This window comes from Pyrgilauda ruficollis, unplaced genomic scaffold (assembly GCF_017590135.1).
Source record: "Pyrgilauda ruficollis isolate IOZ18807 unplaced genomic scaffold, ASM1759013v1 scaffold46, whole genome shotgun sequence".
Classification (NCBI taxonomy): Eukaryota; Metazoa; Chordata; class Aves; order Passeriformes; family Passeridae; genus Pyrgilauda; species Pyrgilauda ruficollis.
In genome coordinates, this window is record NW_024526155.1 from 88,347 (window position 1) to 374,835 (window position 286,489).

At 49.1% G+C, this 286,489-nt stretch overlaps 2 protein-coding genes across 2 annotated transcripts; one reads left to right on the forward strand and one right to left on the reverse strand.

Annotated features, from left to right (window-relative positions):
• The first annotated feature begins 51,910 nt into the window (after positions 1–51,910).
• Positions 51,911–55,353, forward strand: EIF2S2 (eukaryotic translation initiation factor 2 subunit beta). Its single transcript, XM_041478673.1, has 4 exons — positions 51,911–52,094; positions 52,991–53,094; positions 54,087–54,280; positions 54,874–55,353. The coding sequence occupies exons 1-4, from the start codon at positions 51,911–51,913 to the stop codon at positions 55,052–55,054; spliced, it is 663 nt and encodes a 220-aa protein (XP_041334607.1). The 3' UTR covers positions 55,055–55,353.
• An 8,902-nt stretch (positions 55,354–64,255) lies between these two features.
• RALY (RALY heterogeneous nuclear ribonucleoprotein) lies at positions 64,256–186,956 on the reverse strand. Its single transcript, XM_041478716.1, has 10 exons — positions 186,615–186,956; positions 145,551–145,635; positions 84,108–84,372; positions 77,467–77,539; positions 72,284–72,331; positions 71,871–72,028; positions 71,013–71,126; positions 69,830–69,975; positions 66,094–66,142; positions 64,256–65,866 (listed from the first exon to the last, which is right to left on the reverse strand). The coding sequence occupies exons 3-9, from the start codon at positions 84,361–84,363 to the stop codon at positions 66,098–66,100; spliced, it is 840 nt and encodes a 279-aa protein (XP_041334650.1). The 5' UTR covers positions 84,364–84,372; positions 145,551–145,635; positions 186,615–186,956; the 3' UTR covers positions 64,256–65,866; positions 66,094–66,097.
• Between the last annotated feature and the right edge of the window lie 99,533 nt (positions 186,957–286,489).

Here is a 286,489-nt window from a genome sequence, read left to right on the forward strand (position 1 = left end):
CAATTTGTCCATCAGAGCTGGCTGCAGTTGAATGGTATTGGAATATTTCACACGAGACTTTGTTTTTTTCATAGTGGAAAAAGCCCATTCTTTATTCACATAACTAGTTTTTATACAGTTTTACAGACCTCATGTGTGACTCCAATTAGGTAGTAGCTTTCTTACCAACTACTTTACTAGTTAGTAAAAAGTATTTTACTTATCCATCAAATCTCTCTACTCTTCAATTGTTTACATATTTTCTTCCATAGTTCTCATAAGTTTAATGTTTATACAAGTGCTAGTTGTTTTTCACCCAGGAATAGATTGTTATGTTAACAAACTACTCACAACAAGATTACTTTCACACCACAACTTGGAAAGTACTAACTTGACAAAGCTAACCATCCATTTAACAGAACAGACCTGATTTTATGAAGCCTTGCTTTTATAATATTTTTATCTTACAACAGAATGGGACCACAACACTGCCAGCCAAAGTAGCTGCATCTTGGACAGGGACAATGTGTGAAGCTTTGCAAAGGAGTTGAGTAATGGTGTGCTACAGGCAGGGCGGGGTGCCAGCACTGATCTGCAGCTTGCAGCACTCTGCTCCCAGTGCAGCAACGACTTGCTGCTCACAGCTCCCCTCTCTTTACTTAACATGTGCCCCTTTGCTTTATCCAGAGAGTTAAGAGATTTCTTTTTAACTTTCCACTCCTGCTTGCATCAATTTTATTTCAATATTAAAATATCCCATTCCTCTAGTCCATTATATGCCTTTCTGGTATTACAGCAAAAGTGGCCAAGAAACCTTTCTCTTTTTTTGCATAAACCTCCTGTCACATCATTTTTAAACCCCTGTGGAGTCAGGGTGCTGAGGGGTCCCCACCCTCCCAGTGGGGTCCCATATCTGCTCCAGCCTACCTGGAAATGGGGCTGGACTGGGGGTTCCTGTGACAGCTCTGTCCTGTCTGTCCCTCACCCCTGTGCAGGGCTGGAACTGGTGGGACAGTGAAGACAGAAGCAGAAGAGCCACATTTTGGGGAAGCCCCACTTCAGTGTGGCCGTGGGGCTGGGGGGATCCAGAAATGACCATGGTGGTGCTTGCAGAGCACCAGAAACTTGGCTGATTCCGCATCACCTGATGATGCTGACATGCAGAAGGGATCACCCTTTACCTCTGCACGCACCCCGGATGGGTCTCCCAGAAAGAGCAGACACAAAACACCTCTCTGAAGTGTTTCCACGCTTCTCTGTCCTATTTGCCATCCAACTCTTCTAAGAAGAGCTCTAGGAAGTGTGTTGTCTGGCTTTAGCTAAACATGCTCCTCTTCCACTGCTGAGTAAAAGGTGTGTTCCCAGAAGTGCTCTGTGAGTCGGATGCGCTACTCCAAACATCCATATGGTTGCTGGGGTTATCATTCTTATTTATAACCAGTGTCATCTATAAAGTCAAATGGCATTTAATGAAAGGTTTTACAAAAGAGAAATGGATGCTCGGTTTCTTTTGTGCCTATGGAAAAAATGTTAATCATTTCCAAGTTGATGCTTATATGGCTGGTGGCAGGTCCCCTCTTAGTGCTTTTTTGGGAAGGAGGAAGAACAAAAGCCCCACCTGAGGACGGGACCTGTCACTTAGCTGTGGAGCACATGCAGTGCAGTGCTCTTTATGCAGTGCAGTAGCATAAAGCTACTGCTCTCTTTTTGTTTAGGACAGGGTGTCTGTATTCCTGTCCAGAAATCCTGGACAGAAAACAGAAATCTAGGAGCAACACAGAGGGAGTAGGAGGTTTGAGCAGAGTTGGCATGGGCAGTACTCTGCCTGGTTTTGGGCATCTGAGCCACGACCCTGCTCCAGCTCCAGCTGAACTGCTGGTGCCTGGGACATTCTGTTCCTGCCAGTGCTCCACCACAAACACATTCCTGAGCAGCACACAGCATCTTCATATTGCTGTCAATGGGTGGCACAGGCTCAGCATCTCTCTGGCCGCAGCGGGGGCGGATGGGAGCACGGCTACTGCACTGAGGGGATCGCGAGCTCTAGGAAATCCATGGAAACCACCCCATTTCTTCAACATCTCTTCCTTATCTTCCACCTGAATTCAACTTGTAGTGGAAAAATGGGTTGTGTACAGCCCCACAGACCTGGAAAAAATACATTACTTAGCAGATATTCCACTGGACCTGGTATTTTCACCAGAAGTTTCATTTTGCCCCAGGTGTGGTTTTAAAGCACAAACTTGGTGTTCTCAGCTGCAATGCTCCATCTGTCACATGCCTAGAGAATGCTGTGGCATTTTTATACAGCACTGTGACTTACCTGTGCCAGAGACTCAGGTAATTTTAGTTGTCTCATTCTGCTCAGAGAATACACATATTTTACTATGCTTTCAGTTGTAGCAATTATGTTTAGCATGATACTGTATTCAAAGTGTCTGCTATACACCGAATAAAAGTGAAAAAATGCTAAAAAATGTATGACTTCTTAGGAATATAACTTGTATCATGGAGTTATTTTTCTGGTGCCCAGAGAAGTTGTGGCTGCCCCGTCCTTGGAATTCTTCAAGGGATGGGGCTTGGACCAACTTGGTTTAATGCAAGGATCCGACTTTTACTGTCCAAAGACAGAAAACTCTGCATATAGAGTATCTTTTCCTCAAAGAAACGTGGGAGATTCCAAGACTACTTGCAGTGAGTGATGAAGCAATTAAACAAATGCATGAACTTTTGTTTTGTCAGCGAATGTTTTGGGAAGCCTAAATGAATGTGTGTTCACTAATGAAGCAACAATGAACAAGACTAGGAAGAATTTTCTGTTAGGCAGACATTGAGCAATAAGCAGTTTACTATTTAATCTGGTTCTCTAGGACCTCTAGTAAATGATCCTTTGTGTGTGGGGTGGGGCATCTGAGCTTATGGGCTTTCTGTGAAAAGTATGAAACTTATAATAACTCAAACTTTGAGTGCCTGACAATGTAGATAGTCAGTGAATTGAAGAAAAACTTCAAAGGCTGAGTCTCCAGACACAGAATTGTGAGTTTGTTGGAACACATTTAGCAAGCATGTAATTACCATGCCGTTTCTTGATTCTGCAGGGTTTCTAGGATTCAGAATAAGATGTGGCCAATTTTTTTAATCCCTAAAATGAAAACAACATTCATCTGTTTGGATCAGGTTTTGAAAGGCTTGATTTATCAAGGCTACTTAAAGATCTGAGTGCTTGAAAAGGGCAGTGGAAGGAAAACACTATCACCACTTAAGGCTGACTATCCATAGCAGCATCTGGCCTTGATATCCTCTTAGATCTAGGACAGATCAATTCTGGTGTTTGAAATCCTGCAGTGGGAAGGTCACATTCCCCTCCAGATGTTCCATAAGGTTTTTCTTTCAGTTGGCGGCATCTCCTTGAAAGAGTCAGTTTGAAATAATACAGTCTTTGGGGCTATGGGAAGGTTTAAGGCAAAAGTCTGGTGAGTCCTTGAGAAATAATTCCCACGTTAAGAATGTTCTTTGTTCTTTGGTTTTTTGCAGAGGTCAGTGCTTTATTGTCATTCTCTTAATAAGTGACACATTTTTTTTCGTGTTTCTCCTCCCTTAAGGGCTCCGTTTTGTGCAATGCTGCAGTGTTTTGTGTAGGTTGTGGCTCTTGCTCCACACGGGTGTAGGTTTTCCCATGGATGGGTAATGAACTGAGAGAAATCCTGTGTCACCATAAAGGGCACATGGGGCCCAGCACCACTTGTGTGCTCTCAAGTCCTCACCTGGACTCAAGGATGTTGTGGCACTCAGTGTTCTCTGCTCTTTCCTTACCCATATACATCAGCTTCCTGATTCCTATTTCCAAAACCTAAGTCTCTTTGATTATTTGAGCATGGCTACCTGAAATTAATCCAACCAAACTGACAGTACATAATGATATTGCCCTGATCTGGTGACCAGCAGGTCAAAACGAGAGTGAGTGGCCAGGTAAGATCCCTTCTGCTCCTGCCAGCTTTGGCTATTTAAAGGCATCCTCAGTGGAGAATATGGAAGGTGAAATATGAACCTGTGAGGGTGCTGAGGCCCTGGCACAGGGTGCCCAGAGCAGCTGTGGCTGCCCCTGGATCCCTGGCAGTGCCCAAGGCCAGGCTGGACAGGGCTTGGAGCACCCTGGGACAGTGGAAGGTGTCCCTGCCATGGCAGGGGTGGCACTGGATGGGCTTTAAGGTCCTTTCAACTGAAACCTTACTATGATTCTATGATTTTGTGTTTCTGTATGTCTCTGCTTTTGCTATAAATATTGAGGTTTGTGGCTTTTCCCTCTGTCTTTTGTAAAATGTGTATTTAAAGCCTATAGGCCAATACCCAAATTTGTTTTCAGTGTTCAGCTGGATGAAGGAGCATCACTAACATACAGGCCTTGGTAGGATTTGCTAGGGTAGCCTTCATGCAGGGAGAGAAAGAAACTTGCAAATTCCTGTTCCAGCTTAAGTGTATTGACCCGACAAGCACAGATATTCTTCAGACACAAAAACCTTACTTGAAATGGAAAAGAAAAACAAGAAAGAAGGAGGCCAGAAATGCCATCCAGTGAGGCTGTCAGCACAGACCCAAGGAAGATCCCTATGCAGTGCAGGCTGAAAAAGACTTCAAGGAGCTTAAAAAATTGTCAACAAAATTAGAGCAGCAGCTAAACTAACTGTGTGTTTCTGAATCAGTGGGTTTGTTTTGCGTTTCTCTCTTTCACTCCCCCTCTAGATGGAGCTGCTTGTAAAATAGTCCAGGAAACGGATTAACATATGTTTTCAGTTTGTTCTGGTCACCATTATTCCGATTATGGAATTAAATTTACATTCATAGTTTCCCAGCCTTCGTGCCTTTGAAGTTGCTGTGGTTCATAACTTTGGTATCAAGGAGATCGACCTGTGCCAAAAGGCCTTAGAGGAAATAAGAGGAATAAATCCTCCCTTGCTCAACCCTGCCCAGGGTGAAGCCCACAGGGACCTGACACCTCCTCCTGAGCCTCAGGTATCCTCTGATAGCTCCTTTGTGCTAAAATCATGCCACTGGGACACATCCAAGCAGGACAGCTGGCTGCCCTGGCTTTGCCCCTGCTTGCTCTCTGTGTTCTCTGCTTCAAGGCAAGCATAATAAAGAAATTGGAAATCAGGAAGAGGAAGTGCAAGTTGTCATGATGGATGTCAGAGAGGAAAACTGATCTCTTGAATCAGCTTTGCTTAGACCTTAGGGAATGAGCAGTACAAGGGGAAGTCTTACAGTGCTCACAGGAGAGAAATCCCAGAATGATGCTTGGAAAGAGGTGAAAGTGTCCCCAACAAAACGGGCACCAGAGAACACTTGAGCTCTGGCATGGGATTTGAGCTTGTATGACTTTGTGTGGGCTTGAGTGTGGGAAGCGAAAGCTAAAAGTTGGGCTCTGGAATCTTTAAAAGATCCCAGAAATGGGATTTTGAGCTCCTCTACACAGAAGACAACATTTGCTTTTATGACCTGGTGGTTAGTAACATTTCCTTTCCAAAAGAGTGCCCAGACCAGTAATGATTGCTCCAGGCAGTCACTTCTCAACTTGTTCTGGGAGTGTTTAGTGCAACACCTTTTTATCTGGCAAATCTTTCAAATATTAACTATTTTTGGAGGGAAGTTGTATTTCACTTCTCTCAGACTGCATGAAATCAACTCTATTTAGCTTCCAAAGCAAGAGCAGAGACAGCAAAAGTCTGAAAATATCTGGAGATGTTTGCCCATGTTGAATTGATTCAAAGAGGCTGCCCATGGGACTGTAGTTGTGCATTTCTCTATTGCTCCAGGGACTCAGCAACCTCTAGAATTTTCTTTTCCTTATCTGCATAAATACAACTTTGATTATATGAAATAATGACTTGAATTTAAGCCTAAATATTCAGAATTATAACTTTTCAGAATGACAGTTTGAGAGGTTGCAGTATTTCCCTGAATATAGAACAACTGGCTGTATATTTAACTTTTACTGCCATTTAGGAATAACAATAAATTCATTTATTGCATCTGTTCTTTAAGTGTTTATTATGCAGATTTGTCTGTGAAGAAGTAGTAAAATAATACACAGAAAAGAAAAAATAACAGAAATGTGTCATACATTTATATTTCTGGTGGAGCAAATATGTTGCAGTGTGTTTTTTTTTAGTTTTATTAGTATGCTTACTGTCTGACTTGTGATCCTGTAATTGTGTTATGTTGTCCTCCCCCTGCCTTTAGAGTGGCATGGGTTTCCCATTTTGTATCTTATGCTTTTAAAATTAGAGTTGCTCTCTCATTGTTATTTAGTTCAGTTAAGTGTCGGTGTTTCTGTTTGTTACCTAGCTACTCCCTGCCAGGTTTTAAACCCTCTCCCCTTCCCAGCTGTTAACCCCTCCTGTCCCTGCCCTTTCCCCAGAACCTTCCTCACTCCTCCTTTCATTAAATGCCAATCCCTCCCTGAACCTCCCTTCCCTTAGAAACTTCCCCGTCAGTTTTGCATTTTGTATTAGTTCACTGAAGCTGTTCTCCTCCCTTGAAATTCTTTATTGGTTTACACGTTGTATTCCCTGCCTTGCGTTCCACCCCCAGTTCTCCTGATTACTCAAAGATCGTGTACCTCCCCTGAGACCTGCCCCGTTTATAAGTCATTGTCTGCCCTCAGTTCGGGGTCCTGGGACCCTGGGGACGAGGGGTTTTGTCATGGGGTAAAGTTACCCCAGTTGCACCCCAGGACCCGTGCTGCTGCCCTTTTGTTTCCGCGCCGAACCTCCGCTGGCAGCTGGAATTGCGCGGAGCTGGGGCGGGGGGCTCTGCCGCGCCCCTCTTCTCATCTAGCCGGGACTTCGCCCCCCGCCACACAAATGTATTGTTTTCTGTAGGAATTTCTGCCTGAATTAAAGAAACTGAACCCCAGAAATAATAAGAATGGCAGGGAGAAAATAAATAAAATTCTAATAAGTCAAACTCACTGGAAGTATATTTAGTCAATTTTTTTATTTGGTTTATTTGTTTACCTCCTGTTATTCCTATTCTTTTTAATAAGAGCTTATCATTCTAATAACTTATGAGAAGTTTAATGACTTATTGGAAATTTAATAGGTTATTAAGCTTCTAATAGTTTATTAGAAGGGTTTTTAAATAGAAAAGAAATTTTAAAACTTCTGAAGCAAGTTTAATGAACTTCAGGAAAAAATGGATAGTGGTGTAAATAAAATTCTAATTAGTTTAATAACATCTGTTTTCTAATATCTTTATTAAACACCTGTTTTTAATCAAATGGTAAAAGAAATTCTTTCTCATGGAGATGGGAAAACCTCCTAAAGGAGTTGTCAAATGCAGATAGTAGCATCAAAGAATACCCCTGTATTATTTCTCTGAGCTTGTGTGCAAGTAAGAGCTTTCTGCTGTTTTGTGTGCTCCCTCAATGAGAGAGAAGTTCAAGGGGTTTTAAATACACATTTTGAAAATTGATCATTGATCGCAATTTCAGAAAATGTAACCTCTCAAAAGTCAGTTTTGTAGTAAACCCCAGGCTGAGCTGAGAGATAAACAGAGGCTTGATGATGATGCATGAACTAAAAGAGAAAGAAATTGCAGTTCTTTGCTTTTCCTTGCAGATAGAAACACACAGAGGATTGAAACAGAAATCAAGCAGCTCTTTGAACTTCAAAAATACTGCTTAAATAGATTTCTGCTGAAGGCAAAATGTTTACAGACTGTAGCATGAAGAGAAACATCTGCTGGTGGATGGCAGCTGAGAACTGAACATGGACCACAGTAGGACAACATCTGGAAGTGACACAGTGCTGAGTCTCCCTGTGAGAAATGAGATTTTATGCTATCTGTGCAAGGAATGTATCACTGGGAAACTGCTCAGTGCTGTGACTGGTTTTGTTGCCCTTTTTCCATTGGCCCATTTGTGTGTGAATGAGCAAACCCCAAAACCTTTTGGTGTTTTCCAGCAGCTTTTCAACTGCTGAGGATGAGTGAAGTTCATATAATTTATGCAGTCTTCTGTCTTCAAAACACAGCTGAAAGGCCTTCTGGTGTGTTTGAGAAGTGCCCTTGAGTGAGGCTGGGCAGAAGGGTTGAAATGAATTAGTGGGAGCTGAAATGTGTGGGACTTGCCCAGCAACCAGAGCCGTGCTGCAGCAAAGGAACCCTCTGCCCAAGCCTGACAAATAACTGCTGCAAACCTGCTGCTGGGGGCATGTTCCCCTTCCTAAAATCAGGTTGTGCAGGCACAAAGTGCCTACTTTACTTCTGCCTAACTTTGTGTTTCCATCCTCTTGAAAGCTTAGGGCCTCTCAGCATCGGTCATGGGACAAGTTCTTAGTCTGAATTTTCTTTTTCCTTTGACTCCAGCAATGCAGAAGGAAAGAGGCTTGACCAAATGTCTATAAATGTATAAATAAATTGATATTTCATCCCCTAGTGCAGTGAGAGGTGTGGGAGAAGAGCTGCCCTGCCTGGCCTTCTCACCCCAGCCCATGGTCAAAACTCTCATAAAATTCAAACTTTGATCCAAAAAGAGCATTTAGCCACCAGCATTTGCTGACTGCTCCTCAATCCCAGCCTCATAGTCACCCTGCTGCCACCAGCTCAGTTTTTGTTTGTCAGGACAAAGTACTTTGAGCTACCAAGGAAACAATTGGAGCTGTGCCAGGGGAGGGTCAGGCTGGAGATCAGGGAAAGGTTCTTCCCCAGAGATGCTGGCACTGCCCAGGGAATGGGCATGGCCCCGAGGCTGCCAGGAGATCTTGTGGTTGTCTTCTGAAACTACAGTGTCATGGGAATTTTTGGTTTGCTTGGTTTTTTGTTCCCCCCTCCATCTTAAATTGAACTATGGTGTAAATTTTGCTAGAATGAAGAACAGTCATTTACAAAAATATGCCTGTCAGGAGGAAATAGCTCTCTGCTCCACAGACACCCTTCTGGTGCTGACCAGCATGGGATGAAATGCTCACAATCAGGAGAACTGGGAATAAAGTCATGAGTGTCTCAGGGGAGCCCCTTTCACCAATTTGGCTGATTTTCAGGTAGTAATAGAGTACATCTCAGAAACCCCAACTGACTGATACAGCCAGTTCATCTCTCTCTCATCCATACGAGCCCACAGTTCAATATCCTGAATTAGACACACACCAGTGATTATATTCCAGCTGCCTGAGCTGAGCTTTATCTGGGTTCCTGGAACTTCAGAGCCCTGAGTGGTTTTCGGGTGACCTGAAGGTTTTTGTGGCAGTAGCTGTGCAGAAAGTGGAATTCAGAATGAAGGTTATAACACAGCCTGCAGACTGTGCTTCCAAGTAGCCAAACTGATGGTACCTCCCTCAGTACAAAGAGAACAAGCGAAGAAAAGAAGAAAGAAAAGAAAGAAAACTTCCTTTCCATGAAGAAAACTTCCTTTCCAAGAAATGGCTGCTTGGCAGGAATGCTTTTCATGGGCTGGGACTGGCATTTCTGGCACCCTCTGCCTTCAGAAACAGCCTGATCTCCAAAGCGAAAAATGGGTCTTGGTCACATGTAGGCAGAGCTGTAATGCTAAATGAAAAGAGCTTTGAGGCAGGGGGGAGTGTCTGTCACAAGGTGCAGACAAAGTTAATTGGTGCTGAGAGAAGTTACTGGGTATGGCCAGCGAACAAAGCTGGACTCATTTTGAGACATCCTTACAGGAAAATAAAAGGTATTTGGGAACACCATGGCTTTATTGCCTTCTCCAAGGGCCACAGCGCCCTATGGGGATAGGAAATTTGGCATTTGGAGCTGGCAGAGGGGCGAGCCTGGCAGGAGCAGAACAGGGCTGGCTCCATGTGTGTGGCACCAACTCTTGGCCTCATCAGGTGATTGAAATAACACTGCTTTGTTCCACTGTTGGAACCCTGGTTACTGAGAATTTTAGGCTTTCTGTGCTGCCAGGCATTGACCTCCAAGAGAACACTGCATTTGACCTGAGGCTGTGGAGAAGGCTTCCAAAATGGAATGACAGAACTGGGATTGTGGGTGTGGAGTGTGAATAAAAGTGTGTGACATCACAGGGTGGGAAACTTAAGAGTTTAAGGGTTTAGAATATAGTAATATATATAAAGCAAGATGGAGGTTTTAGGGGGGAGGCTGGTCCTTCTTCTTCACCTTCTTCTCCATGGGTTTGGGTGGTTTTGTGTAATTGGATAAAAAAAGTCCCCATTGTGGGCACGGGTGGTTGGTTATTGGGTTAAAAGTAAAAATAATTTAGGTGTCATTTCTTAAATGGACAGCTTATCCTTAAAAGGCCTTGTAGAGAGAGAGATGGGGCTCCATTTTTAGTTTGTTAGAGTGAAGTGCTGTAGAACTCATACTTTGTGAGACTGTGACATAGATAAGAGCTAATAAACATCTGAGTCCCAACAAGAAAAACCATCTCACAATTTAATCCCGACCTTGCCAAAAAAAAGTTAAGACTTGACATTCCACTTTATTGTATTTCTCCCCTTACTAACATCCAATTAACTCTATCCAGGAGTGCTGAGTAGAAGCCAAGGCCAGCTGTGCCCCCACACGTGTCCCTCAAACCCCTTCAGAGGCTGGATGCTTCTCTCACCTGCATTAATGTATCACCTACTACCACAAACCTATTGTGTATTTAATTTCTATATTCCTATCAAAGCAGTTCCAGCAGTTTAATGCCTTGCCCTTGCTTCTCTCACTGACTCACAGTGGTCCAGCTCTGGAGTGAATCTTTATCACAAATTCCACTTATTTTCAATGGAGAGAATTTGGACCTCGATCAACTCTGTTTTCTTGTAACTCTGAGTGAATCAGCTGCACCCAACACCATTTGAGGCTTACAAGCTGCAGAGCTCCTACCTAAGGAAATATTTGACAAGAAACCCAGGGAAAATAATATTAGTTGACTCTGAAGTGGTGCTTTTGTGCAGAAATTTGGGAACTTGAAAAATACTGGATTATTTTCTTCTATATTTTGAGGCTTTAATGTACCATTAGTGTATTATTAAGTGTTGGTTTTTAGGGTTTTTTTTTTGTTAAGATTGTAAGATTTTGTTAAGTTAAGATTGAAAGTATTTGAGATAATAGTTTGTGTTTAGATTTAAATGCTTATTTTTAAATTTATGTTATAGTTTTATAAGTAGTGAGTTTTGTAATATTTTATTAATAAAGTATAAAATAGTTAACTATTTTTTGTTATAAAGTTTTTAAAGTTAAACTATCTAATTAAGAAATAATACTTAAATTATTTTTATTTTTAACTTAATAACTAATAAACTGAAGTCTTAAGTTACTTATCTGTAACTTATATTTTGGTTTCAGGCTTTTCTGCCCCACTGCTGGTGGAGAAGTTTTGGTTGGTTTTTTGGTTTGGGGTTTGTGTTGGCTTGTTGGGTTTTTTTTAAGAGAAAGAGAACAGTGTCTGCATTACCTGAATCCCACTTCTTCTTGTAAATCAAACAATTTAAAGAATACACCTTGCTCTTGCAGACCTGCCTACAAAACCAGCTGTTCATTGCCATCCACAGGTCTTTCTGTTGGTTGTCATTGTATTGCCAAAAATAAAAAAAAAAAGCAGTTTTCCCCTCAGTCATTTGAGTGCCTATACATGTTAAAAGGTGCATGCCTTTTGCATGCCTAAAAGTGGCTCTGGTGGCTCCTTTCCAAAGACAGATGCTTTTTTATGTGGTTTTAAAATTTTTTTAAATTTTCTTTTTCCTCTTGGTAGTCCAACTTCAGCTTGTAATCAAATACCATCCTCCTTCTGTGAAATTAAAAACGCTGTTTACTGCAAAGATGTGTTCCTTAAGTTGTTCTAGTTGATACTGGGGAAGTTGTGTCTTGGTTTCTTCAGCCCAGTTTATGACTGGAGGGATGTTACTGAGGGTTGGCAGGGTGAGGCTCCTCTGCATCTGTAGGGGATGGAGTTAGGAATGCTGGGTCCATGGCATCTGTCACTTATCTTAAATAACCTCACAGAAACATCTTTTTACATTGTTTGAACACATAATTAGGGGAAAAGAAAGTCTGTGGTGAGAATCAAATCAGCCAGTTAAAAATTACAGAGAAAACTTCAGGTCTGAAAACAGAACAGGTTGGAATTATTTTGTGTGCTTCTCACTGTAAAGTGAGATGGGAGCTGTGGATGTGGTTTACCTCCCAGTGAACCCTTTTCCAAAAACACCAATCTCATGTGTGCAGGGAGGAGGGAGCTGGATATTGTCTTCATCATTCAGGAGGGGTTCTGGCAGGAGCAGAGATGGCATCCAGCTATACAGAAATCAGTCCCTGACTGCTGTGTTTCAGCTGTATTTCTGACCTGATCATTCTCTTCTGTCTCCTCTCTGTCTTAGCTGGGTTAATACAAAGAGAGAAGAAAATCTTTTCACATACCTGACTGTGGGCATTGAAACAACTCCAGTTTCAAGATCAAAGTCAGACAACTCGGGGTGAGGGAGAGGTAAAAGCTGCAGTTACTGCTATGGAGAGACAGGGTAATGGGAATAAAACCAGACATCTGCAGTGCTACTCTTACTACAATTATCCATCTGCAATGGCTGATGCTTCAAGGGAAAAACAGCTCAAAACTCACTGTGAAACCATAGGCTTTCTGAACAGCATTTCAGCAGCAAGGAGATACCTTTGAAACAGCCTCCTGAAGGCTCTGCCACTGCTGTCGCAATGGGAAAGCAAAGGAGCCTCTTAACAACAATCAATAACGGAGATAAAACTTCTTGTCCTTTATGTAAAACCTTTGTATTGAGGTAAAACTTCTTGTCATTTATGTAAAACCTCTGTCTTGAGGTAAAACTTCTTGTCCTGTATGTAAAACCTCTGTCCTGATTAGCAGGAGTGTAAGGGCAGAAGGGGCAGGGCAGGGGTGAAGCTTTGGGCTCTGCAAGGGATCTTGTGACAGGGACAGATGGGATCTGGAGCCCTGTGGGGTGTAATTGTGGGATGTGATGCTGGAAGACGCTGGTTTTTAAAGTGGTCTTCTTTAATGGTGTTAATGACTCTTTTAAATGCCACAGAGGCAGAGTGACACTGCTGTGCAAATCCCAGATCCCACCCCTCACCCCCCAAGCTTGTGATGCTCACAGCAAGCAGGTTTGGGGATGTAAAGTCTCTGAGTGAAATATTCTGTTTGGAGACGTGTCAGATTTTCTCCAGTAGATCTGCATTGATGTAAATTAGTTCATATGATGATATTCATTGGATTTGGGAAATTAAAGTCTGTGACTATGACGTAGCCCTTATTTTTCTTTTACTTCTCTCCTGGCTAGGAAGGTAGATTATTTTAAATTTTTTTCATCAGTTTACATTATTTTTATTTATTTACTGAAAAAATGGGTCTTGGGAGAAGACATACACTAAGTTTAGCTCTTCCTTGTGAATATAGAAAACGTGGAATAGGTATCATTGAATTCATGTTAATGGTGTTTTATTCAGGCCCTGTGGGAAAAGCAAAGGAAGGGCTACTTTGTCTTCCTGAGGCAGGAATAGAAGAAGGGAGGGATGTGATTGCACCCACCCTCATCCAAACAGGCAGCCTGCATGGAATTTTGTCACTGTAAGGCAAATTTTTTAAAAAGTGCTGTCCAGGTCAGGTAACCTCAGAAGCACTTGTTAGCCAGATTTAAAGAGAAATAGGTATTTTGTTTAATGCACATTTCATACAAGGATTTGGAGTCTCGTCTGAAAAGAGAACCTGTAACAAAGCCAACACTGAGGCTGTTCCTGTGCTTGTTGTTACCTTGCCAAAAAATCACTTTTACACATTATTGCAGGCACTTCAAAAGCACTTTTTGGCTACTCCCTTACCAATATGATGACACTACTTGAGGACCATTATTTCCAAGTCCCCCAAATTAAAATGTATTTGGTTTCTCGTAAATCTTCTGCTACTTCTTCTGCCACCAGTTCTGGTGTTTGTGACTCTCTGGACTTGCAAAAATCTGTAATTGCTGCTTAAGATTGTTAACAATCTTAAGATTGTTACTCCTAATCTTAAGACATTTTCCTTTGCATGTTTGCTACCCCGTCTCTTTGTCTTCTGATGTAACTTTATGCTCTGCTATTCTTTTCTAAGTTCTGTTTTAAAATCAGCATGGGTGGAATTATTGAATCAAGCAGTAATCACTTAAAGATATTTACTTTATCTTTATGCTTTCTGTAATGAAGAACTTTGAAGCAGAGAGGTTTCAAGAACTTGACTTTTTGAATGCACTGAACACGAGGGCAAGGAAATATTGTGTCAGTTAAGCATAAATCAGAAAATTCTTCTTCATAAAATCAAAAAGTTTTACAGAAATATATGAATTTCAAAGAACTTTCTCCAAAGCCCTTCCAGGTTTTGATGAACTCTTGCCTGCTTTTTCTGATGCTTTCTTGCCTTGGCTTTTGGCTTTGTGCTTTTTTTAGAATAGTGATCTGAAATGCTTGACTGGTTGTTTGGTGGTGGTGCTTTTGGGTTTTTTTTTCCCTTCAGCCTTCATAAAGAGGCTTTTAGGGACAATATCTTTTTTCTAGGATCCCTCCTTACCTCTGTGCAGAAGCAATCCAATCCACGGCAGTTGCAGCTCCTATCTGTGCTCCATCAGCTGCTCTTGCTGTGTTCCAGCAATGCCCAGGGTGATAAATGATCATCCCTGGGCAGGCTTTTGGTGGAGTCCTGTCTCTGACTGTTGTGCATCTGAATGCTTCATTTCTTAGGTCCAAGGCAGTTTTGTTGTTGCTTGTTTCCTGGAAACAATTGTAATTAAATCTCCAGGCCCCCTATAAAAATTGCCCTTATTTCTGTTAAAACTTTTTTACAAGCTCTGCTAACTGCTTCAATCTGTCCCCAAGCTCTCAGGAGGGCCCTGTGTGTTCTTCTGCCTATTTCTGTGTTGTGTTTCATTTCTGTAATTTTCCCATGTTATTTTTATTTGGTTTAGAATCATGGAACCCCTGAGGTTGGAAAAGACCTTTAAGATTGAGTCCAACCATAAATTTAACACTGCCAAGGCCACCCCTGAACCATGTCCTTCAGTGCCACATCTTCATGCCTGGCAAGTGCTGAGGTTTTCTGAGAGGCTCTTCCATGCCCTGCAGAGACAGGTCCTGCTGATCACGCTGGTGATTTGTGCTCAGCTCTCTAAAACCACCTTGGATGGATCTTTCTCAGCTCCATCTTTTCTTGCACCAATTATTTCTCCTCTGTCCTTCTCCCTCCATGCCCATTTATACTTTCCCAGTTTACATACTTAAAAATACAGCCAGACTTACAATTCTCCATTTCCAGCTGTGCTTGATTCTAATTTAATAACTGCTCATTTTAAAGCTATTTATTGTGCCACTGTTGGTTTGTATGGTTGCAGTTTTTCAATCCCTGTTTTGCATCACACTGCATCCCTCTCTGAATGTGTGACAGTTGGCACTAATGTTAAAGAATAATCTGCACATATTTCATCTGTTGCCCTTAGATTGCCAAAGGCTTTACACAGAGGAATCAGCTTCACCACAAACAGGGAGTGGAGTGACCTTTACGTGGAAATGCAGTGGTGGCAACAGGCAGGATCTGATGATTCCCAGCCACTTCCCAGTTACAGGTTGGAACTCTTGAGTCCCATGAACAGGAACTCAGTGAAAACAAATGTAACTAATTATTATGAAACTCAGAGTTGCCTCTATGTTCTGGTTTTCCTCTAGAAAACAAAGCAGTTTGAATGTTTAAAGTTGGTTAATTCAGTCCCCTCTTGAGCGCTTTGATGGAAGGGCTGGCTTCAATCTGGTTCCATCTGATAGAAAGGGCTGAGGACAACGACAGAAAACAATTAATTCTTACTCATTTAATCTTGGGATCCAGTGGGATTAGGAGTTTTTGTTTTCAAGTGGCCTGGTTGCTGTGCAGGATGACAGAGTAACAATGCCACAGTCTGAACACAGGAATAAAAATCCATTAATGGATCCACAGAGGGGCTACAGTGTGCTGCTGAGCAGCCCTTTCTGCTGGCCAATTTAGAATTCAAAGAAATAAAGTCTCTGTATGGCACAGTCTCCTCCATGCAGGTACAAAGCTGAGTGAATTCTTCAAAACTGATCGAATTCTGTTCCTGGGAGACCTTCAGCTCCAACACTCAGAATCCAGAGGGAGCAGGGGATGCACCAGTTGCTGGGGTCTGGCTGAGAGCAAGCAGGATCAAAGAAATCATCTGAAATATGGATGGAAATGTGAAACATTGCTATAATTTTAGATATTTGTTCTTATTTCAACCACTTGGAATTTTTTTCCCTCTTTGTTTTGGTTTGGTTTATGTTGGTTTTTGTTGTGTTTTTGGGTTGTTTTTTTTTTTTTTAGTTGGAAAAAATTGTCTAATTTCTTTCTCTCTTTCCCTTGGGCACGAAGAAATACAGAGAAATGCAGTGAATGCCAATGCCTCCCTCTGATCTCTCCAGTGCCTCCAAGGCCAGCAGTCAGAAATACCATGGGAAAAACATAATTAATTAACTTAGTGTTGCCTTTTGCCCAACCTGGTAATGAAACTCAAGATCATTTTAGTAAGGAGACAATATAAAAGTGAATTCTTATTTGAAGGATTTCAGGGGCAGTTATGGAAAGATGTCCACAAAAGCCCACCCTCACAGGGGTGAGTACATTTTTACAGGTTTTAGGAAATTAGCATAATTGACAAAAAGCACCAATTAGGAGCACAAGTGGTGAGGCAATTCCCCCCCAGGTCAAGCCCCTTCCTGGAGTCCCCCCTTGGCAATGGCTGTTCTCTGTCCATGAAATGCATCTCCAGGAGTTGTTCTTAGCCTTGGTTCCCAGGAAGAACCAAGACAGAACTGGGGTCTTGTACCCCCCAGGGCTTGGAGCTCTGGAATTTGTTTTGGTTTTCTGCTTAGGGAAAGGCCTTGGAAAAGTTCTGGGAAAAACTAGTCACTAATACAATAGGTGACAGAGCTACAAATACATGTGTGAAGAATACAGAGAACATATCAAACAACTGAAGGCAACACCCAAACAGCATCACAGAGGTGTATTTAGTAGCAGTCACTGACTGATTGCAGGATGGCTGGTCAAAACTGCACGTGTCACTCACAGAACAGAACAGTTCCTTTAAACCACCAGTGGAGGCCCAGCTTCTATTAAAATAAAAAATAAAGATTTTATTCCATTCACATAGTCAGATTTGGCAACAGATATTTTTGGCAGTTACAGAGAAACACCCATAAAATTAACTCGGTGGATTTTCTCCCAAGTATTAAAATCACCTGTGATTATGGGGATGATTTTATCTTCCTGTAGACACCTGCAATACTCCAAGCAAGCAAAGTCACCAAGCCATTCCTAAGAGGAATTTCTGAAGAACTTCACAAATGCACTGAACATCATTCCTGCAATTATCAGGAAAAACACAGCTTTCATTAGCTGGGAATTTGAAGGAAGTTCAACTGGTAAAATACAGTCACTTCTAAAACTGAGCTGTATTATCTCATGTTTTGTCACATTCTAAATGAATTATAAGTGAGAAAACAAAGGGGAAAAAGAAATCTGAAGCAAAACCTGGAAACACATTGTTTTTATTAGAGATTTAGAAAGGTGCTTTTTGTGTTTCATGTCTGCTTTGACACATTGAGTATGCACTGATGGTTTGCATTAGTGTCCAATTTTATGACAAATAGGTTTGGTCCATTTGCATATTGGGGGTTAATCTTCAATTACAGCTCCAGGTAATGAAGTCATTTACCCCAAGTTTGCTCCCCCCCAACTCACTTTTGTTTCCATCTCTGGGCCCTGAGGCAGTGAGGTGTCCTTGATTCCCACCCTGGGGAGGAATTGTTGTGTCTGCCCAAACTGGGAAAGCAGCAGCTCACACTGTGTGTGGGGTTTAGAGCTATACACTAAAGAACTGCAGGGTTACAAATATATAGAAAATAAGCAAGCTAAAATCCTAAGGCATCAACGTGAAATGAATGGAATGGATTATCCATACATGTTGCAATATTGGAAAAACTCCACTCTCACTAAGTAGAAAACAGTATATGTTGATTTTGCCAAATTGCCAAGGGAAGCCTGGAGCTGGGGGTCACCAATTCCTGCAGCTCTTCCCCCCCAGCTCATGCCAGAGTGGCTTTGCCATTTCCCAGCCATTTGTCACCCCTGCACACCCAGACTGTGCCCAGCTGGTGCCACTTATTGCTTGGCCTAAAGTAAAGTTGGCCCTAATGCTTGAACAAAGAGAAATGTTATGGTTTCAGGCTCTTTCTGTCCATTTACAATATACTATCTCAATTTCAAGCAAGAAGAAAACCAACCCTTCAGCAAATATTTCTCACTGATGGATGAAAAAGCTCCCAGCAAATGGATGTGCTCAGTTTTCTCCTCTTTAGCTTCCATCACACAGCTCTTGATTAAAATGTTAAATATTAATGTGATTTCTTTGGCATAGCAGGAATTTTTTTCCTGGCTGAGGTTGTGTGATTTCAGGCACCCTGGAAATTTCTAGTCCCTTCTGCCCCACCTTATCTCAGGGAACACATTGCAAATTCTAATTTACCTGATGCTGAACAGGTACAATCTAAGGGGAGTGATACAGGTAAATAATGTCAGAGCAATTATAGGCTAATTATGTTTTAAAAGATAATTCACCTTTTGAGCATAGGCCACATATAAATGTCATCTACAAGTTTTTTTCATTAACCAGCTCATTCAATCTGCTAATTTTTCAGACTATTTTACAAAAGAATCTCTATTTTCTCTATTTTTTATGATTCCAGCAATGCTGGGAAACACAATACAGCTTAAACACAACAAAAATAGGGGAAGCACACCATGGACATGGCCTGTGGAAATGGGATTGTTAAATGTCATCTTGGGAGGTTTTCTAGGATCAGTGGAAATAGCTGGCTTTATTAACTGGCATACAGAAAAAGAAGAATTAGCTTAAGGATGCAGTTATCAACCTTTTTTCTCTTCATCACTACTTCCTCCAGGTTTGTAAAGGGCACTGTGGATTTCCCTTTATCCGTGGATTTCCCATATCGTTTGCTATGGTCGATGCACAATGACAGTTAATGCAATGCATATTCCCAGATAATTTGCACATTTGCAAGGAACTAATTTTGTCTCAAAACAAACAATTTCTTCCATGGATGTCAACAGCAAGAAGTAGAGTTGTTCCAGTCTTTGTTGTGAATGATGGGGAGCTCAGGATTAAGAACTGTGCTGGGACGGCTGTGACTGGAGGAGCTGGGGGTTATTCTGGTACCATCCCCAGCCCCTCACTCAGAAATTACAGGCAGTTAAAAAAAAAAAGAAAAAAAAAGAATGTAAATTTTAGCTTTGAATGTTAAAGAGCGCTGAACATGAGCTAAGCAGAGCACTAAGAATCATGGAATCACAGAATGTCCTGGGCCGGGAGGGACCCCCAGGATCACCAGCCCAGCCCCAGCCCTGCCCAGACCCCCCAACAACCCCAGCCTGGGCACCCCTGGCAGCGCTGTCCCAGCGCTCCTGGAGCTCTGGCAGCCTCGGGGCCGTGCCCATTCCCTGGGGAGCCTGGGCAGTGCCAGCACCTCTGGGGAAGAACCTTTCCCTGATCTCCACCCTGACCCTCCCTGGCACAGCTCCAGCCGTTCCCTGTCCCAGAGCAGAGATCCGAGATGCCCTCGGGAGGAGCTGCAGCCCCGGTGGGATCTGACCTCAGGCTCCACAGCTGAACAGACCAAGTGCCCTCAGCTGCTCCTCATGGGCTTCCTCTCAAGGCCCTTCATCCTCCTCTTGTCCTTCCTTTGGACCTTCTAACAGCTTTAGATCTTGTTTATATTGTGGTGCCCAAAACTGCCCCCAGGACTCCAAGTGGGGCCACCCCAGTGCAGAGCAGGGTGGGACAGTCACCTCCCCCGGCCAGCCTGATGCACCCCAGGACACTCAGAACCAAAGCAAGGATTGTGCTCCTCAAGGTCATGCCCAAGGTTTGATTTTCACCCTAAACAACATTTAAATCCTTGTTATTGTGCCTCCATTCTTTCCTCACTGTGTGTCGCTGGGTTTCAGTACTTCCTCCTGCAGTGCCATTGTCAGGACTTTGTTTTTTGCACTTCTTTCCCTGTTCTGCTCGTTTTATTTTAAAATAAATTTTTCTGTGGACAAACCCACGCTCTCTTCTTCCTTGCCTCCCCAAGACATTACCAACCCTCCCCAAACTCCAGTCCTGGCTATGCTTGCAGAGTCTGCCTGGGATCTGGGATGTAGCCAGCCTCATCCCTGGTCCCCCAGCTGGAGATGGGGAGCCCTGGGCTGTCCTGTCCCAGCAGCTGTGTGTTCCCATGGGATGGACAAATGGAACACAGGGGATCTGCAGATCCCTAGTGATGGAAATTTGACCATGATGCCTCACCACTATTTTATCAGCTCTGGGGCATCCTGGATGGACCCTGGAGCTGGTTCCTTGTCCAGCACTGCTGATGGCTCCTCTCTGCACCTTGTGGGACTGCAGCTTGCACTGGGGCCACCCGTGGCTTCTGGCGTGTCCCCCTCCTGGGGAAGCCCCATTCTTGCTGCTTTCTGATGCATCTTGTTGCAAAATCCTCATTTTGGAGTTCCAGTAAATGATTGCTGCCTTCCTGTGGTGTTACAAGCTGCCTTCTGGCTCGTGTTTGCATGGAGCATGAGCCCAGAGCAGCTGCTTTGGGAAGGAAACCAGAAGAGCAAGGATAAAGCAGGTGTTTTGTGAGCAGTCCCTCTCTCTGGCCTTGGGTGGCAGCTGTAGCACGAGGCAGCTGTTGCATGCTTCAGCTGCTCTGAAGCTCATCCTCTCTCAAGGCTGCTTGGCTCACCTTCAGCCCGTGCTGCTGCTGCTGGGGAGCGAGGATTCACAGTGAGCTTCTCCTCGGAGTGATGGCAGTGATCACGGGTGTCACTTGGTCACTGCCACTGAGCCTGTGCTGGGTCAGGAGTGCTCCCAGAGCTGAGCTTGCAGCAGTGTCACTCAGCCCCAGGGCAGATGCTGAATTAGCCCAAAGCAGCCCCACAGCAGTTTCCACATTGCCTGCCTGATGCAGGGTGCTGGGAGAGGCACAGGAACCCCCTGCCTGCACAGGGAGGAAGAGGAGGAGGCCTGGGATGAGCACACCTCAAGTTCTGCATGTCTGCACTGTGTGTGGATGAAGCATTTTCCTGAGGCTGATGAAGTAAAACTTACAAAGAATATTTTTCCAAATGATGAAAGAGTACTTCAGGACAGAAGAAAAGAAAAAGAAAAAGAAAAAGAAAAAAGAAAAGAAAAGAAAAGAAAAGAAAAGAAAAGAAAAGAAAAGAAAAGAAAAGAAAAGAAAAGAAAAGAAAAGAAAAGAAAAGAAAAGAAAAAGATCTGAGAATGGAATGGGTGCTTTGAATTTTTAGTGTTATTAAAGGCATTTATGATAAAGGGTTTAAAGTATGGAAAAGGCTTTAAAAAGTCATGAGAGAAAAAAAAATACAAACCCAACAAAAACCAAACAAGATGAAAACAAAGCTGACTGCTGAGAGAAGAATATTCAACCCCAGACCATAAAGAACAATTGCAGTCCAGACAGAAAGCACCCTAAATATAGAGACAGTCTGATTTAGAAATCATAAATGGAAACAACTGTCAAAATTAAAGTTCAGTAGGATAAAGAACAGTCTAAATCTTAGAAAAATAAACAGACATAACAGTACAATGATTGATTAAGCTCAGCTCTACCGAGTGACACTTATAGTTCCAAGGTGATTTTTTAGTGTGGTATTTTGGAGTTGTTTGCCATGTAATTAGGAACACACACGTTTTTCTGCTCAGCTTTTAAAAGTGGGTTTGTTATAGCCCAATGTCTCTGCTTCCAGCAGTCATTGATCCTGATGCTCTGAACGTGGCTCTGAGCTCCCTGGTGCTCAGCCCTGCTGCTTTTGGAAATCACTGAGCCTTTGGAAATCACTGAGTTCTTCTGCCCCACAAGGCAGGAGCTCAAAACCAGGTCAGGGCTGCTGTCCTCATGAAATCTCGGGTTCCTACAGCAGTGCAAGGGAGGAAAATACCAAGTTTCTTTGTTGGGCTTCTTCTTTCCATAATTTTGGGTAAATTTGAAAGGCCATAGAGGTTTTCTGTGAGAAAGCCAATGAGAGCCTGTCTCCACTTAACTCAATACAAATGTTATTTTAAATGCCTTCACTGAACACAAACAATTCCCTTGTGTGCAATGCAAATCCCAGAACTGTGGGTTCTCAACTTTGGCCTCTCATTGGTGTGGTCAAAAAGAAGCAGCAACTTTAGAGGAATTAAAGACCCTAAGTGTCCCTTATGGGAAGCCCGGTGAAAGCAAGAGACTCTTCCAATATATTATTTTAATTTCTTTTTTTTGCACTTTGGAGATTATGAACATGTCAAAACTAATTTTTAAAGCTGCTTTGGCCATACCCAGTTCATCTCGGGCTATTTTATTTTGTTTCTATCATGGGGTACACGAGAAGAATTCAGAAATTCAGTTAAGGAAAAGACTTGCATGACCTGCAGTTGCCTTGGGATGCTTGGACTTGATGCAGGAGTGAGGACTTGAGAGACACCTGGGCAAGCTGCAGCAGATGAATCTGTTAACTGTAAACTCTGTCCACAATACAAGTGTTAAGATAACTTTAAGAAAATCCCGATTTTTCAAGGTTACATGACCAAATCCCAATCTAAAATTATTAATCAAAAAAGAGATCACGAGTACTGAAAAAGTACTTTGACTTTGTACAATAAGCTGAACATCTTAGCACTGAGGAAGAATAGTTCAAAAAGTATAAAAGCATTTAATAAAAGAGAGTTTTGTTTTGGTTCCTATTTAGTGTCTGTTCCTGCTGATTTCTTTTTGTAAATCAGAGTATTGATGGAGGGAAAAGTACGTATCAGAAAAGGTTACCTAAGGGATTTTATTGAATTGTTAACAGCATTAACAATTAATAGGAATTGCTAATAGCAAAAATTGTAAGGGCAATCTATAGACCTGATGGGAATCTGCTTTTACCCTTTCAGATGAGGTGATGATAAACCCTAATCTGTGTTCTCCAAGCTGTATGATCCTACATAAAGACAGCTGGAGCTACTCCTCCTGCAGCCTAGAGGGCTCAGGGGGTGTGAGCGCCCACCAGGCTTTACTCTGCAGCTCCAGAGTCTGCTGCCTTCCCATCTCCTGCCTCTAAGTGGACTGACTGCAGTCCTGACAGAGGAAAACATCAAATCCTTGGGTTTTAAAACAGGGGTTTCCCCATGTTTAGGAGAATTTTCAGGTTCTTGTGTCCGTATTCTTTCTGGGATGCAGGATGTACTGCCTGGGGAAATATTCCGGCATAAACAAGACTGATGTTGTTTTTTTTTTTTAATATCACAGAGAACTAGAGAAATAGGATGTAAGAGCAGTTGTGTTCAAACCAGGCCTCTCTGCAGCACCCAGATTTTAACTGAAGAAGCTCCTATTTGTGTGCAACTTCTGTCAAGGGCTCCCTGTCAAAAGGAAGGAGGCATGGAGGGTGTTTAATGTGCAGCAGGGATAATAAATTCCTTACACATGGATCAGGGTGATGCCAAGATGAGTTTTTGCCTTTTCTTTTAGGTACCTTTTAGATACTTTTTATGTATCCTCAGTACTCTTAGCATGTATCCTTGTAATTCCTTAAGTCTGATAACTCAGCACAGTCCTGGTATCCTGTTAGGCCAGGAGACCAAACATCCTAAAGGCCTCATGCTAGGAGACCATAAAACCCTATACAATCTTGAGAAACAAAGGTCCCCTCTAGAACATATCCTGTGAACTGGAGATTTGGCCCATCCAGGGGGGAATTCCACACTGGGGGAATACCACACCATCCATCCAGGCCTCTCACTGGGTCATCCTTGTTAGATATGCTATTTTTTAAGGTCTATAAACTGTATACACCAGCTATTGTGTGTGTGCATTTCAGCTGTCTTGGTTTGAAAGGAGAGGAGTCTGCTAAGGAAGGCAGGAGCCTCCCTTGAAATGGAAAATGCAAACACCCTCCCCCTCTGAATTATTATAATTTTGAAATTCAGGGGCTCTCAGGCAAAGATATGGGAATAGGAATAACAGTTCTTTATTAGGGAAATTAAAAATACAAATGCAGCAATACAAAACAACCCTGCCAGAGTCAGACTATGCCCTGTCCCGCTGTGGGTCAGGGTGGTGGCACAGTCCCATCCCATGGGGGCTCAGCCCTCCTGCAGTGCCAGCTGTGCTTCTGCAACAGCAGAGAACTGCCCAGCTCTGACAGATGGGAAATGGAATGCACAGCCCAGCCACGTCTTGCATTTCCAACCTAGGACAGCGGCACATCCCACCTTGGCCAAGTGGTGCACCAAGAGGATCCTTATTAAACCCCGAGGTAAAATCCCCTTATCCCTTAACCGTGTCTGGCTCTCAAATTTTAAGACCAGGAAAAGGCATCAAGGGGACCAGTGGCTTGTGAGCCATCCCAGTCCCTGTGCCCACAGCATCACAACATGGTGGAAAGGCAGGAATTGCACTGGGAAGAGGGAGCAGCTGGAAAGTGTAAAACAAATGTGGAATAAATCTGCCCCTCCACACAGTGCTCAGGCCTTAGTGCAGGGAGAGAGCCAGTGCTGGACACTGGAAGAAGAAAATGGGGGGCTGTGAAAGGGTGCAGAAGAGATTAGCAAGGGCTCTTTCAATAAGGAGACTGGGACCTAAAGAACTGCACTCCTGGTTTAGGGCAGCTAGAAGTATTCCAGTGAATGAACCCTGGAGTCCTGGTTACTATTTGGTTGCTGTAAAAGAATAAAGGGTTGAGCAACAGGCAAAAATGTGAAAATACCACATTATTTTCAACACTTTAAAGATATTTCTGAATCTATAAAAATGTCAATTCTTTAGACTTTCAGGGAAGAGACAATTTCCTGCTGATCTGATCCTAAAACAATTAAAAGCTTCAGCTCAGCAGTTAAGTCCTTGAGGTAGAACCAGATGTGTTGTGTGCTGTTGGGTGAGGAGGGAGCTCAAGGCCAAGGAAGTGCTACTGCTTCTGACCCAGCAGTTGTAAAAACTCAATTAAATGCAGCTCCTGCGGTAGCAAATGGTCAGGGTGCCATGTGAGCTTCAAAAGCAAGAGCAGAAGTAGAAAAGAAAGAGGAAAAAAATATCTAAAGGAGCACAAGTCCAATGAAAGCAGAGAAGTATATTTGTGATTGAAGGCTGCTGTTTGTGGTCTTTTAAATAAGAGCTGGACAGGCTCCAAATTATAACCAGGTGGCTTCTAAAATAACTTTAGTAGACGGTCTGACCCCAGAAATGTGTCCATGTGTCTACCCTTAGGGCATGTAGATGTGGGAACAGCATGGGATGCATTAGAAGGTCTGGGGCAGGCAGGAATAGATCAAAATAATGAATATAGCTGGAAAAAAAAACCCCAAAAAAGTGAGGAAAAGGAATATAGCCTTTGCAGCTATAACTCCCTGGCACGTTCCCTTGGGGAAGGACAGAAAAGGAGGGTGACTGGGTAAAAAGAAAAATGGAAAACTTTGGGGAGGTTTAGATAAATAATGCAGGAATGGATCTGCAAGAGGAGAAACATCAGCTCAGTATAGAAATGGCCTTGAGGGATGGGGGAAGATATAAGACAAGGCTTCAGGATGTGCCCTACTTGATCCCCAGGCAGAGACCAGGATGGAAAAAGGGAAGGTGAGCCCAGGGCCTCCATATCATCAGGTGTGGATGACACAGGTACTGGAAAAGCAGGTGAGGGACTGAATCCTGCAGGTGCAGGGACTTCCCAAGGTGTCAGGGCTATAAAGGGATGCTGCTGGGCACTGGGGTGTCCACACCTCCAGCGCCTGGGGCCACCACAACCACCATGAATCTGATATGGGATGCAGAGCAAAATCCAAAGCAGTTTGATCTACTGAACTACACATTGGCTTCAGAAGAGGATTTAGAGCATCTTTTGCACAGCCTAATGCTACTGCCAGAAAAGTAGCAGCAAGACTACTTCTGCCTCCAGCTTTTTTGTGGTAAACTGAATTAACACTGGGTTTAGCAAAGCAACATCCTCATCTTCTGTCACAGAGAAAGTTGAGACACCCTTGGCCACAGTGGAAAGCAGGGAGCCCAGCCAGAGAGGCTTGTTTGAGCAAGGACTGCTGGTACAGTGCCACATCCCTATACAGATCCTCTTTAGCATATCCTGAAAGCAGCTGCCAGGGCTCCTCAGCAAACATCTTTCTGTTCATTAACAATTCCAGTTTAGTTTTCATGTGGGAATTTGTATCAAGAAGATTTTTATTACTGATTTTTAGGGTACCAAACACCTGTTGTAGCTCACACCTGTGCTGGCAGCCCTGCTGTGAGGGGCTGAGACAAAGTGTAGTCAACTTAGCAGATGATTTATTCACCCTGCTACTAAGGGGTGTTGCTACAAGCTTGTCTTGAAAAAGGAGAGCAGTAGGTCTTGGGTTCAGCAAGGGTTTCACAGTGCCCAGCTGCGTTATCCTTGCATCATCTGGATGCAGGAAAAGTTATCCAGAGTTTACTTGGAAAGCCTGTGTTGTGTATGTGGCTGTGGTGTTTCATGGTCACTCAAATACAAGATAAAAAATTAATTACCCAAGCATTAGTTATAGTTATGGAAACAGGATTCAAAATAAATTGGGAAGAGACCTGCCTGGTACAGAACAAAATGAAATGCCTGGCAGTAGATTTGAGTGAAAAGGCTGACTTTGCAGGAGCTCTTCTGGAAACACACTCATTTCAGACCAGCCATGGTGTGTGAGCCAGGTTGGTGAGACCTGAACAAAGCTCTGAACCCCCAGACTGGAATTGGCTGCAGAGAATTGTGCCAGCCTGGTAAGTGTGGCTGTAAGAGCCTTGTGCCAGCAACAAGGCTGTGAACGAGGGCAGGGTTTGGGGTGCTGTTACGCAGCTCTCCAGCCACACCATGGGCAAGAGCAGCAGTAGACATAAATTAATTTGGATGTGCTTTGCATTCTCAGATAACCCAATGCCTCCAGAGAAGAATGAAATTCAAGACTATTGCCTTGACCCATGCAGCCCAAATAAAAATGATGGGGCAGTATCTTCTGTTGGTTCTCAGTTTCTCTCTCTCTCTTTTTTTTTTTTTTTTCCCCCCCAAAAAAGAAAAACTTCAAGCACAAACAGAGCCGAAGTCCCATGCTGGCAAATAGTGAAGTCCTACCTGTTTCTGGGCACAGTCCAAGTCATTGTCATTTGTCCCTGTTTCAGAATGCCCTCCTTGGTAACTGATCCTTGAGGTTTTTACAGCTGGCTGCAAAATTAGGAATTGGAAATATGAAATGGAAGAATTTGCATTTCAAACTGCACAATTAGGTCTCCAAAAGAGCCAATAATCCTGTCAGTCTCAGGAGTCACTTGAATAAAAACTAAGGTCATAATTTGAAAGAGGATGGCTAAGCTATTAGAGTCTGTATAGGTCTTAACTTCAATGGCTTAAATTCAGTTTTCCTTGATGAATTCTCACAGTATGAACTAGAAAGCTGTGTTCATAATTTTCTTGTTTCCTCCTTCTTCTCAATTTCAAATATGTCTAATTTGAGGCACATTTGCTAGATCTGAAATAATTTTTTTTGTTGTTTCTGTCCTGCACCTCAAGCAAGAAATTCTCAGCTAAAATCTCAACAAAAGCTGGCAAAAATATACCTAGCTCGTATCTTGTTTCTTACCTAAATGGAACTGTTAAAGATAGACCCCAGAAGCCATATGGGGCAGAGCCTCAATGCCTAAACAGCCCCAGCCCTGCTGAACTCTTGAGCATCCACAGATGGTTCCTGTCCTGCCTGTGGTGCCCCAGTGGCATCCTGACACTAGAAAAGCCTGGATCCATGCTAAAGTGGCATGAGGAAGGGGATTATTTCTACTACAGGCATTTGAGTCTGCCCTGCCCAGCCAGTCTGCCCTGGCTCCATCCTGCATGAGCCTATGGGAAGCTGGAGCAGAACTGCAGAGCTACAGTGCCAGGACACTCTGGCTGAATGAGCAAAGAGCTCCCTAGTCCACTTCTGGATGTTGATTTTTCAGACTTGTAATAGGACCACAAATCAGGCAGGGAGCATGTCCTGGGGTGACTTTATGCTGCTCATATCCCCATTCATCTGTTAGCCCAGAAATGAGTTTTGCACCTTTAAGGCTGGTTCTGAGTGCAAAGGTGGGGTAGAAGAAATTCGGGGTTTGTTTTCAGAAGCTGCACTCACTTCTCCACATTCCTGCTCCTGAACTGTGTGATGAGGGCAATCCATTTGCTCCATGTGGCATCGGTGGCATGGTAGCTAGAGGAAACCTTTCCTTTTAACATCCACCCCAGCACCGGCAGTCGGGGTGCCAGGGGAAGTTGTACCTCTATGCCAGTCACCTCTGAGGCAGCTTCAACTCCTTCATAGGCTGCTAACAGTAGAAATTGGAAACAGAAATGTCACTTACATTCACTTCTCTTGCATGCCAAGGGGCTGAGCCACTGGAAGTATCAAGTTTTGGAAATGAGGAGTGGAGATGTGGAGAGCAACAGGGTTTCTGAAGGGGGGGAAGAGAAACCTTTGCAGCTCGGTTTCTTTTTCACATCTTTGTTTCTAAGGACACAGAAATTTTCTTTCTTTTCCTTCCTAGGAATTCAATAGATTCTCTAATCTGCTGGAATTTACATTCATTACAGAAAAATGTGTTTGGTCATATCTTATTCTTTCTGTTTCTTCCTTTCTTTCTCTTCCACACCATCCATTTTTTGCTCTTTTTTTTTTTTTTTTCTTTCCTGTAGAGACTTGGATTTCAAAAATCTGCACTTACCTGTGGCAGTACAGCTGTGCAGAGGTAATACATCAGTACATCCAGTCCTAGGCTCTTTGCCTTCTCAGGAGGAAGACAGTGGTCCTAATGGGGGCATTTCCACTGGGTGATTAACCAGGGTTCATAATTTTTCATCTGCAATTATTCTGATTCCATAAGGTTTTGCTGTTGACAATTCTGTCCTACAGATAAGGGTATAAGAAATCCTTCCCTGTGAGGATGGGGAGGCCCTGGCACAGGGTGCCCACAGCAGCTGTGGCTGCCTCAGGATCCCTGTAAGTGTCCAAGGCCAGGCTGGACAGGGCTTGGAGCAGCCTGGGATGGTGGAAGGTGTCCCTGCCCATGGCAGGGGTGGAACAGGATGATGTTTAATCTCTCTTCCAACCCAAACCATTCCATGTGACTTGGATTTCAAAAATCTGCACTTACCTGTGGCAGTACAGCTGTGCAGAGGTAATACATCAGTACATCCAGTCCTAGGCTCTTTGCCTTCTCAGGAGGAAGACAGTGGTCCTAATGGGGGCATTTCCACTGGGTGATTAACCAGGGTTCATAATTTTTCATCTGCAATTATTCTGATTCCATAAGGTTTTGCTGTTGACAATTCTGTCCTACAGATAAGGGTATAAGAAATCCTTCCCTGTGAGGATGGGGAGGCCCTGGCACAGGGTGCCCACAGCAGCTGTGGCTGCCTCAGGATCCCTGTAAGTGTCCAAGGCCAGGCTGGACAGGGCTTGGAGCAGCCTGGGATGGTGGAAGGTGTCCCTGCCCATGGCAGGGGTGGAACAGGATGATGTTTAATCTCTCTTCCAACCCAAACCATTCCATGTGCTCCCAGGTGATAAATCCCAGTGAATAAGGATGAACTCTCCTGCAGATTTATTCAGTTAACGTTGATGTTTTGATCCCTTCTTGAATTTTTTCTTCACACACTGCAAGAATCAAAATGTGTTTTGCTGCAGACGTACTCAAGCCATGCCAACTCCATTAAAACCAAAAAGTCAACTAAGAAGAGTATTACATCATAAAATATTTAATAAACATGGAGGTAAGGTTGATACATCCTTTGTAGATAATATCTAATGTATATAATATGTTGATTTAGTTCTTTGCTAAGCTATAAATTCCACTTTTTTCATTCTTTTGAAATATAAGATTTAAAGGTCGTGGTGTGGGCAAACATGTACTTTTAAGAATGATTGGGCAGTGAAGAGCAAACCATTTCCATGTTATGTTTGGGGTAGCCTCAGGTGGTGCACAGGTCTTAACTTCTTTTATTCCAGTGCATGCGATTTTTATTACACACTTCTGTTCTCAATTCTCTGACTTCTGCATCAGGAACAGAAAATTAATTCTTTTATCTGAATTACACAGAACAAATTTACAGGAGTTTCTTTCATATCCCCCATTTTTCTCTGAATAACCTGACCAGACCTGAGTGCAACCAGTGGAGCACTGAAAACCCACCTGGTTGATAGGATTTCTTCTAAAAAAGAAATCCAGACTATACCTTAGTACTGCCGCTACTGCAAAATCAGTGACCCAGGAGATGATACAGATAGTGAGGGGATGCTTTTTCCTTATCTGAAGAAATGCAAAAGTGCATAAGGGTCAGCTGACACATACCTTGTAAACCCGTAAAATGGGCTGCTGTGCCCTAGGTGGGGACTCAGCCAGCCCAGCTGTTATCACCATGTCTGAGGAGCTTCATGCTGACACCTGAGAGGGCTCAGCTCAAGGACCAGAATTTCTCAGTCAGCTTCTCAATGTCTGTCCTCTTCTTGGTAAATACAAGTATTCCTGTTAGTCTTATGACTCTCTAGCCCTTTCCTGGATCCTCTGCATTTCTCAAGTAGTTTTATTTCATGTCTATGACTTTCAGTCTATATCACTGAGGTAAAAAAACATCTGTGTGCAACCTGCTGCCTTTCACTTTGTTGTGTCTTCCCTTGATCTTCCATTAATTAGAATAGAACCTGAACCATTGGAGCTGGAAAATACTTCCAAGATCATCAATCCAGCTGTTAACCCAGCACCACTTTCACCAAGTGCCACATCCATGTTTTTTCAATGCCTCCACTGTTTCCCTGAGCAGCTGTTCCAATGCCTTACCACCCTTCCCATTGTCCTAGGTTACAATGGAAGATGTAACCAAAAGTATGTATTCTATCACCATCTTCACAAGCTCTTAAAAACAGCTGGGGCAGTGTTCTTTATCTCCTCCATGACTCATCCCTGATAACTCCCTCCAGGAGATCTCTGCTGTCCATGGCCAGGGAGTGTCCCTGCAGGGCTGATCAAATTCCATCATCCCATGGGGAGATGCTCCGGCCAGGGCAGGAGCCAAGCATTCCTACCTGGATACAATCTGAGCCTGGAACAGCACAGCAGCCTTTGCCCACTGCATTCCCAGAGGAGCAGCTTTCTCCTGCCCTGCATTGCCAGAGGGCAAGAGCCACATAACCACCACTGGAGCTTCAGAGGAAGACCCAGTCCTTCTCCAGGATCCCTGCTCCAACAGAAGATCTATCACTCCAACAGGACTGCAGCCACCATGGAATGGGACTGCTGCCAACACCCTGACCCACAGGGTGCCAGGGCATATTATGACTCTGTCAGTTTAAGCCAGTGTTTCCTGCCTTTATTTTAATTTTCCTATTAAATTGTTCTGACTTGGAATTTCCTGCTGGTTTGTTTTCAAACTAATACACCCATGAAGAAATTTACCCTAATATCCAATTCAAACCTTCCCTGTCACAACTTGAGGCTGTCCCTATTCCCTGGGAGCAGAGCTGACCCTCCACCCCGGCTGTCCCCTCCTGTCAGGAGTTGTGCAGAGCCACAAGGGCCCCCCGAGCCTCTTTTTCTCCAGACTGAGCCCCTTTCCCAGCTCCCTCAGCTGCTCCAGGGATTGCAGCCCCTTCCCAGCTTGGTTCCCTTCAGACATGCTCCAGAGAACTTGATTTTCTCCCAGTAATAAGCACAATCTTGTGTAAGTCTGTTTATTTCCACCTGTTCTTTTCTTTAATTTCTTCCTGGAATGAAGAAATGAATTAGCATAGCTGTACCTTTGCAATTTATGTAACAAACATGTGGAAGATATTTCAGTGCAAAGAACTTCTGGAAACTTGGCTATTTTCATCTTTTTCATCATTTGTCGGTCTAAACATTAACATTTCTTTGAACACAAGAAACATATTTTATAGTCAGAAATACTGTTTTTGCAGATGGCTCTGTTTCATCTCAATAAATAAAGCTTTGTTTGGTATTGCACTGAAGTAAACAATGTGGTTGGAATTTCAGAGAAGAGAATGCAAATAAAGGAAGAATGAAAACTGAAGCTATTTAGCTTTGTCTTAACTTGAAAATCAAGTTTCATGTTTGGGACCTTTTTGTCAAATCAGAATTTTGCAACTGTTATAAAAACCTTACAGAGACTATTTCATTCCCTTAAAGTCTTTCTGGTAGAAGAGATGTCACTGCCTGGAGAACCATTTAATTTTGCAATCTTTCAATTACAAAGATATTAAATCTTTTCTCAAACCCAAAAGAATGATTTGAGCCTACTTTTGATCATAATACAATAATTGTCCAGAAACTCAATAATTTTCTGTGGTTTTTAGAGAGAAGACACCCAAACTTTATAGATCCTAATGGCATATGGGACCAAGGGATGGGCGGATGCTTTTTGTTGGATTATTTATAATCAATTATCCATTCTATTTGCAGACCTAAAATATTGGGGGGGGGGGGGTGTGGAATATGTTGCTTCACATTTCTTTCTTTCTTTCTTTCTTGACAGATAATTGGAAACATCTTCAGTTTCTTGGGTGTAACCATCTCAAGGTGTGATTATGAGCTTGTCTTCAGCCTGGAGTGCCATTGCTTTCTTAGTCCTTTGCTTCTCCGAGCCGTTGGCAAGGATTTGAGCAACAGCACCGAGTCATCAGTGAGACAGAACTTCACGAGGAATAATGTGATAATCCCCAGAATGGAGTTTTGCATGAGTGCACAAAGTGCTTGCAGATGGGATAAATTATATCAAATATCTTCAGGCAGAAGGACAATCTGCCTTACCAGCTCCTCCTGCTCCCCAGACAGGCCACCCCTGTTCCTGGTTTCCTCTCACTATATTTAGAGTTTCCATAAGAGTATTATTTTTCCATATCCAAGATCACTCTCCTGGAGCCTTTCCTTTTGAGGGCTGCATTTTTGGCAAAGAAAAGCACTGCTGTTTGTCCAGGACAGATGTGTCTTCTTGTTCCATCTTCTGCCCTCATTCCTGTTCTTTAAAACAATGCCAGGGATATTACTGCAACCTGGGATCCTCTTCAGTGTTGCAGATTATCCTCAACACCATTTATATCATTTTAAGTTATGTGAAAGCTAAAGGAGGAGCAGCAACATTCAAAGGAAAAACTGTGAAGCAAAAACATAAAAATGAAAGAAGTCAAAAATCAGGAATGTGGGAAATGGCTGAGGAAGATGGCACCTAGCTGCTTGTTGAGGAAGGGATATTTCTCCTAAACCGTGTCATCTTTTGGGATTGCTGGGTCTGCACAGGCAGTCTTCTCCCAGCATTCCCAAGAGATAACCACAACTGGTCCAAAATGGAAAGGTCCCTTTGGGTGCCCCACCATCCCCCTGCCCATTTTATGCATATTTTGCCTGCTGATCTTGAAGATAAGCATCTCAAATTTCCCTGGTGGTGCAGAGTGGAGTGCTCTGTGAAGTATAAGCTAGGACTCACTGGAATATTTCAGCAGAATGGTTCTGTAATTGTTAAGACATTTGGGCTTTCCTCTTAATCAAGCAAAGTATTTGAAATGCAGCAGCCTTGTATTAAAACATATTTATGACTCAACCAAGCATCAGATGGCAGGAGAGATTGGAAAGTACATTTTTGTTTCCCCAATCACTCTGTTGGTCCGTCAGAATATGTTGTTCCCAAAATCCTTGTCCAGGCCCTGAAGCTCTGGCCCATCTGGTTTCACTGATGACCCATTGCACTGGACATCTCAGGCACACAACTCAGGACTTTGATTCCAGCCAGGCTTTTCCTCAAGGCTGCTGTGAATCCAATCCTCACCAACTTGGCCAGCCTCCCAGAGAGAGTCAAGAGCAAAGTGTAATTCAGGGATCCCAACCCAACACCTGATCAGCGACCTTTGCAAAACTCAGCTGTTCTTTAATGGATAAATCATTTTGGCAAGGTGACAGACAGGAGGCTGGGCCAGCCTCCCAGGGCAGAAGCCACAGTGTTGCTGCTGGCATTTGTTGTACTGCTCTCAGGACTGGCTCTCCCTGGAGCATTGATTTAAGCATCCAACTTTGACCAGCAGGATGTCCAGGATATCCCACAGCATGCACCATAGTCATGGGGATTATCATGTGCACGTTCTCTACCATGATGGTGCTGCCCTTCTTCATCCCTCATTGAAGAGTCTTCAGCCAAACTGCATCACTCTGCACTTAGCATTGCCTAAACTTTAAACACACAATTTATGGATTTTAGTAAGTGTGGTCTAGTGAACAGTAGCTCAGCAAATGTGGCAACTTGCCACCCATACCCTAAATTCCTCATGTGTTGTTTCCTGGTTTAAGTGTCTTTGCTATGCACAAAAGCATCCTTTATATACTGCAATGCATAAATGGTAAAGCAGAAAGAGAAAATATTGAGGCAGAAGCAGACAATGCTGTATTACAGAATCCCAGAATGGGTCAGGCTGAAAGGGCTCAAGGTGAGACATCTGATCCCACCTCCCAGCTCCAGCAGGGCCATCCCAGAGCACAGGAGTATGTCCAGAGGGTTCTGGAATGTCTCCAGTGAGGGAGACTCCACAGCCTCTCTGGACAATCTGTTCAGGGCTCGGTCACTGCACAGGAAAGAATTTCTTCCTCCTGTCCAGGTGGAACTTCCTGGGTATCGGTCCCTGCCTGTGGCTCTGGTGCCGTTGCTGGGCCCCAGGGAGCAGAGCCTGGGTCCTGCTCTGCCCCTCCCTGCACACAGGGACACCCAGGGCTGAGGGCCCCTCTCAGCTGGGGCTCCTCTCCAGGCTGAGCAGCCCCAGCTCCCTCAGCCTTTCCTGGGCACGGAGATGCTCCAGGCCCTTCCTCAGCTCCGCAGCCTCCGCTGGCCCCGCTCCAGGAGCTCCTGTCCCTGCTGTGCTGAGGAGCCGGAGCTGGACACAGCACTCCAGATGTGCCTCACAGGGCTGAGCAGAGGGGCTGGATCCCCTCCCTGACCTGCTGGCAATGCTGTTCCCAGTGCCTTCCAGGATTCCAGTGGCCTTCTCAGGCCTCAGGGCATAATTCTGAGCACTGCTGGCTCATGGCTAGTGGTGAAGGACCAGGCGGATGGTTATTGCTAGTGTGATCCTTGTTACACACCAACAGAAGCTGTTATTCCCCTTACCCTGTTTGAACTGCCCCATTCACAGCCTGCACCAGGCAGTGTTGTCCTGACATGCTCCTGTTGCTGGCAGAAATGCAGCTCTGGAGACAGGCCAAGTGCCTTCCTTCCAAAGAGCACCAGTGGGCTCAGAATATGGGAAGGTACTGGCTGACAGTAAAGTACTTCCCATGTTCCTTGAACAGCTACTGATGCCTTGTGAAGGCTGACCTAGAGCAGAGACTAGACAGAGCTAAAGAATAAAGTAGGGATTTATTAAGAGGCCTTTAAGAGGCCTCAAATAGATCCACCTTGGGCAGCACAACCAAAAATGTTCACAAAATGCACAACCGATCACGGGGTCTCTTACTTTTATAAGTTCTGCTTCATTTGCATATTGGAGTTAATTGTCCAATTCCAGCTTTAGCCCACGAAGTCCCATCCTTCTTGTTTTTCTCTCTTCATTCTGCCACTGTTTATACTCTTGGGGCTGAGATTTGGATCATTTGTCCTCATTAAAACCACATAAGAGATGTGTTAAAGCTATAGCAAAAAGTTGTCTGGGGAGGCCAAAGATGACAACAAAAAGAGTGAAAAATGTTCCTTCGTAAAAAAATGGACTTCATTACCAGATGATGAATACTACTCACTGGGAATTCTCAGTTCTCCTATAAAACAACATTGAGCTGCAATTTTTCATAGTGAGGTTTAAAAATAGATCTTGATGGCAACTGTGTGGAAAGGAACTATATTTTTCAGGAAACCTGCTATTGGTTTGAGTTGTAGAAAGTATTTGCTTCCTGTCTGCCAGCTGAAATTCTCCAAGGAAGTATATGACCAGGATGTTATTTCTACTTTCATTTCAGGTTCAAGTTTCTTGCAACAAATGGCTTCAATTATCACTGTAAAAGAGGATTTTTATTTTCTGATATTAAGAGACTTTGCTCTAGATTTTCCAGGGAGAATCCTTCTACTATTACCTGTTCAGAAAGAATATAACTTGATCTGGGTTTTCTAAATTTCACTGTGTATTAAAAATTACAGCAATTGTCAGAACTTTTTTAATCCCACTTCAGGTAGAGCAGGCAGGTAAACTGCCCCATGGCAGGATTTATGCCTGTGGAGCAGACCCGGATAAAACACATGGCTGCAATCACAGGATGCATCCCCAAAGAGGAAATGGTCAGAATGACTCCACAGATTTGTTCCTACATCTCTCAGTTTAGGAATTGCCTTCTTATGCACTTGCAGAGCCCATGCTGTGAAACAGCCATGGACATGAGGGAATGAGCCAAAGAATTACCGCATTGATTGCTCCATGTGCATGCTGGCTCAGGCCTTTCCAAGAGGCTTGGTGGCATCTGGTGTCCAGCCAGGGTCAGCCCACCATGTGCTCATTCATCTCTGGGGGTGGAGACAGCTCCAGATTGTGCTTAAAACAGAAAGGAAAGGCAAGAGTCAGGGACAGAAGAAATCTCCAAGTGAGCAGATGAGCTAAACATGCCCTTATGGGCTGGATTTATCTCTGTCCTGGGTTACTGTTCCTTGCTGTTTACCATGGCTTGGCTTTGCCACTGCTGCAGCAATAATAAAGTCATAAATTTGGTTTAGACACAGGACAGTCTGTTTCTTCTAGAAAAAGGCAGGAATGACAATAGGCAGTGAACTGGATTTTCTCCGCTCCTGGCAACAAAGTGAAGAAACTTTGGGATGGCAGACTGCTTACTGCAAGGGACTTGAGTCAGTTATTGGAGAAATCTTTCAACAAATGAAGGATTCCCAGCTCTTCCTGTGCAGAAGGGACAGCAGGAGCTTCTGTCCCCCTCAGACACCTCTTTCCAAATGGCTGTCTCTCTGGGCTGTCCCTCACCTTCCACCCAGTACCTTGAGTTACAGCACAAATCTGTGCTTGCCTTGTCTGTGTGAACTGTGGCACCAAGCTCAGAAAATCACTTGAGTTGTGTCCTCAAGTGCCAAAGAGAAGGAGATGCAAATGGCAGGGAAGTGCTGAACATCAGGATCCCTGGGCTCTGCAGCCTGTGGTTTGGGAGCAATGTTAATCCAGAGCAGAACAATAGCCACAAACCCAGTGTCAGCCATGGCAAAGCTGGGGTTTGTTCTGACAGGCAATAGAATTGAAGTGAGATGGTCCAAGATGCTTTAGTGCATGGGCTTCCCAACTCTGGGTAAATTTTTCAGGTAAAAGAGGCATGTAGAAAGGGATTTTACTCCCTTCCCAGTGCTGCTGCAAAGATGTGGTGCTCACAGGCCAGGGAGGAAATGCTAAAACAGTCATATGCTGGAACTCCTGAAAGTCAGGCTGCCTCCAAAGGGGCTTCTCTGCAGAAAGGGTTTCATTATAGAATGAACAATCTCCCTTCACTGAGCCAAAATCTGGCCCTTCACCAGGGCATGATTCAAACCAGCCTCCTGGGCTAAATCAAGTAAACATCATCTTCCTGCAGGACTTGGGTCCAGTCTTGTTGCATTCTCATTTAGGAAATCAGCAAAAATGAAAGGTGCCCTCAAGGGTGCTGCTAGAGGCCTTCAAACTGTGCAAATCTTCCAGCTCTTAAAATATGCTCTTAGAGCATATTTTAGTAACTGAATAGCTTGAACCTTTTCAAGATGTAGATGGGAAGGGATAAATCTTTGTGGCACTCGTATTCTTACGCTAACACCTGACTGAAAATTAAAATCTGTTGTGTGGAGTGGAAAATGCAGCCAAATGAGAGTGCAGTGTATGAGGGCAGCAAAGCAACTGGGTGTGAGGCAATGCTTCATAAACCTCCAGGCACATTTCAGCTGCTTTGCCCATGCCTTCAGGTGATTTAGAGATCAAGGTGTCTGGAGAAGAAATACAGTTTTCACTTCTGCAACTTGGGCTCCTGACTTTTGTTTCCTTTCTCACTTGTCTCAATATAAACAAAAGTATTCAATACCAATGCAGATGTTTACTTGTTGGAATGTCATGGCTCTCTTACCATGAAAGAAATACTTATGGGAAACACACTATTTTGGGAAATACTTAAACTGAAATTACTCTTTGGGAGTCCAGAGTTTTGCAGACAGCTGCACTGGGAAGATGATGGTGCTGCTGGCAGATCAGAAGGGGTGCCTGCTTCCCTTTTCCACCTTTCTTTTCCAGACCTTTATGTTCAAACCCAGAGCTGGGAACCAAAGTGTACTTAGATTTGTATTTGCAGTTCAACGATGAACCCCATTAGACGGGTGGGCAGAAACCCTGGGCTATCTGCAGCCTTTGCTCTTCCTTTTACTGTATATCCTACAGACCCCAAGAAGGGTCTCCTCCTCTGCTCCAGTGGCCACCAGGATAAGGCTAATTGCTGCCTTTTTTCCTCTTTTTCTCTCTCTCTCTTTGTTGTTGTTGTTTGGGGTTTTTTGTTGGGTTGGTTGGTTGGTTGGTTTTTGGTTTGTTTTTTTTTTTTTTTTCTTTAGAGTAGTGTCAGTTGTGTTTGTCTTAACCTCTTTTTTGTCTGTTTGTTTGTTTGTGAGCAATCTGTTGGTTTGTGACCAGTAATCCATTTCCATTTGGCTTATTGCTGTAATACAGAATATTTTCTCTGCAGCTGTCCATCATCTGCAGAGACTGAAGAGAGAAGCAGCAGCCAGAGCAGCACTCCCTTGCCATGTCCCTTGCTGGAACAGGCTGTCAGTTCCTGCAGATAAGCTGGGCTGATTCAGGATTGTACACACACCAGACAGCACAAAGGAGGGAAAGGGAGCATGCATTCTTGCTCTGTAGAGAATCATATTTCCTTCAAACATGGAGCTGGGAGACAGTTTTGTTTTTTCCATTCTGTAAAAGCTCCAGTCACTGACCTGAGTGCCCAGAACCTGCTGCTGTGAGAGTGTGTGAAGGGGAGGGAAGGAGGGACACACGAGGCTGCCTTTGGAATTCCCTCTCCCAGCTGCAGCTGGGTCGTACCTACATGTCCCAGCTGTAGGAGCTGCCCACCACTGGAGGTCCAGCAGATCCAGATGTGCTCATGTGCCCTGAACGCTCCATGAGGCTTCCCTGGGGTATTTGGTGCTGTTTGGTTCTGCCAAAGGTGCTCTTAGCACAGCAGACAGCCATGGTCATCCTTATGGAAAAGATTTCCTATGGGAAATCTTGGGCACTGGAACAAAATGAGATTTAAGGTCCCTCCTTACCCAAAGCATTCTATGATCTTTCTCTGCTTTCATGCACAAGTATAGGCTCGGGTTTAAACTCCCACACATTTGGATCCTGCAGACTTCTGGCTCTCTGCTGACAACAGGCACTGAAATCAACCTCAGCTCCCAGGATCAGCATCTTGTAAAGCACTAGGTCCAGCAACTCACCTGTGTCTGGAGCAAATCAAGTGTAATTTTTCTGAATATGGATTTAATGATAGCGGTGCCTGTATGCTCACGCTATAAACAACCTTTGTGCATTTCTTTTCAAACTGCTGCTAAGATACAGAAGAAGCATTCTTGGCCCAAGAGAGCTTGTAAATTTTTTTAGTACCTTGAAGACAGGTTGGCTTGAAGTTAGGATTTGTAAGGCAATCCCATGAAGCTAACAGGCTAAAAATATTATTATTTGTACAGAAAGCCCCGTCTGATATTCATCTAAGACATATTCATCCTGTTTCACTGCATAACTGAATCTTTTGCCTGTTTTACAAAGCTATATTTCTTATTTTCAGCACCTTCACCTGCCACTCAGATCCATCTGAATTCTGGATAATGGAAAAACTTCTTATATCTTGTTTAAAAACTGTCCCTTTGTCAGAGTTTGTTCCTAAGGAAGGCTGAGCACTGGTGTACCCTGTGCAAGGGCTGCACAGCCCCCATGTGTGCTCCAGTGATATTCAAGTGAGAAATTAAGAGTAATTGGGCACTTTATATCTTCTCAGAGCCTGGGGCAAAGTGTCAGCAGCTCCAAGTGTTTCCTTCTGGCTCCACGTTCCAAAAGGCCAGTGCTGTAAAGAGCAGTGTGGGGGAGGATTCCAGCCTGGGAATTGCCACAACACTTGTGCAGCCCCACAAAACATCTCTGGCAGATCCTCTCCTGGCTTTCCAGGGGCACCAGCAGCCTCAGAGGGACAGCATTCTGTGCTCCCAGGCCAGCTGAGGTGTGTGTAAATCCAGAGGTCTGGGTGAGGTGGTGTGATGCTGGGACTCTTAAAAGTCTTTTTTGCTCGTCCATGGCTGTGAGTGCCAAAGTACTGGAATCCATCAAAACGTGTAACTAATGAAACCATCCCTTCATTAACCAAATCATCTCCTTTGTAATTTATTGAATGCTCTCTGTGGGTCTGCTGTCACCACTGAAGCAAGGCAAAGGCTTTCAAATTTGCCAAATGCACCAACTTTCTGGACTGAACAGTTTCCCTGTGAACGAAAGGCATTTCCAGCTTGCTTCCATGATATTGCCACTTGAAAATAAGATCAAAGAACCAAATATTATTTCTTTTTGCTTTTGAAATAATTCACAGAATCAAAAAAGGTCCTTACCATCAGAATGATGAAAAAAATTTGTTCATTTTCAGGCCAGCAACTTCAAGATATTGGAGGCAACTTTAGCATCCCTGTGAACAAGGCCATGATATACCCAGAATAACACTTACAGAATACAAAAACCACTGTGCCTCCATTTTCCAACCACGACTGCAGAGAAATCCCATTTAGGAATGTGGGTGAATTGAACAGTGTCCCTTAACCCAGCTGACTGCTGGTGTTTGCAATTCTTTTCTACCTTGCACAATAACATGCTAATTAGAAAAAGACTGAGCAGAACTCTTACCAATCCACCTGATTTTTCTCTTGGAGCACACAACCCTGTCCTGGGTTACAAGATGTGGCTGGGCTGTGTATTCTAATCTTACATTTTCCATTTCAAGGGAGGCTCCTGCCTCCATTAGCAGACACCTGTCTTTTCAAACCAAGAAAAGCCCTCTCCTGTGTGTGCAGCTTGTGCTGATGCAGTCACCTGGTCTGACCAGTGCATCTGTCCCTGCTAAAGTGTGGGTGCTGCTAGAGTGGCAAGCCTTGCACATTGAACAAAGTGGTCTGTGGGAGATGGAGAAGGGCTTAAAATGGGGTTTTAAAACACACTCAACATTTGTTTTTTCCTTTATTGCTGATTTATTTTGACTGGCCTTATATCAATCACTCATAAATTTAGGTAATAGGAAGACAAGGAGCTGCTTCAGTGAAATAACTGTATTCACAGCTCTGTGACAGCTTAAAAAATGGATCTAATTGTTTTTATTTTTGCCAAGAACTTTGTTGGAATTCCAGAACCAAGATGTAATTTGGGTCTGTTAACACTTAAACCCTGGTGTTGATTCATATTGCCAATTATCACCAGAAGGTATGTGTCAACCTCCAGTTAAGGGGCTGCCACGAGGAAATAACCTAAATCATACGTCCATGTGTATCCATTTTCCTCCTACTCACTACTTGTGACAGAAGGTGGCATTTCCATCAGATTGGGAAAAGGTTTTTTATGCTCTTGTACCATTCCTGGACACATCTTTGACATTTTATCCACATGCAGCTTTCTGTAATATAGACCTGGAGCAGAATGCTTCCTGGCCATTCAGTCAGGATTTACTCCCTCCTTAAATGGATGCAACTAAAATGTTGTGTACACAGGGTGGGCCTGGATCAAATCTAGGGACAATTTTTCCTGAGTGAGGTGTGAGTCAAGTAGTGCAGCAGTGCTTTGAACACTTTTAATCTCAATTAGCCTTCAAGGGAAGAAAAGTCTCCAGTGAAAAAAGTGATGCCTCTATAAATGTGAGTCTTGCACCTGTTTTCTGTGAGAGGAGAAAAGGCTGATGGAGACAGGGAATATTGGTGCAGTTTTGGCTATAAACAAAGGCAGAGTCCTCTGTTCCTCATGTGCAGGAGGGACTGAATATCAACCTTGTTCTTGGCTCTGGGACCAACCCAGTCTCATCTGCTCTTTCTCAACCACACATAGAGCTTGTCCAAGCTCTGTGCTCATTTTCCTGGCTTTTTAATACCCAAATATGTTTTGTCTCTTTCTCTTTTTTTTTTTTTCTGTTTTTTTTTTTTTTTTTTTTTTCTGTAAAGGGTACCTATCAAAAGCTCTGTCTGGATACTATTTTATTCCCAAACAGATTTTTCTGTGATTTTTATCCAGCAGAGCAATAAACAGCAACAACCTGAGCATTAGGGCTCCAGGGAGCTCCTGGACAGACTCTGCACCATGGCTACCAAGGGAGGCTGGCAGAAATCCGGGCTATAAAAGTTACATGACAAAGGCTACAGTTTCTAATATGAGAATTTCTCACACACTGGACAAAACACTCACTTCAAAGAACACTCTCTATGGCTGTCCAGGCAGAAAGTTTAGCAAACTGAGCTGTGACAGAGGGGAAGTTGGGCTCTCTACACCTACAGTTTTCGCTGAATTTTGAGTACCTGGTTTGTTCACTAACTGTTGAAAATGTTTGAAATGGCAAACACCATGTTCAAATTATAGCAAAGAGCTGGAGACAGTCAGGAGAAGAACAAAGTCCTGCCTTCTCCTCTTCTTCTGAAACAGCAAGTGGTGTGTTTAAACTTCCCTTTGCAGGGAACGCACAAGCGGTGTCAACCATAAACCTCTGGATTCACTGTTTCTGGCCAATTTGAACTGAGAGCTGACTGATCTTCCAATAATCTGCAAAAAAAAAACCAGTGCTCTGAGCTGTACCATGAGCCACTGTGCCCCCACTCAGCCCCTTTCCAAACGAGGTGCAGGAGAAAGGGGAACCCCCTGGGTTGCTGGGGCCAGGCTGCCGCGTCCGGGCTCTGCGGAGCTGCCGCGGGCACTCCCCGGGACTGGCGCAGGGAATCCCGAATCCCGGTGTCCCGCCCGGGCACGGCCGGCCCCGCTCCCGCTACCCCAGGTCCGGGCTGCTGAGCGCGGGCGCCCTCTGGCGGCGGCGGCGGGCGCGGCATTCCCTCGGGATCCCCTCACGGATCGGGGCCCACCCGGATCGGGAGCGCTCCGAGCCGCGGCGCCCGGCCCTCCGGGATGACTCCTGTGCCCATGGCTCTTCCCACTCACGACACACAGGGATCGCAGAATTCCAGAACGGTCTAAGTGGGAAGGAGCCGTAAAGCCCATCTCGTTCCATTCCCTGCCAGGGACACCTTCCACCATCCCAGGTCGCTCCAAGCTCATCCAGTTTGGCCTTGGGACACTTCCAGGGATGCGGCAGCCACAGCTTCTGTGGGCAGTCTGTGTCAGGGCTTCACCACTTGTTCCTTCCCAGTATCCCGTCTAACCCTGCCCTCTGGCAGTGGGAAACCTTTGCTCCTTGTCCTGTCACTCCAGGTCCTGGTCCCAAGTACCTCTCCAGCTCTCCTGGAGCCCCTTTAGGTACTGGAAGGGGCTCTAAGGTTTCCCTGGACTCTTCTCTTCCTCAGGCTAAACATGATTCCATAACCTCAGTTCAGGTGTGTAATGGCTGCCTCAGGTGTGATGTCTTCAAGTTTTAGCACCGTGGCACAGTCTGGCTTCAGCATCGCGGCGAGCCCAAGAGCAGGGCTCGGAATTCAGGCAGGCAAACCCATGAGAAATTTGTTTGGAGGGCTGGGTAATATTCAAAACCACACTCACAACCTCCACAAGGGTGTTTCCCATGACTGGGATTTCCACTGTGCCATCCCCCCAAATTCAAGGTTGCATTTGAAGTTTACTCCTCCCAGACTGTGACTGCTCATCCCTGTAACTTGGGTAACTGCACAGTACTTGTGTTGCACTCGGATTCTGAGCTTTAGTTACTGAAGTTAAAATTCTACTGGACCTGCGGGCTCATGGGCCTCTTCCTTATTATCACGACTGTTGCTCTTCAATAAAATAATAAAAAATTTAGAGTAAATCTGTAAATCTGTCATTCTGTGTGTTTCTACAAGCTCTTTACCCAGACTGTGCTTTTCTTACGAAAACTTATGTAGGATTTTTTCCCAAAATATCAGATCAAAGATACGAGTTCCACCAGGTCTTTGCAAAATGTAATTGGTAACAACTAATTAACAACTAATGCACCAGCACTCTTCCACTTCAGGAACTTAATTAATTCACAAGGAAAGCAAGGAAAAATGAAGAACAGGGCAGTCCTGCATCCTGAACAGCCTGTTGGCATGGGAAGGGGAAAAATCAATGTAAGGAGATCTTCCAGGTGTGCTTTGATGTTGTGGGGCTACAGCCAGGAGCTTCAGAGACAATGTTTTGTTGTCTGTGGAGAAACCCCAGCTCAGCACTCCTGGCAGCTGCTTTTCTCCTGAGGTTTTCCAGGTATCATGCACAACTTTAGGTTACGTGTTATTCACTAGGCAGCCCAGCTGAAGGGAATCCCAGGATTTTTTATTATTGAGTATCTCAGGGTATTTGTCATCAATAAAACATATTGCCCAAGTATTACTGATAAAGACAACAGAGAATCTTATTCTAGAATGTGTTAGCAGATATGTTATGGATGAGGCATTAGGGAATTATCCGAGTTGGCCTGGTACTGCCCAGGAATCTGATGGAAGTGCTATGCTCAGAACTGGGCACTGAGCTTTAGGAATATGGACGTTAAGTGAGGTGCAGGAGACAGCAATGGAATTGAGAACAGAAAGGTTGGAGGGGCTGGATTTGCATGTTTTGAAAAAGAAGGCTGTGGAGACAAGAAAAGAAGGGACACAGTGATATTCCAAAGGCCTGTGGGTTATCAGGGAACACTGAGCTGGTGTGTCCTCAGGGACACTGCAACAGCCACTGGGTTAACTCACAGCAAGAAGGGTGAAGAAATTTTGTTGTCAAGCACTTGAAGAGGCTGTGGAGGGAATCTCTGTCCATGGTGGTTTTTAAGAACAGCACAGACATACATAACTTGGGGAGGATACAAAAATATCCTGTCTCAGGACAGGTTGGTCTCGGCGAGCCCTGTGCAGTGGGGAAGGTGTTGGGGCAGTGCAGGCACAGCCATCAGCACTCCAGGTGCTCCAGCTTCATGCCAAGGAAAAGCATCCCAGAGCAGACAGCCTCATATGACAGGAATATCAGAGCAAAGTCTGCAGCAAAAGAAGGAAGAATTTGGTGGGAGGCCCCATTCAGTGTTACAGCAACACCAAAGGTGTCTGATCAACATATTTTCTCTAGTGACCAGGGACAGGACCGAAGGAACAGCTGGAGCTCTGCCAGGGAGGGTCAGGGTGGGTATCAGGGAAAGGTTCTTCCCCAGAGGTGCTGGCACTGCCCAGGCTCCCCAGGGAATGGGCACGGCCCCGAGGCTGCCAGAGCTCCAGGAGCGCTGGGACAGCGCTGCCAGGGGTGCCCAGGCTGGGGTTGTTGGGGGGTCTGGGCAGGGCTGGGGCTGGGCTGGTGATCCTGGGGGTCCCTCCCAGCTCAGGACATTCTGTGACTTTCTAATTAAAGAAGAGCTGTCTGCAGTACCTGAAAATCTGCAGTATCCCTGTGACACAAGAGCAAGTGACAAAGACACACATGTGGGGCAAATACCCAGGGAAATGGAGTGGTACAGAATCAAGAAAGAAAAGTAATCTTTTGAAGCTGGGTTTCAGGGGTTTAACAGAAAAGTGTCATCTTGAGAAAAGCTGAAACTGGTCCTCTCCTGGTGCCTGCTTCGTCTCCAAAGTGATGGCTTTGCTAACAGAGCATGCTGAGAGCCTCACTGCCCACTGAGTGTCAGTGAGGCAAGTGGGGTAGACCAAGGACAGACAGAATGTTTCTTGTAGGTGATGACAAAGTTAAATGATAGAGTGTGCATAAGTTTACATCCCCTAATGGGAAGTTATGGGCCTTCAAGAATCCAAATGGTCTGGAAATATTAAAATGTAAAACAAACTCTGTAACAATGTTTGGGCTGATGGCTCTGCCTGCTCCAACACTGTATCTTGCATGAAATGATGACCTTTAAATGTCAGAGTTGGTTGGGAGGAAGAATTTTAACACCTCATGGTAAATAGCTGTTTTCATTGGTGCTGTATTCTTTTATTAGGTAGTATTAGGGAAATGGAATGAGGAAGGTGTTCCTGCCCATGGCAGGGGTTCAAATTAGATGATTTTTAAGGTCCTTGCCTACCCAAAACATTCTGTGATGACAATAGGATTGGAGGAGCTGAGATATGAGAAGAAACTGAGAGAGCCTGGCCATTCAACTAATAAAGACAAGGCTCAGGGGGATCGCATCAGTGTACACAGAGATGAATAGAAGACAGAGCCAGACTCTTCTGGGCAACAGAAGGGGCAGAAGACACAGGCTGAAATACAGGAAATTCTGCTTAAACATAGAAAAATATATTTTATTGTGAAGATGGAACAGGTTGCTCAAAGAAGTTGTGGTGGCCCCATCCTTAAGAGATACTCAAAGCCCAGCAGAAGGTCCTGAGGAACCTGTTCCCACTGCTCCTGTATGAGCAAGCAGCTTGGACCAGATACTCTGAGAGTCCTTTCCTACACTCACAAGTGTCCACTTCCAGGGATCACGCAGGCTGACCAACCAACCTGTACCCACACAAGCTCAGCAAGGTCAGCATTCTTTTCCAGCTGGTACATGACACCTGCCTGGGGGCTTTAAGCTATTTATTTATTTTAAAAGTTTAAACTATTTTAAACTATTTAAGAGGAATTTCTTCACAGAAAGGGTGATTAGGCATAGGAATGGGCTGCTCAGGGAGGTGGTCGAGTCACCTGGAAGTGCATAAGGAAACACTGGATGTGGCACTCAGCACCATGATCTAGTTAACACTGTGGTGATGGCTCATAGCTTGGCTCAATGAGCTGAGGTCTTTTCCTGCACCTGGGGAGGAACAGCCCCAGGCACCTGCACAGGCTGGGGCCAGCCTGCTGGGAAGCAGCTTTGTAGAGAAGGACCCGGGGGTCCTGGTGGACAAGAAACTCTCCACGAGCCAGCAGTGTGTCCTTGTGGCCAAGGGGGTCACTGGGATCCTCGAAAGCACTGGGAACAGCATTGCCAGCAGGTCAGGGAGGGGATCCAGCCCCTCTGCTCAGCCCTGTGAGGCACATCTGGAGTGCTGTGTCCAGCTCCGGCTCCTCAGCACAGCAGGGACAGGAGCTCCTGGAGCGGGGCCAGCGGAGGCTGCGGAGCTGAGGAAGGGCCTGGAGCATCTCCGTGCCCAGGAAAGGCTGAGGGAGCTGGGGCTGCTCAGCCTGGAGAGGAGCCCCAGCTGAGAGGGGCCCTCAGCCCTGGGTGTCCCTGTGTGCAGGGAGGGGCAGAGCAGGACCCAGGCTCTGCTCCCTGGGGCCCAGCAACGGCACCAGAGCCACAGGCAGGGACCGATACCCAGGAAGTTCCACCTGGACAGGAGGAAGAAATTCTTTCCTGTGCAGTGACCGAGCCCTGAACAGATTGTCCAGAGAGGCTGTGGAGTCTCCCTCACTGGAGACATTCCAGAACCCTCTGGACGCAATCCCGTGCGATGTGCTCTGGGATGGCCCTGCCGGAGCTGGTAGTTTAGACCAGCTGCAGCCCCTGGTCTCCCCCAGCCCGCTCCGTGTGCTGGGATCCCGGGGCTGTGCGAACACAGCAGGAATTCCATTCCGTTCCATTCCTCTCCATTCTGTTCCATTCGGCTCTGTTGCACGTCGTTCCGTTCCATTCCCCGCCCCTCAGCGCTCCCGCCGCCGCCCGGCGCGTGCGCAGCGCGGGAACGCCGCAAGTCGCGCGAGGCGGCGCGGCGGGCGCGCGCAGGCGCGGGGCGGGGCGGGCGCGCGGCGCTGATGCAAGAGCCGAGCACGGACGGCCGGGCCGGACGCGAGGCCGGCGCCTTGCCTGGAGCCCCGGCGGGCCCGCGGGTGTGTGCCGGGGCCGCGAGTCCCGGCAAGGCCTGCAGCTCCCGAAGTGCTGCCGGCGGCCGCCCCTGGCGCGGAGAAGCCGGAGGGGGAGGCAGATGGCACCGCTACCGCTTCTCCATGGTGTTCTGCGCTCTTTAGCGAAACGCAGCGTTTAGGCAGTTACCACTCGCTTTCTGGAGCTTTAGTATCTCGGGTTTTAACCTTGAGAGCCGAATAGTGACATCTGAACAAATAATAACGTTTTCCGGATCTGGTGGTGTTTGTCTAGGCACAGTACCGGAGAAGTTTATACATCCTTGTCTGGGAAATTTTTCAGTTGTTGTAAATGCCCTGTGTTGGCAGCTTTACTGGCCTCATTTCCATTGCTCTCATGGGGAAAAGGAAAGTTTTCCATGTGTGAGGTGCTCATCAGCCTGGTGTAGCCCGTGGGAAGCTGCTCCGACCGGATCCAGGAGGTGTCTGCTTCTGGCTTTGTATCTTTTCTGATGGTGTTTAAAATACCTGTGTGGCTTGTTTCCTTCAGAGCAAAGTGATCACTCAAGCCTTGGAGAGAGGCTTGTCCTGCGTCATAAAAGAGAACTGGTGTAATTATGACTTCTTTTAGTGGTAGCTGTGACTGACTTACTCAGCTGCTTTAACATCTAGAATGAATACATTGCATTTTTGTGCCTAGATGTGTCATGGGAGCTGCAGTTCTCGTGTCTGGGCTGTTCTCTGCACTCAGGAATGCTTGCATCAGGTGCTGTCTGACTCAGGTGATCGCAGGGCCACGGAGCAGTTCATGGAGTGTCCTGCTGTGAATTTTGTTTGTATCAGTAAAACTGGTTTTCTTGCCTGTGGATTGATTTGACATTGAGGTGATTCCTGGGATCTGTAGTGAATGGGCTGCTTTATGTGACAGAGAATAAAGATGATGGCACATAACACAGTGGAGCTGGCTCTGTTCTTCAGGCTGTGTGCAGTGAGTGCAGGTGCCTTCCAGCACTCTGGTCTCTGATTACTGGGAGCCAAATACTTTGATATTGGTGCTAAGTTGGTGAAACTTTTTAAAGCCTGTGGAGTCGAGGAGGATGAAGACATATGAAGACAAATTAACACTGGAAAGTGGGTTAGGTGGTGAGAAGTTCCTTGTGTTGAGCTGTAGCTTAAAGTTTTCAGAGTTGTGTATGAATGAAACTCTTTGCTGGGAACATCCCTGAGTGCTGCCCAGAGCAGGGGCAGCACAGGCCCAGTTGTGGGGAGAAGTGGTTGTTAATGTCTGTTCAGTTTGTTCAAAACTCTACAAAGTACATAATCCTGCTGAAGATCTAAAAGTTCTTTGAACCCTGCAGTTTTGTGGAGCTTCAGGCAATAATATTAGAGATTGCTGTGTTTTGGCAAATTGAAGTGCTGCTTGGTCTTGGTAATTTTGCCCCTCACCCTGGACAGAAGGCAGTGTAGTGTAAGGACACCTGAACTGACTTGATCAAGGCAGGGATGATGTCTGTCTCTTACACATGCCTATGTTTATTCAAACTAAGGAAATGGGATTTATTTGTGGCTTCTGTTGGAATCCCTGCCATTTGCCACTGTCACAGCAGTTCAGAGGATCATTGGCTTCAGTCTTGAGTTGCATTTGGTCTATGAAATCTTGATTCTGTTTCCTCTCTCTGTTTTTTCACTTGCTAATTTTCTGTAAGTTGGGATTTGGACTGTGTAGGCACTTGAAGTAAGGAGCAGGTATATGGAGATGGATGTGAGAAGGAACCATGTGGTATACAGAGGAGAAAACCTATATGGGAATTTGGCTCTGAGAGAAGAAACAGGACGGGAATAATAGTTTTTTCACTCAGGAAAAGCATCCAGGTTTGTTGTGTCTGTGCTGGGGGCTGAGGTTCCTTCAGTAGAAAACCTGCAACTTTGTAGTTTGTCAGCACTAAATGGTGTTATAAAGTTCAGACTAAGCCAATGTGCTGAGCAGAGAAAAGGAATAAAGAAAGTTTGGGAACACCTGTCTCAGAAAGCCAGAACATAACCAGCTGTGTTATCAGGCTGGTTCATTTATGTCATGACTTGTTAAAGCAAATGTGACCTAAGGCTCCTGCTGAGTGCTTATTGAAGCCCTTGGTGAGTAAAACATTTCAGGCTTAGGCCTCCTCCTCCTCAGGTTGTGGAGTGTGCCGTGTTCTGAGTAGGTGTTGGGTGTGCAGAAGCCTGGCTTGCCCTGCCTGGCTGGGGTGGCTCTGCTCAAGGCCACGTGGGTTTGATGCTGAAAACCAATCTCCTGCATCCAGGAGCTGTCTTGGTGTGTTCAGCCCAGTGTGGTTAGGCTGCAGACACTCTGTCTCTGTAGACACAAGAGATGCTTTATGGTGGTTCAGATGTATTTTCCCTCAGAAAAAGAGTGATTTGGGGTGGGTGGGCTGGTTACTTCTTAGAAGCTGTTACATCTGATTGAGGCATGATCTTAGGTTTGTTTCACAAACAATAAAAACCTGTTTAGAGTCTTGCAGAGCATCTTCATGGAAATGAGTCAGCCACTTGAGCTGGATCCCAAGGCTGTGTGCACTGGGTCCATGCAGGCAGCTCTCCTGCTGTCCCAGCAGGCTGGGGAGGTCCAGGAGGAAGCAGACATGGAACCAGTTGGACATGCTGAGATTTCTGTGCGTTGCAGCAGCATGATTCACACCACTATCTATGGAAGCAGCAGAGAAAAAGCCCTCTGGCTTTCTTTTGAAGATCATTCCAGCACGGTGTGTGCAACTAAAGACCCACTTCAGCAGCTTGAAAACCTCAGGGGCCCCCGTGTATGTGCAGGCTTTGGGGATGTTGTGCTTCAGGCACCCACAGGAGCAGTTTGATGCCTTCAGTAGAGCCTGTATGAAACATGTATGCTTCAGAAAATGGGAAGAATACCACAAGAACAGGATGTGTAGGAGAATAATAAGTGCAAGGAAAGGTTGTGTTGTGGGGAGAGGGAAACCACCAGACTTCTGGGGGTAACTGGGCAACAAGTTGGAAAGCTGCTCCTTGGTGAAGTGCTGGCTCTTTCCTGAGTGAGGGTGTTCATGATGGTGAACTACAGCTCTGTGAGAACATTCTTCCATTACTGGATAAGGAACATGGGAGAAAATGTCTAAAATGGTTGTATTTAATATAAACTGTGGTGTGACAGTCCAGGCAGATGTGTAACAAAGTGACCAACAGCAAGGATGTCAGCTTGTGTCTGAAGTGAAACAAAAAGCTTTCATGTGTTGGAATGAATCGCTCAGGTCTGCAGATGATGAATAAGTTAAAAGTGAGTCTGGGGTTAGTGCCTTCTTCACAGCCAGACAAGGTGAATTAAGCTGCTTTGCTGGCTAAGGAGCTCATTAACAGCTTTAATCACTTGGTGTCTGAGGTTCAGTTTCTCAGTCTGGGGAGGGAGAAGGATGAGACCATTGCCATTTCAGTGTTCAGAGCTGATGCAGGTCTTGCTGTATCACCAGCCCCTTCTAGGTTTCTTCCTCATCCAGAGTGTTCTTGTCAAGAGAGTGCTGGCAAATCTTGCCTTGAATAAATCTGGGAATCAATATGTCTCCCAAGTGGAACTGATATGAGATCAGACCATGTGCTTTGGTGGGGTTAGATTGTCTTCTGTGTTGAATGGTGCTGTATTACTGCAAAATTGGAGTCCATAATGGTCATAAAATAGAGATGGTAGCCAGTCTGTCAGAGAGCCACAGCTTTAACATATTTGCAGCTGCACTAATAAACAGGTGACAGGAAACTTGGACTACAGGAAGAGTAGCCGATGCTGTGAACTCATTTTTCCCTTGTAATTGACACAGTTGAGGTTGAAGCCCAGGAGCAGTTTGGGAAAAGTTACAAATAATAAATAGGGGATGATTATTGAGCTGCTAACAAGCTCTTGACTTTTACAGATGATTTTCGATCCTACTATGAGCAAGAAGAAGAAGAAGAAAAAGAAGCCCTTCATGCTGGATGAGGAAGGAGGAGGAGACACACAAACAGAAGAGACTCAGCAATCAGAAACAAAGGAAGTTGAACCAGAACCAACAGAAGACAAAGATGTTGAAGCAGATGAAGAAGACAGCAGGAAGAAAGGTAAAGTGAATCCATGTAGATAACTCTGAAAGGTGCTGTTTTGAGACTACAAGCCCAGTTTCAAGAATTTGGCATCCCAGCGTACAACACCAGAGCCTTGGTGTGTTCAGAGGTTCCTGAGTGATCTCTGCTGCCTGTTTGGAGGGCAGCTTGCCCTCTTGCTTGGAATCACATTCACGGACACCACCAAGCCCCCAGGGGTTTATGTAATTTCCAGTTTTCTAACTCAAACAGTCCTTTATGTAAGGCACTGAGAGTCTCTAAAATAGTGTGAAGTTTTAAATCTTCCACGTGCAGCTGTTGCAATAATTGCAAATTATGGCTCGTTTTCATTTCAACAACTAAGCAATAGTGTGAATAACAGAAACATGGTTAAAGGAGTTCCTAGTTTTTGGACCATTCTGAATGTGATAACCAGAGTGTTCTTTGGAATCTTTCAAGAAGTGTGTGATTGTGTATAAAATCTTGCTTTTTAAATTGAGGCCAATGTAATTTCAGGATTACCTAATTCAGAGTGCCATTAACTTAAATCCAGTTTGTTGATTAAGTTGGCTCCTGCTGCAGACCAAAGAAACTGTATCTTTCTCCTGCACTTGTAATTTTTTTGTCCAAGCATCTCTAATGACAGAAGTGACTAATTTATCTTGTACAGCAGAAACAAAGATTAAACATTTAAAGAATCAAAAGACACAGTTAGAAGGTGCAGAAACTAAAACAGTATTTTGGGGCAGGGGGAGTGATCTCTTCAAACCTGAAGGATATCCACAGGGGTTACAGATCATTGCTTATATCTTACTGTGATGTTTTAAAGATTTGGATGTAAATCAGAAACCTTAATGTCTGAACTGTTTCTACAGTTATACTTCTTTAGGCAATCCTTTGGTTTTGTTTTTTAGATACAACAGATGACTTGGATGATTTAAACTTCTTCAATCAAAAGAAAAAGAAGAAAAAAACAAAAAAGATATTTGATATAGATGAAGCAGAAGAAGGTGTAAAGGTTTGTTTACACCTTTGTTTACATAAGTTGACTATGGCTGAAAACTCTCTTTCTTCCATTTTCTTGAGATTGGCAGTGCAGGAGTTGTCTCAAGTCTGTCATTGTGTCTTGGTGCAGTTCATAACTAAACTTTACATGTCTTTCATTTTTTTTGATGAACGTGTTGCTCCTGCCTGGGCTTTTTGTCCAGAAGTGGAAAAACCTGCCTGCTCTGCACAAAGAGCAAGTAATTCACCAGTCTGTAGGAAGGGCTGATTAACCTCCAGGTTAATTGTCTTTTGGGGTTAGAGAGATAACTGGATGTCAGAAGCCACACACAGAACAGTCCTCTAAAGGCCAGCACTTCAAATAAAGTGCATATATCTGCCAAGAAATCTGTTTTCACTCTGGTGTTTTCTTTTAAAAAGGATTGGCTACTGTGCTGTGTTCCAGAAGGTGTACAAGATATTTTTACTCTTCTCAAGTTTTATTCCAAGTAGTGTTTTTGTATCACATGTCAGTGTAACTGGCAAGCCCAGAGAGCAAGAGGACAGAGAAATGTTATGTTATGCATAAACCTCCTTTTCAGATTCTGCCTTTTGGGGAAGAATATGTTCCTCTGATCTGCCTCAGGGGACAAAATACTTGCTCTGTGTTCTGTCAGTGTGCACAACTGTGATAACAAATGAGAGTAGCACAGCTTTGCTTTCCCTTACTGCTGCCATGAGGGGTGTTTTGTTCCCTCCTGTCCTCAGATGGCTGCTGCCTTTAAGTGCAGTCTGACCTTGTTCCTGGCTAGCCAGAAGTTAAGCCAGAAGGCGCAAATCTGGCCCTGCTTATGGCAGTAATGCAGGGTATAAGGCTCTCTTGAACATGCTGAAATTCCATTCTTACCTGTTGGGTTTCAGGGCTGTGGTGATTGTCACCAGTATTCACCTGTGCAGCTGGTGGTATTTCTGGTGCTATGGAGGGCTGTGGTTAACATGGATAAACTACAGTCTTGCTTTTTGCAGGAATTGAAAATTGAAGGAGATGTGCCAGAGACAGTAGAACCTGAAGATGACCTTGATATCATGCTGGGCAATAAAAAGAAGAAAAAGAAGAATGTGAAGTTTCCAGATGAAGATGAGATAATGGAGAAGGATGAAGGTACAAGTATAACCTTGCTCAGTGAGATGTTGAAAGTGAAACGTAGTCCACCTTGTATGTAAATAAGTTCTGTTCAAATGCCTTTTTTGTTCCAAAATTTATCAGAAAAATGTTCTGTAAAAGCACTGTATAAATGTCCCATGAGTGCTGGTGTCAGTTTTTGACAAATAGAGAAAACTTGAGTTCACATCTTAGTGGAATTTTCTCCTCAGAAAAATGTTCTGTAAAAGCACTATATAAATTTCCCATGAGTGCTGGTGTCAGTTTTTGACAAACAGAGAAGACTAAGAGTCCACATCTTAGTGGAATTTTCTCCTGTGTACCTTTTAGAAATCATGTAAGCATGAGGTTAAAGAATGTTTCTTAATGAATCCCCAAAAACTTTTTGTGCCACAGCTGGTCAGAGGACTCGGATTGTGTCACAAAGCTCCTGCTTTAGTGCTCTGTCAGTACCAGAGCTGCTGAGACCTCAGCAGGGAGCACCAGTGGGAAATCTGCACCGGTTATTAACATCAACACAGTGCCAGTGCATCATGTGCCACACAGAAGCTCCTCTTGGTTAACCGGGGGCGAGTTTAGTGTTCCCAGTCAGCCCCTGTGAGCTGGTGGGTGTGTTTGAACAGCAGCAGCAGGTTAATGCCCTTTGTTCCCTGCAGAGGAGTACGTCACCTGCCACACGTGCCGCTCCCCCGACACCATCCTGCAGAAGGACACGCGGTTATACTTCCTGCAGTGCGAGACCTGCCACTCCCGCTGCTCCGTGGCCAGCATCAAAACAGGCTTCCAGGCTGTCACAGGCAAGAGAGCACAGCTCCGTGCCAAAGCTAACTAGGTTTGCTAACCAACGCTGGAGTTGGCAAAGTGTTCTGGGGAGATGGGACTGGACAGGTTTGCCATCGGAGTGGATTTACCATTGTATTAAAGCGAGGTTGTAAAAACGACAAGAAATTTGGCTTTTGATTGATTGGTCTGTGAAATCCTTGCAAGATGCAGATCCTCAAGCTGTTCACATACATTTGCTCATTGAATATATTTTACCAACTGTAAGGAGCGTGGTGGGAAAGGAGGTGCTTTTTAATCCGTTCAGACTTCTGTAAAACACGAGATAAATTAAAGATACTATAACAGTGAGTGTCTTGGATTTGGATTTTTCCTTCAGTTTCCTCTTCAAACACTGGTGGGAATGGTTGGTGTGTTCTTCTGCAGATCATGTCACTGAGCTATGTCCAAGACCCAGAATGAAATTTTAAGATAAAGGTTATTTTGCTTTTACATAACAGGCTTATTTTAGTTATGCTGTCATGAAACAGAGAAACCAGTCACAGAGTCCCAGGGCTGACAGGCCAACATGAGCCCTGCTCCTGCTTGTACAGCCACGGGTGCCTTGTGCACAGGCTTAATTAGGCAAAAATAGCTCTGAGACAGTTCAGACACCAGATTGGTGCTGAATCGTAACACAGAATCAATAAACTGTACTGTAAGTTTTCATAGTGTCATAGTACTAAATTTTGCAATTTCTAATAGAGAAATGTTTATATTTCTGAAGTCCTGCACTCTTCATCACTTTAAAAAGAATCTAAATGCAACAAAAAAACAAAAAACTAATAGGTCTCAATGTCATTGTATGGTGGCTGCAACACAGTCTTCTATAAATCCTGAATTTGCAGGAGACACTGCCAAGTAATTTGGGTTCCAAATTAACACTTTTTGCTTCAGGATCTTCCCATGCCCTTCCTCTGCTGGCAGTGTCAGTGACCTCGAGGGGGCACCTGGTGTTGTCCTCGCTGGGTTTTGTGTAGAAGTTCTTCCAGCTGGGAATGCAGATGGGGAGTGAAGGTCCCCCCTGGGTTGCAGAAGTGGGGACAGTTGTCACTTGGTTGCCAAAATGTCCCAGGGGGAGGGAAAGGTGCAGCAGCTCAGGGCCCCGGGCACCACCCCTGCGGGCCAGGGGAGCAGCCTCCTCCCCAGGGGAGCTGGTCCTTCTGAAGGCAATACAGCAAACACCACAACTTGAAGGGTTTCTACTAAGTTTTAACCTTTGTATGTTAACACAGAGCACGGTATTGCTGGGGAGTCACTCACTTGCTATTTGAAAACTTTGACAGTGCTGTAAGGTGAAAAATCAAGGTTTTATGGTTGGTTTCTCAAAAGCATTTTGAATTTCAAGTGAGCTATAACAATGTTGGATGTATCTTAAAGTGAATAAAGCCAGGATCAGTGCCTCTTGTAACATTATTGTTGTATTCTTGTTTCTTCCTCTAGCAGAGTCTCCTGTTGGGAGTTAAACCTTGGAGAGGTGCGAGTTGCCTTTTTGTTGTGGTGACTGGCTGGTGGGGCACCCTGAAATAGCTGAAGAGCAATGATACTTTGTTTTAAGGTGCTTGTTTTTCCCTGGGTCAAATACCTTTAACATACTTAAAAAAATACAGTGTGGCCTTGAGCTGGTGCTGTATTTTAGTGCTTTAAATGAAAAGTTTGATTTAGTGAAATTGGATCAAAAAGATCCAGGTTAATAAAGAAATAAATAATTGTTCCAACCTCTCAGCTGTGAGCTCTGGCTTGCAGGAGAGTTTCATAGGTGTATTTTGTAGATGTGCTTTGAGTCTGTGCATGAAACCCTGAAGGCTTTTAATGACTGATATTTGAGTGCAGCATCTTGTGCTGTAGGCTGAGATCCTGCTGTGGAATAAGAATAACCTCACTAATGCAGGAAAAGCCTGTCTAGGAGCAAATATCAGTTGGGGCTTTTTTTTTCTTTTTTTTTTTTTTTTTTTTTTTTAGGAAAAGCTTCCCAGTACAGTCAAATAATATTGTATGAACACAAATGCCTCATGCTGCTTGTGAGGCTGATGTGAATTTAAAGTGCAGTTGTGTTCAGAGGCAAAAAAGTTTTTACTTGAGCTGGCTGTGAGAAAGCAGCTTAGGGATGGAGTTCTTAACAGAGGAGTTATGGTTCCCTTTGTCTGTGTGCAGATGCCTTTTTGGAGGGCAGAGCTGTTTTTTTCTCTTCAGCTGAAAATTGGCTGTGTGGAGATGTGGGAGCCAGATTTTAGGTACTGAAAGTCTCTGTACAGGAGCTGGGCTGCTCCTCTCCATGGATTTTGCCATGCCCAGTTCTCCACCTCATCCAAGTAATCTGAGCTATGCAGGGCTGGTCCTTCCCAGCAGTGAAGGTGAAACATCTTCCAGCCCAGACCATTGAAGAGAAACTCATCTGAGGCTTGTTCCTGGAGGTGCTGGGAGAACAGAATTGCTGTTGTGCTCAGTCAGCCTGAGCTTTACTGATGCCTTGGAAGAACAATATCCCCTCTTCTGCCAGGATGTGCTTTTATCTCCACTGTCAGGTGGTTGCAGCTCAAGGGGTTGGGGACCTTGCTTATGTCCCTGAAGTAACCAGGGATTGGGAACATCTCATCCCCTAACTGACCACAAATCCAGTGGGATCAGCTGCCCTGGGGCTCCTGTGCTTCTGTTCTGCTGAAATCACTGGTGGCTGCTACGAAAATCAGTGAGAATAAACTTCATTGCTGGGAGCTTCTGGCCAGAGCAAGAATTTAATCAGTTTTGTAACCACAGCCGGTGTAAAGGAGCATTTATGAGATGGCTCCATGGAGAGCTGGGAGTTCCTGGTTGGTCCCAGGCTGTGACGTTGTGCAGTGTGTCCTCCAGGTATGGCCACCACACCCTGAGATCTGGCGCTTGGCGCAGCTCTGGAGCAGCTCCTCAGGGAGACTGGGGCACCTGGGCTTGTCAGCAAGGGGAGGAAAACAGATTTTGAAAGCTGCTGCTACCAGGACAGGGTTTGTCACAAACTGCAGGTGGTGTTGAGCTTTAATCAGGTGAATGGACCTGTGGTGGTGGAGGCACAGGAACAGAAACAGCAGGAAGTTGCTGAAAATCAAGAAAATGGGAAATTGAGTGTGATGCTGACAGCTGAGAATCATTAGAATTTATCTGTTCATCTTCTAAATAACATTTCTCCAGCTCTCTGTTCTGGCCCTGTTTTCCCCTAGAGGTTTATTCCAGATTACTGGAATAGTATCCAAGAAGGTGAGAGGCCAGGCTGTGAGAAGGATTTGGACACAGGTTGGAACAGAAATCAGTGGCTGCACAAGAATTTAGCAGTTCAGATTCAGTCTGGATGGAGAGCAAACTGCAAAGCCTCTCCAGCTCCTAAAAGAATTGCTGGATTTTCTTTCTGAGTTGTTCCAGCTGTGGTGAAGGTCAGTGCCTTGTTGCCAGAGCAGCAGAGGACCCAGGTCACAGGGGGATCAGGACAAGCCTGTCCTGGTGAAAACCTTTCCTGGTTTTTGCAGCAGGCCCACAGCTGGAGGCTGCAGAGGATTGGATTCCCTCAGTGTCCATGGGAGCAGCCAGGGTTAGGCTGGACCTGGCTGGCTCTGCCCTCATTCTGCTCTCTGCATTTCTAGGCACAGCTGGCAGTTCACAGCTTGCTCTGCTTCCAGGGGTTTGTCCACCTTGGGAAAGCTCAAGTGGCTCTAGTTTGGGTTAATAGCTGAAAGGATTTTGGGTGAACAGTCAAATCCCATGGCAGAGAAAGGAGCACAATTCCGTGTGTTCTTTCCCTCAAATGTAGGAGCTGAGGGGCAGAAAGGTTTAAATCAGTTGTTTAAATGATGTTGTGACTGGAGGAGGGAAAAGGCTTTTGGGAAGATGTTACATTGCAATATCTTCCTCCTAAAGTGAAACAGCTTTTTCTCCTAAAGAGAAAAGTTATGGGGCTGGTGCTGATCCTTACCCCACATTATCTCACCTGGACAAGCCTCTGCTTTGAGGGGACCTCAGCTGGCTTCAGTCCCTGGGCTAACAAGTTTGGTGTTTGCAGCTCTTTCATTATCTTAGCTTTTTTTAGTCATTATATTAGCTCTTTCATTATTTTATCTATTTCAGTGATGAAGACAGGGCAGTGCCATCATTCAGCCAGTCTTTAGTTTTTAGGAAAAGCCTGAAGACAGCTTTTCCTGAAGGTGTTTCACCATACATGGATATAGATAAGCTCTACATAAACATTCACAGAGGTATCACAGTGTAACCCTTACACTCTTGCATATCCTGGATACAGAATGGCTGTCAGTATGTCCCAAGCCCAAGGCAGCAGTTCTTTATACAGAAGGAGAAATTCCAGCTGGCCCTGGAAATGTGTTGCTGCCCAGAAAACCCAAGGAACTGGGTTTTCCTCACTGGAAGAAAAATACTTCCTCACTTCCCTCTGCTCTTGTCTGTATGGACAGACTCATTCCTTGCTGTTCATCCTTTTTGCCCATTGCAAACACTTGCATAATTCTGGAATAAAGCAGTCACCACTTCACCTCTGTGTTGGGAAGCATTTTTCTGCTCAGAAACCACCAGAAATGTGTGGTACCTCTGTCCCTCCCTCCCTCTTCACCCCATTGCATCCCCCACAGTTGTCTCTGGGCTCACAGAAGCTTTTTTTAATAGAAGCAGCATCCTTAATTCTACATTCTACAGTAAAGCAAATCACTTTTAAAATCCATTGTTTCTTCCCACAGCGCTGCTTTGGGTAATCATCCCAAAAGTTTGGTGTATTTCTTTCTTCAGTGTGAGAGCACTGCACTGGGGGGGAGCAGGACTGTGGAAGCAGTTTGTGCCCTGATTGTCACCAGTGTCAGGTGCTTTATTACAGGGAGGAAATCTAAATGTCATTCATTTTGAAAATAAGGCACAGAAGGCAAATAAAAAAAAAGAATTCAGTTACATTTTTTGTTTTGTGGACTGAAATGTATTTATGCTGCTCATGGACCTCAGAACCTACCTGCTGCAGGCCTTGTGCTATGTTTTTGTTCAGCACCAAAATTGCTGGTTTTCCACCAAAGCAGTGAAAAAATAAGTTCTGAGAAATGTGAGCTCATCTGAAATGAAGCTTAAAACATTTTTCTTTGCTGCCTTGTCCCCACCCTCCCTGACACCCTCAGACAAGAGAGGGAGGAGTGGTTGCCTTCTCTATTCTTCTGAAGGAGCTGTCTGGGATTCTCCTGATGTGGTGATTTGGGCTCGAGGTGTGGCTGTTGAGGTTTCCCTGTGGGTGGGAAAGCCCTTGCTTGGGGCTGCCTGTGGAGTCTCGAATATTGCACACATGGCAATTTGCTTTTAATTCCAGACCTTCTCCACTTTCCCAAAATTCATTTAAACAATGTGCTGAAGCACATTGTTTCCCTCTACTCTTTGTTCTGGATGAGAGAGATGGCCTTTATTTAAATCCTGCCCCTGGCCAAGAACATCCCTGGACTTGAAGAAGGTGGAGTGTGCTGGGGCTGGAGCCCCTCTGTCCCTCTGGAGATGCTGCAGGCACAGAGGCCACTCCTGAGAGGCTGCTCTGGCCCATGGGGACAGCAGGGAGAGCTGAGCTGGAGCACAGGGGCAGCCCAGGAGGGGCTGTCCCAGCTGAGCTGCCAGACCTGCTCTCCTCAGCCCGCCTGGCTCAGGCTCACCCAGCACGAGGAAGCTCTGAGCAAACCCACGGAGTGCTGGGGCTCTGCACCACTGTGCCCGGGCCAGCCTGGCAGAGGCAACAATCCCCCTGCCAGGGAAGAAATCTGGGCAAGGAAAGGTGCTGAGCTCGGTGTTTTCTCGCTGGAGCAGTGCAGGGTGTCCCTCCTGCCACATGCCCTCTGTGCAGAGCATTCCCAGTGTAGCTGAGTCCTTTGGCACCACTGTTGCCATGCAAGGCCTGGGGGTGTTTTCCTGCCAGAGGATGGACAAGCTCTCCCCGGAGCCTGGGGGGTTTTTGACCACATCTCCACATGTAAAACTTTACTGAGAATGATGCCATGTGAAGGCTGACCTAGAGCAGAGACTAGACAGAGCTAAAGAATAAAGTAGGGGTTTATTAAGAGGCCTCAATAGATCCACAGCAATGTGCTGCCTTGGGCAGCACAAGAGCCCAGCCAGGGCTGCACCCAAGATGAACCAAAATGGTCCCAAAATGCACGAGCGCTCACGGGGTCTCTCACTGTGATCAGTTCTGCTCCATTTGCAGATTGGAGTTCATTGTCCAATTCCAGCTGCAGCCCCTGCACTCCCATCCTGCTTGTTTTTCTCTCTTCATTCTGCCATTGTTTATACTCTTGGGGCTGAGATTTGGATCATTTGTCCTTGGTGCCCAGCTAGAGCAGGAATTGTTTTGTCTCCCTGCTCTGTGCAGAGAGCTCACCATCCCCTAATGTGAAGCCCAGACTTACACATTAAAGCAGCACAGAATCTGAAAAGAATATAAAAGCTAAAACCTAAGGCATCAAGAAGAGGGAATTGAACCTCCTGCAGTTAACAAGAAGACAATGCAGGAGGGACACAACAACTGTGACAGGCACATCAAGTGGCTCTCACAAATTCCCCAAAGGACAGTCCTGTTACAGCTGCAGTAACTGAAATATTCCCCAAGTGCTGCACAGCCTGGAACTGTGATTCTCATCAAAGTCAATGGGAATTAATAGACAGTGGGGGGTTTTTGTTGCATCTCCTGACTCAGACTGAATGAATGATTGCAGGCATTTTGGCCCCAGTGATTGTTTGTCCATGTCCAGAAGCAATGAAAGGAGCATTTGGGAGTGGAGGAACCCTGCTCTGCTGCTCTAATGCCTGCGCAGGCCAGCGTGGGGAAACCAGAGCACCAGCTTCCTGCACATCTGCTGCCATGCCATGCCATGCCATGCCATGCCATGCCATGCCATGCCATGCCATGCCATGCCATTTAACCCAAAGTGTGTCAGCAGTCTCAGACATTCCCTTTCCCTTTGCAGAGGTGCAGGAAAGGCAGCAGGGACTGAGACTTTGAGGGTGTTTCTAAGCAAGACCACGCTGCTTTTGCCACTGATGGGATGGGAGCAAACAGCAGCACAAGTGAGAAGCCAGGTGAGGTCCAGGACACTTGGGAATGGGACTTCCCTCTGTGGGTGGTGGGGAAAGTCTTTCACAAAAGTTTTTTTTTCAAGCTCACACCATGGCAGCTGTGTATGTTCAGTTGAGCTGCTCAGTTTATGTTGGTCACTTTTCTTCGGAATATGCAGCTGTGGAATTAATTGTTGCCTGTGGGGTTGTTCTGGAGAGAATGGACTGGCCCAACCCTTGTCTTCCCACATCCAGCAGGGAAGGGACAATTTACAGGGAGCAACTCCGTGGGGACACTGGACCACGGAAAAGGAGGTTGAGTGCAAATAGGGTGGGAGCCTTTACATTCATTCAAGAGCTAATGGGATCTGACACATGTTTTCATGTCATGGATGTTCAAAGGGCCTTGGGGAGGACCACACCTCTGTCAGGAAGGACAACCCTAAGGGGCCAGGAGCTGGCTGTGCCTGTGAGCCAAAACATGAGATGGGGAAGAAAACTGGCTTGGCTGAACTTCTGCTTGGAAGTAAGGAGAAAAGAAGAATTTTTGACTTTTGGAAGAACAGGGAACAACTACAAGGGTGTCGTGGGGTTATGCAGGGAGAAAATAAGAAGGGTCAAATCTCAGCTTGAACTTACCTGGCTACTGCCATAGAAGACAATAAAAAATGTGGTTGTAAATACATCAGCAACAAGAGTAGGCTAAGGAGAATCTCCCTCCTTTATGGGATGTGGCTGGAGGCTGGTCTCTTTCCCCAGCTATCAAGGGATAGGACAAGAGGAAATGGCCTCAGGTTGTTCCAGGGGAGGTTTAGGCTGGATATTATGGAAAATGTCATTTTGTGATGGTCAAGCACTGGAACAGTTACCCAGGGCAGTGGTGGAGTCCCCATCCCTGGAGGGGTTTATAAGAAGTGATGTGCACTTGGGGACATGGGTCAGTGATGGCCTTGGCAGAGCTGAGGGAAGCTGGACTGGATGGCCTTAGAGGGCTTTTCCTTTAAATGGGTCTGAGGGAAAACCATGCTCAGAGCAGGGGTGACCCCTCTGGGCCCCCATTCCTCTCCTGACAGGCCAGAGGAGCCAGCAGGGAGCTCTGCAGGTGCTTTATGGCCCAGAGGGTGAATGGAGGGGTGGGGGTGTCCCTTTCCCAGCCCCCACTGCCCCCCACCTGGGCTCTCTGCCTGCTCACGGACAGATCTCACTGAGCACCAAAACCCCACAACTCCTTTCCCTGGGCCCCACCTACAGCCAAGAGCAGAGAGAACTGCCCTGCAGGGGCCTGCTGAGAGCTCCCCAAGTCCCTCTCTCCTCCCAAAGTAATGAACAAAATCAAAGCAGCTCTTTGCTGGGAGGCCTCGTCTGTGCTCAAAGGCTGAGCCAGCCTCAGCCCCTGAGGCCCTGCAGCTCTCACAGCTGGTACATGGCTCAGCACACTGAAGGCTGGGCTGATTCTCATCTTCTTGACAGCCAGCTTGGTTTGGTTTGGGGGCTTTTTTTCCCCCTCCTGCTGTTCCTCCGGCCAGCCACGCAGACACCCAGCCATCAGTCTGAAGCTGCTGCTGTCTCACCTTGGAGGGAACTGATGGCAGCATGGATGGACAGGTGGGTGCTCAATCATCTCAGACTCACCAGAAACTCAGGCAGTTTTGCTCTCCAAGGCTGGACGGTAGCTCAGCCAAAAGGATCCCACTCAGGCTGGACAGGCCTTGGAGAAACCTGGTCCAGTGGAAGGTGTCCCCAGGAGATCATCTTTAAGGTCCTTTCCAAGCCAACCATTCGGGGTCACTGGTCCCTCCTGACATGCTCTGGTGTCACCCAGAGCAACACTTGCTTAAGGAGCAATTTTTTGCACTGCTGGCTTGTGCAACCTGGTAAAGCAGCCAGACTTTTCCAGTCTGTTATGAGCTGGACCAGTGCAAAGTCCAGAGATTAAAGGCCTGGATTTGGCCCCTGCTCTCCTGCATCAAAGAAGTTTCCAAGCCTCCAGGGAAAACCCAAGAACTCCTGTGAACACAGATATTTCGCTCAGCCCGGTGGGATATACCTTGGGCAAGGGCAAGTAAATCCTACAGGCAGAGCTGAAGCTTGGAAAGGGAAAAAAGACTTGTCTGGAATAGAAAAAACAAGTGTGTGTGTATGGCAGAGAGAAAAGAGGGGAGGCAAATTAGATTTCTTTCTTTTATTATACAGGATCGTATGTACAAGGTCACCTCTCCCAAACAGCAGCAGCACAGTCAGTTCACAGCCAAACCTGCAGCTCATCTCTCCAGGCCTGGAGAACAGCTCGGGACACCTTGGTGCAGACCTTGCACGGGAACTGTGAAAGGGCAGGGCAAGCACAGGGCTCCCTCCAACCCCTCCTCAAACAGCCCAAACTAAGAAATGCAAAGAAAACTTTGTGCTTCAAGAGCCATGCGTGCTCCAGGATGGGACCAGGGGCAGGGAAGTGTCACCCCTGGAGCTGTTTTCCCTTCACCCTTCCAAGAGATGCTGTGGATGAGGTTGGAGCACTCAGGACCACTCAGGTGTTGTGTGGGAGGGACTGGCCAGGGACAAGGTGTAGACACTGCTCTGGGTTCCAAGCACTGCTGTGTGTGTGTTCTGGAGGGGAAGGGGCAGGCAGGACACACCAGGTGTGAGTAAAGTGCTGTGTGAGTTTCAGTCCCCGGGAAAACGGGAGGAGCCCAGGAAGGAGAAACGAGGAGAGAACAGCTGAGGCCTCTTAGGGGTCCCACGATGAGCCCTGTGCTCACAGCACGGGGCAGGGGGCACAGCAGCTGGGAGCTGGGAGCAGGGGAGCTGCTGCACACCCACATGCACCATGCCCAGGGCATTCCCCGTGCCCAGCCTCAGGCACACCGTCACCCTGGCCCCAGAGCTCAGGCAGGAGCAGAGCAGTCACACCATGCTCCTGACGTGCCCTGGCCGGGGCAGGAGGAGGTGTGGGCAGCCAGGGAAGGTCTCTGACTCCAGCCTGTAGGAGTTGGGTGCTCCACATCCCTTCCAGGAGCAGCTGGTCCAAGGAAAGGGTCTCATCCACGTCTCTCACTCCGCAGAGGCTTGCTCAGCCCTGACACGGTGGAGAATGAGGACACCAAACCACTCAGGGTGATGTTTGCTTCCTCTCTCCTGCTTGGGATCACTTACTTTCCTGCAGCTTCCTCTCCCCTTCCCTCCTCAAGCAGCTTCCCAGAGCACAGCAGCTGCTCCAGCACAGACTCCTTTCCACCTGAAGTGACCGTAGACACACAGCAGCTCATGGGGCACAAGAGAGGCGGCAGGAGGTGGCCGTGCTGGAGGACAGCTCACCCCACAGCCTCTGACCAACAGCATCCTCAACACAAACTGTCCAGACTGAGACACTACTTCTCCCTCAGTTACAAAATGCTCTGGCTCTCACCTCACACAGGAAATGTCTTTATTGGGCTGGGCTGAGCTCTCTCTGCTCTCCTGCAAGCAGCTCTGGAACACCTCTGGCTGCCCTGGGGACACACACCTGCTCTCCTGGTCTCTGTGGTGGCTCTGGGTTGTGCAGGTCTGGCTCCTGCCTCCTCTGCTGGCTGCAGAGCTTCCGAATCCATTGCAGGGGTGGTGGGGATCTGCTGGGAGGATGAGTTTTCTTTGCCTTTGCTTTACAGATGGATGGAAGATGTTGGGCCATGTTTCTCCTTTGAATGCCAGGTAGAGATGACAGCAGCACTTCCATTCAGCTTGCCTTGCTCAACGTGCCAGGACAGGGTTTAGCCTCGTGCTTTCCTCACACTGTTGCTCACAGCTGCAAGGAGAGAAGGGGGAGCTACAGCACTGTCCCTGAACTCCAGAGATTTGTCACTCAGGAAAGGGGGTGAAGGGCTGGCCAGTGACCCAGCTGAGCAGCCAAGCTCCATGCTAGGAAAACACAGAGGATCAGTGGAAAAGAGCCTCTCCTGAAGCAGCAACCCCCCCAGGCCCAAGAGGCACAGAACGAGAGCTTTGGCTCCATCAGCAGCACAGGAGCTGTACCTGGTTACTGTAGCCTGGCATCCTCCACGTCTGTGTAATGGCTGTTCTCCTGCAGGGAAAAGGGAACCACAAACAGTGAATCACCCTGTGTCCCTCCTGCCCTGCCTGGGACACTGGGACACCTCACATGTGGTCACCAGCTGGTCCCTGCTGTGGGAGAGCAGTGCCAGGGGTGCTCAGCGTGATGGATGAGCTACAAAACACACCTGGTATGGACACCTGGCAAAACCACCAATTTCCTCTGGCTCCTGATTCTGAAATGGCTCTGCCAAACAGACCTGGGGTGTGTAATTCCCTCCAGGGCTTGGGGAAGTAATAGAATCACAGAATCATTTAGATTGGAAAATACTTCCAAGATCATCAAGTCCAACCATTAACCCAGCACATCCATGTTCACTTCCCAGCTGTTCCAACGCCTGACCACACTTGCAGTGAAGAAATTTCCTTGGTCTCCAATCTAAACTTCCCCTGGCACAGTTTGAGGCCATTTCCTCCCATCCTATTTCTTGTTCCCTGGAACTGCCCAGTGCTGCCAAGGTGCCTCAGTCCACAAAGGCAAATCAATGTCCTGATTCTGCTGCTGAGCACAGGAACTGGTCCCAGCTTGCAGCAGAACTCATTATCCAGAATGGTAACACTCATCCAGCACTCCAAAGGCCACAATAATGGCCTTTATAATAATAATGGTGCTGAACTGCTCCCCAGGCAGGGCTTTGGAAAGCACAACATGTGTTTGGACTGCCTTGATGGTCCTGGAAGTCTTTTTCCAGCCTTTATGGCTCTCAGTGGAATTTGCTCCTGGAGCTGCTGTGCAGAGCAGCATCACTGGGGAATGGGGTGCTCAGCAGTAGTGTTTAACCTCCTGCACAGGGTGAGGATTTCAGGAATGGAAATGGATCCAGGAGTTCTCTGCAGGGAATATGAGGAGCTCCAAAAGGAAAGGAAAAGGAACAGGCTCTGCCTGAAAGCCAGGAGAGGTGGCCTTGCTCAGGGCAGGCAGAGCCAGCTGCACTGGGATGTGCCTTGGAATGGGCTGGGGCCAGCTGGGAGCCTGTGGGGAGGATCAGGGCCAGCCCAGCTGGTGACACTGTGGCAGGCATCCCCTGCACACCACTGGTGCACAGACCCCTGGGGGACCTGGACCCCCCTGGCATCTGGAGGAAGGAGCAGGGCTGGAGCAAGAAACAGAAGATTTTGGGACGGCATCAAGAGTAAGCTCTGACCCAGCAGAGCAGGGGAGACATTGCTCTGGTTCCTGATGGCCAAGAACACCTGGTCAGGGATGTGAAGGTGGAGAGAAGCCTTGGCTGCAGAGCCATGGGACTGTGAACGCGAGTACCCCAGAGAAGTGACCAACACCAAGAGCAGGATCAGATCCCTGAACTTAAGAGAAGAGATCTGGGCTTGCTCAGGAATCTCCTTGGTAAAATCCCATGTGAAACATCTCTGGAGGCCAAGGAGGCCAGGACATCCAGACTCCTATGGTGTGAGACTTCCAGTGGGCACCCAGCACCAACCCCAAAAACTGTTTAGATGCAGACTGGGCAGATAAATGACCAAAACTGCATGAAACGAGAAGAAAATCTGACTGCAAATCAACCACGGTGTGCTGTTAATACCTGAACACATCAGGAGTCCTTTAGCTTCCCCTCCAGAAATCCCTCCCTCTGTGTACAGGGATCTCCCCTTGAGCAGGGCCATCCCTCAAGACACCCCTCAGCTGACACCAGACACTGATGGGCTGGCAGGTGACATTTTTTGCACACATGTGACATTTAATACACAATAATCTTTGTATCCCCTACTAAGTGTAGTAAATAGTACTAACCACCAATCCAGCTGGTCAGTACAGCGTACTCTGTTTTCCATATCCAAATTTATGGCTCAGAACTCAAAAAATTCCCTCAGCTCTGTCTGAGTGACCTCTGGCTCTTCTCCTGCCACAGCCCTGCCCCTCAGAGCGAAAGGGATTTTAGGGACCCCATGTGGGTGCCATGTCCATGGACAGCAGTGGTGACAGCCACACTGGGGTGTGGGATAAAGGAGTCACTCCCAGGAACTGGGGGACCTCAGGACTGCTCAGTGGTGTGAGCTATGCCCTGACCATCCATGGGAGCCTGTCTGAGGCTGGCAGTGGAACATTTCTGGTCTTGATGCCACATCAGGACCAGGGAGTTACAGAAAATAGAGATGTGAGCTGAAACAGTCATCTTTTTCTTCTCCTCTTAATGAGGACCAGCTCTTCCCAAACCACTGCCAGCAGATGTCTCTCCAGCATTTTCTTACCCCTGCAAAGGCGGAGAAGTGCACATTTTTTGTTGACAGGCTGTGTGCTGCTTTATCATCATTAACATCAGCAAGTTTCCTCCTAATGTCTACCATCTGTTTGCCCTGATGTAATTCAAACCTGGCCTTCCTTTTCCTGACACAGCTTGTGCCTTTCTTCTTCCCAGTGCCTGGAGTGACCTCTCCCCTCCAGCAGGGCTGAGGAACTCCAGCCACGAGGCCCCAGACCTGAAATAGCTCAAGGACCCTGTTCAGAGCCCTCAGCCAGCATGGCTCCAGCAGGAAAGAGCAAGAGAGCACAAACTAGCTGGGAGTGTTTGGAGCTGGAGCAGTTTAAGGCCTTGGGAAAGGCTGTGGATGTGCAGCGTGGGCACCCCAGGGATGGGGGGTGAGGAAGAGGAGAGGGATGCTGAGCTTCATCCTCACTTCTGCTGACACCAGTGCTAGGGTGGGGAGGGACTGGAGCTGTTCCTGGGGCCACTCAGAGAAGTTCGTGTCCTTCCACCCTGAAGCCCTGCTGCCCTCACAGCCTGGATCTGGAGCTGATCCTGTTCTCAGCAGGGTTTTGCTTTGGGATAAATGACAGTGCTGCCAGTCTTACCACAGTGCCTGCTCTGTACCCAAATGCTGGGCTCCCATCCAAATGCACAGATTTGTCTCTGGGTTCACCAGGAACACCTGTTTGGGGCAGCTCTAGGAGCGGTGGGGCTGCTGTGTGCCCCACACATCGCTGGGGTCAGACCTTGGCTTGTGTCATGGGACAAGTGCCTCTGGAGAGGGACTTTGGACAAGGGCCTGGAGTGACAGGACAAGGGGAATGGCTTCATATTGCCAGAGAGCAGGGATAGGTGAAATATTGGGAAGGAATTCCTCCCTGTGAGGGTGCTGAGGCCCTGGCACAGGGTGCCCAGAGCAGCTGTGGCTGCCCCTGGATCCCTGGCAGTGTCCAAGACCAGGCTGAACAGGGCTTGGGGAACCCTGGGACAGTGGAAGGTGTCCCTGCCCATGGTAGGGGGTGGGATGAGAAGTTCTCTAAGGTTTCTTCCAATCCAAACCCTCCTGTTACTCTGTGAATGTCCGGTCAGTTGCAAGGGCACTGCAAATGCAGCTCATCTAACCCAGTCTGTCTTTGCCATGTGTTTAAATCCATCTAAGAATCACTTGGGAGCAGAGTGGATTGGTTTAAACCACTCCTAGCTGTGAAATCAAGGGTAAGTGTCTGAATTTCAAGAGCCAACCATGTTTCTTCAGCACCTCTACATGTTTGCATGGGCAGTGCTTCTGCAGGCAGCAGAGCAGCTTGGAAGGACAAGTTGTGACAACAATCAGATTTAAATACAGCAATTTCTTTGGAGGAAGAAGAAACTACTTTTCCTGGAGATTTGGCAAGTTCCAGTAAAACTGTGGCCCACTCCTTTGCTGCAGGGATGCATTACCCAAGCTCTCTTACCAGTTCATCTTCACACTCCTCCCGTGCCAGCCCCTCCTCCTCGCCCTCATCCCCGTTGAGCGGCTCCTCCGCGGTGGCCTCAGCCTCGGAGGCCGTGTCCTCCTGGGACACCTCGCTCTTGCTGCTCTCCACCTTCTTCCGGGCCTCTGCAGGGACAACGGCCACGTCAGGGCTGGCAACCAGGGCCACAGCCTGACCCCACGTCAGGGCTGGCATCCGGGGCCACAGCCTGACCCCACGTCAGGGCTGGCATCCGGGGCCACAGCCTGACCCCACGTCAGGGCTGGCAACCGGGGCCACAGCCTGACCCCACGTCAGGGCTGGCATCCGGGGCCACAGCCTGAACCCCGGGCCAGAGAGCCCCACATCCACCAGGGGCAGGAGGGGAAATGATGATGGTGGGAACTCTTCCTGCTATGGGGAGTTCTGCTGATTTTGAGCAGGCAGCCTGGGATGCCATGGAGAGGGCAGAGAAGGTTCTACATCCCCCAGCAGGATGGTGGGAGCCAGGGATAGGGATAGGAACAGAGATAGGGACAGGATGGGGATAGACATAGGACAAGATAGGGACGGGGACAGGGATAGTATAGAGACAGGGACAAGGACAGGATATGATAGGCTAGGGATAGGATAGGAGGGATAGGGACAGGGATAGGGTGGGGACAGGATGGGGATAGGAATAAGAATAGGATAGGGATTGGGATAGGGGTAGGGATATGGATGGGACAGGAATATGGATAGGGAAAGGGATGGGAAAGGGGTAGTGTAGGGTAAGATAGCATATGGGCAGGACATGGGTACGACAGGGATGGGATGGGATAGGATAGGGTAGGATAGGGATAGGATAAAATAGAAAGAGGAGAGGAAATGAATAAGAAAGCAATGGGAAAGGAATAGGATAGGACAGGATAGGACAGAATAGCATATGATATGATAGCATATGACAGTAAAATAGAATAGTGGAACAAAAAATGCAAACTAACAAAAAAAATACAAACTACATGACAAAAGAAAAAAAACCCTCATAATTTTAAACCCCAGCTCTGTAATCTCAGGAATTTTGGTGTGTAATTTTGGCCTGTGATTCTACCCCGGAACCTGGGGGTTGACACTTCCCTGTCAAGAGCCTGGAGGAATTTGTGATGCCCAAGGCCAGTCCTGAGGCATCCCCGCCTCCACTGACCTGCAGACAGCTTCTGTTCCTCAGCAATCTGCTCCAGCCGGCCCAGGAGAGCATCAATGTTGGATTTGATCTGTGTCAGCTCCGTTTTGATTGTCTGCAGCTCGCTGCTCTTCACTTGGGGGAGGAAGGAAGGAAAGGAAAGCACTCAGCACCCTGCAGAGCAGCCCCATCCCACACTCAGCCCAGGCAGCTCCCTGAGCAGGCACAAAAACCAGGGAGGAACCCCAGGCTGGGAAGGCAGGGAAGCTGCTCCCAAAAGTCTGGGGTGCTGTGTCCAGGCAGGCTGCAGAGGCTGCTCCCAGGCTTTGGCACGCTCAGGCTGTACCTGCACTACAGCTCCTCCAGGCCTTTACACTAATGTTTACACTAAAAATTTTTGAAAGCAAATCAAATCATATCAAATTGGATCCTTCACCTTCCTGAAACACCCTTGGAACCCCAAGGAGTAGAGCTCCTGGGTTCTGTGAAATTGGATTTTTATGTTAATTTTAAATACATAGGAAGAAATCAGTCTAAAACTTTTAAAATGTTTCTCCCTATCACTCTGTGTATAAGAATCAAACCTTTTGGTACAATTATACTTCTGGCAGCCTTTCTAAATCCAGTAATGCAGCTGCCATCAGGAATGTTTTTAGTTTACAAAGGTTGGAATTTATAGTTTATAGTGGCTGGAATAAAACAAGTATATAAGCAGCTGTACCCCACAATAAATTCGGATTCTCTGACCAGCACCCCAAATCCCCATCTCTCTCCATCGCCAACACCGCACCTTCCCCCCGCAGCTGGGTTGCCGTTTCCAGCTGTTGGCAGGTGTTTTTGGGAGCTCGCCGTGCTGCCCCAGCCCTGGCACATACTCACACTTGAGCTTGGCCGAGCTGTTGGCGATGGCCGACCTGGCGAACAGCTTGACGGGCAGCGAGGCCTTGACGCGCCGCACCAGCGGGATGGTGACGCGCGGCCGCTTCACCGGCACCACCCGCGGCACCGGCGACACCCGGCCCCGGTACTCGAAGATCCTGAGGGGAAGGGAGGGGAGGGAGGCAGGTGGGGCTGGGGCAGCCCTGCCGAGCAGCGCCCCAGCCCGAGCCCCGGAGCGCTCCCGGTGATTGGGGCGTGGGATGCTGCCCCACAGGCTGGGCTGGACACCCTGCCCCCCAATCCCTCCTGCCCCGAATCCCTCCTGCCCTGAATCCCTCCTGCCCCTGAATCCCTCCTGCCCCGAATCCCTCCTGCCCCCGAATCCCACAGAGCCCCTCGGGCCGGGGTCTCACCTGTCGTAGAAGTCGTCTCTGTAATAGTCATAGTCGAAGTCGTAGCCACTGCAGAAACAGTCAGGGCATCAGGGATTAATTAGTGCTGGTAATTCATTATTGTTGCTCCCTCACGGCCTGCTGGGCCAGCAAGGATAAATAAATGGGTCCCGTCCATGAAGGACTCTCCTGGCTGCAGGGAGGTGGCCCAGGAGGAAGACTGGGGGGGCTGAAGGCAGAGGAGGGGGGTGTTGGCAGAGGGCTGTTAACCTGCTTATCTCAGGGAAGAGCAAGAAGATGTGTGTGCTGAAAAGTCGGGACAAAGGGGATATTTATGGGGATATTTATTGATTGAAACCTCTCTCCCCTCAGGCAGACAATGACCACGTCCTATTTTCTTAAGCCTGAGCTGCATTTTAACCCAAAGTAGGAGCATTCCCCAAGGAATTCCAAGGAGACCCAGTAACACTTCTCCCCTTGCTGCAGGCAGTTTTTCACAAGGAAGCACAAACCAGGTGGTTTGACCCCACACACTGGGAGCAGCTGCCCCAGCTGAACACAGCACCCTTCCTTGGTGTGCTGAGCTCATTTAATACTCAATTAACAATTAACGGCTGAGTCAGACGTGATGCTGGTGGTCTCCTCTCTGCTCTGAACAAACAGAATTCGTGCAGCCCCAAAGAGCAAAGTCTGTCCTGCCTCCTGGAAGTGGCTGAAAAAAATGAGATTAATGGGGGAGAGGGAAGGGCTGGGCCACGAGGGACTGGGGCCAGGGAAGGATGACCACCCAAGAGTGCAGCTGAGAGTTAAGCTGGTGTCCTGCATCTTTGACAGAAGTGGCAAGAACAACGTGTGGCTGACTGGGGTGGCTGGTGGGAAGTGTGGTTTGGACCAGGAATTCCAGGTCTGTCCTGCCTATTGTGGGACTGAGCTTCCCTGCCAGTGCTCAGTTTCAGTAACTGGCCGGCTTCCGAAAGAGATTTTTCCATGTTCCTTGGGTTCCCCAGGTGCCTGTGGCAGCATCTGGAGACCCAGCCTGTGCCCAGGGGGGACCTGAGCACCTGTGCATGGCTGGAGACACCAGAGCTGCTCTGGGGCCAAGGAGTTGGTGCCAGGGTTAAAGACAAGGAGGTGGCTCGTGCACCTCCTGCCCCAGTCATGCCCTGCCATGGGGACTTCAGTGAGGAGATATTCCATAAAGCTGGGCCTTATCCCTGAGCAGCTGCTGCCTGTGGCATTCCCAGCTGGCTGGGGATGGGATGGGCAGTGCAGGCAAGGAGACTGGTAGGGAGATGAGACTGTGGAGGTGTGATCACCACAACCCTCCCAGATTCCACTGCATGGTGGAAAAGAACCTTTTTTGACAGACGAATTCCAGATTCTTTTCAGGCCCTCCCCTTCTGACCTGAGTTGCAGCCAACATTCCTGCTGGGCTCAGAGGAGACAGGAACATCCCACAGCCTCTGTCCCAACCCCTGCCTCATCTTTTATTTATTCCCTCTCTGGATTCAAAGGGAAAGGCAATTCCTCCCAGGGCAGCTGTTGCTGCAATGAACCCAACTGTTTGTGGGGCTGAGGGGATGGAGATCACAGAAGGAGGCACTTCCATGGGGCTTTTCATGATGGGTAACTGGATTTTTGTTCTAACCCAGGGTGAAACCTGGAGATATAAAAACCCTCCAAGAAAATAGCTCCCCTCAGCCTGCCAATTCACTTTGATCACTGAGGATGTTTGACTCCACGTCTGTTTGAATCCAATAAATACAAAATACCATCAAAATAGGAAGCCATTTGAAAGGAAAATTGAAGTAGGATGCTTCTATGCTGTCAGACTCTCCCTATTCAATTTTTTCCCCCTCCTTAGATGCAACTCAAATGAAATTGCTGCAATTTTGTAATATTTTCAATCCTGACAGGCTCTGGTGAAGTGCTTCTGGCTCTCTCCAGCAGAGCCAGTGTCGTCCCCAGTCCCAGGCAAGAGGAGTCAGTGCAATCTCCCCATGGCTCCAGGGCTCCCAGTGGGATGAAGCAGAGCCTTCATCCACAGCAAAAACTCCCTCTGAGACCTTGGGTTTTAAGTTTTGCTATTCTGTTTTGGTGTGCAGCTTTTAGCTTTGTATTAAGTGTTACTGAGATCTTTTCACAGGGTAGTGGAGACAAAACACTCCTATAGGAATGGGATGGGAATAAACTGATACCTTTGGTTTTTTCTGTTCTGTTTTGGTGTGCAGCTTTTAGCTTTATATTAATGTTACTAGGATCTTTTCACAAAACACTCCTGTTCTAGCTGGAGAATGCCACGGTGAGCTCAGCTCCCACCCTTCTGTCACGGCATTACTGCACTGGGCAAAGGAATCCCTGCTGGAAAGCTGCTTGGAAAATGTGGCACTGATTCAAACAGATCTTGTGGAGCTGTGTGATTCCTTCCTCCTGCACACAGCCAAGGCAGTGGGAAATAAAGGAACGTGGGATGAAGCCTGGCATTCCCAAAGTGCTGGGGCTGCTGCAGGCTGGGACATCACTGCTCACCTCCCCCTCTGCCCCAGGGCTGCTCTCAGCCTGTCCAAGTGCATTTGGCACTGGGATGTCACTGCTCCAGCACCAGGGCCTGGGAGGGGTGTTTGGGATGGGCTGACACCAGCTTTGGGTGTAGCAGGGGATGGATGCCAGTGTTCTCTGGCTGTGACAGTCAGTCAGCAGTACTTTGTCCCTGCCACCACTTCAGGGACCCCTCCTGGGGCCACTGAGCTGCAGACGCCCAGCAGCTCTTGCTCGGGTTGTCCTCTCTGTCCTTGTGGCCATGGAGCAGCTTTAGCTCCAGCTCTGCAGGGCAGGGCGGAGATTTGTGCCTCCAAAAGAGGCAGCACAGAGCAGCACTGGCAGAGCCACATTCCCTTCCCAGGCAGCTGACAGCCATCTGGGTGGGATCTCTGGCACCGACCTGAACGTGGCCCCAAATGCCCCCGGAAATCCTGTCCAGACATTTGCTGTGCAGGCAAAAAAGAAGTGTTGGAGAGTTTGGAGGGGCAGTGAGTGACTCCCTGGGGACACGGTCACAGCAGCTCACTGCCCAGCTGTCCCCACGGGCAGCAGGGCCACGTCTGTGGGGGTGGCCAGGGTGCCAGGCAGGAGCATCCAGGGACCTGCCCTGTGCAAAGGGATGCTCTGGGAAGTGCCAGAGAGAGGGAGGGAGAGAGGCCCAGAGATCCAAAAGTGGAGGAGAGCAGTGATAGCAGCTAGGTTTTGTAGGAAGTGAAAGTGCCTCGTGTGGAGACACCTGAGAAAACTGATGGTGGCAGGAGCCTGGCTGGAGGTGATGGGAGCCTACATCCCCAAGGATTTCTGTTTAACACCTGGACACCCACCTAGGCTGGTGGATAGGTAAAAATGTCACAACTGTTGCTTTGTATGTTCAAAATGGAATTTCCCTTGCCTTGCCTTCCCCTCAACCCTCCCATGCAGACTTGGAGTGAGGCAAAGCAAAAGCCAGCCTTTGGAAAAATCCTCTGCTGTGTTTAACACAGCACTTCTATAAATTACAGTGCTGTGATTTTTGAAGTCTAACATTTAGAAAAATTGATGGTGGTTTGGGAAGCTGTAACCACAGCTCGCTGCAAACCTGGGATCCCTGTTTTCCAGGAGATATCCTAAGTTGTGCCAGTCCAGATGGCAAAGTTTTAATCTGACAGCCAGTCTGGGATGAAATATTGCTGGGAACAGGAGCAGTGCAGTTCTCTAGCCCATATTTTAGCATATCCATATTTGTGGGAGGGAGCAAACATCTCTCTCTCAGCAGTCTGAAGTCTGAAATATTGGTCATTCCAGAGGAAGGCATTGGTGCTCCAGGCACGGCTGAGCAGTAAATGAAAAGCTCGTTAGTGCAAGATGTATGGAAGGAGCTGATGTGTGTTATGGCCCCAGTCCCACGTGAGCAGTCCATGTGCAGCTGAACTGCAGGATTCGTGTCATCTCTGCTCCCACCTCCTTCCCCTCAGGTGGCATCCCCTGGGAACCCAGAGAGCCACGTCCTGTGAAGGCCCCAAGGGTCCCAGGGTCGGAGGAGAAATGTGCCTGAAAGCTGCACAGGGGGAGCTTGGCTGAGAGGCTCCTGGAAGGAAGCCAGGGATGCCTTGTGGGTGGTGGAGGCTGCTGGGGCTCTGGGCAGGTCTGGCTGTGCCAGAGCTGCATTTTCTAACCAGGATCTGCCATTCCACACCACACTGGTGCAGGACCACATGGCTGAGTCAGAATCACAAGGTTCTCTTCACCCCTCACATTTTTTCTTCTTTTTCTGGAGAAATCTCCAGTTCTCTCATGACTTCCCTTTTTGCTACACCCACCTATACTGATTTTAGTATTTTCCTTCCAACCTCACACCTTCCAACTCCGTACTCAGCCCCTTGGTCTCCTCACCATGAGACTGGCATCAAAATCGTAACAATTTATAAATAAAGCACATTTGGGGACCTTGTTATTTGGTTTTGGATTCCGGAACCTGCAGGGCACTCCTGATATAGCTTTTCAAGTTTACCCATCTGCAACCAGAAGCAAGAACTTAATGAGTCTATCCTGCATTCCTCTGACTCCAGAGTCTGGGGCTTGAATGAAAATCTTCACCTCTTGTGGAAATGATGATAAATTCTCTCAAGCTCGGGGCTCACTGGATTCTGTAACACACTCCATGTGCCACAGACCTCTCCATGTCCCACCTGCCCCTCCTGTTCCCTTGATCCCTTGGGTGTGCTCCTCAGAACAGGCTCCCTTGGGACTTCCCCCAGCCACCTCCTTGGTTCACCTCCATTTGTCACCCCAAGGATTTCCCACTTTCTTCCCTTCTCCTCTCCCTTTGACAATCATTCTCCTCTTTCCCTAAATGATCCCTGTTCCCTGTTTTTTCCCCCACACCCAGCACCTCTGTGCCCACTCCTGCTCCCTGGCTGCAGGGGCGTGCTCCTCTGCCCATCCTTCTCCAACCCTCTCAGGTCCAACACCTGCACAGGTGGGGCCATGCCCAGGAGATCTCCCACAACACCACAGGCATTGGCCAACCCCGAGGAGCACTGCCAAGGGAAGGAGCCCTTGGGAGAAGCTCTGGGTGTGCAGTAGTGCCCAGGCTACTGGGGGCAGGCAGCAGGGAGCTCAGGGCAGGGGTTGGGGGGTGCTGGAAGGCAATCCAGAGACCTCACCCTGTGATGAATGCCTACCTGTACAAGGCAGAGGCTGCTCTCTTCAGCCCTTTGGGTCTGTTTGGTTTGGGCTCCCCGGCCATGTTGATGTCTGCAAGGAAGGGACACACAGCTGTGACATGGCAGGTCCCTGCCCACCCTCACCTGCACCCCCACACATCTGGGGTGGATGCACACAGCCCTGCCAGAGAGGAATGAGCTCCCCCCACCCCCTGCCTCTGGCACAGCTGGGACCTGCTGGAGCTCCACAGGAAGGTGAATAAAGCTCTGAACTCGGGAAACCTCTTCCTTTTCCTTTCCAGAGCCACTCACCATTCCCCGAGCAGCCAGCACCCTGCACATGGTCCACTCCACACACACAAGGACAACTTTCTTGGGAGAATTCAGTGTGATATGGCAAAGTCCAGACCTGCTGCAGGGTGCTGACTGCTGAGCATCCACCCCTGCATCCTGTGGGAATAACCAGGAATGCTGGGCACTGCCAGCTGAGCACTGCTGTGGGTCTGCCTAAGTTAAACTCTGCATGGTGCCCGTGCCTGAGCCGCTCTTGGGGCAACATCTTCTGCCAGGGGAGGGGAGAACGAGCTCCTCTAATTCCCTGAGGGAATGTTACTGCTTGGCCATGGTGCCAAACATGCTTTTCATGTGAGAATAAAGTGACACAGCCAATTTTATGGAGCTGCTGAGAGCCTGGCAATCCAACTTTGCGTGTGGAGCCAGAACTCAAAGAGGTGAGTGGTGGCAAATGCACCACTGCCTTCCCAATCAGCCCTAAACCCTGCTGGTTCTTCAGTCCTATGTGTATGAAGAGGTGTCAGACCTCTGGGCATGGCAGATCTGAGCTGAAGACAGGATTTCCTCATGTGGACCAGCACTGCCAAGCTCACCCTGAAACCATGGCCCTCAAACACAGCAGGAATAAACGGAAAGGAGAATTTATCTAAAAACCCCCTCATATTTCAAAAATCCAAGTAGTGGAATATGAGGGAGTGAAAGAGCAGCTGCTGAGTCCATGGGGTTGGTAAGAAGCCTCTTCATCAGCTGGTGTGAGGCCAGTGATCTCCAGGAGCTCAGAGGAGCCACACCCGTGTTTCTGGAAAAGGCTGGGTGGGTTCAACTCTTCACCACAGCTGGGTCACCTACTAACATGTTGGTCCTCAGGGGTGTGCCCTGACCTGCCCTGAGGGACCTGAGAACCAGGGGCTGAGAGTGTCCCACCCATGGGCACATCCAGCAGCTCCGTGAGACCAGTGCCCCACAGGAGCTTTGGGATGGACCAGAGAGGTGGTGGGAGAAAAAGGTCCCAGAATGGTTTGGGTTGGAAGAAATCTTCTCTGAAAGCTCATCCCATTCCAACCCATGCCATGGGCAGGGATGCCTCCCACTGTCCCAGGCTGCTCCAAGCCCTGTCCAACCTGGCCTTGGGCACTTCCAGGGATCCAGGGGCAGCCTCAGCTTCTCTGGGCACCCTGTGCCAGGGCCTCAGCATCATTACAAGGAGGAATTTCTTCAATGATGCCTTGCTTTCTGCTACCTGCACCTTAGGGGGCATCCAACCAACTCCGAGCACATCAGGCCATTCAAAATGTTTGGTTTTTTTCATGTTTTATGAAGGGACTTTATGAGGAAATGTGGACAGGTGGGTCCACACACCATCAAAATCAAGAGCCTGCAAAGTGATCCAAAGGAACATCGTGCTGACTTAGGTATAACCTAGAGAATCATCTGTAGGAGCACAGGGAGGCTGCAGCAGTGCTGGATGAGCTGAGCAGGAGGAGCACAGGCTGCACACGCAGCCTGGAGGAGCAAGGACACACTCCCACTGCCCAGGGCCTTGCTGTGCAACTCCCTGGTTGCCTTTTAGTGTCTGTCAGGATACCTTATTGCTGCTGAAGCTGGAGCTTGGCCTCTCTCTGAGCTTGAACAACAGATGCGGTGTGGTTGGCTCAGCCATGGCACCGAGCATTGCCCTTGGGGCACGTTCCCATCAGAGCCTGTGTCTGCCTTGCTGCCCTCCTCCCTGCACCCTGCCTGCCCAGCTGAGGAGAGCCTGATGGAGAGAGGGCTGCACGTGGGCACAGGGCAGGTACAGGGCCAGCTGCTGCCAGCAGGAACATTTCACACACAGGCTGCTGAGCATCCAAGGCTGCTGGCACTGCCAGGGAACAAAGGGATCAGCCCTGCCTTGCTGCAGACCAGGACACAGCCCTGCCCAGCTGCAGCTCCCCGGCTCTGAACCCTTTCTGCTGCCTGGGTGCAGCTCACAGCTGCCAGTCACTGCTCCCACGGACTGGGGAGCCCCTGACAGCACCAGGCTAGGAACTCTCCAAGAGAGAGGCACTGGAAGCCCAGGAGAGGAGAAGGACAACAATCAGCTCCATGTCCTGGGTTGTAAGATGTGGTTTGGGGCTGTGCATTCTGTGCCCTTATTGTTTATTTTATTTTTATTTTCATTTTCTTCCCTAATAAAGAACTGTTGTTCCTCTTCCCATACCTTTGCCTGAGAGCCCCTTAATTTCAAAATTACAAAAAATTCAGAGGGAGGAGGTTTGCATTTTCCGTTTCAGGGGAGACTCCTGCCTTCCTTAGCAGACACCTTGCTTTTCAAGCCAAGACACTTCATTTGCTGGTCCCCACTGCTACAAAGAGCCCTGTGGAGCCCTCGCTGGTTCCTGGCAACAGCAGGGAATTCATACTCTCAGCTAGTGGTGATGGGCAGTCAGATCCCACAGGATTCCCCTGAGAGTGAAAAAGGAGAGACAAGAGCTCAGCAGGAACATCAGCCAGGACAGATTTTGCATCTCATTCCCATTTTGGCTCCCTCCCCTGCATCACTGACTCCATCTGCCCATCCCAAGGCATCCCTGATCCCTCCTCCTCATTCCCAGGCACCTGTTCCCACACTCAGTGGGGAGCTTGTGCTTTTCCAGGCCACATGGCAGGGGATGGTGTGGATCAGCTTCCAGTGCCTCCCTCAGGCAGCTGCCTCCTGCAGTGACTGGGGTGTCTGCAGAAGCACCCCAGAGGCTGCCAGGACCTGCAGGCACAGTCCCCTCAACAGGGTGTCTGCAATGTCCCCTGGCAGTCCCAGCCTGTCCTCCCTCTCCCCATTCCTACACGGCCATCCCTCCATTTAGAGAAAAGCCTCCAACCTTGATTGTCTCACCACAGCTCTTTGCTGGGTTCTCCTGCAAGGGGAGCATCCCACAGCTCACTCCTGCCAGGAGCACCCCAGAGCTCACTCCTGCCAGGAACAGCCTGAGGAGCTCTCCTGTGCTCAGCCTGGCCCACCAGGGGCAGGCAGATCAAAGGCAGCTGAGTTTGCACCTTGTCCAGGACATGAACAGGACACTGAGCTATCACACAGTCCTTCTGCCTCCTTCTGGAATTCCAGGCCTTTAGGACCAGCAGAGATCAGAGGTTTTCAGAGAGGTTTTCCTCACAGCAAACCTTTAATCCCTCTCTTCAGCTAAGTGAGCAGGTGCTCCCTGTCTCTTGGCCACATCTCCTCTATCTGTCTGGAGCATCACAAGGAGCTCCTGGGCTCCCCAAGGCCCTCTCCATCCTATCTCAGGCTGCACATGTGGGCAGCATCAGGGCTGGAAGCATTCCTGGCATGCTGAGCTCTGCCAGGTCTGCAGCTCTGCTCTCTGGAGCGCGAGAGAAGTGAGCAGAAGTTTCTGGTATCTGGATAAACCTCAGAGGAAGCAGCATGGCCTCAGCACAGGCTGTGTCAGGCTGTGACAGCAGCAGGGTGGGAATGGGCTGCAAATTGCTTTCCTGGGTGCCCACTGCCCACAGCAGGCTTGGAAATCACAATTTTTTATTAAAAACCACAATTTTTCATTAAAAATCTTCTCCCCAGTTCCAATTCTCAGCTTGGAGCTGCTGACACCTCAGAGCAATCTGAAAAAGCAAAAATGAAGCTGGGGGGATTTGCTTGTTAGTTTTCATGCCACAGCAGTGCAGACATGGGGGAAGTTCTCTTGTTTAACATCTGCTGGCTGAAGTCAGGCTGAGCTGGTCTGGAGATCAGCTCTCCTGACAGGCTGAGGGTAAGGCCTGGTTCTGAAAGGGAATCACTGAATCACAGAATGGGTTGGGTTGGGTTGGAAGGGTCCTTAAAGCTCATCCTATCCCACACCCTGCCACGGCAGTGACACCTTCCACTGTCCCAGGGTTCCCAAAGCCCTGTCCTGCCTGGCCTTGGGCACTGCCAGGATCCAGGGGCAGCCTCAGCTGCTCTGCGCACCCTGTGCCAGGGCCTGCCCACCCTCACAGGGAACAATTCCTTCCCAATATCCCATCTAACCCTGCCCTGTGGCAGTGGGAAGCCATTCCCCTTGTCCTATCCATGTCTTTGATACCAGACAATGTCTTTCCCCACCCTTATTCTTCCCCAGCAGTTCCAGGACAAGGCCATGGGATGACCCAGAACTGTGCTTTCACTGTTTGGCTCCTACAGTGACAGCCCAGAACTGAGGTTTTGGGCCAACACCTCAACTAAACCCTGGCACCCAGTGCCACATCCAGGCTTTGTTAAACACACCCAGGGATGGGGACTGCACCACCTCTCCGGGCAGCCATGCCAGAACAACTTTATCACTCTTTCTGTAAAAAACTTTTTCCTAATATCCAACCTATATTTCCCTTGGTGCAGCTGGAGGCTGTGTGCTCTGGTTGTGTCAGTGCTGCCTGGAGACAGAGCCCAGCCCCAGCTGAGCACAGGCACCTTTCAGGAGCTGTGCAGAGTGAGGAGGGCACCCCTGAGTCTCCTTTTCTCCAGGTGAGCACCCCCAGCTCCCTCAGGGGTTCCTCTCAGGGTTTGTGTTCCCAGCCCCTCTCCAGCCTCGCTGCCCTCTGGATGTGCTCCAGCCCCTCAATGTCCTTCCCAAACTGAGGGGCCAGAACTGGGCACAGCACTGGAGGTGTGCCCTCACCAGTGCCCAGTGCAGGGGCAGAGTGACCTCCCTGCTCCTGCTGCCACACCATTCCTGATCCAGGCCAGGAGCCCTTGGCCTTCTTGGCCACCAGGGCACACTGCTGGCTCATGTCCAGCCTGCTGTCCATCAGTGCCCCCTGGTCCCTTTCTGCCTGGGCACTGTGCAGCCACACCATCCCCAGCCTAGAGCATTGCAGAGGGTTATTGTGGCCAGAATGTAGGTCTGGGCACTTGGACTTATTAAACTGCATACTGTCAGACTCTGCCCATCTATCCAACCATTCCAGGTCTCTCTGCAGAGCCCTCCTACCCTCCAAAACATCAACACACAATCCCAGCTTAGTGTCATCTGCAAACTTACTAACAAAATTCAATCCTCTCGTCCTGTCAGCTGCTGCTTGGAGAAAGAGACCAACCCCCAAAATATTACCTTCCTCCTAAAATTATCTCGAGTTTCATTTCCAAAAACGGGGGAAAACGCCACAACACAGCCCCCCCAGCAGGCTACTTGTGGATGTGACAGCCTGGTCAGAGAGAGAAAGCTAGATAAGCTTTCCCATGAATTGGTCTGGGAAATATTAGGGAGCTGGAGAGAAAGAATTGTAAACAATCCATAGGTGGTGTTTTCTAACAAGTTGCTTTTCTCCTAAAGCTCTTTACCGACGGGTGTCTTCTTAATTAGCCAGTCATGTGAAATGTGTTGATTACATGGCCGATCAGGTCCACCTGTAGCAAACCAAGGTATAAAAGAGGATTGATAGGGTTCTCCTTGAGCCAGGTCTTATGAGCTGTCAGAGAACATATCACCCCTGAGATAGCCCAGCTACCCTGAATGGCACAAAGTTAGCAGGATGGCTTCTGAGGTACTGTTGGAAACAGAAGGTTTAATAAAAGGCAAAATAACAAAGCTCTTATAGAGAAAAACCAAACCAGGGGCAAGAGGTTCTTGCTCCTGCTAAAAGACCCCACAAAAGCCATTATTTCCTTTGTTCTCTTCTTTTACTAGTGAATTATCAAGGTGGGACCTCTTGGTCTCTGTCCAGTCGGACAGCCCCAGGTCTGAGGTGAAGCCCCAAGGTCCTATGAGGTGTCTTTGTACCAAATTGAGGAGAGAAACTTCTGGGCTTTTTACCTTTTTAAGCACACAAAAAATAATTTTGTCACTCCATCAACAGGGGGCACATTCCTACAGAGGACTGAATAAACGGGCCACTTTTTAGCCCTGTGCCTTCTGATCTGAGTCTGTGTCATCTCTGACTCAATGGTGACAGCTACTGGGGGAAAAGGCCACAGGACAGCCACAGCACAGCCCTCCCAGTGGGCTCCTGGGGGAAAAGGCCACAGGACAGCCACAGCACAGCCCTCCCAGTGGGCTCCTGGGGGAAAAGGCCACAGGACAGCCACAGGACAGCCCTCCCAGTGGGCTCCTGGGGGAAAAGGCCACGGGACAGCCACAGCACAGCCCTCCCAGCAGGTTACCGGGGAAAAAGGCCACAGCACAGCCCACCCAGTGGGTTACTGGGGGAAAAGGCCACAGCACAGCCCTCCCAGTAAGCTACTGGGGAAAAGGCCACAGATTAGCCCACCCAGCAAGCTAATGGGGAAAAGGCCACAGGACAGCCACAGCACAGCAGACTACTGGGGAAAAGGCCACAGGACAGCCACAGCACAGCCCTCCCCGGAGGCTGCTGGCCACGGCGGGGCCGGGGGGACTCACCCAGGCTCTGGCCGGCCAGCACGCGGCCGTTCTCGCCCAGCACGGCGGCGCGCGCGTGCCGCTCGTTGGAGTACTGCACGAAGGCGTAGCCCTTGTGCACGGAGCAGCCGACCACGCGCCCGTACTTGGAGAAGATGGTCTCCACATCCGACTTCTTGACCACCGCCGTGTTGAGGTTGCCGATGAACACCCGCGAGTTGATGGACTTGGGGTCATTCTTGTTGGTGATGTTGCTGGTCTGCACCTTCAAGGACATCTTGGATGCCTGCAAGGATAGGTGGGGAGTCAGGAGGGTGTGAGAAGGAATTCACAGAAAAAAGGATGGGGGGCAAAGCTCTCAGTGGAGGAAGCAGCTCCTCAATTTCAGCTGGTCACAGTGGGGCAGATCCCATCTCCAGGAGCCCCTGGGTGTTGGGAGACCACTGGCACAGTCAATCCTAAACACAATCTAATTTCAATTGAATCTAAAGTCAATCTAAATTCTGATTTTAGAAATCAATTGATAAAGCTGGCACCTGGTTGGTTCTGTGCAGGGCCAGGAGTTGAACTTTAATGATGCTTGTGGGTCCCTTCCAACTCAGGGTATTCTGTGATTCTAAGGTTCCTTTTAGGAGAGAAACCAAGATTAAAATCCATTTCACAACGAAGAGAAAGCTTTAATGCTGTCATACCAAAGCTTTTACCTCTCTATGCTAAACCACAATTCAAAGAACTCTCTGTGAAGCAGTCTGCATCCAGCACCTTAGTTCGTGCCCACTTTTCCAGGCTTTCCCCTGCCAACACTGCCCAGCCCAACCCTCACCATGCACAGGGATAGGTTTGTCCCTGTGAGGCCACACTCACACCTGGAAGGGGACTTGGGATTTCTGGATATAAATGAAGAGATGTAAGCAGCGATCAGCCCACGTGCTCCTGCTGGCACCAGCGCCGCACTGCCTGCACGCCCGGCTTTGGGCTGGATTTTGTGCAAACAGGAGGTGTCACTGTTAGCCTGGAAATCACCATCACAGCAGCTGGGAGCCACTCCAACCCCTTCCCGTGGCTGCCAGGCAGGCTCCTCCTTGGGCAGCACTCAGGGGACAGGTTTGCCCTCTGAGGAGGGACAGGGCTGGAAGTCGTGTGAACCCCAAGGCAGTGTGGCCTGTCTGCTCCAACTCCAGCACAACCCACAGCTGTGCAGAGAGACCAGCTTGGTTCCCACCTTCCAGAGCCACAGGGATGTTTGGGATCCTGCTGTGCTGCACACACAGGCTGTGGGATTGACCCAGGAGCTCTGCAAGGTGTTTTGTGATGCACATGGAGGTGCTGCTCTTCCCCAGCCCCTTCCAGCAGCAACCACAGGTATTCCCACTCCCAAGGGCAACACCACCAGGGTGTGCACAACTTCTGGAGGTCCCCAAGCCTGGCACAGGAGTTGTGCTGCTACCACAGCGTCTGATGTCCCCTGCTTGGTGGTCCCCAGCACCTGCCCTGGTACTGCCTGGCTTTGGGGTTTTGGCTCTCTGGGCCCCAAGCCCAAGTCTGAGCAGCCTGGTCCGAGGAGGGCACAGCTGGTGACATTGCACCCTTTCAGAAGAAAGCAGGGACAACTAGACTGAAAGGCTGGAGAGCAGGAAGGCTTCAAGGAACATCTGCTTCCACCTCCTGCATTGCCTCTGCTTTGTTGGCCTTTAGCAAGCAAACAACATTTCTACTGCCTCAGGTTCAAAATGCAACTGTTCATACCTGAGGGGTGACTGTTTGCATGTGCTGCCTCTCCACCACATTTGTGGGGGCACTTCTGAGCCCAGACCTGAACAGCAAATGTGCATTTGAGCATCTGTGCTTTAATGACTGCCTGGTATTGCTAATCACGAGTGCCTGCCTGCACTGGTGCAGCCCCTGTGGACCCTGTCCCCCCGGTCCCCAAGGCAGGCTCTGCTGTCCCAGCCCAGCCTGCCCAGGCACTGAGAGGGCAATGTGGGATGTTCCAGCTTTGCTGAGCCATAAGCCATGGAGCTTCCTTTCCTACACCCCTGCTCTGGCAGGCTGAGCCATAATATTTGGGGGTTGCATTCAAGACTTCCCAAAACCCCAGTCCTGCTTCTTCCTTGTGCTCTACTGCACAGAGGACACAAAATCTCTGGTTGCTTCTCTGTCCTCTGTTAGAGGGGAGAACATCATCACACCCACCTCACCCTTTGCCAGGGGAGCCCCGTTTTGGTTCCTCAGGGATGTCTGGATGTTTGTGGGAAATGGATTTATAGAAAATTCTTAAAACTTGACAGAAGTAGCTAAAGCTGATAGGCCAAGAAATGCTTATAGTGTATTGTAATTAAGAAATATTTAACTTCTGATTGTAATGACATAAGTTATAACATCTGTATTATCTCACCCTTCTCATGAGACTAAAAATAAAATCAAAGTTTTTAAAATGCCTTTCAGTTGCTCCATCTCTAGGTCAGAAAAGGGCTTAATCTAACAAATGTTTTCCCTTCTGAGCTCCCAGCTCCTCAAGGTCTGCTCCTGCCATAGTCCCACTCTGCCCAGGGTGCCCACAGAGCCAAGCATCAGCAGGGCTCACCTGCACCACTCCAAATCCCAGCAGCTGAAATTCCAGCCCAGACAGGGACATGGGAGGAGACTGCCCCATGCCCACAGGCAGAGGGGGTTTGCAGCCTGAGCAGGAGCCACAGGGTGCTGGAGCAATCCCCCAGCCATGGGCTCTGTGCCCAGCTGCCAGGGCACACCTCCACCTTCCCAGGGGAGCACCAAGAGCTGCACACTCCACCCCTGGCACCATTCAAAGCCAGGCCACACAGAGCACTGCAGACACTGGCAAGTCTGAGCCTTTTGGTGAGGATGTGGCTCCACAATAAATCTCCTCTGGCTCCAACCCCTGCCACTCCATTAACCTGCCACTGAGGCTGGAAATAATCTGCCTGCTAAATCAAATTAAAAAAAAAAATAAGGAAAAAAAAGAAAAAGGAAGTTAGACTTGTTCTGAGTCTGGCTTGTTGTATTTTCCCTTTCACACTTACAGATTAAAAGAGCCAGATACTTTTGTTTTATTACTTTAGAACCAATTCCTGGCAGGCAGAGCTTTCCTAAAAACACTGGGAAAAATAGCCAAAGGACAGAACTTTCAAAGGAATCTAAGTGAATTCAATTCTGAACCTTTGGCAAGTGGTGCTCCAACTTCCACCCTGTATCAGCCCTTATTTATTGCTCTCTCTTTGAACTTTTTTCTGCAGTGGCACCTGGAAGAGGCTCTCAAAGGAAACTGGTGCAAATGGGGAGAAATGGAGGCTTTTCCCAGCTCTTTGGTCACTCTGGGTACCCAGCTTAAGCCTCAAGGACTCATTTAATAGAAATGTGAATATCTGCACCAAGCCCAGCTGGAGGCTGCTCCAGGGTGGCCAGTGCCCAGGGAATCTCCATCCTGAATGTGGCCAGTAGTGCTCACTGGAATCTCCATCCTGAACATGCTGGCAGTGGCTGAGGCTGAGCAGGACCTTCAGAGAGCCTGCACACTGTGGGGTATCTGCAGCCAGGTGGCCCTGGGTGGCCTTGCTGCCCCAAGGACACATCAGACTTGCCGGGAGCCCTCCTTTCACTGGAGATTCAGCATTGTCACAGCAGTGACTCCACATGTGGTGACTCCTGGAGCTCCTGAAGCCTCTATTTCCTTGTTTCAGAGCCAGCCTGCCCTGGCACCTCTTTCCCCCAACCCCAGGCCATGCCACGGGGACACTCTTGGTCCCTTTAAGCTGCTTCTCCTCTACAGGATGCCTTCCCACTTTTCCATCCTCATCTGCTGGAGTCTGGGCAAGTCTCCAAGCCATTTTCTACCCATCCATGGCCCTCCTTTCCCCCAGACCTCTGAGAAATTTCCCTGGTCCCCGGGCAGTCTGAGCCCCTCTCCCCATCCTTGGAACCCACCATGCAGCCTGCACTGCCCACCTGGATGCCAGGAAGCAGCAGGACTGTGTCCAGAGCCTTCCTGGAGTTAAGGCAGACACCAACCAGTCACTTTGCCACAGGAGAGAAGTAGCTTGGTCAAGTTTGGCCACACCACTTCCAGGTCTGGCCCTGCTGAGGAATATTCCCTTCCTCAGGATCAGACACAGCACTCACATCAAATACACCCCTGGCTCTGCTTTCACACCCCAGCACTGCAGAGCTTCCCTGCTGCTACCCCCCAGCCCCAAATCAGGCAAAGCCCAAAGCCTCCCCAAGAACTAAGCAGCCCAGTCAGGTATTATCTACATGAGCCTGAAGCTCTTCCCAGCTGTTTGCAGCTGCAAACCCCAATTCCATCAGGGGCTGAGCTCCTTAAGCCTGTGTAGGAGGGATCTGGGTTAAGCCTGTGCCTGGGCTCGAACAGGCTGGGATTCAGGTGGGATGTGGGGAGGGTGGAGGTATAAAACTTTGTTTTCCTCCAAATTTCATGGGCTCTCAGCAGCTGCCATGTGAGCCAGCTCTGCAGCTGTCAATGGACCCTTCCCCATGTGGGTTTGCTATTAAAAAAAACAAACCTGGATGAAGCTGGGGTGTGGGCAGGAAGGTACCAGATGGATCTGGGAGAAGGAAATCTCCTAAGATGAAAATTTTGGCTGCCATGAAGTTGGGGGTGGGGGGGCGGGGGTTGGAAAAGGGGAACCTGTGCATCTCCTGGGTCCCTGCTGCCCATCCCCACCTCACACCCTCCTTGTCTGGCTCCTGTCACCTTCCCCACGCTCCCTGCAGCTGTGCTGTGCTTGCTCCCTGTGCTCTGTCCTCTCCTGCCCACCTGGGGGGCTGGGTCCCAGCAATCCCAGAAAGCTGGACATGGGATGGGCAACTGCCGCTCAGGTATCCACTTAGGAATTCACTTAGGCTTTCTAAAGCCTTGCCTAAGGGTAACACACCCGGCACTACAGGGAGCAGTGACAGAGCAGGAGCTCATCCCTTGGAATTCCCAGTGGCCCCGGGGCCACCTCGGGACAGGACGTGCCTGGGCTGATGGGAGATGGGACAGGGCCACCAGATGGCCACGCCAGGGTCAGGCAGGGTGATGGCCATGCGCTGGCAGGGCCGGGCAGGGGGATCCGGGTGCCTCTGCAGATGGGAGCTCTCCAGGGCCATCTGCCCACGCAGGCAGCAGGGATTTGGCAGCAGGGACAAGGGAAGGCCAAGGCTGGGGAATGCTCAAAGGGTTTGGGCCCCATCACTGGTGTCTCACAACCCCCTGGGCCCTGCACCCTGTGCATGGTGCTCTGCTGCTGCCACACATGAGCCCAGCATCCCCTGGAGAAATCAGCATCCCTTTCTCCTCTGTCCAACTCATCTGGGATTTCTTCTTAAACACAGCAGTCACTTGGCACCACTTACTGGCCTCCTTACTGTAACAACTGGAAAAGGGCATTTGAACTATGGCTGTTAATATTTCATACTCTATCCCTGCATTCCAGCAGGAAATGTGTGTCCAGATGAGATCCAGCTGGGAAACAGCACAGCTCCACAGCTGGGGGGGAGAGTGGCCTCTCCAGCCACCATGGAACATCCAGCAGGGCTGAGTCAGAGAAGATGTCTCTGGTCAGAAACACCCACACAGCTAACACACATATTCCTGGTAATTCCAGGACATTCCAGTAACCACTGCTGGCATCAGCAGGAGCATTTCCACAGCTCTGATTTCACCTTTCATCCCCCATCCCAAAACTGCCACAAGATGAACTGGAATTGGAAAAGAGAAAAGACAAAAGGCAACAAGGAATAATACTTGGACATGAATAAATGAAGGTGTAAAGGGGTTCTTCACCTCCAGCACCCCAGAGAACATCAAGTACAGAGTATTATCCCTGTTTTCTGCAAGGGAAACTGAGCTCCAGACAGGAGAGGTCTGGGGTGGAGGGGTGTGTGCCCCCAGCCTCACCAAAGCCTCCAGATATATTGCAATGGCACTCCCAGTTCCAAATGCCCCCGAAGATACAAGGAGACTTAAGGATGAGATTGCCAGGAGTAAGATTTCTCCTTCCATACTTCCTTCCTTCCTTCTACCCTTTCTAGAATCACAGAATCATTTGAGGCGGAAGGGACCTTAAAGCCCATCCCATTCCACCCCCTGCCATGGCAGGGACACCTTCCACTGTCCCAGGCTGCTCCAAGCCACAATGTCCAGCCTGGCCTTGGACACTTCCAGGGGATCCAGGGGCAGCCCCAGCTGCTCTGGGCACCCTGTGCCAGGGCCTGCCCATCCTCACAGGGAACTATTTCTTCCAAACATCCAATCTAAACTTTCTCCCTTCCCCTTTCCTTGCTTCCTGCCTTCCCTCTCTCCTGCCTGAGCCATCCCCTGTGCACAGGGAGAGACCCTGTGAGTCCCCAGGGGACAGCACTGAGGCCACACCACAGTGACCCCAGGAGCAGCTGGGGACATCCACCTGCACCCAGGCTGGGCTCTCCAGCACCCTCTGACCACCAGCCCTGCAACCTGAGCCTCCAAGCCCTGGAGCCTGGCATTTGCCCAAGATTCTCCAGGGGTTCATCTCCCTGGGCACCTGCGTGCCACCGCCAGGTGAGACGAAAATACAGCGGGGATTAACTGAGCTTTGCACCCCGGAAATTCAAGGATCTCTGTGCCATTTTTAGGTGGTGAGGACCACTCCAGGGTCCCAGTGAGCTCCCACACCCCAGGACAGGCTGTGCCCACCTGCACATGCCCCTGTTCCATGCTGGGAGGGGGATGGATGCCAGCAAACTCCTCTCCCTGCCTCTGCTTCTCCTCTCTTCCTGTGACAGCAATGCCACACACTGTCCCCCTGCTGCCACTGTGCAGGAATCCCTTAAAAAACCTGCTATCCACCCAGGAACAGCCTGAGGCTGGCACTGAGTGCTGATCAGCTGTCCCCTCCCTGCTCTCAGTGCCTTGGTTCCCAGATTAGCCGGTTAATTGAGAACCAGGTGGCTGCAAACCCCAGGGGCCCGGGTGAGTGACGAACTGTCACGGCAGGAGAAGGGAGAGCAGAAAGCAAACCCAGCCCCTGTGTCCTGCAGGAGCTCTTTGTGTCCTGTGACAGCAGCAGCCTGGCTCTTCTGTCCCTCTCATCACATTTACTCACAGGAGGGGAAATGGGGATTTCTACCCTGGATTTTCTACCCTGGATTTTTTATCCTGGGGTTTTTCTATCCTGGGTTTTCTACCCTGGGGTTTTCTATCCTACTCACATCTCCACCCAGGAACACCATCACACATTTTTCCAGCTTGGAGGTTTGACAAATGCAGACATCCTGCAGGGACCTCCACAAACCTGGTCCCTGCCATGTTTGGGGTAAATTTGGTATTTGGGGTATTGGAAAAAGCACCAGCAACCTGGATGGATGGTCCAGCCTGTGGAGCTCCAGTGAGTGGGAGGCACTCTGTTCAGGTGTTTTTAACCATCTCAGATACTTCTTGTGCAGGGCAAACCCCAGCTCTGACGTCACTGCTTTTTGGAGGTTGCTCTTGCTGCTTTCATCCCAAACCTTTCATGTCCAAACATCTTTCTTGCCACTTGCACGGGAACGGCACAAAAACTTTTGGAACTTGATGGGGACAAAACTCTGAGTAGGGTCTGTTGTGACAGGACACAGGGGAATGGTTTTGAACCATTTGAAAGAGGGTCAGTTTTGGTTAGCTATTAGGAAGAAATTGTTCCCTATGAGGGTGGGCAGGCCCTGGCACAGGGTGCCCACAGCAGCTGTGGCTGCCCCTGGATCCCTGGCAGTGCCCAAGGCCAGGCTGGACAGGGGCTGGAGCAGCCTGGGATGGTGGAAGGTGTCCCTGCCCATAAGATGATTTTTCAGGTCCCTTCCAACCCAAACTATTCTGTTTCTATGAACGTAAAGGCTGAATCAACAGCATTACATGGGAAGACAAAAATCCACCAGAGGAGTGATTTGCACTTTCTTGCAAGCAGCCAGAAAGATGAGTTTTAGGGAAGGCCTGGGCAGTTAACATTTCGCAGCACAGACACATTGTCCCACAGTGAGGATCTCACTATGGGCAGCCTTCCCCTTGGCTCTGAGGGGTTTAGGAGAATCACAGGATCACAGAATGCTTGGGTTGGAAGGGAGCTGAAAAATCATCCAGTTCCACCCCATGCCATGGGCAGGGACACCTTCCACTGTCCCAGGGTGCTCCCAGCCCTGTCCAGCCTGGCCTTGGGCACTGCCAGGGATCCAGGGGCACCCACAGCTGCTCTGGCCAACCTGCTCCTGTTTGGTTTGGTTTTTTTGTTTTTTTTTTTTCCCTTTAAGCTGAAAGAAGGCAGTTTTGAGACAGGGGGTTGCCCTGCCCAGCTGCATAGGCAGCAGGGTCCCTGCCACCCCCAGTGCCAGCCACTCCTCCATGGGAGCCCTGAGCCATTTCCTAGTGAGTTCCCAAACATGAGAGCCCAGCTCTGAAGAGTTGGTTTAATAACCAACACAAACCCTGCACTCTTTTCAATAACTCCTGAGTCCCCAGCAAGTCCTGCACACAAAGCTGGAGGGCTCAGCCCTCCCCACAGAGAGCAGGAAGATCCTTCTCACTGCTGTGTTCCAATAAACAGAATCTGCTGGCAGGAAACCAGTGCTTGGGTTTGCTGGGGAAAACAGCTTCAATCCTCCCAAACATGAGTGTTAAAGGACTGGGAAGTTATTAAAAAAGGGGGTAGACAAAGATAGCACAATTATTAGACTGGTTCTGCAGGCCCAGGGCTGTATTTTAGGGGAATATTTAGTGTGCTGAGAGCTGGGAGGGCTGGAAAGCTGGAGATGAGCTCAGCAGGAGCCAGACTGAAGCTATGGGGTCCCTTTGCAAACCCTGTTCCCCCGTAAGTGCAACCAAGCACATCCCTGCAGGGGAGGATCCTTTCACTGCAGGCAGAGCAGGTCCTGGAGTCCCTCGAGTGCCATTCTGGGCTGTCCCCTCTCCTGTCTGACAAGGGGCTCCTTCTACAGGGCCTGTGAATTTCTCCCAGCACTTCCCAGGGCTCCACTTTGCACATCATGGAATCACTAAGGTTGGAAAAGACCTCTGAGATCATCAGGTCCAAGCATCCACCCAGCTCCACTTAAACCCCATCCCCAAGTGCCATAGCTCCAGGTTTTTTGATCCCTTAAAGGCATGGCGACTCTACCCCTGCCCTGGGCAGCCTGTGCCAATGCTCAACAACCCGTTCCATGAGGAAATTTTTCCTAACATTCAATCTAAATCTCCTGTGGCACCACTTGAAGCCATCAGCATCCCATCCACCCAGGCTCAGGCTCTGCCTGTGGCAGTCCCTGAGCTCCTGGTCCTGTGGAGGTGTACCAAGTCCCTGCTGGGGACCCCTGGCTGTCCCCTACCCCTCTCCATGGCCAGCCCACCCCACCAGGGCTGTGTGGCCAGAGCAGAGATGCAGAAGGCACCAATGCAGCCCTGCAGCCCCCGTGCATCCCCAGTGACCCCCAGGTACCTCCTGGAAATGCAGGGCCCACGTCCTGCCCGAGGACATGGCAGGCTCAGGTTCAGCCCAGCTGCCACCCCGGGAGAATGAAATGCTGTTCCCACCTGAGCTGCAGGGTCAGCTGTCACTCCTCAGGCTGGGGACAGCCCCAGGGACAGAGGCTGTGATGCCTCTGCACCCCCAGTGACGGCAGAGCACCCAGACATTCCCAGACATTGCTGCCTCTGCAAGCACCTGGGCACCCCAGGGAAGTGGGGCTCCCGTCCCTGTTTCTGACCTGACCCCACTGCCTGCTCCTCTCAGTTTATGGCGCGGGTGATGTGGGTCAAGGGCTTAAGTTAGAAATGCAGTTAGCAAAGATCATAGACTGGGATTAGAGCTTAACAAGGAAACTAATTGATACCAGGTGGGGATAACTGAAACAAGGCTGGAATGACAGGTGATACATGAAGTATTTTAGGAGCGCAGGACCCACAAATACCACTGGCTTCTGAGAGTGAGAGGAGGTTTGGACTGTGACCAGCAACCAAGGAGCCCTTGGAAGGGGGTCTCCCATGAGGAAGAGGACTTACTTCCTCCCCAGAAGCCAGAGCCATAATGGACATTCAGCTAACTGTAATACGAGGTGAGAGCTAATGTTTATGTAATAGGCGTCATAGAAACTGTCCTGGAAATCACGTGAATCTGTAAAACCTCCTTGGATAAATGGGCGAGCAGGAGTTTGTGACCCTTCACACGTGGCTTGGGGAGGTTATTCCTCATGTGTCCAGCGCTGTAATAAATAAACAAACCTTCTTTTCCACTTGAATTAATTGAAGAGTCCTCTGTCTGTGCTTCAGTGGGGAGCTGCTGCCACCCTGCTGCCCTCGCCCAGCCCAGCGTGGCTCTGGCAGCACAAGGGCAGAGCAGAGAGCAGGCTGTGGCTCAGCAGGGCACGTGTCCTGCAGGATGCAGCGATAATCCAGCCTGGCCTGGCAGATGTGGCTCTGCAGGAGGGGTGGCTGCAGCCCCTGATCCTGCCCTGCCCACGCCACGCTGACGCACGGGGAGCAGCCTGGCCTGGCACCCGGGCTGTGCCACCCGGGCTGGAGCAGCTCCTCCAACGCCTCTTCTCTGCAGTGACGGCCCCACAAATCTGGGGGTACAAGTAGGTATTTCACGAAATATATATACTTCAAAAACAAATATATTTCACAAAACCAAAAGATAGATACATTCCACAAAACCAATATATTCATATTTCACAAACAAAAAAAAAAAAAATTCACAAAACAAACAAAAAAATGTCACAAAACCAAAAAACATATATATTCCACAAAACCAATATATACATATTTCACAAACCAAAAAATATACATACTTCAAAAACAACAAAAATTTCACAAAACCAATATATATATTTCACAAACAAACAAAAAATTTCACAAAACAAGCAAAAAAAAAGTCACAAAACCAAAAAATATATATATTCCACAAAATCAATATATACATATACTCCACAAAACAAAAAAAAAAAGTATTCCAGAAAACCAAAAAACAAATGTATTTCACTAAACCAAAAAACAAGTATATTCCAAAAAACCAAAATATATATTTCACAAAACAAAAAAAATATATATTTCAAAAACAAAAAAATGTATTTCACAAAACCAAAATATATATATTTCACAAAACCAAAATATATATTTCACAAAACCAAAAAATAGCATAATTTAGAATTAAAAAAATTAAAACAAATAATACAAAAGCTTTTTATATAACTAACAAGCTATAAAACTACTAAAAAATTAAACACACCTCTATAAAAAGCATATATTAAAAACAAAAATCACAAAAAACCTCTCTTTCTCTTCCAACCATCAAAATAAATAACACAACCAAACCCAACCCCTATCTCAACCAAACCAAAGAACCCTACCAAAAAACCCCAAACCCCCTTCCCAAAGTGCTTGCTGGCCCCCCATCAACTACCAGACAAAAAAATCAAAACCACAAAACCAAACCCTTTCCAAATAAAAACGCAATTAAAAAAAACCCTTTTTTAATTAAAAAAAAAACCATAAAAACATTATAATCAATGAAAAGAAAATTAAAACTCAAACAAAAATCCCGTAATTTTAAAACTAAGATGCTCTTCTAAACTATTAAAAAACCCTCTTTTCCCCTATAACACATAAAACTATAAAGAAATTCAAATGAATATTAAACAAAAAGCTCTATACTAAAATAAGGAAATATTAAAATAATTATAATCCCATAAACATAAAAATTAAAAAATAAAAGCTGGTCAGTCCTGGCTGATGCAGGGCTGTGCCCAAACACTGGGGACAGAAGTGGCTCCCCCAGTCCTCCCCCAGCTCTCCACCCTGCTGTGCAAAGAGCCTCCTTTTTTAATTTTTAATTAAACAAGTCATTTCAAACTGCAGAAATCCTGCCAAGCCTTTGAAAAGCTGGCTCTGGTTTAAATTTCTGAAATCCTCCATAACAGAGCCATAAATAATCAATAGCTGTTTAAATAAGTATTTAATCAGCTGTTAAAGGTACAATAGTCACAAAGTCTATCAGGTCAGCACTCAGTTTATAGCTGTGGCTCGTTACCATCTGTCCTATATATTATTTATGCCTGTAGAAGATTAAAAATCTATTCATTAGAGCATTAAATCCTTCCTAATAAGTGTGATAAAGGATGACCTAGAGCTGGACAGTGAGAGCTGTCCAAGCAGCCCCTGCTCCTCACCCTGCCTTGTGTCCACGTATCTGGGGCTCCCCCAAATGCTGCACAGAACTCACAGAACTCACAGAATTCACAGAATTCACAGAATGACGGGACCAGGACTGGACACAGCACTCGAGGTGTGGTCTCACCTCACAGGGTTGGGGTCACCCCAGAGCTGCTCCTCCGCACCCCCTCTGGAGACAGTTTTACCCCAAAGAATCATGGAATAGTTTGGGTTGGACGGGGCCTTTCAAGATTGAGTTGTTCCAGCCCTGCCATGGCAGGGACACCTTCCACTGTCCCAGGCTGCTCCAAGCCCTGTCCAACCCAGCCTTGAATATTCCCAGGGATAGGGCAGCCACCACCTCCATCTGCTTGACAAGGCTGAAATTTTGTCTTTGAAAGCATTTCCTCCATGAAAATATATTTTAAATTAGGGCACTTTTCTCCTAGAAGCCCTCCCTCCCCAAAGAGGAGCATCCTTTGATTGCAGAATATGCAACAAGTGGAGTTTTCAGGAGTCTCTGCTTCCAATCATCTCAGAAATCTCTTGTGAACAGACCAACATTCTTTTTGACAGCAGCAAAATAAATTCTAAAGGTCAATTGAATCAGATAAGCCCAGTCTGGCAGCCCTTTCAGATGCAGAATTCCATGGACATCATTTAGGCTCTGTTCAAGAACAGAAATAAAATTCTTTGGAGGAAAGAATCTTCAAAAGAAAAAAAAAAAACCCAAAAAACAAACAAACAAACAAACAAAAAACAAACAAAAAAAAACCAAAAAAAAAAAACCCCAAAAACCAAAAAAGGAAGAAAATGAAAAGGAAACAGCAATTAAATAGAATGTCATCTGTAATCCCACCAGTGCAAAACCTGATGATTACCTACCAGGCACTGGACAATGCTACATGCACAAATCTAATTAAATCTTTTTTACAGGCAGCTGAAGGCAGCTCATTAGTGTGTTACTGAGATGCTCATTAATGGCTGGCCATGACTAATTTCTTGAGAATTATTCGTTAATTCTTTATCATTCCCAGCCTAACAGAAAAACACAATGTTTCCATCCCCACCTCCCCCTCACATGGGTTCTGAAAATGTTCCTCAATGAATGCCCCCCCACCAGCCCAATTGTTGCTTTAACAGCAAATGATTGATTTGTTTCTGGGGAAAACCAAGATTTTGGGAAGTTTCTTAGCTGGTAATGAACTGGCATTGCTGCTGCTGCTTTCAGCATCCATGAGCCCAGGGCTCTCCTCCTCACTCAAACTCCTCTGGCCACGGCCAGCAGCTCTGCCAGGCTCCAGGGCTGGGCCACATCCCCCCTTCCCAGACCAGGTTCCTGTGGAAAGGACACGTGGATCTCTCACCACAGGGAAATGCTGAACTAGAGGGAAAATCTGGGCTCCAGGAAAGCCCCCGTTTTGTGCTGCCAATTAGTTTAATCTAACCCACTCCAGGGCCACCCAGCTGCCGAAGAGGAGCTGCTGGAGCTGGAGCTTCCCTGATGGAATCCCCTTTTTGAGCTCCACTGGTGTCTTAAATCATTATGCTTGAAAAAGACCTCCAAGATGATCCAAGGCCAACCATTAACCTCATCTCCTAAGCAGAGGTGCTGCACTGTGCTGCCAGAGCTGTTGTAGCACCCCAGAGCTGCTCATCCCCCACGTCACCTCTGCCAAGCCAGGAAGGCTATGGCTGCTCCTTCTGAGAGACTGAGCAGAAAGCAGGGATTTCCTGTTCCTGGGGATTTCAGCACAGCCCCAACCCTCAGGAGACCCAGCAAAATCCTGAGCTGAGCATAGCAGGACAGTCCCCACCAGATCAAAGCGGTCCCAGACACCCAGAGCAGACTGAGCCTTTAAAATGCCTGTCCATGTTCTCCTGCAGAGAAAACCATTAAAAAAAGGTTGTCCTCCCACCTGCTGAAGGACTTCCTGTCAGGGGCACCACCAAAGTCACACAGCTGCTTCCAGAGATTGGGCTTGTGGTGTCCCCCATGCAGGGAACTGCTCCTGATGGTGATGAGGAGGAGTGTGGAGAGCTGGCTGGGAGAGCAGCTGGTGCTGCAGGACCCTGCTGGCTCTGCTCTGCGATGGAGGTGGCTCCTCACAGATCACCCTGGTAATGCCAGAGTGCCCAGGGCTTGTTCCTGTGTGATGGATGATGAACCCTCAGGGAATCTGTGATTGACCCTCCTGGATAAACCCTGAGCAGCCAACCAAACTCATCTCTGAGTGCTCATCTGCAAGTGCTAAATGAGCTGATGTGAACTGTGCCCCTGTTCCTGCACACAAACACAGGACAGGGATGAGGAGCCACACGGAGCCTCACTGAGAACCTTTACCAGCTGAGGGTTTTGTCATGCTCCTTTCTTCTCTCTGAGTTAATTACCAGCTGATTGCCTTTCACAATTATTTCAGACACTTCCAATATGCAGAATGACAAGAACAATTAAGACACAAATCTCTGTGGAGTGGTTGGGATGTGGCTCCCACTTCATTTCTGGTTGGATTTGCTGAGGTTTTGTTGTCTAAATGCCACCTCTGAGGCTCCACAGAGATTAGGGAGGCACCTTCTCTCCGGGGAAAGCATCTCAGGTGGGACAGGGACACCTGGGCTGCTCGAGGGGCCAACTATAGCAAGGCCTGTGGTAGTAGCCATTCCTTCTCCTCATGAAAAATAACAAATCCTGCTCCCCATCCACTGGCCTTGGCCTCTCCAGCTGTCCATGGATGCCAGGATTAAATCCAAGCCTGGCTTTGCAGAGGGTGCTGTGCTCCCCTGGGGGACTGATGCTCTGGGGATTTCCCTCCCACGTCAGCAGGCTCTGGGCCAAAGCTGAGATCAAAGCCCATCATCTGCTGCTCTCCTGCTCCATCAGTGCCAGCCATGCATGCCAGGATGATGGGGCAGGCTGGGAGGGCTCTGGGGACTCGCTGCTGATGCTGCTTTCACCCCTTCACTCCCTGCCAGCCCTTCCTGGGGACAGCATTCAGCTCCCATGGAAGGGGCTGAAGAGACAGACTCCCTTTTAATAAAATAGCAAGATTAGTAGCCCATCACTGTTTGTTGATTATGGTCATTCTTTTCTGTAAATGAAGTTTAAAAGTCATCAACAGATTTGTCAGCTGTGACTTATGAGGCCTCCCTGCTGTAGGGGAGTGAAGCAATGACAAATCCCCTCCACCAGCACCTCATCTGTTATGTGTGAGGAGTTGCCACGTTCCAATTACCAGGGACCCCTGGAATCCATAAACAAACAGCTACAGCAATGTCCTCACAGCTGCTGGGACCATTCCTCAGAGCAGGCAGGGCCCTGCCACAGCCCCAGGCTCAGAGACCAGCCCATGTGGCTTTTTCAGTGCTAGCCAAGCCCTGGGCCCAGCTTGAGGAGGTGATGGAGCCTGTCCCAGGCAGGAGATGTGGCTGAAGGGCTGCAGGAGCTGAGGGCTGGGGCACTGGGAGTGTCCCCCATGCAGGGAACTGCTCCTGATGGTGACGAGGATGAGGAGGAGTGTGGAGAGCTGGCTGGGGGAGCAGCTGGTGCTGCACACAGCGCTGGGGCTGCAGGACCCTGCTGGCTCTGCTCTGCGATGGAGGTGGCTCCTCACAGATCACCCTGCTAAAGCCAAAATTCCATGGCAGGGCAGGTCAGGCTCTGTGGGGAGCCTGACACTCCTCACCCACACGGGATGCTCCAATCTTCCCCACACCAGGCAGGCTCTCCTCCTGCTCCCACTCACATCAAGCCCCACACAGCACGGGCTGCTGGCCCCTGAGTCCTGGCAGGAAGGTAGAAGCTCTCCAGGTCTGTGCAGATCCTTTCACTAACCCAGCCCCTGTGTGGGGGTTCCACATGAAGCTGGAGCCTCCCAGCCTCTCCCAGTGCCACTGGGGCAGGGCACACACCACATCTCAAAGAGCCTGGTGATGCCAGGGGACACTGGAGAGCTTCTTGTTAACACAACAGCTTATCAATCAATTAGATCACATTAAATGGCAATTTGGTCCTCATCACACTCAGCCTCCTCTGGGGGAGGGTAAGGCCCCTGGACATTTCCTGTTTGGCTTTCATGTGTTGGGCCTGCTGGGGGGAGCACTCACAATGGCAAACCTTGCTTTTCCAGGCACAAACACCTGCCACCAAAACCTCTGAGACAAGCTTCTCTCCAGAACTTCCTCTGCCAGAGGCCTCTGAGGTGTCCTGGGGGAGCCACAGCAGGGATGTGGCACTGCAGCTGTGGGGCTGCACCACATCAGTGCCAGGAGCTCTAGCTTGCATCTGGCAGTGGCCAACACCCAACCCTGGCTGTGACACCAGCAGAGATGACAAAGCACAGCCCTTGACTGCCCTGTGTGTGTGCCTGACATCCTCATGCCCAAAAGCTCATCACCCTTCCTTCACCCTCACAGGGAAGCAGGCAGGAATTTATCCTGTTACCCTATTTTCTCCTATTTCACCCAGGCAAAACTGACCTTTTCTCAGCAAACCTGGCTGCCTGGGGCTGTGCCTTCCACCCCTGCTGCCCAGCCCCCTTGGGGCTCACCCATCCAGCCTGATTCCCAGCTCTGTTTGCTTTCCTGGTGGTGCAGGGATCTTCGGCTGTCACAAAGAGCTGTGAGCAGAAACAGATCTGTCTGGACTCGGCTGCTCCACAATTATTCATGTTAACAGTAGCGGTAGCTGGGAAAGCATCAGCAGAAGAATGATTTCATTTTCATAACCTTGAGTGCCCCCTGCCCTGCTTGGATGAGTTTGCCTCTGTTATTTCCATCCCCCAGGGATGCAGACCCCTCGCTGCTCCTGCTCCAGAGCATTTTCCTCCTGTGCTGAAAGCTCAGCCTCAGCTCTCAGATGCCCAGGGCTTGTTCCTGTGTGATGGATGATGAACCCTCAGGGAATCTGTGATTGACCCTCCTGGATAAACCCTGAGCAGCCAACCCAAACTCATTTCCTCTGCCGAGTGCTCATCTGCAAGCGCTAAATGAGCTGCTGTGAACTGTGCCCCTGTTCCTGCACACAAACACCAGGGCCCAGCCCTGGCTCAGTGATGAGCTGAAGCTGAGGAAGTTGAATGGGGAATTCAAATTGGTTTATGGAATTTTGTGGTTCACTGCAGTGGGATTTCAGTCTTTCTCTCATCCCCCACTTAGCCAGGGTGCTGCTGTGCATGGAGTCACCCCCTGGTGCACCCACAGCCAGGACAGCCACAAATCCTGTGACATTCTTGGTCATGCTCTGGTTCTGGGAAAAGCAGGAGGTTTTATAATTTATGAATTTCTATTTTATACAAGAGTCTGAGCCATGCCAACACCTCTGTGTCACACATGCTTAGGACCCCATTACTGCACGCTGCCAGCAATAGAAACAGAAAAATGGAGAATATTCAATTTGGAAGGGTTTTCCTAACCCCCCTCCATCCACATGGCTTTTGTTTTGTTAAACCAGTGACAGCTGCTTGGTTCTTGGCAGGTGGGGTCTGTAATGGCAGCACCTGGCACCCATTTCATGGCTGCACTGGGAGCCCGCTGGTGACCAGCACTTTCTCCTGGCACCATGGGATTTTGTGAAATTCACTTTGATTTTGTCAACCACAGCTCCCACGATGCCTCCGCAGTGGAGAACAGAAAACGTACCCCAAACACTGCAGAATCTTAGGATTATTTGGGTTGGAATATCCTCTAAGATTGTAGAGTCCAGCTGTTATCCCAGCACTGCCAAACTCACCCCTGACCCATGTCCCTCAGACACAGCAGGAATAAAGATAAAAGAATGTTTATTTTTAAAAATGCTCTTTTTTGTTGTTGTTGTTAAAAAACTGAATTACTTAAGAGGGTGAGGGAAGAACTCCTAACAGCTGTGTTTGTCTCCCTGCCCAGAGGACCCCTCACTCCTGAGCAGAGAGGAGGAAATATCCCCGCAGTCACGTCCAGAGTTATTTAATTCCTTGTGTCTGCGGCTCTCTCAGAGCCTGGCTGCCAGTTCAGGACGACATTTCAAACTGGGAGGGCTCTGCATGAAGAGCCCTCATACAAGGAGATGAAAACCTCCCCCTCTGGAGCACACATGGGAACACCTTGCATGGGAGAAATTCTCTTCCTTTACTGATCTTTAACCTCCCCATGCCATAGTCCACTGAGCTGCTTTCTGGGCTCAAGATGAAGGCATGAAGGTTTGTTCACAGCTGTGAATCACCTGAAAAGCAGCCTGGAAATGCCAATGATGTCTGCTACAGATAAGGTCTGTAGGGTCATTAGTGCTAATCACCCCCCACACATCCAATATACATCTTGTCTAGGGGAGAGGGGCTGTTTTACAGCAAGATCCCAAGCTGGGTTTATAGAGATAAAGAGGCATCAATAAACTGAGACTTCTTTAAGATGTTTGACTTGGGACATGTGTTTTCACTCTGAGATCTCAACATTTACTCTGAGACCTGGCTGAGGGCTGTAGGTGCTGTAAGGGAGCCATGACAACACCCAGCAGCTGGAGGAGGAGCCCAAAGTCAGATTATAAAGCACGTACAAATACTTAACGCTGGGGGTAATCAGCCTGAGAGGCTCCTTGCTCTGATAGATCCTCTGTTGCTTTTAAAGCAAGGCAGATAATCTTCCTTAAAAAACTGCTACCTCTTACATGTTCCTTTAATATGGAATTCAGGGCAGTCCTGGGGCCTGATTTATACAGATTAAGGGATAATTTGAATTAATAAATTTATTCAGCAATTTATCATACACATGACAGCTCATGCACATGGTGCTGTCTCTCTCCAGTTTCACATCCAAAGCTCCCTTTGTGAGCACCAGGACATCCTGGCAGAAGCAGGGGCTCCAGTTGCCTTGCTAAAGCTTGAGGTAGTTCTAACTCTTCATCAAAAATATCAAAGAATGAACCTTCGGCTGTTAAACTACAGGTTCCCCTTTTAAAGGATGTTCAAGACCTACTTTTATTGTCTTTGAAAGGGTGCCCAGAGCAGCTGTGGCTGCCCCTGGATCCGGGTTGATGGGGCTTGGAGCATCCTGGGATAGTAGAAGGTGTCCCTGTCATGGAGGGGGTGGGACTGGATGGGCTTTAAGGTGCCTTTCAATCCAAACCATTCCATGGGTCTATGAATCTAATGCTGCCAAAGCAAAGGACTGAGTGGGCTTCTCAGAAATTCCATGGATAAGCCATGGATGACACAATTCATGCCACCATCACATTTCATTTCTACTCCTCAGGAACAGTATTCTCTGGAAATTGCACCATTCACTCTATTTCAATCATCAGCTACAGCCTCTGGGAAATGCAACGGAGCTCAGCGAGGAGGAGGTGGGCAAACACAAGCATTAAATAGGTACAGGTGGAAGAACCTCAGCCAAGCTCAAATGTGGCCACCTTGAAGCTCTGCACAGGTTGTGCCCTGAGCTCCTCACGAGGAATTTGTGCCATGCCAAGGGCAGCTCAGCAGCAGTGTCCTGTCCTGGGCTGGTGCCAGACAGCCAAAGGAGGGGCATGGTCCCTCCAGAACGTGGTGGAGAGGGGTAAAACTCCCAAAAGGTGGGAGAGGAAAGGGTTTAGAAAGAGAGCCCTTTATTCTTAATCAGCTTTCAGCTTATGAAATCATCCTCCCACCCTTTGGGCAGTGCCCTTCCCTGCCCCCCCTCCCGCAGTCGGGAACGTGCCAGGCAGAGCAGGAGGGCATTACACTGGAATTTGGGGAGATTTCCACACCTTTACAAAGCTCCCTGCTGCCTGGACGCCTCCTGACTAGAGAGATTAAAGGGATTAGAAGCTTATAAATGATGAGGCAAGGAAGTGAGGGGCTTTAGGAAATACCAAGGTCTTAATTTACAAGGAATGTTTAAAAATGAATGGAGTGAGGATTTTCTCCCACAGGAAGGTGGGGAGATTTTATTGTGAGGGAAGGTTATTTGACCAGTAAAATGGTTGGTCCATCCCACGTGGAAGTCCCAATGTATATTTTGTACAGCACAGACAAAAAGCATCTCCTCTTTACAAGTGAGGTGAGCCCTGGTTAAACCAAAACTTAACTGAGCCTGTAAGAAGGAAGGGGTGGAAAGAGCTCTTGGAGACTTTCCAAAGAGGGGTTTACAGAATATGTTCTACCCTCTCCATTCCTCTTAGGCAGAGAGAAGGGCAGGGCGGGTGTGCTGCAGGGTCTTGGCTTTGGCTAACAGTCCCCAGACACTTGGATAAAAGCTCCCCAGGCCTGTTTCTGCAGGTTTCTCCTTGTCCATGAATGCAATTCCTGCAGAAGTAATTCCCAGGGTAGGTTCCTTTCTGTGCTGGCCCTTTCAAGAGTGGTTTTCTCCATCCTCAGTCCCTGCTGATGTGGGTATCCCAGATAATTCTGTAACACCAGAAATCCAGGCAGTGGGTGCCTGCAGTGAAAGCCTCATTCTCATACAATCACAGAATACCCTGGGACCCCCAGGATCAGCCAGCCCAGCCCCAGCCCTGCCCAGACCCCCCAACAACCCCAGCCTGGGCACCCCTGGCAGCGCTGTCCCAGCGCTCCTGGAGCTCTGGCAGCCTCGGGGCCGTGCCCATTCCCTGGGGAGCCTGGGCAGTGCCAGCACCTCTGGGAAGAACCTTTCCCTGATATCCAGCCTAAACACCCCTGACACAGCTCCAGCTGTTCCCTGTCACTGTCACAGAGATGCGAGGTTGGAGCTGCCCCTCAGGAGGAGCTGCAGCCCCTCAGACTCTGCTGCTCCAGGCTGTACAAACCGAGTGCCCTCAGCCACTCCTCCTATGCCCTTCCAGGCCTTTGACCACCTTTGTGGGTTTGTAGAGACGATCTCCACATGCCCACCATGACTGTGCACAGCTGCACCACATCCAGAAACCCTCTGAGAGCCCAGCATGGAAAGGACTGACAGTGAGACCCAGCCCTGTGTGCAACTCTGCTGGGACAGTTTGGAGAGGCCCCTGCCTCTGGAGGCATCTGCTCTGCTTGCACTTCCCTTACTACAGCATTCCACAGTGGTTTGGGTTGCAAGGGACCTTAAAGCCCATCCAGTGCCACCCCTGCCATGGCAGGGACACCTTCCACTGTCCCAGGCTGCTCCCAGCTCTGTCCAGCCTGGCCTTGGGCACTGCCAGGGATCCAGGGGCAGCCCCAGCTGCTCTGGGCACCCTGTGCCAGGGCCTGCCCACCCTGCCAGGTGGTCCCTTATGCCAGGGGCTCCTTTGCCCAGGGTCCCAAGGGTCCCAGCAGGAGGGGGGATGCTGTGTAATGGCTGCACAAAAAGCCATTTTGGATGATTTTTGATGTATCTTATCTCTCACAGAACAGAGCAGAGCTGGAGTCACACATTATTCTGGAGTCACCCGTTATTTCTGCTCGTAAAATCCACCCCAAGTCCAGACACTTCAGTGCAGGGTAGGGAGTAAACATGACATCTGAAGGGAAGGAGAAAGTGAGAAGGGTTTGGGTCTCTATAATTAACCTTGTGACACTTGTGAATGGCTGACAGTCTGGGAGTGTAAATTCTGACACACATTTTTATGTAGTTCAGCCTCCCCTGCAATGCCATAAACCATAACAAAACCAGGGCCATGCCAGAGGGTATGAACTGGAGTATTAAACCTTTTAACCTACTTATACTTCAAAACCCCTGTGCAAAGTTAAATTAAGGCAGATCAGGACACTTAATGGAATTCAGTAATTTCTGGTGCCTCAATTAAACCTCAAAATCCCACCCACAAAGCTGAGAAGGGGGGAAGCAAGGATGCCCCACTGGGATTTCCAGGTCCCAGTAGCCAGACCGTGATCACAAGGTCTGTGGAGCCAGTTTGTCCCTCAGATCACTTGCTCTGCGCCTTGCAGACAGGGTCTGTATTTCCTGATCTGCTCCATGGTTCACTCCTGCACAAAAATCAATGATCACTGCAAGCACACTCTAGAGTGCTCCTGATACGGTTCACCTTCATTCCCTAATTTTGGAGGTGGACCTTGCTGCTTTCTATAATTTGCTCCTGATTTTTTTCTGGGGCTGTCACCAATTTATCAGCCACAGTGTGGCCAGCAGGACCAGGGCACTGGTCACCTCTCCTTGCTCAAATCCTGGGGTCAGTTTTGGGCCCCTCATGACAAAGACACTGAGGGGCTGGAGCATATCTAAGGAAGGGAAGGGAGCTGGGGAAGGGTCTGGAGCACCAGGAGGGGCTGAGGGAGCTGGGAAAGGGGCTCAGCCTGGAGAAAAGGAGGCTCAGGGGGGCCCTTGTGGCTCTGCACAGCTCCTGACAGGAGGGGACAGCTGGGGGGGGGGTCAGGCTGTGCCCCCAGGGAACAGGGACAGGAGGAGAGGGAACGGCCTCAGGCTGGGCCAGGGAAAACTTCCATTTGAGATAAGGGAAAATTTCATCACTGAAAGGGTGGTCAAGCACTGGACAGGCTGCCCAGGGCTGTGGGGGAGTCCCCATCCCTGGAGGTGCTCAAAAGCCCTGTGGATGTGGCACTTGGGGACATGGACCCACGTGCTGGGGGCATGCCTGGACTCCCTGCTCTCAGAGACTTTTCCAAACTAAACAGTTCTGTGATTCTCTGGCTTTCCAAGCAGCCTCTGGCTGCCTCACAGGAGCTGCTGGTGGCCCTGGGGCCCACGGGGGTGGCTTTGGTGGTTTTTGTACCTCTCTGCCCTCCATGTGCCCAGGGTGTGCCCACGGATCCTGCCTGGAGCCAGCAGGGCTCAGCCTCCCCCAGCCTGGGCACACACAAGCTGGTCATTCAGAGAGGAGGCTCCAGTAACCAGGACCCTGGGACTTGACAGAGCTCTTCCCAAACTTGCCAGGCTGGGGGGGATTTCAGAGCACGGGGTGCAGGGAGGTATTTCTCGTGGAGCAGAGCAGTGAAGGCAGCGGGCACCGTGAGCGAGCAGCGTGATCCATCAGCGGGGGAGAGCCAGACAACTGATCTGTTTGCTGCAATTCCACTTACAGCCAAGAAAAATGAGCCATCAGCACAGGAATTATGTGTGGCAGGGAAGGACCAACTGCTCTAATCAAATCAACAGTGGTTCAGATAACTGCTGGAAGAACGCTGGCACCCAGCTCCATTCGGAGGGAGATATTGGGTCGGGAGGATGCTCCTGGCAGGACAACGAGGCACAGACACTGCACAGCCTCCCCCCCTGCAGGATGGATAAATAAGCACTCAGGAAGCAATGCAATGCACCTCCAGAATACAGATTCCCTGGTGCTAATATTTCCTGGCTCCCTGCTACACAGCCAAGGCGAATTGATTTAAGCCAGAACATAAATAAAGAACTTCCCAACTGCAGGGTGAGGTGAGGCAGAAGAGGATGGTGGGGAGGAAATATGGAAGCAACGAAAGCTAAAGCTAATCATGCAAGTTCCTGAGACTGATTGGCTCCCAGAAAGGCCTGAACTGGCTCCTGAAGGCAAAGCTTTCATGTGGGTCTCCACTGCTCTGTTATTTTCCTCAAGAGAAATGTGAACCTCGGGGTCAACACCTTGAAGCTCCTTTCAATTCTGCTGATCTGAGCAGCAATGACCTTCCTTCTGCCCCTGTGCTGGCACAGAGCAAAGCCCAGACCCTGAGAGGTTTTTTCATTCCAAGTTCTGGGGTCTCCACCATCAGAGGGATGTGGAGTTGCTGGAGAGAGTCCAGAGGAGACCACAGACACGCTCTGAGGGCTGGAGCCCATCTGCTGGGAGATCTGGGGGTGTTCACCTGGAGGGGAGAAGGCTCCAGGGAGACCTCAGAGCCCCAAGGAACAAACAAATAGCCTCACTTAGGGACAAACAGGGCCATCAGGACCCTGAAGTCCTGAGCAAGCACCCCTCTGTTAGACCTCATCTGGCTGTAGGTCCTGCCCAGGCGAAGAAGCCCCTGCTGCGCACACAGCTGCCCAGCAGGTTTGGCAGACATTCCCTTCCTGAGGCAGGCAGCACTGGCTCTCCTCATAGCTGTCCCTGTTCTGTGATGTACGACACCTGGGAACTCTCATATATCCACTGGGCAGGCTCATTTATACAGTGTTTGAGAAATAGATGGTGTATGAAGTGCAATTTTGTGTTGTAGCAGAGCTCTGTCCCCCTTGGGGTGTCAGGGCATTTGATTAAAGCCCTTTTATGGGAAATCAATATTTTCCTCATTATAACTTTCATTCTCAGGCCTAAAAGCTACTGAGATGGACTTGTAAGATGCTGCACTACATGCATGCACACATGGGTCTATTCATTAGGGAACTAATCCCACAGCATTTATTTTCTTTCATAAGCTCTGACAGAGGTAAATAAGCAGTGAGGGGATCTCTCTCTAATGGGTTAGACACCACCTGCAGCAGGCATGCACTGTTTGCTGCTGGATTAAAGGATTCTGCTTCCAAAAACTGGCTCAGATCTCCCCAAGATCCCAGCCAGAATCTTGGACAAAACTCTTCCAAGGCCAAAACAGCCTAAAGCCTTGAGTTACACCCAAGGGCTGTGGCTGAGTCTACTCTGCCCTTGTGAGACCCCACCGTGTGCAGCTCCAGGGGACAAGGACATGGAGCTGCTGGAGACAGTCCAGAGGAGGCTACAAAGATGCTCCAAGGGCTGGAGCCCCTCTGCTCTGAGCCAGGCTGGGAGAGCTGGGGGTGCTTACCTGGAGAAGAGAAGGATCCAGGGAGAGCTCAGAGCCCTGGAGGTGAACAGCAACTTTTTACCCAGGCAGAGAGGGATGGGGCACAGGGGAACAGCTTTGAACTGAAGGAACAGGTTTAGGTTAAGTGTTTGGTGTCCCTGAGAGGGTGGGCAGGCCCTGGCACAGGGTGCCCAGAGAAGCTGTGGCTGCTCCTGGATCCCTGGCAGTTCCAAGGCCAGGCTGGATGGGGCTTGGAGCAGCCTGGGACAGTGGAAGGTGTCCCTGCCCACAGCAGGGGGGGATTGGGATGGCCTTTAAGGTCACTTCCAACCCAACCCACTCTGGGATTCCATGGTATGATTCCATGCCCAGCAGAATGAAATGAATAAAGGACTGACTTGAGATCCATGAGACACAGACTTGACTCAGGCTCTGCCTCTGTCCCCCCTGGGGGTCTGGGGCTGTGCCTCAGGAGCTCTGTGCTCTGGTTTTCCCTCCAGTACCACAGGCTGAGGTCACTGTCCTGCAGTGGGGTGACACCTGCACACAGACATCCCTTAGGGGCTGGAAAATGAGCGGGATCATGGCTGGGATTTTGGCACAGAGCCTGTGGCTCTTCCCATGGGTGGTTCCAGGGGTAGCACACCCAACCTGCCCTGGGCTGCTGCTCATTCCCACCCTGCAGCAGCTACAGGAACCAGACAAGCAGCAGCAATAACAACAAAATAATGCTTCAAAATCCCTTCCCATAGCAGCCCTGATTTATTTCTCCAAGGGCTTTCTTTGACTCCTGCAACCTGATCCCAAAGTGGTGACACCATGAGGACAGCCCAGCTGCTCCACTTGGGAATGCACAGCCACTAGCACCTGCACCTGCACCCTGCCTGGACCCAACCTCACCACGGAATCATTTGGCTTGGAAAAGCCCTCTAAGACTGATACCTCAGGTTTTAGCTTTTTATTTTTTCTTGGTTTTTATTTTGTGCTGCTTGTGGGTCTGGGTTTCATATCAGGGGATGGTGAGCTCTCTGCAAAGAGTAGGGAGACAAAACAATTCCTTCTCTAGCTGGAGACCAAGGACAAATGATCCAAATCTCAGGCCCAAGAGCATAAACAACATGGGCTGAAGAGAGAAAAACAAGAAGGATGGGACTGCATGAGCTGGAGCTGTAACTGGACAATTAACTCCAATATGCAGATGGAGCAGAACTTATAAAATAGTGAGATCTTGTGACCAAGCCCTCTTTCACTTCCATATTGGAGCCATCTGGGCAGAGCCAAAGCTCTGGTACAGCCAGGGTGTGGCCTGTGAAGGCTTTTCAATAAATATCCACTTTATTCCCATTAACTCTGTCTAGCCTCTGTTCCAGCTGCTGAAGGCATCAAGATCATCAAGTCCAAATGCTTCCCCACCACTGCCAAGCCCACTGTGTCCCCAAGAGCCACACCCACATGGAAATGATGATAAAATTATGATAAATCCAATTTCCTTTCTGCCCACCACTGAGGGGGCAGATGAACATGTCCAGCAATGCTTCCTCTTCACAGTTTGAATTAAAAGTTTTCACACTCCAATTTATTGTTGGTCATTGATTATGGTGATTTTGGGAGCCAGAATAAGGGATGTGAGGCCAAGATGCAAATGGGGCATAAGGAGAGGACAGGTCCTGTGTCAGTGTCCCCAGCCCAGCCCAGAGCTGTGCTTCTCACACCACTCCTCTCTTGGGCACCTCCACTATGGACTCACTTGGTCCTGGAAAGATCAGAATAAACTTCATCACCTTCTGCTGAAAGCAGTTCAGCCACTCCACCCACCCAGTGTGACAAAAGTGTGACTTCTCAACAAGATGAAAGGAACAAAGTGACTGTGATGGCAGAATGAAGGGACAAAGTCACAGCATCAGCTGGGGAGAGAAATATTTCTGTTTGTTAGTTTTTTCATTCAAAATACAAAATTTCATTAACATCTGAAAGGACTGAATACCTTCTGCTTGCTCCCTGGAGGTTAGGAAGTGGGAAGGAAAAGTTTGCAAACATTTTCCAACTCTCCTACTGTTTATTCTTGGAAAAATGTCAGATGTTCAAAATATATCTGAGGGTTTTGTGCCCAGCCACACATGGATAATGGCGCTGCTTTGCAGTGGGATGAGTGTGTATGAGAAATGCCTCCATTTAGAGGAAATATAACTGGGTTGGGGCTTTATCCAGGATGAATGGGATCAGACAAAGGGAGTTTTGAAAGGGACCCAGCTGGTTTTGTGGGGGCAATCTTCCTCTGGGTGAAAGCTGGCAGGGCTGAGATAGGGATCTGCTGCTGGGAACAGCCAACACCAGCCTGAGTCTGATGCATCTGTGCCCTGTTATCTTCCATGGCTCCACTGCTCAACCAGCCACACTCCCACAAAGCCCCAAAATGAATTAATTTGTCTGGATAAAGACTTCCAGACAAGAAACGCAGCACAAAGCCAGGCATCAGTGTTCCAAGGGACAGCAAACCACATCCCCAGGTCAGCCTGCTCTTTGTGTCCATGCCCAGCAGGAAATACCTTCCCAAGGCTGGGGTGGCAAGGGGCAACTCTGCGTCTATAGCCCAGGACTAATGGTGGGCTTGTCCTCCCCTCAGGGCTGCTCGGGGCACACCCATCTATCCAACACCCCCTTGCCAGGCAGGATGAACCCCTGGTGCCTCCTGACCCCACACATGACAGTGGGAATCTGCATTCCCCCTGCCCCACTCATTTTAGGATTTGCCACTGAGGGATTTTTGTCATTTTGAGAAGCTTAGACACCAGAAGGGAGCCCTGCTGCTTCCCAGCACTATCAGGATTTACAGGCAGGGGTAGGGGAAGGAAACTTTATGAGATTTACACACTTTATTTTCTTTAAAAAGTGTCATTTTCTATTTCCTGACCTGGTTTCCAGGCTCACATCTGCACGTGCACTCGCAGCAACCCGGCTTGAGGATAAGAGACAAGCACTGCTTTTAACACCTTTATTTGATTTTAAAGGTGTCAGGAATAAACCCAGATGTCTCTCCTGAGCTCCCCAGTGGAATATGTCCATCAGGGACCCCACAGCCTCCAGGAACAGGCACATCACCTGAGAGCTGCTCCATGCCAGGGCAGTGCCAGTGGAGTCCCAGAGATGGCACATGGGGAGAAAACAACAGATGGGCAAAGCAAACACACAGAATGACAGAACCCCAGAATGTCCTGAGCTGGGAGGGACACAAAAGGATCATGGAGTGGCCCTGCCCAGAGCCCCCAACAACCCCACCCTGGGCACCCCTGGCAGCGCTGTCCCAGCGCTCCTGGAGCTCTGGCAGCCTCGGGGCCGTGCCCATTCCCTGGGGAGCCTGGGCAGTGCCAGCACCTCTGGGGAAGAACCTTTCCCTGATACCCAGCCTAAACCCCCTGACACAGCTCCAGCCATTCCCTGGCTCCTGTCACTGTCACAGGGAGCAGAGATCAGTCTTCCTCTCCTCTTCCTCACATGGCAGCTGCAGACTATGATGAGTCTCCCCTCAGTCTCCTCCAGCTGAACAGACCAAGTGCCCTCCTCACAGGGCTTCCTCCAGGCCCTTCCCCATCCTCGTGTCCCTCCTCTGGACACAGGGACCCTCTGGGCTGCTCCGCCACCCCCACAGCCATGGTGACACAGGGGGGGATCTGGGGCTGCCTCTCACTGCTCCGCCAGGTGCTGCTGGGTGAGTCCTGGCACAGCTGAGGGAATGGAGATGAGTGAGACCTTCTGCATGCCCAGGAAGATGTGGCTGTGACCCCAACCTGCACTGGGCTGTCACCAGGTGCTGAGAGTCTCTCTGGAGTCTGGGTGGGATTCCAGGAGCCACCTCTTTTTTTCCCATCTCTACTCTTCCTTCTGTTTGTAACATATCTGAAAAAGCCCTTGCTGCAGCCCAATGCAGCTGCAGAAAACCTTCCAGCACATGAGAAAATCCAGGTCTCAGCCTCTCCCCACCACATTCCACACTCATGTACATCCACCCACAGCCAGAAAGAGCTCAGATTGGGCTGAAAATGGGCACAATTCTGTGAGGAAGCCCATGAACCCAGACCAAAAGCTGCCCTGCATGAGCTCCAGCAGCACCAGCTGCTCGTGGAGATCCAGGTTCTGCCCTGCTTTTACAGAAGACAATTAACTATAATTAATAATTAACTTAAGTGCAGCAGGATTGGTCCCTAGGGGAACACCAGGATGACTTTACTGGGTTTTATTCACCCTGTGGGGAACATTGCCAGGTGTCAATGACAGTAAGAAATTTCTATAGAAATGGTGGAATTTACAAACTTCCAAATGATTTATAAACACATTGATTTTCAGGATGAGTGAAAGCCACAGGTCTGTATTTTAAGCACCTTCTCCTGAACATCTTGTGCCCTCAGGGTTAGCAGGGTTAGCATGATTTGGGGTGAAACATGTCCTGGGAGTTTGACTGGAGGAATTAAGAATTCTCTAAAACCCAGCATACTGCACAACTGAGGCCATCCACAGCCATGACCTTGGCCAAGTCTGACACTACTTCTTCCAGAAGAGAACCTCCCAAGTTTAAGTGCCTTAGAAGGCACTTAAAAACAATCTAAGTCTGCCAAGTTTGAGTAGGAAATGTGATTTTTTTCTGCCAAATCTATCCCATTGAGAATTCTCCATAGTGAACACATCTTCTCTCTCTCTCTAAAGACAGTGAGGATTCAGGCTGCTACAATACAAAATGCTTCCTTGAACTTCCAGGTGCTTTGTGACACCTCTGGAGGGTTTGCTGGTGTGCTGTGAATGCCCTGTGATTTAACATCTGCACACTCAAATCTGATTTTAAATGGTCACTCACAAGCTTGAGTTTCAAAAATATTTTCTAGATTTTCTTAATCAGGGGTTTGATGCTTTATTTTATTTTATTTTTCATTTGTTTAAAAGAAGGTTTTAAAGACATGAAATTCCACAAGAGATGGAATTCCCCAAATCCACAAAAATCTGTGATTAAAAGATGCCAAAACAACTGTTCCTAATTTTGGAAACTTCTACAACTCCTGAGAGGCACTTGGTAACTGTAATAAAAAGCTAATAAACACCTTGCACTCTTACAATGTGCTGTGTACTGGGGAGTAGACACATTCCCAACAACATCACATTATGTTCGTTAGAAAGATCATTACATTGCTTTTGATTAAGTGTCAGGAATAAACTGTGGATGAATGATGGAGTTTTTTAATGAGATCAAAGTCCATGAAATAATTTTCTTCCCTGGGTCAATTAGAATTTCAAAGCAAAATTCCTATGGGACCAATTTATTGGCAGTGCGAAGAGGCTTTTGTTCTGCATCTCCCAGACTCCATAGGCTGCCTGTGTTTGGATATCTGGGATTTTGCTTACTCAGATAAAGGGCTGAATGTCCCAGCTGAGAGCTCTGGGGAGCAGCTTTTCCTTTCTGCCTGATAATACAGATTTTGGTGCTGTTATTTACTAAAGAAAAAGGAAATGTCCTGCACAGTGAACACTGTATTAGGTTGGAATTGGGGCTGTCTATTCTATTTGCCATCAGAGCTGGGGCAGTTCTCTGCTGTTCACGGGGCAGTTTTCTTGATCTCTCCCACAGCCAATCCTCCCTCCAGGAGATCTCTGCTGTTCATGGCCAGGGAGTGTCCCTGCAGGGCTGATCAAATTCCATCATCCCATGGGGAGATGCTCCGGCCAGGGCAGGAGCCAAGCATTCCTACCTGGATACAATCTGAGCCTGGAACAGCACAGCAGCCTTTGCCCACTGCATTCCCAGAGGAGCAGCTTTCTCCTGCCCTGCATTGCCAGAGGAAGAGCAGGCCCATCTCCAGCAGCCCTGGAGCTCCAGAGGAAAACTGCAGCCTTGTGCAGGATCCCTGCTCCAGCAGAAGCACAGCTGGCACTGCAGGAGGGCTGAGCCCCCATGGGATGGGACTGTGCCACCACCCTGACCCACAGGGGACAGGGCCTGCTCTGACTCTGGCAGTAGTTTTTTTGTTGTTGTTTGTACTATTGCATTTGTATTTTTATTTTCCCTAATAAAGAACTGTTATTCCTATTCCCATATCTTTGCCTGAGAGCCCCTCAATTTCAGAATTACAATAATTTGGAGGGAGGGGGTTTGCATTTTCCATTTCAAGGGAGGCTCCTGCCTTCCTTAGCAGACACCTGTCTTTTCAAACCAAGACAACACTTCCCTACGACTCATCAAACTATGCAGGGCTTTTTGCAGGCAGAGATGTTCAGTGTCACCTGGATAAAGGATTCCTCTTTATATGGGATCCTGCCTGTAACACCCACACATGTCACCAAATGCCTTCTGCAGTGGGACAGCACTGGACCGAAGCACAGAGAACATGCCCATGATTTCAGACCCTGTGTAAACCAAATAATCCCAGTCAGGATGTCTGGAGAAGGTGGCCATGGACAGGACCCAAGCTGCTCTTGGGTGGCTGCTGTGACACAGCTGCCGGCTCCCCAAAATTCCAGCTGGAAGTCATCTTCTAAACCTCTTAGAGTAACCTCGCAAGTGCTGCTGGCACCACCAAGCACAGGAACATCCCAGCTGCTGGCCCAGGACAAACCAAAGACCCATCCCTGTCTCTGTGGACAGGGGACAGTGTGTGCAGGGTAATACTGACTATATCCAACAATTTCATAGAGTAAGTGAAGAAACATAGTGGAGAAACATTCTCATTCCTGACAGTACTTAAGAACAGGCTTGATAGGGCTTGGAGCAACCTGGAACAGTGAAAGGTGTCCTTGTTCATGGCAGGGGAGTGGAATGAGATGGGCTTTAATGTCCTTCCAACTCAGACCATCCTGAGATTCCATGGAACACAGCAGGGAAAGTGGCAGAGGTGCCTGCTGCCCTCCTCACCCTGCCTGACATCATCCCTGACCTTCCCTTCCTGCTGCTCCTCCTTGGACTGTGATCCAGAGAGGCAGGAAAAGCCTGGGAACTGCTGACACCAAGCCTTTGGAAGGACTTGGGCTCCAGACTGCAGTTTCTAAATGTCCTGGATTGCCAAGTAAATTGTATTCTATTTGCCATCTGTATGGCAGTTGTCTGCTGTTAAGCGGGCAGTTTTCCTGATCTCTTCAACACCCTTATCTCTCCTCTGCCAGGGAGACATCTGCTGATACCAGGCTATGGAATGTCCCTGCATGGCTGATAAGAACTGCAGCATCCCATTGGGAGATGTGAGCCCAGAGGGAGGAGCCAAGCATTCCTACCTGGATAGAATCTTGAGTTTCTGGAATACCAGCACAGCTTCTCCACTGGATTTTCCAGAGGAACAGCAGCTCCTCTTCTTCCCCTGGATCTTCAGAGGAAGGCTACACCTTTCTACAGGATCCCTGCTCCAGCAGAACCACCCCTGACACTCCAGGAGGGCTGCAGCCACATTTCCAATGGGACTGCTACCAACACCCTGACCCACAGGGTGTCAGGTTGTGTTCTGATTCTGTCTGTGTTGGTTTGGTTTACTGCACTGTTTATTTTATATATTTTTTAATTTTCTTCCCTAGTAAAGAACTGTTATTTCCTGCCCCCGTATTTTTTTGCCTAAGAGCCCCTTAATTTAAAATTTATAGAAATTCAGAGACGGGGGGTGGTTTTACATTTTCCATTTCAGGGGAGGCTTCTGCCTTCCTTAGCAGGCACCTGTCTTTCCAAACCAAGACAATAAACCAGAGATGTGATCTTTGACTTAACCACCTAGAAGTCCAGGTGCTGCTCTGGCACACAATACATCTGATCCAAAGCACCACAGCATCAGCTCTGCTAAATTCATTCCTTGCCCAGTAGGATGACTAAAAAATGGGAAATCCATTCTTCATAACTTCCCAGCATGTCAGCTCCTGCAACTTCCACAATAAAACACAGCCCTGGGCTCCAGAGAAAGATAAAGACATGGGTTCAAGTGATGCTTGGTCCAAACCTCTCCTTGGCAGAGTGAATTCTCAGATTTCTGACTTGATCTTCCACCCAAGGCAGTTTTATCTTTGTACCCACAAGGACAGGTTTGCCCTCAGGGTGAAGGTTGAAGGCCATGAAGAAGAGGGGGTCACAAGGAATTCTCTGTGAGCCAGCACAGCTGCAGAAGGGAATCACAGGAAAAACCATGGAATGTCCTGAGCTGGGAGGGACCCCCAGGATCACCAGCCCAGCCCCAGCCCTGCCCAGAGCCCCCAACAACCCCACCCTGGGCACCCCTGGCAGCGCTGTCCCAGCGCTCCTGGAGCTCTGGCAGCCTCGGGGCCGTGCCCATTCCCTGGAGAGCCTGGGCAGTGCCAGCACCTCTGGGGAAGGAACTTTTCCTGATCTCCAGCCTGACCCTCCCTGGCACAGCTCCAGCCATTCCCTGGGTCCTGTCCCTGGTCACCAGGATCCATCCATGTGAAATCCTCTGCCCCACAAGAAGAAGGGGCAGTTGTGGAAGTGCTCAGTACCCTGATGCTGATCCAGGCACTCAGTTAATAATTTGTTTAAACCTGAGCCCAAGAGCAGCCTAATTAGATGTAACAGGACACCCCTCCAGCTTAAGTGTTTTGCTGGACCAGCTGCCTGGTATAAAATATAAAGCCAGGGGCTCTGTGCAGAATACAGAAGGATTTTGATTAAATTCTTCTGATGGGGAAGGCAGGAGGGAGAAATGTAGCCTTTATTGAATGCTCTCCTCAGTTTACAATTTATATTCTGAAAAGCTGACAGCTGTGGTCTGAAGGCAGGGAGGAGGAGATCAGCATGGCCTGCAGAGAGCATCCTCCCCTGCCCACCATGCTATGCTGACATGGAACCTTAAGAGGAACCACCCTTATCTTATCTTTTCAGTCACAAAGAGAAAAATGGAATGATCGTGCTTCCTGGAAGGAGGGACAAGGCTGTGTGACAGTTTTTCCCACTGATTTTGGATGCCCCCAAAGGACCAGCACACACCTGCAGAGAGCTGCTCTCTGCAAAGAGAGAGCTGAGCTTCTGCCTTCCAGGTGGGCAGAACCACCTCCAGATCCAAGCAAAGCTCACCTGGAGCCATGCAAAGACAAAGGGAAGACTCTGCCTGTGGAACAATGGGGTTCCTCCTCAGTTTGGAGGTGCTGAACTTGCCCAGCAGTCAGAACGGCAAAGGGGAATTATCCCAATCTACCAACAACCCCGAGATCTCTCCCTCCCAGCCCTCCTCATATGAATCAAGCCCCTGAAATCCTCCTCAGCCAGGCCTGGCTGCACAGCTACGTGCCTGTAATGACCAGAATGACAATTCATTTCTCCCTCAGCCTGCAGAGCTTCAGAGATTCCAGCTGTGGTGCTGACCTGCTAATGACCCACCATCAGCACTGCTGCCAGCCCTGCCAGGACTGCCCCAAAAACACAGGCTTTGCTGAGAACTTCTACTAACCTGTGCCAAAAAATCCCCGTATTTCCCCAAAAATCAATGAATGGGTCGGGTTGGGAGGGATCTTGAAGATCATTTTGTTTTAACCTTGCTGTCATAGGCAGAGACAGCTACCACCAGACCAGGTTGCTTCAAGCCTTGTCCAACACGGTCTTGAAAATCAAACCATGGAAAATGAAAACATCCCAAAACAGCAGCACTGGAAACTCCCAGCTTCCACAAGATGGCAACTTCTTCATTCATGTTTCCAGCAGGATTTCCAGAGGGTTTTTTACCAGCAGCTGGCTTGGAGGGGGTTTGGCTGCTGCCAGTTAGAACACACTGTGGCTGTGGGTGGTCAGCACTGAGCAAGCTCTGCACATCAGTAACACCATGGTTCCCCAGAGCTGGCTGCTCTGAATTCAACTCTGTCCCACCTCTCTGTTCATCCCAAGCCACTTTCTTCAGAATTTCACCTTGTTGTGGTTTAACCCCAGCTGGCAACCCAGCCCCACAGAGCTGCCCCCTTGCTTCCCCTGGGTGGGATGTTGGAACTGGAGGGGTAAAAATTAGGAAAGCAGGTTGGGATAAAGACAGTTTAACAGAGAAAGCAAAAGCTGTGCATGCAAGCAAAGCAGAACAAGGAATCCAACCCCTACTTCCCATGGGCAGGCAGGTTTCAGAATCATTATAGGTTCATGGAATGGTTTGTGTTGAAAACACATCTTGTTCCAGCCCTGCCACAGGCAGGGACACCTCCACCAGACCAGGATTCTCCAACCCCTGTCCAACCTGGCCTTGGACACTTCCAGAGCATCTCAGGGCTCCCTCACCCCAACAGTGACTCGGGCAGACAAACACCATCACTGCAAACATCACCTCCTTCCTTCTTCCCCCAGCTTTCCATGCTGAGCACGATCCCATATGGCCTGGAATATCCCTGGGGACACCTGGGCTCAGCTGTCCCCTTCCAACTCCTCGTGCCAGGAGCAGAACAGACCTCACCTCTGTGCCAGCCCTGCTCAGGTGTGGCTACAACATCCCTGGAATACCTGCTCTGTTGGCAGCACAAATCCAAACCAGCTCCTGGGAGGAAAATCAACTAAACCAGCCCAACAGTGCTGGTTGGGGCTGCAGCTGCATCACCATCCAGTGGGATCTGCACCCAGCTCCAGGTGGCCCAGGCAGGTATTTAACCCCTGCAGGGCCACAAAGGGAGCCCAGGCTGTGGCCCCAGCCCCTGCTAGTCCATGAACTGCCTGTGACTGCAGGGCACTGCCACTCTGTGCAGGGAGGGCACAGCTGCCCACCAAAGGTTTGTACAGAGGTCAGCAAGTGAACAGTACACCCACAGCACAGGCTGCTCAGGGCTTCCTTTTTTATTCTGGCCACATTTCTGGGCAGATTTGTACCTTGTAACACACTTGTCCTTTAAATGATTCTAAATTCTGGGACTGGGTGGAGAAGGACAGAGAGTGTGTTTCCTTCACAAAACAAAAAGGCTACTTTTGTACAGAGCAGAAACCTTGTTCCCCCCAAATCCACTCTTGAGCCTCCCTGCCTATGCACACCCACAGACAGGGAGCTCTGAGAGCAGCTGTGGGGTCTCAGCAATCCTCCATCTCCAAACAAGTCAAAAATATTCCTCAGGAGCAAAGACAGCAACCAGAGACGCTGATTAGAAGAAGAAACTAATAAAGAAAACCTTTCCCAGATCACAAAGGCTGTGACTCCGAGGCAAAGCTAAGCTTTAGGATTATTCCACTTACAGCTTCAGAAGAAAATTCAATTAAATGACAGCCTACCCTGAGTGCCCCTTTGCAGGGATGCCATGGGCACACCAAGGAGGGCCCCTCTGCTATGACCTGGGGAGGGAAGAAAGGTAGGAAGGAAAAGTGTCCAGGGATGGGAGACAGGAGATGCAGGAGCCAGAGCAGATATTGGAGCAGCTGGAACAAACCAGACGTGGGAGGCAATTTAAAGTAAGGAATTATGAGATAGGCAAGGAGAGCCTAGAAAAACAAACCCCAGAAATGGATTCCTTTCCAGAGAGAGGGGGATACAGAGGCAGCAGCAAGTGGTGCCCAGCAGGGTGAGCTACAAATCCCCCTCGATGTGAGCAGCACTGGGGGCAGAGGGCCGCAGAGTCACTGCAGGGGCACTGGGGCCACCTCGTGTGCTGCTGGCCCTGAACACCTCCATGCCAGACAGATGAAAATACTGAAGTTTAAATTGCTGACATGAAAAACACTTTTGGCATCTGGACGGAGGCTCCTTGTTATGCAAATACATGAAATATCTATAAAATTAAAAAATAAAATAAGAAAACCAACAGGCTACTCAAGCATCCAAGACAAAATCTGTGCTGCTCATTAACTGCTGCCTGCTAAATGGCCAGGCAGTCTTTATTAACCAACAAGTGCAGCAGCAAACTCCAGTGACAGCAGAGCTCAGGAGCTAAAATAAATCTCAGAGACTTGCCAGCCAAGGCAGTGGAAACACCAGGGTTTGCAGCAATCTGGGATGCCTGGGGAGAGCAGGGGGAAGGACATGCAGAAATTGGCTGGGCAAGCTGTAACTACACTGAGCAGATCACCTCAGGTTAGCAAAGCTGGAGTCAATACCCAAGCCTTCAGATTTAGACTTTCAATCAAATGCTTAATTAACAGAGCCCAGAAAAGCAGGGTTCTGCAATTTAATGAGACACTCAACGCAGAGCTAAGTGCTTCAGATATCCAAGCTTTCAAAAAACATGAGAGAGAGATAAAAGAAAGTGAAGACTATGCAAATATAACCCCTCTTTGGGTCGACTGCAAGTGTTGCTGCAAAGAAATGAGGATGCACCATGGCTGGAATGGCTCTGAGGCAGTGACAGGAATCTTGATTAAGGGGCTTGATCCTCAATGGCTTCAGCTCCTCAGAGTTCAAGAGGATATCCCAGATTTCCATCTGCTACAGGGAGAGCTGCCTCTTTGTCTTGGGTTGGAAATACAAGATGTGGCTGGGCTGTGTATTCTATTGTATTCCATCTGTCAGAGCTGGGCAGTTCTCTGCTGTTCACGGGGCAGTTTTCTTGATCTCTCCCACAGCCAATCCTCCCTCCAGGAGATCTCTGCTGTCCATGGCCAGGGAGTGTCCCTGCAGGGCTGATCAAATTCCATCATCCCATGGGGAGATGCTCCGGCCAGGGCAGGAGCCAAGCATTCCTACCTGGATACAATCTGAGCCTGGAACAGCACAGCAGCCTTTGCCCACTGCATTCCCAGAGGAGCAGCTTTCTCCTGCCCTGCATTGCCAGAGGAAGAGCAGGCCCATCTCCAGCAGCCCTGGAGCTCCAGAGGAAAACTGCAGCCTTGTGCAGGATCCCTGCTCCAGCAGAAGCACAGCTGGCACTGCAGGAGGGCTGAGCCCCCATGGGATGGGACTGTGCCACCACCCTGACCCACAGGGGACAGGGCCTGCTCTGACTCTCGCAGGGTTGCTTTGTATTACTGCACTTTTATTTTACTTCTGTTTTTCCCCAGTAAAGAGCTGTTATTCCTATTCCCATATCTTTGCCTGAGAGCCCCTCAATATCAAAATTATAACAATTCGGAGGGAGGGGGTTTGCATTTTCCATTTCAAGGGAGGCTCCTTAGCAGGCACCTGTCTTTTCAAACCAAGACACTCCTGCACTTCCCTCCCCTTAGTTCTTCACTTGTACAGATCAACCTGGAAGAGCCTGGAAGTAGTCAATAGCTGTGATGGGAATTCCAGCAAAGTTTCATACAACTGAGTCCCTTTAGGTGCCTCTTTTTCTCCTCTGCATGTTCTGACAGGAGGATCGGAAAGCAAAATGCCCATGCAGAGCTGGAGGTGCCCTCAGGAAAGGCAGTCATGTCAGGAAGGCATCAGGACAAGGCTTGGAGAAACAAACTTCAGATCCACGTGGACCCTGTGTGCACTTGTTTTTGTCCTGACCCTGGGCTGGCCTGGCCAGAAGGGGTTAATGGGATACATCTGGAGAGTCTGGGGAGGCACCAGATCAGACACCTTGCTGACAATGGCTCTGTGCAGTGCCACAGTCCTGCTCTGTAGGGTGAAGGCTGTGGTTAACCACAGAAGGAATCTCAGAGTGGTTTGGGTTGGAAGAACCTTAAAGCTCACCTGTCCCACCCCCTGCCATGGCAGGGACACCTTCCACTATCCCAGGCTGCTCCAAGCCCTGTCCAGCCTGGCCTTGGGCACTGCCAGGGATCCAGGGGCAGCCCCAGCTGCTCTGGGCACCCTGTGCCAGGGCCTTCCCACCCTCACAGGGGACAATTCCCTCCAAGTATCCCATCCATCCCTGCCCTCTGGCAGTGGGAGTCATTCCCTGTGTTCTGTGCCTCCGTCCCTTGTCCCCAGTCCCTCTCCAGCTCTCCTGGTGCCCCTTTAGGCCCTGGCAGGGCTCTGAGCTCTCCCTTGAGCCCTCTCCTCTCCAGGTGAGCACCCCCAGCTCTCCCAGCCTGTCCCAGAGCAGAGATCCTAAATCCCAGCTCTGGGGCTTCCTGCTGGACAAGCACCAGGGGGGCTCTGTGCAGGGTGAGATCCAGGGCACGGGTCAGACTCTAAACTCAGGGCTTGGGGCTTGGCAGGACTTTGGCACTTCCAATCTGAGAACTGAGATGCTCAATTCAAGATCAAAATTCTACAGATTAAAAAAAAAAATAAATTATGAAGTACAGTAAGAGGCCCCAAAGGTGATTCAGGGCTGGAGAAAATGCTTGACAAAAGGAAAATTAAAGGCTTTGTTCTGTTTAGCTTATCAAAAGGGATATGGGAAGGTGATATGATTACTGTGTGTAAGAACCTTCATCTGCAGACAATACCAGATACCAAAGGGCTCTTTAATCAAAAAGGTAAAGACAGAACAGGAATAAATGGCTGCAAGCTGAAGCCCAACCAATTCAAATGAGATAAAGGGCACAAATTATAGCAGGGAAATGATTAACCACTGGCACAAGTGACAAGGGGCAGGGGAGTCTGACTGTTGACATCTTAACTGCATTTCTGTCTGAAAGAGACACTTTAATCCCACTCAGGTTCCAGGCTCAGTGCTGGGCTGGACTGGGAGTGAGCACACACAATGCTGGAATGACAGTGATGGGCTGATCCCAACACCTCCCAGAGCCTCCAGGCTTCTCCTTATGGAAATCCAGCCCCAGGGATCCCTCCCACTGGTCAGAGCAGGTTAACAGTGCCCTCAATGGAGACACCAGCCTGCTGTGGGTGCTCCTGGGGAGCACAGATTTGGGAATCCATGCCCAGCCCACCCCCTCTGCCCCTCTGTGGGCTCTACCTCACATTTTGCAGAAGCAGCTGTTCACACCCTGCCTGTCTGTGTAAAACGGCAGCACCAGGTGAAATGTTTTATTTGCTCCCTTAAATCACAGCTCTGCTTTTTTTACACTGCTCTAAACACCAGCTCCTGCCCCCTGCTCCATTATTTCCTGCGTTTCACACTCGGAGAATATATCCTGGCAATTCCTTCTGGCTCTGGTTTTAAGCACAGTGAACAATTACACTCAACTGCAGTGGGAAGGCAGCGTTAATGAGGCTCATCCACACACTCCACTGCCAGCAGCTGCTGCACAAACCTCTGCACGGATCCAGGAGCTGCAGGCTGCCACCCTCCCCTGGAATCCGGCTCCTCCCTGGGTGGGAGCCCTGCCCCGGGGCTTCTCCTCCCCCCAGCAGCTCCTGGGGGTGCCCAGCTGGAGCTCTGAGCAGGGACTGCCTTCCCACTGGAGTCAGGGCACAGCCACCAGCAGCTCTGGGCACTCCCTGTCCAACAGAGCCATGGAATCAGTGTGGAAAGGAACCTGAGACCATGGGCTCCAGCCATCACCCAGCACCACCACCATGTCCGAATTCATGTCCCCAAGCAACTCAATCCCTCTTCAATCCCTCCAGGAATTCACAGAACGAAGTTTGGAAGAGACCCTCAAGATCATTGTCCAACCCAGCCCCAACCCCTCAACTAAACCCTGGCACCCAGTGCCACATCCAGGCTTTGTTAAACACACCCAGGGATGGGGACTGCACCACCTCCCCGGGCAGCCATGCCAGAGCTTTATCTCTCTTTCCATGAAAAACTTTTTCCTAATATCCAACCTATAGGTTCCCTATTTCCAAGGGAAATATATTTCCCTTGATGCAGGATGGGGAGTCCATCACTGCTCTGGGCAGCCTCCCAGTGCTTGGCAAGCCTTTCCAAGAAGGAATTTTCCTTGCTATCCAATCCAAGCAGCAGCCCTGGCTGGGACACTGCACACAGGGGCTGCTTTGCACCCAGTGATATCCTGGCAGCAGTGAGTGGCTCTGCACTCCCAGGGAGCCCCAGTTGAAATTATTTGTTACTTTGGGGCTCTCCCCTCTGCAGACCATTCCGGGGGTGACATCCAGGTCATTTCTCAGAGGCTGAAGGAGGAGCAGCATGTATTTTGCCTGGTCCCCAAGGACACCCAGCACCCCCCAAAGGGACTGCACTGGGTGGAACTGGAGCCCAGCCCTGAGCTGGTGGGGCACAGGCTGCTCTCCCAGCCCAGGACTCCTTTGTGCTGCTGGCAGATGTGTCCCCATCCCTGGCAATACCTTAACAGAGTCACCGCTCTGATAATATTTACCTGCAGGCTGCCAAGTGCTTCTCAACTGAGCAAATATTTGTGTGCTGCACCCTGACAGCCCCCTTGGCTGGGAACAGCATCCTTGGGACATGGATCAGTGGGGAGCTGCATGGCTGAGGCTGCTCCTCCACAGCCACAGCCCCAGCCCCAGCAAAGGCCAGCAGCTCCTCTGCCACAGGTGTGACAAGGGGACGTGCCCAGGGACACCTCAGGGTGCCTGTCTGGGAACAGGGAGGTGATGCCTTGTGCAGGCTGACCTAGAGCAGAGGCTGGACAGGGCTAAAGAATAAAGTAGGGATTTATTAAAAGGCCTCAATGGATCCACCTTGGGCAGCACAAGAGCCCAGCCAGGGCTGCACCCAAGATGAACCAAAATGGTCCCAAAATGCACGAGCACTCACGGGGTCTCTCCCTGTGATCAGTTCTGCTCCATGTGCAGATTGGAGTTCATTGTCCAATTCCACCTGCAGCCCATGCACTCCCATCCTTCTCGTTTTTCTCTCTTTAGCTCACAGTGTTTGTGCTCTTGGGCCTGAGATTTGGATCATTTGTCCTTGGTCCCCAGCTAGAGCAGGAATTGTTTTGTCTCCCTGCTCTGTGCAGAGAGCTCACCATCCCCTCATATGAAGCTCAGAACTGCACACTAAAGCAGCACAGAATCTGAAAAACATAAAAGCTAAAACCTGAGGCAGCATTCCCCCTGCTCCCTTCTGCCACAGGGTTGGTCCTGAATCCTGCTGGGATAACCCCAAATCCAGCCCTGAGCAGAGAGGACACAGCTAACATCCGTAACTCCTTGCTGGAAAAGCCCAGCTCAAAGTGAGAGGCTTAAGAAGTCTTCCTATGGATGTGACCCATGAAACCTCCTGGGCAAGTCTTTGGCTCCTTGAACCAGGAGACAGCAGGTTTTGGGGAGATCCAGCCTTTCCAGAGGGCCCCGCTGGCAGCAATGGGCTGCAGGGTCAGGGGGGCAGAGCTCCTGAGCTGCTCTGCCCCCCAGCACCCAGCCAGAGGCAGGAATAGCCTGAAGGAGCAGGAAAATTGGGAGTTCAAAGAGGGAAATGGGCCCACAATTTTTCCTGTGTCTGGGAATATCCTGCCCACTCCTGCTGATCCCTGCCTGAGGTTGGAGCTGCCAGAGCTGCTGGATTTGGGCATCACAGCTGCCCCACATCAGGCTCCTGCCCTGTCACAGAGGCATGAAAACTAATATTTGGGGTTCAGGGAAAACTCCAGCTCAGCCACCCCAGAGATCAAGCAATTACTGCTAAGTAGAAGGTGAAAATTGGGAGTGGTTGAGCAGAAAGGCTTTTGGGACAGAGACTGACACTGAGGATGGAGGGGACAGGGTAAACCAGTCCTGTGAGGGAACCAAGGCAAACATTTTCAGCATCTCCAGGAGGGCATTTGGTCAGCTGTACCTGCCCAGGTGCTGAGCCCTGGTTGTGTTTTATCCCAGGAAAGGCTGGAGGTGGCATTCAAGGACCCAGGTGTATTCAGGGATCCAAGTTTATTTTATTCCTTCTGTGCCAATTTGTCACCCTAATCTCCAACAGGCCACACTGGTCTGGCAGGGTTTGAAAGCAAATGCTGCCCTTGAGGAAGTGCTGGGAAAAGAGACCCAGCCAAATGAGATTCATGAGGCTTCCACGGAATGGAATTCTCTGGAATGGAATGTCCCTCTCCCAGGAATTCTCTGGGAGAGGGACAGAGTACCTGCAGCAGGGAGTGGGGCTTTGCTGAGGAATCCTCTCTCTCCTATCAGAAAATACCCCCTGACAGTGCTGGAGAGCAGCTGGAAAGGGAGGGAAAGGGGTTTGCCTTGAAATCACAAAGCTTAAAGGAAAATGTATCAACTGTGGCACCAACTCAAAGATACAATTTACTGTTTCTCAGTAAAGCTTACAGCTTTCATTCCTCCTATCAGAAGCATGACAACTGCAAATTGAAAAACTTTCTATGGGACACAGAAAGTTTTAGACATAGACTTCCCATCCCTGGAAGTGTCCCAGGCCAGCCTGGATGGGGCTTGGAGCACCCTGGGACAGTGGGAGGTGCCCCTGCCCAGGGCAGGGGGTGGCACTGGATGGGATTTAAGGTCCCTTCCAACTCAAATATTCCATGGTTCCATGATCTCTGAGGTCTCTCTCAACCCAAACTACTCTGTGATTCTATGATTCTACGTCAATTTGCACTGAAAAAGTAACTTTTAACCCAAAAAACTTGAACTAAAACCCATCCTTTTAACTTTCTTCTGTAGAACAAAATCACCAATGTTGTCGCTATGGAGAGCTATGAAATCTATAGAAGTTGGCCTTCCCATCAAATTCTGTGATCATGGCATTATTGATGTATCCCCCACTCCACAGGGCTTCCCTGCAAAGAGCCTGAAAAATTCTGATTATCGAGAGCATTGGTCAGCAAACTGCCAAGTGCTGGACTATTTGCTGTGCTGCTCCCCATGATAAATAAATAAAATTGCTGCTTTGCCCTTTAGAGCATTGATTACATCTGGGTAAAACAAACAGAAAAGGAAAAAAAAAAATCACAGGAGGGATTTACAGTTGCTCCTCAAATCCATCTCAGCCCAGGGGAGGAGCTGTTGTTAATGACATATATGTTAACTGTGCTGTTCCCAAGGTGCTTCAGTGGGTGAAGACTGAACCTGGCTGTGGGTCCATACAAACTGGAGGGGATGGCACAGCCCTGGCTCAGGGAGGCTGCTGCTCAGGCGGGCAGAGCTCCTGAGCTCCCCCAGCCAGAGGCAGGAACAGCCTGAAGGAGCAGGAAAATGGGGAGTCCACAGAGGGAAATGGGCCCACGAGCTGCAAAAGCTTTTCCAGAGAGGAAAAGCACTGCAAGAGCAGCATCCTGGTGCTGACCAGGAGCAACCTCTCCTTCCATCACCTCTTTGCAGAGTGCCTGGTGGCCTCTCCCATGCTGGCCATGGTGCAGGAACACAGGGAGGGCTGGAACTTGGACCTTGCAACCGACAGGGTGCCCAGAGCAGCTGGGGCTGCCCCTGGATCCCTCTAAGTGTCCCAGGCCAAGCTGGACAGGGCTTGTAGCAGCCTAGGATAGTGGAAGGTGTCCCTGGCAGGAGTGGCACTGGATGGGATTTAAGGTTCTTTCCAACCCAAACCATTCCAGATTCTATAATTTTGCAGGTGGTTTCTCCAACATCACAGCTCCTTCTGCAGCTCCAAGCCCTAAAAGCACAGCAGGCTCAGAGCCCAGGGGCCACCACAGAGCCCAGGGGGGCTGCAGAGCTTGGGGTGGGGTGGGTCTGTCCTGCTGGTGCTGCAAGACCTACACCAGGTGAGCATGAGGGTGTCCAAGCCAGCATCAGCTCAGGGCCACCAGGACAGGAGATGGGGATGACCTGGGGACAGGGGTGGCACACCTCATCTCCCACCACATTTCCCAGCCACAGGGGTGCTTTAGTGTGGGAAGCACTGCAGGCAGGAGGTGCAGGCAGGACCTGCCAGACCCCCAGGGCACACAGGAGGCTCTCAGTGGGGGGACAGCAGGAGGGGACAGCCTGCAGAGGGGACAGCAGCCACGAGATCCAGATCTCTGTCCATGCACGCCTTGCCCTCGGCTGTCCCTGCCTGCTTCCACACGTGCCCTCAACTCAGTGCCATCCCTCCCCTGTCCTGCCCTGCCATCCCTCCCTTCAGCACCCCTCTTCTCCCTCTCTCTGATGGAAAACGATGGCACCAAACAGCCCCAATTTCCTTCTCCACAGAAAATCCTGTGCCAAATCCTGATTCATGCAGTGAGTAAGAGCAGAGCACTTCTCAGTCCAAACGGTGATCTGGAATCTGCAGAGGCTTCTGCCACCTGCAGTACAGGCTTCACTTCTAATTAACTTCTGGTGCTAACAAATCTGCCTGCAGCAGCAAGCTCCCAGGGGTGTTTCTCCAAGGGCTTTGTGGGAATGACACTGGCATCCCATTCCCTCCCAGCCCCGGTGTCCAGCCTGGCCTTGGGCACTGCCAGGATCCAGGGGCAGCCACAGCTGCTCTGGGCACCCTGTGCCAGGGCCTGCCCACCCTCACAGGGAAGGATTCTCTCCCAATATCCCAGGTAAATCTACCCTCAGTAAGCCAAAAACCATTAGAAGAATCCCAAATTTTATTTTCTGTTTGCAGCCAGAAACTTCCTGTGACCCAGGGGCTCGCCCCCACCTTCCAGAAGGGAATGTGAAACAGGATCAAGCCCCTTGGGCCAGCAGACCCTCTGCTTTTTCTCTGTGAGCCCCCAAACCTTCTGTTCCTCTCTGTCCATCCCACCCCAGCCAGCACCTCTCTCCCTGCCAAGAGCAATCCCTTGGACAGAGCTCCTTGTTACTTTGAATTTTATGGAATATAGATCTGCTTTCTCCCCAGCTCTGAGCTTTGCTGACTCAGAGGAAAAGGATCTTTAATGATCCCCTAGATAGCTGTATTTTTCTTACCTAAGTGCTCACAAATTGCATCCTATGACCAATTAAACAGACGGTCTCCCATTTTTTCACAACAAATGCATTTTGTAATTCCAAAATGTCCCTAAAAAGCCCTTCCTTCCTTTTTATATTCCACAGCATTTGCAACTCAGCTCGGTAATTTTGGAATCAATAATTAAAAGAAGGGGCAATTAGGGCATTAACTGGGAATCACCAAGTTACTTCACAGAATATATTCCATCTTTATCCACTGCCTGCTCTGCCCAGACTGCTCCCACCACAGGGATGCTGCTCCATCACCACAGCTGGGGTCCCAGAGCAGCCCAGCCCTCCTCCAGCCCTTCCTCCCAGCTGGGCTCCTGGCTGGAAACACCAGACAAGTGATGGATCTGCTACAGGGCAAGGGAATGGTCAGTCCTGGAAGAATGAGCAGGATATACCTGGAACTGAGCTCTGTTTGCTTTTTGGAACCAGGTGGGGAAAACCAGCCTGGTCACTGTGGAGAATTACAGTGAGAACGGGGGAAAAGGATTTTCTGAGAACGTTATTGTCCACCATGACCACAACAGTCCCATTTTATAAATGATACATTTTGTTTCCTGCTGACTGTTCCAAGTTATTCCTAGAACTAGAAAATTGAAGTGTCCCAACAGAAAGCAGGTTTTTGGTAATAAAATACCAGTACCAGTAGTACTTTAGTACTACTAGAACAAAAGTATTAGTAGTTTTGGTACTGAGCTACCAGTATACATATAGTATACTAGTGTACTAAAATACAATACTAGCATATTAGTATAATATATTATATTATATATATATCAATTTTAATTAATATGCCAGTGTTAATAGATATTATATAATAATATCTAGTATATTTATAGTATATTTATATTATAATTATATATTAATTATATTATATGTATGTATTATATATTATAATGTAATATACTATTAGTATAGCAGTATTATATTATACTACACAATAGTGTAATACCAATACTAAAATACTGGGGTTTGGTTGTAAAACACCAGTGGTGTAGTTAGCAGCCCAAGTCACACTTCAGACATCCAGGCACCCCTTTCCCTGCCCTGGGAAAGTGCCTGGAGATGGGGTCCCTGAGGCAGGCAGGGTCCCCAAACTCAGGGGAGGCTCAGGACCCCACAGTGAGCACGGGGCTGTGGCCTTGCCTCACACCAGGGGAGGGAGAGGATGGCTGTGGAAGATGATGGAGGAACAGGGAGTGAGCACCTCTGCTGGCTGGGGGTCAGTGGGAGCCATTCCCTGTGTGCTGTCCCTCCATCCCTTGTCCCCAGTCCCTCTCCAGCTCTCCTGGAGCCCTTCAGGCCCTGCAAGGGGCTCTGAAGTCTCTCTGGAGCCTTCTTGTCTCCAGGTGAGCACCCCCTGAGTGCCCCCACTCCTGCAGCCACCACTCCCCCAGCCCTGTCCCTCCTCCCTGGCAGCCTGACATTTTTGGAAGCAGGCTGCTGTTCTCTCTTTCCTTTCACAGCAATATCCAGAGCCACAGGAGGCTCTGGATGTGCCAGACTGGGCAGCCCAGCCACACTGAGTGCTCCCACAGGAGCCCAGGCGCACAGGGAATGCACTCTGCCTCCCCCAGCTCCCCCTTGCAGTGATCTTCCCCCATCAGGAGGGATATTTCTGACTCAGAGTGCTAATGCAGCCAGCTTTAGATGGATTGGCAGCTCACCACCTGCAGTATTAAGACTTCCATCAGCTGGCTCCTCACACGAAGAGCAGCGTCTCTATCAAATCCTAATGCCTGGTGATTCTGCAAGTTTGGGATTAATACCAAGGATAAGGAAGAAATGCAAGTCAGCTGAATGCAGGGGGATGTTATCCCAGTCTGGGAACAGCTCCTCTGCACCAGCCCAGGGCCCTGGCACTGAGGGCACACAGAGGATGCAGGGGATGAAGGCACAGGAGCACAAACAGCCCGAGGGACTGCAGGACTATTGGAGGCACTGGGAATAGTGCTGCAGGCGAAATGAGGTGAGGCAGAGTGAGTGACAGGGGACGCTCACAGCTGAGGAGGTCACACTGAGCCCACCAGAAGTGCTCTGAGGTGCAGCAGTGCCCTGCTCCTGCAGCAGGAGGCACTGGCAGCTCATCATCACCTCAAGGGAGGGGATTCTCCTCCTCTGCTCCACTCAGGTGAGACTCCACCTGCAGAGCTGCCCCAGCCCTGGGGCCCCAGGGCAAGAAAGAAATGACTGAAACTTGAAAGAAACGATGACTGAATGAAAAAATTGATTTTGATTGAACAAAACTGATTTTTGATTGAACAAAACTGATAGAGACTTGATAGAACAAGTGGCAAGGAGGCCACAGAGAGGCTCCAGGGGCTGGAGCCCCCCTGCTCTGAGACAGGCTGGGAATGCTGGGGGTGCTCACCTGGAGAGGTGAAGGCTCCAGCGAGAGCTCAGAGCCCCTTGCGGGACTAAAGGGGCTCCAGGAGAGCTGGAGAGGGACCGGGGACAAGGGACGGAGGGACAGACACAGGGAATGGCTCCCACTGCCAGAGGGCAGGGATGGATGGGATATTGGGAATTAGGAATTGTTCCCTGTGAGGGTGCTGAGGCCCTGGCACAGGGTGCCCAGAGCAGCTGGGGCTGCCGCTGGATCCCTGGCAGTGCCCAAGGCCAGGTTGGACAGGGCTTGGAGCACCCTGGAATAGTCAAAGGTGTCCCTGCCATGGCAGAGGTGGGACTGGATGAGCTTTATGATCCCTTCCAAACCCTTGGAGCTGCTGCAGCGCCAGTCCCAGCAGAGACCTTCAGGAGGGACTTTGGGATCAGCTCTCACGACACTCCCTGCTTCTCCCAAGCTCTAGAGGGGACTCCCTGGAAGGCCCAGAGGCAGGAGCTCCATCTCCCTTCAGGAATGGTTTCCAGTGCAGACATCCTGACACGGGGCACTTCTCCTGGCAGGTGAGGGGCTGTGCTGGCCCCAGGGCAGGGCTGTGCAGGGACATTCAGTGTGCAGCAGGAGCTGAGACAGCTGGGACATCCCGGCCTGGCTGCACCACTGGAAGTCTGGAGCTGGCAGAGCCCTCCTGGGCTGGGTCTGCTGCTGAGATTCCATGGGTGCTGGTAAGAGATGGTGAAGGCTTTTCCTGCCACATGTGGCTCTGGGATGCAGCTCCACGGATCACAGTTCACTCAGGAGACAGCTCTGGGGAAAAGCGCTCAGGAGGAAGAAATGGCAGTGCTGTAGAGAAAAGCCCAGGGAACCATTCCTCTTAGAAGAACTGCCCTGAGAGTGACAGAACAGCTCCTAACTGAGCACCAGGAGCTCTGCAGCTGGCTCTGAGCAGGATGATGGACTCATCCTCCAGGCTCATGGAACCATTGGAAAAGCCCCTAACATCCCTGAGCCCAACCACTAACCCAGCACTGCCAAGCCCAGCACCAAGGACACTTTTTGTACACCTCCAGTGATGGGGACTCCACCACTGCCCTGTTCCAGTGCCAGACCACCCCTCCAGGGAAGGAATTTTCCCAATATCCAATCTAAACCTCCTCTGATGCAAATGAGGCTGTTTCCTCTTGCCCTGGGGGCACAGCCCGACCCCCCTGGCTGTCCCCTCCTGTCAGGAGCTGTGCAGAGCCACAAGGTCCCCCCTGAGCCTCCTTTTCTCCAGGCTGAGCTCCCTCAAGAAGTCTCCAGCCCTTCCCCAGCTCCCTACCAGCAGTACTTTAGCACTAATAGTCCTAAAGTGCTAGTAGTTTTGGTATTGAAATACCAGTACACCTGTAGTATACTAGTGTACTAAATATAGTATAAATATATATAAAATATATATATAATATATAAATATATAAAAATATATAAATAAATGTAGTGTAAATATAAATATAGTATACTAGTGTACTAAAATACAATACTAGTATAATAGTGTTATATATTATTAGTATTATAGCAATATTATTATTATTATATTATCATATCATAGTATATTAATATTATAGCATAATATTGAGTAATAACTAATATTCTATGTATTAATTATATTATATTACTTATATATTATTATATATTATTATATTATATTATATTATATTATATTATATTATATTATATTTGCAGTAGTATTATATATTACACTATTATACTATATAATAGTATAATACCAATACTAAAATACTGGGTTTTGGTTGAAAAACCCCAGTGGTGTAGTTAGCAGCCCAAATCACACTTCAGACATCCAGGCACCCCTACAAACTTCCCTGGACACGCTTCCCAGGCTGGGTGTGCCCATGAGCTGTAGCTGTACCCATGGGTACACCTTCACCACATGGTCCTGGAGCCAAAATGCAGCCAGGTTTCACACTGCTCATCAACCTTCCAGCAGCCCCATTAACCCTGCTACACCATGTCCAGCCCTGAACTCCCCCCTGCACCACACAGCAGGCACCACCCAGGCACCAGGGCCCTACAAGAAGAAGGTTTTTCCCCAAATCTCCTTGCAGATGGGTCTCAGCAGGCTTTGCACAGCCAGGAAAGGCATGTGCAGCTTCCTCCAGCCCTCCCAGTGCATCAAACCTTGACCCTCCAGCACTATCAACTGCAGCATTTATCCTCTGCTTGTGAGCATGGGAAAGAAAAAGTTCACTGGAAGACTTGGCTGGTCCAGATCAAAAACTTTCCATCCATTTCATACTTTTCTCTCAAATTACAAAATAATATCACCTGATTTTACAGTTCTGCAGATTTCATGTGCCACAAAGCAGCATCTTGGTGTGTTCCCAATTTCTGCCTGGCCTTGGCTTGGAGCATCTCTTACCTGCCCGTTTTTATTTACAAGTACAAAGGCAAAGCTCCAGTGCAGCTTTAACCCCCTGCAAAGAGAGATATTGGTGTTTATTTATAGCTCCTTGTTTGCAGAGAGCCCATGGAGCAGGGAAGAGGTGTCATTCCCAGGGGAAGGCAGATGGATTGAATCCACCAGCACACAGAGAGGCCTGGGGTGTTTCACAAAAGAACCACAACCCACAACAGAGAGGAATTATCCAAACAGATCCAAACACATCCTGGTCTGTCAGTTACTGTCTCCATGCAATCTTATAGAGCAGGATCCCCTCTCTGAAGTCCATCTGAAGTACAGCTGAAGTACCGCTTTCCTCTCCAGATTTTGGGTTTGCTCAAGTTGGAGTCTCACTCTGCATCTCAAACTGTGTCACTGACTGACCCCCAAATTGTCTCCAGCTTCTTTAAAGGTTTCCTTTGACAGCTGGGAAACCAATCCTCCCAAAGTGCTGCACTGCTCTGCCATGGACTGCTTGGAGGTTTTGGGTTAGAAGAGACCTTAAAGCTCATCCTGTTCCACCCCTGCCATGGGCAGGGACACCTTCCACTGTCCCAGGTTGCTCCAAACCCCAATGTCCTGCCTGGCCTTGGGCACTGCCAGGGGATCCAGGGGCAGCCACAGCTTCTCTGGGCACCCTGTGCCAGGGCCTGCCCACCCTCCCAGGGAACAATCCCTTCCCAATATCCCATCTAACCCTGCCCTCCTTAAGCTTAAAGCCTTTCCTCCTTCTCCTATCACCCCACACCTTGGTAAAAAGTAGGGTAGGGTAAGGATGGGTACAATGGGGGGCTGTTCCTATATGAAAAAAGGATATTTCTGTACCTGGAGACAGAGGGAGAAGAGAGCCAGTCTCCTTTGCTCATGCATTGATAAAATCGGTCAAAGATGGACAAGGAGAGCTTCTTAATTTGGAAAAAGGGTCAGCACCTCACAGACACCCACAGATTTCCCTGACAGCATCAGGGAACTGGCCTACCTTCAGGAGTTACAGGGTGATCCTACCTGCAGCGTCAAACTCAGCTGAGGAGGGAAGAATGGGAAATGGGGAGAATGAGGAAGAGATAAGAGAGAGATAACAGTATAAAACCAATGGACTGAACAAGTTCCCATGTTCCCCACACATCTCTGCTGAGTGCAGCAGCCAGCTCCTCCAGGCAACTACAATCCTACAGTTCCCACCTTTTATTCCCTAATCAATTCCAGCTATGCCAACACCTCACTGTGGGACTACAGGTATTTATAACCAACCACCAATTAAACCAGTGATGCTGCCTTGGTTCCTCTGAGATCTTCTAAGTTCTGCATGACCCATGCAGTGCCTGTTGTACTTCCTCATTTTCCATATGGTGACAACATCCCAGGGCTGTTACACTCAAGGTTTGCCAGTTTGATGCCCTGGGAGTTAGCAGGCGGAATGAGTGATAGAATCATGGAATGTCCTGAGCTGGGAGGGACCCCCAGGATCACCAGCCCAGCCCCAGCCCTGCCCAGACCCCCCAACAACCCCACCCTGGGCACCCCTGGCAGCGCTGTCCCAGCGCTCCTGGAGCTCTGGCAGCCTCGGGGCCGTGCCCATTCCCTGGGGAGCCTGGGCAGTGCCAGCACCTCTGGGGGAAGAATCTTTCCCTGATCTCCAAAGGACATGATATATCCAACCACATCCATTGCCAGAGCCATTTTCAGCCCCACCCTTGAGAGACCCTGCTCCTCCATCAGACAGAACCAGCTCAGCTGCAGAAGATCCCATGAAAATGGAAATCTCATATATGAGCACCGCTCTAACCAAAGTATTTTTTAGCAGGAACAGGGAACTATGTAGATACCCACTCTTTTGAGCCTCAGCCTGCTGTGTTTTGTGCCTGTTCTACAGGGGAGCAGCTAACAGCTCGTGATCTTGCCTTGCTGTGTGTTTTTAACAAACATATGGTTCCCATCCCTCTGACCCCTTTCCCACTTTTGGGCTCAGCTTGCAAATCACATGGTCACAGATGACAAAATAACCTGAATATCTGCAGTAATGTGCTTTCCAAAGTCATTGTGGTAATGGCAGGGACTGCTCTGTAAGTAAATGGACCATTTCTGGTGGCAAATAAAAGCCCTCAATTCCACACAGCCCTGGAGCAAAGCAGGGGTTCCCTCTTTGTCTGAGGGAGCTGGGCTGTGGCAGCCACAGGGCACCTAAAAGACAGAAGAAAAGTAATTTACTCCCCTCTTTCCTTCCACAATTTCCCCACTGTTTAAATGCAGACCAGGAAAAAGCTTCAGAGCAGCAGGAGAGCTGGGCTGGGAGCAGCCAGGGCTCCCCAGAGCAGCCTAAGCTGCACATCCCCATCTCCAGGATAAGGGCAGGAATGCAGAGCTGCTGGGGGCTCACACTTCCCTCCCTGCTCAGAGCTGGAACCAAGCAAAGCCCAGCCCATCCCTGTCCCCAGAACACCTCCCTGCCTGCAGGAAGCTCAGCACAGAAGCTGCACCAGGGGATGGCCACCAACCCCTCCCACCTGGATGAGACTCCCTGGGAAAGGAGCTGTGTCCTTATCACAGCAGGGAATTGCCCAGAGGGAATTCTGAGACATTTGGGGTGGAAACCAAGCCAAAGCAAGGGAGGGGAGCCAACAAGCAGCAATTTCAGCCTGGTTGGGTCAGGAATTACAATGCAGCAAGGTCAAGAATGGGAGGGAAACTCGTCCAAGCAATTCTGAGTGGGAGGGACGGGTGGGAGATGATGCTGGCAAGCACAGGGTGAAATCAAACTGGAGAAATCAATAATGGGAGAGGGCAGAGGGGGTGCAAGGGACACAGGAAAAGATAAATTAAAAGCTTGCCCAGGTGTTGTGATGGCTAGTGAGCAATAAATTAAATCAAAAAGGGCAACAGGGACGAGCAAGGCACTGTGAAAAATTAATTAAAAGGAAGGGAGGCATAACCAAGACATAAAACATGGGTGCTCCTGGAAGGATTAGAGGAGCCAGGCAATGAAGAGGCTTTGGGAAGTGTAAAAGGAGCCAAGGCAGAGGCTGTGACCACATGGGAGGCTCAGGTAAACAACACAGACACATTTCCAGACTCTGAGAAGCAGGAAAGTATCAGGGAAAAGAAGAAGTCTCCTGCAGAAGGAGGTGATGGCATAGCAACCTTCACTCCTTGGCTTTTGTAGCCAAAATGCAGCAGGGTGTTGAGTCCTCCCACCTGCCTGCTGCTGTCCCCTGTCCCTCTGCCCCACGGAGGGGCAGGGTGCTGCTGCAGGGTGGGGCACTGGCAGGGGGCACTGCTCTGGGTGTGCTCCAGGGCTGGCTGCACAGACACAGGGAAGGGCTGAGCAGGCCAGGCTGGAGCTGGCTGCCCTCAGGGCTCCCCCAAATGCACCCCCAGGCTCCCTGCAGCCATCCCTGCAGGCATCCCCCAGCTCCTGAGCAGCCCTGGCTGCTGCAGCCCAGTTCAGCCCATCCTGGGGTGGGTGCATCCCCTGCAGGCTGGGCGTGGGTGAGGCTGCAGGACAGGGACAGACTCACAACCACATCCCTGCTGGACACTCAGCAGGGCTGGGGGCACAGGGGGACACCCTGCTTCCCTCCAGGCCTGAGCCCTTGGACACTGGAGCTGCTCCACTATGAACACAGTGGTACCATGAGCTGGGAGAGCCAGAGCTGGAGAAGGGCTGGGTGGGGAGAGAACAGCTCAGGCACCTCACTGGAGCATGGGGGGAGCAGAACTTGCCCCACGTCCCATTTGTGTCCCATTCCCATCACCCAAGGGCTGCATGGGGCCAGGCCAAAGCCCTGCAGTCATCCCCTGCATCCCCTGGGACAGGGGAAGGTGTCCCTGCCCGTGGCAGGGGCGCAGTGAGAGGAGCTTTAAGCTCCCTTCCAACCTAAACCATTCTGGGATTCTGTGAAATGATTACAGGAATATTTTCAGGCCCTTCAAGCCACAGGGGAAAAGAGAGAATTGGCCAAGTCTGGCTCACACCTGCCTTTAAAGCAGCTTTCTTTGAAATGAACAGGCTGCCTCAGTGCTAAGGAGATTATAAGCAGAGACACCTCTGCCAGAGGAGGGAAGAAGGAATAATAAAGGCATTCAAAGCTATGACAAGAAAATGGGGAAAATAAAAAAAAAAAGAATGCAGCAGACTTTTTGGATCTAGCAGGAGGGGTACAAGGAAGATCAAGGCACAGACAGTGACAGGCAAAGTTGGACAAGGAACAGATTCAGAACATCTCTGTGGGACTGAGCCACCCAGCCCAAAAGCAGCATAAGGACTTTCCCAAGTCCCACCAGACAGGCAGGGAAGGCTTGCAGGGAAAGTAGGGCAAGAAATGATGGATAATTAACAACACCAGAGAAAGCTCAGTGGCCCACAAACCTCTCCCTGCCCTGACAAACTTCTCCTTGGCTTGGGACCAGAACTGTGGGAAGCCAAGGGATGGTTCACTGCACCCCACCCCTGCAGGCTCAGGGAAGCTGAGATATGAAGAGAGGGGAAAAGGGGGATTTCTTCTGGCTCTCCACAACTCTGGGTTCTGCTCCCAGGGAACAAGGGACAGGACAAGAGGAAATGGTCTCAATTTGTGCCAGGGGGGATTCAGATTGGATACTGAGGAAAATGTCTTCATTAAAAGGGTGGTCAGGTGTGGTATTCACATTCTCTGAACAGAGAGAGACATAACTCTCTCTCCCAGGATTTTTCCTCGGGAAGGCAGTAAGAAGCTCAGAGAAGAAAACAACTCTTATTTCTACTTGCTGCTCCTGTTTGGCACATGTGGAACGTGTTATGGAGATTGTTTACCCAAAGTGATTTGTTAATTGGACACTGGTGATGGTTGTTTTGATTCATTGGCCAATTTGGTCAAAGCTGTGTCCAGATAGTTATGGGTTTTTCTGTAGTACCTTTTCAGTATAGTTTCAATATAGTATCAGTGTAATATAACACAGCTTAATAAAGCATTTGTTCAGCCTTCTGAATCATGGAGTCAGAGCACATTACTCCCTGCGCTGGGGTTGTCCTGATTAGATAGTCAGGCATCAGAAGAAGCTGCTCAGGGCAGTGATGGAGTCACCATCCATGGAAGTATCCAAAAAACATGCAGATGTGGCACTTGGGGACATGGATAGTGATGATCTTGGCAGTGCTGGTTTAAGGGCTGGACTTGATGATCTTGGAGGTCCTTTCCAACTGTAATGACTCCAGGATTCTCTCAGGAATTGCCCCACAGGAGGTGAACAGGGTGCAGATGTCCTGCTTCCCCACAGCACAGCAAACCCAGGGAGAGATGGGGGGATGAAACAAGGTTTGATTACAAGGCTCTTCCCCAGTACCACAGCAAAAACAGAAAACAGACCAAGGCTGCCATGGTCCCTTTGTGTCTCTCTCCTGGAAAGTGGGTAGGAACAGCCCACGATCAAGTGCTTGTCCCAAACAATCATGGAATATCCTGGGCTGGGAGGGACCCCCAGGATCACCAGCCCAGCCCCAGCCCTGCCCAGACCCCCCAACAACCCCACCCTGGGCACCCCTGGCAGCGCTGTCCCAGCGCTCCTGGAGCTCTGGCAGCCTCGGGGCCGTGCCCATTCCCTGGGGAGCCTCTCCATAGCTCAACCACCAGAGGAAAGCTGGGCACCCACAGCAGCCCTCCAGGCTTGCCCAGCACATCCCAAGGTCAGCTTCATTGACCCTGTGGTTCCAATGGAACTTCTACCCTCAGGAAGAAACCAAAATGAAAGGATTTTAGCAGAAAAACCCCCAACACCCTGCGTCAGAGATCCAAACACAGGGGTGTGTCACCATGTCCCACGCTCTGGATGGCACAGCCCAGCCTCTCCAGCAGCACAAGCTCCCTTATGTTTCACCACATCTTTTGTCACAGCACTGCCTGGGAAAGGTCAGTGCCTCAGGGAAGCAGCACATTTGATGATGAAATGGCAAAATAAGCAACTTTTGGGCTTGTTTCCTGAAATCTCCAGCTCAGGCCGAGCTGGAAGCAAATCTCAGGCCTGGATTCCTACAGATGAAGGACTGTGGCCACCTCACTGCTTATCTTTTCTGCATTTCTTGCTAACCCTTATTTGTCTCCTTAAAAAACCCCTAAAACCCATGCTCACGTGTCACATTTGATGCATCTGCCAAGGCCAGAGCCATCATATCCCATCCAGCACACGTCAATGCAGCCTTGTAAGGGGAAGCTGAGAAAAGATGTGCAGGGAGATCTATTTTTGTACTTTCATTTTAAGGCACCCCCTGGACTCCCTCCTTTCTGACTCACATTCCAGCTCCAGAACTGAGGAATGCAGCCACAGAGCTGCACCAGTCAGGAGAAGACATTCTGCCAATATTTTCACCCAAAGTTTGAGCACAGCCACAGCAGGAGGGACTCATGCCATCATCTGTCTGGTGTTTGCACAAGCAGTTACTTGGGAAAAGATTTTACATTTTCCATTCACACACTACCTTAATCTGAATTAACCTCCAAGTCTTGAGAGGATCTGAGAAACAAATGATTTCCAAAAGGAAATACAGGAATTAAAAAGGAAAAAACAAAAATAGTCCAGTCAGATAATTTAAACTGACATTGTATTTCAGTAAGATCAAGATTTGCAGAAAAGTGAGCATTCATTAAGAATCATTTGCTCAGCTTTTGAAAGAATCAAACATTCGGGTTGATCACAGAAAACCAGCTCAGCTCTAGAGATGAATCACTGGCTTAAGAAGGTGCTTTTTAACCCATGGCTTTCTTGTGGCATGGAACTTTTGCCTGAATGTCCAGGTTAACAATTCCACATGTGTTCCAGTTCCTGTGGCTGCTCCAGGCTCTGCAAACATGGATAGGCTGCATGCATTGCACCACACCCAAATCAGGTGTGGTGCAATGCACGGGGTCCTGTTTGCTGTGGGAACTCGTGTTTCAGGGATCAAACATGATTCTGCTGATTTTCTGTTCAGCCTTACAGCCCTTAAATAACACCCAATACTCTGCTCTTCCCAGATTCCAGCCACACAACCTTCCACCCTCAGACTGCAGGTCCTGAGCAGAGGGTCCTGTCCTGCATCACCTGGCACCTCTCCAAGGCCTCGGCAGAGCTGAGAGCTTCAGGCAGTTAATTTGGTTATTTCAAAGCCCAGGTAAGCCCAGGGACAGAGCCATGGGGGTGTTTATCAAGGGTTAATTAGCAGCTCCTCCTCCCTCACTCACACAGTGTCCATCTCTGAAGGCTCCAGCATCAAGAAGGGCAGCCCAGTGTGTCAGGGCTTAGCTGCCCCGGAAAACCTGATCCAGCCCAGCCCAGCCCAGCTCCCACAGGCACTGGGGGCTCAGGGAGAGGATGGCTCCATCCCTGAGAACTTCAGAGCTGGACACTCCCCGGGGCTGAGCCTGCAGACCCCACTCCTGCTGTGTGCAAACCCCTGATCATCCTCACCAGAACAGCCCCTCATGCTGGCAGTGTCCAAGGCCAGGCTGGACTGGGCTTGGAGCACCCTGGAATGGTGGGAGGTGTCCCTGCCATGGCAGGGGTGGCACTGGATGGGATTTAAGGTCCTTTCCAAACCAAGACCTTCTGGGATTTTGCTTTCACTTCACACTGTGTGCCAAGAGCACCCCAAAACTGCTCTGCTTCCCTGCACAGTGTTCAGGGACTGGGGTCTCTGTATGAGGAGAGCTCTCCTCCCAGCCTGCCTTTGCCAGGTGGCTCCACAGCCCACTCCCATGGGACAGGAGCGAGCCTGCTCCAGCCAAAACCTCCTCCAGACCCTGGGGAACTGGGCCACCTTCCATCACCCCAGAAATCCCCCATGCCCCTGCCAGCCACTCCCAAGAACTGCATGTGCCATGAGACCATTCCCAGCACAGACAAGGGCAATCCTTCCCAGGAGCCTACTCAGAACATGAGTTTTGACTTCAACATTTTGTTTGTGTCTTTGAATTTTTTTACAGCGGATAAAGACTGGGGAGAGTGCATTTTGGGGGGAATTTCTGCTTGTGCCCTCCTCAGCCTGGTTTCTGATGAGTCACAACTCCTGTGGAGCCTCTGGAGTGAGTTCCCACCTGAGTGATCCAATCACCCATTCCCTGATAGAGGCACCTCAGGCACAGAGGGGAGCTCAGTCCTAGAGTTTGTTTTTTTTAGGCTCGACTATGAGCCCTGGGAGGGTCCCATCCCACAGGCTCCTCTGCCCTGGGCACTGCAGCCCTTCCCAGCTCCTGCCCCCACCAGGTTCCAGGATCTGCAACCTCCTCCTGACCCGGTGCTCTCTAAACTAAGCAGCTGTTACATCCCTTCCTTCCTTGGCCCACGGGGTGCTAAGAAGGTCACCACAGACAGTAGCTGAAAGGGCTGCCAGTGCCCCCCTAATCCTGGCCAGGCAGAGCTGCCCGAGCTGATAAGGGCCTGAGCAGGTGATTAGAGCCTGGAATATCTGTGCTCAGAGCCCTGCTGGCCCCTCCACCCCGGGCTTCTCTGAGACACACAGAACATCTCAGCCATCCCTTTTTTGCTGAGGACCTAAGGATGCTCCTCTCATTAAGGGCACTCCCAGCCCTGTAAGGATGGACTCAGTAACAGCTATTTCCAACACTTTCCCTGCATTCCTGCAATAATGGGCATTTTCATCAGCCTTCCTTGTTCTCCAGTCACTCTCTATGTTCTTCTCTAACTGCCTCCATGACAGACATTTCCCCACTGAAATATCTCCCAAGGAACAGGGAGCTCTGCAGCTCCTTATGGAATCTGCCTTTATTCTCTGTGCCACCAGTTAAGTGCAGGGAGAAGTGAAAAATGGAAGAGCAAATCATCAGCCAGCAGTGTTCAGGGGCTCAGGAGTCCTGAGGAAGGGAAGAATTTGCTGGATATAAGACAATTCCCTCCACTTACAGTAAACACCTTGTACCAAAAGAAGGGTCCACACTTCAGAAGTCTACTGAATATGCCAACAGCCAAAACAAAACTTAGAAAAATTTCTGGCAGCGTTCTTTGTAAAAAAAGTCTTCAATAGTAAAAATCCATGGGTTTCTTCAATGCTGCTGAATCCCACAATTTCACTTGCTGAGTTGAATTCTGGTCTGTGGAATTAGGGTACAGTAGCTGTCTTTGCCATGCAGAACAGGGTTTTTATTCAGGTCCTTTGTTCAACCTATGCATGTGCCAGAATATTTTGTGTCAAAATATCCTCACTACCACCATGGGCAGGTACACTAAGCTGGAACAGAAAATGGTTACAGACAAATCTGATCAAACCCAAGTTCCCTTTCTCCCTCACCTGACTCATTTTGATTTGAAGAAATTCAGGTGAGTCTTTTCGCTGCTGTTATTTGGAGTTTTCTGGATTAGATCTCCAAATAAGATCCTTATTTACTGGATGTGGTACCTCCAGGGGTCCATCACAACAGCACAGCTCCTGCCTCTGTGATAAGAAGTTTTATCTGATCATGTTTATTTTTTCTCTCTTCTATGCAATATCCAAAGGAACACTCCAACTGTGATACCAATTAAAACCCAAGTTCCGCAATCCCTGCTGAACTGGAAACTGAGGACCCCATCCCTGAAGTGCCCACAGCCAGACTGGAGCAGTCTGGGACAGTGGAAGACGTCCCTGCCCATGGCAGGGGGCGGCACTGGATGGTTTTTAAGGTCCCTTTCCAACTCACTCTGTCCATCTGTAACTTCTGCTTTTATCCATCTGCCCAGGAACTGGGAGAAATCCACTGAAAACCACACTGCTGCATCTTCCTGCCATGAACTGAGCTCAGAACGAGGACACCCTGAAATCCTCACCCTGTGCTGAAGCAAACTGCAGCTTTTACTCTCCTGAAGTCCTGCTAAGCCATTCTTACCACAAGGAAACTCCCAGCAGAGCAGGCAGAGCCCTCCCAGCTCCAGCCCTCCCTGACCTCATGGCTCAGGAAGCACAGCAAGTTTCCAACAGGCACAGACATTCCCAGCCAGCATTTCCAACTCTTACGTCATGCTACCACCGCACCTGATCCCTAAATCCCTTCCCACCCCTCCATAAAGCCTCTGCTTCACAGAGGTGATTTCAGCTCAGCACCCTGGCCAGGTTAGGTGTGGGGGCTGTTAAACTTCCTAAATTGTGGCGTGGGGACATCTCTGTACCCTTTGGGGATGGGAACTCCTCTGTCCTGCCCTAAGCACTGTGACAAACACAGCCCCAACAAGGAAATGCCACGGGAATGTTTCCTCCCAGCCCAAGTGCCAGAGCTGCTCTGCTCCCTCTGTCAGAGCCAAGCCTGGCCCCCAGCCCCACACAGCAGCTCTGCACCTTGCCTGCCCCAAGCACAGCACTTCCAATCATGGTTTTAACCTGGATATTTTTCAAATTCTCTGCTGCCTGGTATGTAACTCTGAAACTTCCTATTAGGTGTTAGCAGGTTCTCTTCACAGGGTAGTTAAGACCAAGCAATCCCTTCCCAGCTGGAGAATCAAGGACAACTGTTACCCAAAGAGCACAAAGAATGCAAGGAGAAGGGGGCAAGCCGGGGGGCTGACTTCATGACCTGGAACTGCAATTGGACAGCTGAACCCAATATGTAGATGAACCAAAACTGATAAAAGTGAAAAAACTCCTGACCAGGATCCATCTTAAATTCAGCCTGGGTGCAGCCCTGGCCAGGCTCTTGTGCTGCCCAAGGTGTGTCCTTCCAAGGCCTTTCAATAAACACCTATTTTGTCCATTTAGCTCTGTCTAGTCTCTGCTCCAGATCATCCGTTCGAGGCATCTCCACCTGCCTCTCCCTGCACTCCCTTGCTCTGGGATGAGCCCAGCAGAGCCAGGGGCAGAGCTCACCTCCAGGTTATCCCAAGTCACACTCGTTTTCACCCCACCATGACAAACTGCAAACAGAACTTCCAGCAGCAACACAGGCAATGAATCTGAAATGCAGACATGCCCAAATCAGTGTCCAGGACACCCCACAGGGTGTAATCACAGACTCAAAGAACCACAGAATTAGGCTGGGAAAGACCTTTCATATCCTGGAGTCCAACCTCTGACCCAACACCACGGCACTGAGCGCCCCATGCACACCTTCCCTGAACCCCTCCAGGGATGGTGACTGCACCACCTGCCTGGGGTTAAAGTGACCCAACGCCACCACCAGCAGCCCTGGGGACAGGGGCAGGTTCTCAGCACACCCACCAACCTCTGACTCCCTGAACACTCACAGGAGGCCAGGGTGAGGGAAATCAGCCTCTCCCAGCAGGCTCCAAGGGAGGGATCCTCAGAGTGCCCCCAGAACCAAGGCTCTGTACAGATCCTCTCCTGCCAGGGGGGTGCTGCCCCAAATGCCAGGGCTGTGTCCCCCAGCTGGGACTCACAGGGAATCCCAGGGCTCTGTCCCCCCAGCACACCCAGGAGCACACCCAGGGTCACTCACCAGGGCTGGCTGGGCACTTGGGCTCTGTCACTGTCCCCGAGCCCGCAGCGGGAGAAGGCGCAGCTCCTCTCTGTGGCTCTTCACCCTGCAGGAAGCAGCACATGGAGGAGGGTAAGCAGATAATCCACGACTTTCTGGGAGGCTGTGCAGTGCTGGGAAGCAAAGCTGCTGCTGTCTGCAAGGATCAGAGCTGGGACTTTCTCAGCTAAGACTCTGAGCTGCTTAGCAGGGAGCTGGAAGCAGAGCAGACAGAGGTGGTTGTGTTCCCAGGGCTGAGCACTGGGGGGTTGTTTCAGGCTGGTTCAGGCACCAAAAATCTCACAAAAATTGCTCCATCAGGTTAATGCTCACAGAGGACAAGGACAGAGGCAAACAGGAATTTTTGGTCACCATGGCTCAGGGGAAAAACAGAGTTTCTTCAAAGTGAAATATCCCACAGTAAAACTTTTTCATAGTTTTGTTCATTTATTTATTTAATATTTGGAAAATACTAAATTTTGAAACTGAAGATTTTACTTTGGGTTAGGCCAACTTGAAACTATTCCTTGATGGAATTAAAACATTCTGCTTTAAGTCAGTTCCTCTGGATCCCCTGAGATCTTCCTGGAACTTTAAATTAAGGTGCTTTCCTTTCCCTGCCATGGCTGAGATACCTGGCTGACCTGCCCAGCATGAGAGATGTAACCAGGATTCAGAAGTGGAAACTGCAGGATTTTACAGGCATTTTTTGACGGGGTCACCCTCAGCACCCACTGGCAGAAGCTCCTGGTGCAGTGGGGTTGGTCCAGACAGGGTGTCCAGGGATGCTCCTCACAGGGAAGGGTGCAGAGCATGGATGCTCAGCTCTTTGTGCCCCCAGGGATGTTAAATTACACCTGGGTGAGGTCTCAGAAGTTGATTGAGTGAAAGCAGAAAAGAGGTGCCAGAAAAACCTCACCAAAAACAAAGCCAAGGGAGCTGGAGAAAGGCACCTTCCACTGTCCCAGGCTGCTCCAGCCCCATCCAGCCTGGCCTTGGGCACTGCCAGGGATCCAGGGGCAGCCACAGCTGCTCTGGGCACCCTGTGCCAGGGCCTGCCCACCCTCTCAGGGAACACTTCCTTCCTAATCTCTAATCTATAATCTGGAATCTATTCCTTCCTAATCTGTAATCTTTTGTCTATAACCCTTCAAAAGCCAGGACTAGTCCCGGGGCAGGCACTCCACACACTGGGCTAAATCAGGATGGAGCAGCAGAAGGAGAGCGCCCAGCCCCGCTGTGGGGCTGGAATGTGGTGTCCATGTGTGGTGTCCATGGTCCCACCAGGCTCAGACCCAGCCAGTGCCAGCCCAGCTGCACTTCCACTCACCTGGAACCCTCCCAGGGCATTACACACAACCCCAGTGCTCTGGAGACACCAGGAATCAGCACTGATTTTCTTCTAGCAAACAAGATCTCCTTTAATTTCACAGGCACCTCCTACTTGGTTAAAGAGCTTGCTCTCCAGGGATTTGGTCCTCAACTGGGGTAAGAAACGAAAAATGCCATTTAATTGGGGATAAAGATCCATCTCTGCAGTGTCCATCATAATGATGTGTCATTTAAAAACAAGTGTGGAGCAGGTGTGAGATGGCACCAGCTCTGGACATGCATAAAAAGGGTTGACAGAGCAGCGTGTGTCAGAGAGAATCAGGTGGTGCAACTTCCAAACTCCTGCTCCATTTGGGCTCTCTCTTGCTCTCTCCCCTCAAACTTCTCTGCAAAACTGACTTTTGAAATGGGTGAAAGAAATGGCATCTCAGGGAAGCCAAGGGGTTTGAAAGGAAGAGAATGGCCCCTGGAATGGTCCCTGAAATTGCTGGTGCTGGTGTCGAGGATGGAGAGGGGAATATCATCAGCACAGCCAAGGATCAGGAGACCAGAGCTGTCCTGAAATCCAACCTAAACCTCCCCTGACACAGCTCCAGCCACTCCCTGGGGCCTGTCCCTGACCAAGTGCCAAGGCGCTGATGTGTGCCTTGGGAGCTGAGGCAGGTGGGAGGGGGGGTTCTGCTTTCTCCCAGGTCTCCCAGCCTCTCTCTCCATGCCCCATCCCTGGAGGAGAGATGTGATAAATCACTTTCATCCTGAGGGTTTCAGAGGGCCTGCAGGGAGCAGAGTCCAAGAGCAAGGAATGCTTATGGATGTGTTATGGTCCTTGTTCTAAGGAAAGGGAATCCTGGAGTTCCCCTTTTGAGCTGCTGGGGAGCCTCCACACAATCCAAGGCAGCTCAGTTGGCTCAAGCCTGCCCAGAACAGCTCCCACAGCTGAGGCTTTTCCTTCTGAAGCAGCCCCAAATCAGAATCCTCACATGTGCCCCCACACTGAAACTGCTCCAGCTGTCCATGGGAGCTGAGAGCTGGGATCTGATTGTGCCCTAGCCTCTCCTGGGCATAAAGCCAGGGGATGAGAGTGACCCCTGAGCACTGGGAGAGACTGGCAGGAATCCTGGAGAAACCAAAGCATTTGAGTTCATGCCAAAGGCAGAGTGGCTCAGCTGGAAGTGTGAGTGTTCTTCCTGGAAAAGAGAGCCTGAAGCACCAGAGCAGAGGTCTATGCCCTCTGTGCTCCTCCAGGTGTTACCTGTAACACCCTGGATTTATTTAAATCTGTTTTTCTAACAAGTACTTTTTCTGCACCTCCTCTCATGGGAGACAAAATAGGGAGGAACCCTGTTTAATTGATGCACTTTAATTAACTGCCTGCTTTGTCAAAGCCCTGCTCCTGTATTCTGATGCAAATTCCCAGCCTTTCATTGCAAGCAATACTTCAGTTTGGCTTTAGTCTTAACTGGTCTTTAAATGTCCTGTTTTCCTGGATCCATACCCACAGAACCCCAGTGTGGTTTGGGTTGGAAGGAACCTTGAAGATCATCTTGTTCCAATTCCCTGCCATGGGCAGGCTGCTCAGATCCTTCAACTATCACTTCTCTGCCCATCCCACCCTGGGCTGGGTTTCTTTAGCCACTGAGCACATCAGCCACTTTTCCTCACCCAGCTTTTGGGCAATGATGCTGTTCAGGGGTGTGCTGGGAGCTGGCTCTGCTCCCACCTCTCTCCTGGGAGCAGGATGTGCCTTGCAGGAGGCAAACAGGAGAATCTCCTGTATCCGAGGCAGGAAACCCTAAACCAGGTCCCAGGCCAGCATGGGAGCAGGGATAGGTTTTCCTGTTTCACTTCAAGGGGCAGACACAGCTCCCCTTCGTCCCTAATTTTATATCTTGACATCTCCATCTTCTGCCTGTGAATTCTCTTCTGCTGTCAGAAGGTCACCAGGCCAGCTGGAAAGCCATTTTTCACACCCTGGCTAATCCAGAGGCACCTGGCTGCCTCCTTCCACTGGCAAAATGCTGACAACAAAACTAATTAGTGGGCAGCAGGACCATGGCTGGGTGACAGCTCTGGCCTTTACTGCACCAGCCAAAAATTCAAGGGATTCAGGAGCAGCTCCTGGCTCTTCCCCAGGCTCCTTCTGTGACCCCGGGCTCCAGCTCTGTGCCCTGCCCAATGAGGCTGGTAACACTTCCCAGACGTGGCCATGCTGGTAAATTACCTCATGGTGAGGAAATAATTCATTAGGATAGGCACAAAGGTCTGTTTAGAATAAAATTGTAACCTGGTTAAGCTTTTCACCAGATTTGTGCAATAGCTGAATATTCCCAATATTCTCATAATGTCTGGCTGTGCAGATTGAGTGGAACAGGATGCCCAGAGCATCTGTGGCTGCCCCATCCTTGGAAATGTCCCAGGCCAGGCTGGATGGGGCTTGGAGCAGCCTGGGACAGTGGAAGGTGTCCCTGCCCATGGCAGGGATGGGATGGGCAGAGCTTTGAGGTCTCTTCCAACCCAAACCACTCCCTGACTGTGAGAAATGATACTCACTTCCAAAATTTAAAAGGTTTATTAACCTTATCAAAAATACAGCAGAAGACTGAATAGAGAAAATATTACAGTGCTGGGAGCAGAGGATTTTCCCCACCACGTGCTCACCCACACAATGGAGGTTTCACCTTTTAACCCTTTAGCCCCTCCCAAAGTTCTGTCATGGACTCCTTCTCCACTGTCCAGTGGTGGAGTTCACTGCCTTAAATCCTGATTGGAGCTCAGGTGCTGCCATAGTGACAAACTGACCCTCCCAAATGTCCCAAACCCAGGCCAGCCCTGATAACAACACAAGGGGGTAAAACACAACTATAAATCTATAAAACTTCTCTTAATGTATATGTAGGATATTTGACTTTTAATTGTGAGAGTCAACCATGGCATTGCTCATCTATCACACTGACTCTATGAAATGTCCAGGGCCAGGGGATGCTCTGCAGCAGGAGGCAGGTCAGGAGGGGTTAACTCCTCCTCACTCAGCTGCTGTTGTCATGACACTGATGAAATCCACCACTGGACAATGGTCCATGGACCACCACCCATCCTGCAATCAGATCAGGGCCGAGCACAGCCATGCCCTGGAGCCCAGCTGAATCACACAATTCACAGAATGACCAGGTTGGAAGAGACCTTCAAGATCACCGAGTCCAACCCAGCCCCTCTCCAGCCTCGCTGCCCACTCTGGATGTGCTCAAGCTGCTTTCCCTGCATCCCTCCCCAGCACTGCCCCTGCCCATGGGGCACCATGCCAGCCTCCAGACATGCCCCAGCTCCTGCGCAGCTGGGATCACCCCAGCTCAGAAGGGGAATGAAAAACATCTCAACATCCCCAGCCAGATGGTTTTTCCTGCCTATAAAACACGAAGGGGTGTCAGTGAGCAGGGCAGTGTCTGCTGAATCCCAGCACACTGGGACACCCCGGAGACAGGAGAGAGGAAAGAGAAGCCCTGAGCAGCCTGTCAGAATGTCAGCAGTGGGGATAATTGGTTTGTACACATTTCTCCCGCACCCAATTACCAGCTCGCTTTGGTGGTTGATTGCACACCACTCTGGCCCAGCAGAGCTGCTGCTGTTTCCATTCCTGCACACATCACCCAGTCCCTAAATCATTTCTAATAGCTCCTCTCCTCGCCTGCCCTCCCGGCTCCTTCCAGCCCCATCAGCACGAGGCAGGTTGCAGATATGGAGGAGCTGACATTTCTCTTTTGAGTAATTTGCAGTGGATTTCTTGCCCGTTTGATGTAGTCATTTTGTTCTCGGCACTGATGTGACATTAATTATTGTTAAATATTCTTATCTGTTACACACAGTTCTGTTTAGATAAAGGTCAGCGTGTGAACCCCTGACAGTGCTCGTTGCTGCCATGCTCCAAAGCCAATTTGTCATCCTCTCCCTTCAATACCTTCATCTTGGTTTCAGTTCATTTTTCCATTAATTCAGGCACAGTAGAGAGCCATTAAAAAATGCAAAATCTCTCAGCTGTTCAGCTCAGAACTTGGACAGGGAATTATGAGGCTGAGGAGCACCAGTTGCACAGGGAGGGCAGGGAATAATGCCCAGGAAAATCCAGCAGCAGCCTCTTTTAAAGAACTGTATGGCTGCCCCCCAAAAAATCTGTGCATAGCTCTGCTTTAATGAAGATCAGCTAAGCCTTGTGCAGCACATGGTGCCCTCTCCCAGCCTGGTGTGATGGGTTAACAGCACAATCCAGAGCCCCTGGCACAGGGTGCCCAGAGCAGCTGTGGCTGCCCCTGATCTCTGGAAATGCCCAAGGCCAGGCTGGACACGACTGGGAGCAGCCTGGGACAGTGGAAGGTGTCCCTGCCCATGGACTGGGAGGCACTGGATGGGCTTTAAGGCCCTTTCCAACCCAAGCCATCCTGGGGTTTATGATTCTCTGCCATGCCCACACCACCCTCTCTGGGCAGAGGACAAGGGCAAGCTCAAGCTGTCACAATGTCCCAGAGCAGCACCAGCACCAGCAGTGACCCATCTCCCAGAGACCTGAGGAGCAGCTGGGCCTGCTCACGGCCAGTGAAACCTGCATCACCCTCTGCTCTGTCTTGCTTTTGGTCTCTCTGCCCAAATAATTCTCCTCTGCCACCCTGAGGTGTCACTTCCCACCACATCACCTGCAAGGTGGGGACTGCAGTGCCAGGACAGCCCTGCTGGGACTCAGTCCAGCACCCCTGGTCCCTGCATGCCTTGGGACCCCTTGAAGAGCCAAAATTGGGTCTCCATGGCCCATCAGGAGTAGGGGTCTGAGAGCTTCCAGCAGCCCTCTCATGGCTGTCCCTGGGGCCAGGCCAGTCCTGCAGGGACACAGGGCAGCAGGGACAGCCCCAGCTCAGCTCCCACTGCAGGGAGCAGAGCAGGAGCCCCAGGCTGAGCAGACCTGTGCTGCTGCCCAGCTGCACCTCGAGGGCTCCTGTGCTCCATCCAAAGCTGTTGGAACCCTGGATGCTGAGAATTTCAGAGCTGCTGTGCTGCCAGGCACTGACCCCCAGGAGAACACTGCATTTGACCTAAGGCCACGGAGAAGGCTTCCAAAATGGAATAACAGAACTGGGATTGTGGGTGTGGAGTTTGAACAGAAGTGTGTGACATCACAGGGTGGAACACTCAGAGTTTGAGGTTTTAGAATACAGTAATGTATCTAAAGCAAGAGCACAGCCATAACCCAGAGCCAGCCTGGTCACACTGCAGAGTCCAGGCTAAGGGAGGCTGAGACAGCCCTGCAGAGCACACATCGGGGCACAGGCCACGGGGAGGAGCTAAGCCCTCAAGCCAACCAATTCAGTGACAAGGGCCAGGGTGAAGATGCCCAGGAGGCTCCAAAGCCAGGAACAGGACAATCCACGGGCTCAGCTGCCTGGAAAGGTGGGTTCTGCAAAGGTGGATTTGGCATGACTGAAGCAGCACATCATGAAGCATATGCTCATCCCAGCACTTGGCGTATGGAAGAACATTTGAACCTTTATTCAAAGTGACATTTAGTTTTGCATTGTGTTAAATCATTCTGTACTTCTAAATAAAAGAGAATAAACTCCCGAACTTGTCCCCCACTCAGTGAAACACAAATAAATAGTGCAATATATATATTCAGCAATGTGCTGAATGTAATCAACTGTGGGGTTTTTTCCCTTCACTTGGGATCTCAGAATCATTAAAGCTCAAAAGGATCTCTAAGGTAACTGAGTCCAACAATGCCAAGCCCATGCCCCTAAGCCCCATGCCCACATGTTTTCTGAATTCTTCCAGGGATAATGACTCCACCACTGCCCTGGGCAGGGTGTTCCAGGGCTTCACCACTCTTTCTGGGAGAACATCTTCCCTAATCTCCAACCTAAAGCTCCCCTGGCACAACCTGAGGCGTCTACTCTCACCCTGCCCCTTTTCACCTGGGAGCAGAGCCCAACCTGGCTGCACCCTCCTGTCAGGGAGCTGAAGAGAGCCTGAAGGTCCCCCATGAGCCTCCTTTTCTCCACACTAAACAACATCTAATTCATCAGAACCACAAATAAACTCCTGGACAGAGGGATATTGCCACCCCAGGTCCCTGCTGCAGCAGAGCCAGTGGGAAGCAGCAGCACTGCCCCCTCCCCTCTGCTAAATCGGGAGTAGGGAAGGGCAAGAGCTGGGTTGGGAAAGGTATGAGGCAACCCAGGTCCTCTCCAGCCCTGGGGACAGTGTGTCCTGAGGCTAAAAATACAGAGACAAACCAAAAAGTCAAGGCTAGCAAGAGGCATTAGCAGAGCCTGTTTATTTCTGTAGCCAGGGAGCACCCAGAGAGAGCCCAGCACTTGCTGCCTGCCTGACGGACAGGCTGCTGCAGCTGGAGGGGTCGGGTTTCCTGCACACACTGGGCTGTCCCTGTCCCCAGTCCCCCCTCACACCTTGCCTGCCATTATTTTTAGCTGCTGCACAAAGCAGGGTGATGTGCAGGAGCAGAGGGACAGGATAAAGCATGGAAACACCACCCTGGTGAAGGTTCTTGCCTTGCCACCACCACAGGGATCCAGGTTCATCAAAGTTTGTGAACAAACTCATCCAGAGTGGGATCCAAGATGGAAATCTCTGTACCAGCCTTTAGCAGTGGGAGATGTCCCACACCCTGAGCAGGACTGGGCTGCCCCTGCTGCCCACAGTGCCCCCACCACACCTGGACACACCTGGCACAGGTGGGGCCTGGCCCCTCCTCAGCCCCAGGGCCAGAGGTCCATGGAAAGCTTCCACCACCAAAAGCAGTGGGATGCAACTTTACTGGGCTGGCAGTGGCAGTCCTAAGGACAGGGATGTCCCCTGAGCCTGCTCCAAACAGAACCATCACAGAATCCCAGGAATGGGCTGGGTTGGCAGGGACATTTAAGACAATCTCTGTCCAACCCCTGCCATGGCAGGGACACCTTCCCCTATCCCAGGCTGCTCCAAGCCCTGTCCAACCTGGCCTTGGACACTTCAGGGATGGGGCAGCCACAGCTGCTCTGAGTACCCTGTGCCATGACTGGAGCTATCAGAGCTCAGCTCCCCTCACCGGGCACAAAAAACCCCAGTGACACCAGGGTGGAGCCACTGGAACACCAAGGGAACACCACAAGGAGCCTCTGGCACTGGCTGTGTGCCAGGCTGAGCCTCCCACACAGGGCTCTTCAATTCAGTTTGCTTTCCTTCATTAACCACAATGGATTCACATCCCAAGCAGAACTGAAAACAATCAATTATCTCACTCTTTAACCTCACTGCCATGTTATCATTCCCTCTGTCCCATGTCTGGCCCCCCTCTGATATCCAAATTCTTGCAGGGCTGACAGAAATTTGGCATGCTCTTCACACTGCAGGACAAACTTCCAAGGTAAAGAAAGGATAACATCCCAGCTTCTTCTGCAAGAGTGACTTCAGCACTAACTACTGCAGAAATATGAACAGAAAACTTCAGACTGGTAAGTGCAGCTGATCCCTCTGCACCTTGCACTCCAGTGCATGGACTGAGCTCTGTGTCCTGCTGTAGGGAACCACATCCCTCTGATGGGAATGCTGCTGGAGCTCTGGGATAAGCGGGCACTTGATTTTCAAGGCTGATGGCAGAGGTACCTCATGGGAAAAGAGCACCCAAGGACTTTTACCCACAACCAGGTGCTGGTGCAGCACTAAGAGCCACAGAACAAAAGCTCTCCAGTGTGGGACAACTGATTTTTTTTGTGCTACTTTGGCCTCTGAGAGCACATCAGATGAGACAGACCTGACCTGAAACTGGAGGTGCTACTGCTGCTCTGCCATTGCTGAGCTTTGACACAAAACCCAGTAAATCCCAGCCCAGCGGCCACCTGGACCCTTGGTCATGGTGCACAGCCCACGGTGCCTCAGAGCTCTGAGGCTTCTCACCCTCATCATCACAGGCACCTCTTGAGAGCCTCCTCCCAAAGGAGCCAGTGATCCCAGGGCAGCCACAGGAGGCTCCCCACGGCCAGGGGACCTCCAGGGCTGTCCCCACCATCCACACAGCTCCAGCTGGAGAGGGGGATGTTCATTCTGCATCCAGCTGGGTGGTTTGTTGTACACCAGCAGTTCTTTTCTGTAATGGAATGGGTGGGTGTATCATTACGATTAGGCACAGTCCTTACATCCAGCCCTTAATTAGATTTGTCTAATTAGAAATTCACTGAGTTATTTCACATGGTGGAAAAAGCCCTGCCTGGGTGAGGTTACATGAGACAGCCACAGATTCCCCTGGAGCTTCCAGGGCTGACTGATAACCTGGAACAAATGACATCTCCAGTTCTGGGACCTCCACAAGGTGTGCATAATGCTCAACATCAGGCTGATTCTGCATGGCTGAAAGGCAGAAATCAGGCAAAACCACATGGAAAACACCATGACAGTTCCCACCAGTATTTCCTTCTCCTGCAGAGATATTCAAGCAGCATAATCAGGAGGCTGATGCTGCAGCCCCTGGTGCTGCACTGGAGCCCCAGACACCCAGCTAGGACCAGGAGACGGGATGTCCCCATGTCACCACTGTGGCTTGGACACAGGAATGAGATATTCATGTACAGAACACAGAGGAAGTCACTGGGGGAAATCCTAATGGATCAGAAGGATTTCGCAGCAGGCCAGGCAGGCAGATGGGAGAGCTGACAGGACTCAGATCCAGCCCACTGCTGCACCAGCTGGGGAGCACCAAGCAAGTTGGTTGCCCTTTTTGGGTTGTTCATCCTAGAAAATTCACCAGCTGAGAGGTGATCCAGGCTGCTTCCCACAGGGGCAAGAGTCAGGTCAGACAGAAAATCACCTGGGCTAAAAGAGAAACTGCTACATGGAGAAATCAGGGAATGGTTTGGAGTGGAAGGGAATTTAAAGACCATGGAATTCCAGCTCCCCTGCCTGGGCAGGGATTGCACCCACCAGAGCAGGTTGCTTTGAGCCCCATCCAACCTGGCCTGACCAGGTTGCAAGCAGATGCTTTTACACTTCAGCTGAGGGGGACACTGAACCCAAAGCCATTTTAATTCACCCCAGGGCAGAAAAGCATCTTGTGGCATGGTCAGGAGCTGATCTGGACTCACCCTGTGGCCCTGCAACTTTGAAAAGCTCCTGGGCATTTCCTTCTGTTGGCACAGCTCTGCACCAGGCACCTGTGATGGGCTGAGAGCTCTCTGCACCCCACAAGAGAACAGCAACAGCACTAAACATTCAAGGAAGCAGCAAGAAAATGCTCTCCTGAGAGACCTGAGCCTGATTTTTTTTTTCCATTAGTCTATTTTTACAGAGGGGGAAATGAAGCAAGAAGGCAGAAATGGCCCCCAGCCACAGAGTTATTTACTGGTTAGTGAGCAGCCAGCTCTGCTATCAGATGTACAGGCTGCATTGCTACCCTGAGCAGCACCTGCACCTCAAGGAACTCCTCCCAGCCAGGCAGGGCTGTGCTCAGGGATGAGGGGGCAGCCAAAGGCATGCTCCACACCTTCCCCTGGCTGGGTCAGGGGTGGCCAGAGGGCCACCAAAGAGCCTCTGAGAAGGGAACACCTGTAACACCCCCACTGACTCTGTGACACCTCCACTGGCTCACATCCAGCTGGGAAAAGTCATGGCAGGATTTGAAAAAAGCTGGAAGAGAAAGAAAACAGCAGGTCTGAAAGTGGAGCTACCAATGCTCTAAAAAATGTGGCTTCTCCTGGAGGTTTTTTTTCCCATGAAACTGCACAATCTGGCAGGTGGGAAAAGGGGGAAGCACTTACACAAACAAGTAACTTGTTAGGATAAGAGCATTTGATTAAGGGGCACTTTAAAGGAGGTTCTTTACAAACATTTGAAGGACTCTAATACACGTTTGCAGTCATGTTTGGATAATTTAAACAAAATGTTTAATTGCACAACCAGGTAGGAGTCAGATTATAGAGTAAAATCTGGGTTTTTTCCTCTTCCACAGCTTTCCCTTAGGTTCATGGTCCCTGCCACCCAAGTTTCTCCCAGTCCTGTTTGTGGGAATAACCCTTTTCCTGCTCCCTTTCCAGCTGTCAGGCTCCCAGGGCTCAGTGACTGCAATCACAGCCCTGAGTGACTCTCAGGGACCCTCCAGCTTCTCAGGCCAATCACAAACAAAGAGCAAAGCTAGAATTTCAAACATTGCTTGAAGGTGAACAGCTCTGAGAGCTCTTCACCAAAACCACTTGATGAACAAACTTGGGAGAAGCCTCCTGTCTGGAGCAGGGCTTTGTGCAGAGGAACCTGTGTCCAACAAGAACCTCTGACACCCCAGAGAGCTGCTCCCAGTGCATCATCCCAGCGTGGTTTGGGTTGGAAGGGACCTCAAAACACCCACTGCCACCCCTGCCATGGCAGGGACACCTTCCACTGTCCCAGGCTGCTCCAAGCCCTGTCCAGCCTGGCCTTGGGCACTTCCAGGGATCCAGGGGCAGCCACAGCTGCTCTGGGCACCCTGTGCCAGGGCCTGCCCACCCTCACAGGGAGGAATCCCTTCCCCAAATCCCATCCATCCCTGCCCTCTGGCAGTGGAAGCCGTTCCCAGTGTCCTGTCCCTCCATCCCTTGCCCAAAGTCCCTCTCCAGCTCTCCTGGAGCCCCTTTATGCACCGAAGTTTCTGAGGATGATGGTCCTGTAATACTCCAAGAACAGGGGTAGAGCAGAGGGACTTAGGGCAGAAGTTCATTTTCACTTCCCTTAAAAGCAGAAATCCTCCAGTTTTAATCCAAAACTACTCACTAAACCAGAATAGCAGGTGTGCTAGCTGTAACATCTACTGTGGCAGCTCCCCACCAGCTTCTGCAACTCAAACCTTGCACAAAAATCCCAGGAGCTGCTCACCCAGCCCCTCAGCTCTGTGGCAGATCATGCAGATGGTTGGGATTCAGGGATGGGATGCGAATCCTTGCTCACAGAGTGGCTCCAAACCCAGCTCTGCACCTGCAGGCCAGCACAGTTCTGACCTCCACAAAGGAGCAGCTCTGCTAAGAACCACACTTCTCACCGCACTGTCCCCAGCACAGGGGGACCTGACAGGTCAGCCAGGGTCAGCAAAGCCACGAGGCAGCTGGAGCTGTCCCCTGCTGGCTCAGCAGCTCTGCAGGGCCCTCCTGGCTCACTTTACTGCAGGACACACGTGGCTGCTGCCAGCCCAGACAGATGGAGGCAGGTGGGTGCACGGGGGGACAGCCTGAGCACACCCCAAAGGTTTTGGAGAGGGTCCCCCAGGAAGCACCCCAACATGGGTTCTCCCCTGCTCCAAGTATCCACTACCACTGTGAAAGATCTAACTCAGCTCCTGAGCTCCTTCCTTTGCCAAAGCAGCTTGAAGCAGCCCCAGCACCTTCTCCTTCCTTTGCCCACACCCCAGTTCCCCCCAAATTCCCCCTTCTGGGCACTCCTGCTTTGCAGACTCCTCCTCAGCACAGAGCAGGGCATCTCTGCTCAGTGTGGTCCTTCCCACAGGGCTGTGTAACCCATGCACGGATGGGAGCCTGGATCCTGCAAACAGGATCTGGGAGTGGGAAGGGAGAGCCCAGTCCCCCCTCCCCTCTGCCACCTCTGCAGTGACCCTCCTGCTGTGCCCTCGCAGAGGTGCAGCTGCTGTGGATTACCAGGAACCTGCAGGGCTCTGCTCCTGCATCTAGCAGATTTGGAACCCTGACCCAAGAGGGTCCTGACACAAAGCCCTCCTGCTCCCCACCCCTCCCAAGGAGAATGGCTGCCCATCACTGCTTGGTCTCCTGGCAGTCAAAGGGATGCTAAGCCTGTGTCCGTGTGGCGGGAGGGAAGGGCCACGGGGAGATGGAAGCGGGTGTAACAAGGTGCTAATTACAAGAGAAAGGTAATTGTCTTCAAGTTAATAACAGAGCCTTTCAGGGCTGGAGCCATGTCTGGCTCTGGTCATGGACACTGCCAGCTGAACTCCCTTCTGGAATTACCCTGACAGTGAAGGTGGAACACCTGTGCCCCTCACATACAGCCACAGCTGCTCCTGGGCAGGGCTGGCCCAGGAGGGAACACCTGGGGAACACCAGGAGGGAACACCTGGGGAACACCTCCTCCAAGGACTGTGCCCACCCTCCCAGAGCAGGAGCAATGCCTTCACCTCCCCAAACACCAGCAGGGTTTGTGGTACCTCCACAAAGGGCTCAGCACATCCTGACCCCCTGGCCAGTCCCCAGCCACCATCCCCATGAGCAGCTCAGTGCCAAGGTGCCCGAGGGGGAGATACAAGAACTTCCGCTGAGCCCCCATGGGATGGGACTGTGCCACCACCCTGACCCACAGGGGACAGGGCCTGCTCTGACTCTGGCAGGGTTATTTTGTATTTGTTTGTACTATTGCATTTGTATTTTTAATTTCCCTAATAAAGAACTGTTATTCCTATTCCCATATCTTTGCCTGAGAGCCCCTCAATTTCAAAATTATAATAATTTGGAGGGAGGGGGTTTACATTTTCCATTTCAGGGGAGGCTCTTGCTTTCCTTAGCAGACACCTGTCTTTTCAAACCAAGACATTCCCTGATTTCAAAGAGCATCCTCCCTGGGTTGATTTAGCACAATTTGTCCTAAATTGATTTCCCATTCCCATTGGCTTAAGGGAAAAGCAAAGCAGCTTGGAAGAGTATTTCTAATTCCTGCAGCAGAGCAGATCTGTGCTGGTTAGAAAACGTAAAGGTTTTATTGGGGCAGGAATATCACCTTGGGATTCCTGGTTGTCTGTGTGGAGAGGAGTCTTTCCCCTCCAATGCTGCCCCAGCTCTGGGGTCCTGAGCATGGGAAGCACCTGGAGCTGTTGGAGGGATGCAGAGGAGATTCCCCCAGATCCCCCTGAGATGCTGCAGGGGCTGGGGCCCCTCTGCTCTGAGGAAAGGCTGAGAGAGTTGGGGCTGCTCAGCCAGGAGAAGGCCCAGGGGAGAGCTCAGAGCCCCTGCCAGGGCTAAAGGGGTTCCGAGAGAGCTGGAAAGGGACTGGGGATAAGGGATGGAGGGACAGAACACAGGGAATGGCTTCCACTGCCACAGGGCAGGGACGGATGGGATATTGGGCGGGAATTGCTCCCTGTGAGGGCGGGCAGGCCCTGGCACAGGGTGCCCAGAGCAGCTGGGGCTGCCCCTGGATCCCTGGAAGTGCCCATGGCCAGGCTGGACAGGGCCGGGAGCAGCCTGGGACAGTGGAAGGTGTCCCTGCCATGGCAGGGGGTGGACCTGGATGAGTTTTGAGGTCCCTTCCAACCCAAACCAGTCTGTGATTCTCTGATCTCCTCTGCTATTGGGCCTGGCTTTTCAAAAACACCTGGGGAATGTTGGTGACCCAGCACCCCTGGAATTCATTAGGATTGCAAATGGGACAAGTCAGGAAGAGACTTGGGCTCCACTCAAAGTCTGCCTGTTCAACATTTAAATGTTAACACTGATACCCTGTTAACCATGGTTTACTAAGTACAGTCTTACCTCCATTATTGCACCTCTCACTTGCAGGGAGCCCAAACCACTTTTCCAGCTGTCCTGGCTCCACCTGCAGAGCCTCATCTGCACTGAGAACGTCACATCCCACACAACAACCTGCCCGAATCCCAGAGGAGGTGCCGCCAGGACAGCATCCCTCACTCACCTGGTGTCCTACTGTTTCTGTGGTCTCTGCTCTCAATAAAAGCCATCATCATCTTCCCACAAGAAGAAGTTTCCATGAGGCATTTTATGCCCAGCCAAGCTGTGCCATGGGGCACCAGGTCCCTTCCACAGAAACCCAACCCTGCAGTTCAAGCCTGACTTCCTTCCTGGGATGTATGGGCAAAGAGAAGTAACAACCATGGACATACAGCTATTCCCTACTCTTACAAACCCCAAACAAAACGAAATCCAAACCCCACAGAGCTTTTATAGGGGGTATATTTCATTGAGTTTAAAGACAAAGCACTAGGACAATAAAAATACTAAAATCCACACAACTGCTTCCCTCTTCTCATTTAGGTTCCAAGTTCCTGGCCACATTTAAGTCGTAAGATTCCAAATGTGGTTTGGCACCAGTATCCACCCTTGCATGTGGACCTGGAAGATTTTTCTCTCTCATTCTACAAAATAAACTTTTAGCTTTTATAAACCATGGCACCAGTTCAAAACTGGACAAAAATCAAAATGCATCAGCCCTTCTCCATGCTGGGCTGCTCCATAAATTACCCAGCTCAGAGAGCAGGGACAATGAATTGGTGGCACTGCTGTGCCTGGAAAAGCAGCCAGAGAGGCTCACAGGAGCAGGAAAGAGCAGACAGAGGCTTCACATCTCCTCTGCCTGCTGCACCACATCTCCTCTCCTCCCAGAGAGGTTCACAGAGACCCTCCCCCCCAGCTTCCCAACACCTGGAAATTTCCCTTATCTCTTCCCATTTGTAGGAATGATGGTTTCCACCTCACTTCTCTGATAGGAAAAATGCTGCTCAATTTGCCCTGAGCCCTAAAGATCATCCCATATTCCACTTCCTTCTCACCCAGACTGTGGCTATAATGCCTCCTTAAGACCTGCAGCAGAGCAGAGAATTCCTGGGGATTTTTCTCCAGTACAGCTCAAACTCCCTGTGATCCTGGCCCGTCTCATCAGCGATGCTGGGAGGCTGCAGCAGTGCCTGCATCTGTGCCCTCCTCACTCCAGCTCCAATGGGCATTTCTCCACCAGGCAGGGATCACACTGTGCAGATGAGCAATTCCCTCCCACCAGGAGCCTGCAGGTCCCCTGGGGCACTGGGAGAAGGTTCCAGTAGGGCTCAGGCTGATCACTGCCAGTACCAAAGCAATGCTGGACTGGTACCCACCGAGTCAGAGATCCTGGGATGGGCAATGCCACCTCTCTGGCTGCAGATGGAGGTGCCCACAGTGCAGCAAGGATATAAACAGATCTGGGGGGCAGAGGAGCCTGGCAGGGGGAAAGGAGGGAGATGAGCATGCAGGGGCAGCAGGAGCAGAGCACAGAGGCACTGGCTCACTGCAGCATCACGTGCAGCATCCCACAGGGCCACTGCTGCTCTAAGCAGCCTCTAAAGCAACCCCTTCCCAAGGACTCAGGGCTGTGCTGAGAGGTTTGGTCCCACCAATCCAGACAGGTCCAAGAGGGCAGCTCTGTGGGCAGAGGGAAAGTGAGAGAGACTTTCCCTTTCTCCTTCTTCACCATCCTCCCAAAGGGCAGGGGAGGGGCAGGCATCGATTTATTCTCTGTGACAGGGACAGGAGCCAGGGAATGGCTGGAGCTGTGCCCGGGAGGGTCAGGCTGGAGATCAGGGAAAGGTTCTCTCCCAGAGGGTGCTGGCACTGCCCAGGCTCCCCAGGGAATGGGCACGGCCCCCAGGCTGCCAGAGCTCCAGGAGCGCTGGGACAGCGCTGCCAGGGGTGCCCAGGCTGGGGTTGTTGGGGGGTCTGGGCAGGGCTGGGGCTGGGCTGGTGATCCTGGGGGTCCCTCCCAGCTCAGGACATTCCATAATTCTGTGATTAACAGAGCACAGGCTGAAATCCCAGCTCCCAAATTCCCAGGCTTCTTCTTCCAGCTCAGTGCTGATGCCAAGCAGAGCATTCCTGTGAGATGCTGGAGCTGCTGCCCTTACCTATCCCAAATTCCATAAGCTCAGATGCCTCCCCCCCAGCCAGCCAGGATCCAGCTCCTAAACCTACAATCTCCCAACTCTTTAAACAGTTTTAAAAGCAGCTCAGCACTCCAGATCCACTAAACGTGCCTGATCAGGGGCTCAGAGCAAGGCAGGAGTGGGACACAAGCACACACAGGCAGGAGGTTCACCCCTCCCTACCCAGGATGCTGGCATGGGACATCACCTGGGATCTCTCCCAAAACACACTGACCTCTCATTCTACCACATGGTGAAGGAATGCAATTCAAACCTTGCCTCCAGCAGCACAAGATCGTGTTTCAATCCATCCCTGCTCACAAAGCAGGCAAGAAACAAAAGCCTGTGGCTCCAGCAGTGAAGGACAAATTCCTAGCAGCTGATTCCATGTGGGGTGCAGCACTGGAGAGAAGGGTTTGGGGCCAGGTGCCCAAGAGGGCCTGAAGGAAGCCCTGGAAGGAACCTGTGTGCACATGGCTGCAGCTCCTGGGATATTGCAGCTGTGGTGCCTCCAAGCATGAAATTCCATGAGGAGTCTGGGGATTCCACCTACAAGGACTGCTCCTTGCAAATGTGAATCCCTCTGCAGAATCAGAACCTCGAAGCAGCAATGGCTTCTTTTCATGGGTGAAAAGTCTAGAATACCTCAAGGCAGTATTTGGGGCAGCCTTGTGCTCATCCTATTGCCAAACTGGGGTGGGTCCAGTCCCAGTTAATGTCTGCTCAGAGTGCCGGGATCCCAACCCCTGAGCAAGCAGCCTCCCAAAATTTTCATTTCAGGTATCACCAACACTTTGCCTTTGATGAAGGAGCAGGTTTGATGGAGTCACTTCTCATCCACAGGCAGCTCTAGATACAAAACCATCACTCATTTTGGTCCCAAAGTTCTCGCCCAGCATCCAGCTGCTTTTACACAATGCAGAGCTGGGCTGTGCCCTGGAGAGCAGCAAAGCCCAGCCCTCAAAACACACCAAATTAATTGGGGTCTTGAATTAGTGAGGTCAGAGCTGAATAGCTCAATTTGACCCAGCTGCTTTAAGCAACGTTTTTCTAGTATATTGGAGCTTGTTATCACACAGATTCATCTTGGTGCCAGGTGAGAAATGAGCTGTCAGAGCAGTGTGACCCCTTGGGATGCATTTTCATCCTTTCTGGGGGTGACAACAGGAGAGAGCAGCCTGGTGTTGCAGCCCAGCACTGAGAGCTGCTCTGGCCAGGAACAGCCTCTGTGTGTCCACTGCTGCTTGAGGAAAAAAATGTCCAGACACCCCTTTCCCCCTGCCAACCCACCTGCTCCACATGGAACCTGCCCAGGAGACAAAGTTCAGTAACGTTGTGTAGTTAGCAACTTATTAAACTTAATGTTTAATAACTTTGTGCCCAAGCAGGGGCAGCCACGGAGCCACCACTGCCCAGTTACCACATGAACTCCAGCAGTGGGCCTGCAGTTGACCAAAATTCCTGTTCTGGACACTTTTAATCTGCAGAGAGAAAGGCCAGGCTGGATGGGGTTTGGAGCAAGCTGGGATAGTGGAAGGTGTCCCTGCCATGGCAGGGGTGGCACTGCAGGAGCTTTAAGTCCCTTCCAACTGTGTCTGAAATTCTGTGAAAGAAGTAATCCTGCTCTGTCCCTTTTCACTTTAAGAATGAAAAAGGCAGATCAGAGAAAGACCAAGCCACAGCACCCACATGAGCAGCAAACTCAGCACCTGGCATTTCACAAAAATGAAAGAAACCTCAACAAAACTTTCCCTTTTCCTGAGAGAAAATGTATAGTTTGAGGGGCTCTTCTCTAATGAGAAACGTGAAAGAAAAAAAAAAAACAGTTTGATTTTTTTTTAATCAGTATTTCAAAGCAACAAAATAAGCAGCAAAATAACTCCATTTTATGTGTCACTGTATTGACATCCCCAGCTATGTGAATGGCACTGCAAACCCCCTCAGTGAAGTGGAAACCACCAAATTCTCCAAATTTGTTTTTATTCTGTGAGCACTACTTTGAGTCTGTCAGATCTTCTTGTCAAGATGTCACACACTGAAGCATTTAGAATTTCTTAGAGACAAATCCCCAGTTCAGAAGCTCTCCACAGGCAGCAGCAAGGGCTGCTCATCACACCTGGCACAGCAGCAGCTCACTGCACTGTGGGAGAGAACTTCAAAAAGGCAAAAGGTGACTTAAAAGGTTCCCCTCTACATCAGAGGCCACTCAGCCCCAAATTCCTCACTGCAGGTCCAGCCAGTTTGGGTTGATCATCACTGGGACACCCCAAGCAGGACCACAATGAGGAGGTGTCACAGCCAAAGGATCACTGAGTGATTCAGGTTGGGAAAGACCTCCAGGCTCATCAGGTTCAACCATGCCCCAGCACTGCCAAGGCCACACTAACCCACGTCCCCAAGTGCCACATCCACATGGATTTGAAATCCCCCCAAGGATGGTGACCCCACCACTGCCCTGGGCAGCTGTTCCAATGCTTGACAATCTGCTCAGGGAAGACATTTTCCCTCATATCCAGCCTAAATCTTCCCTGGAACAGCCAGAGGGTGTCTCCTCTTGTCCTGTCACTCATCTCCTGGGAGCAGACCCCAACCCCAGCCTGGCTGCACCCTTAGGGAGCTGTGGAGAAACACAGAGCCCCATGAGGTGTCACATCCCTTCCTTTGGCACCTGGGAGCAGTGAGAGGCCCTAATCCCAGGGTTTGGGGCTTGAGATCCCCTCTTAGGGCTTCCCACATCCCCTTTTAGGAAGCTTCCCACAAGTTTCCACCATGGAAACGCCTTGTGTTCCACCCAGCAGCTGCAGTGAGGAAACCCCAGCTCCTCACATCAACAGCAGCCACCCATGAAAATCACTGGGGTCACCCCTCTGTGTGCCCACAGCAGCGAGGAGAGAGCTCTGGCAGTGCCCAGGCCAGGCTGGACAGGGCTTGGACAACCTGGGCTACTGGGAGGTGTCCCTGCCCACGGCAGGGGGGGAATGGGGTGAGCTCTAAGCTCCCTCCAACCCAAAGCAGTCCAAGGTACAACTGCAGGGCTAAGATGGCTTTTTGCCCCCCTCACTAAATACAGAGATAAGAGAGATGAAAATAAATGCACTCATTGAATAAGCACTCACTCCTGAGAAGTGTTATGGAATCAGCCATGAACTCTTCCTCCCTACCTTTGATTGAAATAATGGATTTTTAAAATTCATCTCTCCCTAACATCCCCTTATTATCATAACCAAGCCTAATGAATGCAATTAAAGCTAGAAGTCTCTCAATTTCTTTCCTTTCTGAACAGGTTCCATTTATTGGGTTTTTTTGAAGCCCTGGAACAGAGGAGCAGCTGAAGTCACAACTCACACAAACAGAATTAGGAACAAAACCCCAGCCTGAGTAGCTGTTCCTCCAGGATTCCCAAACACACAGCCTCAGAGATTAGGGAAATGGAGGGGGTCTGTGCACAAAGCAACAAAAATAAAAGTTAAATGCTGTGTTGGGCCAAGAAGAAAGCAAATTCACCAAGGAATAGCTCTTTCTGCCTCTATTAGTTTCAGCAGGCTGTGGTGCTTCCCACAAGCCACTAATGCAGCCTAATTGGGAGGGGAGGGATGGAGCTCAGCAGCTGCTTAGCAAACTTTATCATTATTTTTCATGAGGTCCCAATTTTCCCTGCTGCCTTGGATTTGCTTTGCCTCTACATATTTTCCTGTCCTGCTTCGTTTTCTTTCCTCTCCTCCTCCTCATCTCTCTCTGTTTTCTCATAACCCCCAGGGCTGGCTACTGAGAAAGAGCCTTCACAAGCCCCAGAGCCTGCAGGACAGCACATCCCTGCACCCCATGGGCAGCAGGTGGCTGGCCCAGGGCAGGGTGACATGGGATATCAGCAGGGAATGCTGCCCTGGCACAGGGTGCCCAGAGCAGCTGGGGCTGCCCCTGGATCCCTGGCAGTGCCCAAGGCCAGGCTGGACAGGGCTGGGAGCACCCTGGGACAGTGGAAGGTGTCCCTGCCATGGCAGGGGTGGCACTGGGGGGGCTTTAGGGTCCCTTCCAACCCAAAACATTCCAGGATTCTGGGATCATCAGAATCAAGGCCCTGCCTTTACCAGCTACAGCCAAGGCTGTGGAGGCTCTGTGGAGATCAGGCTGAACCCAAAGCAGCTCCAGGCTGGAAACACCAGGTTGGGATCCTGTGGTGGAACAGTCTCAAGAACTCTTTCACCACAGGCTGTGAAACAGATGGGCAAAGATTCTAAGGATACACTCCCAGCAAGGATCAGAGACTCAGGGAATGTCCTGAGCTGGGAGGGACCCCCAGGATCACCAGCCCAGCCCCAGCCCTGCCCAGACCCCCCAACAACCCCAGCCTGGGCACCCCTGGCAGCGCTGTCCCAGCGCTCCTGGAGCTCTGCCAGCCTCGGGGCCGTGCCCATTCCCGGGGGAGCCTGGGCAGTGCCAGCACCTCTGGGGAAGAACCTTTCCCTGATATCCAGCCTAAACACCCCTGACACAGCTAAAGGATGTAGGGACGCAAGAAGCTGCTGTCGATGAGCTCCCAGTGAAGCTCCAAGAGGTCCCAGGCTCTGTCCAGGTCCCTCCCAGGTGGGTTCCAGCCTCCCCAGGCCTGAGGACACTGCTCAGGAATTACACACTTCATCTTCTGTCGTTTGCTCCCCCGGAGGAAGCAAGGCTCCAAATTGAATTATCACAAAGAAATCAATTCCAGATCAAACCTCTGTGAAATTATAATTGCTTTAATGATCTGCAGGCTGGAATAGACAGGGCCCAGGGAAAGCATCATCCACTTTTCCCTCTTCAGTTCATAAGGCTCCTGTAGGAATCAGCCTTTGTTCACAGGGAGCATTAGTGTTTTCTAATTATGTATTAATTTAATCTACTATTAATTTTCAATTATTGTTATTACACAGGAACTTCCCTTTTCCCAAATGTGATTGCTATGTAAGATGCTGAATTCCAAGCAGCTCTGGGGTGAGCTGACAAGCAGCTGCTTAGCCTTTAAAAGGGGAAAAAAACCACTTCAACAACCAATTTTGATGAAGACATTCCAACCAAACAAAATTATATTAAAAAAAAAAAAAAGACAAACTTTTCTGACTCATCTGAAAATGAGCAGCATTTTACCAGCAGCCTGTTTAGCCTAAAGGCTTAAATCACTTAGGTATGGCGTGTCTGTGGAGATTTTCATTAGAATTGACATTTTGACAACTGCAAAAAAACTCTACAACAACCCTGCTCACAACATGACGGGCAGTTTAAAAATAATTATCAACCAGAGGACAAAGGCAGCCAGGGGAATGAAGTTTCACTGAAGTCTCTTCTTCCTAAACATGGCATTTAGAAAATAATCAACCATCCTTCCTTAATTAATTGAAGATGCAAAAATAGCTCTGGATCTTCAGCATTACACATGAGCAGGAGCAGAAGGGACAAGGCTTTGAGCAGAGATCCCTGCACAGGCAGCAAAAGTGTCTGAGTGTGGGGGGATTTCATTCTTGGATTTCACATTCCAGAGACTCTGCTGGTCAGAAAGCTGCTGGCTCTGGGGGTGGGCCCTCTTCACTATGGAAAATATCCAAAAGATGCCCAGGGGAAGAGGAAGCTCCTGGAATACACAGATTATGTCAAAGCCAACCAGTTTGGTTCCACAGAATTCACAGAATGACCACGTTGAAAGACACCTTCAAGATCATTGAGTCCAACCCAGCCCCAACACCCCAACTAAACCCTGGCACCCAGTGCCACATCCAGGCTTTGTTAAACACACCCAGGGATGGGGACTGCACCACCTCCCCGGGCAGCCATGCCAGAGCTTTATCACTCTTTCCATGAAAAGCTTTTTCCCAATATCCAATCTGTATTTCCCTTGGTGCAGCTTGAGTTTGTGCTGCCTTTCCCAGGAATTCTAGGGATGAGGCTTCCCAGAGGGAAGGCAGAGCCCCTGGGCCTGGGGCCTGTCCACCCTGGCTTGGCAGAAGATGCTCAGGTTTCCCATGAACAGCTAGAATCCCATCCAAGAACTTGTAAACTAGGGAGAGACTGCAAAGGTTTCCATAGCTTGGGAGCAGAGGGACTCACACCCAATGGCAGTGCACACAAAACAAGGAATTAGATAATCCTGGAAACAAATAATAATTTATTATTAATAATGAATAATTAATCACAAATAAATAGGAAGTGCCTGTGGCTCTGCTGCCCAAACACCAGCAGGATGAGCCCTTTAGAGCAGAGACCAGGGAGCACCAGAGAGACAGACAGAGCTCCTGGAGCAGCAGGACTGAGCCTGCCTGCTCACTGCCCTGGGAGGAGCTGACCCCAAGCTGACAGCCTGAGCATCCCCAGGCACATCCCCCCTGTGCCACCACTGAGCTGGGGTCAGCACCCACAGCCCACTGAGGTGACAACACCCCGGGGCTGAGGGCACAGGGAGCGCCCTAAGGTCTGCGTGCCATTCCCTGAAACACACAGCCTAAATCCCCACAGGGAAACCTCTGGACAAGAAGCCTGAAGAACACAAAGAATAGGAGAAACCCGATTTTTTTTTTTTTAATAGGAATAATAAAGTCTACGATTACTTCAGGAAGTCAATAAGGTTTCTTTTGAGCCATGTGGTCCAGGTGTGCCATCTGCCAGGACTGCCTTGTCATAGCCCCATTTATCACAGAGCTCCATTCTTCTATTATTGTGTATCAAAACAGCTGCAGTGAAACCAGAATTACTCCCAGCTCAGACCAGAATATCAGCAAGCCAAGCTCAGCTCATCAGCTGCAAAAGTGTTCTGGAATGCAAAAGCTGCACAGTGAAGAAAATCTTCTGGTACCAGGGAATACCTCTTTCTGTGGAACACCCCTGGCATCTCCCAAGAGATGTCACCATAAAAAACAAGAACCTGGCAAGTTGAAGATAAACTGAACTGACAGAGAGCTAGAGGTGATAACTCAGGAAATCTTTAAAAATGAGTACCTTAGAGCCCTTCCAGAGCCTAAAGGGGCTTCAAGAGAGCTGAGGTGGAACTTTGGACAAGAGACTGGAGGGACAGGATACAGGGAATGGCTTCCCACTGCCAGAGGGCAGGGATGGATGGGATTTGGGGAAGGGATTCTTCCCTGTGAGGGTGGGCAGGCCCTGGCACAGGGTGCCCAGAGCAGCTGTGGCTGCCCCTGGATCCCTGGCAGTGCCCAAGGCCAGGCTGGATGGGGCTTGGACCTGGGATAGTGGAAGGTGTCCCTGCCATGGTAGGGGCGGGATGGGATGGGCTTTAAGGCCCAAATAATCCTGGGATTCTCTCACAGAGAGCACACAGTGGAATTAAACTGGAAGCAGTGATATGAGAGTGCCCATAAAGTGTGAAAAGACTTCACATGGAAGCACAGACACGCTGCTCCTACAGAGACCTGGGCTGAGGATGTATCGCCCACAACACCCCAAGGCTCCTCAAACTCTGGTTATGACTTTTTTCTACCATAAGTACTTCCTTATCTACCATAAGTACTTCCTTGTGCTGCCTTTCCAAGTTCATTGCTGCAATGGTAGATGAGCACACAGGAATTAAAAACACTCACAACAGGGGAGCCTTAAGGAACCTCAAAGTCTTCATTGGATTTTGGGGCCTAAATCAGAATATAATTAAAAACAACAACAACAACAACAAACAAAAACAAAAAAAAAAAAAAAAAACCCCAAAAAAAAAAAAAAAAAACCCCAAAAAAAAAAAAAAAAAACCCCAAAAAAAAAAAAAAAAAACCCCAAAAAAAAAAAAAAAAAACCCCAAAAAAAAAAAAAAAAAACAAAACAAAACAAAAAAAAACCCTCTCATACCTTCATCAGATGCAAGGGCCCAGCACAGCATTTTAAAAAGACCATCAGGAACCTGAAATTGCAGCACAAGGCTCTCCAAACATGCACTACAAGGTCACCAGCTCCCACCATCTTCCAAGGTTTGGCAGTGTTTATTATTGGGTTCCTGACACCTGGGACTCCTGAGGTCAAGCAACATTAAAATCCTGAGGTTTTGGACGGGTTTTTTTCCCCCCTATGCCTGCTGCTGGCCATCCTGCTGAAATAGCTGCAAGAATAAATCTTGAAAACAACATCCCTGGAGGAGGCCAGGCAGCAAAATGTAGAGAGGAAAGAGAAGTGCAACACTCAAAAAATAATACAGAATCTGAAATCATGAGATCACTCATTCGGAGATATTTATCATGGGACAGAAAAAGGAACAAATACCGACCAAAAATGGAAGATCTGTATATGGACAGCAAAAATTTACTGAAAGATATTTTACTCAGCGAATGCCGCAAATAGGAATGGGGTTTGGTTCAACATTTTAGCTGCTTGTGCCAGATTATTACCTGGGAATAGCTGCAATTCCACCCAAGGGAAATGTGCAGCAGTGATGGGACAGTCCAGATGTGCAGGGCCCCTGATTGAGTCTCACAGAATCACAGAACAAGCCAGGTTGGAAAAGACCTTGGAGATCATCAAATCCAACCTTCAACCCAGCACCTCCTCATCAAGTGAGCCATGGCACTGAGTGCCACAGCCAGGGACAGTGTCCTGGGTTGTAAGATATGTGTGTCAGAGCTGGGGCATCTTAATTTCAAAATTACAATAATTCAGAGAGAGGGAGTTTACATTCTGTATTTCAAAGGAGTCTCCTGCCTTCCTTAGCAGACACCTGTCTTTTCAAACCAAGACAGAAGGTGATTCACACCTGACTCCTGAGCCCTCCCAAGCTCCCACCACTCAGTCACCATGAAACCAGCACATTTCTTTTCTTCCCCAAAAGGGGCACAAAAAGTTACTTCTCCCATCTCCTGAGCCCCTTTCCAAGGGGGAGGGCTCACACACGGCCACCAGCACTGACTGACAGCTCCAGCCTGGGCTGCAGGAGCTCCCCACTGTCCCTGCAACCCAGATAAATGTAAAGTTTGGTCAAATTGCTTGGGCTGGCATGTTTTGTGCCTTCCTTTAAACCAAGTAACTCATGCTAATCTGCAGCTAAATCCCACCATCCCAGAGGCACTGCTGACATCAGTCAGGAATAATTCCCATTCCAAGGGACAAACCAGATCCTGTTGACAAAATCCAGTGTCACATTTTTATTTAAAGGAGTCTCAGGCTCTGCTGAACAAGCAGGAGACACCTTGTTTTGAGCATTTTTTCAAGGATGGCCAGATCTGAGCTGCCCCCAGAGGAGCAGGCTGGTTCTGGCAGGGTCATGTATAAAACATGACCCAGCACTGCAGCTTCTGCAGCACACAGCTTTGAAGAGTTATTGTTTATGGATGGGGGATTTCAATAAACTGGAGCAAGCAGGGGACACAGGATTCCCAGCTCCTGTGGCACTCCCAGGTGATTTAACATTAAAATAATCCATGGAGGCAAATCAAAGCACAGCCTTGGGGGCATCCTGGGGTGGCAGCAGAGGGACAGGCAGCACTTCCCAACTGAGCAGGAGAGACTCCCACTCCTTTTTAACACTCCAAGCTAATGGAGTGCTGGAGACCCTGAAGTGCCTCCTGGACTCTGACCAGGCTGGTTTGGTGCTGAATCAGCAATAGGGATGGACAAGGCTCCATGTGGAGAGGTTCCCTACAGAACAGCCCTCCAGGCAGTCAGGTGTGGAACACAGCCAAAGGGGAAAGCTCCACCTCAATTCCCCCCAGCCTTGGGCAAGGAGCAGCCAGACAGAAAATTACTGCAGAAGGTTGATAACTCCTCTTAGAGAAGGACAGGAGGCACACAGGGTGGTGGCAGGGACAAAGTTTGGCAGACTTCTGACAATCCCAGGATCTCTGTGGCCCTCGTTGCTCCTCCTGAGTTGTCACACTTGGTTGTCACAAAAATCCTTCCAGCAGCTCAGGCAGAGGACTGATTTCATTCCAGTTGTGAGGAGGGAGAGAACAAGCAGGCTGCCGTTCTGGAAGCAAACCCATCCCAAAACTCCAAGAATGCAGAGCTGCTGCCTCCAGCTGTCACACAAACACCACCTCCCTGGCACCACAGGAGCAGCAGTGCCCAGTCCCTGCACAGGGAGAGGCTCTCTGGTTCTTGGCATCCTCAGGGCAGGACCCCCAACACCACCACAGCACTGGGACCAGTATGGAACTGGCTGAATGTGCTCTCCTGGAGCACTGGAGCCAGAGAAGGGTCCAGGAGACAACAGTGCCAAGGAGAAATGGCCCCCAAGTGTCTATGCCTTCCAAACACCTGAGCTTTGCTGTATTTGGCTACTGAGACCTTCAAGGTCTTGGCCAGGAGAAAGGCAGCCCCTACAGCTGAAGAGCCAGTCCTTCACAAGGCCACTTTTCCATAGCTGGAGGTCCTGGTGAATGCAAAATCTTCTTTACCTTTGACCTTTCAGGAGGAAAACCTCCTCAAAGCACTAAACTCAGCCTTTAGGCCATCTTCTCCCACCTGAGCTTACATCAAATTAAAAAAAGCCTTGATGAGCTGCTGGGAGGCTCAGCCAGGCTCACTCCCCTTGAGGCACAAACTTCCCCCAAACCTTTCTCAGAAGGACTCTCTGCCATGAAAACATTTGAGAATCATTGCTTTGGCCAAAGCAGTCATGTAATTTCTGCTATGAACACAGAGGATGGCACAGGATCCTTCCTCCCTCCCTTTTTTCATCTCTAAAAATAAGGAGTTTACACTCTGCTTTTAAAATCAAGTCAGGAGAAAACTGCAAAATACTTGAGTACCTCTGTTTCACCACCAGAACAGCTGAGAGACCCCAAAAGCTGAGGGACTCCACTTGTAAGCTCACCAGAACCCAGAGCACAGCAAATTCACCCCCTGCTCTGCTCCCTGCCTCCACTTTGAACCCCCACAGTCCCCACTCCATGTCCTGCCCAAAACAAGCCCAGAACTCCTGGGTGGACTCCTGACTCACCAGCACATTTTCCTTTTAAAGGTCAAAACAAATGTGTTGTGGCAAAGGGATTTCATTAGTTTCCTCTTAGTTTCAGTTGATCAGCAGGAGTTTAAGAGATTGGTTGCACTCTGGAGCTTCCCTAACAAGGCACTCTTCATCTTATTTAGGAAGAAGGGAAGAAGCAGCCATGGGAAACGTCTCATCCCTGCATCTGTGCCTGAGCACAGCAGCAGAGCAATTAGCAAGGTGGTCTCTGCAGCAGAGAGCTGCACTGGGATGTGCTCACACTCATTTACACACCCAGAATCAGGACTGCAGCTGCAATTCTTGTAGAGCAGGACAAGCAATTTTCAATTATTCCAACTTCCCCTCAAGTGTTCCAACACTGCTTGTTTCCATGAAGCTTTGTGTGACTCTGTGAATTCCAGAGGCCATTTCCTCACACTGGAAGCCTACTCCAACCCAAGAGCAATGCTCCCAAATCCATGGATCAGTCACAACCAGATCACTGCTCCACCTATCACCCCTCACTGCTCCCGTCACCAGGAGCTGCTCATTGTCCCAAGCTCCTCAGTGCTCATCCAGCTGCTTCAGGACACAACTTCCCATCCCATGTGGAGTCTCCTGGAAAGATGTTAGCACCTGCAGACAATCCCTCCTTTGCTGAATCCTCCCTTCTTGCAGATGCTACTCATTTTCAGAGGAAGGGGTGGCAGCTGGAGCCCTTCTTTCAGTTCAAATGTTTCTTGGCAAGACTTGCGGAGCAGGCAGAACAATTTTGATACTGGAAATATCTTCCACCCTGCACTTGGCTGCATAAGGACATCCACACACCCATCTTCATCTGCTCTGATCCCCCTCGGCCACTGCTCCAATCGTGGTGGCTTCCAAGGTCATCTCAGCTAAGGAAAAGTAATGTGGGCAGCAGAGCCAGTTCCCTCTTCAGATTTAAATGAGCCTCAGGTCCTCTGTTGATCTGTTTTTAATGGATGTCCAGGGACCAGTTTTCAAGTTCTCCCTCCAAAAAAGCCCCTTCTCCTTCTGTGAGAAAGTTCCTACATCCCCCACAGAACCCCAGGACTGAAGACAGAGGAAACTCCCAACATGTACAAACCAGCCAGACTGGTTCAGCTCTCCTGTCCCATGGGCTGGGATCAGACTGAGGTCAGAGGACCCTGCTGAGTGGCAGATCAGCAGGAACAGTCTCCTTGATCCCTGATGGCTTCACCCCAGTGCAGCATCTCCCACAAAACCACACACACCCGGATCTGAGGCTGCGTCCATGAGCAAGGGGAGACTCTCAACTGCTCTACAAGGTGTCAGATCAGGTCCCTAAGTTGCTCCTGGGCATGACAGGTTGCCTGTTTCCAGCTCATTTTCTCCTCCACCACTGCCAGAGTCAGAAGAGGTCAAGGAATCCCAGAGCAGGAGTGGCTGGGGGCAGGAAAGGGGAGGGAGAGGCATTTGCATGTGAAGAAATACAGCAAGAGCAACATGGGCTGCAGAGATTAGGGAACAGGCTTTTTAGTGGGAGCAGAGCAAAAGGCAGCTGCTGGAAGCAGGGCAGGGAAGCATTTAGCATTTCCAGCTGCAAGGCTAATCTGATATGACACTGAATCAAGCCTGGATACGCAGCCCCGATAAATCTTTCATCAATAAAGCTCATTGTCACAAACCTGGAGCACAGGAGGAAGGCAGCAAACTTCACCTGCACAAACAACCCCTGTGGGGGCTTCCCTAAGGACATTTCTCATGGAGGCAGCATGTGAATTTTGTGATCCTCCCTCGCTGGCTGCAGCGAGGAAACGCTGTCAAGTTGAGTCTTCGTAAAGAAGCAACTCCACATCTGACCTACATAGAGTGCACAGATGTGAGTAGCCTTGCACAGCACGCCACAGATTATTTTTTTTTAATGCAGAAAAAAATTAAACACCACCTGCTTTGCTTGGGAATGTGCAGGAACAAAAGGCAGCTGTGCACAGGAGTGCTGCACCAGGATTCAGATAGGCACTCGGGAGCAGCACGTCCATCTTTTTTTGTTTAAATACATTTCCCAGGATTGCCCATCCCTGAAAGTGTTCCAAGCCAGGCTGGACAGGGATTGGAGCAAGCTGGGATAGTGGAAGGTGTCCCTGCCCATGGCAGGGGGTGGAGAGGGATGATCATTAAGGTTCCTCCAACCCAAACCATTGCAGGAGTCTATGATTTCCGAGACTGGAACACTGCTTTTGCTCCCAGGACTGGCAGCCCTGTAACCCTGGGCAGAGTGTGAAGGATTGACATCCATCCCCCAGGGATCCTCACAGGATCATTAATGGCACAAGCACAGGGACAGAGCCCTGGGGCTGCTGAATCAGGGCACAACCACAGCACTGCTGCAAAACCTCTTCCCCTGAAATGAGCTGCACGCTCCTGCAGCACCCAGGTGACCTGGCAAAGTCCAAGCCCATTAGGACAGGCTGGGGTTGGGCTCTTCTCTCAGGGAACAAGCAAGAGGAGGAAAAAGCCTGAAGTTGTGTCAGGGTAGGTTTATATTGGATATCAGGGAAGATATCTTTGCTGAAAGAGTGGTCATTGGGGCAGGCTGCCCAGGGGAGTGGCTCAGTCACTGGAAGTATTCAGAAACCACAGGGATGTGGCCCCTGGGGACATGGGTTAGTGGCAAACACGGTGCTGGGTTAACAGTTACACTCCATGGTCTCAGAGGTCTTTCCCAACCGCAGTGATTCTGTAACTTCAGGTGTCTGTTACCTCCCAGAGTTTAACCCTGAGACAAAAAAGGTAAGAAAATCAGTTGATGCAGCAACAGGAAACAGGTGCTGAGGGCAGAGTGGCCAAGGAGGGTGCTCAGAGCAGGGCCAGCTCCTCAACCCAACACTGAGCCTGGCAAAAACAGCAGCTATGCAGCTGCACCGAGCGAAATCCCACATACCAGGCATTCCCCAGAGTCCAGTCCCTCTGAGAAAATCAGCTGTGACAGGGCAAAGTCCCAGGAACGGGGTGGGAATGGTCAGGAGCAGCAGCCTGGGCTGGGACACCTGCACCTGGCTGGGGCTGGGCCAGGGTCTGCAGGGTCTGGGAGAGGCCAGAGCAGCACAGAAACGTCACAGAGAGGAGCTGGGAGCTGGCCTTGGCTGTGCTCCCAGCTCTGCTGCTGCTGCCCAAGGTCAGGCCATGTCACATGCCCTCCTACCTGTTTTATATTTAGAGCATCAAGCCCAGAGCTTCATTTACCACCCGGCTGCAAGGGCAAACGGCAGCACTGGCTACCAAGTCCTACAGATTTCTCAGATTTGGTTAATTTTTTTTTGGGGGGGGGTGGAAGCAGAAAGCAGCTCTGGAGGGTGGGAAGCCTTATTAGTACCTCCTGGTTGTCTTTTTTCTCACTAGATAACTTTGAGCAAGCAAAATTCAAAGGATGAGCAAGAATTCAAGGAAGTGATCACAGCACCAAGCCTGCCAGAGTTCAAGGGATACTTGGACAATGCTCTCAGGCACAGGGTGGGATAGCTGGAGTGTCCAGGCGTTGGACTTGATCCTTGTGGGTCCCTTCCAACTCAGAGTATTTAATATTTCTAATAAAATTAATTAATTGGTTTGCATCAATTTTATCAGCTGGTCTATTTGCTGGAGATTCCTCTTGCTCAGGACTGTGAGACTCTGAGTAAAATAAGAAGTTGACAAGCTTCAGGGTAAGAAAAAATAATAAAATCTAAACTTATTGCCTGATTTAACCTGGAAATTTATAAAGCAGTCACTGGCAGCACAAGTCCTGGCTCCCTGCACCTCAGCAGCTTCAGCCTGTTTGGTATTAACAGGGAAAACAATTCCAGCATGGGCTGAGGGCACCTACTTCCAAAACCACTTTATTTTAACAAAAACTCAGTGGATCTAAAGGCTGTTTGCCATCACTGCACAAAGCTTTCTCTCTCACATCACTGTCACATTACTGCAGGTTGTGGAGATGCTCAGGAATGCTCCCCTCCTGTTACAACCCAGGAAAGAATTTAAAATTCACTGTATTTACAAGATTGCTGGGCTGCTTTGCCCAACTGCATTTTGCCCCAGGATATGGCACCTACCCAGCCTGAGCAGCCTGTTAAAATGGCTCATCCTCTTTTTGGGGACTTGGGAGAGAAAAGGCTTTGTGTAAACATGCAATATTTACTCCCCAACATGCTGTAGTTTGGCAGCCCAGCTGTGCAGACTTGGGGCAAGCCATAAATTACTCACATCACTGAGTGGATAAAAGCCTCTGACTCACTGAGCCAGAATCCCCTGCACCAATGCCTCACAATAAAGTACAAAATATAGACGTTTACACTACATATAAGGCTAAAATCTATTAACTCTGAGGTCACACTGTTTTTCGCCCTCTTGCAAACGAGGGTTTGAAGAGGCAGAGGGCATCAGCACACAGAAGGGATGGGGATATGGAATCTGCAAATAGAACTGCAGAAGGAGATTGGAACGAGATGAGCTTTAAGGTCCCTTCCAACCCAAACCAGTCTGTGGCTCTATGATATGATAAATGATGAAAAAAGCCATGAATGCAGACACCAGGCTGGATCATGAACCCACACACAGCTCAGGCTGCTGACTCCCTGCACTGAGCCCAACTCCTCAGACCAAGCCCTCCAGGACCTCCTCTCACCAGTATTTTGGGACGTGCACCAGGAATTAGGGTGATTGTGCATGTAAATAACCTGCTCCCTTCCAGCTCTGCCTGGGAGAGAGGCTGGTGTGACCTGTTACCAATTAAATGTTAACAACACCACAAAAAACAGTGTCTGCATAAAGGAGCATCAGAAACCTGGTCCAAATGATTGATTAAACCTTCCTGCCTGTTCAGCTGTAGCTCTGGGCTTTTCTATGCTGAATTAACCACCTCTGCTGTCTGCTGCCTGTTTGACACAGAATAAATGTTCTGCTGTTAGCCAGTACTTTTCCCCCCCCAGATCTCAATGCTCAAATGGCAAAGGAAGAGATCCAAAACTTGCTTTTCTGAACTTTCCTGCCAGCAGCTGCCAGTGTCAGGCATCACCTCACCTCTGCACCCCATTGTTTGAACAGCATCACCCCATGGGAGCCCCCCAGCCCTTCCCTAGGGAGCAGCAAGAAGAAAGATCCCACCGCTGCAATAAGGGGAGGAAAAGTCCTTTTTGAACAGGATCCCACTCCCAAACAGAACACTGCCTCGAAATTAAGTTGCACTTTGGCTTTTATCTTCCCTGGAATCCCTGCTGCTTTGCAGACTGGGCTGGAAGATGAATCCAGGAGAACTGGGCAAAAACATGGGAGCAGCTGATTTATACTTTGGCTGAAAGAGCTTTAATTCTCCCAGCCCATACACACAGAACGTTCATTTGGGGGGAAAATGGTAATTTAAAATATCTTTCCTAATGTCTGCTGGCAGAACAAAGATGAAGGACTGTAAGAGATGATCAATGTTTAAGGCCATCTTCAAAGCGATTTGGGGAGCTGCTGAAGATAAACAAGCAATTGGGGCCCAGGAGCCAGGCTAAAAGCTGACAGAAAATTGCTTTTTTCCAAGGCAAACAGAAGGCAAGGAATGGCTCAGTTCAGAAAGGCTGTGCTCTCCCGCTCGTAATACGAGCAGGGCAAGAGACCAAATTTAATTTCTTCCTCACAACAAGTTTAATTAAATCATCTAAGCCCTCCCTGCCTCTCTCCTGCCACGAGGTGTGGCTGTGCTCACAGGAGGTATCAGCAAGCTCGGCATCATTGCCCTGGCCTCCCTGGAAATGCTGTTTGTGCTGCAGTCAGATGGCTGGGGAGCCCAGCTGCAGGGAAGCACTGGAAAGCATCTCCTCATGAACAGGAAAACACCCAAATCCCACCTTGGATGTGCAGCATTACCTGCAGAGCTCTCCTGCCAGGGGAACTTCCCAAGGGATGTTTCTCCTCATCTCCACCCTGAGGGTGCCACCAGAGGTGCAGGATGGATGGGCACTGCCCGCAGGGCGAGAGCTGCACCAAGGATTTTTCATCTCAAACTGAAATTTCAGAGCCAGTTCCTTGCTTTTGGGCACGGGATGGAGGGACAGGACACAGGGAATGGCTTCCCACTGCCAGAGGGCAGGGTTAGATGGGATATTGGGAGGGAATTCTTCCCTGTGAGGGTGCTGAGGCCCTGGCACAGGGTGCCCAGAGCAGCTGGGGCTGCCCCTGGATCCCTGGCAGTGCCCAAGGCCAGGCTGGATGGGGCTTGGAGCAGCCTGGGATAGTGGAAGGTGTCCCTGCCATGGCAGGGGGTGGCACTGGATGGGCTTTAAGGTCCCTTCCAACCCAAACCATCCTGGGATTCTCTCAGAGTCATCACAGAGACAGGTGAAGTTTTATTGGCCTGTTGAAATGTGTGAACATAAGAGCTGCACTCTTTGGAGCAGAAGTTAAAAAATTATAAACATAAACAGTAAATTTAAATTACTAGAAGAGCTCAAGAGGGTTTCTGCAGTGCTTACAGCTTTTACCAACTCCAGAAGGAGCTTCAGGAGCTTTAAGAGCTCCAAGCATTGCAGATTGCTGCAGCACCACCAAGAATACCTGTTTTACAGCAGACAGAGCTCCAGGGACAGGAACCAGCCGCTGCTGAGCCACCAAACCCCTCCAGTGCTGCCCCTCAGCAGGAACACAGCTCAGGCCAGGCAGCACCATCAGCTCTGCAAGGTCTGTCCCACAGCAACCACTGAGATTTTTGCTAGATTTGAAAAAGAATTATGTTTGAGCACCAGCCACATGCAGTCTTCACAGGGGCCACATGCTGGGCCAGAAGAGTCACCGTGAAGCCCGGGCAAGTGGAGGATGTCACTGGAGGCCAGGTAAAGGCAGCCACGAGCACCGAGGGCACTGACACAGCACAGCTGCCCTGTGCAGAACTGGCACTGCCAGGGCTGCCCACACCCTTCCAAAGGAACTTCTTCTCTCACTAATGCTCCCAAGACAGTTTTCCAAAAGAAAGTTTGCTAAAGACAGAAGGGCAGCACAAGATTTATTTTAATAAAGACATCAAGACCTTTGGAGCAGGAGACCTGCAACCACCTCAGGAATTCACACATTAAAATGAACACCAATGGTTCCACAACGAGTGTGTCCATTGCCACCTTTTCCTCAACACCTTCTCTTGCAGAAATTGTCTCCTGGTGAAGTGCCAGTAGGCAGAGCCCCAGGGGAAGGATGTTGTCCCTCCGGGGGAGGTGGGACACAGCAGGAGCCACTGGGAATGGAGCTGCACTGCCTCAGTTATTCCTCCTGCTCACACTTTTAACCTGGCCATTCTTATTCTGCCTGCAGTAGCAAGCCCAAAATGAGTTCACATTCATTCCCAGAGCTGGCTGTATTTGTTGAAATGTAAGCTGCTTGCAAAAGCATCATCAGATAAAGCCCTGGCACTTCTCAGCTCCTTTTGTTTGGTACCATCTCCACATGGAGGTGATGCTGCAGATACCACCAGGGAGTCACTGAATTCACACAGACACAGCCCAGAGGTGCCCATCCATTTGCCTTACTCTCGGTAGAAATAAACCCCAGCAACCTGGCATTGTGTTCTCTATTTTAAAACCAGATCTTTAGGAGCAAATTTAAAAAAAAAAAAAAAACAACAAAACAAAACCAAACCAAAAACAGACAGTTGTGCAACATCACTGGCAAAATCTGTGGATGTTTAATAAAGGAAATACTCTGCTGCAGGTGCAGGGATGCTCCTGGAACAGAGCTCAGCATCCTGCTGGGTACATCCTGCTGGGCAGCTCTGGCACCAGAGGGGAAGGAAAAGCCCAGAAGCCCTGAAATCAACTGAGGACCTTCCCTGCAAAGGCCAAGTCTTGCCTCAGATGGCCAGCACCACTTGCTCTACACATCTGCAACACATATTCAAGGCTTGCTTTAAAAAAATAATCCAATATTCGGATTCTGAGGTGCCAGGGTGAGAAGTGCAGGAGCCAGCTGCTGCAGAAGCTGCAGCTCAGAGGTGCCCCTGGAGAGGCTCCATCCAGTCCCACATCCCTTTGTGCTGGGCAGTCCCAGAGCCCTCGGCCAGCAGGACAAGCAGCATTGTTTGGGTGTTATACAAGAGCCAAAAGGATGACTCAGGCTGCCCTGATAGCCCTTCCCTGGGGATCCAGAGCCTGCGCTGGGGAATCCACTTTTCCCAGGGAGAGGGGGGCTCCAGGGACACCTCCTGCCCAGGAGAGGCAGCCTTGGCACTGCTCCTGCAGCCAGGGCTGCTTTCAGGCAGATTTTCAGACAAAACCTACTCTGGTTTTATTTAAGAACAAGCAGTCATTACAATACTCGCAGGATTTCACCTTTCTCTAACAGGAAGCATCTCACTGGGAGTTCACAACACTCCAGATTGCAGGCAGCAGGCTCTTCCACATCCATGCTCCAGCATCATCTGCTACATCCTGCACAATATTCCCCCAGCTCAGGCTCCACAGGAGCAGCTCCTCTTGTTTGCCCACAGCCTGGCAACACCAGGATGCTCCTTGTGATTGTTTCAGGCTGCAAGGAACATGAGAAACCCCCAGAAAAGCTTCGGATTCACTACGTGCAAGCAGACTGGCCTCTGTGAAAGGAAACAGCCTTAGCTCATGGTTAAAGCCTTGGCTTTGGTATTTCCAGCATCTCAAATACTAAACTAGACACAGACAGATGTTAATTCTGCAAAATACTGATCTAAGTCAATGCCTGCCCGGTATCAACTCAATTCTGCCTTTTATAATGCACCTACAGTTAATTTTCTATTGGAGATGAAGCTGGCAGACACCCGACCCTCTCATTAAATACACACTTTCAGGTGAGACCCCCCCCCGGGCACTGTTACTCCCTGGAATTAAACAGGTACACCAGGACTGGTGGCAAAAATAAAAACAGCCCCAGCTCTGGGCTCGCCGGGGAAGGCAGCAGCCTTGTGTGCACAACAGCAAAATCAACTTAATCACAAATGACAACTTCTGAAAGCCTTTACTTTGGATTCATCCTTGGCATTTTTCTAGGCCAGCTTGAAAACAAAAGCTTTGTCTTCTTAAAATGCAATTGCCTGAGGCACCTCTAAAAAAAGTGACATAACTCAGGTTTGAAAAATGCCTCCTGGGTTTCAGATCCTCCTAAGAGCCTCTTTACTATTCAGCTTGATTCAGATTACCCAGATCAGCATGAACTCTGCAGATTTAGCCCCAGCTACCAGCACAGGTATAAAATGCACACATTTAGGATTATTTTTTTAAACTATATGATTAAAGCTCTACAGTTATAAAAAAAGAACTTGTTATTGATCTGAATGGTTGCTGCCTTCCTTTTCTCCAGCAGGTTGATAAACACTCTCTGATGACAGTTTATTCTGAATTTCACTCTGTTCAGTTTATTCCGGATATTTTTCCCCAGCCTGTTTTTCTTGCTGGGTATTTTCAACCTTTCCATCACAAACCTCAAGCTGTGAGAAGAATGAGCAACTTGTTTTGGAATCACAATTTGAGCCTAAAATTTGATTCTTGTTTCTTCTCCCCTGCATAAACCTTTTTTTATTTCAGTAATTTTACGAGCAGTGACTCTGTGCTTCTGAAAATCCAGGAGCACAGCCCTGTGCCAGCAACTTGATCGGAGGGGGCAAGGAAGGAAAAGGTGCAATTTTCCGAGACAGACACAGCTACTTCCAATGCCCATAATTAACACCTTGGATAAATCCACAGTACCTTTAGCATATCACAGATTTGTATCCCCATAGGCTGTTTTCTTTGAGCAGATACAAATTTACTGCTAGGTCTGAAAACTCCTTATGCAGCCACCAGTGAAGATCTTAAATCAAAAGGAGTTTTGTTGCTTTTATTGAATGATTTGGGACACAGAGAGCTGTAAGCTGTCTTGGTGATGGGAACACATTAGAGTATTTTTCTGAATGATCAAGTCCCATCACTTACTCCACATAAACTGTTCTCCGTCAAAAGCTTTAATCCTCTCTTTTCAATCCCTAAATAAAACATCCTCCCCAAACTCACTGCCTATTATCAGCCATTTCTAAAGAAAGTGGTTCTTGAGAGACACACCTCTTTCTGCTTTGCCATTCTCCTGAAATCCATCTCCAACATTAGCCTGACAAGTAAAACAGCAGCAATCTTCCCGGCTCAGAGAGCTGGAGGAGTGTCTGAGCACCCACCCCTCTCGAAGGAAGCTTTCACACGTGGCCAAAACCACAGAGAGGCTTCCAGGAACAGGGCAATAAACCTTGTGACAAGCTGTCAGCCAGAGCAGGCAGCCCAGGAAGGTGCTCCAGGGTCACACTCCTGCTCGTGGCACAGCTCCTCAGCTCCCATCCTGCATCCTGGAGCTCACTCAGAAGCCAGGCTCCCTCCCTGTCCTTTAGAACAACGCAAAGAGCCCAAATCCCAACAAACAGCAGAATAAAAGGGAAAGCGCCATCTCCCACTTCACTGCTAAAGGGAGACCAGGAGCGGAGGTACCTGTGGAAGAGCTCAGCCCTCCTCCCACAGCAGGGACAATCCGGAGGGGCTGATGACACAGCCAAGGAAAACAGGTTCAGCAAGGGCACAGAGGTCCAGGGCAAATGCCAAGGGCTTGCGCTGGCCCTGGCAGCTTGGGAAGCAGGGTCCGACCTGCGCTGCCAGCACGCTCCCTTCCTGCCCGGCCATAGGGATTTAATGGTGAGGGAAAGACAGCAGTTTCCTCAACAGGAAATAAAAGGGTCTTTTCTCTTGGCCTTGAAAGTCAGCCCAAGCCAGCCGTGATGCCACTGACTTCAGTCTCCTGAGAAGCCTGAGCAGCCGCTACGCTGTGGGAAGGCCCCCGAGCCACACAGCATGGGCTGGCTCCAGCCCTTCCCCGTGCCAAAACCATGCGAGAAATACACTCAGAAGTAGTGGAGTCACCATCCCTGCAGGGATTTAAAAGAGATGTAGAAGCGGCACTTGGGGACATGGTTTAGTCGTGGGCTTGGCAGTGCTGAGTTAATGCCTGGACTCGATCTCAGCAGGCTTTTCCAACCTAAGTAATTCTGGGATTCTGTGCTGAAGCACTGCAGCAAGCACAACTGCGATGGGCCGTTCCTGCAGGTGGGCTCTTGCTCTTCAGGAGCAAGTGGGAAGATGAAGGCGCACATCCACCCTGCTGTCCATGCCGGCAGTTTGTGTCTCAGCCGCCTGGGCTGCCTAAAGGGAATCAGCCGCCGGACACCCCTCCAAAGGCACGGCCAGATCTGACTCTTTCACACTCACCAAAGCTGCTCTGGAGCAAGACCCGGACTTTCATACACCACCTCAAATCAACAGAATCATTAAGGTTGAAAAAGACCTCAAAAATCAGGTTCCAACCTCTGACCGAGTCCCCCTACGCCCACTAAAACCATAGGGCCGAGTGTCACATCTGCTCATTTTTAACATTCCCAAGGATGGAGACTCCCCCACTTCCCTAGGGAGCCTGTTCCCAAATACAACTCCCGACAGACACCAGCAGCCCCGACATAATCGCGACAGAGGAGCTCCGGCGGTTCCGGCACCGTGCGCTGGAGCCCGCAGGGCTCCGCACGGACCCGCGGGGAGCGGCGCGGCTCGGGCTCGATATTCCGCTTGTTTTCTCGCTACGAAGCCGCTCCCGGCCGCCCGAGGCCCCACTGGCAGAGCGGCCGAGTATCTGCGGTCTGCAGGAGGCACAAAGTAGCCCGCGACGGTGCGGACACACCGCGGACATCCCTCCCAAGCGCCCGGGACCCGCGGAGGGCTCAGCCCCGGAGCCATCGCCACCCCGGCGGGGTCGGACCCACCCGGCAGCCGCTTCCAGGCGCGGCACTTCCCCATCCCGTTAAACGGGGAAAACGTGCATCAGGGTCGGAAAAACCTAACCACACACAAGAAAACCGATGGGAAAAGTGAAGACTGAAAAGGAAAAAAAATAATAATAAAGCAGCACTAAGTCACTGTGCCACTGGCAGGGGGACCCGCGCTGTCAGCACGGACCGCACGCTCCAGCTGGCGGGAGCGGCCCCCCGCAGCAGCCGGGGGAAGGGGCGGCAGCACTCACGAGATGTAGAAGCGGCACTTGGGGACATGGTTTAGTCGTGGGCTTGGCAGTGCTGAGTTAATGCCTGGACTCGATCTCAGCAGGCTTTTCCAACCTAAGTAATTCTGGGATTCTGTGCTGAAGCACTGCAGCAAGCACAACTGCGATGGGCCGTTCCTGCAGGTGGGCTCTTGCTCTTCAGGAGCAAGTGGGAAGATGAAGGCGCACATCCACCCTGCTGTCCATGCCGGCAGTTTGTGTCTCAGCCGCCTGGGCTGCCTAAAGGGAATCAGCCGCCGGACACCCCTCCAAAGGCACGGCCAGATCTGACTCTTTCACACTCACCAAAGCTGCTCTGGAGCAAGACCCGGACTTTCATACACCACCTCAAATCAACAGAATCATTAAGGTTGAAAAAGACCTCAAAAATCAGGTTCCAACCTCTGACCGAGTCCCCCTACGCCCACTAAAACCATAGGGCCGAGTGTCACATCTGCTCATTTTTAACATTCCCAAGGATGGAGACTCCACCACTTCCCTAGGGAGCCTGTTCCCAAATACAACTCCCGACAGACACCAGCAGCCCCGACATAATCGCGACAGAGGAGCTCCGGCGGTTCCGGCACCGTGCGCTGGAGCCCGCAGGGCTCCGCACGGACCCGCGGGGAGCGGCGCGGCTCGGGCTCGATATTCCGCTTGTTTTCTCGCTACGAAGCCGCTCCCGGCCGCCCGAGGCCCCACTGGCAGAGCGGCCGAGTATCTGCGGTCTGCAGGAGGCACAAAGTAGCCCGCGACGGTGCGGACACACCGCGGACATCCCTCCCAAGCGCCCGGGACCCGCGGAGGGCTCAGCCCCGGAGCCATCGCCACCCCGGCGGGGTCGGACCCACCCGGCAGCCGCTTCCAGGCGCGGCACTTCCCCATCCCGTTAAACGGGGAAAACGTGCATCAGGGTCGGAAAAACCTAACCACACACAAGAAAACCGATGGGAAAAGTGAAGACTGAAAAGGAAAAAAAATAATAATAAAGCAGCACTAAGTCACTGTGCCACTGGCAGGGGGACCCGCGCTGTCAGCACGGACCGCACGCTCCAGCTGGCGGGAGCGGCCCCCCGCAGCAGCCGGGGGAAGGGGCGGCAGCACTCACCGGGCAGGTCGGTGCCGGGCAGGTCGGTGCCGGGCAGGTCGGTGCCGGGCAGGTCGGTGCCGGGCAGGTCGGTGCCGGGCAGGTCGGCGCCGTGCGGACGGAGGGCCCGGCCCGTCCCGCCTCGCCCGCGGGAGCCGCCGGCTCAGTGCCGCGCACCGCCCCGCGCCGCGGCTCCTTCCCGCCGACCGTACCACGGCTCCAAGCCGGGGGGGACCCACGCACCGCGGAGAGCCCACCCCTCCGCCCGCCGCCCGCTCTCGCTGCTGCTGCGGCGCGGCCTGTACCGATCCGGCCTCACGGAGCTGTGTCGGACAGGGCAGCGCCGCCGGCGCTCGGCCCGGGGCAGCGCCGCTCGCCCCGCTCCGCCCGCTCCCTCTCGCTCCGCTGCCCGAGCGGTGGAAGAGTCCAGAGCGGGGCGGGCGCGGGCGGGGCCGGGCGCGCGGGGCTGCTCCGGGCGCGGGTCCCCGTGAGGGAGCGGCGGGGCGGCTCTGGCGGGGCTCGGCTCCGCTCGGGGCTCTCGGTATCGGCGGTGTCGGCCCCGCAGCGCGGCCCGGGAGCTGCGGAGCAGCCGCTCCCAGCGCTCGCAGCGGCACCGCTCGCTCTTTGCCTACACCCGGTTCACCGGAGCCGCAGCCGAAGTTCGCACCCGCGGTGTCCCCGCCGAACGCGCAGCGGAGCCGCGGATCCAGCGCGGAGCTCCAGCCCGGCCGCTCTTCCCCAGGGGCTCTCGGTAACAGCGCGATGCTCAGCTCGGCTGCTCCATTCTGTGTCCGCCTGCTGCTGGCACTCACCGGGAAGAAAGCGGTTCTCTTGGGAAAATGATGTTTCCTGACCGAAATTGACGTCCGGCATCTCGCCGCTGTCTAAAGGCGTGGGAAGCCCAGGCGGAGAGCCCCGGCGCTAGAGGGACGGGCAGACGCGGAGCTGTGCAGGAGCAGCATCGCTTGGAGGTGGCACACGGGTTCCACAGCTCCCGCTCTGTGCTCCCAGCTCACGGCAGCGGGGTTCGGGTGACATCAATGCAAATAATTTCATGCAGCTGCTCTCAGCATCGTGTTAGGGAAGGGCAAGAGCTCACCAGCAGGAGCGAGCCATCACAGAGGCATAAATCACAGAATCACCATCAAGTCCAGCCCTTATCCCAGCGATGCCAAGCTCACCACTAACCTATGTCCCCAAGTGCCATATCCTCACAGCTTTTAAATCCCCCTGGGCAGCTGTGCCGGGGCTGGACAACCCTTTCAGTCAAGAAATTTATTCCTGGTACATGCCTGGGATAGTGCAACAGTACAAATGATTGACAATCAAGGCAAAGCCCCCATAAGTTTTCCCCACTGATCCCAACAGAATTATAGTGGTATTTAAGTGATCAGTTAGACAAAACTACCCAACACAGTGCTGATTGCTGATGGGACTGGTGGGAGTGTTGAGGTGCTCAGAAGATACCTCTGAAGACTGGGTAAAGGACCCTCAGTAAGGCGAACTCCTGTCAACATCAAGATGTCTCTGGCTGTGAGCTGGAGGCAAGAACTCAGTACCTACCAACCCAAAAGAGAGCAATTAACTGGCTTTTTCAGCTTAATTTTTCTTGGGCAACTCATGGCTGACACAGGGCAGGGATTAGATTGGATATCAGGAAGAAATTCTCCCATCTGAGGGTGGGCAGGCCCTGGCACAGGGTGCCCAGAGCAGCTTTGGCTGCCTTTGGGTCTCTGGAAATGTCTAAGGCCAGGTTGGAGGGAGCTTGGAGCAACGTGGGATGGTGGAAGGTGTTCCCGGCCATGGCAGGGGTGGGATGAGACGGCCTTTAAGGTCTCTTCCAACCCAACCCATGCCATTATTCCATGATATCCCTTCCAAGCTTCAGTTTTTCACCTGCACCATGTGCTTTCCCTTGGCAGGGCTGAAAGCCACGTCAGCTTCCTCGTGGAATGCACTGTTTTCCCATGAAATCCAAATCTCCAGTCTCACATGGGATGTTGCTCTCCCTCTCTCCTTGGAGAACAATCTCCTCTTTGGGTTTGGCTTTCCATGATAAATCCCGGCTCAGAGTGAGATCACAGAGGGCATCACAGCAGGGCTGTGATCAGGGCATCAAGGTGCCTGTTCTGGCCATGGCATGACCTGGTTTCCTTCCAAATTCTAATTCCCTTGGAGCTACACAACAACATTTCAGAATCATTTAGTGATATTTTCCCAGGGCTGGAACATTCAGAGCTTTCACCAAAATTCTCCACCCACCAAAGCCCCAGGAACATCTATAAACTTGTGCAACAGCAGGTGCTTCTCTTATTAGTCCAGAATTAAGTTTTCATCAAGCCCTGATTTCTTTAGAGTCCTATTTATTATTGCTTAACAATCACTTGAAAGTCTATGGGTGGGAAGCAATACAAAAGCATCTTTCATTATTCATTAAGGACAAGTGATGCAGGGCTTTTGGAAGGGAATAGAAAGTACGCAGGCTTTTCTGCATTTAAAACAATTATTTCTTATTAATAACCCTGCAGAAAGGTGCCCCACGGAGATGTGCAGTTTGGGTGTTTTGAAGTTCAGTCTCTTGATCACAAAAAGAGTTTCTCTTCCCCTGTGACATTCCTCAGCAGAGATCCTGGGAAATGTTTTGTCATTTTTATTTTTAAAAAATATTTAGGCGATTATTTTGGGGGGGGGTGTCCCCCTCCCGAGATGGATAATAATGTAGCGGTGATTGTGGAGATCAAGACCTGATCTCTGTGAGAGTCTGTCAGGAGAATAAAAAAGCTGCAGCAACCGAGCAAACCTGCAGCAGATTTGGGAAGAAGATTGCGGAGCTACAAGATTCCAGGAGAGCTCAGATTGGAAGGGACACTGAGGATCTCATTTTGAGAGTGCATTTCTCAGGTCATTGCCATGGCTATTAGGGCATGTCCCAGGAAAGAGCCCTGAGGGGTCTTGCCCCTTGTAACTGGCACTCAGGTAGAGCCCAACCCATCCCTAATCTCCCTGGAGCCCAGAGCTCATCCAGCCTTTACAAAGCCACCTGCACTGTGAGGTGCTGATTTGATGTGCCAGAGAACGTAGGAGACCACACCAAAGCCCATCCCAGCACCAAGGCACTGGGGTGCTGTGGGCTTCCATGTGAGGAACTGGAACTTATGCTCCTTATCAGCCTTTTATCCCAGGGAAAAGTGAACAGGGACCTCCAGCCTGCAGAGCTGAGCATCTGCTGATCCAAGTCCCTTGGTCTGCCCTGAACAGCCACACACTGCTCTGAGGCTGAAGCACAGAGCAATTTTGCTGAGGTCCCACTGGTGAGGAGGAGCTCCAGAGCATGGCCCAGCTCCTCTGGCTGTGCCTTCCCTGAGGATCTGTCCCTCCAATCCTGAATGGGTGTCCTTGAGGCTGCAGACTGGGAAATTCAGAAGGCCCTGGAAGAAGCCAGCACGGGGCTGTGCACAGGCAGAGTGCTGTCACCAGAGAAGGAGGCACTGGGAGCCCACCAGGGCATCCATGGGATGGATGTTCTCGGAGTCCCACTGGCAACAGAGTCTGGCCATGCCTCAGATTCCCTCGGTTTGTCCCCTCCCTGCCACTTCCTGCCTCTGCCTCCCTGCTTGGAAAAATAGAGCAAGCAAGACTAGAGGTGCTGTCTGTGGGGACTTGGGGCCATGTGGGGCCTGGGGGTGCCAGCCCAACTGGAAAGGGGAGAATGTGGGGTCCTGCCAGGCTGAGAGAGCCTGGAGAGGCCATCTGAGGATTGCTGAGGTCACTTGGTTTGTTCAGCTGGGGAAGGGAAGGCTGAGGTCAGACCTCATCAGGGGCTGCAGCTCCTCCCGAGGGCAGCTCGGATCTCTGCTCTGTGACAGGGAATGGCTGGAGCTGTGCCAGGGGAGGAGCAGGTGGGAGATCAGGAAAAGTTCCTTCCCAGAGGTGCTGGCACTGCCCAGGCTCCCCAGGGAATGGGCACGGCCCCGAGGCTGCCAGAGCTCCAGGAGCGCTGGGACAGCGCTGCCAGGGGTGCCCAGGCTGGGGTTGTTGGGGGGTCTGGGCAGGGCTGGGGCTGGGCTGGGTGATCCTGGGGGTCCCTCCCAGCCCAGGATATTCTATCCTCTAATTCCCTGGGAGCAGGGCTGAGGGCAGAGCCCCTTCTTGGGGAGCTCCCTGGGGCTGTGGTGCAGCTCCCAGAGCTCCTCTGAGGGGTTGCTGCCTGCTGAAACATCCCAAAAAAAGTGAGTCCACCTGTGGGACCCTTTTCTGGCTCCTAATTGGATAGTGGCACCCTGAGAAGATGACAGGTCCTTTTTATTCTTTTTATTGGCATGTTTATCCTAGACACTGTGTGTGGCTGGATTCTTCAGACATTTAAATCTCTTGCCCTTCCCTTCCCATCACCCTGTTTTCAATCTTCCACATTTGATCTTTGTGCTGGGAGATAGAGAAATACCAGTGGGTTTCTTTCCTCATTTTTTTTCTCTGTTTTTAATGAATTTTTCATTTTGTTTCACTCATACAGAAAGAATAACAATGAAGCAACAGTGTCAACATAGAAAGAATTTGCTCCAAAGTCACACCATGGCCAATCTACAGCAGCAATAATAGATTTTGTGAATCCCACTGAAGGGAATCATAAGTGGAAGGGGTGGGGAGTGCAAATGAAAGGCTCTGAACTAATTTGTGCTTTCCACACCACAAAGCCCCATTCTAAGAAACTGTTTAAAGAACAAACAAACAAAAAAAAAATAAAAAAGAGCACTCTGCCAAAGCAGATATCTAATAGGAGAGGAGCAAGAAATACCCAGGTGCTTTGTGATGTTTAGAAAAATAAGTTGCCTAAAAAGGCAGCTTGCTCCATCTCCTGGGAGATGACCAGGATGCTGCCAGGGGCTGGGATCACACCTGGGCTGGGCAGGCACTGGAGTTGGGCTGGATTTGCTGTCATGCCAGACTCTGCTCTGCAGTGGCTGCCCCACTAATGGCTCTGCTTCCCAGTCTGAGCCAGGTTCTCCTTTTATATTTGTTGTTCTTTCCAGGAGGTGTTAACACCAATTTATGAGCTCAGTGGGATGACAGAGCTGGGTGAGCAGTGCTGACCTTGGAACTCACCTCTCTCAGATTTCTTTTTCCACCCCATCTCAAAGTCAGTCTAAAAGCAATAAAAGGATGTTGGAAGGGGGAAGCTGGGGCTCATCCACTTCATGTTAAAGGAGGGAAAACTCAGTGAACATGATCTCAAAAAGCAGGTGCCTTGCAGGTGGCGGTATCCGTACCGCTGACATCCTGGGAAGGGCTGCACGTCTCCCCTCAGTCTCCTGCCCGCAGGAACTCCTGCCGAGGAATCACAGAATCATGGATCAGAAATCCTGAGCTGGAAGGAGCCCCCAGGATCATCCAGTCCAACTCCTGGGCTTGCCCAGGACACCCAACAATCCCACGCCATGCCTGAAAGTGTCACTGTCATATTTTCTGGAAAAATCCCTTGCCCAGGAGTCTTTTCCTGGGAAGCTGAGAAGCCTCAGAGAAAAATGAAAACAATATTATCTGATTTTCTTCTCCTGTGTTTTGCTGCTTTGGAATGTGGTAGGTGATTGTTTCATTGGTTGCATGTGAATTGTTTTTACTTATTGGCCAACCATGGGCCAGTTGTGTCAGACTCTCTGAGGAGAGAGTCAGGAGTTTTTCATTATTATCTTTTAGGCTTCTGTCTGTATTCTTTAGTATAGTTTGGTATAGTTTTAGTTTAGTATTCTTTAATATAATATAATAAAATAATAAATTAGCCTTCTAAGAGCATGTAGTCAGATTCATCACTTTCCTCCCTTCAACAGGGGTCTCAGAAACAACCACATGAAAGTCCAAATGCTCCTGGAGCTCTGGCAGCCTTGGGGCTGTACCTGCTGCCCTGTGTAATCCAGATGCCTTTTCTTTCAGGATTTTCACACTACATGCAGCTGAAAACATGCTGAAAATAAAACCTATGCTTATTTTCTTACATTTTTCTTACTGTTACATTGAGGAAATCAAATATTTGCTGCTAAGCACTTCTTCCACCTTACAGGATATGCAGCAGCTCACAGGCCCTGAATGGGAAGCAGCACAAAGAGGATTCTCTCAAAAAAGACAGAAAAACAATTAATGTGTTGGGGAAGGGGGAGCAAATGAAGAATATTACTTCCAAAGATCATTAAAAATAAACCAATTTGCCTGAAGTGTGGTGGTTAAGCAGCAATGGCACAGGTTGTCCAGGGAACTGTGGCTGCTTCTGCATCCCTGAAAGTTTCCAAGGCCGGGTTGGACAGGGCTTGGAGCACCCTGGGACAGTGGAAGGTGGGCTTGGAATGAGCTGATATTTTGGTCTCTTACAACACAACACATTCCAGAATTTTATTAGTTTCTTCCTCAAAACAACACTTTGTCTGCCAAGGTACTTTTGGAAATGCTGTCCAGCTCCAGCTGTGACATTGTTTATGAGCTACCAAGTGAAGGTGACTGCTTTGAATGAGTATCCCCAGGAGAGGAGCAGGGACACTGATCACACAGGGCCACACCTGCCCAGGTAGCTCCTGGTCCCTTGGTTGTTGCTGCTGGCCACAAGCACCAATAAATCTGCCACTGTCTGGGTATCAGCAGCGTTTCCCAGATCGACTTTGTTCTGTTTGGTTCAAGTGCCTGACAAATGAAGGAAGCATGAGAACGATAAAGACCAAATCTTATCTTAATAGCCTTTCATTATTAACTGTCTCCAGATTTATGTGTCACTGGAGGAGGGAGGGAGGGAGGGAGCCAGGCACCACTGGGGTGAGCCCAGGCAGGTTCCTGCCTTTCCCCAGCTGTGGGATTTCCATCAGTGAGGTCTGGCTCTGTGGTTGGTTTTTTTAACACCTACACTGCCTGTAGGGAAACTGTCCACGTGCTGCTCCCACCATCTGAAGGCTCTTGGCCTCCAGATCCTCCTCCTCTTGGATCCCCCTGGGATGGCAGGAAGTGAGGCAGAGGCCAGGACCAGCTCCTCATCTCAGGCTGCTCCAGGGAAAAGGGAGAAGTGGGGGCTGTCCCAGATGGAAGAGAACACCGAGGAGCAGGATCATCCAATTCCCCACCAGGATGCTTCCCACTGCCTTTGCCATGCTCCAGGAGAGGAATGTGGCTGTACTCCAACAATGCTTTTATTTTAGAGCAATTTCCTGCCTTCCTGTGCCACTAGACAGGCACCTACCTGGTGAAACCTGATGTGCCAAAGGATTTCTTACCTGGGAAAGCTGACAAAGCCCTGCTCGCTGGCAGCTCCCATGGGTGTGCATTGACAAATGGATCCAGCACCATGGGAGTTGCTGAGGAGTGGGGGAAGAACCAGCTTTCACCTGAACAGGGAGGAGAAATGTGGGGAGGGGTGTGGCAGCAGGGACAGGGTGCTCCACCTGAGCCCAGCGCCCCTGCCTGGCTGCCAGAGCCTGTGCTGATGGCAGGAGAACAGCAGCAAAAAGAGAAAAGTTCAAAGTGGCTTGGGAAACTCAAATCAATCCCTTTGCAAACCCAGCCAGTGCCTCCCCAACCGTGTGGTATTTCTGCCCGCTGGAAGCGTGGGATCGTTTCTTAGGCAGATCTTAATCTGTGTGTCCTTTAGCACTTTTCCCTAAAAAGCCCCAAAAGGAGAGTTTCTGATGCAGCTGCCATCCAGGAGTTCCCATTCTTAGCTGGAGCACATCCACCTCCCTGAGACCTGCTGTCAATAGGTGCCCAGGCAGAAATCCCACAGAAATGCTTTAATTAAAATGGACATTAAGAGCTCACTCATTCAAGCCAAAGAACATTAGGAGGAATTTAAACGAAGAGATTTTTAAATCTGTGACATTTGTTCTAATGAGAAAACATTTTCTAATCCTAAGTGTCTCCTAATTCAAAACAGATTGGAAAGACTGCAAGTGAAAACAATTTTTTTTTCTCCCAAAAACATGTCCTGTAATTAGTAGACCTAACTGGCAAATACCATTTGTCTTTTCTCTACAGCTTCCACATCAGCTTGGAAAAAGGAGGTGACAAACAGCCCAGGAATGCACCCACATGTGTCTGTGTTTTATGTTAGGACAGGTAACAGAACACATGGAAATTTCCATGACATCAATCCCAGCATCTGGGGGAGAAACTGATATGGAGGATGCAGGATGCTCCTGATCCATCTAATGAAAGGATATTGCTGCAGCCAGGGCTGGATGCTGAGGAGGGGCAGGGAAGCAATCTGTTTGCAACAGAGAAAAAACATCCAGTGATTTGCCAGAGTGGGACTATTTTTGTCTGGAAAGACTGAGATAATGAAATGTGAAATAACAGCAGACAGAAAAGTGTGAAGTCTCAAATGAGAGGAACTTGGGGATGCAGCAAACCCTTTTGGGGGGGGCGGGTTAGACAGGTGTTAGAGAGGTGAAATACAATCCCTCCTCCTTTGTTTTAATCAAGGAAGACTTGACAGGAGAACTGAAGTGTCCTTAATTTTTTGTGTGTCTCACAAATAAAAGTCCCACACGGTAGAAGATGACATGTTCTGCTCCTCCCTCGATTGTCTTTTATTTGTGAATATTGCCATCAGCATAAAACAGTAAGGCAGGAGATGTGCTGGATACTCCTGCAACTTTCTCGGAATCCCAGACATCCATGGTTTGTAAGGATTTATCCTTTTGCCTAGGAAAAAAGAGACTTGATTGTACCAACAGAAATCCCAACAATTTTGTTTTGGTTTGAAAAGACAGGTGTCTGCTAAGGAAGGCAGGAGCTTCCTGGAAATGAAGAATGTAAAACCCTTCCCTCCAAATTATTATAATTTTGAAATTCAGGGGCTCTCAGGCAAAGATATAGGAATAGGAATAACAGTTCTTTACTAGGAAAATTAAAAATGCAAATGCAATAACGGCACAGAATACACAGCCCCATTTCTAACCTAAGACACACAGAAATCCCTACAATATCAGCAGTCCATCAGCTCTCCCTGTCCCTGTGTGCTGGGACAGTGACCTGGTGCTGACAGCTCATCTTGTCCCAGGGCTGAACAAGATCCTCTCTGCTCGGGGCCCTCCAGGCAGGGCAGGGCAGGGCAGGGCAGGGTTGCTCCACAGACAGAGAGTTCTTCCTGAGCCAGCACCTGGATTTGGCAATGAGGTGTTCTGGTGCAGGCTGGACAGGTATCAGCCTGGATGCAGCCTCCCACCTCCTTCAGATTGTGGAGAAGTTGGCTTCAGAGCTAAAATTCACTGTCAGCCTTACTCCTCCAATGGGACAAACAAAAGTATCTGGATACAAAGACCCGAAGTCTGGACTGGGATGTTTGTGACATGTATCCACCTTTAGTTCCATGCATAACATTACCTTCCCTAACAAAGAATTTGGTTGCAGGTGACATGATCCTATTTAAAATCCAGATCTGCCTGGTTGCCAGTGGTGGTGCCAGTGGTTCCATGTGGATCAGGCTTGCCTTGTTTCCTGATGGCTCCCTGTAAATCCATGAGCACAAATGACAGCACAATTCCCAGAAAAAACACCTACTTTTAAGCTTGGATCAGTAACCCTGTCAAAGTGTCTTTGTGTTTATCCTGCTTTGGTAACATGAAACACTTTACCTAAGAGTCCAATTAAACCAACTTGGGCTTTAAAGCTTGGGTACTCAGAGCCATCTTCTTGAAAGAATAATCCTGAGCTGGCATAAATGGATACAAATCAATGAAGATCAAGAGACTGACACCCAAGTATGCTCACTGACAACCCTACTTAGATCTCAGTAAATCATCTCAAATACTGTGCAAAAACTCAGAGCTGTTCTGAAACCTGCAAGCACAGAGACAGAAAATACATCCCTTATTTCGGGGGAATTAATTTGCTGGAAATCTGGAGTTCCTCAGGTTCTGGGTACAGAATTTGTAAACATAAAGCATTTAAAGCAATTTGCCACTTTTGAAATCAGGTCTCTTAATCCCGACTGTCCCCTCTGAGATTCCATCTGCATCTTCAGGTGGTTTTGTAGCTGTTCTAATCTCTCTTCCTCCTCCTACTTTGACTCATCACCATGGATGACCCACCATGAATAAAAGATGAGGATGTGCCAGATTCAAAGGAAACCTTTGCTTCTGGGGTCAGTGCTCCAGCTCCTGAGCTGCAGGACATGGAGGCTGAGGAGCCCAGAGGGGTCAGCACTGGTCTGGATCATGTGGATGCATTTCCAGTAACCTCCTGGTCCAGGCTGAGAAGATAATGCTTCATCTGTGAGACCTAACAGGGCCAGTGCTGTGAAGGCTGTCAGTTCTGTGTCTGTTTTCAAAGAGATAAGAGGGTCTGTCACAAGCAAGTCCACAGGAAGAGGGTTGAAGGCTACAGATGATGGGTAAAGGCTCCAATGATAGCCAAAGGAAAAAAAAATTGGGATCTAAACTTTGAATTTGATTTTGCTCAGAATCTCATGGCCCATTCTGCTGCAACCCTGTACCTCCATGCATGGAAGGGAGCACCCTGTGCCAAGTGGTGCTGGGCAGATCTTCTCCTCGGATGTCTGGTACTTGCAGTGGGGTTTTGCTCAGTTGTTACCACATTGAGAACTTGGACAGGCTTCAAGATGGTTCATGTCTCAGTTTGAAAAGACAGATGTCTGTTAAGGAAGGCAGGAGCCTTCCTTGAAGTGAAAAATGTAAATCCCCTCCCTCTAAATCATTATAATTTTGAAACTAAGGGGTTCTCAGGCAAAGATATGGGAGCAGGAATAACAGTTCTTTAATAAGAAAATTAAAAACAAACAAACAAAGAAATCCAGTAGCCCTGCAGGGACACTCCCTGGCCATGGACAGCAGAGATCTCCTGGAGGGAGGATTGGCTGTGGGAGAGATCAAGAAAACTGCCCCGTGAACAGCAGAGAACTGCCCAGCTCTGACAGATGGGCACAGAATGCACAACCCAGACACATCTTGTAACCCAGGACAGTTCAGCTTCCAGGCAGTGAGGGGAAGGTGCTGATCTTCTCTTTCGGGTGATGCCAAACGAGGAGATGGAATGAAGCTATGTCAGGGAAAGTTCAGGTGGGACATCAGGGAATGGTTCTTCCCCCAGGGGGTGGTTGGTCCCTGGAGCAGGTTCCCCAGGGAAATAAATGGTCATGGCAGAGCCTGCCAGAGCTCAAGCAGCACCTGGATGATGCTCTTAATCCTCTGTTTACTTCTGGGTATTCCTGTGAGGAGAAGGGAGTTGCTGATCCTTGTGGGTCCCTTCCAACTTGAGGCAGTCTGAGATTCTATGAAACGCCTGAAAAGCACCTGCTCAACAAATTTTCCTTGAGGAGAAAGGACTGAGAGGTGTTTAGGTCCCTCATGGGCACCACCCAAGACATTACAACCCCCACTTCAAAGCAGTTCTCCCATCTTCAGGCACAATCTCCCCTCCAAAAGCCTTTTAATCCCCCCAGCACTGGAGCTGGGCCTGGTGCTGCTTGGAGAGCTGTGCACAAACAGACCCAGCCTGACTGCTCCCCTGCTGAAACTCCCAGGGATCACACTGTGAGGAGATAAGAACTGATTTTGAACAAACTGATTTCTTATCAGCTGGAGGCCCGATTTTGTGGTCTGATACTTCCTCTGGCAGCAGCTGTACGGTAATACCAGGACAGCTTAGGGGCTGTGGTGGCTCTCAAAACAAACAGGGATGGCAGAACTGGGTCTGCTGAAGGAAGGCATAAATGAAATTCACCTTCCAGCATTCACTGCAAGTGAAGCTGATCTGCATTTCTTATACCAAGCAAAGGTTACAGCTCAGATGCTAATTTTATCTTGCTGGCTTTGTAGTGTCCTTGATCTTCAAGAGAATTCAAAATAACATGGAGCAAATGTATAACTAAGTCATTTTAAAGAAGGAACTGCAAAGTGCATAACTCTGCTCAAGGGGAAACAGCTTCTCTGCTAAACACAGAGTATGAAATCAGATCATGCTGGCAGACTGAACAAATGGGCTCTTTACTCCTCATCCTCACAGCAGGGCTCTTAGGGAGCTTGTTTCCATCTGCCTTGCAAACCCATCCCAGTGGGAATGTGCAGGAGAGCCAAGCCCACCCTCACCTCCTCATGGCTTGTGACAGATTGTGACAGATTGTGACCCTGCCCTGACACAGCTCCATTCCATCTCCTCACTTGGCATCACCTGGAAGTGGAGATCAGCACCTCCCCTTCCACTGCTGCCCTGAAAGTTAAACCAGGTTTAAGCCTGTCCAAGTTCTCAGTGTGGCAGCAACTGAGCATAATCCCTTTGCTGAGCAGACACAGGTGATTGATGACACCAGGAGCACTTTGTGTAAACCCTGGGCACAGTTATGGCAAGGGACCCTCTTCTCTGGTGTGAGCAGCGTCCCCGGGGCTGGCTGCTCCTGTGGGCACAGGCAGGCAGACACCTCTGGGAGAGTCCCAGCAGTGCCAGGAGAGGAGTGGGGACACAGACAGTGCTGGCATGGCTGGGAGGGGAAGCACAAGCCCAGGAGAGCTGGGCTGGAGTGTTTGAAGCCCTGCCAAGCTGCCAGTGCAGCCACCAGGGTCAGAGCCTGGGCTGCCCTCCCTCTGCAGAGCTCCAGCTGAGGCCGGGGCTGAGCAGGAGCTCAGGGCTCGATGCTCTGCTCCCAGGAGCAAACTGTGTAAACTCACTGTCCAGGAGCACCCTCTGGAAAGGTCCTGGAGGCTTTAGGGGAACAGCATGGGCTGCTATAGCAGCCTGTGGTTTAGATGGTGGTTGCTGCTTCCTATTTCCCAAGAAGCATCTCCTGGAAATGCTTGGGTGAGCATTCAGGCAAGGCAGTCAGGTCCACATACACCACACTCACCAGGCTAGCTCAGCCAAGAGAGGCAGAAGGGCCTTTTCTGTGGTCAGTTCCAGTGAGGTTTATTGCAACACACCCAGAAGGAACCAGGGACAAAGACCAAACCGTGTGGTGTGCACCAGGTTAAGCATGGGGTCAGTGGCCAGTGGTCTGAGGGCACAGGGGTGGCACAAAGGGCAGGACAAAGGGCACTGCCCTACAGGGAAGATGGGGCTGGCCACTAGGGATCCCACAGCCAATGAGGAAACAGGGAAAGGAGAAACCATGAGAATTTGGGACGTATGGGAAAAGAAAGTGGGGTGGATCAGTGCTGCAAGGCTCCACGGAGAGGTCTTCTCTTTCAGCCTAGGTGGAGACTCCATGGTGTATTCTCCCAAGGAAAGGCCCTGGGGATTTCCCTGAAGGGTTCACAGGATTCCACAGGCTGGAAAAGCTGTTCCTTTTCCAGCCTGTGGAATCCTGTGGAAGCAGGCAGAGGCCACCTCAGGGGTCACCTCAGGGCAGCGGACATCCTTGTCCCTCAGACAGCAGCCCTCCCACTCTGACTCTGCTCCCCAAGGCAGTGCCTGCCACCAAGGAATACTGAGCAATTTCCTGGAAAGCAAATGCTTCCTTCCAGGCTGCTCTCCAGCCATGGGCCCTGCTTTTCCCCACTCATGGCAGGTTAAAGGTGAGCTGGGGCAGAGCCTGGAGTGCCAAGCAGCACTTTCAAACCAGGAGCAGCCACAGCTCTCCCACCATCATCCCCAAATTATTGTCTTAGTCTGTCCCAGGCAGAGCTGTCTGGCACAGAGGAAAAAGGAGATTTCTCCATGTACAGGGAAGCGTTGTTTTTCACTGGTACCAAACTCCAGAGAAGTCCCTGATTTCCAGGTGAGAGGTGTAGGGGTGCTGGAATGGTGCTGCAGAGCTGTCACAGGCCTGGGAAGGGGCAGGAGGTCCCTGGGCAGACAATTCCCACAGCAAGGAATTGCCTTGGGGGTACCAGGACATGTCCTACATGTCTTTTCAAATTCCTACAAAGCAAAATAGGAGAAAAATGCATGTCAGGTCAGAGGAACACCCACCATGGCAGGATGGAGGGCAGGCCCCAGAGAGCTCTTCCCGAGGGAGCTCAGAGGACAGAGATGGATGTTCTTTCTCACCACTCTGTGTGTTCACTTCCACACTCAGCAGGGCACAGGGTGGAATTCCTGGGGTGTCTGTGCAGAGCCAGGAGTTGGACTGGATGATCCCTGTGGATTCCTTCCAACTGGGGATATTGTGTGGCTCTCTGAGGTTATTTGGCCATCACCCTCCCTCCTCAGCCAGGGCTGGAGCCTCACAGCCCCATCACATCTGCTCCTGAAGGATTGGTCAGGAATTATCCTTGTGAAGGTGAGTACAAGGAAGGATTTACCTGATGGCACCACAACCTAATCCCCCACCCCTGCAGAGCTGAAGACATCAGCTGGACACAGTGGAAGCAGGACATCTGCCAGGGAGCTTAGGCTCTGCTCCATGCCTGTATTTTTTTCCAGTTGGAGATAGGGCTGGGAGCACCCTGGGACAGTGGAAGGTGTCCCTGCCATGGCAGGGGTAGAATTTGAAGCTTTGAGGATCCTTCCAGCCTAAACCATTCCATGATTCTGCTGCTGCACCTTGTGTTCTAAATTCTCATCTAATTAAAGAGGAATTCCTGTTCTGGTGTGGCAGCCTGTGCAAACAGAGCTGCTTCCCCTCTCCCACCAGCTGTACCAGGGACAAGACTTCAGCTCCTCCACCACAAGTGCTGGGAGTGGCTTTGTAATGTAAATAGGCACTCCTGGTATTTTTAACAAGCACCTGCTTTATCCCTCTTCCTAATGAGAGCCTGGACAGAAATGCAGTGAAAGCACACGAAGGCAAGACTGCCATTTAAGCTAATTAGCAGCAAATTAAATTAAACTGACACACACATATATTTTGCACTCCTGCATCTAACAGGAGCCAATGCTGCAGAGATTTCATATTCTCATTTCCCATCACCTGCTTTTTTTCCCCCAGCACCTTCCTACCCAATTACCTGGGGAAGGGGAAGGGAAAGGGAAAAAGATACTAAAGCCAATAAGATAATTCTCATTTACATAAAAATTTTTCTGCGTTGTGTTTAATAGTCTGCAAGTAACTGCAGAAGAATATATAGTCCATTCTTTAAAAAGCTTCAGTGCACTAATTGAAATTAAATTACATGGAACCCAGTGTCTGGCTCCTGCTCATTGGGAGATAATATGCAAGCCTCAGCTTTGTGTGTTATTATTAATATTGAGGGATGAAGCACTGGAGTCACCACAGAGCCACCTCCCAGGTGCACCTCCCCTTCCTCCAGCTGCAGGGGAGCCTGAACCCATGGCTTCTCCCCATGAATATTCTGCATTTGCTGCAGGCAGGGCTGGGATCCCTTGGCATCCTGGACACCCAGAGCTGCATCTTTTGCTGCATTAACCCTGGGTAATGCAACTGCAGCCTTTCCTTCACATTCCTCTGCTTCTCTCACAGCTCAATTAATCCCTCAGGGGGACGCTGCCGTCACAAACAAGGTTTAAGGGAATTGAACACCAAGCTGGCAGCCTGGAAAGGTTGGTGCTCCCTGGAAGAGGCAGAGCACCAGGTCCTGCTTCCCCACCTTCCTGGGAGCTTCTGGGGTTCAGTGTGTGTGGAGCTTGCTGCTCACCCTCTCCATGAGCTGCTAACAAGGGAGCCAATTAGTGCCAGTTGTGATGGGAGCACTTTTTCCACCAGGAGCTGGATTGAAACCTTTAATTCATTTTGCACAGGCAGAGGAACACAAAATGTTCAAGCATGGATAAAATCCAGAAGTTGTGAGGGTTTAGGGTACCCCGTGGGTTTTATTCTTTGTTTCAGACTTGCAGCTTTCATTAAAAAAAAAAAAAAAAAAAGGCAGAGAGAGGAAAAAGAGAAAGGTTTCTTGCCCTTTTGATGATGAAACTAATTCTCTCATCTAAACTAATACCAGGTTTTCTGGAATGACTCATGCAAAAATGGTTCCTTGATGGTCTGGGACCTTGGAATAACGAGTTGCCAAGGTTGGCAGTCCCTGCTGCAGGGACAGCCTGCCAGCCCCTGCCAGCCCCCCAGGCCTCATGACGTTCCCACATGGAGCAGGAGAACCAGGAGCTCTGTGCTGCTGTCCTCCAGCTCTGTAAGATCCAGAGGGAGCAGGACACAGATGGAGAGCCCCTCCAGCACTGGCTCTGTCCTGAGGGGCCCAGCAGGGTCTGCCAAGGTGCCTGGTTCTCAGTTCCATCCCATTCCAGCCTGGGAAGGGCTGTGAGCTGCTTCTCTGCCTTTTGCTTGGACCTCTGCAGGGTTAGAGAGAAGACAAGTGGCCTCTCCCTCGAGGACCTGGTTTCCCAACTGGAGATAGACTTTTGGATGATGCAGGAGGTGCCCTGAAGCTGTGCAGAACAGTCCCAGGGGAGGGTTAACAGCTCCCACAGTCCTGCCAGTGGTCCTGCAGCTCTGAGCAGCTCCATGGAGTTCCCATCCCCAGCTTGGGAGCATCACCACTGCCTTGAAGAAAGCTGGACCTCATTTAGATCACTCAGTCCTGCCCTAAAGACTAAAGATCTTCTGGAGGGGTGAAGTTTCCTTTCAAAGGAGCCATCAAACACAGCTCACACCCTGACAGGAAGGGATCATCTTCCAGTGAGGTAAATGGGAATGCAGGCTCCCCCCTGTGCTTCAGATGAGTCACCAGGAACGTTCCTGAAACCTCCTGTCAAACAGACTTTACATTAAAGGCAGCATCACAAGGCAGAAAGTGTTTTTCTCAGGACATTGATGAAGTCCTGCAGCTAATTAATCCATGCATTTGCAAAAGAAATGCTTGACAAACACAGAGTTCAGCCAAGTTCAGGGAATGAAAGAAAATATCAGATCAGGGAACCTGCACATCTCCTTTGGTCCGTGACAGATCTCCTCAGCAGCAAATCCGAGCAAGAAACCTCTCTGGTTTTCCCCTCAAGTCAAATCCTTTGTGTCAAACCCTATTTTTAACTCAGTCCACTGAGCTCATGAGGGTGAAACCCCCATGCAAGCACCCTGGGTTCTGCACCATTGCTTTTAATGGGAATGCACTGGGGAAAGAGCATCCAGTGCAGCTGGAGGTGCAGAACATTGGAGTGCAGAGGAAGCAACACAGAACTTTTTCCTCAAACACACAGAAGTTGTGCTTGGATCCCTCACTGGTACCTCAGGAGCCTGGCTTGTTTGCAGCTCTCCAAATCTTTCACTTCGCTGTTTTTTAAAATGAGGATTATATTTTCTTTTTTTCCAGTCATCAGGAACTTCACCTGGCTGCCACAATTTTTCCAACATGATGGATAGTGGATTAAGAAGTCCATCTGCCAGATCCCTCAGTGGTTCCTTGGAAGAGGTGATCCCTGGACTTGAATGGAAAGGGGGGAAATTTAGGCTAAGTATTGGGATAGCAACAGATGGATAAGGATAAAAACACCCTGGGAGCAAATTGACACTGGGCTTGGAGGAGAAGGAAGAAAGGGAGGCGGTAACACGCTGGTGGTTTAAGGAAAAGCAGCAGCCACCAGTGCAATCCCAGAGCTCAGACTCCATGGGATCAACAGAACTGCTCCTCACCTTCTGCACCAAGCAGAACTGTGCCCTGCCTGGATCTTTTCCAGAGGGGAATTGGCAGTCAAATTACATTCATTGTTAGTTCCCTGGTTTTATGGGGCTTCTGTAGGTTCAGTAATTTTTATAGCTGTGAAGTGCAATTTTGGGCAATGAACGAAGCCCTTTACAGAGTTCTGTGTGGGATTTAAAAGCTGAGCAGACCTGAGGACAGTAGGAAGGATTACACAGACTGTGCCTCTTCATGAAGATGCAGGCAGGAGGTCCCCATGGAGCTTCCAGTAAGGAAGGAAAAGCAAACCTTACTCCAATAAACTCCTCAAATTCAGCACTGACACCATTGCTTTGAGCAGCTAAATCTTTCTTTTTTAGCTTCCCAGGAACACACAACCACATACAACTTTTGCTTGAGGAAACACTGGCTTCCCATTCTCAGCAGCAGAGTAAATATGGCAAAGATGAATTGGAGAAGACACCAATCAGCTGCTGAGTGGGTTTCAGAATGAATTCTTGCAGCCTTGCCCTGCAGAAGCTCAGGGATGGTGGCAGCACACCCTCCTGGCATGGGCAGTGTGACTCCCTGGGCAAGGGGAGGCAGCTCTGGTGCCTCCCGAGGTGTCAGCCAGACCCTGGGTCAGCCCTCAGTGCTGGCAGGGCTCAGGCTGTGCAGAGCTGTACCTCACAAGGTGTTATTAACACACAAGGCTCTTTTCACCTTCCCTGTGCACTTCAGCCAGGAGCCAGCATCATCTGAATGGCCTGAGGGCTGCCAAGGCCTTTCACATCAGCTCTGCATAGAGCCCTCAACAGATGGGGAGGTAAGGGACAGAGTGGATCTCAAATTATTCCATGTAGCCTAATTATCTCATAATAACATCTTTAATGTATCTGAGAAGCTTGGAAGTACTCCTTTCATGCCTAATTGTGAGGCTTTCTGAGAGAGCAATCACTGCTCAGAGGTATTTTCCAAGGATTTTTCTGTCTTTTGCCTTTGTAACATCAGTCAAGCAAACCACTATTGAGCAGTTTCTGTAGCCTGGCTCCCTTTTTAACCTCTCCTGTAAAACCTTTGGATATTATTATCCTTTCCCTGTTTGTTCACGTCTTATGAGTGCAGATGCTTATTTGGGGCTTGCATTGGTGCACTCACCGAACAAAGAGGAGACATGAAAGGAGCAAAGAGAGCAGTTAGGCTGAAAGTCTCTGGGATGAGCTTGGAAGTTCTTTGTTAGTGAGTGAGGAGCCCCCTTTCATCTGCCTTCAGCTGGCAGCCACGGGAGGGGCAGGGCAGGGATGCAGCCAGAGTGAGGAGCGGCTGCAGAGAGCCCCAGCCCAGGGAAAGGCTCCCTCAGGGGCTGCTGCAACTCTCCAGCCCTGGGCTGCAGCTCTGCAAAGGCTCCCCCTGAGCACAGCCTCTTCACTGGTCTCTCACTGCCCACGGCTTCCAGGGCAGTCAGGGCAGTTCCTGTGCTGGACTCAGTGCAAACACAGCTCCCAAAACAAACACAGATCCCCAGATAAACACAGCCCTCAAACAAACACAGCCCCCCAAACAGACACAGCCCCCAAACAAAAACAGCTCCTCAAACACAGCCCCCCAAACACAGATCCCCAAATAAACACAGCCCCCCAAACACAACCCCCAAATAAACACAGTCCTCAAACACAGCCCCCGAAACACAGCTCCCAAACAAACCTAGTCCCCAAACAAAAACAGCCCCCCAAACACAGTCCCCCAAACAAACACAGCCCCCCAGTCACAGCTTCTGACACAGTTCCCAAACACAGCCCCCCAAACAAACACAGCTCCCCTGAAACATGGGTCCCCTAAATACAGATCCCCTAAACAGAGCCCCCAGACAGACACAGGTTACAGACACAGCCCCCAGCAGCTGCTGCCTGGCACCCCCAGGAGCCCTGGCCAGCACAGAGCCCCTGAGACAGGGGAGCAGCACCTTCCCCTGGTGCTCAGGTCAGCAGCACAAGGCTGTGGGCACAGGAGAGCGGGGTGAGGGGGCACTGGGCAGGGCTGTGGGAGCATCCCCCAGAGAGCCAGGACATGGTGTTCTCCATCCCCCTGCCAGAGTGGCTTCACAGACCTCCTGGGAGTAAACACACAGCAACTGTGACCTTTGGAAGTGATCTTCCACTGAGGAATAGTCCTCTCTCATCACACAACCATATTGGCTCAGAATAAACTCGTTGTCTCAGTGGTCAGTGGGAGCTGGACACAGCGGCTCCAGCTTTGCTCCAGCTGTTCCTGTGCTCCTGATCCCACAGATACCCTTTGTGTGCAGGCCAGGCCCAATTTAAACAGAAAGGAGACAGGGCTGCTTGGTCTTACATTGCTGGTGTCCCAAGGGACAGTAATTCCCCTCCCAACCAGTTTAATTTCTTTTCATTTTGTCTGGAAACCAGCCCATGGCTCATCAAAGTGTTTCATGATCACTTCTCAAAGTATTTCAAGAGCCACTGCTCCAGCTGAGTCAGAAGTACCCAAAGAGCCTCTCTTCTCCCCTGAGCTGTTTGTTCTCCCCTCCCATGTCTGCAAAGTGACCTGGGGATGATGTTCAGTTGTGGTCCCACCAGAAGGTCCCCTGTTACCACATCAACCCACACCCTCCATCACACATGGACCATAATTCCTTGCTGGGGTCCCAGGTGAGAGAGGAGAACAGAGTTAGATTTGCCTGTGAGTGTTGGTCTGGGTGAGGGACATTAATCTACTTCATAATTGGTTTTGCTATCTTCAATATAATTGCTTCAATATTGCTTCAAAACCAGTGCACTGTTACACTGATAGTTATCATTTATGTTATACTGATAGTTACAGCTCCTATCCTGTGTAGTAATTCTGATTGAGATCTTTTAGTCTAATCATTATCATAATTAATAATTTATTTTTATATAAATACATCTGGTTTGTCATCCTTATTCCTGCAGCACAAAGGTTCAATCACACCTGTAAAATCCTTTAAACTCCCCCGAGAGGGAGTTTAGAAAGCAAGGGGTCCTTGCTGTACCTCCTGGCTCACTGGGAGGGTCTCCCTGAAAAACTCTGTCTGAAGCTCCCACTCTGCCCAGGACACTGGAAAAGTGGGGATTTCATCCTGCTGAGGAAGCACCAGGAATCATGTTCTCTCTCTGATAACCCTTGCACATTTAACATCCAACCCTACAGTAAAAAGTCAGGCATCACTCTCCCAGCTACATTTTGTTCTGTCATTCTGGGAAGATAAAGAGCAAGCCCAAAAAAAAAAAAAAAAATAGAAGAGTGAGGAAGCCACACTGGTAATGGCCCTTGCACAAAAGCCAGGGAAGTTTGCTCTCTTATCAGACAGCATCAGCCTGCTGTGCTGCCACAGGACGCTGAGATGTCAGGCCATTTAGATTCCTTTTGATCTGGTAACAGGCACCAGATCTGCTGCATGAGGTGTCTGTCACACTAAATCCTCAGCTGCAGCAACTCCGAGAAACCGAACACAGGGAGATGGGAGCAGCTTCAGGCTCTTCCTGACACCAGCTCAGGAAGCTCTGGAAGTGTTCCTTTGGGAATAAACCCAGGAGTAGCACAGGTTTGATTTTGATGAGGGTCTGTTCATACTCCTTCCATTCTCCATCACACTGAACAGGTTTTCTGGCCATAAGATCCCAGGTGAAGTGCTGGAGGAGCATCCCTGGGGACAGTCCTTGCCCTCAGACCCACACTGCTCATTCCCTGGGCTTTCCAAGTGCTGCTGCTCCAAAACCCAAATGGAAGGGGTGTGTGTGGAGGTGTTCTTCAGGATTTCTCCTTTCTTGTTTACCTGTTCATTTTAGCTTGGGAAGGAGGCAGATTCTTCTCATTTGTGCTGTGAATAGAAAGCAAACCAAGGTTGCCCAGGTCTCCATTCCACAGGGAACAGTGTCAGTGCCAGCCTCCCAGCCAAAACCACTCAAATACACCCCCAAATGCCTAATTCCACACCTCCTACACAGCACCAACATCACAAGAGCTCACTGGCCCTAAAGCAGGAGGGAGGAATTGTTGCCAGACTTTGAACTTTCAGCCAGAGCCTCAAGACCACTCATTTTTCCAGGGGAAGCTTCCCATACTCCCAAGGAAAACCCACCTGACATGCTTTTGTTGGTCCTGTCAGCATCACCCTAGCACTCACACATTGACCAGAAGTTGAAATAGCACAAGCAGCAGAATTAGACATCAGGGCATGAACGGGGAGCTGTTATGTGTTAAATCAAAGCATTCAGTCACAAGGCCAGAAATATTTACATCAGAGGGAGCTCAGAATAGAAGTGAGGCAGCAAAGATTTTGGCCACCGAAGTACCAGAAAGGGCCACCAACCCTGGTATTTCCACAGCTGATTTTCACAGCCAGGCCTTGGTATCTTTGATGTAACCCCACAGTCAAAGCACTTTGCACAGACTCCTTTCCTACAACTCCATCAAGGGCTTTGCTGGCCCTGCTCCAGGAGAGGAGAGCCACCAGATCTGGTTTTGGAGAACACACGGTTGAGCAAGATCTGTGCAAAGCTCCCCACTTATATCAGTGTCATCCTCCACCTTGATAACAACTAAAAATAAAGTGCTGCAATAATCAACTAGATTGACTAAGACAGATGCTGCTTTTAACATGTGTACTGTAATTAACTTACAGAGGGCTAGAAAGCTCCATCTCAGCCTCTTCCCACAGTGGAGGAAGTTTGCCTTTCTAATAATAGGAGCTGGTAACACATGTTGAATTATAAAGTAATGAAAGTTGGTTTTGGCAGGAACAATCCAGATTTGTCGTGCTTCCATTTAATTTCCAAGTCTGACAGGCGCTCTGCTCCCAGTGGACCCACTGCTTTTCCTGGAGCTCCTGCTGAATTTCTTTCCATAAGGCAGGGCACAAACCCTTGGCAGGAGGAGGGGGATGTGCCTCAGGGACCCTCCTGACGATGCTGTGCTGACTTTCCCTCACATGCCGTATGGTTTGCACACACATTGTGTGCACACCCACACAAAACCTGCCCAGCCACAAGCTGTGCTTCCCTCGGGGTGGCCTCACCCTGAACCACCACAGATGGGATCACACAGCGCTGTGTGAGCAGCCCATCAAAGATGTTTCCCTGCCCTCTCCCGTTTGTGCTGCAAGGAGAAAGCAAACCGAGGTTTTCCAGGTCTCCATTCCCCAGGGAATGGTGTCAGCACCTGCAGGCCTGTGTGGGGCCAGGCCCTGCCTGCTGCCTCAGGGCCGCTGTGCTGGGACAGCCCCGGCTGGAAATGGCACCGAGCACCTCTTGTATTTGCAGGGAACGTCCCCATGAAGGCAGGAATGATGAATCTGACTCCATGTTCTCAGAAGGCTCATTTATTACTTTATGATACTATATTATATTAAAGAATACTATACTATACTAAAGAATACAGAAAACATACTTACTCAATGCTAAAAGATAATAATGAAAACTGGTGACTCTCTCCAGAGTCCCAACACAGCTTGGCCCTGGTTGGCCAAAGAGTGAAAACAACTCACAGCAGAACCCAGTGAAACAATCACCTGTGGGTAAACAATCTCCAAACACATTCCAAAGGAGCACAACACAGGAGAAGCAAATGAGATAAGAATTGTTTTCCTTTTCTCTGAGGCTTCTCAGCTTCCCAGGAAAAAAATTCTGGGTGAAGGAATTTTTTCAGAGCATGTGAATGCCACAAGCACCTTCTGGGCTACAACTTCTCTCACAAATCCTCTCCCAGGCCCAGTTTTCAGAGCTGGATTCCAACAGCTCTTCATGCCCTTCTTGGAACCTGCTGTCCTGGGACCATCCCAGCAGCTCCCTCCCACATGCCTGAGCTTCTCCCTGTCACTGTTGAGTCAGGAATGGATAAGTGACACAGCCTCCAGGTCAGAAGGCTAAGAAGATAGAAGCCTGCAGTTTGTTGGAACCCTGCTTTTATACCCTGGTGAGATACAGGTGCACCTGACTGGTCATTTAATCAACACATTTCACATGATTGGCTAATTAAGAAGACACCCTTCAGTAAACATGAGAAAAACAACTTACTACAAAACACCACCTGCAGATAGTTTACCATTTGTTTACCATTCTTTCTCTCTGCCTGCCTAAAACTTCCCAGACTAATTAATGGGAAAGGTTATGTGGCTTTCTCTTTCTCTGACCAGACTGTCATGTCCACATCTCCCTGCCTCTGCAGCTCCCCAGCTGTGTTCTGCTGTCCTCCTTGCCCAGCCCTGCGTGGCCGATTCCCACCTTTTGCCTGGGCTGTGGCAGGAAGGCAGCTCAGCCAGGCTGTGCTGGCTCTGGTCTCTCAGCTCAGCTCTCAGCCACAGGAACAGCAGGGGCTAGTGTGGGTTCTGGGCCCCAGGATCCATCCTGGGTGCCACCATGGGCTGTCAGACTGTGCTCTCTGCCCTTCTGCTGGGCTAAAAACCCCTCACACCCTCACATCCCTGCTGCCAGCACCCTGAGGTGACCCTGTCCCTCTGCAGCTCTCTGCTCCAGACCAGCCTGACCAGCCATAACTGACCTCCCTCTCCTTCCACATCTGCTGCCTGCATCCCCCCAGGCTCTGAGATTTGTAGAACGATTTGTGCCAGTCTGGTTCCTGCTTTCACACATTAAAAAACACCTCCATGATAATATTTGTGCAGTGTTAATGTGTGTGTGTGTGCAGACATCTGCTACAAATCCTCATTCTTTAAGGGGCATCTCCAAGACACAAAAGTAGGGCCAGGAATGCACTTGGTCAGATGTGGCCAGAGAGTAATTTTTCATATTTTTCCCCACATTTTTTAAGTCACAAAGGCTCCAGAGGAAAAGTTTTTGGCCATGTCCACATAACATGGCATTGGCCTGGCTTCCGTCTCCTCTGAGCCCTGGGGAGGTGAGCTCAGGATCCACCAAGAATGCAATGCCCTGAGAGATCAAAGGTAGCAATGAGATTCCCTTCCTGCTCCAGCATTGATTCAACAAGTTCAGCCTTGAATTTGCTTTTTGTGAGACCTGGTGTATCTCTTACCACTCACTTGCTATTTATTTACTACATTTTTGGCTTCGTACAAAGCCATGGCCACCCACAGCACAGCCTGAGGGGTCAGCCTGAGGGGATTAGGGGCAGAACCAGTGCAGCTTTGCTTCCACTAAACGAGGAACCGGCTGCTCTGTGTGTTCACACAGCAACAGGGCGGTCCTGGCCCTGATGTCCTCGTTGGAGGTGCTGAGGGCTGGCTGCACAGACACATCTGGGGGAGATGGGTTTAGTGACAGGACCCCAGAGCACCTGAGCAGGGCTAGCAGCACCACGAGCAGGTGAAGGGGTTTCAGTTCCCCCAGGAATCTCGCTCACTCCCTTTTTTTTCCACAGCCTGTGCTGGGTGACTCCTCAGAGGAGCTGGCCATGGTGGCTGTCTTGGTTTGAAAAGACAGGTGTCTGCTAAGGAGCCTCCCTTGAAATGGAAAATTAAAACCTCCTCCATCTGAATTGTTATAATTTTGAAATTAAGGGGCTCTCAGGCAAATATATGGGAATAGGAATAACAGTTCTTTATTAGGGAAGAAAATAAAAATAAAATAAACAATGCAACAATACAAAACAACCCTGCCAGAGTCAGAGCAGGCCCTGTCCCGCTGTGGGTCAGGGTGGTGGCACAGTCCCATCCCATGGGGGCTCAGCCCTCCTGCAGTGCCAGCTGTGGTTCTGCTGGAGCAGGGATCCTGCACAAGGCTGCAGTTTTCCTCTGCAGCTCCAGGGCTGCTGGAGATGGGCCTGCTCTTCCTCTGGCAATGCAGGGCAGGAGAAAGCTGCTCCTCTGGGAATGCAGTGGGCAAAGGCTGCTGTGCTGTTCCAGGCTCAGATTGTATCCAGGTAGGAATGCTTGGCTCCTGCCCTGGCCGCAGCATCTCCCCATGGGATGATGGAATTTGATCAGCCCTGCAGGGACACTCCCTGGCCATGAACAGCAGAGATCTCCTGGCTGTGGGAGAGATCAAGAAAACTGCCCCATGAACAGCAGAGAACTGCCCCAGCTCTGACAGATGGGAAAGAATGCACAACCCAGCCACATCTTGTAACCCAGGACACTGGGGAATATTGCCTTCCATCCCATGGGGATGTGACCAGTGGAGTGCGTGATTCTGACCCACAGGTGACACCTGCCCCACCTCTGACAAATGGCTATAGAACACACACATTACCTTGCAATCTAGGACAGTGGCCATGCCACAGCTGCCTTTTCTCACAGGAGCAAGCCATGGTGGGGAGCCTGTCCAAGTCAGAGATCCTTTGTTTTGTGATGCAGAGCCCAAACCAGGACATCCACTCTGCTGCTGTGCTCCCTGGGGCTTTACAGCTCTGCTCCCTCCAGAGGAGAGCTCGGATCTGCTCTGACGACTGCGCTCTCCCGGAGAGAAGAAGCCTTGTGTGATGTGAGGAGGTCAAATAACTGCAGGAAAAGGGAGGGAAAGAAGCAAACAGGGCCCTCCCAGCACCACCAGGACCAGAGGTACCGTTTCAGGTCACATTTGGAACCCAATGCTGCATTTCAAAGCATGATACTTGGACTCAAGCTAAGCACACACATCATTAAATCAAAGTCCTGCTACTTGGCTTACGGAATAGAATGAAGTCTTGCCAAAAGTCACATTTCATGGCCCAGAAGTCACCTAGAACAGAAAGCACAATGTGCTGGATGCTTCTGGCATCCCTTGTGTCACCCCAGCAGCACTTGCCCCAGGCAGCATTTGTTCTGTCACAGGCACACAGGTGATTTGCCAAGGATTATGTTTTATTTGGATCAGATTTTTTATCTAACATGTAAAACCTTCTCAGGTAGACACATGTAATGCAGGTGTAACTCTCCCAGCTCTTTCCAACCCAGAAGAGCAGAGATCATTTCAGTTTCATCAGCGCTGTGCCTTTGCACCAAGGGTTAACCCTAACCAAGCTCTAGCTCTTACACAGGGAAGTTAGATCCATAAAATAAAAGGGGAGATAGAAACACGTAGCAGAGGCTCTAGCTGCTGACTTCTCAAGGTTTGCAAATGCCTCCAGGTGGGGAATGCTGCTCAGAACATCCCAGTGATCTGCAGGAGAGAACAGGCTTGGAAATACAACACACTCACAGCCAGTGCCTGGGAAAATGGCAAATGTAATATTTATCCTTCTGCTTTGTGGCTGGACTCAATCTTAGAGGTCTATTCCAAACTTAATGTATCATTCACTGTGTCCCTTTAGTGTAAATCACTTCTTTTCCCCTTCCATCTCTCACTGCTCCTCAGCAGCAGGAGTTGAGCTGGACCAGGACAATTCTCCAGTGCTGCTCTGGAGAATTTTGTGCTTGGTGAGAGGTCACCCTTCCCCTCCAGGGACAGAGGAACAGGGAAACCCCTCCCTGCCTGGGCCAGGCTGTTCCTGGGAGGAGGCAGGCTGTTCCTGGCTGCCAATCTGAGAAGGAACCTCACTTCCAGAGAGAGGGAGAGGGAGCCCTGTGAGCAGGCAGGGACAGGTCCCAGCTCACAGGCCATGGCAGGGAAGGTGGCATCCCTGGAGGTGTTTGAGGAAAGCCTGGATGTGGCACTCAGTGACAGGGTCTGGCTGACAGGGAGGTGTTAGCTCAGAGGTTTGACTCCATGATCTCAAAGGTTTTGTCCAACCTAATTCTATGTGATTCTGACTGTGGCAGACTGGGAAAGGAGGTGCAAAAATTACTGATTAAGCAAGAGAGTAAGGAGTGGGTGATGTTGTGGGAAACAGAACCCTTGGAGATGATAAAATAACCTGCTGAGGACAGAACCTGGACAAGGACAGGTCACTCTCTCTGTGGAGTCCCACATTCTGGAAGCTGGGACCTCCCTAAGTGCTCCAGGGGAAGGCTGACGCAAGGCAAGGCACTGAGAAATATCCAGACCTCCTAAAGGCCTTGGTGCATCTTGAGAGAGTGACAAATATGTTGAGGAGCTTTTCTTGCACAGATTCCCTGAAGCCCTGGGGCCTTTAATTGTTGAAGGCAACATCACTGTAAGAATTGGGGCTATTTCCTTTACTAATATCAGTAAAGCTTGCCCCAACAAGGTTTTAGGATGTCTGTGTGGGTTCAGATGTTTGTCAAGAGCTCCTACATATATTTAGTTTTGTTCTTACTACAGAACCATCCATTTGCTAGAACCAGCACCTCACTGCTTATGTCTCCTACCCCATCATTCCTAAAGTTTCAGGGTGGCAGGAAAAAAACCCACAAAAAACCCCTTTGAAACCAACCAAGCCCTGCTGCTGCCATGGGATGTCCAGCCCTGAGGGCAGGGCAGAGCACAGCCACACCAGTGCTCTCTGCCTCCTTCTCATGCAGCCACAGCCACAACCCTGACTGCTGGGTTCAGCAGAATTACCTGTTATTGCCAGACGACAGCATGCAGCAGCTCTAAAGGCAACAAAATTCATCTGGCTGCTTTTTCTATGAGTGTCTGTTCTCAAATGCAGTCAAAGCCACTTTCAGCTAGTTTCACTTATAAAAAGTCCAGCAAACCTGCGAGTTTTACACAAAATGCGAGCCATAAAGCATCAAAGGTTCTGTTGGAGGGTTGGTGAACTTTAGCAATGCCTTTGATGAAAATGGTCTGAGTTTCAAGTGTGTAATGAAACCCCAAATCATTCAAGTTTCACATGGTTGCAAATATTTCTCACAGTTCTGATCAAAGGTGTATTCAGCAGGGAAGAGGCTTTGATTTTGCAGTACAGGGGACGTGCTGAAATTTTCAAAGCCAGGCCCTGGGATTTAGCTGAGCAGTTCTTCTTGGAAGCAACACAGCTAAACTTAGCAATGCTTAGGGGGAAGGAAGGCGAAGATGCCATGTTTGGATTACTCCTGTTCCCCCTAAACCCCTTCCCACGGGGAAGCTTTAATCCCCTCAGGGAGCCCAGGGGGCTGCAAGCCCCAGCAGCAGCTTTGGCTTCTCCAGCTGCCCTCCTTGCACATTTATTTCCAGTGCTCTTCCCTGACTTCTCTCTCCTGGCTGCTGACACTGCTGCTCTGTGCACGGCACTTCAGAGGAAAGCTGGAGTGTTTGGAGGAGGAGGAGGCACTGATGCTGCAGGACTGGCTGCTGACCCACATTCCAGCAGACAGGCACTGGGAAGGGCTCCCTGACTGCCCATACAGGATCCCTCCACCACCTCGGGTGTCCCTGGACAGCAGGAAATAGGAAAGCAGCCTCATCCTTGCCTGTGCTCAGCCAGGAGACCCGAGTCCCCTCGGAGCCAGAGGCATATGCAAATGTCTGGGTTTAACACCACTGCCGTGCTGGGAAATCTTCATTTGTGACAACAATTTCCATAGCAACAGACTGAGCTGGCTGGCAGGACCGGGGTCCCCTTGGAGGAGCAGGTGGAAGGAGGGAACAGAGAGAGCACAGAGTGCTGTGGAGGAGCAGCTAGCAGGGTTTGTGTCAGCAGTGCCAGGCTCCAGCAGGGCAGAGCTCCCGAGGAACGGGAATTCTCCTGGAATCCAGTGCAGAGGATGCTGTGATGGTGTCGGGCTGGGGATAAGGACACACAGACTCTGCCCAAACCTCATCCCCCCACCTCGGGATGCCCTGCACAGCCCGGGGCTGCTCTCCCTGCTGGGACACCTCCCCTGGGCCAGGGCACACCTTACAGGAGGCAGAGGAGCACCTTTACCCTGTGGGCAGGGACGGATCCCACCAGGGCAGGGGGTGGCAGCCATTCCCACAGCCCTGCAGGTGGTGGCTCTGGCCCCATGTCACCTCCCTGGCCTGTCTGTGTCCCCTGAAGGCAGCAGCCAGCAGCCCTGAGCAGCAGCCTGAGCCAGGCTCAGCCCCAGACCAAGCCATGTTCAGACACTCCTTTCAAGCCTCAGTCACCTGCAGAGAAGCAGAGCTTTGTCTGACAGCCACAGCTCTCTTACACCACAGACACACTGCAGAGGCTGTTTTTCCTAAGAACAGCCCATTTTCCAGGCAGCCTGGCATGATTCTACAGTGCATTCCCACATCCAGTTTCCAATCAGTACAAATAATATGCACAAGCATCACAGAGCCATCAACTGCTGCCCCAGGGGCAGGAACAGAGCCAGCTCAGAGAGGGCTGGGGCAGACAAGGACTTTTTTTTTAGGCAACAGCAAGTTTATCTGGCTAATGTGTTCTGCTTCTTGAAAATTTTGTTATTTTCCCTGAGACATTACAGTGAGTGGCCTGGTAGCCCCTTGGGATTCCATCCAATAAATCACATCACAGCCATTTAATCCCAGAGGTGGCACCTGGGGCTGGCACATCTCACTTTTGGGTATCCAGAGGCCTTGATGCAGAGAGCCTTGCAAAGCCAAGGCAGATTTTTCCTCCCTGCCTACCCAGCTCCCTATTTAGTTGTTTTTATTGTCCAAATAAGAGGCTACTGTAATAACAGCTTCAAAGTCTGGAAGCCCCAAGGGCAGAGAACATCCAGCACCACAGAAATCTTGAGTAGCTTTAGTATTAATTGATTAAACACTTCACCCAACAACACCAAACATCCCCATCCCTGAAATTCAAGCCTCATAAAGGCCTTGGTGTATCTTGAGAGAGTGACAAATATGTTGAGGAGCTTTTCTTGCACAGATTCCCTGAAGCCCTGGGGCCTTTAATTGTTGAAGGCAACATCACTGTAAGAATTGGGGCTATTTCCTTTACTAATATCAGTAAAGCTTGCCCCAACAAGGTTTTAGGATGTCTGTGTGGGTGCAGATATTTATCAAGAATTCCTACATATATTCAGTTTTGTTCTCGCTACAGAACCATCCATTTGCTAGAAACCAGCACTTTACTGCTTGTGTCTCCTACCCCATCATTCCTAAAGTGTCAGAGTGGCAGGAAAAAAAATAAACCAAAAAAACCCCTCCAAACCAACCCCCAAAAAAACGTAAGTGCAAGGAAAGCTTTCTTACAAAGCTCACATATATAGTGGCACTCATTTATCCAGGTTAAATCATACTGTTCCCAATCTCCAACCAATATCCCAAGCAAAAACCATCTCTCCCCTCAACCCAGCACCCTCACAAGAATTTTAGGAGCCAACCCTTTATTCCTCAGGAGGGTAAACACTCGGCTTCCTGCCTGATTTGCTGAATTGGGTATTTTCTCCCCCTTCATGCAAATGAGCAGTTAATTATTTACCAGCCTGTCTGTAATGCTCTAGTTTACATGCTGGAATTTACATGATTTATTAAACAAAATAGCATTTAAAAAGGAATCCTGTCATAGAGATGTCATCCTTAAAGGAGACCAAGCATTTTTCCTGGAGAAGGAGGTAAATTGAGGAATTGCAGCCCATGCAGCCATTTCCAGCCCGAAGGAGCTCCCTCCTCCTGCCATCCCCAGGCTGGGGCTGAGGCCTCAGCAGCTGACCAGCCCTGCTGAGGATGTTGGTGAGGCAGAGGGAACTGCCTCCTGAGGAAGATTACACATCAGTCATGAATTCCTAAAGAATTGTCCTACAAATCAGGAAGGTCAGGTTGAAATCTGTGGTTTTAGTGGCCTGGGAGCACTAAAGTGAGAAATTAAATGGGTGCTTAACCCTTGCAAGGGGATTTCTCTCTTTTAAGCCAACTCTGCTCATTCTTCTGCTGTGAAAATCTGATTTGGTCTGAGAAAACCTTCCATAGTGGTTGTGGTGAATCATTTAGCTGAAAAGCCTTGCAAATGTAGAAAAAATGCCATTTTCCTATTTAAAATCTTTTTTTATGCTGTAGAACAATATCCCACTTAGGAGGAAACTGCTGCTACCTATTTTTGAGCATTATTCATTCCAGAAACAGGCTGTGATGCTGTAGAGCCTGACTAATTCCTGACTGGGAATTACTCTGTGCTTCTTAGAGCTGGACCTTCTGAAAACTCAGCCAGAGCCTCCAGCAATTAGCTGAGCTTGTCTCCCTTAAGTGCAAATAAACCCTGATGCATTTAAGGATGAGTCAAAATGATTGAAACTGAACTTCAAATAATAAACATATCCATCATTGTCCCTTCAGTGATCACACCTGTATCAATCACCATCTCTGCAGCCACCACACTCCTCCACTGCTTCAAGTACCAGTGTCCTTGCACTTGGCACGGGCATCCTGCAATCCCTAACTCATCTTTTGTCAGCCAAAATGTCTTATAATTTCCTATTTTTGACAAGCAGGGATGATCCATCACTGCTAAAACAATAGGTTCGTTTGTTATTGCAGGAAATGATGCAACAGAATAGAAGTTACACTGCAAAAATCTGTAAATAAGAGGGGTTTGGCTGTAAAAAGCAAGTTAGATGTATTTAAACAGAAACAAAGTGAACTTTTGGGCAGTGACAGTACTTAAATCACTGAGTCAGGTTACTGAGAGATGGATGTCGAGCCTTTTGAACTGAGGTCCAGTGCCCTTTTCAAACACTCAGCTCTGCTGCCAGTCCCTGGCTTTGATGTAGAAATCCTGGGGTGAACTTTGGGTTATCAGGAAGATCAGGCTCGATAATCAGAATGGCCCGTTCTGGCCTGAAAATGCCTGACAAGCTGGAGCAGAGAGTGTGAGGATGAATTTTTCAGCACTGACACTGATGTCTCTCTACTTTTGCAGAGCTGAGCTGTGGAAAGACTCGACAGCAGCGGAGTCAGCACAGCACAGTCTGTGGAAAATGCTCAGCAAGATCACTGGGTGTCTTGGCTTGAAAGGACAGGTGTCTGGTAAGGAAGGCAGGAGCCTCCCCTGAAATGGAAAATGCAAACCCCCTCCCTCTGAATTGTTATAATTTTGAAATTAAGGGGTTCTCAGGCAAAGATATGGGAGCAGGAATAACAGTTCTTTATTAGGGAAGAAAATAAAAATAAAATAAACAATGCAACAATACAAAACAACCCACTGCCAGAGTCAGAAGATGCCCTGTCCCCCTGTGTGTCAGGGTGGTGGCACAGTCCCATCCCATGGGGGCTCAGCCCTCCTGCAGTGCCAGCTGTGCTTCTGCTGGAGCAGGGATCCTGCACAAGGCTGCAGTTTTCCTCTGAAGCTCCAGGGCTGCTGGAGATGGGCCTGCTCTTCCTCTGACAATGCAGGGCAGGAGAAAGCTGCTCCTCTGGGAATGCAGTGGGCAAAGGCTGCTGTGCTGTTCCAGGCTCAGATTGTATCCAGGTAGGAATGCTTGGCTCCTGCCCTGGCCGGAGCATCTCCCAGTGGGATGATGGAATTTGATCAGCCCTGCAGGGACACTCCCTGGCCATGGACAGCAGAGATCTCCTGGAGGGAGGATTGGCTGTGGGAGAGATCAAGAAAACTGCCCCGTGAACAGCAGAGAACTGCCCAGCTCTGACAGATGGGCACAGAATGCACAACCCAGACACATCTTGTAACCCAGGACACTGGGGAATATTGCCTTCCATCCCATGGGGATGTGACCAGTGGAGTGGGTGATTCTGACCCACAGCAGAGGTGTGCTCTCACCCTTCCTGCTGCGTGACTTCCTCGGGATCCTGGGCCGGCTGGAGTGAGTGGAACTCATGTGGCTGCAGGCTTTTCTGAGCCTCCAGCCTGGGGGATGCACACAATGAACCTGCTTGTGTGTTCAGAGAGAGTGCAGGATGGGATGTGGGAAAGACAAACTGTCCTGACATGAATTCCCCCTGGATTTTGGCCTGGAGTGCTGCTGCCTGCCCCCTTCCCTGTTTAATGAATGCTCTCTGAAGAAAAGGATGAGCAAATCATTATCAGATGAGGCAAAAAGAAAAATATTCCAAGACACATCTCCCCCCTTCCTGTGAGGCTGGAGTTGCAAGTTTTGGTTACCAGGATAACAGCAGCAGTATGAATTTCCACCTGGACTCTGTGTGCTTCAGCTGTGACCTAAATGTGTCATCTCCACAACAAAATGGGAGTCTGGCACCTGAAAATGGGGAAATTTAGGTTGGATATTGGGAAGTAATTTTTTACTGCGAGGGTAGTAGAACCCTGGCACAGGGTGCCCAGAGCAGCTGGGACTGTCCATGGATCCCTGGAAGTGTCCAAGGCCAGGCTGGACAGGGCTTGGAGCAGCCTGGGATCAGTGGAAGGTGTCCCTGCCATGGCAGGGTTGAGGCTGGATGGGCTTTAAGGTCCCTTCCACCCCAAACCGTTCCATGATTCTGTGAATCGTGGCTGAGCACCCTGGAAATGGTCTGCAGCCAGCAAACACTCTGGAGACTCAGTGGGAGCTCCTCCACCAATCCCAGTGGGCACTGGATTGGATTTGTAGGGTTTTAACTCAGGTGAATCCTGCAATATCCTTTGGGATGCCCTGTGGGCTGTGAGCAGTGCTCAGGAGGAGCTCTGGGGGCTCCAGCCCTTGCTGACCCAGAGATGGGAAAGCTGAGGAGCTCCTGACTCACTCCTTGTGCTCTGAGCCAGCACTGCCCATGGTTTGCTCATTTTGTGAACATGTTTATCCTACTCCCTGGTGGAGAGTCAAAGGATGTCTCTCAGACAGGTTTTATATGGGCTTTGCCTGTCAGACCCTGCCTGCAGCATCCTGGAAGGAAAATTCTCAGCAAGGATGAAAGTGCCACCTGGAACAAGGAGCTTGGAGAGGCCAGCAGTTCTCAGGACACAAGGCCAGGCCTGTGGCTTTATGAGCAGCCTGTTTAGAGCATGTGTTCCCCTGCGACTGGGTAAACCAAAGCTGTCCTCTGCTGTGTGCACCCCACTGGAGCAGCTCTGACTTCAGAGACAGCACTGAGCTGCCAGAGGGAGAGAGAAAAGGGAGAAGTTGCTTTGGACTCCAGCTTCTAACTCTGTCTTTGGAGCTGAATTCTTCCTCATCTGCAAACTTGGCTCGATTTACACAAGGCATCCTGATTCTCCCTCTCATCTGCTTCAAACATGGGATTAGGCAAAGCATTTAAAATAGAGGACAACCACCAAAACACCCCTTGGCCACTGAATAAACAAAGCCAGGCCTCCAGAGGGTGAAATCAATTCCTGTTAGTATTCTGTGCCATGCAACAGGAGCAATTCCACTTAGCTCTGCCTTAAATGCCACTGTGTGTCACCCTGTGCAGAAACTGATAGTTCCATTTTCAGCACATTGATCTCCCATGAAATCAATGGCTTGGAGCAGGTTCACCTGTCCAGGGCTGGGAGCAGACTCAGCTCCCCAGTCCCTGCAGGGTGGGGGTGGAAATGTCACTGCGGCAGCAGGAGCTCCTCTTGTGCTGCTCACACCAGAGGCATCCTGTGGAATCCTCTGAATCCTTCCCCCTCAGGGAAATCTCCAGGGCCTTGCCTTGGAAGATAATGTATGTTCTGGTTTGAAAGCAAAACCAGTGAGAGACTCCAAGTCAGAAATACAATTTATTAGGAAAAGGGAAAAAAATCCCCAAATACGTGCAATAATACAAAAGAAAAACCACTGACAGAGTCAGAATACAGCCTGCCACCCTGCTAGTTAGGGTGGTGGTAGCAGTCCAGATGAAATGGTCTCGTTGAAGTGGTGATCCTGTAGAAATGATCTGGTAGCTCTTGTCCTCTGGAAAACCAGTGGGTAAGGGCAGCTTGTCCTGTCCCAAAGCCCAGATCATATCCAGGTGAGGATGCTGAGCTCCTCCCCCCCGGGCAGAGCATCTCACAATGGGCTGATATCGTTCTCTGAGTCACCAGTTGGTCCATTGAACAGAAATGGCTCCTGGAGGGGGTTATCTCTGAGTCATGGGCAAGGCATTGATGGGCCCATTAACAGGAGATAAGGACAAAAACAATGCCCCTCTTGGTTTCAGCAGCTCTTAAAGATGGGAATAGAATACATCTTTATATTGTAACCTGGGACATGTACCACAGAGTTTTCCCACCTAGGCTAAAGAGAGGACTCAGCCCATGGTGCTCTGCAGCACTGCTGCCAATCCACATTGGATTGTCTCCCAATGGGCCAGCTGACACTGCCCCCCCAGTTATTCATCCCTCATTGCCCCTACAGGTTGCTGCCCTTTGCCCTATGTTGCCCTGTTCTTCTAATGTTTTTCTAAGCCTTCTGATGTTTACATTTTTGTAATGGAGTTCTCACGCACTTTTCATGTAAATAATGATTGTTTTGCATTCCTTTTGGGGGAGGAGAGAATTGATGGACTGTTGGTTTGACCAGTGTCACTGGAGAGGTGGCAATTTCATCCTCCAATCCATGGTCACTTTTGGAATTCTATAAATACCGAGGTCCAGAAATAAACATGCCCCTTTTTTGCCCTGGACATGTCAGCATGTGCGTGTTATTCATTTCATGTCCTATTGCAACAGCCCTGCCCTTTGCCCTCAGGTCATTGGTCACTGACCCCATACTCGAGTCTGTGCACACCCCATGGTTTGGTCTTTTTCCCTGATCCCTTCAGTGTGCTTTGGAATAAACCTTTGCTGGAATACATCATACAGAGACCCTTCCTGTCTTTTGTGAAAAACACCAATCACTTGTTTTAAAATTTTAAAAGTTTAATAGTAATAAAGTGGTTATAAAAATAGTAATAAAAATTAGAGCAATAAGAATTTGGACAATCAGAGTTAGAACAATAGAGGACAATAAAAAGCAAAGAAATACAGACTGTCTGGAAGCTTCCTGGGCAATCAAGCCCCGAAAGCACACCTGCTAACAAAGGATTAACCCTTAAAAGCAATAGCCTGTTGCATATTCATATATCTCATACATGATGCAAAAATTCTTTTCAAACAAAGGGTGTTCTCTGCTTATTGTCAACTCCCCCCCCCCCCCCCCCCCCCTCATCTTGTTGGCTTCTCAAAGTCTGGAAGGAGGTGGAAGGAGTTTGGTCTTTCCTGATAAGGAGACAATAATTCTTCTCTTGGGATTTTGGTGTCTTGTTGCTGTTATCTGTGTGCAAGTATTTCTTGATTATCTTATCCATTCCTTAAGCTAGTTAGAAAAGTATCTTACATCACAGTTTCTATTTTATATAGAAACTATATAGGCTATAGCCTAAAAACTATATTTACCACACTACTTAAAAGAGATTAATGCAGCATAACTTTCCAACATAACACATGCAGTATTCATTTTAATATTTACAAAGAACCAATCATATAATAGGCATTTTTCACACTTTCCTCTGCTGAGCTACTTACGGTGTGTGTGTGCATGGACTTGAAATGGCTGTTCTGGTGGCCTTACTCTGAGTGGCTTCTGAAGGAGACACTTTGAAGAAGGCTGCAGCATTTCTACCACCCTGCCACGCTGCAGCAGCATCCCCAGCTCCAGGACAAAGGGGGGTTTCACTCCCACCCGTCAGGAGCTGGCTCCTGCAGGAGCAGCCAGAGGTCGTGTCTGGCAGGAGGTCACACATGGCAAAGGAATCTGCTCCTGAGTTCCACTGCCAGCCTGAAAACGTCATCTCAGGCAGAGCCGGCCCGAGGGCTGGCAGAGGAGTTGTGTGAGGAGCCTGTGGAATGACGTGGAGGAGCTGGAGGCTGGATGAGGGGTCTGCTGGAAGGCAGCTCCTGGCAGGGCCAGCTTTAGGCCCCTCCAGGGCTGGTCCTGTCACCCTCCAGGGGACACTGCGAGCTCCACGGGACATGAGCAGGACTGGCAGGGTGCCTGGGGCTGCCAGACCTTTCCAGCTGGGTCACAATGGTGACAAGGGAATGCTGTCCTGAGGAGCACCCTGGAGCTCACCATCCTCCCCCACAGAGCCATGGAGAAATGGGGTGCGCAAGGGACACTTCAGAGCGTGCCCACCAGGCTCAGAGGGAATTCCTGCTCCCAAGGACGATCACACTGGGGGGATTTTGCCACTTGGAAGGTCCTGAGATGGCTCTAGGCTGAGGGGCAGCAGGGCTTGGGCACCTCCTGGGCGGTGTGAGCAGTCTGTGGGTTGGGGAGGCAGGTCCTGCTCAGTGCTGGGGAAGCAGCTGCTCACAGCTGAGAGGTCAGGAAGGGATTTTCCCCTGGGACAGATTGGCACTGGCCCCCAGGGGCTTTTGGCTTCTTCTGCAGCATGGAGCATCCCCAGTTGCCAACCTGCTCCTTCTGGCCAGGCTGCTGCCTGCTCACACACCCCAGAGGTGTCCTTGTGGCCTGCACTGGGAGGAGGAAGGCTTCTTTTCCCACTGGCCAGACTGGGCAGTGTCCGTGGGGTTTTCCTGCCTTGCTGTGCAGCACTGAGCCGGCCAGGGCTCCTCTGGGCCACTCTGGCTGCACGGCTGCTGCTCGTGCTGAGTGTCCCCAGGTGCCTGCATTTGGGTGGGGGAGGTTTCTTTGCCCCCACGGTGAGGGATTCCACTGGGCCTCACCTGAGAAGTGACAACACCTTTTTCTGCAAAAAAAGGTGCAGGAAGTGCCTGCTCAGGTGAGCCTGTAAGCTGCAGGGACAGCAAAGTCGGGAGTGTTGTGGGTAATGGTGCTCTGGGACAAAGAGCCACCTTTGTCCTCAGGGAGGAGAACATGTAGGCTGGATGGTCCTGAGTGTCCCCTCAGAAGAAAACTGCCTGAACACATTTATACAGGCAGACAGGAGAAGGAGGAAAGGTTTAAACTGCAAGAGGAGATATTTAGATGAGCTGCTGGGAAGGAATCCTTCTAGCAGTGAGGGTGCTGAGGCCCTGGCACAGGGTGCCCAGAGCAGCTGTGGCTGCCCCTGGATCCCTGGCAGTGCCCAAGGCCAGGCTGGACAGGGCTTGGAGCAGCCTGGGACAGTGGGAGGTGTCCCTGCCATGGCAGGGGAGCCACTGGATGGGCTTTGAGGTCCCTCCAACTCAAACCGTTCCATAATTTCTGCCAATCCTCTTCTTGCTGGGATCTCTCAGGGTGTGCAGAGGTGACAGATGGAAAGCATTTCCACATGGGACACTGTTAATTATGGGGCTCTGTCGCTTTGTTTTTCTAAAGTTCTAAGCCTTCTAGAAGAAGGCTTAGAAGAGCCTTCTGGCCTTCTGGCTTCTTCTGGTAATGGAGTTTCTCATGCACTTTTCATGTAAGTAATGATTGTTTTGCATTCCTTTCTGGAGGAGGAATTGATAGATTGTTGGTTTGACCAGTGTAGTTGGAGAAGTAGCAATTTCATCCTCCAATCTATGGTCACTTTTAGAATTCTGTAAATATCGGAGTTCAGAAATAAACTGCCCCTTTTTGCCTTAGACATCTCAGAGTGCAAGTGTCATTCATTTCATGTCGTATTGTGACAGGGCTCAGCTGAGATTCATACAATGAACAATGGGCACTGTCTCTGAGCACTGAGGACCATTTTGGGCACAGGGGACCTTTCCCAGTGAGGTTTATTGGGGGGAAACAGAAAGAAGTGCAAAATAATTTGCCCATCTTGCTCCTTAGGCAGAGCAGGAGGGCAGATAATGCTTGAAAAGGGGCTGAGAAGGGGATAAGTGAAATATCTGATGAGAAAGCTGCTCTGCTTCCTCTGCTGGGCACACTGGGAGGGAAATCCAGCTGGTGGAAAACAGAGTGCAGGAGTTGCATAAAGTTCTCCAGCTGCATTTGAGGTGCCTGAGTTTCACTCAGTTATTTTACATCCTTCATTCCCATGCTGCTGATGCTCTGATGGGTTGTATTTATCAAGCTCCTGTGACAGTCTCTTCTGAACTTTGACCATCAATCTATCTCCTCCTACCTGCCTGGAGCTGGCTCCATTTTTTAGGAGCAGAGGAAGGTGCTCTGCAGGAATTTGTCACTTTGTCACTGCCCTGCACACGCCCCTCTGGAGGCGAGCGTGGCCCTGCTCTGTCACTCTGTCCTCAGCCTCTGGGAGGTTTCTGGTACAAAACCCTGTCCCAGGGGCAGGAGTGCTTTCCTGGCACAGCTCTGCTCTTCTCATCCCTCTGAGCCCTCCATGTGCTGACATCCCTACAGAGCAGTAAGGGATGGACTGGGGAGCACAGGGATTTTTTGACTAAATATTATGGGAAGTATCTGTGACACTTTTGTTATCTTCTTACATCACTGCCTGCAGCAGGATCCCAGCTCAACAAACCCAGTTTCTCTCTGTATTTTGGACAGTGCTCTCAGGGATGCCCAGGGTGGGGTTGTTGGGGTGTCTGTGCAGGGCCAGGAGTTGGACTGGATGATCCTGTGGGTCCCTTCCAGCTCAGGACATTCTGCGATTCCACAATTTTGAGAAACCTCACATTAATCTGTGAATTTCCTAGTATGCAAAGAAATATAATAATAATAATAATATAGAAATATAAAGAATAATAATAGTAGTAAAAGAATAAATAGAAAATAATTAAAGAAATAAGAAAGAAAGAAAATAATAATACTAATTTTTAATAATATAGAAATATAAAGATGTTTGCTCAGTGGGCATTAGACCTAAGAACTCTAATTGTTCCAGCCTGGTTTTGGGTCCCTGTACAGGTCTGTCCCACTCAGTCCTTTGTTGTCCCTCTCAGCATCTCTGGGAGGCTGTAGGGAAGTCTAAAGGCAGGTCTGAGCTCTCTGCCTTGGCCCTGGTGCAGGTGACAAGCCTGTGCAGCCCACAGCAGCTCACAAACCATGCCCAGGGTTGAAAGCCCAGAGAAGATTCAGAGTGACAAATGAAAATATTACAAAATAGGAGCTGGAAGTGATTTCCTCCCTTTCTGACCTATTGTTAATGCAGTTGTAGGGGAAATGCTAAACTCCACTGCTGTGATCTTGGCTTGTAACAAGCTCTTCAGCACCTCTGCAAGGATTTTTATTTGAGCCTGACAGGTTTTAGAATTTAATTTTCGGTGGTTTAGAATTTGTGACCTCCCCAGCTCACCTGAGCTCATGGAGCCCAAAAGCATTGGCTGTCTCCTCACCACACAGGAAGATACTTCCCAAAATTTCCCCTGGAAGTTTTACATCTGGATATGTGGGGTGTGAAGGAAATAAAGTGCTCCTCATGAACATTAATCTGAAGCAGTTCTACCTATTCCCAGAGCTGGGCTTTGGAGATTTCCCACCTGGTTTCCAATCATTTGTGGAAGGTGTGGTTTTCATTTGAAACAAACGTTGGCCAAAGCAAAAATCTCCTGAGTGCTTGGGGTCCTGCAGCATCTCTGTGGCAGCAGGATCACAGTGCTGGATCCTGTTGGATTTTCCTGTCAAAGCAGGCAGGAGCAGATGGATTCCACCATCCCCTGAAGAGTCCAAGGCTCTGCAGGGCTCCGTGGCCTCTCAGCTGAGGCAGAACACGGACTGGAGCTCAGAGCAGGGTTTACAAGAGGTTTTCCCTGGCCCACATTGTGCCCCCAGAGTGTGGACCACCATGGGCAGCTGTGAGCTGGCCATTCTGTCACCCCTGAGGGTGTTGGTGCAATTTGATGTGCTGGGGTCACAGGGATGAGGGACCTGAGTAGCTTGGCCAGAACCACCAGGAGCAGCACCTTACCCTGCCCATGTCCCTTTGGGAAGAGCTCCCAGCCACAGCAGGGTGGTAGGTGGCCCAAGGAGCCTTGGCAGAGCAGCTGGGCCCAGGGACCCCAGGTGAGCAGGAGGAGGAGCAGAGACCCCAGGCTGCCACTGCCATGGGCCAGGTCTATTACAGAGCTGGGATTTCCTTCTCATCTCCTGCTGAGCCCTGCCTGCTTCATGGATCCTGCTGCTTTGGGATGAAATGTGCCTCTGGTGCTGCCAAAGCTCTCTGGCAGTGAGGAGGAGGAGGAGGAGGAGGAGGAGGAGGAGGAGGCAGCCCTGTGAGTCCAGCCCAAGCTCAGCACAGAAGGCAAAGCAGGGCATGGCAGGGCTTGTCCTCAGTGTGTGCTGATCTTAGGAAAACTGGCACCAAGAGCCTGCTTTGTGTGGAAGCTGCTTCTTGAAATGGCAGGACCCCCGCCCTGCCACCCCCATTAATGTCAAACTAGCTGTAAAACAGGTGTTTAAAACCTTTAAATATTTGCTGGCCAGGTTGGAATCTTGCTTTTAATCCTCTAAAATAGTTGTCTAGACCTTCAACAGCTATTGGGTGCTGTTTCTGGAGCAGGATGTGCTCTCACCCTCTTCCAGTGCTGGTAAGGCAAGGAACAGAGACCAGACCAAAGGGCTGAAAGGGTTAAAACTCCCCCATTTGCCTGGTAGGTAACAGGACCCAAATCAGTGACAAAGGCACAGCAGTGCTGGCACTGAGGAGCTGGGTGGGATGGGCCATTAGCCTTTGGCTGAGGCTAATCCAGGACTGGGGAATGTGCAGCCCAATTCCCAAGGCCTGGTGGAAGCTGGAGCCAGAGCCCTGGGGTGGGTGATATAGGAGGAGAAAAATCCAAATATAGCTTTAAAATGCAGCCTGAGCTGAGTGAAGGCTTGGGCTCAGCACGTGGGGAAAGCAACTTGATGGTGACAGGTGTCTGAGCACTGATACTGTCTGCAAAGGGGGCATTTGCATTAGAGGAAGCACAAGGAATAGATTAAATGTATATTTAGGTGAGCCCTTTCAGGCTGGGAGCTGCTGGGTGGCTGGAGGCAACTTTTGTTCCAGATAGAGCAGGAAGCTGCCAACAAAACCAGCCTTTTGGGGCTTGATTATTGAGGAGGAGCAGAGAAAAGGGAAGCTAGGGAAGAGCTGGGGGCTAGAGGCAGGTGTGGGAGGTGGTTTGGGAGGATGTGCTGAGAATGACAGTGGAGGACATGGGCAAAGGCTGGAGAGGATTTGAGGAGAGGCTGGGGATGGCAAGGAGTATCCTGAGGCATTGATCAGGCATTTATCTTTGCTGTCTAGTAAACAACTGGTAATCATCTGCAGCCCTTTGTCCTGGAGAGCTCCAGCAGCTTTCTGCTGCTCCTCATTATAGCCTGGCTGGAGGACTTGCTGTGGGTCAGAGCATCCAAATCCTGCTGATTAACTGGGTGAGAAATCAGTGCTGCTGGACTGTAGGATATTTTTTCTTCTCAGCTTTTACTTTTTATAAGAATCCATGAGCTGGGGGGCATTTGTAAGTTGGCAAAGTCAGGATCTCAGAAGCTGGGCACTGTCTGGCGTTCTAAATCCACCTCTGGTTATGTGGGATGCAATTCTTTTTAATGAACTGTGTGTGCAGGAGCTGCCCTGCCCCTGCCAGCACAGTCCCTGCAGGTGCTTGGTTAGCAGCTATTTTCTATCAGCTATTTTCAGGAGTTTGCCTGGCTGATTAACTGGGATTCCAGATACCTTGTCTTGACTGGTAACTATTTCAGCACATGCTGAAATGTGTTTGGGAACTTATGGGAAACGGAAAAATAGAAACTTCCACAGAGCCAGGAGGGTTTGATCTGCACTTGGAAGGAGCTTGGATTGATGTACAAATAAAGTACACAGACATTAAGTAGAAAAATCATAAACTTATGTTTCTATAGTTGTAAATAAGAATATACCTTAAGTAAATAAGAAACTGTATTGGGTATGATGGTAAAGAGTCTATAGAATAGTAATGTGATTGTATAGAGTAAGCTGAGAGTTTAAAAGCTATAAGAGAAGCAGATGTGTATAGGTGTGATAATAGTCTATTAGGTAAATATATCCACAGTGCAATAGAAGGGGATAAAAGTGATAAGTTAGAAAAGCAAAATATATCTTGTAGCAACTGTCTATTAGATTAGAAACTTATATATTGTCTTCTAACAAAGAACTTGCAACTACTTTAAACTATGACCAACTGCTTACTCCTTTAAAATCTCTGAGATTGATGTTTATCTAAACAATAAATAGTTCTTAACCCAGCAATAGTCCCATTCCTTTATTACAAAGCAGTGACAGTGATAGGAACTGTGTCCTGAGATTACATCCCCAGGGGATGTAATTCAGCATTCTCCAGGATGAGTAAAATAGTTGAAATTTAGTTCTTATACAGATGATTGAGAAAAATCTGTGTAGGTGTCCCAGCCTGCCCAGCACAGGGCTGGTCCCAGCCCAGAAGTGCTGACGATCTTTTTTAACTAGCCTCTAATTTCTTCCTTCCAGTTCCTTCCAAGGTAATAATCTTGCTGCTGCTCAGGTTCTTCTCTTCCTGAGCGATCTCTCAGAAGCCTTGGGTGGTGTCTCAGCCACCTGAGAGGAGCCCCTGGCTTGGAAGTGGCCAGGTGATGATGATTCAGGGGGATGTAGAACAGGGATTTTGCAGGGATCAGGTCTTGCCTGCTGCACTTTTGGAGAGGGAACTTGCAGTGCCTGGGAGGTGAAGCTCTCTGACTGACATATTTTTGCAGCAGCTGCCAGAGTCAGAGTGATTTTGGTGCCAAACCTGAGCTGTAATTATTGCTAATGGTGTCGTGTTCACTTTGCTGCTTGTAGTGCTCAGCACAAAGGTGGGTTCAGTAAACACAGGAAACTAAAGCCAATTCATAATAAAAACCATGACTTCTGCAAGTGTGTGCTGAATGAACAGAGTAATGTGTGGGAACACTCATTCCAATCAAAATAACAAATTTTCCAGCATTTTCTGATCCATTCTGTCCATTCCTCATCAGCATTCATAGAAGGAAATTGTGTTTGTGGAAAGTTCTGTGAGAAAAGGAGTGTGAATATTAATGGGAATTACAAGAAGTGACATGCAGCTGTGTGTGGAGGAGAAGCTCTCCAATACCCAGCGTGTGATCTTGGGGGATTTTACACAGTTTTGCAACATCTCTGGCAACAAAAGGGGGTGCAAATGTAGGATCAGGTGACTGACCAAGCTCTGTGGGCAATAAACAGCTGATACTCCAGTTAAATGAACTCTGGAGAAAGTCTGGGCTTAGACCTCTTCTGCCCACAACATTTAGCTCATAAATAAGTAAATACATACATAATTACAATAGTTACTGGGTTATTAGGGTAGGCAGTGAAAAAAACCTCACCTACTGACTCCAACAGTGTCAAGTTTTCGCCTTAAACTCTTCAAGCACAACTTGTAAGCTCAGTTGGTGAAGAAACAGGAGATGAATTTATTACTCAGTCCTGTGACCGAGCAACTGTGCAGAGTTTTGTACTGGGGCCAGGGCTGCTGCCTCTGCTGCTTCCAAGGAGAAAATTACCCACCAACAAACAGGGCACAGCAGTGACTCCCTGAACAGAGATCGGGTATTAATGTAAGGATAAAAACCAACTGGTTAGAATTTGGGATTGTTTCCTGGTTTGCATGAATGCAGATCTTCAGCTGGTCTGATGCCAAGGTGTGGGTTGTGTTCCATCCCCCTCCTTCTCCTCCAGGCAGGGGGGTGATCATTGATTTGCTGTTGATCCTTCTGCCTCAAGTTCCAATCTTGCACAGGGTTGCTCTTAGTTTCTATCTAAATCTGAATTAAAATTAATTTTTAGTGAGATCTCTGCTCAACCACCCTGGGCTGCTCTCTAGTTCTGATCTCTGTGTGTTCCCATTGGAGTCAACTATTCAAAAAAATTTCCTAAGGGTTTTTTTTTTTTTTTTTTTTCTTTTTGCTTATCAGAGAATCCCAGGATGGTTTGGATTAGGAGTAACTTCAAACACCACCTTGTTCTGCCTTCCACTGTCCCAGGCTGCTCCAAGCCCCATCCAACCTGGCCTTGGACATTTCCAGGGATGGAGCAGCCCCAGCTTCTCTGGCAGAGTTTATTTCCTTTTTAACCAATGCTTGTCCTTGACCTCTTTTCCTTATTTTGAATGAACTATTTCAAACAGTTTCATTTTATTTTGAAGGAGTGCTCATAGCTGGTCCCCATTTCTGTTTCTGCTCCTCTATTGCATGGCCCACCCTCTTTGTATTCTCTGAACCTACGGGCTCCAGATCTGCTGTGTGTGGATACTGAGGTACTGTTTGGTTGGATAAAGTTGCCTGTGAAGTGCTTCTAAATAATAAAAATAAAAATAATAAAGCCTCAACCAAAGGGGGGGTTCCCCAAAAGACCAAAGTTAATTTAATGGGAAGTTTGTGGGAACATTTATAAGTATTTTCTTGGCTCTAAACGCTGTGGTTTGTGTGTCCTCTTCTCTGCAGGGCCTTGGGAAATAGAAGCAGGATGAGGGACAATCAAATTAAATTTTACCTGGTAAGAGTCTGCTTTGTTCTGTTCCCGGGTCACATCTCACAGTAACCATTTTGGGAAATACACCTTTCATGGGGGCACTGGCACTGTGCCAGGGTCAATCCATGACAGAGTGGTTTAAATTTTTACCTGCTTAGACTGCTGTCACCTTTTGGTACAGAACCAGGGAGAGCTGTTGCCAGACTGATTTGGGGGAGAAAAGCCTTTTCCATACCTGAATAGCAGGGAAGGGATCACTTGGACATGACCTGCTTGACAAGAGCATTATTCCTGGAGCTGCTTCTCCTTCTCTGTTTATTGATTGTTGTGTACAGTGAAGAATATAAGGTATTTTTAGTAATATTGTTATAATAATAATGTACATAAATTTATTTTGTAAATATTTTTAGTTAAGGTCTAAAATTTTATTTTTTAAATAAGTTGTTTAATTATGATTTATTGTTTGTTTTAATTTGGTTTGTTAAATTTTGTAGTTTTTGAAGTTGTTTGTGGATGGATTTTGAATGGTCAGATAAATGTATATAATATAATTTTATAAAGGTTTTGTAATTATGTTTATGTGTTAGTAAAAGTAAATTGACAGTTGTTTTGATTTGTACGGTTGTATGTTTGAAAGTATTAATATTTGTAATTATGTTATTAATTGAAATGGAAGTAGTATTGATTTTCTACAAATCCATTTCCCACCCTCCTCCTCTGTGCCCTGCCCCACTCCTGCCTCTATTTGCCCGTGGTTCCCCCTGTTGTTTGTGGTGCTGTGATGGATGCAGCCCCAGGCTGCTCCCAGCCTGCAGCAGAGACGCTCCAGTGCTCCTCTGAGGGGAGCAGTGCCTCAAATCAAAGACACAGAGCAGCAGAGCTGGAGAGCATTGTCTGATGGAGAAAAATTACTTTTGTCAGAGAGCTTGTCTGAGATAGGGAAGTTGTTTACATTTTCCATTTCAGGGGAGGCTTCTGCCTTCTTTAGCAGACACCTGTCCTTTCACACCAAGGCACTGCTGCTGTGTGCTGGCTCCATGGGCAGGGCTGGGGCTGAGCTGGCTCTCAGCCTGGAGCAGTGGCTCTGCACAGTCAGGCTGGGAATGCTGCTGCTCCCTTCGTGCAGGAGCACAGGGAGATGAAGTGACAGTGGATGGTGTCTGGGTGTGCTTTTCCTCCTTGCCACTCGGGGTTTAACTGCCTCTGTTGAAAGCTTTGTGCAGTTTAACCCTGAGGAGAAGGCAGACACTCAGTAGACAGCAGGAGATTGTTTTCTCTGAGGCTTTTTTGCACTACTGAAAGGACACAGGGCCTAAATGGAGATCTCCATTTCCCCCAGAAGGAAGCTTTCTGGGGAGATGCCATCTGGAAGCACTCTTCTAACTTCCCAGACTTGGGATGAGAGGTCAGATGTTCAAATATCTGCAGGAATCACAGAATCCCAGGATGGGTTGGGTTGAAAGCCCATCCAGTGCCATCCCTGCCATGGGCAGGGACACCTTCCACTATCCCAGGTGGCTCCCAGCCCCATCCAGCCTGGCCTTGGGCACTGCCAGGGATCCAGGGACAGCCACAGCTGCTCTGGGCACCCTGTGCCAGGGCCTGTCCACCCTCACAGGGAAGAACTCCTTCCCAATATCCCATCCAACCCTCTGGCACTGTGGAGCCATTTACTCTTGTAAATAGCGTCTCTCCCTGTCCTCAATCCCTCCTTACTGGATCCTGTAGGGATGGGGGCAGTTCCTTTCACCAGGACATGGCTGCTGTCCCCCCAAAGCCCCTGTGCAGCGCCAGGCAGAGATGCGTGGGGTTGATCCCATGGCAGAATTCCCTGAGAGCTGCCAGGGTGGGCTGGGTGAGCAGCAGTCCCTTGCTGGGCAGTGCTGGAGCAGCAGGATGCAGGGACCCAGAAGGATTTTAATCCCCATTGCCTGGGAATGACCGGAGTTTTTATTAAGTGAGAACAGTACCTGTTTCTTTACTCTGTAGGCTCCAGCTTATAACTGAGAGTTAAATACCACTATAATTTTCCTTTACAATGCATCCAAGATCTGCTTGTACAACCTTGAGTAGTTCTTTCTCACAGGAATAGAATCCTTGACTTTAAAGACATAACTCCCATAAACAAAGACACAGAGCTGTATTTTACATCTCCATTGTACAGAAAGTAAATTATGGGATGGATTCTGAATTAATAATAATAATAATAATAATAATAATAATAATTATTATTATTATTATTATTATTATTATTATTATTATTATGCTAGGAAGGTGGGATTGCCTCTGTCCCAGGGTAAGAACAACCTGTTCCAGGGGAAGATTCCCTGGTTGGAATGAATGAGCCTTGAGGTTCCTTCCAAGCCAAACCATTCTGTGATTCTGTCACTCTATGAGTCTGCAATTTTCTGTTTGTTCCTATTTTTGTTTTTTTTTTTTTTTTTTGTTTGTTTTGTTTTTTTGGGTTTTTTTGTTTGTTTGTTTGTTTGTTTGGTTTGGTTTGGTTTGGTTTTTAATTAAGAGAATGCAGATAGTACCATGGCTGCCGTCAGCACTGAGGAGTAGGAGCTGTTGTTCTGTGGACAGAGCACAGGACAGATTATTAAATTTGTCTTCCTGTCTTTCCTAATTTTCCTTTATGTGGCTTCAGGCAACTATCTTCCCTATCATTCAATTCCTCCATCTCTGAAATAATAAATGATCATGAGCATATTTGTAATATTTATTGATATGAAGATTTATTGTGAATCTGCTGTTTGGGTGTTATTTTTGTGTTATTATTATTAATAGTTTTATTATTATTATTATTATTATTATTATTATTATTATTATTATGCTAGGAAGGTGGGATTGCCTCTGTCCCAGGGTAAGAACAACCTGTTCCAGGGGAAGATTCCCTGGTTGGAATGAATGAGCCTTGAGGTTCCTTCCAAGCCAAACCATTCTGTGATTCTGTCACTCTATGAGTCTGCAGTGAAAAACTGGAAAGTAGCTCCAAAGGAACCTTAGTAATATGCAAAATACAAGATGTCAGGATCTGACATTCTTCATTGCTCCTAAGGACACATCTAATAACTCATAAGTGAATGTAAATGTCATATCACTCCTAAAACATTGTGCATTCTCGATCAACCAGAATAATGACTGATTATAAATGTTCCAGTGCACAAAACACCAACAAAACAAAAGGGAAGTGTGAAATTAAATTAAAGAAATAAAGTGAAAAATAACAATAACAATAACAATAATAATAATAATAATGCTACTCTACCTTGCTTTTTTAATCCTCTTCATTTAGAAGGGTCCCAGAGCCTGTGGGCAGGATGGGCTGCTGCAGACAAGTCTGACCACACAAACAGAAACCTGAGTTTTTCTAATTCTTTCTGGACTGGCAGTGAGGCAGACACAGAATTCTGGGGAAATTGAAATGCTTTTGGAAGGTTTCTTTGCAGTTGCAAGCACTGGAAAATGAGAGTTGGCAGCAATAGCAGGTGAAATCACAGGACTCCAGGAGCTGAATCCTGCAGTACCTCCCAGAGAGTGTCCAATGGGGGATGTTCCCTTTCCTCAACAACTCCCAGCTTTTCTGCAAGAGTCAAGGAACAAAGGGAACATCCTAACTTCTTAGTTTTTCTTATTTCTGTCTTTGTATATCCTGTGGTGGATCTTCTTTGAGCATTTTTATCTCTGCTGTGCCTGCAGTGTCCATGGTATCATTTTCACCCTTCGTTATTCTGCCCATTTTTAGTTTTCTTTGGGGATTTGGGTAGAAAACACAGTTTTCTCCTGTTATTTGTCATATTTTGGATTGTTTACTCAAATGCCAAGTTGCTGGGCTTTGGTTTTCCCTGGTGACTTCGAAAAATATTCACCTGCAAAATGTCTTAATATGCCTCAGAATAGGAAATAAAAAAGGTAAGTTTAAATTTGGTCACTTAGATTGCAGGAAACAGTGGGTTTGTTCCCTTTCCCATGCTCTTGGTGAGCTGTGCTCATTTTAAAAAGTAAAACTGGTGGTGTTACTTTTTAAAAGCCAACTGGTGTTGAGAAAAAAGAATGTTTTCTAAATCACATAAGGTCAAATTCAGGAAGCATCATAAGCCTGGCACGTGGTGGGATCCTGGTCCCAAACTGCAGCTTGCCTGTAAAAACCTTCTCCCTTGCCATCCATTTGCAAAGGAATATTTCTTCCAGGGCAGCAGGAGCTGGGCTAAGCTGGGTACAGGCACAGAGGGAGGGGTCATGGTGCCCAAACTGCAGAAAAAGCAGCTCACACCTCACACTGACCCTGTGCTCCTGCAGCCTGGCCCCTGAGAATCCCAGAATCCCAGAATCACCGAATGAGCCAGGTTGGAAAAGATCTTTAAGATCAACCTATGACCCAACACCTCCTCATCAACTAAACCATGGCACTGAGTGCCACATCCAGGGCTCTTTCTGTAGTAAAGTCACCTCCCAAAAACCAGCCAGGGCTGGTTCCTGCTGCCAGCAGTGCCTGCAGTGGCTCTGGGGATGTTTCCACACGTGCTGGGTGATGCAGCTGCCAGTCCAACAGAGAGTCACAGATGGGAAGGGCAGAGCTGGGGTTTTGGATGGTGTCTGGATGCACAGGGTGGGTTTGCTGGGAGGTTTGCACCAGCCTGGCCTGGCCTGAGATTCCTCCCTGGCACTGTCCTGTCACAGGGATAGCTGGGAAACTCCACAGTTCTGGCCTGGCTTCTCCAATAACGTTTGCTTCCAGCCCTATAAGTTCCTTTTGCATGAGCAATCCCCCCTTCCTTCAGCTGTGTGTGTGCCAGAGTTCTTCCTCCTGGGTGCTCCTATCCCATTTCTGTCACCATCAGAAGGCATTTCCTTCTGGCTTGCCCTCGCCTTGTGGGGTCACCTCTTCCTTCCTGGCTCTTTCCTTCCTCCAAATCCATGGAACTCGCTGTCCTAAATCCCTTCTCCTCCAAGAGAGGAGGCGGCATCCCTCAATGAACTTTCCAAAAGCCAGCTGGCTACAAGTTTTTCCCCTCCAAGGGTCAAGGAGTGTTCACCAGGGGCTGGCTATTCCAAGAACTTTGGCTGCATCTCCCAGAGCAGGAAGAGGAGAGGAGCAGCTGCAAGGAGGAGAGGGAAAGTATTACAAAATCCCAGCTGGCAAGCCAGAATCCAGAAAAAAAAGTGGTGAAAGGAAAGGCTTGGAGGTCAAAGCAGCCAGAAAAAGCCCAGGGCTTGACTTGCAACGTCCCTGTGATAATGAGAATCTGTATTTTGGGCTCCTGACCTGAGTTTTCTGAAAGAAACAATGACTAATTGTGATACGGTGCTGTCTGAATACAAAACCAGGGTGGGAAATCTATTTCCAAGCTGTTGTGTTCTCTGCTCCTGTAAAGCTCAGACCCCGATCATCCAGATTCTCTGAGAGCACAGTGTTGTTTGGAAATCCATGGAAATCTGTGCCCAGAATGGTGTTTTTTAGTGAGGATCTTCTGGCAAAGGGACAATTTTTAGGAGCTCATGTTTTGCTCAAGAAACCCAGATGGAAGTTGACTTCACCCACCACAAAATCAATCTTTAGTATTTCTGAATCACCCCCAAAATTCCTATTGCTGTCTTCTGTTAAGTGGTGTAGGATTTTCACATGGTTTACGTAGAACATTATTATTGTAGTTATTTTCTTCTCTTTTCCTCTGCCATTAGATGATCGGGCCAGAGCATCCTGCCTCCAGCCCATTCAGTTCCTACTTTAGTCCCTCCTCAGCCTTCACCCAGTGGATGGATCCCAGTGGGCACAGTCTGTGCCATGGTTCCCTGCCGGGCTCTGGTGAGTGCCTCTGCTTCCCTCTGCCCTCCTGCCTGCAGGACAGTTTCTCACAGAAACACTCGCAGGGTGAGGTTTGCCACCCCTGCCCCCAGGGTGACCTCTTGTATTTGCGGGGTGCCCCGACGAAGGCAGGAATGATGAATCTGACTCCATGTTCTCAGAAGGCTCATTTATTACTTTATAATATTATATGAATGAATTCTGTACTAAAGAATACAGAAAGGATACTTACTGAATGCTAAAAAGATAATAATGAGAACTGGTGACTCTCTCCAGAGTCCCGACACAGCTTGGCCCTGACTGGCCAAAGAGTGAAAACAACTCACAGCAGAACCCAGTGAAACAATCACCTGTGGGTAAACAATCTCCAAACACATTCCAAAGGAGCAAAACACAGGAGAAGGAAATGAGATAATTATTGTTTTCCTTCTTCTCTGAGGCTTCTCAGCTTCCCAGGAGAAAAATCCTGGGCAAAGGGATTTTTCAGAAAATGTGAATGTGGCAGTGACCCCACCATTGTCACACTGAAGCACAGAGATGTTTGTGCACACAGTGCTGAGCTTGTGCCAAAGGGACATTTGAATTTTCCCCCAGAGCTGGTGCCTCTGCAGAGCTGTGCTGATCTAAGCTCACAGCATGGATTATGACTTTAATAAACTAACTTCATTTTCCCAAAAGAAGCCCCTGCAACAACATCTTGACCTTGTTCCTTCTCCTGGCTCCACTCAGGGAGCATTTTCAGAATTTCTGTTTATACCTGCTCTCACTAATGAACAAACCTCTTGTGGGAACCCCTAAGCAGGCAGCAGTGTTTGGAAACAGAAATTACACCATGTACTAAATCATTCCAAATGAAATAGCTGGTGCACCAAATGAAGTAAATGCATTTTATTGTTGTCTCATTAGAAATGCTTCATCCCTTCCAGCAAAGCCCAGTGTATGCAGATATAAATATCAGCTCCCCATTTGAAAAGCCTTACGGGAAAAGAGAGAAGCCTGGAAAGGAGCACGAGCTGGGGCAGCTCAGCAGAGGCTGCCAGAGCCCTCCCTGCACCCTGCTCTTGGTTGGAGGTGCTGCTTTGCTGTTCCAGGCACTGAACTCACTGCCCTGCCCTCGATCCCTCTTCGTGACACTGCTTAAGGCTTTGGAGAGAAACACAAAATGGTATTGATCATGTAAAGTGCTCATAAAGCATGTTTTTATGGGGGAGACCTGGGTGCACTAAAGCAACAGGCTGCTGGGATTCATTTGGAAACTGGAGCACGAGGGAGGGTGAGGGGATGGACTGGAGCCATCCCAGCCCCAGAGCAGCAGCAGTGCCTCCCCTGGCAGTCTGGTTCTGGTTTTGTGGTTTGGTGCCAGTGGCAGGCCTGTCCTGGTTATACTGGTTTATGCTGGAGTCTGTTAATGCTGCTTCACTTCAGGCAAGACCTAATTTTTGTGGGAGCAGATTTCCCCCAGCATTCCTCAAGGTAAGCACTAAGCTCAGGAGGTCTCAGGAGTCACTTCAGTTACCAGCAGGGAAAGTGAGGCACACAGGAGTGGCAGGGACTGCTCAGGCTCATCCAGGGACACAAACACAGCTCCCAGTTCAACATCCCCCAGCCAGGGCTGGATTGCCTGGATTCAGGGCTTGGCAAATTCCTGGAGCATGTTGGCAACCTAGCACAGCAGAAGAGCAGGCTCCAGGGAGAGCTCAGAGCCCCTGCCAGGGCCTGAAGGGCTCCAGGAGAGCTGGAGAGGGACTGGGGACAAGGGATGGAGGGACAGGACACAGGGAATGGCTCCCACTGCCAGAGGTCGGGGATGGATGGGAGATTGGGAAGGAATTGCTCCCTGTCAGGGTGGGCAGGTCCTGGCACAGGGTGCCCAGAGCAGCTGAGGCTGCCCCTGGATCCCTGGCAGTGCCCAAGGCCAGGCTGGACAGGGCTTGGAGCAGCCTGGGACAGTGGAAGGTGTCCCTGCCATGGCAGGGGTGGAATGAGCTGAGCTTTAAGGAGCTTTAAGGTCCCTTCCAGCCCAGACCATCCTGGGATTCCATGATTCTGTGGAAGGGCAACTTCCCATGATGTTGGACTGATGTTCTCCTGAGGGTGGTGCAAGGCCAAACGGAGCATTTTAAATTTTCTCTTCTATTTGAAAGGCTCAGAAGGGGGAAAACCATGGCCAGAAGCACATCCCTGAGGCCTGGGCAGTGCCTGTCCTTGGTGAGCCCTGTGGCAGCTGAAATTTCCAGCTCCTGGAGTTCATGGGGCTCCATAAAGCTTTGGGTTATTATTGAGGGGCTATAGTAGGGCAGGAGGAATCCTGCAGCTTATCCAGCCTGGTTTTCCTGGGAGTCTCCATATCCTTAGGGGGCACACTGTGGAGATCTTTATGGGTTTGTGGCAGAGAAAGTGAGCAAACTGATAAGATTTTCTGTGCTCTCCAGTTCAGAAGTTTCCTAGCAAAATTGCTCTCAGGTGGGGCAGCATCAGACGAAGCTAAAAGAAATAACATGGAAATAAATTAAAATAAAAAATTAAAATTAATTTAAAATCTAAATAACAGACAAAATTAATTAAAAAAATTAAACAGTACATGGCTAACTTTGCAAAATGCCATGCTACAAGAGCAGGCTGGACAGAGGTCTTTTCAGTAGCACTTGTGCAAATCTCATGTCAGATTTCTGTAACCACAGCAGCCCCCAAAAGACAACCCTCACCTGGGCTGGCCTTGGGTTACACCCCAGGGATGGGCAAACCCCCTGTGCTCCTGTCAGCTCTGGGCTGCTGAAATAAAGATTTTATCCTTGGGAATTGTGTCTGAAATGGTACAACTGAGAATACAAACCTGGATAAGGGGAGGTGATGGAAAGTTGATGTTGTGGAGAAGGGGATCTCCATCACTTTTCTTCCAGGGAGGACTCCTCTGCTTTTTTCTTTGTCCATTCCTGTTTGTTCCTTTCCAACAGGATCCTGTGTGGGGGATTCTTGTGCTGCTCCTGTCTCACCTGTCTGTGGGTCTGAGGATGCACCTCCAACTGGAGGATGTGTTTTTAATTGTGTTTTTGTGAAGCTCTTTGAGATGGGTAAATTAACTTTGATTTCCAGCTGCTAAATGCAAGGGTTTTGCCTGGATCAGATGGGAATTACATAACTGGGACGAAGAGAAAAACAAGAGTAAAACTGACTTCAAAGAGGTGAAAACACAATAAATCCTCAATGCAAGGCCAGGCTGAGGAGATCTTCCCAAACACTGAGGTGATGGGGGCTGGAGGGAGACCAGACCTCAGTGCAGAAGCTGAAATGATGAATGTAAAAACAATAACTGTGGCTGATGGTTTTGGTACAAGCCGAATTTCAGCTTTTACTATGAGACAATGCCAAATAATGGCAAAATTTCTGTGTCAGGGACAGGTGGGTTGTGCTTTCCTGGCTCTGCCCATGAGCTGGTTGATGTTTGCAGCCTCACCTGCCGGAGGACAGATGAGCTGCTGCTTTATCCCTTCCTTGCTCGCTTCAGTCCTTTTCCCTCCTTCTTGTCTCAGTGCCCATAAATTGGTCCAGCCAAGAGTGTGTTGATGTCATTGGTGTTTTAATTAATTCTCCTGATTGCTAAAAGATAAATGGGACTGAGGCAATTGTGTTGGCTCTTGCCAAACAGGCATCTTGGTGCAAGGAGAGCGTGGGGGATGGAGATGTCAATGTGAGATCCCTGAAGAGATGGGTGGTGTAGACCCAGACATGAAACAAGACGTGGAAAAGGCAAATTCTTTTTTCTGAGCTGCTTCACATTTTGGATGGGCAATCTTGCAGGAGCTGAAGGTTTTTGAGGACTTCTAGGAGTACTACAAGGAGTGTCCTCTTCAGAGCTATTTCATTTTTCAACCTGCCTGGACAGAGGCAAAGCTCTGCTCTCACTGACACATCACCATCAGCATTCCAAGCAGAATTAAACCAGATGAGATCCTTGTATTGAATGGAAATGTAGACACAGGAAATAGTGATCAGGGAGGAATCCTTAAAGAAATGAGATTGTATTTGGCTTTAATGAGGCCCTGCCTTTCCCCTTCCTTTTCTCTTCCTTTTCTCTTCCTTCCTCATTTCCTTTCCCTGACCAAGAGCTTCTTTCTACCCTCCTTAGCTTTGAATAACCTTTTTTTTTTGTTTGTTTGTTTTTTTTTTTTTCCTTCAGGAAAGTGCTTCTAATTAGCAAAGAATGTTATTTCATGATGGGAGATGCTCCCACGTGCAGACTGTGTATCAGCTACACAGAGAAAAACATTTCCAGGCTAAGAACATTGTGGTTTAGCTGGGAAATGCCTGCTTGATTGCACTTAGTGTCCTGCTAAAGAGCAATTTCTGAGCAACAGCAGCAAAGGCGTGTTGGGGAAAGCCTTGGCTCCCATTCAGACCTGCAAAGAGCTCAGTGGAGCACGGGATGGGATCTCCCAGCTGGGTGTGCTCACCCCTCCCAGCAGCTTCAGAGCCATTTAATTGAGGTGCTTATGTTACACTGGGGGTAGGGAAAGTTGTTTGCAGGAAAGGAAGAATTGATTAAAAACAAAAAATGAGGTTATTAGGTTACCAAGAAAGATGGGCTGAATCAAAAGCTTTTCTTGGAGCCTCAGTACATTGGGTTTGGGGATATTCCTGAACTTGGATCTTAACCATGTCCTGGTTTGTGTTTGAGGAGGCCCCTGAGGTTTGAACAGGGCAGGCACTTGGGGTCACTTTATAGGTGAACTGATTCCAACTGGGGCACGTGGATCTCACTGGAAAAACTTGAATTCAGTGTCCCATCCCCTGAGCACCGTGGGGCAGTCTCAGCTCACACAGAGGTGTCTTGTTGGGGTCGATTTGCTGTGGTGTGCAGCCAAGGACATCAGGATGAACGTGTGCCTTTGGAACCCCAGGAAATGCAGGTGTGCTGTGCCCCTGGACGGGCAGCTCAGCAGCTCAGCTTTGCTGGTAGCAAACCTCAAACCAATTAAGCTAACATCAGGCTTTTAATTGCCTTGGTTAAGCTGGTGCAGCCCTCAGTGTGCGTGCTCATAAATCAATTTAAATGCAAGTTGTAGGAAAATTTACATTAAAGCAGCACTTCAGCAGACTGCCTTTTAAACAAAAACAAGAATGGACAGGAAATGATTCCTGGTGACCCTTTGCAGGCTCCCTGGGATGCAGGATTGTGCTCCAGCATGGGCTGTTCTCTCGTGGAGCTGCTGCTGCAGCTGCTGGATGTGGAATCAGGAAGGGGATCAGGGAATCCTGCCTTTGGGGAAGGGACTGGGCCAGCCAGGGGTGCCTCAGCAGCACAGCAGGAGCAGACAGGAGCTGTTGGGCCCCAAAGCATGCCATGGTAACCCCCCAGAAGTAGAAGCAGGTGTAAATCCCTGACCATGTCAGCTGTGCCTTAGAAGATCCAGAGCCAGCTGCAGGTTGCCTTTCTTCCCCAAATCCTGCTGCTGTCACCTCAAGTCCCTTTTAAGTCCAGCTTTGATTCAGTGATTTTATCCTGGTGAGATTTTCTGGATGGAAAGGGGAGCCAGCCTTTCTTCTCTGCCACTCTCCATTAACTGAAACCTCCCTGCACAGAGTTTCCCTCTCAGCCCACCTGGGCTGGGGGAATTCTCAGGCTCCTTGGGGAGAGAAGCCAGTGCTCCAAAACTCACAGTAAAGCCATGGCCATCCCTGGGAAGAAGGAAAAAGGACATTTCTTTGCTCCCACCTGCAGAGACTCCACGTGCCAGCTGTGACGGGCACTCTGAGTGAGCCTCCCCAAACCCCACAGTTCTCACTCCTGTTTTCCTTTGGTTTCAAGGGCTTTGTTCTTGATTGGTCAGGGAAGAATAAACACAGCCACAACAGCTTGGGAAATGTTTAAGCCATGACTGCAGAGTCGCATTGCTCTGGCTTTTACCCTGCTGGCAACTGGCAGGGACAAGGCAAGAGGAGCCCATGAAAAGCCTCCTTACTCACACCTCTTGTTAATACAGGACGGAAGAGTGGGAGAGGACATTTTCTCCTGGAAAGCTACAGAAATTTCTCAGGGCAAACTTCTGCTGAGGGCCCTCTCAGCAGTGAGGAATTCTAATACCTTACAGCACTGCAGGTTGTGGTTTCACAGGTGTGTTATTTTTCTTTTAAAGGGGTTTTTTTTTTTAAAAGTTTTTTTTTTTTTTTTTTTTTTTTTTTTTTTTTTTGCCTATTAGCCCTGGTTACATAAATAATCACTACAGAACAGGACAGTGAGTACACAACCATCTTGTATTCACTGGGGTTCCCAGGGCTGGAATTCCTACAGCTGGCAAGCAGCTGCAGTGTCTCCTCAGTTGGGATGCTGAGCTGTGGGATCAGATAATGATCATTTAATGATGAACTTTTAATACCTGGCTATGATGATAAAAAATTTGCATCCATCTGTGCCCGGGAGCCCACCCTGGCTCTGTGGAGCTGCATGGGAAGCACAAATGAGCTCTTTACCAGCAGTGTTGTGAGCCCTGTGTGAGCTGGGAGCACACACTGTAGTGCTGTAGCAGCACAGCCTGTGCACCATTAAGTGGAACTTGCCTGTGTGAGTGATCCCAGAGCAAATTCCCTTAAAACCCCTCTGGAGAAGGGGACAGACTGGATGAACGAGGTGATTTTAGTCCTGTGTGTTGGGTGCTTTGATAAAGAGACGCTGCCTCAAGGAGTGATTTGGTTTGGAACACACTGAGCATCCTGGAGGTGGTAGCTGAGTTATTCCAGACCTGCCAGATTTTCTCCATTGGGTTTTGGGTGGGAGCTGAGTAAGGATGGGCTGGAGGAGGGTGCCAGCCCCATCAGCTGTGCTAGCCAGCAGTGGAGACAAGGAACAGAAACCTCAGCTAGAAAATGCAGAGGATTAAGGATTAACTCATTGCTGCCCTCTGACTCAGTTTTAAACTTCTTTTGTAGGAACTGGCCCAGCTGTGACTCAGAGTCAGCCAAATTTCACCCCAAAAGACCTGGCTGTGAGTTTCAAGGCTTCAGGATCATTTGTTTAACTCAGGGTGACCCTGAGAGCTCCCCCATAAGCCTTTGGTGTTGTTATGCTAAGTTGTCCAAGTTCTGCTCCCCAATTGCTTACTTGTTTCCCCTATATGGTTATAGTTCTGGAATGTTCTACTCCAAGTGTATTAATTGTTTCTTCCCCTTTGTTTCAGGTCCTTGGATCCTGCCCCATGTACTGTGCTTGACTACTCCACGTTTATTGTTTTTCACCCTTCATTAAAGTTCTTTTTGGGCAATTCCATCGAACCTCCTCCTTTCAATTTTCACCACCTTTGCCCTGGAGTCAGGGCCCAGAGAGGTTTGTCACAGCCACCCTCACTGAGCCATTCTCCGAGGTGTCACTTCATTCTCCAGCCATCTCCTCCTTCTGCATCTTCCACTGGGTGTTTTCAGGCAGTGATTTCAAGGTTGGGGCTGGGGCTGCACCCAGGGAAGGGAGAAACCTCCATTCACATGAGGACAGCAAATATTTGCCAGAGTTAGGATGGAGCTTGACTTGTGCCGGTGCAGAAGGACAGGAAGAAGAGGCATCCTAAAGAAAACGTTGAAGTGCAGGAGGTTCTTGTGCACAGAATCCCGTGTGAGAAGCCTGCAGGTGAAGGTGGGCATGAGTTGTAACTCAAGGACATTATCACAAAGCCATCAAGCAACTGTCTTTTATATTGATATCATATTTGTGTATTTTTCCTCTCCTTCTCCCTCCTCTCCCTTAATTGGATGTCAGCCACGTGGCAAGGTTATTCTGTTAGACAAGCTGGGAAATGACAATGACAGGATTATAATTAAGTGCCAGGACATGCAGCCAACACAATTACCATGCTGTTATTACACTGGATGATGTGCTAAAGAAGCTCATAAAAACACTGTAAAGAATATAAATCATGGGACATGTGTACAATTGGGGAAGAAACTGTTTCCCCTTTTGCTAAATCCCAATCAGTGCTAGATAAGTCCAGTGAAAGAGATGTTTCCTTGCACTGACAGATTCCTACTTTCAAATGACTCCAGGAGCAAGTAGTCCTTCTTTTTATTTCAGCTCCAGGTGTGGTACTGCAAATCTCAGCAATTTTAAGCTGGTATTTTCAGCCACTGCCTTCCTCTGTACCTGCACCATTGGGATGTGTGGCCAAATCTCACCAGTTTTCAGGCTTTTCTTGGCCTTGTGCAGTACTGTCCTGTCCTGCTGATCTTCTGGGTTTTCTTCCTCATAAAGTATTGAACTAAAGTCTGAATCTGCCACTGAAGGCAGGAGACCTGGGGGATTCCTGTGCAAGATGCCACTTACACCAAACACTGATTAGCAGCTGTAACTCCATGCTCTGTTTGCAGCCCTTTCTCCTTGGGCTGGATGGTGAATTTGAAGTTCGTGCTTGTGAATGTCTACCTTGAGTCAGGAAATGTTGACATTCACTTCAAAAGTGAAGCTGATCTGTCAGTCAGATCCGTGGCCTTGCAGAGCTTTGGGCTGGAGCTGAACTTCTCTAAAAGCCCAAACTTCCCAAAGCAGGGCTGCCCAGGAGCTCTGCTGCTTCCATGGCCACAGGCTGTTCTGCTGAAGCTTGGCCACGGTGCTGCTCTGACAATATTTTTGCTTCAAATCATCTTCTCCTTAGAAAGCTGCTACTCTGATATCTTCAGAAAAATGACAACACCCCCCCCCCTCCCCTTTTTTTTCATCTTTTAATTGGCATGCTTTGCTGCTGTACTGCACAAAGCTGAAATTTCTAATGGTCAAATTTTATCAGTTCCAAAACCCCAATGCTTTGAAATGAAGCGTAAAAGAAGTTAAATTGTCTCCACTGCCTGTTTTGATGTTTGATCTAAACATTCTGATCATTTGAAGGATTTGAGGATATTTAGGGGTTTGAATTCCTGACTAATGTACTGAATTCACAGGCCTTGAAGTGCTTGTGATAGCTCAGATCTGCTCCCACCACCTCCAATACCTTGATTCCTCTCGAGGCTAAGCAAGGAGAGCTGGGGTCCGAAGGAATAAATGTCCAAAGCATAGATGGTTCAGTAACCCTGCAAAACACCCTGGGCTTTTTGTGCAGCACAGCCCTGAGGCCTTGCTGCTGGACTTCCATCTCATTAAATGGGAATAAACGCAAAGAAAAGGGGTTTCTGCCAGGCCTGTATTGGTACAAATGCTGAAATATGGAGCTGGTGAACTTGATTTACAGTCCCAGTGGCTGATAATTAGCGTGGCTATTTGTAAACCTTGTGCAGCCTGATCTCCACTCCTGGGAGTTTCAGCAGTTTTATCTCCCCCAGCCACTGGCAGCTGCTCATGCTCTGGAATTACCTGACATGGATTTTGGGAGGGTGGTCTGAGCCAGCCACGGAGCCAGAGCAGCTTGTGGGGCTCGAGTGACATCCCCAAAGGCCCAGGGATGCAGGGGGGCACTCTGCCCCTCTGATAAAGGGCTGCTGGAAGGTCCCTTTGTGATAAAACACCAGAGGCTCTGGTAAGGCCCTGCTGTCTCTGAGCGGGCTTTCCTTTCTGTAAGTTCTTATCATGTTCAGCCTGACATAAGGGAGAGAACTCCAGAGATGACAGGGCTTTATTAATGCTCATTATTATTTTAAACTTACTCTCTTACAACAGACAGGCTGAGAGGCTGCTGCCTGACAATTCAGTGGATTCCTTTATTTCATGTTTTAAACCATAATGAGGAGCCTGATGTCCTGACTAGCAGCTGCAGGAGAGCACCTCCTCATCAAAAGATTTCAATAAAAGGGGAGCTGCTGGTTCAGCACCAACCTCCTGCTGGGTCTGTAAGGAACAAACCAGATCCACATGTGCTGGGAAGGGTTTGCAGGGTGCTCTGTAGGTGCAGGGGTTCAGGAATGAAGGGAGAGCACAGGGATCACCATTGTGTCACTCGTGAGCTTGGCTGATGTGTGGGACAGCATTGGCACAGGGTGGTCAGCCCAGAGCAGCTGGGGCTGTCCCTGGATCCCTGGCAGTGCCCAAGGCCAGGTTGGACACTGGGGCTGGGAGCAGCCTGGGACAGTGGAAGGTGTCCCTGGCATGGCAGGGGGTGGGATGGGATGAGCTTTAAGATCCCTTCCCTCCAAAACCGTCCTGGAATTCTGTGATGCACCCTTGGATTGGGTTTTCTTAGAGTTTCTGCAGTGCCCCCTACAGAGGGCAGGGGATGGAGGACACAGGGATGTCCCAGCACGGACCTGCCTGGCTGTGCCAGGGCTGTGCCAGGCAGACAAGCCCAGCTGCAGAACCCTGCCCACGCTCTGCCCTGTGGGTGCCTCCTGCCAGCCCTGCTCCCCTTGCAGGGCCCGTCTGTGCTGCCCTGCTCTCTGTGCTCTGGGCTGTTCCTGTCCCTGAGCCAGCCTGGCTGTGGCACGCAGGGATGAGGGAGCTGCCAGGCTGAGCCCCACTGGGAATGGGCTCCATGGCCTGTCCCAGGCACTGCTGGCTCCCCAGGGATTTCTCAGCTCCTGAAACACAGATCAGCAGCCAGCCTTCCCGTCTGGGCTGGAGCAAGGACAGTCCAGCCACGTCTCTGGGAAGGCTCTGATGGAAGCTTTTCCTTGGCTCTGTGCTTGCACACACTGCCCAGCCATGCCACTGCTGCAGGATGTTGGACTGGCCCTTTCCTGACCCAGAGATGGGGCAACTGGGAGATGTTTTCAAAACTTTTATTGCATTTTCAGTCTCATGAGAAGACTGAGACAATACAGATGTTACAATTCACACCATCACAATCAGAAGCCAACTCTTTCCTAATTAAAATACATTGTAACCATTTCTTGGCCTATCAGCTTTAGCAACACCATGCTGTAAAAGCCTTAAAGCAAATTATCTAAAACTACCCCTCATGTGTCCCACTACAATGCATCTTTCATAGTTCTATTTCTCCAAAGTATCTAGTATCAACATTTCTTATCTCAAAGTTTACATACAAATACATACTATGTGAACCTTCTGTCCAACTTGAAAAATTCTCTACAAATTCATTTCCCACAGCAGGAGAGACCAAAATATACCTGGGCTACAGGTATGGGATCTTTGTAAGAATTTCTCTGGCCCTGTTCATCTCTGCACAGAACCTGATGTTCTCATTTAATGTCCCATCCTGCAGAAATGGGGTTAAGTAAGAATTCCACCTTTTCCTCCTAATTTTCTCTCCGCTGCAAAGGACTTTTTAGTAGTCTTGGTTGCATTTGATTTGTTATTTCTAAGTTCTACATTGCTCTTTTTTTTGGTCCAATTTTTTATGATTTCTGGACATTATGGGTAGGCAGATGTTGTGTGGGATCCTTTCCTTTGCCTGGGCGCTCATATAAATAGATATATCTATATATCTATCTATCTATCTATCTATCTATATATATATATATATATATATATATATATATATAAAATCTCTCCTCAATTAGCCCTCAAAGTGAGCAGTGCTGAAAGCCAGGAGGATCACTGAGTTTCACTCAAACAGGCTGTTTGAAAGCTTGCCTGAAGTGTTTTCTCTTGGGGTAAGGGTGGGAGGCAGTGGCAGGACTTGGCATCTGTGGCAGCTGACCCTGTTTTCAACATGTCACTGACCCCAGAGGCTTTAGCATGAGATTTTGTAGAGTTGTGGTGTCTGAGGAGCAGACTCTGCCTTGGAAAGGCTCAGGGAGGTTTTGTCTCTTCCCAGCTCCTGCCACCAGCTGAGTTTGAAAAGGGTTTTGTTCCCTAATTGTGATGTAGCAAATGCAGAAATAACAGTGAGACAAGAGCTGTCAGTGGGATTCAGGGCTTGTGTGTGCCCAGCAAAGACAGCTCAGGGTGGCTAAATTCAGAGCTGGGTTGTTTTGGGGAGGAAGAAGCAGCAGGGTAAGATGGAAAATTGAACCTCAGTGTGGCTTGAGTTTTACATCCACACTTCTCTGTTTTCAGCATTGAATTAGGAGACCCTGGCTGAGATTTGGGCCTTTCCCTCCCTCCCTTCCTTCCTTCCTTCCTTCCTTCCTTCCCTCCCTTTTCTTTCTTTTTCTTTTCTCTCTCTCTCTTTATTTCTCTCTTCCTCCCTTCCTCTTTCTCTCTCTATTTCTCTCTTTCTTTCTCTCTTCCTTTCTTTCTTCTCCCAGAAGTTTCAGAAGAACAGCATCAAATGTTAGTTCAGTAGCTACACTAATAAGCTGCAAAACTGGAATCTGGGGAGTGAAAGCTCAGCAGGTGCAAGTCCCTTGAGCTGTCCCCTGGGATTTTGGTGCTCAGGGATGATGAGGAGCTCCCAGAAAATGTCCCTGGTGCAGCTGGATGAGGAGGAGCGAGAGCCCTGGGATGCAGGGATGGATCCCTGAGGTGTGGGAGCTCATTGTCCTTCATGAGAATCTTAGGGTGCATGGGAAGGACCTGGAGAAGAAGACAAAATGTGTTTGAGGGAGGAAATATTAAGGGATGGATGGAGAGGTTGCCTTCCCATGGACTGGAACCCAGGGAGATGGGGCAAGGTGGTGTGTGGGGCATTCAGAGAGCAGCTTGGGGAGGGAGGGAGGGATGGCTGGGGTGCCATCAGAACCTGAACAAAGAACAGGCAGGGTAATTCCTGGTGGCATCCAGGTGGGAAACTGAGGCAAACTGTTCCACCTCAGCAAAGGTGCTGCCAGGGATCTGCTTGGCAGGTGTTAAACCAACCCAGAGAGCAGAGCCCAGAGTGTGCCCAGCCTTGCTCTGGTCAGAGCTGCCCACAGAACAGGGAGTTTGTCCCTGTGCCCTGCAAGATTCCAAGGTTCCCGTGGCTGGTCCCTTCCTGGGGGCAGCCCAGCAGGGGCTGAGGGTTGGATTTGGGAGCAGGAGGCAGGAGCAGCAGGAGCTGCAGGGTGTGCAGGGCCAGGAGTGCACAGCCCCGGGGCTTGTGCTCAGTGGGAGCATCAGGAAAACCAGGAATGGTTTCCCCACAGAGCTGGGTGAGAGCTCCTCCTGCATCCAGGGCTGGACATTTGTGAGTCTGGCATTTCCCCCCAGCTGCGGATTTGCATCTGGGCTCAATGAGCCGTGGATTTTGGGTGAGGAGCTGGAGCTGCTGCCCTTCCTGCAGACACAGCCCAGCCCCTCCTGCTGCCTGAGTCCCTCCCAGGGTGTGCAGCTCCAGCCCAGACACAAGAGCTGTCCCTGGCCACACAAACTCACCTGGAGGTGTGTCAGGTGAGATGTGGCAGCTCCCTGCCATCCCTCCAGCCTGGGGCTGTTTCCCTTTGCCTCACCCACGTTTTCCCAAGCCCTGATGAGCTTTTTTTGCGCAGAAACTCAGAAAGCAGCAAACACAGCCCGATTTGCCCAGCCGAGTAGGGAATGGATATTCCCAGAGCCTGATCTCAAATAAATGACCTGCTAAAAATAGCTGTGCTCACAAGCAGGTGAACACCAAAAACCTGCTGTAGTCACTGTGGCTGGCTGGCCCTGGGACCAAATTGTTTGGTTGTTTTACCTCTGTGGAAGAGCAGGTGGTGATTCTTTCCAAACTCAGGGTTTGCTGCTCCTTAGCTTTTATTTGGATAAAATAAAATTATTCTCCAATAAGTAATTTAATTATGAATCAAATTAATTTAATTAAATTAGTTTATGATATAATTAATTGAATTAAATTAATTATTTAATTAGTATCCAATAAAATAATTTATTTTATTAAGATAAAAATTTATATGTTATTACCCATATATCCATTTATCATTTAGATAAATGGATATATGGATAACCCTCCCAAAAACTGTTTTATCCTCTCACAACCCAGCAGACCAAGCAGGGATCTCAGTGATCCCATGGGAGCTCCTGAAGAAGCTCTGCCCTGTCTGTGCTGGATCCAGCAGCACAGGGGATGTGTCAGACCGGGGAGAAGGGGCAGCATTTGGAGGTGTTCCTTAGTGTCCATAATTCTGGGATTTGTTGTCACTTGATGGGATAAAGCTGGCATTTACTAGAATATGGGGAGATTTGACTTGAAAACTTGGGCAACAGGATTTGTTTGGCTTTTTCCTATCAAATTTGCTGCTGAAACAGCAAACAGAAACCTTTCTGTTGCATCACCAGAAAATAAAAAATTCTCTAGGTTGTAGTTCTTGTGCTTTTAGGAATGGAAAAGCCTGCAGCTGTCTCTGGCTGTTCAAAAGAAACAAATGTGAGACAGATCTTTCCTGATTCTGTTTTCGTGGCTCTGCTGGGCACTTTCCCCCTCCTCTCCTGGCAGCAGATGTGCAGAGGAAAGGTCAGGAAGGGCAGTGCTGGAACCCTTCCCCAGCCACCCTCGGCGGCTGCTCCCCGTGGGTGACATGCTGGGGATGTGATGGGACAGATGTCACACCACGACAAGCCCTTGCACTGATCTCTGGAGAAGTTCTGCGTGCTCTGAATGTCATTTATGCAACAGAGGGATAAAGCTGTGATTCCCTGGCATTTTAGGGAGCTTCTGGCACGTCCTGGGCTTGTCTGGTTCACTGTTGGTGCTGAGATGTCAGACAATACTTCTCCTTTGATTTAGAGATGGGGTAACTGAGATGTGTTTGAAAAATTTTTATTCTATTTTTAGTTTCATGAGAAGGGTGAGACAATACAGATGTTATAATTCATGCTATCACAATCAGAAGCCAACTATTTCCTAATTACAACACACTATAAGTGCTTTTTGGCCTATCAGTTTTTACCACACTGTACTGTAGATGCCTTAAAGCTAATAATCTAAAACTAAAATTTGTAAACCTTGTACAAAGGTTTAAATCTAAACTGCCATCTAATCATCCAAAACTACCCCTCACAGGTCTTACTACAATGCATCTTTCATAGTTGTATTTTTCTAAAATATCTAGTCTTATTTGTAAGACCATCTTTTGGAACTTTTTTTAGTTCTATTTCTCTCTTAACAACATCTGTCCTATTCTATAGCATTTCTAAATCAGTATTTCTTATCTCAAAGTTTATATACAGATACATACTGTGTGAGCTTTTTGTCAAGCCCTGAAAACTCTTTACAAATCTATTTCCCACACTGAGATAATTCTGGCATCTCCCTTGAACTGAATCAAGGGTTTAAAGAAACTGAAAGAGTTAAAAGTCCAGCTAGCTTTAGTTAGGGGGGATAGAAACAATTAAGACTATAGCAAGAAAAGTAGAGATAATAAGGGATAGATAATTTTTAGCAGATGGAATAGTTAAGATATCAATCAGGTATTTGTCTTCACTGTGTTTAAAGAAGCAGGATGGGATGTGGATCTGATTGAGAAAAAGAAGAGGCCCGTGGCTGCACCTGGGCCCTGAACCCTGACCTACAGCCAAGGGGGCCAAAGCTGCCAACAAGGCAAAGGTAAAGGGTCACTGTGACCTCAGGAGAGCAAAGACCCATTTCAAACCCACCAACCCATTTCAGACTCACTGACCCATTGCACACCCACCAACCCCTTTGAGACCCATTTCAGACCCATTTGAGGTGAAGGACTGTGCAAGCGTGAAGGAACTTTGGGCTCATTGAAATATATTTGAATATGAAATGGTGTGGGCAGGGTTAGGTAATGAATATGTATCAGGTGTTTTGGGAATTATATGAATATGTAAGACTTTTTTAGATAAATAGAGAGCCGGAGTTTGTCTTTCTTTCTTTCTTTCTTTCTTTCTTTCTTTCTTTCTTTCTTTCTTTCTTTCTTTCTTTCTTTCTTTCTTTCTTTCTTTCTTTCTTTCTTTTCTTTTTCTCGCTTTTCTCTCTTTCTCTCTCTCTTTTCTCTCTCTTTGCACGTACCTTTGGAAATTATTCCGCTTGTACCCGGTGCTGTAATAAACATTCCACTTTCCAACTTGAATTAGCTGAAGACTCCTCTGTCCGTGCTTCAGGACGTGTTCCCACTCTGCCCTGGCTCCTTGGTGCACTGTTCCTCGCCCAGGACTCTTGTGGCTCCTCTGTGCCCCGTGTGCAGCCCGGAGGTGGCAGGGCTGCCTCGGTGTGCACGCAAAGCAGCAGCGCTCAGGAGCTCTGCAGGGCTGAGCAGCCACCCCTCTGCTCTGCCAGACCCCCCCTCTGGGCTGGCATTGCAATCCAGCCCTCTCCTGAACAACTCACCAGGCACCAAAGAATGATAAATGCTTGGGAAGGGGGGAAAAATCAAGGCAAGCAGAGCAGCACGCACCAAGCTCTCTGTGCACCCCATTTTAGATTGCCCTTTCCTTCAAATCAAACAATGCAATTCTGAAATCAGGTGTTTTCTGACAGAAAGGCACAGAGCACAGTGTCACTAAGCAGATCTGAAGGGCTGACCCACTCACAGAGGGCTGGGCATAAATAATTTGCTTAATGGTTGCACCTAAAGGATTAATCCTGCGATAAGGAGACAGCTTTGAAAGGTGGCCTTCAAATTAATACAAGCAATGGAGGAACATAAGATCTGTCAGGCTGGATCAGGCCCTTCTTGCTTAGGTTTATGTTGTGATTTAAAACTAAAATAGCTGCTTCTTCTGAGCGAAGTAGGAGCACTTAATGGAAGGGCTCGCCCACATGTTGTATCTTCCCTATCCTTAACAATTAACATTCAGTTTCAGGCCTGATGAACAAAGAACCCACTTCTGTTGGTGTAATTGATACCTCTAAGTGCTCTATATTAATGTAAATGCTTTCAAATCCTCAGAATTCTCCTGTTTTGCTGAGCCTTGATTGTGCTTGAACTCACCTGGGACAAGGAGTGGAGACAGAGACTCAGGGTTCCTTTTTCATCCTTTAGAATCCCCACCTTTGTCCTCCTGGACTGTTCTCTTTTCTGGATATTAATCAGCAGAACCCCTCAATTTTCCTAAAGTACTGTCACATTCATTGCTTTAGACAAAAATGTTTCCAGTTACGTTGCTTATGTCTCTTTTTGAGCACTAATCCAGTTATTTCTGGTTCACCTTTATGAGCATTTTCTGCGTGTTTTATTGTTCCCTGAATCCTGCCCCTGTTTTGAGCCAGGGTGACACTTGCATGCATGAAATGAGATGAGACCTCTGTGTGTCCAAGGACATGGCAGATTCCTGGAGCCACTGGAATTTGCTGCCTTGTCCCAGCCCTGTGGAGCTGTGGCTGAAGGGGCAGGGCAGGAGTGTCTGGGGCTCAGGAGTTCATTCCCTGATGGGTCTGAGCTGCTCCAGGAAGGAGGGGGATCTCTGAGTCCTCAGAGCTGCCTCTGCTGCTCCTCTTGCTGTGACATTCTGCTCTGGCTCCTTCCTGCTGTGCACCTGATTTATGCAATTTATTAAATCCCTCCCTTAAAACCCTTTATTAAACCCTCTCTTTCCCCTGAGAGGGTTCCTTGCTCCTCTGGAAATACATTTTCCTTCCTGGATTTTGTGTAGATGGAGTTCTTTCACCATCCCAAGGCTATTTCTGCCTGGAGGTCTGGTTTCTGCTGGGACATCAGAACCAGCTGGGATCTGACTGGATTGGAGGTTTGCATTTTCTATTTCAGGGGAGGCTCCTGCCTTCTTTAGCAGACACCTGTCTTTTCAAACCAAAACAGACGTCTTGGCTGGGAGAGACAGATACTCTCTGCTTGCAGAGTTCCTGTGGGAGGCACAAGCAAGGCTGGAGGGAGGTGTGAGGTAGGATGGGGAATTCCGCTTTTTTCAAAGGATTTCTGTAAATAAAAACCTACCCAGCTGTTCTCTGGGTGCCTACAAGCACTGCCCAGAAATTATCCTCTCTCCAAGGAAACACTGGGAATAAGAGCCAGGCCAGGTTGGATGGGGCTTGGAGCAACCTGGGATAGTGGGAGGTGGAATGGGATGAGTTTTAAAATCCTTTCCAACCCAATCCATTCCATGATCCACTGATTCTAAGTGTTCATCTCTTCTGAAGACCCTCCCCAGCCACTCCTTTATCCCTGTTTCTGTGGAGATCCTGATGTTTTCAGTCCATGGCCCACACCTGGAGTATTTATCAGGAGACAAACAGGATGTGTCCCTCCCTTCCCTCACTGACAGCACACGTCTCAAACTGGAGCAGATACAGAGCTTTTATCCTGACTCTGTCTGTCAAATGTAAGAATACTTTTTGATCCACTTTAGAGAAAATCAAAATGTTTAATCTAGAAAACCTTGAAATGCATCATTAACGCATCCACTCCTCTTTGCTTTTTCTTACAGGACCAGTTGCTGATGCAGTGGAGGTGCAGGTAGGTTTGATTACTCCAGTGCTGCATGTTTGGTGAGAATGTTATTTCTTCCCAAACACTAACCTTCCTTCTTTGCTTGCATCTGTTGGTGACAAGCTCACACTGACACATATTACTGGCTATTGATTCCTCATTGAGATATTCTCAATTTTTCAGTGAGATGCTTTATTAGAATAATTTACTCACTGTGAAACAAATCTAACAACCTTTAAAGAGATCTTGTGACAACATCAAGCAGCCACAAAACTGTGGTGCTGCACCCTGGTTCAAAATTGACTCTGCTCAGCAGTTTCATGTGTTATCACCTCATCTACCTCTTCCCTGATTTTGCCAGAAATGGTAAAAAAAGTCCCGAGGTTCCCTCAGTTTTGTTGTGTTTCTTATGCAAGTGAAGAAAGTTTGACCAAATTCATGGAGTTCTCAACCTTCCATTTTACTGGCTGAGGTCTGTTTGCATCTTGTAAACAAGATTTAATAATCTTTTAAAAAATCTCTGTAGAGCTGAATTCATATTTCATTAAAGTATTAAGTCTTGTTTTGAGTTCAAATCCTTGGACATCTTGAGTCTGAGACTGCCACAGAGCTGCTGTAATTTGGGACAGGATATTCTCCTCCTGAGTTCAGCACTCAGTATTTCACTGGGGTTTTTGTAACTTGTTCTAGTGTTGGAAAACAGCAAAGACAAGTATTTGCTCTCCATTTCATTGTTCCCTCGGGACTCTGATTAACCTGCTGCTCATTCCTTTCCTGAGGTAAATTCATGGGTTTGTTCTTTCTCTGTGTAGGAGGAGGGGAAAAAAAAAAAAAAGCCTTTACCATCAGTGCTGTGTGAATCTCTGCCAGGCTGGTGTGAGCTGTTGTGGGCACGGGTGGGCAGCAGGCAGGTCCTGGCAGGGCTGAGGGGCAGCAGGCAGGTCCTGGCAGGGCTGAGGGGCTGCTTTGCACTGCTCAGTGGCACCTCCTGCTCGTCACATCCACAGGGCTCCTCTGGGCCACACAGCCAAGGAATGAAATCTTCAAGGACAACTTGTAATACACCATTGGGCTGTAACACCTCTGTACCATCAAATGACTGATTTTAAAGCTGTCTCTTAAAGAGGAATCTCCCCTGGGCAGCCCCAAGCAAACCAAAGCATTGAGAGCCCTCTGAGCAGTGCAGGAAATCCACGGTGTGACCCAGATCTTCATAAAACCAGTGCTGAGGCACTGCCATGGATGCTTTGTGCAGGCTGATCTAGAACAGAGGCTGGACAGAGCTAAAGAATAAAGAAGGGATTTATTAAAAGGATCTCCTCAATGGATCCACCTTGGGCAGCACAACCCAAAATGGTCCCAAAATGCACGAGCGCTCACGGGGTCTCTCACTGTGATCAGCTCTGCTCCATTTGCAGATTGCAGTTCATTGTCCAATTCCACCTGCAGCCCCTGCAGTCCCATCCTGCTTGTTTTTCTCTCTTCAGCTCACAGTGTTTGTGCTCTTGGGGCTGAGATTTGGATCATTTGTCCTTGGTGCCCAGCTAGAGCAGGAATTGTTTTGTCTCCCTGCTCTGTGCAGAGAGCTCACCATCCCCTGATGTGAACCCAGACCCACACACTAAAGCAGCACAGAATCTGAAAAAAAACCAAAAAAGCTAAAACCTGAGGCATCACCATGATGCAGCAGGGCTGGGATCCTGGATCTTTGCTTGCTTCCAATCTCAACACACTCTCCCCAAATCTGTGCCCTTTCTCAGGGCTCCTGTTGATCTCCTCCATCCCCACACAAAGCAAAGTGCTGGGGGATGGTGCCACCACAGATGTCTGGGCTTTCTGCTTTGTTAAATTCACATCCATTATTTTAACATGCTAATTCCTTGGCTAGGAGAAGAAGGAAATGCACATTTCTTTTCTTGTTCATAATCATCTTTGCTAGTCATAGGGCAGTTGGAATAATGTGTTCTCTTTCAAATGAAAACAAAGGCATAAAAATAGAGCTTCAGAACTCAGAACAGTGGCAAGATCTTTAAATAAATCCCCTCAGAATACTTGATTTTCAAATTGGTTGCTTCAAATAGATTCACCATCTCACCTTCTCTCCAGAAGATGCTTTTATCAGATCCAAAACTAAAGGGCACTTAGTCAGAAGAGCTTTAGTGAGGCTTTTCTAACAATTGCCTGTTAGACCTTAGCCAAAATCAGATGTCTGTTTGTGCCTAGGAACATTCAGTTTCCTTTGCAGTTTTCCTTGGTGCAGTTGTTCATTCTTTGCAGTTGTCTCCATTCCTGGCCCCTGCTGTTAAATTGCTGCTGCATTTCCCTGCAGAGAAGGCTGCACTTTATTGATAGATGAAGTGATTCCAAATAATCCATTGTCCAAGGCAGTAACTATTTTTCTTTAGGGAAAGCCCCTTAGCTGCAATGTGCAGCTTAACAAACAAATAAAACAATGCCAGACTCACTTGTGGATGAAAGAGGGGGGGAACCTCAGGATTAAATTGGTGGAGTGAAAGGAATACATGGTCTGGGCAGTGTCCACCACCTCATCCTCTCACACTGAGGGAGAGGGTCCCTGGAGCAGGCAGTGTCTGCTGACCCTCAGGACTTGTGCTTGGCTTGCAGCAAAGCAAACATCCCTGGATGCATCCTGCAGGGAGGCAAATCCATCAGAGAGATCACAGCCTGGAAATCTGGTGCCTGGAAAGCTGCCTCCTTGGGCACCATGAAACACCCTGGGAACACCAAGGAATCTCAGTCCCTGAATGTCTTGCTTTGAAAAGACAGGAGTCTGCTAAGGAAGGCAGGAGCCTCCCTTGAAATGGAAAATGCAAACCCCCTCCCTCTGAATTGCTATAATTTTGAAATTAAGGAGCTCTCAGGCAAAGGTATGGGAAGAGGAATAACAGTTCTTTAATAGGAAAACTAAAAATACAAATGCAGCAATACAAAACAACCCTGCCAGAGTCAGAGCAGGCCCTGTCCCCTGTGGGTCAGGGTGGTGGCACAGTCCCATCCCATGGGGGCTCAGCCCTCCTGCAGTGCCAGCTGTGCTTCTGCTGGAGCAGGGATCCTGCACAAGGCTGCAGTTTTCCTCTGCAGCTCCAGGGCTGCTGGAGATGGGCCTGCTCTTCCTCTGGCAATGCAGGGCAGGAGAAAGCTGCTCCTCTGGGAATGCAGTGGGCAAAGGCTGCTGTGCTGTTCCAGGCTCAGATTGTATCCAGGTAGGAATGCTTGGCTCCTGCCCTGGCCGGAGCATCTCCCCATGGGATGATGGAATTTGATCAGCCCTGCAGGGACACTCCCTGGCCATGGACAGCAGAGATCTCCTGGAGGGAGGATTGGCTGTGGGAGAGATGAAGAAAACTGCCCCGTGAACAGCAGAGAACTGCCCCAGCTCTGACAGATGGGGACAGAATGCACAGCCCCATTTCCAACCTAGGACACTGAAAAAGAGCCCCTTTCCCTTTTCCCTGAGGTCACTGAATTACCACAGAACTGGCAGTGCTAGCTCTGCTCTGTAATCCCTGCCTGCTCAAGGAAAATCCTGGATGTGAGCAATGGAGCAGGTCAGGGAGCTGAGAGCACTGCCAGGCTGGCAGCGAGGATTTCACACTCGAGCAGATTGTTGTTGCCATTCCAGCACCTCCAGCATCGGGCTGGCTGGAGCATGAGTGCTGGGCCTTGGCAAATCCAGCTTTGGGTTCTGGCTCTTCTACAAAGTGACTGTGTGAATTTTGGCAACTTGATTAATTTCCCTGAGTGGGATCCAAAACCTAGGGAGGTCAAGGGGAATCTTTTCTGGAGCTTAAGTATACTTTAAATAGGCTCCTTAGGTCTGTGTTTCTAGTCTATAACATGGGAAATGCTCTGCCTCTTCTTTATTGGCTGCAAACTCTGCATGACAGGGTTTGTTCGTGGCTGGGAACACAGCAAAGCCCTGATTTGGGTTGGCATCCTCGAGGTTCAAGGCAAACAGAACCCGTAAGCACCCTGCAGATACAGGAACTCAGCTGTGGCAAGCACCATCCTTCCAAATTCTGTGCTGCTCATGGGTGGGAATGCAGAACAGAAGGACTTGGATGGCTCATATTTATCCACTGCAAAAATAAAACCACCCAAAGATAGGCAGGGTTAGCCTGAATGCAGGAGTTGCACTGGTGGTGAAATTACAGGGATATTATCGTGGAATCACAGAATTCCAGCATGGTGTGGGTTGGACGGACCTTCAAACTCATCTCATTCCACACCCTGCCATGGCAGGGGTATCTTCCAATGTCCCAGGCTCCTCCAAGCCCTGTCCAGCCTGGCCTTGGGCACTTCCAGGGTCAGCCCCAGCTTTTCTAGCACCCTGTGCCAGGATCTCAACACCCTCACAGGGAGGAATTTCTTCCTAATGTCCAAGCTGAATCTCTCCTCTTTCAGCTCCCCATTGTCCTACCCCTACCAGCCCATGCACAAAGGGATTCTCCCTCTTTTATAAGTCCCCTGCAGGACTGGAAGGCCTCAGTGAAGTCCCCCAGAGCCTTTTCCTCTCCAGGCAGATCAGTGTGACTTCAGCACAAAGCAGGATTCCTGCAGGCATTCCCTGCTCTGCAAAAGGCTTTTGTCTCCTTAGGCAGAGCCAGCACAGCACCTCTCATGTCAGGGCTGGTTCCTCTCCTGCTCCATGGCAGTTTTCCAAGGCACAGCTGGGGCTGTTTGCCGCTCTGCCTGCAGGATCTGGGAGGGCAGGAGCTCCTGTCTCTCCTCACTCTCCATCTCCTGCAGGAATCCACAATCCAGCCTCTTCCCTCGCCTCCTGCACAGCCTGAGTGCAGCTGAACCCAGGGATGTGCTGTGCATTCCTGCGTGGAAATGTCAGCCAAGTGCCCCTCGTTCCCAGCGAGCCTCAGGGCTGGGGACATCCTTACACGCCAAGTGGGTCACAACCCAAGTCCCTTTGTCACTCAAGCCCAGGCAAACCCCACAGTCCTGCTCCCAGGGGGACAGGGCAGCTGTGGAGCTGGGCTGGGGCTGTGCCCCAGGCTGGGGCTGGGGTTCCACTGGGTCAGATACAGATTTGGGAACTCTGGGATGGATCTGAGGAGATCTGGATAACAAATTTGGGGCTCCTCAGTAGCCAGGGAGAGGATTATTTGGGACTGGAGCAAGAGGTAGCTCCAGGCTCTGGAGGTTGGAATCTCTGAGGGAAGGGAGAAGGAAGGGCTGGGATGGAGAGGTGTGAGGATTTACAGGGCGTGGGCAGAAATTAGGGAGACCAGGTTCACAGAATCACAGAATGACCAGGCTGGAAGAGACCTTAAACCAACCCAGCCCCAGCACCTCAGCTAAACCCTGGCATTGGTTGGATGGGCACTGGAGCCTCCTGACCCAGCGGGTGGCATCCCTTGGACTAGTTCTTGGACTAGTTGAGGTCCCTCCTGACTCAAAACCTGCCAGAGGAGGGACACCCTGGGGAGACCCTCAGGACTCAGCATGAGGACAAGGAGCTTTCCTTGTGCTGTGTGCCTCTGTTCTCCTGCTGGGAGCTCAGCAGCCCTGGAAATTCTGGCACAGGTGCTGTTCCTGAGCAGGGGCAGTGCTGAGAGACCCTCAGGGAGGATCTGAAGCTGTGTGCTTTCACACCTTTAGATCACCCCAAAAGCCTTCAGATCACCCCTGACCAGGCAAGAGCAGGCAGGTTTCTCCCAGCCCTTACTGCACTGCTGCTGCAATTTATGGCTCCCATGAGCTTTGCTCGTTTAAAAAGTGCCCATGGAAGCATTTCTCATGGAAAGGCTCTCCAGCATATTTTAATGGGGAAGGAGTGAGTGTATTTATTTGAAGTGGTGCGCTAGAAAGCTGCTCCAAGCCTGGCAGGCAGTTGTTGCCCACCACTGGGACATAAAGAGAGGAAACACAAGCCTCATTGGGAACCCTTCATCACAGATTCAAAGACAAGTCCATGCCCAAGAACCCCCACAGCATTCAGCCTGATTTTGGAGTCTCTAGTAAAGCTTTAATTCAGATGCCTTTCACTTTTGCAAGTCTGTTCCTGAGGTCAAATCTAAGGTTGCACCATTGAAAAATGTAGATTTAGGATTTGTGTTGCTCCCTGGCACTTTTTATTCTTTCAGTGCTACCCTAAGTTTCATTAACCTGAAGTTAAACTAAGGTTATGCTGTTGGATGAGCATAATAAAATGCACTGCCTGGGCTGAGGAACATATTTCTTTCATGGTGCTTTAAGAGGTCTATAAAGCTGTGATTAAATGATGTCTAAGCTTAGCTCTTCTGCAGCATCTTGCTGAGAGCTGAATCAAAACCTTGTTGGGACCTTGTCTTTAACACAGCTCGTCACAACGAGCTGCAGAGCCACCAGACCCAGCAACTCTGCTTATTTTAAGCCGGCGACAGCTGAGGTGCCAGTGGACCTTTGCAAAAGCCTGTAACCCGATGCTGTCAGCAACAGCCCGGCTCATCCTGCGGCCCCAGGAATGTGCTGGTGTGTGCTCAGCGAGCAGCTGGCACAGAGGGAGGGCTCAGAAATGCCACCCAGCACTGAGCTGGGGCTTTGGAAGGCACGGGATGTGCAGGGTTTGTTCAAGGGAAACAGCTGCATGCAAGAGAGGAAAAACAACGAGAAAGGGGAAAAAAAGAAAATGAGGCAGTCAAAGGGACAGAAACAGCTGGAGCTGTGCCAGGGAGGGTCAGGCTGGAGCTCAGGGAAAGGTTCTTCCCAGAGGTGCTGGCACTGCCCAGGCTCCCCAGGGAATGGGCACGGCCCCGAGGCTGGCAGAGCTCCAGGAGCGCTGGGACAGCGCTGCCAGGGGTGCCCAGGCTGGGGTTGTTGGGGGGTCTGGGCAGGGCTGGGGCTGGGCTGGTGATCCTGGGGGTCTCTCCCAGCTCAGGATATTCTGTGATCTCTTGTCCAGCACAGAGGGTGCTCCTGGCTGGTCAGTGCAGAGGCAGCATTGGTTTTGTGGCACAGCAATGAGATAAATCTCCTTCTTTTAATTGTGGTGTTTTGGTACTGAAGTAGCTCCTTGTGGTTTGCTGGGAGCAGCGTGCCCCCCTCGGAGCCAGCCTGTCCCTGTTGTGCTGCATGGCCACCCCCGAGCAGGGTTTGTCCCTGCCACCACCCCACAGCCCATTCTGGAAGGGACACAGTCATGTAAAGGAGTAAAGGCTCATCTCCCAGTCAGTCAGAACTCTCCAGGGAACTTGAGCACAGTGAGTGGGTGAATGGTGCTGAAAAATCATTGCTGCCTGACTGTGAACTGCCAGGCATGGCAAGGAGCTGAAATCCGGGGCTGGAGAGGGCTGGGGATTAACACCAGGGGCTCAGGCTTGTGCGGGCACCAAACTTCAGCAAGACTTTCCCTTGGAGGAGAACAGAGATGTTGTTACTGAGATGGGGAGAGCAGAGCTCTTTGCTGTGCTGTTATTTTAATCGAGGTTGTGTAACTTTACCTTGTTCTGAACTCCCAAACTTTTCTGGCTGGTAATAGGAACAGTGCCACAGCACGAGCCTCGAAGCAAGAAGCCTTGGAAGCTTCCCAGGAAGGCTGGGGAATCAAAGATGTGCAGCTTAATATAGAGACAAAGTTTGAGCAGGCAGCAAAACAGCAGGGTCTGAGGGGCAGGGCCCGGGTGAAGTCACAGCATTACTCACTTTCACGGCTGCCTCTCCCTCCTAAGGGGCAGCTGAGTAAGGATTTCTTCATTTGCCAAAGGAATTTCTCAAGTGGCAAGGAGAAGAGTGCTGAAGTGATTCCCACAGGGATGATTTGCCTGGGTTCAGTCAAGGACTGGACCTGCTAAGACTGTTCCCCACGGGGCTGTAAATCTGAGGCACTCCTGGTCCATGAGTGAATATTGCACAGGCTGGGATGGGAAAGGGCATCTGAAGGTGCAGGGAAGGACAGTGACTGTTCCATGGCCACACACAGAGAAATGTGGCCCAGAAGTGTTTGCTCAATATTTGCAATTTGAACACTTTCATTTCCCTATACTTTCATGTGTTATAGGGAAAAAGAGTCTTTCTCTATAGTTTTACAAGAGGATTTCAGTTTTAAGAATAAGGTATCTCTTTATCTTTCTTATCTAGGACTTGATTTTTTCTTCACTGATCTTGATGTGTTTAGATTGTTTTTTTACATGTAGAGCATGTTTTTTTACATGCAGAGCAAAGCGGAAAGGTTGAGGGGACTTCACCCCTCAAGGTGAATGTCCCAAGGGCAGCAGGTTACTTCCAGTGGTGAGGATGGGGAGGCAAAGGGCATAAGGGGGGGTTCCTCCTGCCTCATCTGGCCCTGGGCACACAGATCTGCCCACCTTAGTCCCAGTCCTGACATGTCCTTGGAGCAAAGCCTTGAATTTCAGGAATTTCCAGGGCAGACTTGCTCCCCCCAGCCTGCCCAGCCCCACACTCTGAATCTCCTTTCAGCAGAGCCAGCAAAGGTTTTGCAGACAGCTTCTGATCCCAGAAGTGATTCCTTCCAGCCCCATGACACCTCTAAGTGCTTCAAACTGAGCAATTGCTGTTATCCACAAGAGGATCTGGAAATCACAGTGATTGTGCAGGATGTGAGAGGGACCTGCCAGCTGCAGGTCACGGTCCTTTCCTGCCAAAACCACTTGAACTCCAGCCCTTGTCACCAGACACGTGCTCCTGGGACAGGGCACTCTTTTCACTGCATTTGCTGGTCCCTTATGGCTTAAGATGGGAGGCTTGAAAGAAACAGCTCTTTTTCAGGCTCAAACCTCCTCCTGGAATACTTGACTCCAACACTAAATAGACAGAAAAGCCACTCAGTGGAAAAGAACTTTGTGTTGTCCCTGTAAATCTTTCATCCAATGCCCTCCACATGCACCAGGAGAGATCTCAGGGCGTGATCTTTTGTGAGAGCACTGCAGAGATTAGGAGGTATAAATGTCAGTCCATCCACAACTCCCTGTCACTCAGCTGAGCTGCTGCTCCAGCAGGTAGGGGGGAAGGAGAATTTTTCTTTTCAGTCCTCCACAAGGACTGTTCCTATGGAAAACCAACTGTTCCTTGTGGATGGGGTGGGATCAGGCCCCAAAACTGGCTGGTTTTCTGTGTCCAAATCATGTCTGGGGATCCTCCAGTGCAAGGGAGACCAGCTCACAATTTAGACTTGGCCACAGGGAGATAAAATGAAAGAATCCAGTCTGACCTTGCCAAAAGGTGTGGGGTAAGTCCTCGTGTGTGTGTTCTGTCAGCCTGCCCTGAGCTGCTCCTGCAGGATGCTGTGGTTTCACTGTGGCTGGAGGTTTTGAAGGGAAGACTGGACCTGCCACAGTCTGGCTGGCAAGGCAGTGTTGGATCACACAATGATCTCAAAGGTCTTTTCCAGCTTCATTGACCCTGTGATTCAGGAGTCCTTGCCTTGCACTCTGAGCTGTGCCCAAGGACACAGCACAGCATGGAAGGTGCTGCCTGTGCTCCCTGCTGAGCCTCCACAGGGCAGGGCCTTCCCAGGGACACGCTCTGGAGCAAAGCACACACCAGCCCCAGGTCAGAACAGCTTCAGGATCCTGGAGAGCAACTCCTAATAGCAGAACTCCTCTCCCTGGAACATCCTGCTTTTGGCATGTCTGTCCATGCCATCCACACTGAAGCAGAGGCTGAACCTTGCTCGGAGCAATCCCGGGTTGTGGTTAACACTTGGTGGTGAGCAGAGAGGGAGCTCACATCTCATGTCTGCGTGCTCTGAGCTTTGTGAGCACCTGCACCCACAAGAAACAGGATCCTGGAGAATATCCCCTAATTTTCACTTTTTGATGTAGATTAAACAGTGGCTCAGGAGGTGATGTTTTGATCTCAGCATTTTAAAGCACTTCAGGAGAGACAATTCCTGTTCAGGAAGAGTGAATTATTCAAGGACTATCACTGCCCAGCACATTTTTCTTCACTAATGCCACTTCATGGCTAGAAAGTCTCAATTGCAAGTCACATGTGTAAACATTGGAGCAGTCATTTATCCAGTGCACAATTTGTAGGGATGACAAGTCATTTAAATAGTGTGTGTAACGCAAAAAACCCACTACTGATTTAGTGGCTTTATTATTACACTGTCAGGAAAATTAATGTTCTATTTGCACAAAGCATCCATTCAGGCTCCCTATCTGCAGCAGCACAGAGGTTGGGATGAGGGCTGAGTGTCCCGAGGATGGAGAGCTGTGGTGTCCCAGCTCCCAGAGGGACTGGCCTTTCCCAGGATTGCCTGGCACTGGGAACAGCACATCCCAATTACTGACTGAGAAGGCCAACAGCAGAGTGACAGACAGCCCTAAGTGTGAACCCACAGGAATGACTCACCCGGCAGCTGGCTCCTTTCCAATCAAATGGTGGGAATTCTTTCTTTTGGTGGGCAGAGGTGCCTAAGGGAAAAGCACAGGAAGGAAAATATCAGCAACAAGCTCTGCAAATGCAGAAACATCTCGGCTGTGTTTTATAACAAGGGGAAGGAAGATGCTCTCCCACGTCTCCCTGCCTTGCTGCACTGTGTTTTCCAACAAGTTCCGTCGGATATAAATTGGCAGGAGAAGCAGGGGGCTGTTCCAAGGGGAACACGAGGCAGGAGTGGGAGCAGTGAGGCAGGAGTGATGTCCTGCTGCACCCCCAGGGGCTGCTGAGAGCAGAGGGTCCAGCAGCCACGCTGGGCTCAGCCAGTCTTGGGCTCATGGTGACAGATCCTGGATCCAGCTGGGAAGCCAGGCTGGGATCAACAAGGCCAAGCCCAGGCTTAGCTGTGGTCAGGCCAGGCTGGAGCAAAGGCTTGAGCACAGCAGGTAGCTCCAGCAAGGGCCCTCCCAGCTCTTTCCCAACAGCCCAAAAGCAGGATACAGCTGCACCAGAGCTGGCTCACAGAATTCCAGAAGCCCAGAATCATTCTGGTTGGAAAAGACCTCCCAGACCATCGAGTCCACCCTGTGCCTGATCCCCACCTTGTCTCCAGCCCAGAGCTCTGAGTGCTATGTCCAACCATTCCTTGGACACCTTCAGGGATGGGGACTCCACCACCTCCCTGGGCAGCCTTTCCAATTATTAACAACCCTTTCCATGAAGAAATTCCCCCTGAATTCCCTCCCCACCTTGTGGGGTGCTTTTTAGAGAAAACTTTTGAACTCTTTTAATGTGGGTTCTTAATTTCCCATATGCTGGGGAGCTTGGGAGGAATTTAAGGGAGTCACAAGGAGCCTGTGCACCCTGAGAAGCTCATCCTCAGTTCTATTTAGAGTTCCCTACCTCTCCTTTTAGGGAGAGTGCATATCCCATGAGCCAGTTGTCTGGAAAATGCATGGCCAGGGGGTATAGACGGCTGTAAATATTCCCTGGTGTGATGGCAGCAATCTGGAGGAGGGAAAATAAACTGTCAGCTTGAGAAGTGAGAGAACAAAGCCATTAATAAGAGTATCTAAACAGGCTCTAGAGCATGGAGCTGCACCAGGGAATGGATGCAGGATGATGGTGTCCACAGTGGGTTTTCCAGGGATCTCCCAAGGCAGCTGAGTTGTATTCCTATATCTTTGCCTGAGATCCCCTTAATTTCAAAATTATAAAAATTGGGGTTGCATTTTCCATTTCAGGGGAGGCTCCTGTCCTCCTTAGCAGACTCCTGTCTTTTCAAACCAAGACAGCAGCAGAGCCTCCCAGCAGATCCCTTTGGGCAGGAGCCTCTGCAGAGTCCCTGTGGTGGTGGGTGGGCAGGCAGGGACCTCTCAGAACGAAGCTGGGCCCTCATTGTATTCCTTGTGCTTCTTCCAAAGTGAGAAAGCACTTGAGAGATTCCAGAGGGCTCTCATGGAGATGTGTCCACTCAAACCAGCTGTGGTTGAGATGGGCTGAGAAGAAAATGAAACATCGAAGGAGAACCAACTGTCAAAGCACTTTAATTGATGAGGCAACCAGATATTTATCCCTTTGGAGTTCTTCCTGACAGACCACAAGCAGAGGGAGGCAGAGTCAGCCTGACCTGGTTTGCCACGTCTCTTTTCATCTGCATTCTCATGAAGGCTCCCTTAATCATACGGGTTGTGTAAAGCAATTTATTCTGCCATTTTCGTTTAGTTCTCTGCAGGTTTCTTTTATAGAGCCTTGGGTGAAGCTTTTGAGCTCCTGGAGTTGTGAGGCACCAGAACAGGTTGTCCATGAATATGAGGGATGAACATTCCAGGAGGGTTTCAGAACACAGACGGACAAGGCTCTCGGTGACCTGATCCAACCTTGAAGTTGCCTGCTTTGAATTTGTCTATGATTCCAAATTCTCTGTGCTACCATAAGACTAGAAAAGGGATGTTTTATTAAAAGCCAAAATGTTTATTCAGTCTCTTAAATCTGCACACTCAAGAAAGGAGAAATGATTTCTTTTTATTTATAATAAAATTCTGAGGTTTCAGGACTAATCTGATGGAAACTTTGATGTCTTCTCTGCCTTTTCTTTTTTTAGTGATAAGGCCTTGGCTTTGAAAACTAAAAAACCAAGAAATTATTAGTTAAAAAAGCAAGGGAAGTCCACTCCTGGTGACTTTTCCTTCTGGTTCTCTGAGGGATGTGTTGAAATTCCAAGCTGCTCTGGAAGCTGACTGCAAGGAGACACCACAGGAGCTCAGTTCTCCTGGAAACGCTCTCTGTGTGGCAGAGGAGAGAGGGAGGCATTTAAGGATAAGAAGAGTGAGGCAGGGGGGAGCAGAGCTGCTCAGCAGTCAGCTGGAGTCACTTTCTGCCAGCGCTGGATGCCCCACGGGGCTTTACCTGCTCCTGCCCCAGGAACTGCAGAGTGGCCCCCCGAAGGCAGAGCTGCCTGTGCTGGATCAGCTGCCCTGCCCAGGGGAGGTGGGACATGGGCCAAAAAGTGCTTTTAGGCGAGGCTGTGACCTACTGAAGGGATGGAGGTGTGTCACTGAGCTGTCCCTGCCCTGCTGTGTCCCCTCCTGGGGAGGGAGAGGAGTCCCTGCCCCCAGACTGAGCCGAGGGGTTGAATCCCTGCTGGAGCCTGGGCAGGGCACTTGCACTGGGAATGCTGCAAACACCAGGTCTGAGGTCTCAGGAAAAGGCAATTTTCCAGTGAAGATGGGCCAGGACACATCTGGGTGTGGAATTTGGGATGACACCATAGTGAGTGATGGTGATCTGATTAACTGCACAAGCAGCCCATGAATTGAGTGGGGTTTCCTCTTCTGCATAGCATGGAAATGGAATAATTAACCAAAGAAAGTGTGATAACCAATTAAAGAAAAGTGGGATGTGTGAAAGGAAAAAATGCCAAACCAATAAAATGGAGAGTACATAGCTTAACACAACAAAGATATGGAAATACTGCACAAGGAAAGGTGGGAATGCAATTTCCAGACCCTTTGTTTTCATTTCTCTCCATGAGGAGTTCCTTGAAGCTGTGCTTGTTCCTGTCCCTGAAGGAAGGAACCTGAGGGATGAAACCCCAGCTTGTATCAGGGAGTGAGGAGAGCTGGCAGCTGGAAGGGAGCACACTGGGACACGCTGTTAATTGTGGTGAATGACCCAAAGCAGAGCATGGAAAATCTGAAATGAACAATATCCTTGACTGTGAGCCCAGTGACAATGGAAGGAACACAGGGAAAAGTTGTTGGAAGAGCCTGGATGATCTTTTAGAGCAATGCGGAGGGGAGAAGAAGGCTTGAGAGAGGAGGACTCACAATGAAATCTGTCACCTGGAACTGGCCGGAAAGATCAGCTTTGCATCTCTTTTTCTGAAAATGCAGTGCTTTAGAAGAGGCTTTAATTTTTCTTTTCTTTATTTTGTGTTAATTTCCTTTATTTTAAAGTACCCCTGGCTTTAGGCTTCTGCTGCTGTTTCTTTGACTCAGCCTCAATCTGAGTGGAACCCAATGTCCTGTGGATGCTCTCCAAGAACTCCCCTTCGTGCCAGTGGATCCACAGCAGCTCAGGTTCCTGCCAGGAAAACCTTTCTACCAATCTTTTGGGCAGTACCTATGGAAGAAAATTCACTGCAAGAAACCAAAAAGGGACCCAAAAAGGCATTGTGTGTCCCTGAAGGACAGGAGCATGGTTCTGGGTTATCCTTGGCAACTATTGCAGGGATAAATGGGCAGGAATTCTCTGATGCCACATGAGACATTTTGGACACTGAGCTCTCTGTGTTGTTTGGTGACTCCTGAAATACATTCAGCACAGAGCAGGGTGCTTTTAAACTCACCCTGCACAGCACTTCTGTCCATCCACTTAAACCAGCAGTGCCACTAACTGTAGTAAATGTATTTATTTTCCTGCTCTATCTTGTTAAACCCCTGCTTTTCCCTGCTGCTGCACATCAGAGATGTTAACTCAGTGCTAACCTGGTAAAGCTGGAGAGCTGGGCCCAGGGGAGAGCAAGGGACAGGCTGCTGGGGAGGCATCCAGCAGCTGAAGCAGAAAAAATGTGACTTTATAAATCCTTCATGACCTACATCTTTCCAGAAACATTTCTCAGCAGCTTCCTTATGGAAAATTAAACTCAACTCTGGCTGTGCTTCACTCTAACTTCTGTGCTTCAAAACAGCCTCACTCTGTCATTTCCTTGGAGCAGCAGGGCTTGCCTTGGCTTCTTGGTTTGCCTGGTCTCAGAGCAAAATTAAAGTAAGGAAAGCATCTCTGAGGATGTGGCCTGAAGGGCACGAGCGTGGGGAAACATCAGAAAATTAGTCAGGAGCTTCTGGGAACATCACATGTCATCAGGAGGAGCAGAGCACTGCTGAGAGCCCCTCTCCCTGTGAGGCTGCCTGAGAACCACACAGGGGCTGGGCTGGGCTTGTGCAGAGCCCTGCAGCCCCCCTGTCCCCGTGCTGCTGGGGGGGCTGCCATCCCCGTGTCTGGAACACTCTCAGGAGGCTGGAGATGGGTTCTCCTGCTGGAGCTCCCATCCCCGTGTCTGGAACACTCTCAGGAGGCTGGAGATGGGTTCTCCTGGTGTTCCCCCTGCTGGAGCTGCTCTGGGACCATCTCTGTGTGTTTGTCTGCGCTGTCCCTGCCCCTCTGCTCACCCTGGCTGTGCCCATCTGGCATCAGGAATGGAAGGCCAGAGCTGGCACAAGGATTTATAACCCTGTACCAAAAGCTTCTGTGGGGTTTCCCAGAAATCCCAAATCCCCAGGGCAGGGACCCTCAGCTGGGAGTTATGATCATGGGTCACTGGTATAAAACGTGGGGTTCAGTGGACACCAAAGTTGCAATTAAAGAGTCAGTGGTTCTGGAGAGGCACTTTGAGACCACACAGGTATGAGCTTTGTCCTGGAGAATTATCCAAGAGCACAGAATCAGGGAATCAGGGAATCCAGAATGGTTTGAGCTGGAAGGGCCCTTCCAAATCCTGAGGTTCCAGCCCCTTGCCATGCTGTCTTGGTTTGAAAGGACAGGTGTCAGCTAAGGAACGCAGGAGCCTCTCTTGAAATGGAAAATGCAAACCCCCTCCCTCTGAATTATTATAATTTTGAAATTAAGGGGATCTCAGGCAAAGATACAGGAGCATGAATAGCAGTTCTTTACTATTCCTGGAGGGAGGATTGGCTGTGGGAGCTCTGACAGATGGGCACAGAATGCACAACCCAGACACATCTTGCAGCCTCAGACATGGGCAGCACCAACGGTGCAGGCACTCCTTTAAGCATCCACCACCCCAGAGCAGGAGCATCCTGCACATGAAATGGGGCAGAAAGAGAAATGAACTGAGCTTGCCTTGTTCAGGGCATTTCCAGGAGAAAGCCAGGGAACAGGTCCCTCTCAGCTCCCAATAAAGCCCTGCCAGGCCCCAGACAGTCACAAAAAGAAGATCCTAAGAGGAAAAGACACAAAGAGAACACAAATACAAGGTGTGGGCAGGCTTGGCCTTTGACAGAGCCTGAGGACAGGCAGAGCTGTGCATGGGTGGAGGAAAGCATCCATGGGGAAAATCACAGCCCCAGCAGAGCCATGAGCAATCCCTGTGAGCCTCCTGCTTGGCTTTAGTCACCAGGGAAAGGAACAGTCAGCCATGGCACCTTTCAGGATCACTTCCTAGCCCACACTGGGGGTACCAAAGGAATCCTTGCTGAGTGATTTCATGTCTAACAAAAGCTGCAGACCCTGATCTCTCACCGGGCTGGAGATGAGCAGTGATGAGCTCCTCGGTGAGGAGCTGGAGTGTGACACTGGGGAAGCCAGGATGGCTTTGCATCCCCCCTCACCCTCGATGGGCTGCTCCTCCTGATTTGCTGTGACTTCTCATATATTTTTGGAGAGAAGTGAATGGCAGATTATGAGAGACCATCATTGCCCTCCCTGCTTTACAGAGCTCAGTTTATCCTCCCAGTTAGCTTTATTTAAGGAACCCAAGGTGTGGGAAAAGCTGTTCCCAAAGGGTTGGGATGCTCTGCATTTGATTTTCAAATCTTGTTCTTGTCGTTGGCCAACAGCTATAAATAGGTGGCACTGCCAAGGCTGGCATCAAATCCAACATATTTGAGGGAAACAAATTTGAGGAAAAAAGATTAAAAGCAGTTTTTACCTGCAGACTTTGATGTCCTTTGTTCCCAGGTGACAGCCCCCTCTCCTGCCATTGCTGGTGCAGAGCATTTCAGAAGTTACCTGCTCTTACCCCACCTCTGGGAGCTTTGCTCAGGCACCTCATCAGAGGGACAGTGTTCAGAGTGAAATTCCCTCTGGTCCTTTCCAGATCTCAGGGGAGGAATTTCAGATTTTTTACTTGCTTACACCAAGAGCTGAACATGGGAGGGCAGGTCTGTGAGTGCTGTAGAGTCTCCTATTTCCCTTGGCTTCAATGAAGCCCTGATGATTTGTGGATTTGTGGTTCCCCCCAGCATTCTGAGAGTACAGGAGGGAGATCCAGGCCCCTTCTGCCTTCAGATTATTGAAAATTGTTTAGGTTGGACAGGACGTTCAAGACCACAGAGTCCAAAGCATTCCCCCAATCCTGCAAAGCCATTAAATCATGTCCCCAAGTGCCACATACAGAGGGCTTTTAAACTCCTCCAGGGTGCAGTTGCTTCAAAGCTTGAATTAGAAATTTTCTCCCATGATGGACACTTCATTAAATTGAAAACATTTTGTAAAACACAGCAGTGTTCTCTGAAATGCTCCTCCTGGAGCAGGTTTCTTGTCTTCATCGTGTGGATGAAGTGACATTGTCACAATATTTATCTGTTTCTCAGCTTGTTTTGCTGGTGACATTGCTGCTGAAGAGTGCTCTTGTCACTCTTGAGAAATTCTCAGTGTGTTTGCAGTGACTACAGGAGGAAACTCCCATGGATCCCCACAGGAACTGACAGGAGGATCGCTGAGCTGATCAAATAAAACCAACTTTTGCATTTGTGGGTGTGGGAGAACGGGGGAGTTCTGCTTCAGCAGGCTCCCCAAAGGGCAGGGGACATGGCAGAGGGGTGACTGGGAATGGGGTGTGGGCACTGGCCCAGCCTCCTGCACCTGCCCAGCACTGCTCCTGCTCAGCTTCATCCTCACACTCCTCATCCTCACACACTCCTTGTGCTTACACACTCCTCATCCACACACACTCCTCATCCTCACACACTCCTCATCCTCACACACTCCTCATCCTCACACACTCCTCCTTCCCTACCCACTCCTCATTCCTTACAAGACTAAATGTCTGCTCAGAAAAATCAGCCTTTGTCACATTCACCCGCTGGTTTTTATATCATACTTTCTCTGAAATAATATAACTATTATAAAATAATGTAATTACACCCTTCCACCCCAATTTCATCAGTCAGCTCAGTGCACTGTGGTTGCCTTTAATTTATTTTCCTAGCAATTAAAATGTGTAGCTACTTCTGCAAGCTCCTTAAATACAATACCACTTTAGACATTTCTACCAAGAAAATAATTTGGTTTGTGCTGAGCAGATGAACTTCTTGATTACTGAATTCTGCAAAAGGCCACATCTTCCCTGTTATTATTTTTTAATTACTCTTTTGCAGTTTTCCTCATGTAGAACATTTTGTGTTGCTCAAGTTTATAGTTTCCTAAATGCTCTTTTTGTTTAGGTTTTCCTCCAGAAAAGGATGAGAAGACATCTCATACAAGAACCAGAATGGTTTGGGTTGGAAGGGTCCTTAGAGCCCATTTCATTCCACCCCTGCCATGGCAGGGACACCTTCCACTGTCCCAGGATGCTCCAAGCCCTGTCCAGCCTGGCCTGGGACACTGCCAGGGATCCAGGGACAGCCACAGCTGTGCCAGGACCTGCCCACCCTCACAGAGAGGAATCCCTTCCTAATATTCATTATAAACCTCTCCTGTTTTACACCTCTGTACCAGCTAATTCTAATGAGAACAAAATAACATTCCTGGGCTGCAATTTGTGGGACACTTTCCAACTCAGCTGACCAGGAAAGGGAAGCAACTTAGGACATGAATTATTGTTAGAGTATCTCTCCAGGCTCGGGTGATTATTTCAGAAGGAAGAAAAAAGGAAATAAAAGGTGTTTTTCTTGTAATTCAGAGGCTGGGAGAACTAGCAGTGATCCTCTGGCTTTCCCTGCCCCAGCCTCCCTGCGTGGGAAGGGCAGCTGGCTGCAGTCTGTGCTGTCCTCACTCCCTTCCCAGCCTGCCATCCCCTCTGGTGGAACCTGACACTAAACTCATCCCCACCCCTGGGGCTGCTGGAGCACACGGTGTGACCTCCCCGCTCTGGGAGGTGCCCCCAAAATACCTGGGAAGGTCCTCCAGCCTCCGCGTGCTGAGGTAGGTGTAGGTAGAGCAGGAGTTGTTTTCTGTTCCCTTTCAGTTGTTCTATTCACTCATTTTTCTTTCTTCATTGGGTAATGGGAGAAGAGAATGGATTTTTGTTAGTTGAAGATTGATTTCAGTGGTAAGTCATTCAGCATCACCAAAGAAATGGGTCTGAGATCCCAAATGGTATCTTCAGATGGAGAGAGATGCATTTCCCACGTATGGAATATTTTCTACATATATCCCTATGCAGAAAACATATTTGTATGGGGAATATGCATTGCAGAGCATCTACTTATGCATCAGGGTGAGGATGTTGTTATCACTGCAGGAGGAGTTCAGGGATCCTGTGCAGCCTGAAATGTCCTGGCCCTGCTGCACCAGGCACCAGAACACATTTTCTGGGCTTTTTTCCCCTCTTGTGTTCCCAGTTTGGCCTTGTCCTTTGGATGTTCATGGGAAAACTTGTTCTGCTGTTGAAAAAAATGGTGTAGTCACTCAAACCCTGTGAATGAAGAAGTAAAATCCCAACCTGATTAAATTCATCCTGTAAGCTACAGTGGTGGGAGAGGAGGAGGAATAGAGCAGCAGGGGAGGAAAGCTGCATTGGTTTGGGGTTTGAAGGCAAGGAAAGGATTTGAAAAGCCGTGGATGTGTGTGAGATCTCTGTCAGCCTCCAGAGTGGCTCTCCTTAGGGAAAAACCTGGATCTGTGTCCCTGTGCCTACTCCTGGTGCCTTTCCAGACAGGCCACAACTGCTGCAGTGTGTTCACCTGGGCTGAAGCCCTGTGAAATGCCTGACTGATGAGGCTCCATAAAACCTGTGATCTTTGCAGTGAGTCATGAATCATTCGTCTTCATCTGTCCCTACAAGGCACACGAGTTCTTTAGAAACCAGCACAAATTGAGCAATAACAGCTAATAAAAAATGTATTCCTGAAGAAAAATAGTTTCTAAAAATGTAGTCACAGGACACATTTGTTGAATCCAAATGAGAGGTAAACACAAGCCCTGCCGTCTGCATTCTGTCCTCAAATAAAATGAGGAGAAAGGAGTTTTCATTTTTGACTGCTTTTTATTCTCAAATGCAGGCACAAGCACACGGAGCTGCGCTCCTGCTCCTTTCATCCTCGTGCTCTTCAAGGAAGGGCTCTTAGACATTTTCATTTCAGCAGATCAAATAGCAGAGATTTTCCCTTTATCTCTTGCCTTCCTTCTCCCCGCTCCTGTTCCCCATTCCAAACCCAGCCTGGCCTGGAGCAGGGCTGAGCTTAAAGTGTGTGGGGTGAGCCTGGCCCAGGGCCTGGGAATCAAGGGTTTAAAGAAACTGAGAGAGTTAAAAGTCCAGCTAGATTTAGTTAGGGGAGATAGAAACAATTAAGAGTATAGCAAGAAGAGTAGAGATAATAAGGGATAGATAATTTTTAGCAGATGGAATAGTTAAGATATCAATCAGGTATTTGTCTTCACTGTGTTTAAAGAAGCAGGATGGGATGTGGATCTGATTGAGAAAAAGAAGAGGCCCGTGGCTGCACCTGGGCCCTGAACCCTGACCTACAGCCAAGGGGGCCAAAGCTGCCAACAAGGCAAAGGTAAAGGGTCACTGTGACCTCAGGAGAGCAAAGACCCATTTCAAACCCACCAACCCATTTCAGACTCACTGACCCATTGCACACCCACCAACCCATTTCAGACTCACTGACCCATTGCACACCCACCAACCCATTTCAGACTCACTGACTCATTGCACACCCACCAACCCATTTCCAGAGACCCACTGACCCATTTGAGGTGAAGGACTGCACAAGTGTGAAGGAACTTTGGACTTATTTAAATACATTTGAATATTAAACAGGAGTGGGCAGGGTTAGGTAATGAATATGTATCAGGCATTTTGGGAATTATATGTAAGACGGGAATATGTAAGACTTGGGAATATGTAAGACTTTTTTAGATAAATAGAGAGCTCGAACCTGTGATTCTTTGCACGTGCCTTTGGAAATGATTCTGCTTGTGCCCATGCTGTAATAAACATTCCACTTTTCAACTTTAATCAGCTGAAGACTCCTCTGTCCATGCTTCACCTGTGCAGGGGTGGAAGGTCAGCCAGCACAGCAGGTGCCAAAGGCTGCACACGTGGAGAATCCATGTCTGGATGTCTTTAACAGCCCTGGACAAGAGCTCCTGGTGGCCTGGATCAGCTCCAGGGTGTCCGGCAGGGCCAGGGCAGTGCCCGTCCCCTGTGCTGGCACTGCTGGGGCACCTCCAGGCCCGGGCTGGTTTTGGGCCCCTCGGGAAAAGAATGAAGACCTTGAAGGGATGGAGCGTGTCCAGGGAAGGGGCTGGAGCACCAGGAGCAGCTGAGAGACCAGGAAAGGGGCTGAGCCTGGAGAAAAGGAGGCTCAGGGGGGACCTTGTGGCTCTGCACAGCTCCTGACAGGAGGGGACAGCCGGGGGGGTCGGGCTGTGCTCCAGGGAACAGGGACAGGAGGAGAGGGAACGGCCTCAGGCTGGGCCAGGGGAGGATCAGGGTGGATTTCTGGAAGGATTTCTTCCTGGTAAGGGTGGCCAGGCACTGGAAGGGAGGTGGTGGAATCCCCATTCTTAGAGGTGTCCATCCCTGGAACAGCTGCCCAGAGAGGTGGTAGAGCCCCCATCCTGGGAGGAATTGAGGAGCTGTGTGGATGTGGCACTTGGGAACAGGGGTTAATGGTCGCCTTGGCAGTGCTGGGTCAATGGCTGGGCTCGATGCTCTTAGAATTCTTTTCCCACCTAAACAACTCCATGATTCCCAAAGGCATTGTGAGAACCTTTGCCAGCACACACAGCACTGTGACAATTCCTGAGCAGCTGGAATTGGATATCCACATCTCCTGAGGCTTGGCCTCTCAGCAGAGCTGTTGGCTGAGCTCAAGGGGATGTTCCAGCAGATGAATCCTGCCCAACACGGCCAAGAGCTGCAGGGTCATGGCACAGATGAACCAGGAGCCCGAGAAATGTGCACAGGTCACCTCAGGGCAGTGTTGCAGCAGCACATCCATGAACTGGTAATAATTAGCATTGACTCCATGATTCACAGGAGGTTGATCAATCTCTTTATTATCTATATCATTATTAACAAACCCATTGCTTTTATAGACAGTTACGATACACCTGGACCTAACTGGTCCTTGAAATCCAAACACCATCACCACTGGCTAATTAAGAAATCACCCTTTTCTTAAATTACCAAATTTATTACTTAAATTCTAAATTACCAAACAAACAACACCAGGTGCAGCAGGTTAAGGTAAGAATTGTTTCTCATTCTTTTCTCTGATTTTTCCTCAGGACAATGCCTGGGAAAGTTGTGTTTTCTCTCTGTGGCCAGAGAGCTGCTGCCACAGGGCAGGAGTGGTCCCACCAAGGTTTCATCATCTAAATGGGACTGCTCAGCTCCTTCTAGCAAGTCATTCCCCTGAGACATCAGTGAAGCCATCTCCAGCGTCTGCCACAGTCCTGCACAGGAAAGTTTCTCCAGTGGGTCATGGAGAGTCCACCCAGAATCTGCCTCCTGAAGGCTTTGATTTTCCCTGTGGACAAGGACAAATCCCTTGCCACCCATCCCTGGCACATGCTGCTGTGAGAGCAGGGCGTGCTGCCTGGGCACTGAGCCGTGTGCTGCTCAGCACAGGAGGCAATTCTAATTATGGGCCTATTGTTGAAAGGAAAAAGAAATTCCTTGTGTGGAATAATAATCTTTACGAAGGTTTGAATACAATCTCAGCATTTCCCGTGTTTTGACTATGATGTTGTCCTCACAAATGGAGCTTTTCTGCCATCTAATTTTAAAGTTCCAGCGTTTCTCAAACCTTGCCTAAGTACTAATTCTAGGTTGCATCCCAAGCCCAAATTTAGCAAAATCAGAGGAGCTTCAATCTGGATTGCATCATTGTAAGGTTTATAGAAGAATTTATTCATAAAGTACTGTTATAATGAAAGAATGTTTTAACAGTAGATTAAGAACAGTGTCAAACAGGAGCTGTTTCAAAATCCAGATGAGGAGGTGGCAGAGGATGCTGAGACTCCTGTGGAATTGTGTGCTCTGGGGATAATAATTTAATGTAGGGACAGGCTCTGATTGCTGAACCTCGCAGCCAAAATCTTGATGCTCAGCGTCCCAGTGCCTCCAGCACAGAGTGGGCAATCTGGGTCTGGATGGCATCCCAGATCAAAACAAGCCTGGAGGATTCATGGGATGGGGACCCCCTGGCTGGAGGGGGAGCTGGGCTGGATAAACCCCCATGGATTTCTGTCTGTGTCTGTGTCTTTATTCCAGGTGTGGATCCAGCTGCTGCCTCCTCAAGAGGTTTTGAGTGTTTAGAAAGCAGTTCATGACATTCCCAGGGACTTTCTCTGGGAATAAAACCACTCCTGCCCTGTAAGGCTGAAGGGCTATAAAGCAGAGAGCTCCAGATAAGGAAATATGACTGTCCTTTCTTATCTCCACTCGTCCTAACAGGTGTCCTTGGGCTTGTAAATCTGTGGGAGGGGAAGGGAAGAACAGTCTGAGGTATCTTTAACCTTATCACAAATCTTTGTCTGTGTGGAAAGATTGACATGTCCACTGATAAACCCTGAATTGTGGCCAGGGTCCCTTTTCCCACTGAGTCAGTTCCTCTGGAAAATGCAGCTGCTTTCCCTTGGGCTGTGTATGCTGCCTGTCCTGGGTCACAGTCAATGTCCCTGAAATAAAAGCCAGGCAGATTTATGCAGTGAAATGCCCAATTCCTCAAAAGTTTGTAATTCCACAAAGGATAATTTGTGTGCCCGTGCCGTTACAATTGTTACAGCTTTATTGCAGCCAGGCCAAAAAGTGTCTCAGCAATGAGATGGAATTCTCCTTGTTTGTCACTTTTGTGGGAGGAATGAATTGTTCCATGCGTAGCCACAAGACCCTCATTCATTGCAGGGCTTTGTGCCTGTGGATATATGGGCTAATCATGTTTCTGCAGAGGAGGAGCTGGGGCTCATCATATGAATGACTGGAGACAGAATTGCTGAGTTCACCCCTCTCTGCTCCTTCTGAAAGGGGATTTGGGTTTGAATAGGGTCTTTCTTATTATATTATCCTAATTTTTTTCTGTGCACCATTCTCCATGAAAATGAGAATTTCCTCTCTCATCCCATCGTGTAAGTTGTGTTTTCTCTCTTTTTTTTTTCTTTTTTTTCTTTCTTTCTTTTTTTTTTTTTTTAGGAATCCTGTAGCAAGAAAGTGCTTTGCCTCGCTGGCAGCTCACAGCCAAAACAGTTCTGTGGAGCTGCCGCAAGCTGGGACAGGTCCCAGATCTGTTTCTGGCACTGCATTTAGTATCTCCAGCTTCCCCAGGGATCAGGAACTCATCGTGGCTTTTCTGCTCACTGCCTTTCTGGAGGAAAATCCCAAATACCTGCAGAGCCCTGGTTAGGCTGGTTTCTACCCTGCATTCCCAGCCACATTCCAGAGCCACCTGGGATCACAGGGATGCCTTTTCCTGGGTCTGGGGTTTGCCCTTGCTGCAGCCCTGTGCCAGCTGGGCACCAAACTTCCCCAGTGTGGGAGTGAGAGATTATCCAAAGCTTTGATTACTTGGGAAATCTTTGGTGCAAGCAGCTTTTCAGTGCCAGGTGTCAGCAGCCTCAAGATCTTTAGGCAAGGATCAAACTCTGCCACCCAACCTGGAGCGCAGCTGTGGGTGTGGGCTGTGGTCACAGCAGGCATCCAGGGGAGGCCTCTCTGAAAATGCCAAATAACTTTCCATCTTCCCATCTCCCACAATTCTTTTATCTGCTGGTGAATGGGGGAAAAAAGTTTCAATTCCAGGGTCTGTCCTTCCCATTGGATATTGGGTGTGCTCTGAGTTTCCTTTGGCCTGCAGTACCAATTGTAACTCTGAGGAAGAAAGAAATGTGTGTGATTTCTTGTCCATGCTGTGTTTCAGATGTGAGGAAACCAAGAGGTGAAATGTGGACTGAAGTGGAAGGGAGGTCAGTGACAAGTCTGGGCACTGGATGACCCTGGGGTTTTTTTTCTTTAGGATTAATAGCTCTTAATGAGGACTGAGTTCCCACACACCTACCCTGGAACTTGGCAAAGTGTCCCTAATTTTCTTGTGTTCATTGGATGCATTTTCTCCTTTTCACAAGGAGAGCCAAATGAGGCTTTCTATGAAAGGGTGAAGAGTGGAGGGAAGCAGAGAAACAGATCACAAAGCCCAGCACCTAAATGAGAAGCAGGCACTGGGTAGTGTCACTCCCAGGGGGTGGCTGCTGAGCCAGGCTGGGTTCAGTGCTCTGCTGTGACCTCCCCTCCCAGTTTCAGGGAACTAAACCCCACAGGACAGTGAGGTCTCCTGGCTGAGCCATGGGCTTGTGGCTGCTCCTCACTCCCTGGGCCAGTGCTGGCAGCCCTGCTTGCAGGTCCTTATTTTAGCTCTGGGAAGGAGATGTGTGACCTGGAGAGTTCAACATCCTCTCAGCTCACACCTCCCCTTGCAGAGGTGTGTGAGCTGGGTTAGGGTTAGGGTAAATGCCAAGGCACTGAAAAACCTTTCAGAGGTTTTTCCCCTGCATGCACAAAGTTCTTATTCCAAGTCCTTTGTATTCCTGTGCTTCTCAGGCTCTGATTTTCTCCCCCTGCTCTTGGGAACTGGTGTGGTTCTCATCAAGTGTCCTCATTAGGACCCTCCACACCCAGAGGCTCCTGCTGGAATGATGGGGTGGTTGGGAGTTGATTTAATTTTGGCACTGGCTCTTTTTGTGTAGAAGCCCTCCTTGGAATGAGTCAGGAGGCAGCAAATGAGGAAACACTCTCTGAGGTTCATAGGATTGGTGACGGATCCCAGAATGGTCTGGGTAAGGAAGAACCTTAAAGTTCAACCTGTTCCACTCCTTCCACACCTTCCAGTATCCCAGGGTGCTCAGAGCTCCATCCAGCTTGGCCTTGGACACTGCCAGGGATCCAGGGGCAGCCACAAGTTTCCAGTTTTTCAGCAAGAAAGGCCCTGACAGGACGAGCTGTTGCGTTTTTCTTTGAAGCACTTCTGGCTCCATGTCTCAGTGTGAGAAAATGGGTTCCCATTCCTGTGCTCCCAAAGCCAGGACACTGAACAGAACCACAGCTGGAGCACAGCTGGGATGGGGAGCAGCTGAGGGAGCTGGGAAGGGGCTCAGCCTGGAGAAAAGGAGGTTCAGGGGGGACCTTGTGGCTCTGCACAACTCCTGACAGGAGGGGACAGCCATAAGGGTTGGGCTCTGCTCCAGGGAACAGGGACAGGAGGGGAGGAACTCCTCAGACTTGACCAGGGAAGGTTTAGACTGGCTATAAAGGAATTTTTTTCCCTGAAAGGCTGGTCAGGCACTGACACAGCTGCCCAGGGCAGTGGTGAAGTCACTATCCTTGGAAGTGTTCCAAAAACATGGATGTGGCACTCGGGGACAAGGTTTAGTGGAGCTCCTGGCAGTGCTGGGTTTGGGGTTGGACTCTCAGAAGGCTTTTCCCCCCTCAGGGATCCTGGCATTCTCTGATGGTGCAGGACATTCTCATTGCTTTAACCATATTTTGTTGCTCTCAACTCACCAGCTCAGGGACCTGCTGTAAAAGACTGAGAGCAGCTCTTCTACGGGAAAAGAACACTTCAGACAAGTCCATTTTTCTAAGTGGAATGTTGAAAATCCTCTGCAAGATGCTTTAGTTCCCCAAAACTTGCACCAAATACCAGTGGAGGCTTTCCAGGGAAATATCTATAGATAGAAACTGAAGGAGATGTGCAGAGGGCCCCCATCCTAAACCAGTTATACATGAAGATGCTCTTTAATTCAGTGCAGGTAATTAGTGTAATTGAGCAGGAAAGTGCCCTAACTGCTCTGCACAAATCCCCACGTGGGTGTGTAACTTGTTCTTGCAGTTATTAGGTGAGTTCACATCACTTCCTTTGCTTTTCCAGGCAAAAAAAAAAACCCTGGAGATTATAGGAAGGGGCACAGATTTAAAGGGACAATCAAGAAATACATGAGTTGTAGATTAAAGACAAAACTGCTTTTCAGCAGCTTTGCTGATGGATAAACTGAAATAAAGCAATTAAATTAAAGGGACTGGAAATAAGCAAAGATGATTCTGAAGGCTGAACTTCTGTAATAAACACTTGCCACTTTTGTTTGCAGCAGTCAGATCTGCACGGTGTGTTAGCACATGAGTGCATGGAAATTTGTATTTCCAAGCATTTTATTCCTCTGGCAGTCATTTAAATAATGCCAAATTGAGCATGAAGCTGACTGGATTCAATTGCTGTCATCAGAAAAGAAGAGTGAGTGGGCTGGGGAAGGTTGTCCTCCCTCCCAGCAGTTGCCCAGCGAGGAAAACTGCTCAAAGTAAGGGCAAGGAGATGCTGTTGTTTGTGTGCTGCTAAAATCTCCTTCAGTCAATATCCACCAAAGGCTGACTGCACATTGTTTAACTTGGGTGAGCCAGGCAGGAGGGGTTAGCTGGGAATGGGAGCTCCGACTGGAGCCAGAGCCTTTCGGCTAGCTTGGACAGGGCTTGGAGCAGCCTGGGGGGTGGAAGGTGTCCCTGCCCCTGGGTGGGTGGCACTGGATCAGAGGCCACCCAGAGCCTTGTGGGATTCTGTGATGCATTGCAGATGGGTGTAAGTGCAGTCCTGCCTCTCCTGCACACCCATTCCCTGTGCCAAACCCCAGTGAGCCCACAGGTGTTGTGGCCAGCCAGCAGCAGTGACAGGGGGACGAGGCTGTGCTCTGCAGGGCACAGGCAGCAAGAGGAGGTGACCCTGAGATGGGTCTGCATGCCAGGCTCAGGGGTTTTGTCCTGTCCACTCAGGAGCTGGCTGATCCCTCAGGGTCCCTCCCAGCTTGCACTGTTCTGTCACTCTGTGTTCATTTTCCTCTTGGAATCCTCAGGGCATCCTCCCAGCTCCTGTGCTCCTCCAGAGCCCAGCTGAGTGCTCACAGCCATGGAGGTTTAACAAGATCAGGAAAAACACCCGGGGATGTCACCATTGAGGCAGGGACAACACAGACTCAGATCAGAAGGCCAAGGGCTAAAAACAGCTCCTTTAGTCAGTCCTCTCCTTTTTGTGCCTTGGTTCACTACAGGTGCACCTGACTGGTGATTTAATCAATACATTTCACACGATTGCCTAATTAACAAGACACTCATTTGTAAACAACCTTATGAGAAAAACAGCAAAACAACTTGTTAGAAAACACCACCTGCAGATTGTTTAATATTTGACTATCATTACTTATCTCCAGCTTCCTAAAGCTTCCCTGACCAATTAATGGGAAACTTATCTAGCTTCTCTCTCTCTGACCAGGCTGTCACATCCACAAGGGAACCCCACAGGGATCAATATTCCTCATTTATCACCACATAAATAGCCCTGTGGAACTGGCTCATTCCTGCTCCACCTTCCCAAGGAGCCCTGGCAGCAAATGAAACCTGGGTGATTTTAATGTTTAAATTAATTTAAATTTAATACTAATTAATTTTAATTTTTTAATGGCTGGCAGGGCAGCTGAGGCTGTCTGGGCAAGGGGATTTTTCTATTCCCATGGAGTTCCCATGGGATAAGGTCATCTTTGGGAACAGGTAACAATAAAAAGCAGTTTGAATGCCAAGGCACTGAAAATGCCCCATGTGAAGAATGCTGGGGCACTGCAGAGTCCAGGGAAGGTTTTATTTAAACCTAAAAGTGAAATTCCAGGGGCTGGATGGGGTGAGTCAGCCTTTGGGAATGATCTCCTTGCACAGGATTTGTCAGAACAAGGATTTTCAAGCCCAGTATTTATTTGTACATGATGTGATAGCAAAAAATGGCTGAATTCTGAACAAATCTCTTTTCTTGACAAATTTTCTTCCATGGACTTGTGCAGAAGCAGGGCTTTTTTTTTTTTTTTTTTCCTCACTTTTTTCCCTCCCTGGGAATCTTGAAAATTAATTTACCCTTTAAAAATCAGAATTTTATCTTGAATTTTTTATTTGTTTGTTTTTCCTCAGAAATAATTCTTGATAATAAATATACTTGGTTACCTGTGTATTTTCCATCAGAAATTTGTTAAGTGAAGGAATACAGAGAGCAGCCAGCACTGGGAATCAGAAACAATCTTGGCTTGAGTGAGACTCGCTCTTTGATATTAAATGTGAAATAGCAGCATAGTTAATAGCTTTTTGCATTTAAAAAACATCAGGAAAAATGTCTGTTCAGCCTTGAAAATGAGCACGTTGAAGAGTGTGTGCTGCTCACAGCAGTGAATGATGATGTTTTCCTTTGCCTTGTCTTGCTGCCTGGATATTTCAGCAGCATTTAAAATATGGCATTAAAAACTTCCAGAAATTCTGGCAAAACAAATATTAGAGCAGCCTGTGACTGCTCAGGGCCAGAATTTGATGGTATTGTGACAGAAAGGGACATTTCCCACCCTGACTCATGCAGGGATGAAGGCAGGTACAGCTGTATTTTCATTTTTTCCATCCACTATGAGGATTTTTTGGGAAGGGACAGGATGGCCCAGAGGATTATGGATTTCTGGAACCTGTTGTCACTTCACCCCACTATTTCTTGCTCAGCTGGAGTTTATCTGTACAGCAGACATTGATTTCACTGCATGAACTAGTCTGGAGGTTTAATTAATGTTATGTTCAGTCTGTTTTATTTATTCCTGGCATTGGCATTGGGTTGTTGGTGCTCCTGACTCGCTGCTCTTGAGTTTGAGAGAGTGTAGGAATGTGTTTTAATCTCCAATATTGCAACCATCATGCTCCTCAGCAATATCTGCCATCCAGAACATTCCCTGAGAAGTCGGTTTGAGCAGGAAAAACTGAGTTTTGTAAACAGCTCATTTCAGAAACTCTATTTTCAAGCCTCCTTCTATCCACAGACTTCCACAGAAGAAAAAAATACATATATTTCTGTATGAACTTTCTGCTTATGCTGCCTCATTCATTTATCATTCCTTTGTAATCACTGCTTTTTTCCTTTTCCATTTTCCCACATATTTTATATCCATGTCATTCAACACCAGAAAGGAGATTTGTGGTGAATCAGATGTCTTGAGGTACTTTCCTATAATTATCACCACTGTTTAATGAAGGGATGGGACCACAGTTGGGCTAAGAATGATTTATTGCTCAGATAAACATCAGTCTTAGAGGCTGTGAGATTTTAGAGGAGCAAGCAGTCGGCCACGGCTCAAGAGTAGCCACAAGTTTCTTTGTTACAGGACAATAAATAACTTTCTAGTCCAATGGACAGTCACCACAAGGTTTATTTTGCTTTTTTGGCCTGTTGGGACCCAGGACATTCCTCTGACCACCCTGGATGATTGGAGACCCTGGCAAGGGGCTCAGAGTCACCGAGTCAAAAACACCTGTGCCTTTGATTTTAGTTTTTTTAATGGAAAAAATTACCAACTTTATATGAAGATTTACAAGCCACAAGAATTTGAGTAGAATGATAGTTAATTTGTCACAGGGTGAAAAAGTAGAATTTTGGGGTTTTAGAATGGGGGTTCAAGAGACAAGATGGAGGAATGTGGGCGTGTCCTGTCCTCCTCCTTCTTCTTGCCCTCCATCTTCTGCTGGGATGGTGACACTTCTTGATTGGTTTAGAGCAGAAATAGACTGTCCAACATAGGTGATAGGTATTGGAAAATTATTGTAAATAAAGTACATGTAGTTCTTAGTAGAAAAAGTTAACACCACCCCAAGGGCAGGCAGTGTGCCACAACCTGGCCTGCAGGACAGATCTCAGCAGGTCAGAGAAAGAATGTAACAGATAAGGAAAAATAAACAACCTTGAAAAGCAGAACTGACACATCTTGACTTCATCTTCCGTCGTGGGGCTGGAA

Excerpts from the sequence above, each read along its gene's own strand:
- EIF2S2 (XM_041478673.1), top strand. The coding sequence starts at position 51,911 with ATGATTTTCGATCCTACTATGAGCAAGAAGAAGAAGAAGAAAAAGAAG. Across the intron at positions 52,095-52,990 it reads AGAAGACAGCAGGAAGAAAG|ATACAACAGATGACTTGGAT; the intron begins GTAAAGTGAATC and ends TTTGTTTTTTAG. Across the intron at positions 53,095-54,086 it reads AAGCAGAAGAAGGTGTAAAG|GAATTGAAAATTGAAGGAGA; the intron begins GTTTGTTTACAC and ends TGCTTTTTGCAG.
- RALY (XM_041478716.1), bottom strand. The coding sequence starts at position 84,363 with ATGTCCTTGAAGGTGCAGACCAGCAACATCACCAACAAGAATGACCCC. Across the intron at positions 77,540-84,107 it reads GCTGGCCGGCCAGAGCCTGG|ACATCAACATGGCCGGGGAG; the intron begins GTGAGTCCCCCC and ends CCTTCCTTGCAG. Across the intron at positions 72,029-72,283 it reads AGAGACGACTTCTACGACAG|GATCTTCGAGTACCGGGGCC; the intron begins GTGAGACCCCGG and ends CCTTCCCCTCAG.